At 36.5% G+C, this 288,358-nt stretch overlaps 14 protein-coding genes and 1 long non-coding RNA gene across 27 annotated transcripts in view; 5 read left to right on the plus strand and 10 right to left on the minus strand.

Moving 5' to 3' along the window:
- The first annotated feature begins 2,563 nt into the window (after window positions 1-2,563).
- mef2d (myocyte enhancer factor 2d) lies at window positions 2,564-74,204 on the plus strand. Of its 10 annotated transcripts, none has more exons than XM_051132445.1 (13): window positions 2,564-2,789; window positions 30,123-30,554; window positions 35,362-35,565; window positions 44,132-44,266; window positions 49,559-49,766; window positions 51,710-51,766; window positions 56,835-57,013; window positions 58,858-58,887; window positions 61,828-61,942; window positions 62,290-62,512; window positions 65,271-65,339; window positions 68,144-68,194; window positions 70,423-74,204. In XM_051132445.1, exons 2-13 carry the CDS (start codon window positions 30,501-30,503, stop codon window positions 70,814-70,816), a joined length of 1,719 nt encoding a protein of 572 aa, XP_050988402.1. In that variant the 5' UTR covers window positions 2,564-2,789; window positions 30,123-30,500; the 3' UTR covers window positions 70,817-74,204. The 10 variants fall into 10 exon arrangements, with proteins under 10 accessions (XP_050988402.1, XP_050988400.1, XP_050988405.1 ...); XM_051132443.1 differs by lacking the exon at window positions 44,132-44,266 and adding an exon at window positions 44,362-44,499; XM_051132444.1 differs by lacking the exons at window positions 2,564-2,789; window positions 44,132-44,266 and adding exons at window positions 19,234-19,393; window positions 44,362-44,499.
- Window positions 74,205-79,348: 5,144 nt separating this feature from the next.
- nes (nestin) lies at window positions 79,349-88,200 on the minus strand. Its single transcript, XM_051132168.1, has 5 exons — window positions 87,281-88,200; window positions 86,823-86,947; window positions 85,809-85,882; window positions 82,892-84,568; window positions 79,349-80,904 (listed from the first exon to the last, which is right to left on the minus strand). Exons 1-5 carry the CDS (start codon window positions 88,091-88,093, stop codon window positions 79,742-79,744), a joined length of 3,852 nt encoding a protein of 1,283 aa, XP_050988125.1. The 5' UTR covers window positions 88,094-88,200; the 3' UTR covers window positions 79,349-79,741.
- A 1,218-nt stretch (window positions 88,201-89,418) lies between these two features.
- LOC127178968 (C-type lectin domain family 9 member A) lies at window positions 89,419-98,797 on the plus strand. The gene is made up of 9 exons (XM_051132180.1): window positions 89,419-89,654; window positions 89,834-89,914; window positions 90,337-90,393; window positions 90,526-90,633; window positions 92,283-92,317; window positions 94,583-94,757; window positions 94,834-94,991; window positions 95,999-96,114; window positions 98,541-98,797. Exons 1-9 carry the CDS (start codon window positions 89,594-89,596, stop codon window positions 98,701-98,703), a joined length of 954 nt encoding a protein of 317 aa, XP_050988137.1. The 5' UTR covers window positions 89,419-89,593; the 3' UTR covers window positions 98,704-98,797.
- Window positions 98,798-99,079: 282 nt separating this feature from the next.
- On the minus strand, window positions 99,080-103,715 carry gpatch4 (G patch domain containing 4). Its single transcript, XM_051132179.1, has 8 exons — window positions 103,624-103,715; window positions 103,376-103,476; window positions 103,127-103,200; window positions 101,729-101,821; window positions 101,311-101,421; window positions 101,114-101,217; window positions 100,859-100,909; window positions 99,080-100,033 (listed from the first exon to the last, which is right to left on the minus strand). Exons 2-8 carry the CDS (start codon window positions 103,452-103,454, stop codon window positions 99,193-99,195), a joined length of 1,353 nt encoding a protein of 450 aa, XP_050988136.1. The 5' UTR covers window positions 103,455-103,476; window positions 103,624-103,715; the 3' UTR covers window positions 99,080-99,192.
- Window positions 103,716-104,875: 1,160 nt separating this feature from the next.
- gon4lb (gon-4 like b) lies at window positions 104,876-125,796 on the minus strand. Its single transcript, XM_051131566.1, has 31 exons — window positions 125,656-125,796; window positions 124,885-125,132; window positions 124,699-124,800; window positions 124,332-124,573; window positions 124,101-124,175; window positions 123,959-124,009; window positions 123,818-123,868; window positions 123,628-123,726; window positions 123,027-123,137; window positions 122,747-122,926; window positions 122,442-122,661; window positions 121,647-121,748; window positions 121,521-121,561; window positions 119,546-119,658; window positions 116,825-117,026; window positions 115,772-115,858; window positions 115,241-115,415; window positions 114,986-115,136; window positions 114,348-114,498; window positions 114,044-114,160; window positions 110,762-112,561; window positions 109,761-110,055; window positions 109,478-109,641; window positions 109,192-109,389; window positions 108,968-109,111; window positions 107,481-107,792; window positions 107,289-107,399; window positions 106,975-107,149; window positions 105,829-106,105; window positions 105,639-105,741; window positions 104,876-105,556 (listed from the first exon to the last, which is right to left on the minus strand). Exons 2-31 carry the CDS (start codon window positions 125,111-125,113, stop codon window positions 105,443-105,445), a joined length of 6,192 nt encoding a protein of 2,063 aa, XP_050987523.1. The 5' UTR covers window positions 125,114-125,132; window positions 125,656-125,796; the 3' UTR covers window positions 104,876-105,442.
- Window positions 125,797-130,099: 4,303 nt separating this feature from the next.
- On the minus strand, window positions 130,100-176,030 carry npr1b (natriuretic peptide receptor 1b). Its single transcript, XM_051131548.1, has 22 exons — window positions 175,777-176,030; window positions 173,131-173,926; window positions 160,600-160,787; window positions 157,325-157,438; window positions 155,676-155,811; window positions 147,053-147,147; window positions 145,479-145,614; window positions 145,315-145,399; window positions 145,112-145,232; window positions 144,887-144,961; window positions 143,686-143,763; window positions 143,332-143,436; window positions 141,798-141,869; window positions 141,497-141,656; window positions 141,201-141,356; window positions 135,867-136,035; window positions 135,497-135,643; window positions 135,278-135,401; window positions 135,121-135,189; window positions 134,238-134,412; window positions 133,924-134,022; window positions 130,100-130,743 (listed from the first exon to the last, which is right to left on the minus strand). The coding sequence occupies exons 2-22, from the start codon at window positions 173,888-173,890 to the stop codon at window positions 130,595-130,597; spliced, it is 3,213 nt and encodes a 1,070-aa protein (XP_050987505.1). The 5' UTR covers window positions 173,891-173,926; window positions 175,777-176,030; the 3' UTR covers window positions 130,100-130,594.
- Window positions 176,031-191,054: 15,024 nt separating this feature from the next.
- Window positions 191,055-195,790, minus strand: chtopb (chromatin target of PRMT1b). Of its 2 annotated transcripts, none has more exons than XM_051131904.1 (7): window positions 195,710-195,790; window positions 195,348-195,464; window positions 195,076-195,232; window positions 194,827-194,983; window positions 194,613-194,744; window positions 193,431-193,475; window positions 191,055-191,964 (listed from the first exon to the last, which is right to left on the minus strand). In XM_051131904.1, exons 2-7 carry the CDS (start codon window positions 195,410-195,412, stop codon window positions 191,774-191,776), a joined length of 747 nt encoding a protein of 248 aa, XP_050987861.1. In that variant the 5' UTR covers window positions 195,413-195,464; window positions 195,710-195,790; the 3' UTR covers window positions 191,055-191,773. The 2 variants fall into 2 exon arrangements, with proteins under 2 accessions (XP_050987861.1, XP_050987859.1); XM_051131902.1 differs by having other exon boundaries at window positions 195,675-195,790.
- Window positions 195,791-197,347: 1,557 nt separating this feature from the next.
- smad10b (SMAD family member 10b) lies at window positions 197,348-211,410 on the plus strand. Its single transcript, XM_051131901.1, has 12 exons — window positions 197,348-197,463; window positions 198,072-198,318; window positions 203,456-203,630; window positions 203,792-203,815; window positions 204,086-204,277; window positions 204,480-204,695; window positions 204,860-204,964; window positions 206,246-206,299; window positions 206,395-206,578; window positions 206,668-206,836; window positions 207,055-207,193; window positions 208,321-211,410. The coding sequence occupies exons 2-12, from the start codon at window positions 198,082-198,084 to the stop codon at window positions 208,593-208,595; spliced, it is 1,770 nt and encodes a 589-aa protein (XP_050987858.1). The 5' UTR covers window positions 197,348-197,463; window positions 198,072-198,081; the 3' UTR covers window positions 208,596-211,410.
- Window positions 211,411-213,329: 1,919 nt separating this feature from the next.
- Window positions 213,330-231,276, plus strand: syt11b (synaptotagmin XIb). 2 transcript variants are annotated; one of them, XM_051131473.1, is made up of 4 exons: window positions 213,330-213,571; window positions 224,457-225,373; window positions 226,269-226,389; window positions 227,716-231,276. In XM_051131473.1, the coding sequence occupies exons 1-4, from the start codon at window positions 213,538-213,540 to the stop codon at window positions 228,024-228,026; spliced, it is 1,383 nt and encodes a 460-aa protein (XP_050987430.1). In that variant the 5' UTR covers window positions 213,330-213,537; the 3' UTR covers window positions 228,027-231,276. The 2 variants fall into 2 exon arrangements, with proteins under 2 accessions (XP_050987430.1, XP_050987431.1); XM_051131474.1 differs by lacking the exon at window positions 213,330-213,571 and adding an exon at window positions 224,271-224,367.
- Window positions 219,535-221,818, minus strand: LOC127178537 (uncharacterized). Its single transcript, XR_007829409.1, has 3 exons — window positions 221,746-221,818; window positions 220,707-220,800; window positions 219,535-219,612 (listed from the first exon to the last, which is right to left on the minus strand). It is a non-coding gene; the product is annotated as an uncharacterized LOC127178537 (long non-coding RNA).
- Window positions 231,277-233,886: 2,610 nt separating the features above from the next.
- On the plus strand, window positions 233,887-249,179 carry plin6 (perilipin 6). Of its 2 annotated transcripts, XM_051131941.1 has the most exons (9): window positions 233,887-233,999; window positions 234,510-234,563; window positions 235,194-235,231; window positions 235,326-235,524; window positions 235,689-235,771; window positions 238,542-238,779; window positions 239,112-239,302; window positions 245,369-245,635; window positions 247,991-249,179. In XM_051131941.1, the coding sequence occupies exons 3-9, from the start codon at window positions 235,208-235,210 to the stop codon at window positions 248,441-248,443; spliced, it is 1,455 nt and encodes a 484-aa protein (XP_050987898.1). In that variant the 5' UTR covers window positions 233,887-233,999; window positions 234,510-234,563; window positions 235,194-235,207; the 3' UTR covers window positions 248,444-249,179. The 2 variants fall into 2 exon arrangements, with proteins under 2 accessions (XP_050987898.1, XP_050987899.1); XM_051131942.1 differs by lacking the exon at window positions 234,510-234,563 and having other exon boundaries at window positions 233,894-233,999.
- A 1,979-nt stretch (window positions 249,180-251,158) lies between these two features.
- Window positions 251,159-252,923, minus strand: zgc:171704 (Ras-related and estrogen-regulated growth inhibitor-like protein). Its single transcript, XM_051131237.1, has 4 exons — window positions 252,661-252,923; window positions 252,508-252,561; window positions 252,331-252,407; window positions 251,159-251,876 (listed from the first exon to the last, which is right to left on the minus strand). Exons 1-4 carry the CDS (start codon window positions 252,773-252,775, stop codon window positions 251,466-251,468), a joined length of 657 nt encoding a protein of 218 aa, XP_050987194.1. The 5' UTR covers window positions 252,776-252,923; the 3' UTR covers window positions 251,159-251,465.
- Window positions 252,924-253,434: 511 nt separating this feature from the next.
- On the minus strand, window positions 253,435-273,174 carry trim33l (tripartite motif containing 33, like). The gene is made up of 17 exons (XM_051131235.1): window positions 272,829-273,174; window positions 271,610-271,701; window positions 270,989-271,127; window positions 270,018-270,135; window positions 269,044-269,160; window positions 262,926-263,040; window positions 262,324-262,467; window positions 261,934-262,045; window positions 259,825-261,839; window positions 258,507-258,582; window positions 258,383-258,425; window positions 258,040-258,169; window positions 257,737-257,936; window positions 255,952-256,051; window positions 255,710-255,778; window positions 254,787-254,921; window positions 253,435-254,639 (listed from the first exon to the last, which is right to left on the minus strand). Exons 1-17 carry the CDS (start codon window positions 273,013-273,015, stop codon window positions 254,370-254,372), a joined length of 4,062 nt encoding a protein of 1,353 aa, XP_050987192.1. The 5' UTR covers window positions 273,016-273,174; the 3' UTR covers window positions 253,435-254,369.
- A 9,358-nt stretch (window positions 273,175-282,532) lies between these two features.
- Window positions 282,533-284,798, minus strand: LOC127178386 (protein S100-A12-like). The gene is made up of 3 exons (XM_051131238.1): window positions 284,639-284,798; window positions 283,571-283,702; window positions 282,533-283,278 (listed from the first exon to the last, which is right to left on the minus strand). The coding sequence occupies exons 1-3, from the start codon at window positions 284,648-284,650 to the stop codon at window positions 283,105-283,107; spliced, it is 318 nt and encodes a 105-aa protein (XP_050987195.1). The 5' UTR covers window positions 284,651-284,798; the 3' UTR covers window positions 282,533-283,104.
- A 319-nt stretch (window positions 284,799-285,117) lies between these two features.
- Window positions 285,118-288,358, minus strand: part of dcst2 (DC-STAMP domain containing 2) — a 10,642-nt gene continuing 7,401 nt past the window's right edge. The window contains exons 14-15 of the mRNA XM_051131239.1: window positions 286,163-286,261; window positions 285,118-285,226 (exon numbers count right to left, since the gene is read on the minus strand). Of these exons, the coding sequence (XP_050987196.1) occupies window positions 285,157-285,226; window positions 286,163-286,261 (169 nt within the window). The 3' untranslated portion in view covers window positions 285,118-285,156. The remainder of the gene's footprint in view (window positions 285,227-286,162; window positions 286,262-288,358) is intronic.

Below are 288,358 nucleotides of genomic sequence, written 5' to 3' on the forward strand. Positions count from 1 at the left end.
GGCCACTAGAGGGCGCAACGTCACCATCCTCAAACCACACTCAGGTGAACCATATGGATTTGCAGGTTAAACTTCGAATACAGCGCAGGCTTCTCCACTACGCCACAGAATATCACAAAACTTAGAGATTCTAAAACTATATTACTGTATTGTAAATTAAAACTTACTGAGATTATACTCTGTGATGACAATGTTCAGTTTCTGTTAAGTATGAGAGCAACAGTTTCTTGATTATATTAATACAATGCATTAATTAACATTCAAATTGTATTTTTCAAATCATACCTAAAACAGCAGCCATATATGGGTTAAATACTGTCCCTGTAACATTTAACTGTTATGCAAAGGCAAATAGTAATATTTATTCATAATATATGGTGGATGCATTGCATTACATAACATAGCCTTGTCACACATGATGCAGCATTTCTTTACAGTTGCAATTTGACCATAAGAATCATCTAGATACTTAAAATGATTAGTTTTTATATTGATTCCTTTTACTAAGCTTTCCCACTTACTGAATTCTTGCCTGTTCCTGATTGCCATACTTATAGCAGCTCATTGTGGGGGTACATTTGATAGAGGCAGGAGGGTTTGTTGGCTTTGTTGCCATAGATACAGAGAGTTGCTAGGCAGCAGACAGGATGCTACGGAAGCCAAGTGCAGCAGATCAGCGGGTCACTGCAGAGAGGAAAATTTTCACCCACACACCTTTCATCTGGATTAATACATTCAGAAATAAAGGAAAAGAGGAAAAAGAGAGAACGAGGCAGATAGAGGGCCATGCTGCATGGAGAGGAAGAAGCAAGTGTGCATCTGCACGTGCATCTGTGTGTTAAAGAAAGAGTGAGCGAGGGGGGGGAAAAGAGAAGGAAATGAGAAGAGAATCCATCTGTAAAGTGTCATTTCCAGCTCCTCTCAGCTCTTAACGCAGCTGTTTTGAAAAACACATGTTCGAGCATGCAGGTACCGCAGCCCCGTGATGACTATTAAACGATGAAACATCACCAGTGCAGAAGAGATTCAACTCATTTAAAGTTTAACACCTTTTATGCACTCCATAATGGTCCAGAAACACAATGCACAGCATATCTTTTTGTTATGCACATTTTTCCTCTCTCATAACTACCCACTGTGGTCAATCAATAACTTCTCCCAGATCAGAGGGCTTGTCTGAGTCATCTCTGTCATTGCAGCCCCACTTTCATGATTGTTTTTGCCTGCAGAGAAGGTTTCGTGGCTGAATGGCATTCTGTTGAGTGCGCAGGCTGAGTGTAGGAAGCGAGTGATCTGAGAGAGGGCAACAGGGTGTCCATCTGTTTGTATAAATGCTCTTCCACAAAACCCCAGTGCATAAGCTCCTTACATAAGGAATAAAACAGTAATCTCTCTCCTCCACAGGTAGGCCTATATGCAACGAGCTACACTCATGTTGCTTGATTTAAGTAAATGGATGAGGTTTTCTTCACAATTTAGTTAAAAGCATAATTTACTGAAGACGTTTGCAACTCATCCTAGTGACTTCCTAAAATGAAATAGCTGCTTTTGACTAAATTGAAATGAATGTAAACTTAAATAAAGACAAATCTACATGATAATCTCCTGAGGAGCGTTTTGTTTGCATGTTTTGCCTCTCAAAAAGCAGACTTAAGGAGTTTTATTTTCGAGTCCTGTGACTTTAAGTGCTCCTCCATCGCAGTGACGCACGCAGCTCTGATCCGAGTATATGTCGCAAGTGCATTCTCATTATTCAATCCTTTAAATCAGATCTCGGGCTTGTTTTTTTGTTCTCGTGTTATTTCAAAACCCGTGTTGTTTAATTCCAGATCCCTCAGTTAAACTGCATCCGTCTCAACTGCGTTCAAACTTACTTACTGCACTCTGACATTTTCATTTTTCTGTCTGCATCACCACCATTCCCTCTGTAAACACTATATCCCTCCACGAAAAATAGGCCTTTACATGCTTTTATTGGATTGAGCCGAAAGGTTAATTCCTGGAATCACAAAATCAACCTGGTTGAATACTAAATTTAATATTTTGTCAAAAAAGCCTGTACTTTATATTTAATGTTTGCTTGTGGTTAAGCGACTTGCGAATAAAACGCGTGAATGGAATTCTACTTATTAATTGATTGACGTATTATGCTTTGAAAAAGTCTACGTGCTGACGTAACGTACTAAACCATGCACATCTGATGTGATAAATAATAAAACGTGCTTAAATATAGCGCACCAGTCAGTATAACACAACACCGTGCCTGAAGGATATTTTCAGGACATTTGTATATTAAAATTATATCACACATTTAATACAATTACGTGTAATTCTTACATTCTAGTTCTCAAATGTAAACACGGAGAAGAATTTTACAGGATCTTTTCATTAAGATGGGGAGGCGGATGAATACATAAACCGCTTCAGCGTGATCTCTTCCTACTGCACATTAGCCCCGCCCATAATTCTGCTTCCATACAGACGCGAGCGTACTCTAACCCGATTGGACGAAACGCGCAAAGCTCATCTCTGATTGGCCACGTCAGCTGTCCATCATAATGCATTGCTAGTCATGGTGGATAGGACACTTTGTACATGGAGGTTTTTTGACTGTACGGGCTAAATAATAACCCTGAACAGGAGTTAAGGATTCCACATATTATTATTGACATCTGTTCGGTGTTTTTTACATTTTTGCCTGGTTTCATCTGTATTACACTTCTTTCACGTATCGGGCCGTAAGAAACCTGGTGTTTATCGCACAGATGTGGATCTTGTAGCTGCTCCGGGTAAGTCGTTCGTCCAGTCTAGCTGAAGCTCTTATAGTGCCGAATTACTGCCGTCACCTCTCTGAATTTATTTCATAAAAAGATCCAAATGAAGCCTATTTCGCCTAAACATACACTGGTTATTTGTTGTAAGCGTCTTATTAGTGCATCAAAGAGGAAAGAGTCGCGACTGAAATCGAAGCTAGTGATAAACGGAGGTTGAGACTAACGTTAGGCTTTTAATAACCAAATGGTGACAAGGACATAAGATGTTACCCATCACAATTACAGTACTTTTTTAGGATTATCTACCCTAAAGTTAGTGTGTTTTTCTAAATCGTGACTTACTGCACCGATACGAACGGTGTTCATTGTTGTGGTGCTTCTGACGAGCTGTCAGATTTAGTCGCTGTCTGAAATGTCAACATGATTTTGATGCAGTCGCACACATTTCGGCTCACCATGTCGTGCGCTACAGAATAGCATGTGCTATGTAGTGACGTTAGAACATATTATGTGTTATTAACCGATTCAAGATTTTTGTTGAAGTAGACTTAATTTTTTTTTAGCACTGAAGCCACTTACATATCAAGTTTGGTTGATCCTGCTCACGGACTCTAAACAAAAGTTTGGTTTAACCTACGCAGTTCTGCGACACCACCCTCTCTCTTTCTGTTATGCAATAACAACATGTGTTTTTGGTGTATTCGTACTCTTAAAACTTTCTTTGTAAACATTTGCTGGCTCTAAAGTAAACTTTTGATGCCAAGGACACCTAAAATATGATGGCCCCCCTTGCTAAGAAACCATCTTCCTAAGACGTGAAGGAAAATAATAAAATGTAAAAAGATATAAAACAACTGTAATAATTTTAGAGCTGTAGTAAAGCCAAAAATAAATGATTTGGTATTATTATTATTAAAAAATGTAATTTTTATTAAGGTATTTTTCTTAAAATTTACATTTTGTTAGTAATAAAAATCTTGAATGAAATATTCATTGTTAAACTCTTGATATAATGTCTCATAATAATTTCTTGAATTTTTTTGGGTCTTCTGGACGTCCCCGGAGCCCAGTTTGAAAACCCCTGTCTTAAGGCATTCAGAGAAGAAATGTCATTTTAACAAGTTTTAAAAGCGTGACTTCAGTCTCTCATAAAAATACGTTAGTTTGAAGTTTCCACAGCCTGAGTTGTAAGTGTGAAGAGCGTCTGTCCTAGACGCTTTGCTGTAGTGTAATGTGTGTGTGTGTGTGTGTGTGTGTAGAAAGCTTTTGATTGGTTGCTTCAGAATTCCAGCTCTCATTATAGGCTGTATCTCATAATGAGCTGAATGTCTAGGTCATGCAGACAGGTACTGTGCTGTCGTGATTCCCAGCAGGGTGTCAGCTCTACCTCCAGAGGCTCGATGCTGTTATGTCCTCCCACCTGGGGTACCAATAACAGTCAGAGAGAAAAGATTCTTTCACGCATTACAAACCTACCACTGCTGTTTTGAAATGCTTCAAAAAAGTTTTCAGAAAATAACAAGCATCCTGCGAACAATCACGTTCGTTTCGTAAAAAAAAACACTGCTTGCTAATGGGAAGTTTGATGCATGGAAATGATTAGGCGGATGCAGCTCAGAAAACGTTTTTGTTGTGATGGAACATGAAACCTTATTTAAGCAGGGCAGGATGATGCAAAACATGACAGAACAAAAGTAGTGTTATGTCTTCATCCTATGAATCTATAGTGATGTTTTCATCACCATGAAGTCAAAATAATGACTATTCATCCTGAGTCTCTTATCCTGTTTTCCACATAAACAAATTTATGACTGCGCAGCCACTGTTTTTATTAGATGTCTATCTGTCTGTCTTGTATTTGATGTGCTCTCGCATGTGTCAAAGGTCCTCTGCGGCCTGTAAAGCGGGTCTTCGCTTTGTTCTCGTTGTGAAATTTGTTAAATATCCTCTGGTCACATGTTTTAATCCATTTTTCCACTCGAACAATGTCTCCCTGAAAGCGTTTGACATAAAATGCTTGCTGTGGACTTTACCCAGACATCCAGCTGTGGTCCAGTTTTTTTCTTTTTCTTTTTTTGTCAAATACTGGTGAGCTTAAAGGAATAGGTTGTTCCAAACCTTTAAGACTTTCTTTTGTGCAACGTAAAAGAAGATATTTTGAAGAATGTTTCAAATGGTTTTGTCCATATAATTAAAGTCAATGGGGTCCATAACAGCACTGGGACATAAACGACATAAAGGAGTGTAAATGTAAAATACTTTCTGCACTCAATAATCATTTTGTCCTTGATCAGTGGCATCTGATATTGGCCAGCGTCTGATTGGAAACAAATCCACTTTAAGGTCATAGCGCTGCTGATTAAATTAAGTTTTATGGGGAGGAGGGGGGGCCTTCCCTGCCCTTTCCGATTCAAAATGGCCTCGGTGTCCTTACTGGCTGTGCGGTTGGTGGAGTATAGGGCATGCTGAAGGGCTGAAGCTCCTCTGAGAGAGCGCAGCCCTCCTTCCCTGTGTTAATCTCTCCTCCAGCAAGCTCTTAATTGAGCCGTCATCAGCTGATCTAGGGGTTAAACATCAATTAAGGTAATGAGCAGTGTGAAAAGAGACCACTGAAGATGAGGGCAACCCTTTTCCGCTGGAGATGAGGCAAGATTGGCAGGGGTTTAGGGGTTTTGACAAGCAATCAGAGTTGCATGTTTTTAAAATGAGCTTTTGAAATGTTAGCGGAAGCAGGCACGCTTAGGTTTTCAGATTGTGCGGGGGTATCTCAGACTTGAGAAAGCTGATGTGTGCACCATTATTATCGTTGTTTATGTTTAAACGTAAAATGTTCATTACTCTGTGGTTAAAAAGTCAGTAGTGTGTGTTTGTGTACATGCACACTACACACTATGTATACTTTTTTAATATATAATACTATCTTACATTTACGTTTAACTTTATTTTATATGTATATATGTTTTGCATTTCTATATTTTTATATTTTTATACATACATTAAGTTATATGTGCGTAAACATTACATATATCTATATATATCTATATCTATATATATATATATATATATATATATATGTATGTGTGTGTGTGTGTGTGTGTGTGTTAAAAATATTATAAATATTTTTTTGCATTTTTAGAATGTATATTTTATGTGTATTTTTATACTATATTTAAATTATATACACACACTTAATTGTATTTTACATGTAAAATTTTTTGATATTTTATATTTTTATATTATATTTTATATATATATATATTTGTTATTTACATATATATATATATATATATATATATATATTAATTTATATATTTGTAATTCATGTAAATTAATTTGTAGCATGTAAATTATTAAAAAATATATATATATTTATATATATATATATATATATATATATATATATATATATATATATATATATATAAATTACAATTTTGTTTTTCCATACATTCATGTGTAGTATGTAAAATAATTCAATGATATATATATATATATATATATAGTTTTGCATTTTTATAATTAATGTATATAGAATTTTGATATTATATGTATCATTTTATTATACATTACATTTTAATTATATATATATATATATATGTATATATACTCACATACACACACACACTTAATTTTATTATGTATGTATATTTTTTTATCTTTTATATTATATTTTATATTTTTCGTTTCTGTATATATATATATATATATATATATATATATTCTAAATTCATCCTAAATTCATGTGTAGCATGTAAATAATTAAATATTAATAAAAACATGTGAGATATATAATTTTGTTCATATATAATATGATTAAAAGTAGGTTCCAAGCCACTTTTTATACTTAACATTATAACTAAATTCATGTTTAGCATTAAAAACAATGTAAATTTTAATTTATTATTTGATTTTAATTTGTCATTTATTAGTTATAGGCCATTACATGAAAATGCCAGAATTTTGATATCAGTGCATCACTAAATAAAAGTTTCATGACATTTCATGATGTAAGCATTATTTAATGTAGTAACGATTATTATTGACCGTTATTACAAAGTGCTGTCTATGAAATTCCATTCTTTTAGTTGTTTCGAGACCCCATCCAAGTTCCCGTTTCCTTCAGCCGGCATGAATTTGCTAGACTAACTTGGAAGGTTGAAGGTTTCTGGACTAGATTTTGCTGTCCAAACAAGGTCTAAAGAACAGTGTGGTTACCTCAATGCTGAAGTACTGGTGTCATCTTACTGAGTAGAGAGCAGCTGTATCCCTTATAAAGACCACCACTCATGCATTCACACAAACACATGGGTTAAAAAGACAGACCACCATTCATGCTCTCTCGCTGCTTGAAGAGGCCCCAGGTTTTAATCTTTAAGTATATCTTTAATGTGCATATCATGTGATTTCTACATCAAATTTTCTGTTTCTGTTTCACTGCATCAGAGGTAATTGTAGCACATATGCTTTCACACCATTCTTAACCGCACCACAGAAACATTTTTCTTTTTTGTAGTAAGACATAAGCATGAATAATTGGTCCTCGTGTGAACATCTTTTAATCATTTTATTATGCAAGACACTGAATGCATTATTAGGTAAATGATAAAATTGCTGCCTTCATGCTGGTTAACATGCGAGCGCTTGATTAATGAACGCGGGCAGCTCAGACATCTGTCATGCTTGGACATTTTCACGTCGTCCCCACGACACTGATTTCCATATCGTGAATCAGGCGTATTCCGTTGAGCTTAAAATATGTCATCATCAGTAGTGCTGAATTCCTTAAAATTCCCCTCGAGCTAAAATGACGTGCGGCGACCTCATTCCGGGTGTGCGGTTAAAGGGATAACAAATGAGAACCTGAAAAATCAAATTGTGTTTATTTTTAGTTCGGGATTAATCTATGCAAAGCATTAGAAGTTTGCTTCTAAATATGGTGAATGGCTTTTCTTTTCTGTGTGCGTCTGTGAGGATATTTTGGTTCTTGTATGACGGTGGTTTAGTCGTCAATTTATCCAGATTATGTTTTTTTTTTTCCTCTGCTGAATGTAAGTGTTAGTGGATGAAATATCCAATTGCATAAAACCAACAGCCATGACCTACATAATTTAAATGGTGTTTTGATATTCACATACAAAATATTTCTCATAGATGGAAGATCCAGTAACAATTTTTTCTTTTGTTTATTAAATATAGCTGTCCTTAAAGGGATAGCTCACCTGAAAATTGACATTTTTTAAATGTTTTCTGTCATTATTTGCTCACCTTCATGTCATTCCATGTTCGTTTCTTTTGTTTTTTTTTGTCCAAGTCAGTAAGGTCCAATGTTCTTGACTTTCATTATATGGACAAAAAACTCAATATGTTTTTCAAAATAGCTACTTCTTTATCCATCAGCTCTCTGTCACAGACTCTGTGTGCTTTTTCCTTCCAGAACAAAGCAGAGAACTCACTGTCATCTTGTCAGGTCTCGTCTAGTGTAACCTATGCATACCGACACAGATATTTCCCTTGGGAACACACACAAAGTCATTTACTGCAACCTTGTACCTGATTCTGCAGCGTGATGTAGGAGACGATAGAATGAGATCTTAATGATTTCAATCCTGTGTTCTTATAAAGACAGAGATAACAGAAACTCTTCCTCTGTTCTTCCTGTCAGTAACTGGCTTACTAATGATATATGACCTAACACAGAGATTAGCTCTGCTTCACGTTCAGGGTTATTCAGGATACTTGATTTAAAAGGCTTAATGGGATAGTTCACCCAAAAATTGTAATTCTGACATCATTTACTCTCACTCGTGTCATTTAAAACCTGTATGACTTCATTTTGTCTGCGGAACACTAAAGAAGATATTTTAAAGAATGGTGGTAACCATGGTGGTAAACCGTTTTGGTTGACTTGCATTGTATGGACAAAAAAAACTTTGAGATTTTTCTCAAAATATGTTCCTTTGTGTTTGTTATGAAGAAAGAACATCATACAGGTTGGGAACGAAATGAGGGAGAGTAAACAATGACAGAATTTTCTTTTTTTTTTTGGGTGGAGCATCATTTTAACTCTCACTCATGACGCATTCAGTAAAAATGTAAATCTAGACAAATTATTGCAATTTTTGTACAAATCTAATTAAAAGTCCATCTGAAGCGGCACAGTTGGAAACCAAAGAATTACCATCTTGATCTTTTAAAAATATGGGTTCAAACATTATAGAAAGATATTGGAACTTTTTTTTATATTATTCAAAGGTCTGATGCATCAGCATTAATGGCCTGTATTGTGCTGCGCTTGGTAAACCCTGACTTTAACCTGTAACGAATGCATGGACAGAATCTTTGAATTAAAAAAAACACAGCACATAAACAGTGTTGCTGTTAGCATGACCTGACGGTACAATCGCACAACCTAGTGTTGCGTGTGTTGGATAGCGTACGGGCTAACGGGGTTACAGTGGCGTGAGAGCAAGGGTTGGCCATCACTCCCGCACAGCTGAAACAGCAAGCATTAAAGCCAAGTGCTGAAACCGTACACTTCTGCATCTCTCATTTCGCTCCTGTTCTCTCTCTTACTTCAGCCTTTTGATCTGATTTCTTTCCAATTCTTTCTTTTATTCTTCCTTATTGTAGTTTGGGGCCAAGCACTGCAGGTATGTAGGCCCTATTGTATTCAATAGTATTCTTACTATTACTCTGGCTAGGGCTCTATGGTGGTCCCTGGAACTGTTTGGAGGAAAGTTGAAAAATTTGGCAAGCTGGTTGGGGTGGGACTGAATTGTCCTCAGACCAACTTTAGGGTCTCGCATTCGAACTGTCAGCTACATTTACGATTTTTCTTCTGCTTGTAGTTTGTTTTAAACCAGTTTTGGTGTAGAAAACACCAAAACTGCACTTTTGGCACTCTTTTGAGGACAGCACTACCCAGGGGTCAAGAAATAGTTAGATCATGTCAACATTACACTTCATACCCTCTTTGTATGTCTTAGGTGAGTCCAGTGAGTTCTCAATTGTTATGAGAAGCTGTGAGAGCCATGTTTTTTGTTGGCTATTTTGAATTTTAAAGGGATCGGTCACCCAAAAATGAAAATCCTGTCATTAATTTACTCATCCTCGTGTCATTCCAAACCAGTAAGACTTTTGTTCATCTTCAGAACACAAATTAAGATATATTTGATGACATCCGAGAGATTTTTGACCCTGCATAGACAGCAGCGCAACTGAAATTCAAGGCCCAGAAAGGTAGTAAGTACATCGTTAAAATAGTCCATGTGGCATCAGTGGTTCAACCATAAGATTATGAAGCTACAAGAATACATTTTGTGTGCAAAAAAAAACAAAACAAAAAGTAACAACTTTGCGTGTGAAAAGCATTCTCATAGCGCCGTAAAATCGCATAAAAAACCACTGATGTCACATGGACTATTTTATTGATGTCCTTACTACCTTTCTGGCTCTTTAAAAGAGAAAGGGTTATTTCACCCAAAAATGAAAATTAGCCTATAATTTACTCACCCTCTAGGCATCCTTGGTGTATATGACTTCCTTCTTTCAGACGAATTCATTCGGAGTTATATTAAAAATCATCCTGGCATTTCAAGCTAGCTAGCTAGTTTAAAGTGATTATTACGTTTAAGATATGGATATTTTTCTTACGAAAACACATCGATTAGCTACAGGAGGCCTTTATTAATTCCCCGGAATCGTGTGAGGCACTTTTTATTATGGATGGATGCACTTTATTGGACTTGTTTTGGACTGATGAAGAGAAATACTCACCCATGCAATGATAAAGCTTGGAAATGCCAGGATCATTTTTAATATAACTCTGATTGGATTTGTCTGAAAGAAGGAAGTCATATACACCTAGGATATCTGGTAAATTATGGGCTAATTTTCATTTTTGGGTGAACTAACTCTTAAACGTGGTAATTACATTGCTGTCTATGCAGGGTCAGAAAGTTTTACGGGTTTGGAACATCATGAGGGTGAGTAATTAATGGCAGAATTTTACATTTTTGGGTGAACTAAGCCTTTAATGGAAACTGTTTTTCTGCTACTCAGAATTTGTCCGGTCTTCATCCAGTTTGGGTCACATAATCTAAAGGCAGTGTCTGACAAAAATTATATAATTCAGAATTGTTAGCTTGTAAGACACTACGAAATTTGACATGAAGTTGATAAATGTTTTCACAGTTCTGTTGGCAAATCAAATGAAACTTTGCCAGTAATGCTAGAAGCATTTACATGCACTTTAAAAGTTTGATTTAGACAGACTAAAGGAAAAGTATTCTATACCATCCTCAGATCGTAAAACTACCATAGTCTCTTACATCAACAAATGGCAAAATGAATGGGATCAGTGTACGAGCAACAAATTGCGTGAAATTAACTCTACTCTGGGTAACTCTAAGTTTTCAATAATTGCTGGAATCAGATCACTTACACACAATGCAGAATAGAATATTCCAGATTCACACACATGTTCTTAATATCAGTTGAAGTGCCCAGTATCTCTTAAATATAATTTGCTCAATTTTATTGGTTAAAGGTCTCTTATGAACATTTTAATGAAAACTTTAAAAACCTTCGCCATGAAAAGAGCCAAGGAAACTGGAAAGGTGATAAAACAAACCAGCCAACCAACCAATTAACAGACAGTCTGAAGCAATAATTTGTTTGGTAAACCTTTTGTAAAGGTGTATTGTAAACATTTTATGTTTGACTGAAGTGACAGCTGTTTTGTGTGAAGTCGTACCAGACCAGACTTGACTTGACTTTTACAATACAAATGTAACTGAACTTCGTCAAGCACGAATACACATTAATTGGACAACAGTCGTAGTACGCATTTTATTGCCACCATGTCCTAGGACTAACAAAACTTTTTATTTACAGCGCCACCTAATGGTCAAAACTTAAATATTTGTTTACACTCGAAACTTTGTAATTTAGTTTACATTTGAGTACAATTCAATATAGATGGTGCTTGGCCTCAGTAATTGCTGCTTGCAGCTGTATTTCTCGTTATTCTGCTATTTTACTTGCTGCCGTCTCTTTCTCTCATGGGGCGCTACAGTTCTATGGCGGTACAGCTGTGGTTCTTGTCTAGGGCCATCTGCACACATTGTCTCCTTCGCTCTCGAGGCTCAGTATGGCCGATCTCCGCCATGTTTTAATGGAAGATTGCTGGCTGGCCTCTTCTCATCACAGGAGATACAGGCAGCAGTATGGACAGCCGGGAAATATGCCAGAAAGGGAGGAGGGACAGGGAGAAAAAAAATCCCCTCTTTCTACTTCCAATGTGACACACTTGGTGTGCGTGTGTATGTGTGTTTGTGAGTGTTTACTCATGTGAATATGCACGCTTCTCTCAGATGGAGCTCTGAAAGCAATTGTGCACTTAAAAACAAGGCCCGGCCGGCCAATCAGATCCAGCTATGGGATATTTGTTTGTAGAGGTTTATAAAATATTACCTCATGTTAATGTTTTATTTTTGTGAGTTGGTTTTAATTGATTAATGAAATGTGTGTTTCTGTAGCTGTCTCTTTTAAAGAGAGCTCTTTTTTTCGTGCACACATGCTTACACGTGAGCGTTTACGCATCTTTTCCGTGATCTGCCTTCAGCAAGGATTTTGTGAATCTTAACCACTACATGTTTTCTTCTGGGGATTACAGCCAATGTTTATATTATTCAAATGCTACATAAGCACTCCTACAGTCCATCTTGAGGGCAGCAGGCAGGACTTTTCTTTCTTTTTCTTCTTCTTCTTGTCCTCTGCTTTGCTAGTCTTTATCAAGTGTTTTACCAGAATGTGTTACGGAGCTGTTTAAAAGGCTAGATTTTATTGATGCATGTTGTGTGTCGTTCGTTTAGTTTTTACATTCGAATTTTTAAATATTGAAATATTTAAATTTAGACTTTTTAGGACATTTGACTTAGTCAGAGCTGTGTCCTGTTGGTTAGGATATGCTTGACACGTACGTTAAGGTGCTTGTCCTAAAAAATGGTATGCACCTTTAAAAAAATGATGGGGTTGGTAAGATTTTTGAAAGGAAATTGTTAATGAAATTGCTCATGCTCACTCAGGCTGCTTTTATTTGATCAAAAATACAAGTAAAAACAACAATATTGAGAAATATTATTACAATTTAAAATAGCTTGTTTCTATTTGTTTGTATTTTAGTTTATTTTTATAATGGTAAAGCTGAATTGTCAGTGTCACATGATCCTTCAGAAATCATTCTAATTTGCTGAATTTGTGCTCAAGAAACTATTTTTATTATGATCAGTTTTTTCATACATTTGTGGAAAGTGTGATACTGTGTTTTTCAGGGTTATTTTAGGAATGGAAATTTCAAAAGAACAGCATTTATTCGAAATGGAATTTTTTTGTAATGTTTTTTGTAACTCTTAACGTTTTAATCTTGCATTAATATGAAGAGTTATAGATTGTGGTCAGTGTTGGGGAGTAACTAGTTACATGTAAAATCGTTTTGTAATTTAATTACAAAATGTAACTGTAATCTGTTACAATTACTAAGAAAAATGTGTAATTAAATTACAGTTACTTATGAAAATGTTAACAGTTACAAAGGGGGTTACATCTGAATATTTCTTGTGTTAATATTTACTATTATTATTTTAAATCTGTAAATTAAATCTGTCTTTAACCTCAGAATGATCTATATTCAATCTATAATCTTAATTCAAGTGATGAAGCATTTTGAAAGTGACAGTAATCAGTCTTGAGTACTACCATAAGGTTAACCCTACCTGGTTTAAGTGTTTAAAAAATGATTAACAGTTGAAAACATTAGTTAGAAATTTAGAAAAGTAATCAGTTACATTAATAAATTAACTGAAATAGTTACACTACTTGTTATGTTTGAATAGTGCTGTCAAATGATTAATTGCAATTAATCGCATCCAAAATAAAGGTTTTATGTGTGTGCTGTGTATATTATTTAATATATAAACATATTTTTCTTAAATACATACATGCATGTGTGTGTATTCATATATACACAGTATACACACATTATGTTAAAAAAAAACTTTTATTTTGGATGCGATTAATCGTGATTAATCGTTTGACAGCACTACATTTGAAATAGGGTAAGGTAGGGTAATCTCTAACCTATTACATTTACAAAGTAACTTTCCCAACACTGATTACAGCAAAGATTTACATGCATAAGAACACTTGAGGAGCATTTTCTACTAAGTGCTTGTCGTGTGAGTTGCTGCGTGCATGTAGCAACAGCACTTTTGGTGTGTTTTATTTTTCTACTTTAAACAAATCATTTTTGGTACCGGCCACATATTCCATATTGGTGCATCCCTAGCAAAACACAGCCTGTTTGACTCAGCTCTGGCACATTTTTACCTGTTATTTTCTTGCTTGGTTACAAGGACCAAATTATGTTTTATTAAAGAAACAAAAACAGATTTCAGTTACTGAGTTAAAAAAATAATAAAGTCCTTCACAAGGCTGGCATGTCAGACCCACGTGACTCTGTTGCCATCTGAACATTTTTGCTTGCTGCACAAACAGTGAATAGAAACATTTGCTGAGGTTATCAAAGACGCAGACAGAACAAGGAGACTTGCTGCGCTGAGGAAACCGAGAGGAAGAGCGAGGGAGACGGGGAGGCCGCCATCAGAAATAAATAACCTGTGGTGGAGGAAGGGTTTATCACAGTTCCTGTGCGGTACTAACAGGTGTGCCTGTGTGTGTGTGATATGGAGCGTTGAAAACTTCAGGATGAAGACAAGGGCTGTGTGTTGGGGGTTGAGGGGATGTACAGGGTTAAAGAGGTTGTGCCCTTCCCACCTGTAGCCTGTCAGCTGTTGCCTGTTGAAACGTCAGCTGTTTCTGAGAAGCGTGTGTGTGTTTGAGAGAGAGTGTTCTGTGTGTGTGTGTGTGGGCTGCTTCTCTCATGTTAAATACCTTTTGAGAATTCGTTTTTTTTTAACACCAGAAACCCATCACTTCTCACCCTCCTAAACATTGTAGAGAGAAGACATCACCTCTTACTGACAGCTGATGGCTCTTTGTCATCGTAAAGGCCCCGACGTTTACTCATGTCCTTGACTGGTTTAGTCTGTGATCAACCCGGCACGTGGAAAGCTGCAGTGAAATCATCTAGGCATGCGTGATGCATCAGTACTATATGAGTTCTCAGCCAGTATTACAGAATTTGTACATTTGTTTATAACAGGCAGTGTTGTAGTAGCTTAATTGTTCTCGCTCATTTCCTCTATTTTCAATCTATTTGCCGTCATTTAATGCTCACTTAAAGTTAATTTTTAGTTTAATTTAACACTATTAAATGTAATATTTAACAAATCTCAATTAACGTCCATTTTCATGCTATTCATTACAATATGCCTAAATTCATTTGTATAGAGTGATTTTAGGTTTTACTGTTTTTATTCACGTTTTTCAATTCAAGTTTATTTGTATAGCCCTGTTTACAGTAGGGCTGCAACGATTTCCCAATTTCTAGAGCTGTCAAATGATTAATCGCAATTAATCGCATCCAAAATAAAAGTTTGAGTTCGGCTAATATAATGTGTGCACTGTGTGTAATTGTTATGTATATATAAATACAAACACATTCATGTATATATTTAAGAAATATTTACATGTATTTATTATCATTTTTATATAATTTGTATTATATATAAATAAAAATATTTTGTACATAACATATTTCTCTTAAATATATACATTAATTTGTGTGTATTTATATATAAAAATGAATTATAATTATCCGATTACTCGATTAATCGTCAGATCAGAATAATCGACAGATTACTCGGTTACCAAAATAATCGTTAGTGACAGCCCTTGTTTACAGTATATATTATTTCAAAGCATCTTTACAAAGCATCTGCTTGTTTCAATGTTTCAAAGAGTTTACCCAAAAATGAAAATTCTGTCATTAATTACTCATTCTCATGTCGTTCCAAACCCGTAAGACCTTCGACTTGCATAGACATAGTTAAAATAGTCCATGTGACATCAGTGGTTTGACCTTAATTTTTTAAAGCTACAAGAATAGTTTTTGTATGCAAGAAAACTAACGACTTTATTCAACAATTTCTACCATTTTCTACCATTCTGGCTCTTGAATGTGTCAGTTGCGTTGCTGTCTATGCAGGGTCAGAAAGCTCTCGGATTTCATCAAAAATATCTTAATTTGTGTTCCAAACTTGAACAAATGTCTTATAGGTTTGGAATGACATGAGGGTGAGTAATTAATGACTTAGTGAGTAATTAAAGAATTTAAATTTTTGGGTGAACTATCCCTTTAAAATGAGTAAGTATTCTGTTATCAGCCAGACATAAGTGTGTAAGTATTATCCGTATGGCAGTAATATACTATAGATATAACATAATAATTTTTATATGGTTAGTTAATGTAATTTATTTGGTTCAGCAGACACATCAAAAATAGGCTAAAATATTTTGCTTCTATTGATTACAATATAATGATAATATTTGACTGTTTGGTATGTTTATATGTTGATCCAAAGTTGCCAACTGTGATTAAATATAGAAATATGGAGAGTAAAAAGGAACTTTAGGGGTGTTAGTAGGGCTTGTGCGTTTGCATTTGCAAACACATTTACATTAACACCTTCATTAAATGTGGTTAGAATCGTTCCTATGCCACCTTGAAATGTCACTGATCAGATCACAGACAATGCATCTTAATAGCAGGTGTAAATGGGGCTATAGAGAATTGTGTGTGTGCTCTTTTGGTGAAAGCCAGTAAAGCAACCCCATAATAACTTGCTAAAAACCCTTAGCACCTGAATAGCAGTGCCTTGATAACATGCTAGAATTGTCAGCGCATTTTACACAGACCTTTTTAATTTTACTTCAGATAATTTAGTTTTTAAAATGAATGTTTTAGAGCAGAACATTGTCTGTATCTGACCCCGGACCACAAAACCAGTCATAAGGGGCAATTTTTTGAAATTGAGATTTATACAACATCTAAAAGCTGAATAAATAAGCTTTCCATTGATGTATGGTTTGTTAGGATATTTGGTATTTGGCAGACTTGAAAATCTGGAATCTGAGGATGCAAAAAAAATCTAAATATTGAGAAAACCGCCTTTACCTTTGTCCAAATGAAGTTCTTAGCAATCTATATTACTAATCAAAGATTAAGTTTTGATATATTTACTAAATATCTTCATGGAACATGATATTTACTTATATATCCTAATGATTTTTGGCTTTCAAAAAAATCGATAATTTTGGTGGTTTCTACAAATATGCTACTTAAGACTGGTTTGTGGGGTCGCATATAGCTTTACATTTTTGTGTTTATTTTCTCTGAATGTCTAGAGTAAACTCTGGTTATCTTCACAGATTTTGAGTAAGTCTCAGTTTAACAGAAGATCGAGCTTGTGCCTGCTTGAGAGTTGTTTGAAGGGTCAGAGTAAATTATTTGAGATTGCGGTACTGTCTTCTCGAGTGGAAGCTGAAGGAGCTTAGGCAAAGACAAACAGGTTGCGTTGTCTGTTAGGACTCATCTAGCTCCTCTTGACCTTTACCCTTTAGCTCTGACCGTCTGCCTAGGCCGGGAAATACAGTGTTTCAGAATTACATAGCGTTTTTTGTGTTGACATCAGAATGGAAGATTCAACTGATTCTTTTTAGCACGTTCATTCTCTAATTTTATATCATTGTATGATTATTCTTCAGCTGAACCTGTTGTGTGATTTATTTATTTATTTTTTTCAATGTTAAAGTACTTTTGGAAGAGGCTTTTTACAGTGATATTTGTCTGCTGTCCTCAGCTCAAGTAATTTAAATAGGACAGTGCTTGTCCTGTTATTTGGTCTGGTTGGTTAAAAGGCCACATGCACACAGCTGTTCCTGGTATGAGAATCCTTTTATGACGCTGCGTTTTCTGGGAAAGGGGATATGGAAAAACGTGATGGAGTAACTGACGTTTTTTTCTGCCCGCACCTCGTACGTGGAACTTAAAAATTCCTGAAAATTAAACTTCTTCCTGATTTTATGGTAATGCTGTGTTGTTTTTGTATGGTGATGTACAAATAAGGGAAACGAAACACTCTTAGCTCATATCCTGTGTAAAGTCTTCTTTCGTTCAGATTCTGAATAATTTAAAATGAGATTGCACTGTAGTCCTACCATAAGAGAGTTCGTGAAATATATTTATTAAACATGATAAGCCATTAATTAAATGTTGAACAGGGTTTTTTTTGCCAGTAGTTTGGATATTTTTCTGTTTTGTCAAACTTTCAACTGATCTGATTACAAATAATTATCAGTTTATTTTCAGTGTTTTTATGTGGTTAGAATTGTTATTTGTCATTAAATGCGACTTTTATTTATTTTAAAAAAAATATTTTTTTTTGTTTTTTTTTTTACAGTCTTTTGTATTTAAAAAAAAAAAAGCTAGAAATAATACAGCTATAATGTAACTCCATAAATTCATTAAATGCACTTTTGCTGAAAAACTATGGCATACACTGTGGAAAAACGTTCCAGTATGCACATTAAATTGTTTCTGCATGGATGTGGTTCCACTTCCCAAACCTGATTCTTTTTCTACAAAGAAAGTGAAAGAAACTTAACAAGGAACAGGATCTTAGCAGACTGATGACCAGTCAATGATTTGTGTCGTTCTTGCAATTGTGTCCTCTTGATTTTGGCCCGCATATGTTACGTTAAAGATGTTTGTATATTTTTTTTTCTCACTCATGGCAGATTTCCAGTTTGATCTAGCATGGGGAGGGTTTCATTTCCCCCGTTCTCTTATCCACAACGTTTATCCATATAAGTTACTCTTTGTGAGAAACCACAGTGTCCAGACCTCCTCCTCAACCCTTAACGTTCTCAGTGCCAGAGCGTGATTTGTGCCCGAAATGTTTTTTGTGTCCCTCCCATTGGAAACTCATTGACATAGCAGATTTACAAACCCATGGCCTTTGCATTCCCACACCCCCCGAAAGCCCTTCTGAGATTTCAAGGTCAGGAAAGGGCAAATCTTGAGATTTGTTCTTGGTGAAACCGTGATTGTTCTTCCGAAAAGACTTGAAAATTGCTGCTTTTTCTATATATAAAAAGGTTTTCATACTAGTGTGTTCAGCTCTGGCGTGGGGTGTCGCCTGCAGTAGCTTTAGACCCAAAAAGTTGAATTCGCTACAGCTGTGACAGCAGAGACATCGCAAGGGGGTGTCGGAACAAAAGGTGTGTAGGCAGCTGCCACTGCATTTAACACACACATGTACAGGCAGGAGAACAGAGGATCTGACATACTGACAAGCGTCCCAATCCCGACACCCATCCACCCTCTCAATTACATCCAAAGACACTGATGGATTGAAGGCAGTTGCTAAAGGCATATTAGGGCAAAGGGTGAGGGGTGGGGGGCTTTGAGAGGAGGGCTGGGGGTCTGAGCGCTCTGCATTAGAAGCTCATTGCTGAACCGGTCTCCACTGTCAGCCAGGCATAGGTCATGGGACGAGCTACGCTGTAGTCCGCTTGGATTTTATTTGATTGTGCTTGATTGGGTCAACGGGAAGGAATCAATCCAGAGGCTTTTTGTTCATCTTTACTTAGAAGGGGTAAGAAGAACTTAATGTGATACCAATAACTCTATTTTAAGATTGTGTAACTTCATGTTTTTTTTTTAACTGTAGTTTCATATGCTTTGGTTTCCACAAAAATAGCTGAATGTGACACCAAAATAGAGCGGTTAAATCCTAAAATAGTTTACTAGTTTGTTTTTTAGATTTGTATATTCCGTAAACGTCACTAAGTGATCAGGTTGACATGAACAATGTGTTGCCTTCAGGGTATTTCCGAGCGTTGAAGAGTGGTGTGGTGTGACAGGACCATGTGCTGTAATGCATGACAGCTTCACTCTACACGCAGAGCAGTTCACATCTCTGTTTGCCTCTCTCAATCTCTTTCTTTTGATTATAGTAAACATTTGTCACAATACTTATTCTTCTCACTGTGTTTAAATAGAAATTCAGTTGTGTTTTTATACTGTGTAATAATTTTACCAGCAGTTTCAGTATGGAACGCATACATTAACATTTAAAAGTTTGTTTCTTTTAAAGAAATTAATCATTTTATAATAAAAAAGAATTTTATAATGTTACAAAAAAATCTGTTTCATATAAATACTGTTCTTTTGAACATTCTAAAAAATGTCAGTTTCAGCAAAAATAGTAATCAGCACATCTGTTTTTAACATTGATAATATTAAGAGATGTTTCTTGAGCACCAAATCAGCATATTTGAATGATTGCTAGGAATGTAGCGATATCAAAATCTCACAATACAATAATATCATGATATGAAGTCCAAGATACGATATTAAAGAAAAAATACAAATTGAAAAAACTTTGTACATTTTAAAGGTCAATTATTTAATCTAATGCATTTTGAGAGTTTAAAATTAAGAGCGCCAACCCATGTTCTCAACTAAGAAAACTTAAGTCAGAAAAAATAAGTGAATTAACTTGTACCTGAACTTTAAAGGGGACTCAGCCCTCTTTTTTTATGGTATACTGTCTCAGGCTAAATTACATTCACACTGGTGTTTTAGGTGAAACAATGAAAGTAATAGTCATATATTGTAAAACAATTGCACTGAAAAATAAATTAAAATGTATATTATTTTTGCTTTACACTACAACAGGAAAATTACGATACTTGTTTCCTAATTTCTACACTTAAAAGAGATATTTTAAATTTGGACTGTAGTAATGTTACCCATTTAAACGCTAGCTGTCAGCAATTCATACTGCACTTTTAAGATTTTATTTTGACGGGAACAGCAGTAGAGCTTTTATTTTGGAGAAAAACTCAAGCTTCAGTGAAAAAAATGCGTCTCACTACAAACCTAGTGATATGCTGTAATCATCTGCCATGAAAATAAAGCATAACTGGTGGCCGTTACGTTCCCAAACACATACTAAACTAACAGCACATGCAATAAACGAGTTCATTGCATTCATTCACTATGAACGGAGACGTTCTGAGGCACGGAAAACACCGGATCATGAGCTGATCGCCTCAACAATGTGTGCGCTTTGCTTTGAAACGAGCAGCGAAAACAGACTTGGTGAAGTCATATTGCGCTTGTTTCATATCATCATGTGACCGCGATAATATCGAGACAGTTTTGCTATCGCGATATCACAATATCAATAATATCGTTACGTCCGTAATGATTTCTGAAGGATATGACACTGAAGACTGGAGGAATGATGCTGAAAATTTGCTACAGAAATGAAATTCCAAAATATGTTTTGATAAAATAAATTTTGGTGAGCATAAGAAACTTTCAAAAACATCAAGAAAATTCAACCCCAAACTTTTGAATGGTAGTGCATATGGACTCCAATTGGCTAATTAAAAAAGAAAAAGAAAAATAAGAAAATTTTGTAAAAACAAAACAAATATATATATACTTTTTTTGTAATTTGTAAAAATCATATAATTTGGCAGGTTTCCTAAAAAACCCAACAATAATATTCACTCAAAAAGTAACAGTTTTAGTCTTTTTTTTAAAGTTTTAAAAGCAGTAATTCATTTTCTAGTGAGAATTTTGTAGACATAACAGAAAAAAAACATGCTTTTGCTTAGTATTTTTCATTTGAGATTGCATTTTAAAAAAGCATGTCAATATTAACAAGAAAGAAAGATGAGTATGTATGCTTATAGCTGCCAGTATTGCGGCGTATCATTATTGTGTCTCATTTTCCTGTGTAACTTTGCGCTTGCCTTCTCTTTCACCCTTGGGCTTTTTTACAGAAACACGAATGACATCTTTTCCTTGTCTGGCTTGTCTTCTGATTGTGATTTTGATTATTACTGAACCAACAAGCTTATCTTTTGTTCGAACCAAAAAATCTTTTGTCTTGTTGTGTAACCAACTTCTCATGACGCGGTCATGACGAGCCGCTGGCAACACACCCTCTTTTCCAATTGTCACATTGATGTCACTAACGTTACACTGCGAGGAAAGGTGTGTGCGTCTCGAAGACCTTTAGTGGCGGATCGGGGTCACGTTGGGTGAGAGGGGAAAAAGATTTACCTGACCCTAGAACAGCATGTTCATACAGTAGCCTGAGAGTTTTGTCACTTGGGTTTGTTCGGCCATGTCGGACTGCTGTAAACTGACAAGTTTGACCACATTGTCCACACTGATGCTGGAAACGATAAGCTGGTGTAAACAACAGCCTATAATACTGTGGACAACACAACAGACAACTGTTTCGTCAAGTGTTTTGTTTGTCAAATGAGTATAGAATAAAAAACCCATTGAACCTTACAGCCTGCCACCAAACGAACCCACTTTTTTTAGGGTTGAAAGTGGTAACCTAGCATTGTAGTTTGCTTTCAGAGTTGACGAGACAGAAAGTAATGGTGTGATTCACAAGCTGAAGACCACGGATCCATTACACCCCTCCCTCTGAAATGCTGTCCTTGCAGTGCCGTACCCACCGCCCTCCCCCACCTCAGAGATTGGGTTACGCTTGCGGTTTGGCAGACGTTACGCCACCTATCTCCCCGTTCCTGGAGGAAGTCCAGTGACGGCTCTCAGCATCGAACGCCGTCGTATCATCAGTATACGTTGTGTACTGGACAAACGGCTGTGTTGAAAAACAGAAATCATGCGCTGCGGTCAGCAGCCGAGTAGCCATATTGGACAGGGTGAGTTCCTGCCGTGCGGGGAGGTTGAGTCAACAGGCTGGAAATATCCTGCAGTTGGTGCTGGCAGTACAACCCCAAGGTTGGAGTAAATCGCTGGAGGGTCTCACAGGGTTCCATTTTTGCCCCAGTTTAGCTGCTGCTAATGTTTTGAACAGCACTCGGCTCAAAAACAGGGTGTCTCCTTAAAGCACCTTTCCTTTATTACAGTAGCTTTGTGGCTCCGTGTTGGACCAGCCAAGCTTGTTTTTTTTGTTTTTATCGTAAGTCATATAACAGATAAGTTTGCTTTGATTTCCTTTGCTTTGTTTGGGAATTGAGGTTAAATCAACATGAAGTGTAATGAGAGATATAAGCATTCTGGCTGATACTAATACGTTGATGATTGGTCAGATGGTAAGATTTATGGCTGATTAATGGCAGATATTAAAATGTTATGTTATTTTATCTAAATAAATCAAAACAAAAAAATTAAAATGAGAATTGCTAAAGATTGCATTTAAAAGAGTTAAAAATCGACTAAAACCTATATATTAATGAATCTTTAATAATGGCCGGTAACTGATATGCTATCCAAATATTCTTCATCCCTATTCATAATGTTGATTAGTTCTGAACAAAAAAGGATATTCGACAAGACTTCAGCTTGGTTTTTACCCATTAGGAACTGCTTTGATGAAAAGTGGCCTCTATATGACTGGTAGTTCAAAGGGGTGAGTTGCTTTTTGAAGACAATTTTTAAAATTTGCAATCACACATGCAAATGAATTATGCACAGTGAGACCAGCAATATGTATTAAGAAAAGTAAATTGTCTGCATCATCAGTTTTAATTTGTGCTGACAAAATGTTACATTATCATTTCAGCAAGTTTGCAAAATGAAAATTTCACTTAAAATCATTGATTTGTATTGGATATACATGTTAGGGGTGGGCGATATTTTTCTCACAGTAATGATATATATCACAATATAGTCATTTTTGCTTTAGATAAGGTCTTTATGATTTCAACATTTTTGATAGCATAGAAATTTCATAATTCTTATCACCAGTGTCAGTATCAGTATCAGAAGGCAAGTAAACAGTCAGTGACTAAATAACATTAAAAAACTAATTTAAAAATGTTCAAAAAACATGCTTTTTATTATGTTATCATGTTTTTATTGTTTTATTGTGTTAGTTATCTGTTTTTAGTTATTTTACTTAATTAAAATAACCCTGGAAAAATCAAAACCCTAATTAATGGAACACTTTACCTTGATTCTGATTATTGATGGATTATTTTATTTTTCATTTATTTATTTATTTATTTTTGCCCTCATAGTTCATTAAAGGTTTTGACACATGCAAAGTGTGTGTATTTAACCATTCAAGGCCTATAAAGGAGCAAAAATAACTCGCTTCAATACTCCCGCTCTCTACAAGGACCGCCTTCATGTGCAAAAAATAAGTTTTCTTTCGCTGCTGATTGCATTTTAACAGCTTAAAACCACTTGTTTTTAAACCGCTTGATGATAAGTTTTCATGACCGCATGGCCCAGCAACATCACATGAGTGTAAAACCGCAATGACAAATTTCTAGCAGTTAATCGTATCTACTGGTAAATTTCCTGCCCCTATTCCATATATATGCATGCTCTGGGCCAGAGGTCTCCATTCACATCCATTGTACTTTACATTCTAGTGTCACAATATCTCAATCATCACTCAGCTTTCTTCCTCAGTACAAAATAGGTTTTATTGGCTCCGGGACTGCTGGTGGTGACAGAGCTGTGGTCATGGGGCGTTTTGTATAGCACTAATGTACGGAAACTGTAAACGGCCGAATTAAACAACTCTCTGTCCCAGTCGGTGACCTCCCGCTCTGAGCTGGGAAGGTGATGGATTTCTCAGCACAGCTTTGGACCTGGTCCAGGCCCAGTTCTGGCATGGTCCCTTATCTCCAAGCCCCAGGCCACTCTGCCTCTAGTTACAGGCAGGGATAACAAAACTGGACTCTCTCACACACACCCCGCAGAGGAGATATGCTTACACACGCATACGCGCTCGCGCAGAATACCATATGCCCACACATGGACGAGGGCAGCGTGCGCTTATCCCAGCGGAGCTCTGGTACTTCAGAGTCCTTGGGAGAAACATTGCAGCCCAAAACGTGTGGGTCCGAGCTACTCAAAGTTGGAGAATTACTCGATATAGTGAAAGGTCACAAACTTGTGACTTCTTTTTTTTCTCTTCGGTTCTTCTTCACTAGCAGCGTGTGTCTTTGGACGTGTTTACACCAAGGTGTTTTTTCACTTGTTTGCAAGCCTGTGTAAATGATGTTGTTTTGCTTGTGTTGCACGCTGATGCTTGGTTCCGCAGGATTTCCTCAGTGGTATGAGCAAAGCCACAACTCAAAATTATAACACCTTCCCCTGTATGTGTGTGTCACAGCTGCATCGTACAACGGTTCACCTTTTTGCTCTGAGACCAGTAAGAAATGCCTTCTGCTGACACGTGTGTGTTGTGTTAGTGCACTTATGTGCACAAATGTGTTTATTTAATGAACATCAGTTGATTTTCACAAGCATAACTAATTTTTCAAGATAATAAGGTTTTTGTCTTTGTTGCAGGGGGTTCCCCTAGCAGAGAAAACGGAAAGGAACCAGTGTTTTATCTGTAACCTTCTTTGTTTTTCCTTTATTGTTTAATTGTGGTGCTTGCTAACCTTTAAGGTTAGAGATCTAAACAAACCCCAACTTTGCCATTTAACCTGTTCCAGTAACGTTTGTTCTACAAACTTACAGGTTACCTCAAATTATGCAGCCTGTTGGAAGTGAGCAGTTATTTTTCTCAGCAATGTGACTTGTAAATTATACCTGCCAGATGATAAACGGCATAAAAAACGTATTATATTGATAGAGGGACTTCTGCAGTATCTGGACTCTTTTGACTTCAAACACATCTTAGCAACCACATAAAATGTGCAAAAAACCATACAGTACACCCTAACACCCTGGCATTTGCGGTGCAAGTGTTGCATTGGCGAAAGTTACTCTTATTTTCCTGAAAAAAATTAATAATTACTTTAATCTGTTGTACAATCACCATCATGCTTTCTTTCTTCACAAAATGATATGCATATTTCATATTTCAAACATAATTTAATTAGATTTATTTTAAAGGGGTCATCGGATACCTACTTTCCACAGTTTGATATGATTCGTTAGGGTCTTAATGAGAAATCTATAACATACTTAGGTTAAAATTTCTTAGTGGTAGTGTAAAAAACACCCTGTTTGTCAAAATCAGCCCTTTTCACAGCGAACTGTTTTGGTGCATTTGCCTTTAAATGCTAATGAGCTCTGCCCGCCTCGCCCCTCTCTTCTGTGGGGTGACGAGCCGTAATGTGTACTTTAGCCGCGTTTAGCCACGATACTTGCTAACTAGCACATTATTAAGAAAAGCTATTTACAAAGATATAGACGCATTTATGTAGATCGCAGAGCGCATTTCCTTCAAAAACGGAATTAACGTTAATCCTCTGCGTCTTTAGCGGCTCATATTTCAGGAGTAAATGATGACTGCTATGTTCATTATTACATCTAACAACAGAACACCTCAATCGCTAAATTGGAGACATTCTTGTCTTTCCCTGTGCTGGCGTCGAAACAATGGCGGTCAGACTGTTTACAGCTCACTCAGGGCAGGTCTAAGGTAAGACAGCCGAGTCAATCAACTATCGTGGGAGTGGCCTGGGTTTTTGTGACGTCACGCAGATAAGATGCTGAGAATGACCTGATTTGAAAAAGGGGATGTTACTTATAAAGATCCACCACTTGGGTGGATTTTTATAATTATAGGATGGTTGTATACACACACTGCCAACACACATTTATGTTCAAATTACATGTAAAAGTGAGTTTTGCATCCTATGACCCCTTTAATAACTGCATGATTGTTTTTTTTTTTTTACAATAATTTAAAAAAGAAAAATATTATATATTATCATTTCAAAAAACAAAAAAAGAAAATTAAAAAAAAAATCAGATAAATATTAAATATTTAATTTATTCCTATTTGACTTTAATACATTTTTTTTTTTTTTTTTTTTTTTTTTTTTTGTGGACCCTATAACATCATCTTGCCGCCCCCAGTTTGAATTACTTGATCAAATTTCAGCATTATCAAGTGGTACTTCATAAGTTCTCTGTGGTTATAGAGTCTGACTGTAAGGAACCGCAGTGCGAGGACACTTTCCAGGTCCCTTGTGAAGCGACTGAGATCAGAGCTGGGAATTAGCCTCTCTCAGCGCTCACAGGGTGAAAGGTCAAACTCAGACTCTCATTGCAGATAAAGAAGTCTTTTCATGTGTTGGCCCCGCAGACCAAAACACAAATGCACTCCAAGTCACTTTGAACTCAAGCCTGTGCTGCTAACGGTCGGCCGAGGAAACCTTTCCTGTTGACACATCCTCTCCATTCGTAGTCACGTAAACCTATATGCGCGCACACACACACTGCTCAATGTTATACTGTGAAGAAGTGATGAAGCTTGTGACAGGGACTGTTTTGTCATGCCTAGCAGCTTGGAATTTGTATGAGAGTACGTGAGCTACTGCATTCTGACCTTTTCTGTCACTCTACATGGTAGAACAAACAAAAAGTGACGTGAGTTTCTAGTCCTAGATGTCTTTCTCAGTTGTTTTGTTATGAAAGCAGAACACTGAAGTTAAGAGAGTGCATAGAAGTTGTTTCTTAAGCCACTTTTCACTGTCTTTAATTAAAAACAGACTAGAAGTCATTCATTTTCAGTGGAGAATAGTACAGGAGCTGTATAGAGTTCTGAATATATTCATATGCAGAAATTTTTAGGCCCAATTAGAGGTTTGTCTTGAACTTTTGAACCTTTTCATGTCTACGATAAGGGACACCCTCCAAGATGCGATTGGGGTAGTTTTCAGCAGCAATTGAGCAGGTTTTGTTGTGGAAACCTGGCAACCCTGATTGGTGGTCATTTATTATTTGAATGTTATTAACAACTGCCTGAAATGTAGACGAATGTCGAAAATAGTGAAAAGTTGGCTTTAACGGTATGTACTTTTTTTTGTACAAATTTGCCTGTTTTCAAACATTACTTCTGCCTTTTCTATTTAGCCATACACCTTGCCATTATTCAGATGCCATAACTACACAAATTATATGTCAATTTTTTTTTTTTTTTCCCAATCATTTTACTATAACAGGTCTTTGTTGTTGTTTCTTAGAAGGAAAAAACAACCTATAAGAGTTGATACTTTTACGTTCTCACAGTGTCATCAGCCTATCAGGATTGTTATGATGTAATTTTGACATGTCGGTTGGCTCAAACAAAAGCCAAACCTTTGAAAGTGTTTACTTTTTACGAGAAGGAATTTGTTTGGCAGAAAAAAAGAGCTTTTCCAGTCGCTCTTTTCACAGTCTTTAATATTCTTCTACTCAACAATGTCTCTAAACTACGCTTATTAATTGTGTGCTTTCTCCAAGCGGCCTAAAATTCACATTAAGTCTAGACTGAAAAGGAAAATGTGGGCTATTTGCTGCTTTTTATCGCAAGGAAAAGGGGCAAGGAAGTAAAAACTGGTCATTCGAGTTGGTCAAACTCCCATAAGTTTGTGCACTTTGACCTGAAAAGAGAAAATGAGGAAGTTTGCAGGCTTCCCTGATCAGGGAGTCAGCTTGTGTCAGCAGTCATGTGGGGATGTGTGAGCCTGAGTGTGTACAGTCTGGATGTATATATAGAATTCTGTTTTAAGCCCCTGGTTGTTTTTTTTAATCGAAGGCAGAGATAATAATAGCATGTTTTAAAATTATCCTGGCCCATATGACAATTCTTAGGCTGTGGTAAATCCATTCACGTAGCCATTCATTCATACACACACACACACACACACAAACAAACACACAAACTTGTGCCATCTCGCTTCCAGGCATCTGTTCTCACTGTTTGTTTGAACATGTTTTTTTTAATTATTAGAAAGCAAAAAATTCACTTAACCTTCAAACTAGCTAAAATATCCATGTTGACTAAACAGCTAAAAGGGAGACTTATTACTGAGAGAACACTGTGAGTGCTGCTGGATGACACACTCAAGTACAGAGACACTTCAGCAGGTGTTTCCCTGCAGGTGAAGATGCTTTAGGTCTGTAAGCGACATCAGTGTCAGCGGTTTGTGAATGAGAACACATAATCAGGTTCTGTCAGGCTGCAAAAGGGGGCTCTGCCCAGTTGATATTTGTTGTTTAGGGGAAACCCAGCTATGGTTAATGTGGGGTTTGTTTATTCTGTATTTGCGGCTCTTTAAAAGCATTAAGGTTGCCTTCACGGTCTTGAAACCTAGCAATATCTATGAATTTCAAAGTGTGATTTCCATGTTTAAAAAGAAAATAACATCTTGAAAGGTCATGCAAATGATTTTATTCTAGTTCATGATTAGTTTATCTTTCTGAACAGTCCAGCCTTTATAAATTGATTTGTAAAATTCCTGGAAAATAATGGAAATTTACTGACAAGAAAGTGTGGGAAAGATTGGAAACTTGAAATTTACTATTTGTTTGCTTAAATATAGGGCTGAGTGAGTAAGTGACAGAATAATCACAGACTGCAGAGTATTTAACAGGCTCACCGGTAAAGGCTTTGTGTTTGAAATTATTAAGAAAAATTATTAAGAATAATAATCTTTAATCAAGATTTTTTTCCTCATAAAATTACAGAAGCAGGTAGCAGAGCATGTAATTGCAGTTCTGTCATAGTTTGTTGGGCTGTTAAATTAGTACAATTAATTATATAAAATATTATAAATATTGATGTACGCTACTGTTCACAATTTGGGGACAGTCAGATTTTTTTAATTTTTTGAAAGAAATTGTTTTTATTCAGTAAGAATACATTGATCAGAAATGACAATTAGGATATTTACAGTGTTACAAAATACATCTATTTTAAATAAATGTTGTTCTTTTTAACTTTCTAGTTGTTTAAAAAAATACACAAAAATATTAAGAAGTACAACTCTTTTCAGCTTTGGTAATAATAAGCATAGTTTCATTTTTGAGCACCAAATCATCATTTTAGAATGATTTAGACGAAGGATCATGTGACACTGAAGCCTGAAGTAATGACTGATGAAATTTCAGCTTCATCATCACAGGAATAAATTACATTTTTAAATATATTAAAATAGAAAACGGTTATTTTAATTGTAACAACCTGTAATAAAAAACTGTAATAATATTTCACAATATTGCTGTTTACTGTAGCATTTAATAAAAAATAAAGCAGCCTTGGTGAGCATAATATACTTCTTTTAAAGGCATAAAAATAATCTTACCAACTGTGTGATTCATTGCAATTTGTTTGATGAGTTAACCAACATACGTAATAAAATAGTTTTATGTATTTTAGCAAATATTAAAAGTTTTTGCTGTAATATTGTAAGATGCCAATTTGTTTTTCTCTTTTGTTCTAAATTACTTTGATCTTGATACATGTAATATGTTATTTAATTTTGATCCACCCCCAATTAAAATGTTTCACTCAGTTGACTACCCTTGTACTTTGCTATCACGCTAGTGTTTGTTTTTTAAGCTTCGTCTCTCTTTTCTTTCAGAATTCATCACAAGACCATCATCATCTTCATCACTAGATTTTTCCAGGGGGGTTTGGATATCAGAAAAGACACCTGTCGGATGACATGCACCCCGAGCAGACAATGATCTGAAGGCCCTACCAGGAGGCCGCATACTTTTTTTCTTCCTTCCCTCCTTCCTTTTTTTTATCAGTGGAGGAAGACGGGTGAGCCCAGCTGCCTCAGACAGGTGGCATACAGAGAAAGAGAGAGAGAGACTCTCTCACACACACACATCTTCATACACAGAGGCGACTAGTCGCTGTTTGTGCTCCTGTAGCTGCCTTGAGAAATTTTGACCTCTGACCTCACCACACCCCCATCCTTGCCCCCACCCCTGCTCGGCCAATCACAGCAGCCATGGGGAGGAAAAAGATCCAGATTCAGCGAATCACAGACGAGCGTAACAGACAGGTGAGTGCAAAGCCCGACTGTCTGCAGCGGCTGTGTTTTTAGTTCAACATTTCTTCAGACTTTCTTTCAGTTTTGAATGCGTAACTGAAAAGAATTCATTTCGGCAGCTTTCTCTGAATAAAACATACCGAGTATACGCAGGAGAGCCTGAAAGATATTATTGGTATGATTAGTTGTGATTCTTGTGAGTTGCCTTAAGTTGTATCTGTAATTTAGACATCTTGTGCAAGACAACCAGTGTGAGGCAAAATCAAATCTTACTCCTCCAGTGCAAGGGTTCTGTTGATTTATAGTTGACATGTTGATTTTTTTGTGTAAGTACTTTTTCCTATCCTGCTTTAATAAGCAGAGACAGCTACAAGTTAACTACTCATAGGTTGTCTTCCCTTAGGGTGTAAACACCGGTGCTTTCAAAGCATCGCTGTTTGTTTGAGTGGTGCATTTTTTCTATTTCTGACTCAACTGTTGCAGTAGGATTTTGTTTAGTTTCATTACTTTTTACATATAACTGTCACTTTTAGTTTCTTTCAGTTTTAGTATTAGCTTTATTCTGAATATTGGTACCATATTGGTTATTGGCTGATTTTTTTAATTTATTTTTAAATGTATTATTGTTAAAAAAAATTGTAATCAGTTTTATGGACTGGATACATAATCATAATGTATTTTTTTAGGAAATCAAATATCTGTTGTTGTTGGTTTTTTTTATAGTACATTATAGTGTTGTGATACCTGAATTCACTTGTAACATTTAAATCTAACTGATTTTAATCTTAATTTTTAATATGGTATCACTTTTCAGTCATAATATAAAAAAATTATCATCTTATCTGCAGAACAATTAATGTTGTGCATCACTGGTTTGTTTTAGTCTATGGATACAGAGTTTTATTTGTTTTAGTTGTAGTATTTTAGGGCTGCCAAAGGTAATACGTTAATACCTTATATAATTTTAATATGTTTAATTACAGTACATTTCTCAAGGGTGTCTAATGTCATCCTGTGGCATTTCATGATTTTTGAAGTGTAATTTTATGTATTATAATACATAGGTATTTTTGTAGAGTCATATAGAGTCATGAAAATTTTAGTTTAGTTTTAGTTTTACCAGTTAAAGGTTTTTGAACAGTAAGATTTTTAATGATTTTTTTTTAAAAAGTCTCTTCTGCTTACCAAGCCTGCATTTATTTGATCCAAAGTACAGCAAAACAGTGAAATTTTAAATATTTTTACTATTTAAAATAACTATTTTCTATTTTGAATATATGTTTAATATATTTTCTATTTTGAATATATTTTTAAAATCTAATTTATTCCTGATTTTTAAAGCTGAATTTTTAGCATCATTACTCCAGTCTCATGTTCCTTCAAAAATCATTCTAATATTCTGATTTGCTGCTCAAAAAACATTTATTATTATTATTATTATTATTATTATTATTATTATTATTATGTTGAAAACAGCTGAGTAGAATTTTTTCAGGTTTCTTTGATAAATAGTAAGTTCAGAAGAAGAGAATTTATCTGAAATAGAAATGTATAATGTTACAAAAGCTTCAGATAAATGATATTCATCAAATCTGTTTTAAATATTAATGATAATAATAATAATGATAAAAAGAAAATGTTTCTTGAACAGCAAATCAGCATATTAGAATGATTTCTGAAGGATCATGTGACTAGAGACTGGAGTAATCATTCTGAAAATGTAGCTTTGATCACAGGAACAAATTACATTTTAAAATATATTCAAGTAGAAAGCAGTTATTTTAAATGTATAAAATATTTTACAATATTACTGATTTTGCTGTATTTTGGATCAAATACATGCAGGCCTGGTGAGCAGAAGACTTCTTTAACATTAACATTAAAAATCTTACTGTTCAAAAACTTTTGACTGGTATACAAACACTACAATGTTTGAGTTTTGTTTAGGTGAGTGTTTATTTTTGCTGTTTTGTTATATTCACCTAAAGTTCATTTCTGTTCTCTCTGCTCCTCAGCTTGTCATATAAAACCTGTTAAATCACAAACTTCATAACAGTATCCTATTGAAAGCTTTTAAAGTAATTTAATGTGCTTAGTTTAGAGTTAGAAGTTCCATTCGCTAGTGTGTAATCTCTCCCTCCATGTGTCAGATGTTAGAAAGATGGCTGAGAATGTGTGGGAAATGTTTTTCTGGTCACAGTTGTGCTGATAGGTGTAGTCACTCTGACCGGAGCAGGTGTGCATACTCAACCTTAGCCTGCTTCGCTGTGTCAGCGCTCTCTGTCTCCCTCAGGTGTGCCTGACTAATCATATTTTAAAACAAAGTTACAAAAAAAAAGTCTTATAGTTTGTCTGACCCAGATTAGGCCTCATTTTGTACTAAATATCACTTTTAATTGAGATTTCTTCTGGAAAATGATTCTGCTTTGCACATTTTGTCCTCTCGACCTTCCTGTGGTGTAACAGGTTTTTGGGCAATTAAAGAATTAAAGAGTGTGAGAAGAGGACATGAACTACAGTCTTTGCTGCAATAAAATGTGCCTTTTAATTACCAAACTCCAGCATCGAGGCAAGTATATAAGAGAGGTATCCAGAACTGACAGACGGCAGCAGGTGAGAGAGCGAGCTCGAGTCCGCGTGTGCGGTAAAGGTCAGTAGGTAAGCATTCGGCCCTGAGGTTAATTGGATCTAGAGAGGAACGGATGAAGTCAGGTCGCTGCCTCTCCACATTCTTCACAATGATAAAGTTGTGTTCTCCTGTTGCCATTGGTTACCTGCGATTTCTATTTTCGATGGCAATTATGCTGCTGGTGTTTATCCTGGTGCTGGTGTGGAGAGAAGGAACATCAGCTCCCTGATTGTTGAGGTGGAGGACATTCTTTCACCTAATGGAAAAGGGCTTTTATTTACAGAGATGCAATCACTGTCTGCTAGCACTGTCGAGCTCTTAAGGTTAAAGAGTCTTGGGTTTGAGCAGAAAAACTTTCTTTCTTGAGGTGGCAAAGGGAGCAAGAAAATGTTAGAAAGCCGCCCGGTCAGTTCTGAGGGAGAGGAGTCAGTTCTTGTGCACTGCAAAAATTCCTATAGGAGTAGTTCACTAAACATTTTTGAAAAATCCTGTCACTATTTTTTCCATCCTCACGTGGTTCCAAACATATATGACTTTCTTTTCTTCCGTTGAATTACGAAACAAGATGTTTTGAAGTATGTTGTTGGTTTTGTTGGTTAATCTTAACCTTGCTATCACAGTGAATGGGGAGCTTAAACAATAACACAAAACCACTATAGAAATATCACATTCTGATTTCGTCTGCCAAAGTTGTCTAACATACTTAAAATAAGACAAATCTACCTGAGAAGCAAAATTGCATTAGATGAGTTCTCAGGTCTCATCTATTCACTCATCCTGTGTCTAACCTTGTTGTTCACTCATCCTGTGTCTAACCAGGATGGTGTCTAACCATCCTGTGTCTAACCAAAAAAAAATTGTTCAATGGCATTGAATTTTTCAGGGCCATCTAGTGTTATTGCTACCTAGTGGCATTTTCATGTTTGATAAAATGTAATTTAGATAAAGCACAATTTAACATCTAAAAACTAACATTCATTTGTGGTCTTTTTTTAAATAATTTATTTAAGTTAATTATGAAGTTATTCATATGGACTTTACTAAAATTGAGTATAGTATAAGTCCAGTAGTTCCAATAATTTTTATTTCATTTTTTATACCATAAAAACAAAGAAAAATCCCACACAGTACCAATACTTTTAAAAAAGGTTTAAACAAAAATTAAAAAATATTATATATTTTTATTATATTATTTTATATTATATTTATTTATTTTTATTGTTTATTTATTTATTTTTTTAAATATTTTTTTTGAAAACTTTTGCAAGTATTGGTAGTGTGCAGGACTTTTCTTAGTTTTTTTGGTTTTTACCTTTTTTGTCTCCTAAACACCTATCCATTGTCTTCAGGTGTGCAAGGATTGATTGTTAATTTTATATCATAAAAGTAGTCCTTATGTTTATCAGTGAATAACTTCGAGAGTCCTGGTTCGCAGACTTTTCCTGTTCCCCCTCTCTCTTTTTTTCCCTTTGTTTCCTCTCTAACTACTGTCCTAGCGAAATAAAGGCATAAAACACCAAAAATAAATCTAAAAAAACAAAGAAAAATCAGCATATCCCTTTGAATATCGTATTATTTTAGAGGACAATGTTTATAACATAATTAAAGTGCTTTTGCATACTTTTTCAATCTTGAAAGTTTGGAAGCCTGTTTCCGACACTGAATAAAAAATTTAAAAAAAAGGTTATTGTGACTTCTTTTCCTCAGAATTGTGAGAAGTAAACTCGCAATTCTGAGAAATGAAGTCAGAATTGTGATATATATACTCGCAGTTCTGTGAATATATCAGTCTTTTTTTTTTGTCCTCAGCTCTGAATTTTATAACTCGCAATTGTAAAAAAAAGTCAGAATTGCGAGATGTAAACTCACAAATTGCGAGAAAACAATCAGAATTGTAAGAAAAGCGCAATTACTTTTTTATTTTTATTCAGTGGCGGAAACAGGCTTCCATATGAAAGTCATATGGGTTTGGAAAAACCTGAAGGTACATGATTGTTTTAGGTGGACTATTACTTTAGTATCTTTTTTTGTTTGTTTGTTTGTTTCCCTGTCTAAACAAACTTTAATATATGACAGATTCACCTGAGAAGCAAAGGTAAAAGCAAAAACAAAAGTGTGGTTTTCAGTTCTTATCATTCATCTCATCTTATCATTCATCTCATAACCTCTTTTTTCTCTCTCTATCCACAGGTGACCTTCACCAAACGGAAGTTTGGTCTGATGAAGAAAGCCTACGAGCTCAGCGTGTTGTGTGACTGCGAGATTGCCCTCATTATTTTCAATCACTCAAACAAGCTCTTCCAGTATGCCAGCACCGACATGGACAAAGTGCTCCTCAAATACACCGAGTACAATGAGCCGCACGAAAGCAGGACCAACGCAGACATCATCGAGGTAACACAGACATACAAGCCCACCATGCATCCTTCCAATTTCAGGTTGCAGGAAATTGTTTTGTTTGTTGGTCTCTCGCACCGTTCTTTATTTGTTTGCGCCTTCTCTTCACTCTTTCCTTCCTGTCTTCGGTGAACCGTGTTAATTTGGTTGCAGTAGCTCAGTCAATAGCCCTATTTGGTCGAGACTAGTTTTCCCCGAGGAGGCCAGGTAAATTTGTGTGTTTTTCCTCACAGAAACCTTGTTAAAATCACAGAACAAATTACCTACTGTTTTCCGGCTAACACACAAGTCCTCTGAGAAAGATCCCATCCAAATAGGAATGTCTGTAATTGCAAAGACTTTTTTTCATGACGCTTCTCCTCATTTATTTTGACCTTTATCAAATACTGTAACCAAAGCTAAATTTGTCACTTCATTACATAGTGAACTTTCATTATGGATTTAGACCATGCTAATACCATGCTGATTTTAATTTATTTATATTTTACTTTATTTACATGGTAATTCAAAGAACTTTAAAGAATATTATACCAAAATACCTTGGTAATACCATAGTGACAGTGTAAATCCAGAACATTGTAAGTTCTTCTAGAAATGGCAAGGCTTTTGCATAGCTAAACACTCATCCATAGGGAGGCCGAGCGCATGTGTGAGAGAAAGAGTGTGCGTGTGTGTGCGTCTAGAGAGCATGAAGGGTGTTTCAGAGGCTCGTGGATCTCTATACGCTGCTGGCTAACTGCCTGGACGATGGTGGGACAGGAGAGGTAGGGACAGCTGCACCCTCTACCACCTCCTGGCTTTGGCCAGAGAGGAAAAAGTGGCTTACACACAAACACACACACGGTGCCCATCCGGTGTCCGTCCCGTCCAACACAAGATGGCGACCGCGTGTGTGTGGCATGTTGTTCTGGGGCGCGTAGCGTTAACATGAAAAGAACAGCAGCAGACTGTCTCAAATAGTGTAGCTTCTTCATGGTGGTGTTAAAAACCTGTACACTCTTATTTTTTTTTATCTTCATACACTTTAATGCAGCTGTTTCCCATAATGAGTAGTTCAGAGCAATTGATTAATTGGACTAAGAGGTTCATTGAACTGCTCGAAAGAATGATTCACATGCTATATGAACTGGTTTGGTTCTTAAATTCAACTCACAGACTCGAGTTGGTTCTCGAGTTAACTGCTCACTGTTAACTTTACTCACACAAAACTATCATATGATCTCAGTGGAAGAGTTAAAGAGAGTTGGAATGCTGCCCTAAATATAAAGAGAGTTTACCCACAAATAAAAAATTCTGTCATTATTAACTTCCCCTCTTAACAGTCTGAACTCCTTTGGGTTTTTTCCGTCTTAATGCACCTTCATGCGTCTGTTTTCCATAATTAATCATTCAGTGCAACTTGTGAACGGGATCAAGCTAATTGAAAAGAATCAGCTCAAAAGAATGATTTGTTTTCAAAGTAAGTAGGACTGATACTCTATGGAAGCCTTTCCACCACTGAAAAAGGAATTTAAAAAGTCATTACAACTCTTTATTTCAACATTTCTGACTTTTCCTCTCACAATTGCAAGTTTACATCTCGCAATTATGACTTTTTCTCTTAATTGTGTGATACGAACTTGCAATTCTTACTTTTTTTCACAGAATTGGAAAATAAACTAAATTTCGAGAAATGAAGTCAGAATTGCGAGATATAAATGGGCAGTTCTGATTTTTCTTTCTTAGAATTGCGAGATACAAGTTAAATATTGCAAGAAAAGCAATATATTGCAAGATTTAAATTTGCAATTGTGACTTTTTTTATTAGAATTGCAAATTTAAGTCTTGCAATTCAGATTTTTTTTTTTCTCAAAACTCAAAATTGTGAGGGGGAAAAAATCTGAATTGCAATATTAAAACAATTCTGAGGAAAAAAGTCAGAACTGCGAGTTTGTATCTCACAGTTCAGACCTCAGAGTTTTTATCTCGCAAATTGTGACATTTTTCTCGGAATTGTGAGATATAAACTTGCAATTTCGAGGTATGATGTCCATTTCTGTGGGGGGAAAAAAGACTGATATTTTCTTAGAAATGCGAGTTTATACAGTATATCACAACTCTGACTTAATAACTTGCAGTTGCGTGTTATAAAGTCAGAATTACGAGATATAAACTTGCAATTATGAGGAAAAAAAGAACAAAAATCTGAGGAAAAAAATTCAGAATTGTGAGATAAAGAGTCAAAAATAAGTTTTTATTTATTTATTTATTTATTTATTTTTATTTTTTTAAATTTTTTTGTTATTTTTGTTATTTAGTGGCAGAAATGGACTTCCATAGTATTCAATCAACTCACTAATTCAATGATTTGATTGCATCAGTACTTGGGCTTACTAGAATGAAAGATTATCAGTGAATAATAATTCAAATTTAAGCCTTTTACTCACTCAAAACTATCATGACTTAAGAAACCCTGGGATGTAGTGCACAAGCTATGTAGTATCATCGCTATGAACTTGTTCACTGCGCTATGAACAAATACTATATAAAATATCTGAATATTGACTGAACCCACATGATGGTGGGTAGATAACGACAGAATTGTAATTTCTGGGTGAACTGTTCCTTTAAAACTTTAAATATGTGTGTGTACAGAAGAAAGTAAAACATTTTTTAACATTCAAGTTTTTTTTTAAGATTAGATGGTCATTCCGTGCAGTTTCATTGCAGTCATCAGAGGGTGAATACATGTAGAGTGTGTTATGGTGAGAAACTGATGACTTTTTTGCAGAAGCCCCCAGTGGTACAGGTGCATGTTTCCTGTTGGGTGCAGCTGCAGAAATCTCTTAAGAGAGTGTGTATATGTGTGTGTGTGTGTGTGTATGCGTGCATGCACTGTGGTGAGGGCGTTAGGCCGCTGTGGGCCACATCAGCTCAAGCCTGACTGGGCTGCTTTGTGTGTGTAAAGGCTGAAGGCTGTCTCATGTAATATTGAGAGGCAGAGTGACAGTAGAGGCAGACCTGGTGCTGAGTTCCCAGTGTTTGACCTGATGTTTTGGGGGCAGTACCATTCAGAAGGCCTTTCCTGTGGCTCATGTCCAATAAAAAAAACTTGTCTTTTCTGCTTTACCTGGTTCTTTGATTTTCAGAAACCAAAGCGAGAGAGACAGGCAGGCAAAAAGAGACGATTCAACGAAGTGAGGGAGATTCGCTGTTTATAAATGATGAAGTGGCGTACAATCACCCAGAGAAAAACCCTCATTCACCCTACAGCTCATTGTACACACACACACACACACACACATATTCAGGCAGGCATGCTTTCACACTGATGCATGACTGAACAGACGCATATGTACGCACACAGCCTCTCTCTTCTTCTCTCTTTGCTCTCATCTCCTCGCTCGCCTCGTGTTGCACGTGCCTAGTGTGTGTGCGAGTGTGATTGTATGGGGGCTGCCTGCTTCTTCTGCCAGAGCTTGTTAATCTGCTTGACTGCAGATCCCAATCAGGAGAGAGACAGAGAGAGGGAGAAAGAGACAGAGAGCGGGAGGGGGAGAATGAAAGAGACAGAGAGATGAAGAGTGGGTGTTTAAGGATGAAGATCCTGTAGATATCAGTTGGGACTGAAAGGAGGTGGTGAGAAGAGAAACACAAGGCTTTGCCCTTTATCATGAGCAGCTCAGATAAAGAGGCCGTGGGGATTTAAAAACAATATGAAATATATATTTTTTAAAATGTTCTTAATAAATGGTTGGTGTGATTTATGCTCTGCTTTCTAATGGAAAATATTATAATCTTTCATCAAAATGTAATAACTTTCTCTCAATTCCCACTAGATAACATCAAGTGCTGCCTTACTGAATATTCTGTTTGTCTTGGAAACACACCAGATTGTGACTTAAAGGGATGATTTACTTGTTTTAAATCAATATGAAGAAGAATCTTTTCAAAACATTGACAGTCAATAGTGATCATGTGCATCAACCTCAAATAAAGCACTGTTAAAGTAGTCCATGCAATTATTTGTCAGTCTTATGAATACATTTAGAGAGCAACATTCAGAAGATAACAGATTTTCGGTGAATACCGAATTTATTTATTTTTTTACTGAGTTTTTCTTTTGCCCTTATTGTAGCATGACAGACAAGGTCCAGACTGTCTTTTGAAAGAGAGCTGTATGTCCCTGAAAACATAAAAGCATACAGATTTGAAATGACGTTTGAGAGCAAACAATGACTGTTTTCAATTTTGGTGAATTTTTTCCTTCACAGTGTTACAAATTTTGCTTTAAACAATTAATTTATTATATTTCTGCTGCTGTTTAGGAAATAACTTATATAGAAACCATGGCTGACAATTGTGATCCTGGAAAATAAAGTTCCGTAAAGTTATTTTGTATATGCCCTACCATAAATATATCATAACCATAATATATCATAATATATCAGAACCTAATTTGGACAACTTTAAAGGCGATTTTCTTAGTATTTAGATTTTTTTGCACCCTCAGATTCCAGATTTTCAAATAGTTGTATCTCAGCCAAATGTGACCCTGGACCAGAAAACCAGTCTTAAGTAGCACAGGCATTTTTGTAGCAATAGCCTTTTTTTTTTTTATGCCAAAAATCATTAGGACATGAAGTAAAAATCAGGTTCCATGAAGATATTTTGTAAATTTCCTTCCGTAAATGTATCAAAACGTAATTTTTGATTAGTAATATGCATTGCTAAGACCTTCATTTGGACAAGTTTAAAGGCAATTTTCTCAATATTTAGATTTTTTTTTTTTTTAGATTACAATTTTTAATTTTTTTCAAATAGTTTGGCCAAATATTGTCCTATTCATCATACATCAATGGAAAACTTATTTATTCAGCTTATGTATGGTTTTGTGGTCCATGGTCACAATGATAAAAACAGTATTCGTGTAATTACACAATATACAATAGGCTACTAATCAGTTGAATCACTGTTAATAGCAAATATTTATATTTCCTTCAAATTAAGATTCAAACAGGTCAGGTGGCATGATTTATTGGGTTTTATAAGGCCTGATCTGAATGTTGATTCCCATATTGAGCTGGAAAGTATAATTAATATTGGCTAGTTTTGTCACAATGATATCAATACCAATTCAATTTCACAATTCTCAGTGTTAATTTTGAGACATTAATTAATATGCTATTTAACAGTGCTTTATTTTTAAATGTTAATATTATTATTATAAATAATAACAAATTAAATACAAATGAAATGTGGTATTTACGTGTTTGTCAATTAAGTAAATTAGAAAAAGTTTTAATAAGTAAAAGTTTTAAAATGAAGTAATTATTCAAACTGTAATTAAGAACAAATAAATTAAGCACAGTAAGTGGTTTTCTCTTTTTTATTATCAACATTACAGTTTAATTATTATAAATAACATAACAGACAGTGGCAGAAACCTACTGTGTTTACATTGATGCCATGCCAAGCTGGTATTTGGACCAGGAAGTGTACATTTAAGAGCGTTCAGGAGTAACCACCTGTCACCAGACAGCTTTTAAGCACTGAATTGAGTAGTACCAATACCACAGAAGGAACTGAATTTAATTTGAGCATCGACTCGACACTGAAGTCGACACCACCGGCACTTCTGACATGCCTGATAGCAGCAGTTCCTTGCAAGTGTGACCATTGGCGTTAGATTGTCGAGATGAAATGACACTGAACTCTTAACCTCTATCTGTAAGAGATGAAAATCTGTGTGTGCTGGACATCGGCTAAGCCCTCTTCGATATTGAGATGATGTACTCCAGCTTATTCTCTCAGATCCGCCTCCACAGTGGGCTGAGCCGTGGGCTATCAGCCCAGATCAGCTGCTAAAATGACTCCATTAGCCTCATGTATGAGTTATAGTCAGACTCGCCTGATAATGGCAGACACGCTGCCTTTAAAGGAGGAATTGAGATGGAGGGATGAAGAGAAGGAGGAGTGGAGGGTTCAGAGGGGCCGCTAATCTGTCAGATGGGTGTATCTGGACGCTATCGTCTGTGTAAGCCGGCAAGCTGCGGCGAAGCCGAGGCTTTAAGCGCGTTCTCAAGGGATGGCCGGGGGGGTTGCAGCCTTCTCCGCTTTACACACTGCAAATGGAAGGTGACATTACATTCTGGCTGCGTTGGACATCAGCACGCACTCGAGAGCGAGTTATTTGTACGTTTTAAGACCACCGTAGATCCCTCGTGTGTCTTTTCAATCGCAGATTCTTAAACTTTTACATTGGTCCCTCTCAAATGTTTGCTAGCATCCCACATAGGAAGTGGGAGTTTGAAAAGACAGTATGGGATGGAGAGAGGAGGGGAATAGAGGACAGAAATGAGTCAGCTCGCTAAATCGTGGAAGAATGAGAGCATTACTGGATTAGAAAAGACTCACAAAGATACAGCGTAAAAAAACATCCAGAAACATTTGAAGAAAGAAAGTGAAGGTCGAGGGGTAACAGATGATATAATGCAAAGACAGGAAGGGGAAGCTAGAGAGAGACCGACCGTGGGGGGGGGGGAAGGAAGGCTGTTGCAGGGGGAGGGGCGCTACTGAACGAGGTTAGCCAGTCAGAGGCAGCGGAGCTCTGCAGGGGAATCTTCCCTTGGCAACACAAACAAGCACCCGCCCCATAAAGGAGAGACAGCAGGCAGAGAAATACAGGGACAGGTGAACAGATGGAGCCGACTCAGAGACAAGCTGATCAGCTGACCCGCTCCTCACTGTGTGTGTGTGTGCAAGAGAGAGAGTGTTATGAACGATCGAGCTAGAGCAAATGCTTGCGATTTGTATTTTTTTCATCATTCATTAAATCGTCATCTAAATCTATAAATTATTAGCATTGCTTGCCACGGCTAATTGCTAGTGCTCATACTTTGGGTTAGGGATTTCACCCTATTTCTTAATATTTCATTTCAATGCTTGATTTGTGACCTCAAAAAAGCCTCCAGTCGTACTGCATTTTGTGGAAAAGTGTGTTTGTTATTGTATGTGGTTATACTTTTTTTCCACTCTGAACCAACTACATAGCAACAGCTTGACAACACCAGCTTCACCACTTGGATTTTAGTTCGTTTTAATTAATTTAGTAATATAGTATAATATACACTATCAGTCAAAGAAGAGGTAGAAGTAACTTCTGGTCACCGAGCCTGCATTTATTTGAACCGAAGTACAGCAAAAACAGTTAAATTTTGAAATATTTTTACTATTTAAAATCTTAAGAACTATTTAAAAACTTTTGACTGGTGGTGAAATATAATATAATATAATTAGGGCTGTCAAATTGATTAATCGCAATCAACTCCATTCAAAATAGAAGTTTGTGCTTACATAAAATGTGTGTGTGTGTGTGTGTGATACATAGTACACACACATATCTATCATGTAAACATAAACTCTTATTTTGGGTGCAATTAATAATATAATATAATATAATATAATATAATACAAATTTCTAATATATATACATGTATGTGTGTGTATTATATACCATACACACATATATTATGTAAACACAGATTTTTATAACATTATATAACATTATATTTATATAAATATGTGCATGTAAATATGTATGGTTAATATACACAGTACACACATATAATATGTAAACACAAACTTTTATTTTGGATATGATTAATTGCAATTAATCGATTTGACAGCCAAAATTATATTATATTATATTATATTATTGTATTGTATTGTATTGTATTGTATTGTATTGTATTATATTATATTTGTAAATTAATTAAAACTTAACTAAATGCAAGTGGTGCAATATAGTATAATTTAATATAAAATTACAGTTCAAAAGTTTGGGATTAGTACTTTGATTCTGTAAGGTTGCATTAAATCGATCAAAAGTGACAGTAATGATATTTATGAGAAATTTAAAAATTATTAAAATAAATATTGAAAAATGTACTATATTACTCTTTTATTGTATTTTATCCTAAGAGACTTCTTTGAAAAACATTAAATCTTACTGACCTCAAACTTTAGAACAGTAATATATATGAAAAAAATATATAATGCATTTATAGTAGAAGTGTTAATTTTTCAGTTGAAATTGTTGATCTGGATTACATTGTTTTATGCTGTATTTTCCTTGCCTACTTTCTATGTCACTATGACCTCTGCGAGAAGGAAGAAAGCAGTGCTGAAAACGGTTTTCCATTCAGCCTCAATACCCCCATCAAAGCTACTTATAGAAAATCTCGTTTGGAAAATCTTCTCAAAAAAAGACTCAAGCTGTTTTCAGGCTGAAACCGATAAACTGAGTTTCTCTCTTTTTCAGCCTCGTCTAACTTATTTCCAGCCCACGGTTGTCTATGGGGCTGTGCAGTTTCATCGTTTTCCAAGTCATGGTGTAAAATCGAATTTAGCCTCTTCACTCCCTCACGAAACATTTTGCTGATGTACAGTATTCTTGGTTTACGTGTCACACGTTACTTTGTAGGTTTAACAAGTCAGTTCTGCTTCTCTGTGATTGACATTTGTGTTTCTAAATGTGAAATATGCTCCTCTCCCTTTCTTCTCCCACTCGGAACGCTTTAAGACGTTGAGAAAGAAAGGCTTTAACGGTTGCAACAGTCCAGAGCCAGACGGGGACGATTCGATCGACCAAAGTCCGTTACAGGAGGACAAATTCCGCAAAAGCGAGGAGCTGGACATCCTCTTCAAACGCTACGGAGTGAGTATTCCTCTTTGCCTTGTCGTTCTAACCTCCCTCCTTCTCTTTCTTCCCCTCTGTCTCTCGCTCCTGTCCTCGGTCGGAAATAAACCAAGGCTCTGAACAAGAAAGAGCACCGGGATTCGGAGAGCCCAGACCCAGAGGAGCCGTTCTCCCTCACGCCTCGCACAGAGGAGAAGTACAAAAAGATAGACGAGGAGTTTGATAAAATGATGCAGAGCTATAGGCTTTCAGTGAGTACCCGTGTGAAGAGGCCTGCTTTTGGCCCGGCAACCAACTCACACAGCCTGCTGTCGGCCCGGCAAACAACTCACAGAGCACCTAGCAACCATCTCTCACCCCATTCCCCTCCCACCACCCCTCAATCCCCTCTGAATGTGTGTGCTTGGGCAAGGAGAGGCCGGGCGGCGGCGAGAGGGCGAGTGTGGGCCGCATCCCTTTGATCCTCACGATCCACTTTTTGAGATGTATAGCTGTCTTGATCCTGCGTGCTGTTGTTTCTTGTGTTCTGCGATGACTGATGCTTGTATCGTGTTTGCCAGGAATAGACTTCTGACTCATCTGGGTCCCGATTCAGGCGTCGGTGAAAATAATTTTCATTAAGGCACTGTCAAGAATGCTTTATGCATGAGCCCTGCATGAGGAATCTCCTCTCAGGAGGTACAGAAACAAGAAAGTGCTGTTCGCTTCCTCAATGTATCGTGGGCCCGACTTTGATACAATTTACATGGTGAACGTGATTCAACATAATGTGGGCAGCAAAGATTGATTAGCGTAGTAAGTTGCGGTCTCTTTCCTCTGTAATGCTAATAGGACTGGAAATTAGAAATTGCTTGGTAGCTGCATCCAAAAAGCATTTCGTCACCTGACGAAGGGCCAGTTTTCCTCTCCCTCGCCCTCCCCTACCGTTCTCCGCCCAGTGCGTCGTTCACGGGCCGGAGCACAAAGAGAGTCATCCAGCACCTCTCTCTTTCTCTGCCACATAATCCCAGCATGAGTGCCCGAGGAAGCAAAGCTAAAACCTTAATCCTTCTCACTGGGGACACCCAGCAGCATGTGTACTACGAGCTCTACTTAACAGGCCGGAAAATGATCAGTTTGTAATGAGTTTTTAGATATTCACCACTAACTGTCTGACTTGGCTGTTTCAGTGGATAAAGCTGGATTGTGAGGAAGTTTATTTGAGATCTTCTTTCTAGAAAAAATACTGTTAAACATTTTAAATTTAAATTAACTTTTTATTTCGAAATTATTTTCAATTTCAACTTAAGGTAAAAAGGACAAAACAAGGGTCCCATTTTACATTAGGTGGCCTGAACTACTATGTACTAAGTACAGTGCACTTAGTGTGCTCATATTGTACTGCAAAGCACTTTTGCTGCTATTGAGGTGGAATACAGGTAAGGTTAGGGACAGGTTTGGTGATATGGGTAGGTTTAAGGCTTGGTGAAGGTATAAGGGATGGGTTAAAAGTGTAACAATAAATGTAATTACAGAATTAATTACAGGTGTAATTACATGCAGGTATTTTAAAATGTAAAAACATGCATGTACACAATAAGTGCATGTGTATCAAATTATTAATTTAAATGTAAGTACATAGTAGTTAACAGGAATGCACTGTACATCAGTGATTAATATTTTCATTTTTAAATAATTTTCTGTATAAGTTGATATTGGATATACACTACCATTCAAAAGTTTGAGGATATTTGGATATTTTTTAAAGAAATGTAAAATGCAAAAATGTCATGCAACATTGTTTTAAACATTGTTTTTAACATTGATAATAATATAAAAGTTTTTGAGCAGCAAATCAGCATTTTAGAATGATTTCTGGAGGATCATGTGACACTGAAGACTGGAGTAATGATGCTGAAAATTCAGCTTTGTCATCACAGGAATAAATTTACATTTTGAAAAATTTTCACATAGAAAATAGTAATAATGTTTTACAGTATTACTGTTTTTTTCGGCATTTTTGATCAAATAAATATAGGCTTGGTGAGGGTTGTTTTAAAACACATTTAAGAAACTCAGACTTTCGAGTGGTAGTTTGTGTCAGTCGATATTTCTGTCTACTTTTTATTTAGATTACATTTGTAATATCTAACACTCACTTAAGTGTAATTTAAAGGAGTAGTACACTTCCAGAACAAAAATTGACAGATAATGCACTCACTCCACTGTTGTCATCCAAAATGTTCATGTTTTTCTTTTTTCAATCATGTTTTTGAGGAAAACATTTGATTTATCCCCATATAGTGGACTTCTATGGTGCCCGAGTTTGAAATTCCAAAAATTCCAAAGTGTCTTATCTTGTGAGACGATCTGTGATTTTCAAAAAAGAAAAAAAAATGTATATACTATTTAACCTCAAATGTTTGTCTTGTCCAGCTCTGCCATGCGCATTTTGGAAGTTCAGACTCGCAGGCACCATAGAATCCACTATACAGAGAAATAATCTTTAGCAGATCTCAAATACATCTGCCTTTAATATTTTCGTTTACTTTGTTAATGTTGCAAGTAGCGAGTAAAAATACGCTCAAACTTTTTGATCAAAATCTGCTGAGCACTCTGCTTGGCGAATTAAATTTTATATAATATTATGTTATATAAAGTTTTTGATCCCATTTTGCTTTTCTATATTTGAATCTATTGTGTAAATCAACCCTGAAGGACCATTCCTCATGTGGACTGTGATTGCACTAAGCTCCAATCCAAAGGGACTTCATGTGAATCTGATTTGCCAACTTGTTTCCCAAACCAGTCCGTCTTTCTCACTTCTCTGGTCATGCGCTTCCTCAACGTCACACAGTCTCTCTTTCAGTGCCAAGTGTCGTTCTTATCACAGTTGTCTATCGCTTGTCTGTGTGTCTAGACTGATATAATCTTGAGTCTGTTGTATTTATCTTCAGTTGTTGAAGGCACATCAGAAGTGTAAGATTGCACTTTCTAGCTGAGAAATTGGAGGCTAGCAAACTAGATTTTTTCCGTCTTGGCGTATGTGTTCAGATAAGGTGTGTTTGGTGCTCCATATTTTAAACCAGCTGCTCGTCTCACACTAATGACCCTTCCCTCTCCTCCGTCCTCCCCTCCCGTCACCCTGCCTGGCCTGCGTGCAGTGCTGGAACTTTTCGGTGCTGGTTCCTGTTTCGTCCACAGGCTTAGCCTGTAGCATATGCTACATGGGTTACTCCCTCCAGAACTGTAGCTTGAGTATGTGTTTAACCTGGAATATTCTTTTAAAACAGCTTTGGCTTCAGTATATTCTCATTAGAAGTAATTTCTTCAAAAACAACAGTGGTTATAGAAGAAGTAAGCTCAAATTCTGATATAATTCCACTGTCATTCTTACGCTCTTAAAGGGATAGTTCACCAAAAATGAAAATACTGTCATGAATTACTCACCCTCATGTCATCCCAAACCTGTAAGACCTTCATTCATCTTCAGAATACAAAGATATTTTTGATGAAATCCCAGAACTTTCTGACCCTGCATAGACAGCAACAGTACTACTAGTCATTATTTTTGTTTTCTTTGTGCACAGAAAGTATTCCTGTAGCTTCATAAAATTATGGTTGAACCATTGATGTCACATCATGAACTGTTTTATCAATGTCCTTACTACCTTTCTGGGACAGAAAGCTCTCAGATTTCATTAAAAATTTGTGCTCCAGAAGATGAATGAAGGTCTTACGGTTTTGGAACGACATAGGGGTGAGTAATTAATGAAAGAATTAAAATTTTTGGTGAACTCTCCCTTTACAACTAAAAGTTCTTTATTGGCATTCAAGTTCCATGTAGAACGTTTAACATCGTCCCACATCGCTGCAGAAGTACCGACCCAGTGTTTACAAAGTGGATGTGCAAAGGTGGTCAAAAACCGTTTACAAAAAATAAAACAGTGATGTAGGATGATTTTGAAGCTGAAGGAGAGGTTAAAAAGAATATAGTTTTATTTATTTACTTATTATTTTATGAAATTAAAATACTGTCATTAATTACTCACCCTCATGTCGTTCCAAACCCGTAAGACCTTCATTCATCTTCAGAACACAAAGATATTTTTGATGAAATCCCAGAACTTTCTGACCCTGTGTAGTCAGCAACAGTAAAACTAGTTGTTATTTTGGTTTTCTTTGCGCACAAAAACTATTCTGTAGCTTCATAAAATTACGGTTGAATGATGAACTATTTTATCAGTGTCCTTACTACCTTTCTGGGACAGAAAGCTCTCTGATTTCATAAAAAATTTGTGCTCTGAAAATGAACGAATGTCTTACGGTTTTGGAACAACATAAGGATAAGCAATTAATAACAGAATTTAAATTTTTGGATCAACTATCCCTTTAAAACTAAAAGTTCTTTATTGGCATTCAAGTTCCATGTAGAACGTTTAACATCCATGGAACCTTTCCATTTCACAAAAGGTTCTTTATAGTGAAATAGAGTTCTTTAGATTATTCAGATGTTCTTCACACTAAAACTGTTCACTGAAAGGTTCTTTGGGAAACCCAAAAACCTTCTTTTGTAGCATCACTATGTAACCCTTTTGGAACTTGGAGTGTCTGTAATCTGCACACTTCAAACTGTATTTTTCTACTGAAGCTCAGACAGAGGCTAGAGGAGAACGGGAGAAGGACAGAGGAACAGCCAGACTAACTCTATCAAACTGGGTCCCACTCAGAACACAGGAGGCCTAGTGCGGCCCACATTCTAAATTTAGAGGCCCTGGTTTTGCAGAAGGATCATGGGAAAATGGGTCTCCATCAGAGCATCTGGACAGTTTGAGTCCACACTGATTGCCGAAGCTGGCTAATTGCGCTTCGCAAAGCGCGAGAACGCGGATCGGCTGACTCAGGAGTTGTCACGGTCACATGCCCCTTGTTTGAAACACCTGAGCCTACTGTGCGCGGTGGGGTATTCCCTAGAGCCATATTACCAGTTTAAGGACAACTGTTGCAGACTAAAATTGAGAGTATAATTCTGGGATACAAAACAAGTGTAACCATAAACACTGGATGATTCATTGAAATCTAGATGCAAATGAAGCGTAGACTTCCTGTTTCTTTCATTTCCAGTCTGGATAATTCAACACTAAATCATCAACAGTTTTCAGGTCTTACAAAATTAACTCTGCACCTCGTAGCTTCACGTGCTCTGCTTTGGAGATGTTTGCACAAGTCACTGCATGCTATTAAAACCAGTGTGTGACCATTTGCGCGACGTCTCGATGTACATGCGAGTTTAAGCCGCTAACCGTTTCTCTCTCTATCTGTGCTTCTCAGTCCACAGTGCCACCGCCCACTTTCTCCATGCCAGTCACAGTGCCGGTGTCCAGTCAGAGCCCTCTGCCATTCAGCAACCCCAGCAGCCTCGTCACCACTTCCTTCGTCACCTCCACTCTCACAGATCCGCGCCTGCTGTCGCCACAGCAACCGCAGCTGCAGAGGAACACGGTGTCTCCAGGCCTGCCACAGAGACCTGCCAGCGCAGGTAAAATTCTGAGCTGATCAATGGTGCTGAGTAGCAGTAAGCAAAGCAGGAAGGAGGAAATAGTAATTCATGTTGTGCACATGAGCTTATAATGTTGCCCTGTAGGTGTCGGATTACCCCGAGCAGCTGTTTCAGGGATACACCGCTGATTTATGCATAAAAGTGACTGTCGAACCTTCATCTCTTCTACTCTAGAGTGGTTACATAGTGTACTCATCTTTTTTTATTTAGTTTCTAGCTGATTTGAAGGATTTTTTTCGTTTATTTGGTATCGTTTTAGGATTTTGGATATATAATTGATTGAGCTGCTGATTTTCTCTATTTTCACATTTAGATTACCTTTGCCATCAAGTTAATTTTTAAAATGACCTTTTTCTAATAAAAATTGTTCAGTGGTGGAAACGGGCTTCCATAGAAAACAGTATAGAATGGGTAACACTTAACAGTGAGGTTCTGTTTAACATTAGTAATTATATTGGTTCTATAGTAGTTGATGCTAATTTACTCATTTATTATTAAAATCTAATGCTATATCTGTTAATATTGTTTAATGCACCTGAGCTAACATGAACTAACAATGAACATATCTTTAATTAAATAGCATTAAAAAAGATTAAAATGTTAGAATGCATTAACCAGTGTTAACTAATGGAAGCTTATTCTAAAGTGTTACCACAGAATTGTAATACAAGCTATTTATCAGTTCTCAGCCATTGCATCAAAATCATTATCACCTTCATTTTGACCACAACTGTAATATTTATGCCTTCCTATGGCATGTATTCTTACTTCAAAATGTGCTGATGTAAGACTACATGTAAGTTTGCATTCATTACCAGTTGTAGCATTCTTTTTACACGTGGTATCAACATCTTGAAAGATACAATTGTAAATGAGTTTCAGTGGATCCCATTGTGATTTGATCCCTCAAAGCTTCTTTGAAGGTGGTCAGGGACACATATTGCATTTGTAGTGTAAACGCTAATGTGTCCTGATACACACTTGAAAACTCAAAGGACTACTGACTCACGTAAAACATAATCTTTGCTAGTAAGAGCTTTGAAAGAAAACAACTGGTTGATCAATAAATTTACAATGGAACAGAAGTCTTTTTGCCACAAGGCTGGGATGGTGTAAAAATGCTGTAGGCACAGCTGTGCAACATGTGTTTAAAATTGTATATGAGCAATTGTGTAATAGTATGCAGAATATATATATTAACATTTAAAAGATTGTGGTCAGTATGATTTTATTCGTTCATTTGATTATAAATACAGTAAAAACAGTAATACTATGAAATATTATTGCAGTTTAAAACAACTGTTGCCCACTTTAATAAATGCCAAGTTCTGTCAAGAAACTCTAGATGGTGCAGGCTAATGAATCGTTAATGCAAAATGATATTCACAGCGCTTAACTACTTGGTACAAGCTGATTGGTTCATGTTGCATAAGCAGCCAATGAGCTTGCTGCTTCACATTTAAATGGCTGGTTTGCATTCACTTAGCGCACTTTCAGAGTTCCTCTGAAACCCTCCACCTCCCCAGCTCCACCTGTATAGATCTGCCACGGGTTATTTTATATGCATACTGCAGCAGCAGTATGTCTTAAATACTCACAGCACCGTATCGGCATATGTATTGGCAGTAGCAATTTCCTGTAAAAACAATCTATGCTATACATCTAAAATCCGATGCACAAGACTGTCACGAAATAAGACACCCAATCCCCGAAAAGACATATGTTCATACCCGGTGTAAACAGCAGTCTGTCTTGGCTGACCTTTTGTGCTCAAATCACCTGAGACTAATGTTATTTCCTTATATTTGATCCAAAAACTTCATGTTTAGTTCACATTTATTTGGCTTTGGATCTAGATTTAGAGTCTGTAGTCTAGACTTGAGATTTCAGCCTTCCTCTAAGCTATTCTGTCCATTTTCCAGGTGCTCTTCTGGGAGGTGACCTCAACAATTCAAACGGAGCGTGCCCAAGCCCTGTGGGTAAGTCTTTCCTCCTACCAGCCAGACGGCCTCGATAATACCTCTTCATTTTCACCTGAATAATGCATCAGTCTGAGTCAAACTGCTTACAATCGAAGGGCACGCTTAAGACCTGCAGAGCAGAGTGAGGGTTTTCAATCTCATCCGATAAGATCTGATCTGATCTGACTGTGATTATGAGAATGACAGCCGCTCTATGAAGGTTGTCCGGGCGCAGAAATCTGAAAGCGAGTGATCAGGCTATCGGGCATCCACTGTACGCTCGCACACCTGTTTGCTCGTGACAGCTGAAGCTCACACTGTGTTCTCCAAGCATGCCTGTAAACACCCTCATGGGACCATGAAGCACGAGTGACATAAATGTTATGGGTCAACACCACACGTCATTTTTCCTACTCGGTCTTTCCATTTTATGTTATTGTTTGCTTTTTTCTCTTTTTCTTTCCGATTCTGTACCCTTGCATAATTGTCTTTCCATCCTCTTCCCCACTCAGCTGTTCTTCATATCTCACTCATGACATTCTGAATACCCAGCTTAAACCAGCACGCTCCGTCCCCTCCCCTCCCCCTCTGTCACACTCCCTTCTCTCCTCCCAGCCAATCTTGACAGTCCCTGACAGCTGTAGGTTCTCCTGCCTCTGATCTTCAAAGAGCACATGAGTCTCATAGACATTTTAAGTGGGCATTTAAAATGTGAACATTTAATCAGTGAAGAGGCTGAAGGCCCTTCTGGAGTCACTGGAAAAACACCTCCCATGATTTCTTGGGATTGTGTGTGTATTCTTTGGCACATTCCATGAATATTCCTTATTTTGGTGGTCCATTTCATTTTTTGTTGTTTTTTTTTGAGTTAGAGCCCAATTTCTGTTTTTTTTTTTTTTTTGTCATGTGAAGTATTATACGTAAACCTACACTTAACCATGAAAAGATAAAAATCATACAACAATGGGATAATTGTGACATTATCTCTTGAACAGATATTAGAATAGATAGATATTGAATAAATATTGAATAGAATTGCCTTATCCTCATCAAGGCTGCATTTACTTGATCAAAAATACAGAAAAAAAACAGTAATAATGTGAAACAGCTTAAAATTATGTTTTTTTATTTTAATATATTTTAAAATATATAATTTATTCCTGTGATGGTAACCTGAATTTTCAGCATCATTACTTCAGCATCATTACATCATTACTACAGTCTTCTGTGTCAGATGAACCTTCAGAAATTATTCTAATATGCTGATTTATTACTTTTATTTTACATTTTGGAAACAATTGTTCTGCTTAACGTTTTTTTTGGAACCTCTGATTCTTTTTTCAGGATTATTTGATGAATAAATAGTTCAAAAGAACAGAATTTATTCAAAATATAAATCTTTTCTAACAATAAAAGTCTTTGCTATCACTTTTTATACATTTAACACATCCTTGGTGAATAAAAGTATTAATTTCTTTAAAAAAAAAAAAAAAAAAGAAAGAATAAAAATGTACTGACCACACACTTTTAAAGGCAGTTCTGTTTTAAATAAATGCTGTTCTTTTTTAATTTTTTTATTTATTAAATAATCCTGAAAAAAGTATCACAGGTTCCAACAAAATATTAAGCAGCATAACTTTTTTTAATATTGATAATAAATCAGCATATTAGAATGATTTATCATTTTTTAAAAATATTTTTATTATTTCATATTGTTAATTGAATTTTTTAGTAAGCATTTATAAGCATAAGAATATATATTTAGATTTATCTTTTTTTTATAAATTAATCAATTTGACCTTTCTCTGATCTTACCAAACTGCTTTTCATGATCAAACTCAAATTTAAACCATGTTATCAAAGTTAGGTGGAAAATGATCAAAGTTTTGGTAAAATTATTATTTTTTTGTCAGTAATTATAGTTTTTTTTTTTTTTTTTTTTATCCCAAAATAGTCCCTATTTAAAAGAGAAAACAAGTTTGAATAATTTACTATTTTGTACCCTATTTCTGGAAAGTGCTTTTTGTAAATATGGAGTGAATAATTGTTTTTCTTAAGAAACTTTCTCAGCTCTTACTGAACTGCATTTCTCTGTCCATTACCACTCCTTGTGTGTCATTCTCTCTCTCTCTCTGTCCATTGCCCCTCCCTTCCCTCCATTCTCAGCTGTTGCTCTGGGAATGTCAGCATTGACGTCATATAGCATTCCTACCATTCCCATGAGAGAGAGGGACAGAGAGCAAGAGAGACATGGACAGAGACGAAAAGAAAAAGGCAGTCAGACCTTTGAAGTGGAGATTAGTAGAGGCCAGGGCTTACAACCAATGCTCACACTTATTTACAGCACACTCACATATATACACTATATTTACCAGCATACTTTCTGACCCAAGTTCACGGAGCATAAACAAGTGTGTTTGTACACATGTTTCTCTCCCAGCCCCCCCTCTAAAAACCAGACTGAACCTAAAGCTGTGTTTCCTTGGGCAGAGAACAGCTGAGCACGTCTCTTCTCTGCTGCCAAGGAATTGCAGTTCCCTTTGCAATCTCTTTCCATTCAGAGCTGCTGACGCGGTTGTTGCTCACACACACACGTCCAGCGGAGCAACACACAGTTGTTGTTGCCCTGTAACCAGAGCTCAGATAGGATAAAATATCCAACTGCAAAAGTCTCTCCAGTCTGAAACTCTTAAATGATTCATAAACTGAACACCTCTACACTGATAGACGTTTTTAATTTAGTGTATTAATTTAGTTTAGTTTTTAAAGCGTCAGCTTATAGCACTTTTTAGAAGCAGCAGGGGAGACGGGGCTCGGTTGGCTGAGCTTTCATACTAGATTTACACTGCTGTTCAAAAGTTTCAAAAGAAGTTTCTTGTGCTCATCAAGGCTGCGTTTATCTAAACAAAAATCCAGAAAAACCTGTAATATTGTGAAATATTATTTCAAAGTAAAATAACTGCTTTCCTATTTGAATATACTTTAAAATGTAATTTATTCCTGTGATGCAAACTATGTTTTCAGCATCATTACTCCAGTCTTCAGTGTCACTTGATCCTTCAGAAATCATTCTAATATGCTGATTTATTATCAATGTTGAAAATTTAATGTTATTATCAGTGTTGCTTAATATTTTGTTGGAACCTGTGATACTTTTTTCAGGATTCTTTAATGATTCATTTATTTAAAACAGAAATCTTTTGTAACAGTCTAAAAAAGATTTCTGTTTAAATAAATGCTGTTCTTTTTACTTTTTATTCATCAAAGAATCCCGAAAAAAGAATCACAGGTTAAAAAAAAATTAAGCAGCAAAACTGTTTCCAATGTTGATAATAAAAGTAATAAATCAGCATATGTTTTCTAATGACACAGACTGGAGTAATGATGCTGAAAATTCAGGTTTCCATCACAGGAATAAATTATATTTTAAAATATATTAAAATAGAAATCTATTATTTTAAACTGTAATAATATTTCACAATATTACAGTTTTTTCTGTATTTTTGAGCAGATGAGAATTCTTTAAAAAACATTACAAATCTTCCTGATCCCAAACTTTTGAACAGCAGTGTATTTGTGAAAGACTCTTTCTTTTAATAAATGTGACCCTGGACCACAAACAGTCGTAAGAGCCATTTTTTTTTAAATATAAATCTGAAAGATGAATAGATAAGCTTTCCATTGATGCATGGTTTGTTAGGATAGAATAGAGATACAGCTATTTAAAAATCTGGAATCTTTAAAGTTGTAAATGAAGTTCTTAGCCATGCATATTACTAATCAAAACTTAAGTTTTAATATATTTGCGGTAGGAAATTTACAAAATTTCTTCATGGAACATGATCTTTACTTAATATCCTAATTATTTTTTGGCATAAAAGAAAAAATAATAATTTTGACCCATATAATGAATTTTTGGTTATTGCTACAAATATACAAATGTTACTTCAGGGTGGTTTTGTGGTCCAGGGTCACAAATATGTATATTATTGTTATAATAATAGTAAAACACACACACCTTTTTTCAATGCAGCCCAAAGACAATTTCTTACAAGCCTTATATTAAATAGAATTTGTTTCTTTTTTGATTAACTTACATAGATTGTAATATTTTTGTTAGTTTTTGTTTTGTCAGATGGATAGGATATCTTAATAGACTCAGTGACTGTGAAATCAGTTGATGTTGCTGTTATGTTACATAGTGACAGCACCGTATTATAGCCCAGAAATTTACCCTGTGCCATCCAACTCTTGTAGCCAACCAGCCCCGTCTCCCCTATAGCCGCATGTTAAAATAGCATTGCTAAAAATATTTGTAGTATAAATATTTTGGATATTTCTGTTCAGCTGAGACATGTTCAGCGTTGCCATAGCACTAGCAACTGACGTTCATGTTGTGTTGAGAGAATAGTGTTATTCAGTTCCAGAATGTGGGAAAACATTGGGAAAGTCCCCAGTCTCTCTCTCTCTCTCTCTTTCTCTCTCTCTCAGCCATGCTTTGAAACACAGATCATAACATACTCTGCCTTCCTCTGCAAACACTGCCTTTGAGTTTGACTACTTATCAGATTAGATCAAGCATTACATGTGCCGCAACGTCATAAACAAAATGGAGTGAAAATATTTCAATAACATGCTGGGAGAAAAGTCGAGGAACAGGATGAACTAGTGTCAGTTAGATACCCTGATCCCTTCCCTGAGTGCGTCTGCTTGTGCGTGCGTTTCCTCCCTGAAAGGAATGCGGTTCTCCAACCTAAAAACCGGTAACTATTAATCCTCCAATTACAACATAATAGAGTTGTAATCCCGAAAAAAACAGAGGATTTGGTTTGCAGCACAAAGTGTTAGAAAACACATCTGCCGTGGTGAGGGAGACCCTAATAGGATTATTTTCCCTGGTGGGTAATTATTGTGTTTTTCCCATCAATACGAATTACAGAAAACACAAAATATGATCACGCTCATGTATCTGAATTTTGTATTTCTTAGGGTTGATGAGAAAGAAACCAAGCAAGATCTTTTCTTGTAAGTAAATACCAGCTCTGTGTTGACATCTTTTTGTCTTTTCCTGGTTCTCTTTCTTTAGCCAATGGTTACGTCAGTGCCAGGGCCTCCCCAGGACTCCTCTCAGTCTCCAACGGCAACAGCATGGGGAAAGTAGTGCCGGCTAAATCTCCCCCTCCACCCAGCGCTCAGATGGTGAACAGTCGCAAACCGGACCTTCGGGTCATCACCTCCCAGAGCAGCAAGGGTCTCATGCAGCTGGTGAGCACTTCCACATTACTCTACAGCAGCCTCGGTGGGCCAAACATCATAAAATCTCAAAGCTTTTCCGTGTTACAACATACGAGGGCTAATGTTAGAGATAGGAACAGGTCTAGGCTCTCGATGTGATGCTACACAGGAATTTCACACAAGGACCATGAGAGGGGGAAGTAAAGCTGTCAGATATACTGAGCTGATTCATATACGTCTGTCTGTCTGCTCTCAGTGTGTTTGTGTGTGTGTGTGTATGTGTGACCTCTTTTACACCTGGTGTAAAGATTCATCCGGATTGATCCGATCACAAATGGCCAGTACTAAATAAAGCTGTAAACAAGTCCGAAACATTTTGTCACCACAATACACTACCAGTTTTTAGATAAGAGGTTTTAAACTTTACTGGTATTAAGCTGCTTTAAAAGATAAATCATATGTAATCAAAAAAGTTGCTGTAATCTGATTAAGCATATATACACATGTATATAGTTTGCATCTATAGTCTCATACTTTAAAGGGAAACCTAGTTATTAAGACTTAAATGGCTTAATATAACATAAATGATGTCTCCTACTGAAATATGTAGTGTATATTTATAATATTTATAAAATCCTCATTGTTGTATACATATTTTGGACTGTGGGGGGCGCTATTATTTCGATGACGTCAAATGGTTGCACGCAGTGAGCTATTGGTTCTACCTGTTGTTATATTTGATGCAACACAACTTTTTCATTGGCTGCAGCATCATGACAACCGTTGCATGTTTGCATCCTGCCAGGATGGCATCTGGCATTTCTTGTCTCTGCTGTTTGTAAGTTTTTTCAGTAGCTGTGGTCTACTAAAAGCCTCAAAGGCATCAGGGATAAAGTGGAGAGAACAAAGACGTGGGTCTTTAGGAAGTTTTATTCGTCCACAGGCATCTTCCCATTCTTTTCTCCTTTTCTTATCCCTAGGAAAGCAGTGAAGATTTATATTTGCTTCTCTTGTTGCCCTTCGACTGAATATTACAACCAAAAGCCACATAATGTGGCACTGTGTCAGTATTTTATTTTCTGAGTTGTGTTGCGGCAAAAATCTCAACAGATAGCACATGTAGCTCATCAAGTGCAAGCATTTGACATCATCAAAATAATGGCGCCCTCCCATAGTCCAAAATATGTGTAAAACAATGTGGATTTTTAAAATAATGTAAATCTTTCATGGGTTTTCTACTACATATTTCAATAAGAGACATAATTTATGTTATATTAAGCCAAACAAGTCTTACTACCTGACTTAGTACCTTAATATCTATATGTGATTCTGGAACACAAAACCAGTCTTATGTAGCACAGGTATATTTGTAGCAATAGCTAAAGATACATTGTATGGGTCAAAATTATAGATTTTTCTTTTATGCCAAAAATCATTAGGATATTAGGTAAAGATCATGTTACATGAAGGTTTTCTGTAAATTTCCTACCGTAAATATATCAAAACCTAATTTTTGATTAGTTATATGCATTACTAAGAACTTCATTTGGATAACTTTAAATACTAGATTTTTAAAGTTACTAGATTTTTTTTTTAAATAGTCAGCCAAATATTGCCCTACCCTAACAAACCATGCATAAATGGAAAGCTTATCTAGTCAACTTTCAGATGATGTATAAACCTCAATTAAAAAAATTTTACCCTTTCGTGGTCCAGGGTCACATATATATAGTCTGATCAGAAGTGTTCACTGGAAACGCTTGTTACTGCCAGCTGTGTTCGTATCAAACGCGAAAGAAACCAGGTGTAAACCAGGTGGGCTTGTGTGTGTTGGAGTTGTAATCTCTATTTTCTATTTGTTTCTGGCCTCGCAGACAGATGAAGAGCTGGAGTTGGTGAGTGAGGTGAATACAGCTCAATTCTTTTGACTGTTGTGCTGTGAATGGTTTCACAACATTTGACGAATGTTCGATGAATGTTTAATGGATGTTGTGTACCTTTTCTTCACATTGTTTATACACACCATTATTCACTGATCAAGTTTTATTGATTAAACTGTCTGATTGGTTAAATTACATTTATGTATTTGTGTTGAAGAATACAGTGTTTTTCATATGTGATCTAATTGGTGGTCAGTGAATTGGAGATAAATGCGCGCTGTTTATTCGGTTGCAGGCTGACTGCCTGATTACTGTGTGCGGCTTTAAATGAATGCGCACACTCAAGGCGAAATGCACATATGCATGGGTTGATCTCACATGAGTCAGACACACTAGATCAAATGTGGAGCGCAGCGGAGCAGAAGCCCTCACTCCAGAGATCAATTTGTCTGTCTGTCTCTCTCCCACCTTCTTTCACTTCTTGATGTCTTTTCCTCTAATGATTGTTGTCCAATGACACATTAAGTGTAGTGCATGCACATCTGAGTTTGGGGTGGGAAGGGAGGGTGTTTCAGCCATCTCAGCATCTGGATCTGAGTGCGTGCATGAGCAGGGCAAACCAATGTCCAATGACTGCTGAATCATAGGAGTCTGTTGACTGGAAAAGTGGCCTCTATCTCAGTGCCCTTGCAGAACCAAAAGGACTCTCAAAGTGCCCGAGGGGTTTAAATGCAAATGTTTGACACTGGTTTGCCCTGCAGACACACTCTACCCATTTTGTCATCGTGTGTTTTGTAGTGAAGTGTTTAGGTTTTCTGCATGATTGAGAGCTGGGCTCAAAAATGAGGATTTTTTTTTTTGTGGTGAGTTAGTCAATTTTTAATTGCCCTCTCAACATTTTCAACAGCCCCATCACAAAGAATTATTTTATTTGTTTATTTTATATATTCATTTTATTCTTTAGCAGCATCTTATATTACTTTATATTATGCTATTATATCCTTTAGGAAAATATATTTGTAGATTTAAGTCTTATTTTAAAACTATAAATAACGTAATATGATTTAAAATATTATATTTGTTTGATACTTCTAAGAATTTTACAAAACAATACCTCATCAGTGATAGCTAAATAATATTACTTTGATGGTATATTTTAATGATCAGAATTCACGTTTAGTACATCATATAAACCAAAAGGACAAGTGTCAGTTCTGTCACCAGACCCAAAACGCTTTTAAACTGGCCTTCGACCATCCTTATTGTTGAGCCCTTCAGAGTTTCAGGACATTTATCTCAAGCTTTTGCACTCAGTTTAGAGTCTAAAGAGATGTTTAGAGTGTCAACTTGAACATGTAAAGCTGTGGATATTGTTTATATGGACTTTGTTAGTTGAAAATGATTGACTGTTACTATTATTAGTAGGGCTGGGTTTTGACACAAATTCCACGATTCGAATTCACAAGCTTGCGATTCAATTTCTGATTCAGTTTGATATTATTTTGGATATATATCAGGTACAGTACATGCCAAATTTTCTTAAGGAAAAAAATCTCTCAATTAAGCTGTGAAATATACATGAAAGTCAGTTGATACTACATTACTATTATACTGAAGGTTAAAATTAACTGATTTGTATACAACGCTTCAGTTACACACATTGAATTTTTATTTTCATAATAATTAAGTTACAATTACATAATTATATTTCTACTCCGATCGATTTTTTTTAAATACAGACATTTAAATGATGGCTGTTATAAAAACTTAACGTATAAAAAGATACACTGCCCTCCAAAAGTTTGGAAACACCCCTGGCAAAGTGTGGTTTTGGACGATATCAGCATAAATCTTTATCGTTTTTGGTGTAAATACATTAAAGTAGCTTGACATTATCATTGAAGACCAGGAATAATAATTTTCATTATGATTACAAAATAATAGCAGGTCAGACATGCCCCTTTGCCAGCTGTGACGCCTGGTTACTGGTTTAAACTTGGCCCAGGTTTTTAAAATATTTTTGGGTCAGCACACCTTAATAGCTTTAACAAATGATTGCCAATTAAGTTTAGAATACAATGAATTTAGGCCCAGATTATGCAGAGATGTAATAGCTGCTAATGGTGGATATTTTGATGAATCGAAAATTTACATTTTTTCTATGCATAAACTGTTTATGTAATAAAATATGTTTTCGTAGTTTGTGTTGTCCTCTATCAGTGCAAAATTATCACAAATTAAAAAGGATCCATGCTAATATTGTCCAAAACCCCACTTTTATAGGGCGTTTCCAAACTTTTGGAGGACAGTGTATAAACATAAATTCAACCCTGGAGAACGGTAAAAATTATAATGAATATGGTATATGGTGCATATATTTATCAAGCTACTCCTCTAGAGTACATTTTTCTAGCTGGCTAATGAATTTGTAGTCAGTGAATATGTTTTTTCTGAAGTAAATGAGGCATTAGCGTGTATTGTTTACAAGCTGTTATATTGACAGTTTTGTGCGGTTAAAACCACCAACTGAGCAATTACATGAGACAGGATGCAGATTTCAGAAAGTTGTAGTCTATCTTACACCATCCTTTGGATGTTTATTCATGTTTATTTTGTGCTGTAACCAGTAGTAAAGCAGAGCCGACAAACAGTTCACAGTTAAACGGTGCCAAAATTCATTCATTGAATGAACTTCAGTATTGAACTGAAAACAGAGTAGACTAATCGATTCTTGGGATTTAAGAACTGATGTGGTTTCGTAAAAATGAGAAATCGATATTTTTTTCCCAGCCCTAATTTTTAGGATTACATTCAGTAATTGTCTAAAATGTTTCGTCTTCAGAAGTGTCTTCCAGAGGTGTTGATGTCCATTTTTTCCTTGCCTGGAAAGTAAGCTCATTTACAGTACTTCTCACTCATCTCATGTTATCTCTCTCCCTTTTTTCTCTCCCTCTGGCTTTCCAGAATGCTCAGCGGTTAGGCGCCTCTCAAGTGACCCAGCCTCTTACCACACCAGTGGTTTCCGTGGCAACGCCGAGCCTCCTGACTCCATTCTCCATGCCAACCGCCTACAACACAGGTGAGAGTGACATCATAGAAAGAAGCCAAGACATCCGTCACTCTGCAGGCCTGCACACATTACAGACAAATGAACACGTTCTGGTGCTTTAGTTAACACTCCAGAGAGATGCTTGCAGATATGGCATTTGAATAAAATGAAGGTCATGCTCTATTTATCCCTTTTACTTACTCTCATTCTTTTGCACTTAATATTCTGATATTCCCCATTCCTCGGCTAGATTTGTCACTGGAGTAGATGTTATGTTATCATAGCTATAGGAATCAGATGCTTTAAATAGAACAAAAGTGTTTTTGTAAACTCTCTATGTAAATATGCATTAAATGTTCGTCTTTGTTTTCATGCAGAGTACCAGCTAACAAGTGCAGATCTCACAGCCCTCCAGGCCTTTACGCCGTCGGGTGCACTGTTGCCAAGCAACATGACCACTTGGCAACAGCAGCAGCAGCCATCTGTATCCCAGCAACCACAGCAGCAGCCATCCGTATCCCAGCAACAGCCTCAGCAGCAGCAACAACAACAGCAACAACAGCCACAGCAGCTAACTCTGGCCTCCCTCAGTAATCTTGTGTACGTCTTGTGCCTTTTAGAAACTCTCTTGTCTGTTGCTCGCACCTACTCACACATGCACCTGGTTCTTCGCTAACCACATGTCCATAGTGTGAGCCCACATGCACCACATCTACTTCCTGTCTACAGTGTAGAGATGACTGTTTCGGTGATATATACGCCTCTTTAGTCTGAGAGTAACTTTAGCTACATCTAGCTACAATTGTAAAGTTTAGTGGGCAACCCTTTACAATAAGGTTATATATTTTAATATATTACTCACCCTCATGTCATTCCAAACCTGTAAGGGCGTCGTTCATCCTCAGAACGCAAATTAAGATATTGTAGATGAAATCCTAGAGCTTTCTGATCTTGATTAGACAGCAAAGCAACTGGCACGTTTAAGGCCTAGAAAGGTGGAAAGGACATTGATAAAATAGTCAATGTGACATCAGTGGTTCAACCTTAATTTTATGAAGCTATGAGAATACTTTTTGTTGAAAAACAGTTTCTTCTCTTTGGAATGACATGAGGGCGAGTAATTACTGACAGAATTTTCATTTTTGGGTGAACTATCCCTTTAAATTGATCAAATGTCACAGTAAATATGTTTATAATTTTACCAAAGATATAAATGCTGTTCTTTTGAACTTTTTGAAAAAATCCTGCAATAGTTTAATATGTTCCACAAAAATATTAAACAGCACTGTTTTCAACATTGATAAATTGCATTTTATATTCTTAATATAAATTAAAAAATATATTAAATAGAAAACCATTATTTTACATTCTAATTATATTCCAATATAATACAGTGTTTCTGATTGAATAAATGCAAATTGGTGAGAATAAGAGACTTCTTTCAGAAACATTTAAAATTTTGCTTTGTTTACAGCATTTATCAATTAATGTATAATGTTCGTTTTACATATTCTAATACATTTCAGCGTTTCAGGAGGTATACATTTATTTAAGTGATCAAAAATTATCAAAAATTGTTCATTGTCAGTTCATGATTCCTAATGCGTTAACTATACTCTAAAAAAAACACTGGGTTAAAAACAAGCCAACTTGGGTTATTTGGCAATCCAGCACTAAATATTGGACAGGACATATGCTGGGTTATTTTGACCCAGTTGGATGGGTTAAATGTTTCTACCAAACATGCTGGGTTATTTTATTTAAGTCAACTATTGTTTAAAAATTATTATACTGCTGGTTTAAAATGGACTGGAACTTACACAAAACACACACAGAATTGCTAGAGGCGACAGCAATAATCAAAAGATGAACATTTATTATTAAACAACAACACATGGACAAAATACAAGACAAATTTAATTTATTTGGGTGAATACAGCATGGTTTACAATGCTACATACATTCAAACTTGTTTAACAAGCACTTTAGACATCAAAAATGTAAAATTTAAAAGTAGCATTTTAATTTTTGTGTATTCAACCGTTCTCCATAATTGCTTTTTACTGAAATAGCGCTAATTCTCGTGCCGGTGTGAACTTCAGACCGCGGCCTCGCGTTTCACTCAAATCTGCCCATAAACAAACAGTACTGATATTACTGATATTACTCTCTCCTGTAGAGGACTCAAAAAGCCCGTGGTCTGACTGTACTTTAGCAGCTGGAGACAGGCTTAACCCAGCAGTTGGGTAGAAAAAATAACCCAGCGTTAAAAATGATCCAGCAACGTAGTTACAGAAAAACTACCTAGAACCTGAGTAAATAAAATAAAAATAACCCAATAAAATGACCTAACAATTTAAACCCAGCATTTGGGTTAAAAAACAACCCAGCAGCTGGGTAAAAATATTAAAAACAACCCAATAAAATGACCCAGCGGGCTGAACCCAGCATTTTTTGAGTGTAATTCCACCTTATTGTAAAGTGTTACCGTTTAACTTTAAGCTAGCATTCATTTTTTACAAGGTGCTTTAGAACCTAGTGCTCATCCTAGACAAAATTTCTGGAAGTTATTGTTTTAGTAAGCAGCTCATACGTTGTTACGTTATTAATCTGCAATTTTTTTCCCACTACACATAACTGTCACACTTTAATCTAGTTACATTTTGAGTCTGTGCTTTATCAGCTATTCAGAGAACATTGCAACTACCCTGTGACTCAAAACTGTGTTACAGGGGCATCTAGATGCCCTGAATATGATGTTTTATGTTCAGGACGTGAATTTAACATACAAGGCAGAATATCTGAAAGCCTGCGCTACCAATTTTCTCTTTATGCATCACATAATAGCCTGGGGCTCAGGTCAAGGGCAACTGTATGCTACATTATTAGCACGACACGTACTACATCTACTTTGGTGTGGTTTTGCTCTTTCGTTTTTTTTTTTTTCAGTCATGTTCAGCGGTATAGCAGGGGTCATGATCTCATATTAGCAGAAAGTAATGACAGCAGAGGCTGACGATCATCGGTAGCGCACAACCTAAAGCCTGCGTATCTCCCTCAGAGATTGACCTAAATAACTGTCTTTTGGTCTCCCACACAGACGTTTTCCTCTTTTTCTTCCTCTTTCTCTCCACCCCATTGCTCCCCATGGGGGCCGAACATGGAGGTGTTGTAGTCTGGCTTTAATGCCTGCTAACAACGGGGTTAGTGCTGTGCTACGCTCTCATTAGCGTGACTGTTCGCGTTGAGGGAGGGGGCACTTCTGTTAATGCTGAGTACAGATTTGTTGATTTCTGGAGCAGGTCTAACCTGCCGTGTGTATGTGTGTGTTTGTGTGCTCTCTCTCATTTGTTTACAGCATGTGGGGCTCAGACAAACAGAACGGAGAGATGGCTCACTGCATCTCTGGTCTGGCTGCTAATCTCAGGTGAATGGGGCCCTGTGGGCGCTCTGTGTCAGCCAGTCAAATCATGGGCTCTTTGTGTTAGCCAGTCATATTCTGTGGGTGCAGTGTGTCAGCCTATATGCGCCGCTGTCCTGTCTGTCACCTGCCATGGCCTAGTTGTCATGGTTACCGTCTCGGACCGTGCTGAAGAATGTTCGCTCTTCCGTCGTCTCGCTGATGACCATCTCATAATCAGAGTCTCTCTTCGTTAAATCCAGATTTAGCATTTTATGTGTCTTTTTCCTGTTCATTTTTTACCATCCACTGTCCTGTGCTCGACATAAACAGATTTACACAAGCATTCAGTGCTTTTCTAATAAATGTAGCACTCAGTGTCCCTATAACTGTGCAGGTAGAGATTAGTATTCGAAAGTAGGACAGACATCTCCATCATGTCCTCCCAAGTGGGTCAGGACTCTCTGGGGTTCATTCGTCCGTCCGTTTGTAACCTGCTGCATGGCCACACGTTCATCACGCCAGCATATCCTGCTTCGAATCACCTCAAGCACCACGTATTATATAAACCAGGCTGTTCAGCACAGCAGCAGGTCAAGGCTTAAAAAGTTTATCTGCAACTACTGTATGATGATCATTTATTCAACAGTGTTTTTATTTTAGTGGCAGTATAGTTACGTATCTCACTTATTAATGCATGAGGCTGCTTTTTTTCACATGCCTGTATTAGTATAGCTGCTTTTTGTATTGATAACAAGTGTACATTATTTGCAGTCACTTTGGTAAGAAAGTCTGCAGAAGGACCTGAATCTAAAGTATATATTTGTTTTGTGGTCTAGTTACTCGTGAAATTTTCATAAGCTGTTGACCCTTCGCTAAGCCCTGCCTTGAATACCTTGCACAATAGCAATTGCTGCATTTCACCATATTACCACACAAAAAATGTGTACAAACAAGTTTTACCCAGAAGTTGCTAGCACATGCCACACAGTTTCTAAGAACTGGCAAGTGACACAGTAAAATTAAATGTGAAAATTTTAAGCTGAAAGACTGAAAGTTGTTTTGTTTTATGGGGGGTTTTTTTGTTTTGTTTTTTTTTTACAGTGTAGTTAAGTCTATAAGGAATCTGTTTTTTTGTTTGTTTGTTTTTTTCAAACTGAGTTGTAAAGTATGGAAAAAAAAATTTACCTCACACTTGTTTTCTTGCAATTGTGAAGTTGGAATTGGATTTTGTAACTCGCAGTTTTGAGTTTATATCGCACAATTCTGAGAAAAAAGTCAGAATTGCGAGTTTCTGATTTTTTTAATATATGAACTTGCAGTTGAGAGTTATAAAGTCAGAATTGCGAGTTATCACAATTAAAACTTTTTTTCTCACAATTGCAGATTTGGAATTGGATTTTGTAACTCGCAATTTAAAGTTTATCTCACAATTCTGAAAAAAAGACAACTCGCAATTCAAGGATAAAGTCAGAAATGTGAGATAAACTCGCGCTTGCATGAAAAAAGTCAGAATTGCAAGATATACATTCACAATTGTGAGGAGAAAGTCAGAATTGTGAGGTTATATCTCCCAGTTCTGAGTTTGTATCACACAATTCTGACTTTTTAACTCACAATTGCGAGTTTATATCTTTATATTGTGAGTTTATATCAATTGCAAGTTTATATCACGCAATTCTGACTATATAACGCAATAACCGCTTATTTTCAGTGGCAGAACAGGCTTCCCTGGTAAAGTAATTATTTAATAATATGGTAAAACGTTATTTGCAGGGCACATTTAGCAGCATTAGAAGATATCCAGAAAAGATACAGGTGGTATTTGTTTACCAGAAAAAAATAATAATAATAAAATAATAATAATAATTCCCAAATTAACGTGAAAACATCAGTACCTTATTGTTAATTAATGTACATGTTTATTAAGGTCTCTGCACAATTATTTATTATAGGACATTCTTTAAAGCTTGTCTATCTAAGAGGTAAAGAGTCTAGCGAAGGATCAATATTTTTGTCCTTAGGTATTTCCATATCATTTTAAATAAAAAATTGTTTTTCTTTTTTTGTTGTTTTTTTTGGTGCCTATTACCTGTAAGTCAAACCTGCATTTTTCACTGAATTAAACTGTAATTTCTGACACTGACCTCAAGGGGGCATAAGAGTAGCTTTAACATCATCCTATATTATGTGGCCTCTCCACTCTTAGTTCAAAGAAGAAAATATTAATACAAATATGCTGTAGGTATTAAGTTTAGCAGGGCTGAGACAGTATTTTCATGTCTTCAGTACTTCATTGATCAGTAATGCAGTAACCCTTTATCAGAACTTCCCACTCTCCTGGCAGCAGCTGCTGCATTCTCGGCAAATATACAGTGAATTCCAAATGAATTTCTCTCTCGTTATGCCTGAGGAACCTGTCATTACGTCCCACTGTGGCCCTGGCTCCCTGTTCCCTCTAATATAAATGCTAATGGAGCCATGAGAGCTCCCCGCCGCTGTGCCACCCTGTCTTCTGTTCTCATGTCATCAAATCATTTTCCCTCGCGCCTTGCTTCTCTGAGCGCCGTGACCTCGGCGACCAGGGCCTTTCCTAACCATACTGGGGTGAAGACTCACTCTTTCTGCTATGCATGAGGGTGGGATATGTATTTCTGTTTTCGGAAGGAAGCATTCAGTCGGGTTTCTTTCCCCTGCTGAGCGGTCCATGTTAACTGTGCGTAGACATCTGTCTGTCTCTCAACTGTTGTAGATGTGTAGATGTATGTTTGTCAAATAACGTTGATTACTGTAGATGCTAGATTGGGTTTCGCCTGTCTCTCTCTCTGCAGTGTGACCTCTCAGGGCAGCTTACTCTTGGGCAGGGAGGAAGGGATCAGCTGGTACTGTATCTGGCTTTTCCTCTCTCCGTCTGTCTCTGTTTGTTGTGTGTCTTGTGGCTGTTTTCTCTGCGCTAATGGCGCTAACTCTCCCGCACTCTCTTTGGTTTTCTCTCTCTATCAGTCTCTGGTTGCTTGGCTGTAGGAAGCTGGGCTTTGTCTTTGTCAGTGATTTGCTGAGTTGGCCTTTCTTTCTGTTTTGCATTAGAACATACTGAAACAGCACCTGCACCATCATCAATCAACCTGTACAGGCCCACAAGACCAAACTCTCTCAGTGTTTCACTACCCACTCACCCTCTCGCTGTCCTCGCTCTCTTTCCTTTAGTTCAAATACACACTTTTTTTTGGTTTCCTTTGTTGTCTTCCTGTTTCATTTCCTTTTGTTTCCTTTTCTATTTTTTCTTCTGTCCTGTGTTCTGTAATATCCTTTCTCTGTCGTATCCTTTTTTTCTTTCATTTTTGTTCCTTATCCATATTCCTTTCTTCTTTTAAAAGCCTTGAAATTATAAGATTCTATCTGATGTTTTTGTCAAAATTAAGTTATTCACATATTCTTATTCTGTGACAGCTTATTTACATTATGTGATGTTTCTTTTGTAAGCTGTGTAAATTTTGGGCCTTTTTTAGGGTTCTTTTTACAGAAGTCTATGGAATGCAAAAACTTTGAAGCTCAGATCTCAAAAGTGCTCAAAATGCAGATAGAACCTTATAATTCAAGGCGGCGACTTCTTTTCCTTTTTCCTGTTGTTTCCCTTTTTCTCTTCTCTTCCTCTCTTCTTTCATTTCATTTGCTATTTTTCTTTTCCTTTTCTGTTCTTTTACTTTTTCATCTTCAATTCCCTCTTCCTTCCCTCTCCTTTTTCCTTTTTCTTCAATTGTTCCTTCCTTTCCTCTTCGCTTCCCTTTAATATGTTTCCCTTTCCATTTTCTTTTTTCTTTTCTTTTCCTTTTTCTCTGTTCATTTCCTTTCCTTTTTGTCATTTGCTTTTTTCTTTCCTATCTTTCCTTTTCTCTTTCTTATCTTTTTACTGTTCTTTTTTCCTTCCATTTCCCTTTCTTCTTCTTTCATTTTTTCTATCTTCTCTTTCCTTTCCTCTGTCTTCTTTCTCTTCTCTTCTTTTTTCTTTATTCAGTTCCATTTCTTTTTTCTCATTTCATTTTTCCTTTCCTTTCCTTTCCTTTCCTTTTGTTTCCTTTTCCTTCCCTTTCCTTTTCTTTCCTTTCCTCTGTCTTTTCTTTCGTTCATTTCCATTTTTGGTTTCTTTTCGTTTCAGTTCCTTTCCTTTTTCTTTTATTTACTTTCCTCTTTTTTTTTCTGTTCAGTTTTTTTCCTAATTTTTTTCTTTTTTCCTTTAATTTCCTCTTCTTTCTTTTCTTTTTTTCTTTTCTGTTCTTTTCCATTTTTGGTTCCACTCTTTGTTTCAGTTCCTTTTTTCTTTCATTTCCTCTTCTTTTTTTCTTCCTTTTTTCTGTTCAGTTCCTTTTTTCCTCATTTTTTCTGTTTCCTTTTTCCTTTAATTTCCTCTTCTTTCTTTTCTTTCCTTTTCTTTTTTCTGTTTCCCTTGTCCCTTCCTTTCCTTTATCACTTCTTTTTTCTTATTTTTTTTCCTTCCTTTCCTTTCCTTTCCTTTCCTTTCCTTTCCTTTCCTTTCCTGTCTTCTTTTCTTTTTTGTTCATTTCCTTTCCTTTCTTCTGTTGTTTAATTTTTCCCTACCCTACCCTACCCTTCCCTTTCCCATTTTCCTCTGTCTTCTTTCTGTTCCCCTTCTCTTCTCTTCTCTTCTCCATTTTCTCCTTCCCTTTCCTTCCTTTTTCCCTCCCAGAAAACCACTGGAATAGTTTTGTCAAATCCCACCATAAATAATACACTAAAACCATTGCTTTAGGTCACTGTCTAATTACACACACATGAACAAACACTCCCTGCAGTTAAGGATATGTGGCATGTTGTGTTGTGTGAAAGGAGGCTGACCAAGTTGTGACTGCATGGCTAACAGGAGTTAAGCGACACAGATAATTTGTCTGGCTTCTGTGCATTTTATACCTGCTTTGTTGTACTATTATTTTTTGTATAATGAAAAGTGGCTGTTAGGAGGTAGTGCAAAACATGGTGAAGCTGTGGGTAACGTTACTGTTTGTCCACATGTTATTGTAATGCATCAGGTGTCATCTTATTAATTGTGATATCCATGATATTAATTATCCTTCTCTTTCTCATTCCACCATAGGCCCGTGGGAACGATCCCTCATGGAGCTACTCTGACGGTTAACACTAACTCAGCACACCTCAACATCAAATCCGAGCCAGTGTCTCCCAACCGGGATCGCAGCACCCCTAGTTCCACCGCCGGGGCGGCGGGTGGCATATCAGGCCTAACTGTGACCCAGTATCCGGCGACACTGCGTTTAGAGCCCACCGGCCGCTCTCCGGTCGACAGCATCAGCAGCAACGGCAGCTCTTACGAAGGAAGCGACCGAGACGACGGAGGGCAGCCGCGCCCTCCTGATTTCAGCTCCGCCAGCCTGGGTCTCCTCCGAGCTTCCGCAGAGCCGCCGGCCCAAGCAGAGCAGCAGGAGTCAGCCAATGTGAAACGCATGAGACTAGACACCTGGGTCACATAAACGCTGAAGGAGAGCACGAGAGACTGCTCTCTCACTCGCACATACACACACACCGACACAAACACACCCCTAGTGGCACCTGCTTTCAGCAGCCAATCTCAGTCCGCACTTAGACACATGCATGCGCCTGTCTCTCTTTCTCTCTCTCTTTCTCTATTCCTGTCTCTCTCACTCTCAGACACACTCATATTTACTGGTGTGTGTATATATATTTATATAAAATATGCATATATGATCACGCACTAGATCCTCACACACACAGTTGCCAATCCAGGTGTAAACGTGTTCACGTACTCGAGACTGAAGAGATGTACCCGGGCGAAAGAGCCCTTGCTCAGAGAGGCCGTCTGGATCTCAGATCAACTTTTACAGGCCTTACCGTCGACCCGATCAGAGTTCAGCGGCACTGCTCTGTCGAAAACAGCTTGTTATGTTGCATAGACAAGCCTGTCAATCTCTTTTTTTTGTATTGATTTCTCTTTTGTTTTGTTTTTGTATGAATGGTTGCATTTGCCATTTATCTTCTCGATTGACTCTTTCTCTCTCTCTTTTTGCTTGAGCAGCTGCCTTTAGTATCGCCCCCTTCCCTTTTGTAACGTAGGATCTTTATCTTTGTTTTTCTAACTGTGCAAAAACTACGCATAGTGTGCGTGCGTGTGCGTGCGTGTGTGTGTCAGCACGGTGCTCATTCATTCGATCGCTAAACACAATTCAGCCAAAAAACTCCACTCGATCATGTTTCCATCCGTAATCTCGCACCAGTCCCCTCGCTTGCACACTCGTATGCGTGTGTCTACCGGCGGAGCTCGAAGCACAAACGCCGCTCCGCGTCCTCGATTTTCTGCGTACGCGTGGACCGTAAATGTGGTGTCGTTGATGGAAATGTAGATCTATCTGTACTAACGAGATCCAGGCGTGAGGGAAACACAGCAACGTGTTCGTATCAGCCTGTGAGCAGCGGTCTGCCACATTATGCTATATTTATTGTTTTCGTCTGGCTGTGTAATTCAGAGATTAATTAGTTAACTTTATGGGACGAGTATGCTTAATTATCGTTTGTAAGATTCCAGGTTAAAGTTAAAAGCGGTCAAAAAAGCCTGAGTTGTTGTTAAACTCAGGACGGCGAGTTTTTGAGATCATGTACATACAGAATTTCTCAGTGTTTCAGAACAGGTGTATAGAGCTCGTTTTAGCTACTAAAGAAACGGAGGTCGTGTAGCGCTGTGTGTGTGTGTGTGCGTGAGAAGCGTTGAGATTGTACATAGCGATGTATGTTCACATATATTCTGCTGGGTCTTTCTGAAACAGCGCTGTAATCTCAGTGGAACCGTCTCTGTCAACCTCTACCTGTAAATAAACTGTACCGTGTTGTAAGTTAGCCAGGTGGAGAGGCAGATGAAGGAGGATTTGACTGTTTAAAGCGTGACTCTTTTCTGTCGTTTTTATCCTGATGGCGCGCACTTTAAAATCGTTCCCCCTCGTCCGCTCGCACACCTTCAGACACACACGTGAGGAGTTTATGCTTCCTCGCATTGTCATTTATTATCAGTCATTTTTACACCTCTATTCCCCAACAGGAATTTTCTAGAGAGATTCTAGATGGAATACAGATAGCTTCACCTATAAGATGTTAAAAAGCATTCAGGGAAGGACGTTTCGTTTTTTTAGTTTTTGTGTGAGAACATGGCTTATTGCACTTCACATGTTTAACCGTGAACAATAATAGAAGAAACATGTCACGTTTTGTAAAAAAAAGACAACTAAGAAAAAAAGAATGTTGTGTTGAAATCTAGATTAGGCTTTACACGTGTTGCAGATGTGACAATTGTGTACACAAATCGTTTTCTGTGCATTAGTGTATTCTAAGTGACAAAGATGAAGGATATTTCCGAGTGGATTTTGAAAAATGACAGCGACAGCGTTAGTGCTGAAGGCAGTGGGGTTCAAATATGATATATTCCCCTCTAAAAAGATGATGTTAGTGTATTTATATTCAAGGTGAGACTCACCTGTTCGTCATCGGCTTCTCTACCTCTCCCTTCATCCTCTTGTATCTTTTCCTTCTCTCCTTTTTTTCCCACTCCTTCACTCACAGAGGAAGACAGAAGCCATTTCATTTCACCTCAACAGGTGACCCACCTTTTGTTTAACCACACACGCACACACACACACACATACACGACGGATGCAGTACCGGGAGAGTAAGCGTTTGTTCGGACTCATCACAGACCTGCGTTCGTATCCCATCGACTGATGTTCTAGAGCTACTGGGCGGACGTTTTCTAGAACTGCATCACAGCAGAGGGAGGCCTCTGCAGCGCACCCGTTGACTTAAAGACTGTTGTGTCCTGAGCTTTGAACAAATGCAGTGATTTCTATGTACGTTTATAAGATGACGGCCCGTGACTGTATAAAGCGATGCGCCTGGGATGGTTCCGGTGCCTCGAAGCGCTGGCTGGGTTGTTTTTAAGGCTAAGACGACGTTCGAAAAGCTCTGGCAAGGACCTCGTGATAAAATTAGGAATCTGAGTAATCAAAGAAAAGACAATCGTCTGGTGAATAGTTCACTTTGGCCCCCGTATTCCCTTTGTATGATGTCTAGAGATTCTCACATACTTTTTCTCGTGTTAATTTGTGCTGGTGACAGTTTTATTGTCTGTTTTTATTATAATTGTTATGATGATTATCATCAACATTATGGTTATCATCACAGATGGTAATAATTTAGAGAGACGGTTTTTATTTTCTGCATTTTTTTTTTTTTTTTTTTTTTTTTGTGTAGGTTAGGCATCCTATTTTAATTTGTTTTTATTTTATTATATATGAATATTATATAAATATATTTTCGTTTTAATTTTTTTGTTGTTTTTTCTTGTTTTCTGTTTCTTCAAAGGGGTGTTACTAATATTGCACGATTTATTAAGTAAAACAAAACCGTTGTAGTAATATTAGTACTTATTGCTAATTGAGGGAAGCGATAAAACAGGTTCGATAGAATGACCAGTTCAATGCTGCAATTTTTAGTCAAATGTACAATAGTATCTACACATAGTTAAGGTGGGACATCCACACGTTTAATTTATTCTGATCAGACACAATGCATGGGCGTCAGACAAGCAAAGAATGAGTCATATTATAAATAAACTGAAATGTAATTTCGATAAGAATATACATCACAAAACTAGAATAGAAATTGAAGAAAAAAGTTTAAAAAAGAAAAATTATAGCTAATATATTGTGTTCGGCTAGTCTGCTTTGAGTTTTGTTGTAAAAAATAAAAAAAAGACAAAAAAATACAAAAAAAAAAATTCTGTTGTTTTCGGAGAATGATATACAATTTGTGTATATTTTCATAAACAAAGTATGCACTGATATGTTATTACAAATTCTATACTGCTTTTACAAAAGAGTGTTTGTTATTGTACCAAAGTATCCATTGTCCTTTATGACCCTTCCCTTTTGCGTATGTTTTATTGTATTTTATATATTAAATAGACAAGTTGACCTACACAGAAGTGTGAGTCTGTCTTTTACAAATTTCTGTGTGTCTGTTTTCTATGTTGTCTGTTTACTCATTACAGTTTGTCAAAAGTTTACATACACCTTGCAGAATCTGCAAAATGTTATTTTACCAAAATAAGAGGGATCATACAAAATGCATGTTATTTTTTATTTAGTACTGACCTGAATAAGATATTTCACATAAAAAAATGTTTACATGTAGTCCACAAGAGAAAATAATAGTTGAATAATAAAATTCTATACACGTTCAAAAGTTTACATACGCTTGATTCTTAATAATGTGTTGTTACCTAAATGATCCACAGCTGTTTTTTTTGTTTAGTGATAGTTGTTCAAGAGTCCCTTGTTTGTCCTGAACAGTTAAACTGCCCGCTGCTCTTCAGAAAAATCCTTCAGGTCCCACAAATTCTATGGTTTTTTAGCATTTTTGTGTGTTTGAACACTTTCCAACAATGACTGTATGATTTTGAGATCCATTTTTTCACACTGAGGACAACTGAGGGACTCATTTGCAACTATTACAGAAGGTTCAAAGGCTCACTGATGCTTCAGAAGAAAATATGATGCTTTAAGAGCCGGGGGGTAAAAACTTTTGAACTTTTGGACAATGTCAGTATGTTTTTCTTATTTTGCCTAAATATCATACTTTTTTTTAATTTAGTACTGCCCTTCAGAAGCTACAGAAGACGACAAAATAAGTTAAATTTACCCTGATCTTCAAATTCAAAAAGTTCTCTTAATGCTCGTAATGCGTTTTTTTTTTTTTTCTTCTGGAACATCAGTGAGTGTTTGAACCATCTGTAATAGTTGCACAAGTCCCCTAGCTGTCCTCAGTGTGAAAAGATTGGAAAGGGTTCAAATACACAAAAACGCTGAAAAACCAAAGAATTTGGGGGACCTGAAGGATTTTTTTTAAATTGGGCAGTTTAACTGTTCAGGACACACAAGAGATGTACAAACTATCACTAAATAAAAAACAGCTGTGGATTCAGCTAAAAACACAGTATTAAAAATCAAGTGTATGTAAACTTTGATGAACACAAACAAGAATTTATCTGAAATTGAATTTTTTTTTTTGTAACATTATAAATGTCATTTATATAATTTTCTGAAACTCTAGAGGACAAGTTTTGCCTTTTCTTTTTGTAATAGTATCTTCTCATTTGAACTGCGTTGTTGCGATTTCATATCTGACCACTAGATGTCAGCCTTTAACTATATTTCGCATTAACACTGATACTAAAATGCTGCATTTTAAATTTACTGAATTAGTTTTATAATATACATGCTTGTTCAGAGGAATTCCAGGTGTCCGGTTTTATTTTAACACAAATTTAGATAGACACGGCTGCATTAGATAAAACTTTGGGTATGATCTAATTATCTAAGTATGTGTTTCCCCTTATAGAGACACTGGGCTTGTTGGAGATAAAAACCACAAATAGTTTATCAACAGATCACCGTGATTCAGGCACAATGCAATGACCTTGAGTGTGTCTTGTGCATGTGTCTTTTGGTGGTGTGGGTATTGAATTCAGGTCATTCCTCAATGACATTCTGTTCATCTGAGCACAGCGTCAGCTGAGTTTGTCATTTGTGGCGTCTGGCGCAACCATTGAGCTTCTGTTTGTAACAGGTCCCCACTTATTGGATGACAAAGTCAGCCTATTTTCCCTAATGCACTCAGACCGAACCATTTCATCCCACAGAAAACCCCCGTCATCCTTAACAATGTAAATGGCAATTTATGTATTGATTGACAGAGTAATTGTGCTCTAAAATAGTTTCATTGTATTATTTCTCTAACAGTTGTGCTAAAACTGATTCAGCTCTCCAGCAGACTGTTTGTCTGAAGATTGAGAGAATGAAACAAGCCAACAAATGCACTTGCTTGAACAGACCCAACTAGAATTACTCATCAAAAGTGACAAATTTGGATGCGTACAGCACAGCTTGGCAAATCAATATGAAATCTCTCAATGCAATGAGATATCATTGTAAAATACCCAAAATCATTCCTCAGATGTTCGATCAATATCCTGGTCTTAATAATCAGCTGGTATCCTCTTCCCTCAGGCAGTCGGATAAATTACATATGTGGTTGAAAAAAAAAAAAAAACACAATTAAGTAAAGGGGTACATTTTTGTAATAGTTTTGCTAGATCTACACTCAAAGTTGTAAACAGTGTTGTCAAGTCCGCGGTTTTCGTGCGGATTTGGGTTAAAGCGACCCCAATAACATGATATTTAGCCTCAGAAATGCGAATTTTACCTCGAAAACTTGTATTTTTACCCCGGAATGTGTTTTTTTTTAGAAAAGGACCCCTCCCGAAACGCGACTGGGCTAGTTTTGGGTTAGTTTTAGGCAGAAGGACGGGTTTTATTGTGAAAACCTGGCAACCCTAGTAAATAAAATAAGTGCATTAAAGTATGTTTTACAGGAAAATACCATTTCAGTCTTTCTTCTTTAAAATGTAATGTTTCATTTAATGTGCTACTTGTGTTACTTTCAATTATTTGTGAAATTTACTACTAGTTTCTGAATGAAAATTGTTTCTTTACCAAATTACTTCCAACGTTTAAAATGTCAACTTAAGAACATTTTGTATTTTTTTATTTTCTCAAACAAAATGTTTTCTAGCTGTAACTCATATCACTTGTCCTAAATATTGCTTGTCACTTCACATCCTGTTTTGTAATACTCCTAAACGAACCAAAGTTAATTAATTACATAATTCCCAAGGAAATGACATAATTTTGTTAGAGAAAACAACAGCATGAACAAGTATTAGTAATGATTTGTCACGCATTTGCATTAGAATCTAGAAGCTAAAAGAATAATGATGAATGCTGGGTCTTGTCTAATCTTTAAAACACTCAGTCACTCACTATTTGACATTGCTAATCGATAGCGATCAATAACAAAGGCAGATGGTAAAGGAAGCGGAGAGAAATGAATAACAGAATAAATGAATTGAGATTTATTTGTAGCACCGTGGTCTCGGGATTCTGTGGTCATTTCACTCAAATAGCTCGTGCATTGACACTTGTGAATGCCATCGAGATCAGGTTTAAATACCAACCCCTGTCATTTCAACAGGATCAGATCCTTACTTCAATAAGCTGGTTGCACGCTGTTGCATCAGGGGTGATTGTGTGGCGTCCTCTTCCACATGAAACAGGTGTTGAGGCATCTGACCACCCAGCTGCTGCCCTGGCTCACTTTTGTTGTAGCTCTCAAAAGACCGTGTAAATCCTGCTTGTATTTGTGGGTCATCTGACTAGCTATTTGATCGGACTAAGAATAGAAGGTTCAACCTTTTGAAGAATAACATCTTTTTTATTTTATTTTCTACAGGATGTTATGCCACCAGTTTCTTTCTAAGTGTTCTGGTTAAAGTGCTGACATGTTCGCCCATTATAGCTGCTGCCATTGTCCCATTATACCCCCCATCAGTGGCATCAGAGAGCCAGTGTGCATGCAGAGGGAAATGAGGAGGTGATGTCATCTATTATTCATTGTTCCTTATTCTTTCCTTCTTCTAGTGTGGCCTCTTTCTTTCCGACCAGTATTGTGTGGTTACAAGCGCTCGGCTCCAAATCCCAATGTGATTTGCCATCACAGTGAAAGAATTTAGCCTGTTCAACTGGAGTTCTGATTCACTGAAACTGAAATGGTTGGAGAAATAAACTTAGAACTTTAAGAATCAAACCCTAGAGCTTCAATTCTATCTTTAAAAGGGTCATTGGATGCAAAACTCACTTTTACTTGCTGTTTGAACACAAATGTGTGTTGGAAGTGTGTGTGTATCGAACACCCTATAATGATAAAAATCCACCCAGTGGTATTTTTTTATCTTTATAAATAATATCCCTTTTTCTAATCAAGCCATTCTCAGCATCTTGTCTGTGACGTCACACTGTCCAAGGCCGCTCCCACGATAGATGATTGACACAGCCGTCTTACCTTAGACCTGCCCTGAGTGAGCTGTAAACAGTCCGACCGCCATTGTTTCGACACCGATGCAGGGGAAGACAAGAATGGCTCCTAAGTGATTGAGGTGCTCTGTTTACCGCCTGTCTCCGATTCTACATCGCTGCCTGTTTAGCTCCGCCCACAGACTCTACATCACTGCCTGTTTAACCCCGCCCACCGATTTGCACATGTAGTGTAAATAACGAGGCACAAACGCAGGTCTGTGCAAAAATCAAATGATAAAAATGGCTCCAAAGACAACAAGATACTGTGCAGTGGCAAGTTGTGGAAAAACAGTCTTTGCATTGCCTCACTTCTGATCCCAACATTAGGAAAGAGTGGATGAAGTTTATTTTTTTAATAAAGTTCCAAACCGCCTTAGTAAGAACTTAGTCCTTTGTTTACTTCATTTTACCATGGAATCGTTTACCAACAAGGCACAATTCAATGCAGGCTTTTCAGAAAGGTTGAAACTAAAAGAAGATGCTGTGCTGACTATATAAGTGACTATAAGTGTGAGTAACTGTTTATTATGTGGTCACTATTACTTTGTTATTTTTTTGATATGTACTGAGTATTTATGCATTTTTAACCTAAATCACAGCAGCGTCCATCTGACTGTCAAACACACACAACTGTTAGCCAATCACATCAGTGGGTGTTCACTTCCAAGTCTACAGTCCCTCATGCCTATTCAAACAGAGCGTTCCATCAAGTATAGAAACACCCAGCAGTTTGAAAACACCCACAAAGTCAGAAACGCAGACATTTGCTCTGCAGAGACCTCAATCTCTGTTCGATGAGGGGGGCCAAACCAAAAAAGAAAATATTACTTTTAAATTATGATGGTTTTGTTTTTATGTGGACCCCAGGCTGTTCCTTTTAAATTTGAGTTAGATTTAAAAAAAGTGTTACATGTCTATGGAACATCTGAAAAATAGAGAAAATGTTGTGTTCATGGAATTATTGAGAAAAATGTAAAATTAGAAAACAAAGAAAAAACAAAGAAAACACCAACTCAAATGAAGTGCGGTTTTATTTTTTATTAATCTTTTTTGTTTTTCAGAATTGTAATTTTTTCATTGTAACAAACATCAGTGCAAATACACAAAAGGGTTTTTTAACACTTTGAAAAGCTGGTCTAATTAGTATAGAAACAACAAGCATGAAATAAAGCTTTATAGTAAATATTTAAGAATCCTTTTTGCCCGTGGCTGTCATGAAGTACAACGCCTTCTTATCCCGAGACGACAGCTGGCACATTATGCCAGGCTGTTAACTCAAATTACAGAGATCACATTGTACAATTACACACACTGTGCAGAGCAATCTTTTCTAGTTCAATTTCTGTGAATGTGTTTTCAGCACTACTTTTTTATGTTTTTGGTTTAGTCTTAAAAGGTATAAAACGTCTTTGGACAAAGATGTTACTCATCACCAGAGGACCAGGAATCCCCCTCATCAGCGGAGTCATCATATAGGACCATCTTGCCTTGCGTTGGCTGTTCATCTTTATGCCTTTCATCCTGGCCTTTGAGGATGTCCATCTTTTTTTTATGACTCCCATTTGCTGTTGGCATTCCCTCCATATCTCTCCACTCCTCTCCAAAGACCATAGCCTGGCTTAAGTCTTCAGTCTTGGCAGGGTCATAAGTAGCTGCCATCTCCATTTTACCCTCACTCCAGAAATCCTCCTTCATACTAGTGCTAAAAAAGCTATGAATCTCACTTTTCTTTTCCTTCGACTGAAATTCCTCCTCTTCTCCTGATATGTTACTCTGAAAGTCCATCGCAGACAGAACTTTTTCTGAAAAGCTCTCCGCTGTCCTTTCAAAATGTTCTTCAAATTTTCCAAAGATGTTTTCTGCTAAACTTGGCATTTTATTTAAAACTTCTAAGTTCTCAGTCTCATTGACTGGGAAAATACCTGCATTTTCATCCATACTTGATGCTTGTGTGATCTCAGCTGCATCTGGTGCATTCATGCTTTTGCCCCAGATGTTAGAATTCTCCCAGTCATCAATCTGAGGGGCTTTAGGTTCTTCAGGGTTCTTCTCTTTACTGAGCACTTCTTCAGGCAAATTGTTGGCGTCAGACACAGAATCAGCCTTGGGGACTCCATTAGAAAAGGATAATGGCTGCTCATTAAGAGTAGCCGCTGCTAAAAGGCTTGTGCTCTGAAAGAACTGGCTGGCATTTGGAGACTCATCTTCTGAGCTGTTGCCCTCTTCCTGGTCTGAGCTGGGAATGTCTGATGTCACGTTGTCTGGCTGACTGTCTGTGAGATCCACATTGGTGTGCATGGAAACTTCCAAAAGATCTTCTGGTTCTTTGATTGTAGCTGTATCTTGGAACATGGGCAGAGTTGATGGAATTTGAAAAGAGCTTTTAAGTTGATGAGATGTTTCAGGGAATGAGACTGGATGCTCTATGTCGACATGTTCTTGACTTTCATATGAATGAACTGTTTCATCCTCAGGCTGTTCGGTGTGCATATGCTGGTTTTCAGTAAGTTGTCGTTGCTCATTTTGCTCATCAACCTTGACATCATGATCTTCATCTGTCCTCATCTCTGTCATAACATTCCTATCTTCCTCCAGGCTTTCCTTGAGCTCACTTTGTACACTTTCTCTCTGCACCAAACTTTCATGGACTTCAGAGTCACTTTGAAGCATCATGCACGACCTATCTTCTTCCTTAGAAACAACATCTTCTGTCATCATCTCTGTCTCAACATCACTATCTTCTTCGAAGTTTCCCTCAAGCTCAATTCTTGTACTTTCTTTCTCCACCAAGTCCAAACTTTCATGGACTTCAGGGTCACTTTGAAGCATCATGCACAACCTATCACTATCTTGTGCTTCTTCTTTAGAAACAACATCTTCTGTCATCATCTGTGTCATAACATCACTATTTTTTTCCAGGCTTCCCTTGAGCTCAATTTTTGCACTTTCGTTTTGCACCATGTCCAAACTTTCCTGGATTTCAGAGTCAGTCTGAAGCATCATGCACACCCTATCACCATCTTGTGCTTCTTCTTTAGAAACAACATCTTCTGTCATCATCCCTGTCATAACATTACTATCTTCTTCCAGGTCTCCCTTGAGCTCATTTGTTGCACTTTCTTTCTGGACCATGTCCAAGCTTTCATTGACTGCAGAGTCACTTTCTAGGGCTTCTTTAGAAACATCTTCTGTCATTATCTTTAGAAACATCTTCTTCCAGGCTTCCTTTGAGTTCAGATCTTGCACTTTCTTTCTGCAGCATGTCCAAACTTTCATGGACTTCAGAATCACTTTGAAGGATTGTGCACACCCTATCGCCATCTAATGCTTCATCTTTAGGAGCAGCATCTTCCATCATCCCTGTCTTAACATCACTATCTTCCACAAAGTTTCCCTTGAACTCAGTTCTTGCAATTTCTTTCTCCACCAAGTCCAAGCTTTCATGGACTTCAGAGTCACTTTGAAGCATTGTGCATGTCTTATCACCATCTAAGGCTTCTTCTTTAGAAGCAGCATCTTCCGTCATGATCTCAGTCATAACATTAGTATCTTCTTCCAGGCTTCCCTTGAGTTCAGATCTTGCACTTTCTTTTTGCACCATGTCCAAACTTTCATGGTCTTCAGAGTCACTTTGAGGCATCGTGCACTCCTCATCACCATCTAGTGCTTCTTCTTTAGAAGCAACATCTTCCGTCATCATCTCAGACATAACAGTAGTATTTTCTTCCGGGCTTCCCTTGAGCTCAGTTCTTGCCCTTTCTTTCTGTACCATGTCCAAACTTTCATGGACTTCAGAATCACTTTGAAGGATTGTGCATGCCCTATCAGCATCTAATGCTTCATCTTTAGGAGCAACATCTTCTGTCATCATCTCTGTAATAACATCACTATCTTCTACAAAGTTTCCCTTGAGCTCAGTTCTTTCAATTTCTTTCTCCACCAAGTCCAAACATTTATGGACTTCAGAGTCACTTTGAAGCATTGTGCATGCCGTATCACCATCTAGTGATTCTTCTTTAGAAACCACATCTTCTGTCTTAATTTCTGTCATAACTGCATTATCTTCTTCCAGGTTTTCCTTGAGCTCAGTTCTTGCAATTTCTTGCTCCACCAAGTCCAAACTTTCATGGACTTCAGAGTCACTTTGAAGCATTGTGCATGACCTATCACCATCGAGTGATTCTTTTTTAGAAACCACATCTTCTGTCTTAATTTCTGTCATAACTTCATTGTCTTCTTCCAGGTTTTCCTTGAACTCAGTTCTTGCAATTTCTTGCTCCACCAAGTCCAAACTTTTATGGACTTCAGAGTCACTTTGAAGCATTGTGCATGCCGTATCACCATCTAGTGATTCTTCTTTAGAAACCACATCTTCTGTCTTAATTTCTGTCATAACTGCATTATCTTCTTCCAGGTTTTCCTTGAGGTCAGTTCTTGCAATTTCTTGCTCCACCAAGTCCAAACTTTCATGGACTTCAGAGTCACTTTGAAGCATTGTGCATGCCCTATCACCATCTAGTGCTTCTTCTTTAGAAACAACATCTTCTGTCATCATCTCGGTTATAACCTCACTATCTTCTTCCAGGCTTCCCTTGAGCTCAAGTGTTGCACTTTCTTCCTCCACCATGTCCAAGCTTTCATGGACTTCAGAGTCCCTTTGAAGCATCGTGCACGCCCTACCGCCATCTAGCGCGTCTTCTTTAGAAACAACATCTTCCATCATCATCTTTCCAGTGACCTCCATGTCTGGTTCTTCTGTGAGATCCTCCATGGTGTTGAAGCGTTTGGAGGCACTCTCATTCCAGTGGCCTCCTTCCATTCTTTCTTTCTCATCCTCACTGTCACTGGTCTCACCGATGAGGTGCGAGGCTCGCACATTACCGTCTGTTTCCTCATCACTCTTATAACGAATCAAGGGCCGAGTGTCTGCTAGTGTGTTCTCCTGACTGTAGCTGTCACACTCACCAGGATCGGTTCTCCACGAAGCTGATATGTTTGGGGAGTCATCGTCTTCACTTGGGTTCTCTTCTCCCTCAGATTCCTCAGGCAAAGGAACGTCTTCATTTACGGTCTGATCTGAATGGGGTTCAGCTGGCGGTATGGTCTTCTCTAAACTCTCCTGATGATCAATGTTCTTGGGAGAATCTACACCTTCATCCTGGACAGAAATGCTACTCTTAATCACTTCTATCTCTTCTTTTCTTTCAGTCACATCTTCTGTTTTATCCCTTGTGTCAGCGTCAATGTTCAGTTCATCCTCTTCTTCCACCTCAGAGTCAGGGCTCATCACTTTCGTCTCATTCTCTGGTTCAATTTCCTCCTGTCTGTCCCACTCATTGATTGAATCAATCGCTGCCTCAGTTTCACTGTTCATTTGCTCTGTTACCTCCTCACTAATATTGCTCACATTGTCCAGTTCATCTGCCTTCATTAAATCTTCACGATAGCCAAAATCACCAACCAAATCTAAAGTTCCTTGCTCGAGGAACGATGAACCCAAAATATTGGTGTTCACACTGATATGGCTAGATTTTATTGCATTATCATTCTCTGCATCTCCAAATGCATCTGTGTGGCTTTCACTGAAGTTCTCTGATCTTACATCCATCTCAGAGGCATCATCTTTTTCATCCTCAGCTACGGTTTTATTTTCTTCCCAAGCAACCTTAGGTGCGTGTGATATCCGAGCCATTTCAACAGACACCTCAGTGTCCTCATCCTTCACTTCTTCTGAAACCTCTGCAGGATCTGTGAATGGACCAGCCCAGCTTTCTAACTCTGGAGTTTGGGACAAGTTACTTGGTTGGTCAGCTGAAACACTAATCAATTCAGATGCATCAGTTTTAGATTCAACCATCTGAGCTTCCCCATAGTGTTTTGGTTCATCTTCCTGAATCTCAATATCTTCTGGTTTGAGCTGTGGTTCTGGTTCTACAGCTGTTTTGGGGAGAGCTGTTGCAAGGGCCATGTCTTCATGGACTTTCTCTTGCTGCAAATGATCCACAGATGTCTCAGCAGCTTTCTCAGTCTCCTCTGAGATATGAACATCTGTCTTTTCTGTCACTGAGGCTCTGGCTGGTGTTCTTTGTGGAGTCCCTCGAGTCGGTGTCCATGTTGGAGTCACACTGGTCAGCAGAGTGCGAGAGGAGGTGATTGATCTGTGGCTTGTAGACACAGTATTGCTGACATGGCAGGAAGCAGCAGTGCTCTGTGAGGCTGGTTGGGTCCCAGTGGGCTTTGAGAGCACATCTGTAACAAGAAACAACAAGATGGTGAGACACAGAAAGGAAGCAAGCTCTTTAAGAAGACCTTTTGATCAAACCTACCTTTGACAGATCATCAAATCTATTTTCTAAATTCCAAATGCTCTTAATACCTAAATAATTATACTGCATGTTCAGTATTATGGGTTTGATAAGCAATTTCAGTTCCTCTAAACGAGCTACATTGATTTGTCTCACTGTTAGTTGTATGATATATGTTTGATTCACTAAAAAGAACGACTTTTCAGAGTCATTGTTTTAGGATTCTGACTACACTGGTTGCGCTGTACGTTTTGAATACACTTAAAAGAACTGGCTCATGCATCAAAAATGTGAGTAAGTTCATCCACAGTAGAAATACAGCAATGGCTGACGGCACATGCCCTGATAACTATGATTCTATTGTGGTCGACTGGAATGGATAAAGCCCCCGGCTAAAGAGACAGATGTAGATAGTATGAAACAGACAGACATAGACCCTTGCTCTGCCTCCCCGGGGAGTTATCAGAATACACACTAGTCGTGAACTGTGAGTGAGCCGTAATGGAGATGTATTGATCTTCATTATGCTTTTCCAGGCCCGCATTACTGGAAAGTGGAGCCATCTGCTACAGTGACCTATGGGACTAGCACAGGAAGCTAGTTTTACAGCCTTTGACAGATACCTCATCATGCAATAAGGAGACAGTGTCACAAAGTACTAATCATTTAGCCAGCCCAGAGCATAGCAGTATTTAGGGAAACGAGATCTGTGTTCAGATGAAAAATCTGTATAGGCTGATTTTAGTGTACTATAGTCTACAGTGTAATTATTATTTTTCAGATTTATCCACCTTTTTCTTCAACGCAGAAGTAAGCCTATGGGTGAGACTTCAGGTTCATAGGGAAATAACGAGAAGAATAACAATGTGCAAACCAGTGTGCTCATAATTAAGAGAATACCTTAAAATAATATGGTATGATGCACACATCTGCAATATTAAGCAGCCAAATGAACTGATGAGACCAGAAGTCAGATATGGATATATATTATATATATATGGATATATATTTCAAAAAAATTTAACAATGTTTTTTTTTTTTTTTTTTTTCTGAAAAGGAAAAACAAAAACATTGCCCAAGTGCCCAATTTCCCATTGCCCAATCAGCCATCACTATACAAAATAAGAAGAACAATAAAATAGAAATACAAATATTTTCAATTTATTTTTAAAAAAGAATGTTACCTAAAAAGAAAGCAGAGCTGGTCTTTTTTGTTGTTGGTCTGTCAATTCTCATGCCCTCGCTGTCCAGCAAAGCTCTGGAAAGAAGCAACAGAACATCTGTCAGCATTACAGCACTTTCTTTAATGTGAGGGGAGGGTTAAATGAGATTCTTGAGCCGCAGTCCTGTGCTTAGTTCTGTTGTTATGCAAATAGTATGTCAGATTTGTCATTGTCAGCCCCATCTGTAGTATTCAGTCTGGCATCAGTCCATTTACCTCCTGCATGCAGCACTGAGCAACTGCAAGGGTTGGAATTTACAAACGTACCCACACACTGTTAGTGTAACAGGTACCCTGCCAAATGCATGTTTTGTAATTTACATAAAACATCACACAATTCATTTTCTTTTTTTTATTGCATGCAAATGTATTCAAAAACTCAAAGACTTGAAACCTAAAAATGTCTTGAGAGATATGCACATCATACTGTAACAATATGCAGTAAATAATCTGCACACTTCTAATAAATTCACCTATTTAAAACCCTTCCCCATTGTTATTAAGTAACTGTGCATGTAATGCAATGCAACCTCACAATAGGGAGGACCATGAAATGAGCAACAGTTATAATGCTTTATTTATAATGCAAAATTTATTTCAGCCTGCCCTCAACACACATAAATCGGTCAGATCTGAAGGATGTTATTGAATGAATTGCCCACCCCCCCTGTTTCACCACCCCTCCTCCAAGCAGATGGATCAGGGTCAGTGCCGGGTGGGAAATGGAGAGGGTTCATTCTGATTGACTGATCTAAAGATACCCCTCTCAGGGTGCCTGAGATGCTTTTTAGAGCCACTGATGCATGATCATATTAGTCGGGCCTCCATAAACTACAAATCCCACAGTGCAGGGGAGGAATCTCCACTCTGGAATCCCATTAGGGATAAAATGGAAAGACTCATCAACAGCTACATGCATATTTTACAGCATGTACAGATGATTCTGAAGATTATAATAAAGGAAGGCTGTATTTACCTGTATGTGGCCACCTCCAGTCCAAGAGACATCTTGACCTGCAGCAGGTTTTGTCTGTCAACCATCAGGCTGTCAATCTGCTGCCCCAGGTTGTCTTTCTCCAACTCCAGAGCATCTACTTGAGCCTGTGCAAAGATATGAGACATGTTTTCTTCAAAAATATATTTTAAAGTCAAGAGAATGTGGAAAATTGCATTATGTATTATACAATATTAGAATTAACATGGAACCCAGTTACATAAATGTGTCCTTTTCCAAACATGCATGACCTTCTGTCTTCTGTCACAAGATATTTTGTTTTGTCCATACAATGAAAGCAAAAACAGATGACACATTATTTCGAATGTCTTATGTTGACAGAAGAAAGTAAGTCATACAGGTTGGAAGGATATGAGAGTAAGTAAACTCTCAGAAATGTAACTGGTTGAGCAACAAACTCCATAAGTTTAAATGAATACCTGAAGATGGTGAAGCTCCTGCTTATGTTCTTCTCTCTGCTGCACAAAATTTTTCTCCAACATCTGCCTCTTAGTTTTAGTGCTCTCGAGCTCCTTTGCCAGATGCTGAACTTGATGCTGGTTTTCTTTCTTCTCCTGATGAATCTTTGCCATGTTGGTTTTGGCCTGGTTCAGACTTTCCTCCAGACGTCCAGCCAGTCTCTGATAGTTGTTGGTTGCCTCCTGCCAGGCTTGAGCTGCTCTGTGGCTGTACTCTTGTTCCAGGTCTGGGATGCTGGTGCTTTGAGTGGGGTGTGGAGCCATCAAGACTTGCTTTGTCTGTTTCAGATTAGCCTGCAAGGTTTCCATGTTGTCCTGATGAACTTGCATCTGTAGCAAGAGGTCTTTCTCAAGTTGGCCAACCTTCTCCCTAAGCCAAATCTGAGCTCGACGCTCCTCTTCCAGCTCCTTCCTACTCTCCATAAGTTTTCTCTGTGCATCAGCCTGTGCATTTTTCGCTTTCTGTCTTTGAATGCTCACCACCTCTATATCTTCTATCAAGTTCTCCACTTCCAACTCCACGTGGTCTTTCTTCCTCCAGGCATCCTCCAACATCCTCCTGGCCTGGCTGAGAGCATCCTCTTGAGCTTTGCGCTGGCCTTGTGCTTTTCTGCTGCTCTTGAGAGTGTGGATCTCCTCTCGCAGTAGCTTGTTTTCCTCCTCCAGCAGCTTCACGCGGCCTAAGTACGACTCGAGGCGCTGGTTCAGTTCCAGCATCTGGTACTTTTCCTCCTGAAACTGGGTGAAGGGCAGCCGGGCACCCAGAAGGTCCATCGCAGAGATGTGGGAAGTGTTAAGTCTTACTAGAACTGTGCACAGAGGCTGTGAAGGGCTGCTAAGTGATTACAATGACAGGCTCGAGGGTGAGGTCTGGACTACAGTCCCAGTGCCCAGTGGCTGAATGGACAGGGGCGTGAAAGACCCTCCTTTCATAGACAATGAGAAGGGGGAGGGTGAAGGAGTTAAGGAGGAGGGGTGGATGGACAGAATGCAGTGATGTAATTTGGAGAGTTAACTCTACCACTGCTGGATTACACAAACGTGTAATACTTTCCTTCTCCTGCGGAACGCAGCAGGAGATATTAGGCAGAATGTTAGAAAACCGACATCCTCAGTCACCATTCACTTTAAATGCATATTTTTTTCTTTACAGTAAAAAAGAATGATGACTGAGACTGTCTGTTTGGAACAACATGAGGGTAAATAATGACTGAATTTTCATTTTTGGCTAAACAATCCCTATAATTCTTGATGATCTCTACATTTTGTCGCATTAATTTACTGCCCCCTCTTGTGGCAAGATGGTGACAATACATCAGACAAAATAGTTTCCTGACAACCGGGATTGAAGGTCTTTTCAGTGAAAATTCTCTACACTCCAAAAAAGATGGTTCTTTACATACAGTAACAGTTCTATTTAGAACCACAGCATCCTGAAATGGTTCTTTGTGATAGAATTTAGGGTTCTTTATTCCCGCCTTTTTGTTTTTCAAATCTGTAACTGTCAAAGCACCTCATTACTGATTTTCTGGAGTTCAGTGATCCACTTAGTGAGAAGGTAACTACTCGCATTATTCTACAGAGGCCTACTGCCATTATTTATATCTTTATTACACATTAAGTGAAGTCGTTTTTGTTTTTTAAGCACAAAAAGTATTCTCGTAGCTTTATAAAATTAAGGTTGTCACATGTCACAAGGACTATTTTAATGACATCCTTACTACATTTCTGTCCCTTGACCGTGGTAGGACCCTTGCTGTCTATGGAGGGACATAGAGCTTTCAGATTTCATCAAAAATATCTTAATTTGTGTTCCGAAGAAGAACGAAGGTCTTATGGGTTTGGAACACCATGAGAGTGAGTAATTAATGAGTTAGTGAGTAATCAAACATTCTTTCCGGTACGTTAGTGGACATTACAAGATTACACTTGAAAACTTCCTCTGACAACTCTGGCAACAATTGTGAAAGATGTCTTCCTCTTTCAATAATAATTGACAATTTTATGCTTAACTGTTAATAAGCTTCTCTAAATGTAGAATTAACAGTGCAACACACTTCGTGCAGACACCTCCTTGTGTATGACTATAATAGAAAGTATTGTGTTGTAAAGTGCTGTAAATGAGGCAGCATGTTCTGCTTTCTGACCAAAATCTATTATTACCAAATTCTGAATGCCACAAATGTCTCTGCGCAAGGTTGACTGACTGGATTTAAGCATACTTCTGTTTTCTGTCTGCTTCGTAGTGTTTGTGGACTGTGAAGGAGAGCAGGTATGGAAGAGGAGTTGTGTTATTCAACAGTCATCTTCAAGCCAAATAGCAATGAAAAATCAGGTACAGATATGTTTTTTTTTTTTTTTTTTTTTTTGGGTGATGGCAAAGAAAGATTTAACCATTATATTATCCATCTGCTCAGTTTGCTTGAAATATTTTACGAGTAATTTATTTGTATTTTTTTATTTTTGAATGATCAGAATGTAAATGAATTAACGTTTGTCTTATTAATGTTAAAGTGCCACGGTTAGAGGAGTCTGTAGTGTATGCTGAGGTGAACGTAAAGCAATCAACTTCACAGACACCCCCTGAGACCTCAGGTAGAATTCAGTCACAAAAAAGACTATTTTGTTTTATTTTATTTTATTTTATTTTTTATTTACACTACCAGTCAAAAGTTTTTGAATAGTACAGTTTTTAATGTTTTTTAAAGAACATCACCAAGCCTGCATTTATTTGATCCAAAGTACAGCAAAAACAGTACAACTTTGAAATATCTTTACTATTTAAAATAACTCTTTTCTATTTGAATATATTTTAAAATGTAATTTATTCCTGTGATCCTGTCAAAGCTAAATTTTTAGCATCATTACTCCAGTTACATAATCCTTCAGAAATCATTGTAGTATTCTGATTTGCTTTAAGCAAACATGTTTTTATCTGACTGGCATAGAGATTATTTCACTTCTTTCAAATTTTAAAATAGTTAAGACATGCTATTTTTCCTTTCTTTCCTGTGCAGCTGCAGAGTGTTCATTAAACAAATCAGTTTTTCTAGCACATGATTCTCCTACTGAAGGTACAGAATGAACAATACCTATCATTTAATCTTAACAAAACAGAGAATCTTTAAGTTTTAATTTGTAAAATGTGGCCATGTACTATCATTTGCTCGCACTATTGGACTCAAACCAGTGTTATTCTCATTCAGAAAATGAAGCCGCCACCCCGATCTCTCCAGCATATAGACGAGCTACAGTGTTTCTGGGGTTGCTCTGCTTCCTCCTGCTCGCTGTGTTAACAGCTGTCGGCGTTTTCTGTAAGGATAACCACTTATTCATATACACAACACCAAAACATCATTCAGTATATTTGGATTTCCACATTTAGCTGCGTTCTAGCCCTGTGCAAGGAAACTCAAAGACCATGATTAACTGGGTTAAGTATATTCAATCAGAGCTAGAATTAAAGTTAAAAAAAAAAAAAAGAAGTGATTGTGTACAACTGATGTAACCTCAAACGGTTTACAAATGTGTCAAGAAAAGTGAAATGTTGCTGTGTAAGAACAGTGGAAATTTTTCGTGTGTCCTGTTGTCACACATTTGAAATTTCACACTTTCTTAAAGGGGTCATCGGATGCAAACTTTACTTTTACATGTTGTTTGAACATTAATGTGTGTTGTCAGTGTATGTACAAATCTACCCTATAATGATAAAAATCCATGCAGTGGTTTTTAATTAATCTGTAAAAATAATATCCCCTTTTTCAAATCGAGCCATTCTCAGATGCCTGTCGGTGTGGCATCACACAGACAGAGGCCGCTTCCACCATAGTTGATTGACATGAGCGTCTTACCTCAGATCAGCTGTCCATTGTTTCAACAGTCCGACCTCCATTGTTTCGATGCCAGAGCAACGATGTAAGTTAGACAAGAATATCTCCGATTGAGCGATTGAGGTGTTGTGTTGCTGGATGTAATAATGAACATAATGGTTGTCATTTACTCCCGACATCTGATGCAGTGGATTACATTTGTCTGTAAAGGGAATCCGCCTCCTGATCTACATATATATGTTCGCGCAATCATTCGTGATCCAGCTTCACCTACAGCAGAAATGAGTATAAGGTTTTTTTTTTTTTATGAATCTCTGCAATCACCTTTCCTAATAACGTGCTAGTTAGCAAGTTTCGCGGCTAATCGCGCTAAATGTGGCTAAAGTAAACAATCTCTCAGAGCAGCAGCTAGAAGAGAGGGGCGGGGTGAGCAGAGCTCATTTGCATTTAAAGGAACAACCCCTCAGAATGGGATGATTTTTGCAGAGCTGATTTTGGCAAGGTAAAAAGGGTGTTGTTTTACACAATAACACAATAATAATAATAAGTATATTATAGACTTTTCAGTAAGACCCTAAAGAATCATATCAACTTCTGTAAAATGGGCATCCGATGACCCCTTTAAGCTGATGGGTGCAATATAAGCCACTGGTGTAATTTATGAGTAAATAAGGACTACACTGAGTCATCTTAAAATAATTTGTTACCCTGCTGCCTTAAAATTTTAAGTTCAGTCAGCTAAAATAAGTTCAGTCAACTTGAAACGTTAAGTTGTACTAAGTAACAACTTAGATATCTGTGTTTGCTAAACTTAACAGATGGTTAAGTAACCCAGCTGCCTTAAAATTTTAAGTTGATTCAACTCAAATATCTAAGTTGTCACTTAGTATAATTTAACATTTCAAGTTGAATAAACTTTTTTTGAGTTGACTAAACTTAAAATTTTAAGGCAGCCAGGTTATAAATTATTTTAAGTTGACTCAACAAATTGTTTTTTACAGTGTATATCAGATAAACTCCAGCTAAACTCTGAAATGCTAAAATATCACAGAACCACTGCATTGCAGTTTAAAAATAGTCTATATGTACTTTAGATTTAAATAACAATTTTTCTTTGTTTCTCTGCCTTGCAGACTACATTCACATGTCTAAATACAACAATATTCTGGTAAGAGCAAAGCCTGAACAGCATATAGCCCTTAAAGGAATAGTTCACCCAAAAATGAAAATTCTGTTGTTCCAAACCTATATGAATTGCATAAAAGAAGATACAATATAAAATATTTTGAAGAAATTGGGTTAGGGTTAGGGTTAGAAATTGGGAAATTTGGGTTATCAAACACCTGCTGGTCCCCACTGGCTTACATAGTTTGGAAAACAATACTATGTAATAGAGCAGTGGTTTGCAACAGGCAGCCCATGGGCCAAAACCGGCCCGCCAGCAATAATTTTTGGCCCGCGCCCGCAGTCATATTATTTTGATAGCAGCTGGTTCTGAAATAGATCTTTCATGACAGCAACAGTTACTCACAATTTATTCAAATAGCCTTTGAATAAGTGCTTGCTGTTTTTGCTGTTAATCACGTTTACTTCCGCTTTCGCGATCACGCGCACTCTGTGTAATGGTCTTACAACATAGCATCGTGTCCTATTACGTGACGCCAGGACACGTGATAAAAGGAGTATCTGTCCTAACTAGCCGTGATGGCGACACACAAAATTTCTATTTTTGGAAATGGTTTCTATTTCTGCAATGTCGCAGCTGGAATAACAACACAAATTATGACAGTTATAATCTTAGGTACTGATTACGTGCTTTATTCAATATTAAAAGTGTCTAATGTGAGTTTGTGACCTCAGATCTTAAAAATAAAATTAAGAAAACATTAAAACTGCGAACCAACAAGTGTTTTCCATGACAAAGATGGTATCAGTCATTCAATACTTAGTTTTAACAATGTTAAAAAGGTTTAATATTTATGAATTAGATTATAAAATTATATTTCGATGAAAGTGCAGTGCCCTTCTGTGCTTCTGAATGGCTGCGGCGTCACGTGACTCCAGTCTGGTGTGGACAGCTATATTACTTGTCAGGAGCTAGGACTCTTTAGTTGTGCCACCAAATACCTGCTGGTCCCCATTGGCTTACATAGTTTGGAAAACAATACTATGGAATAGAGCAGTGGTTTGCAACAGGCAGCCCACGGGCCAAAACTCAAAACTGGCCCACCAGCAATAATTTTTGGCCCGCGCCCACAGTCAGATTATTGGAGGACTGTTTAGTTGTGCCATCTTACAACCAATGTATAGTAAATGTAAGTCAAAGTGTTGCCTATGTAACCAGTTAAAACTTGAAGTGGCGATGAGGTCTTAAAATGTATGGTAAGAGTCTTAAAAAGGTCCTTAAAAGGTATGAAATCTAATTCATGATTCCTGTATATACCCTGGAGTAACAGCTCACTACCAGTTACAAAAGACACTGTAACCGTCTGTCACAGGCAAATCTAGTTGCATTTTTCATCAATTAATTTCTTAAATTATCCTTTGACTATGTTCTGGCCATAGAATACTACTGAACCAAAAAAATTAGAATAATTTGCTGATTACTGTTGCTGAAAATGGCCAATTATTGTAATGTTTTGGGCTGTACTAATCAGTCGGACTGGGAAAAACATTTGGAGTACTATAGACTGACAAAAGTTATAACAAATCAAGTAGAGGAGTGCAAAAACTGTCTGAGGAACAAAAGGCGTTTGTGGTTGGCCAAACTGAACCAGGATTTCCAGGGCAAGAATCTTGACAACATCCATGTTTGTTCTTATTTCTGGTTAGGTAGGTGAAATATAAGGCTAATATCTTAATTAATACTGCTCGTATGTATCTTTACCACCTAGTTTGTCAAAATATTGTGCACTTTCCTGCTTACTAAGTCCTTCTCTATATGATTTAGCGGCCTCCATGTGTTTTTTCAATGGTTTAGACAGCATACATTACCAGAACAACCTATTCAGTAGTACATTAACTGTGCAATTCATGCGGTTGTTTACATTCGAGTTTTGCCAAAATGGCCGCGCATCCAGGTAACTGAGAAAAAAATGTAAGTGCAAACCCCCTATTCACTAGAAACCAGAAACTGTTTGGTTACCCACATTATTTAAAATATGTTTTGTGTCCATACAGAAATTCATACAGGTTTGGAATAACTTGAGAGTGAGTAAATGATTTCAGAGTTTTCATTTTTGGGGTCAACTATCCTTAGGAGTGCAATGATAAATCGATTCGTGGATCAATTCTGCAATTTACGGTTCGAGAGAGAATCGCGAAGCACGTGTAAAATCGAATCGATTTATCGCTTCAACTGTACTTGAAATAGTTATAAATTTCCAGTCTGCGAAACAAAAAGGACTTTTAATCATGTTTTTACTTTATACAGGCCCAGCATACTAAAGAGAAAGCCACCAATCTGCAATTATTGGCAGACAAGCAAGTGCTGGACCAAGAGAGAGCAAGGCTGACGACATGGGGTGAACAGATGAACACCACACTGCACTTAATACTGAAGAAAAGCTACTTTTTAGTGGATATCTACTGTCAGTCCACTGAAAATGGTAAGCTGATTGCTGAATCTGGAATGAAGTGTAATGTGATTTCACTGCAGTTAACCTGACCTATTCTCCATCACAGGGGTCCAGTGTACACCTTGTCCTAAAAAGTGGATTCAGAACGGCTCCAGCTGTTACTACTTCTACAAAGACTGGCCCTGGAAACCGTGGACAGAAAGTAAAGAATACTGCAAGCGATATGGAGCTCAGCTGGCCATAATAGACAGTGTGGAGGAACAGGTATATAAAATGAAGTATAAAATATATAAGAATGTTCAAATTTTTCTCTATGAATTGAAAACAGTTTCCACTAGCCTCAAAGAACTGTAAACAATGTCTTTTCTGATGAGTTGTTACAAAGGTGACTTAAAAAAAGGTGACTTAAAGGAGGCATATCATGAAAATTTGATTTTTTCAATGTTTAAGTGCTATAGTCAGGTTCCCGGTGTATCTACCAACCCCCAAAACATGAAAAAGGACAGCTCAGTACATTTTGTTTTGGTAAGCCTTTCTCTGCAAGCTTGTAAAAAAACAAGCCACTGAGATTTGAAAGTTTAACAGAGAGGGTGCTCGCTGCAGAGCCAAATGGGAGGAGCTGGAGCTCTAGCTCCCCCTCGCTGGAGGTAATGGGTGGAGATAGACACCTAACCACACCCTAACCCTACCCCTTACCTTATCCTTAACATAACTCCACCCTTTAGTTCACACAGAGGTGGAGCTGGACATCCAGAGAGGGGGAGCTGGAGGCCATTCGGCTCTGCAGTGAGCAGTACTTGCAATAACACGTGAAAAAAAACTTGATTAAAACACATGGTTTCAGTGCGATAGACACGATAATTAAAACCAAATGAATATTTTTTATCAGAGTATCTGAGATACAAGCTGTACAGGCACAGCCCTATTCTTGAAGAGAGGGCGGGGAACAGAACCTCATTTGCATTTAAAGAGACATGCACGAAAACAGAGTGTTTCTGCTTCAACTCAAATAAGCACTTTCAAAATTATATAATAAAAGATCTGTGGGGTAATTTGAACTAAAACTTCACAGACACATTCTGGTGACACCTGAGACTCACATATTGTAAAAAGGGGCTTTAACGTCCTTTAAAAAGTTTGTTTTAACGTGACATTGTGATAAACAGATAGCAAGTGTCTGGTTTACAAATTACAAAGGACTGCAAACAGTAAATCTACTGAATGATTCCACATGATTATAACACCCTTCTCATCATATTATGCAAATTAAGGAATTCATCAATCAGCACACCACATCATATTATGACAGATATCATGGATACTGGATTGGACTCTCTTTGACAGGAAATACTTGGGTCTGGACCACTGGCGCTAAACTTGAGGGAAGGCAAGTATAAAAAATGTCAACAGAACAGTAATTTAACATAAAATGAAAAAGCTCTCCATTTGTAAAACTACACTGACCAAAATTATAAACGCAACACACTTGTTTTTGCCCCCATTTTTCATGAGCTGAACTCAAAGATCTAAGACTTTTTCTATGTACACAAAAGGCTTATTACTCTCAAATATTTGTTCACAAATCTGTCTAAATCTGTGTTAGTGAGCATTTCTCCTTTGCCGAGATAATCCATCCACCTTACAGGTGTGGCATATCAAGATGCTGATTAGACAGCATGATTATTGCACAGGTGTGCCTTAGGCTGGCCACAATTAAAGGCCACTCTAAAATGTGCAGTTTTATCACTCAGCACAATGCCACAGATGTCGCTAGTTTTGAGGGAGCTTGCAACTGGCATGCTGACTGCAGGAATGTCCACCAGAGCTGTTGCTCGTAAATTGAATGTTCATTTTTCTACCATAAGCCGTCTCCACAGGCATTTCAGAGAATTTGGTAGTACATCCAACCGGCCTCACAACCACAGGCCACGTGTAACCACACTATTCTAGGACCTCCACATTCAGCATCTTCACCTTCAAGATCGTCTGAGACCAGTCACCTGGACAGCTGCTGCAACAATTGGTTTGCATAACCAAAGAATTTTTGCACAAACTGTCAGAAACCGTCTCAGGGATGCTCATCTGAATGCTCGTCGTCCTCATTGGGGTCTCGACCTGACTGCAGAACCGTGACGAGATCCTGAGGCCCATTGTTGTGCCATTCATCCATGACCATCACCTCGTGTTGCAGCATGATAATGCACAGACCCATGTTGCAAGGATCTGTACACAATTCCTGGAAGCTGAAAACATCCCAGTTTTTTTGCATGGCCAGCATACTCACCGGACATGTCACCCATTGAGCATGTTTGAGATGCTCTGGATCAGCGTATACGACAGCGTGTTCCAGTTCCTGCCAATATCCAGCAACCTCGCACAGCCACTGAAGAGGAGTGGACCAACAATCCACAGGCCACAATCAACAACCTGATCAACTCTATGCGAAGGAGATGTGTTGCACTGCATGAGGCAAATGGTGGCTACACCAGATTCCCCCCCCCCCCCCCCCCAACACAGTAAAACTGCACATTTTAGAATGGCCTTTTATTGTGGCCAGCCTAAGGCACACCTCTGCAATAATAATGCAGTCCAATCAGCATCTTGATATGCCACACCTGTGAGGTGGATGGATTATCTCGGCAAAGGACAAGTGCTCACTAACACAGATTTAGACAGATTTGTAAACAATATTTGAGATCAGATTTTTGAGTTCAGCTCATGAAAAATGTGGGCAAAAACAAAAGTGTTGCGTTTATAACTTCGGTCAGTGTATATATATATATATATATATATATATATATATATATATATACATATATATACATATATATATATATATATATATATATATACACACACATTCATTCTGACGTATGTCTTTAAAATTAGCATTTCTTTCTGGCTACTTTGTATAGGTTTCTATGTAAGTACTGGCACTTCTGATTGGGCTGAGGCTGGAATTTAGTTTGAAGTAAAAGTATTTGATGGATGTATAATGTGTGTCAGGAGCATTCACTCAGTATCATTATCTCATTTTTGACCAAGATGGCTTTTAGCTGGTTTTGCATCTAAACTCTTCACATATATATATATATATATATATATATATATACACACTACCGTTCAAAAGTTTGGGGTCAGTACATTTTTATTGTTTCTTTTTTTTTTTTTTTTTTTTTTTTTTTTTTTTTTTTTAAGAAATTAATACTTTTATTCACCAAGGATGTATTAAGTTAATAATTAAAAGTTTATTAAAAGTTTATAATAAATAATTTACATTGTTATAAAATATATTTTTTTTAAATAAACACTGTACTTTTTAAACTTGTTATTCATGAAAGAATCCTGAAAAAAAAAAAAAAAATATTTGGCAGCACAACTGTTGATGTTATCCAACATTGATCATTCTAATAATAAATCCGCATATTAGAATGATTTCTGAAGGATCATGTGACACTTAAGACTGGAGTAACAGCTGATAAAAATTCAGCTTTTCATCACAGGAATAAATTCTATTTTAAAGTATGTTAAAACAAAAAACATTATTTTATATTGTAAAAAAAATTTGCAATATTACTGTTTTTTTTCTATATTTTTAATCAAATAAATGCAGCCTTGATGAGCATAAGAGACTTCTTTAAAGACTATTACAAGTCTTACTGACCCCAAACTTTTGAACGGTAGTGTATATATATATATATATATATATATATATATATACACACACACACACATATATTATATTATATATATTTAAAACAAAACGAAGTAGTTGCAATTAAAAATCTGAAGGTGTCCACATTTTCCTTTTAGTTTCTGGGTCAGTGACCCCTCAGAAGGATACGGAGACTGTGTTCAGTCAATGCCCAGCACAAACCTACTAAAAAGCTGGACATCAGAAAATTGCAACATGTACAATAGATGGATCTGCGAAATGGACATTATAACATGGCCAACCTTCCTTCAAGCTCAATGAAACCAGAGTGACCCCTCAACATGAGCAGAAAACAAAACATAAGACAGTCATCTCAAGAATTTTATTTTACAATTTAGTTTAAGTTTTGTTAGCAATGTTTCAAGTTCATGTTTCAGCTCCAAAAGAGGCACACTGTAGGTAAATGACTTAAAGCACCATTCTACCTGTCAAACAGCATCCAAATGTGACAAAAAACCTCTTGATCCACACAAATCACTCCAAGCCGTTCACAATTTATCACGTTTGTCATTGTGGATATGCCATTTAATATGCATTACACAAATGTATCAGAATAAAAACATTTCATGTCACCTGTGGGTCTCAAGCTTTAAAAATTCACTGATTTGTAAGAATAAATATGAATGCTGCATAACAAACGTGATCTGGACATGTTTGCATCAAGTCTCTTGACAAAATGATTCTTGCATTTCATCAGCAGCCCAGTTTCTGATCTTACTGAGTTTGTAGCAAGTTTGGCAGCATGTGAGTTCACTCTTTGCTCTTTTTTTTCTTTTTCTTTGGCACAGATTCATCAAACTCCACATTTTCTACCACCTCCTGCTCCTCTTTTTTGCTTCGTTTCTTTTTGTTTTTTTTCCTGTCCTTCTCCTGTTCTTCTGTTTGTGTGTCTATCATCTGTGCTCCATTGCTAGTGTCCATCACATCTTCCTTACGCTCCACTGAGGATTTCTTTTTCTTCTTTTTTCTCTTAGAGGCATTGTCAGAGGTTTGTTGATATTCAGTACTGCCCTCCTGTGGCTGTTCACTGTGTGCGTCTGTGGAATCCTCACTGATCTCGTCTGCCTCAGCCATCTCAGCAACCACTTCAGACCGTTTTGTCTTTTTCTTCTTCTTCTTCTTGCCCGTGGTGTCATCCGTCGGCAGGTGTGCGTCTGGCTCACCTGATGTGCATGTTAACGCCTCATTCACGTCTACACTGCAGTCTCCATTAACACAATCCTCAAGTGCTTCTTTTTCTTTGCGATTTCTCTTTTTCTTTTTCTTTGGCTCTGTGTCTGTGATCATATTGTCATTCACAGAAGCAATATTGGAGTCTTTTCTGTTTGCGGGTTTGCCATCCTCAGTATCATTACTGGGAAGTACCTGTGTCGTCATCTCATCTTCATCTGATGGTTCTTCCTGCCTTTTTGATTTCTTGTGTTTTGTTTTCTTTTTAATATCTTGATGTTCCTCAGGGTTTAGACAATCTGTGTTGCTTGTGGATGCTTTAGCAGTGTGGTTCTTCTTACCATACTTGTTTATGAACTCCTGCTCCTGCTGCTCAAGCCGGGCCAGTTTGGCGCTCATAGTAAGTCCATGTCTGGCTCCTCTATTCACACAACAAACAAACATGTATACAAGTTAAAAATGAAAACTATTTTTCATGAATTGAAATAAAGCTGAAATGAAATATAAATATTTTAGGAGACATTTTATTAGATACAAGATATATGAGAGAGGGGATTTATTTATATATTTACTTATTTGTTTGTTTTTCTTATAATATATCTTATATTATATTATTTAAATATTTATATTATATTTTAGTAAATTAGAAATGTTGCCTTGGTAATAGACTAAAAACTAAAATTACCCAATTTTTTTTTTTTTTTTTTTTTAAATAAAAATCAAGCTTAAAATAAAAAAAAATGTAAAAAAAAATCAAATCACATGGAAAACCTAACAAATATAAAAATGCTAATTCAATAATATACAACTTACAATAAAATAACGATGATTTGATAATATTACACTATCTTTGATTCATGTCCAGCTCAAATGTGACCCTGGACAACAAAACCAGTCTTAAGTAGCATGGGTATATTTATAGCAATAGGCAAAAATACACTGTATGGGTCAAAATTATTGATTTTTCTTTTATCATCAGGATATTAAGTAAAGATCATGTTCCATGAAGATATTGAATACATCAAAACTTAATTTTCGATTAATAATATGCATTTCTAATAACTTTAATGGTGATTTTCTCAATATTTTTATTTTTTCGCAACCTCAGATTCCAGATTTTCAAATAGCTGTATCTCGGCCAAATTCTAGTATTATCATTTTAACCAGTTTAATTAACATGAATTAATGTAAGGATATTGCAAATTAGGATGCATCATAGTGCAAACCTGAAGAAATCAGAACTTACTTGTGTGCTGTTCGTCCTCCGCAAGCTTTCAGCAGATCTGTATCTGATAGCCTAAATGTGACAGACAGAAATACAGAGAGTTGAGCTGGCTGAAAGCATAACTCATCTTAAAATCTAATATTTATTCTTTCTCCATGCCACTTTCAGTACAAGAACATTCTACAATGACAGCATATAACAAAAAAACTTTAAGAAGTATTTGATATAAACTTTTGAAGGAATGTGTCAGGATTTTCTAATATTGGCAGCTCATACTTGGTAGAGCTGGAGAGGTCCAGTTTCTGGTCCTCATCTTCAGAACTGCTGTCATCTGAATCAGAGGTTTTTTCTTGCTTCTCACCTGACAGCAGCGTAGCGGACTAAGAACGGAGAAAGACGACTTTACAATCATTGCACAATCCAAATGCTGAATTAATGCTATTCTTCTTCTTCTTATTATTGATTATTTGTACCTTAACAAAAAATCCATAGAGCTTGGACTTGGATTGCTGAGCCTTGCGTGGCTTCTTATTGGAGATCAAATCATCATTGGTGTCATCTGACTTCTTCACCTCTACGCCATTCTAGACCAATAACAACATCAGATGAGCTAACAAAACAAATATGCCCAAACATTATTTTTTTGTATTTACTTAAAGAGCCAGGTTTCTTACAAATCACAGACAAACAATGAAAAAAAAAAATATTTTCTGCATTTCAACCCTGCATTTCCAAATCTAGCTTTCTAATAAACTTGTGCATATTTTTCGCAAAAAACTGAATTGTGATAAATATAGTTACAAAATGTGATTTGTAACGTTTGCCAAAATATAACACCTGCTGTGAAGAGGTTATTTCTAGGTAATTGCAAAAATGTATTTAAATCCTTACCTGCCCTGATTCTACAACCAGATTGGACGTGGCTTTGTTAAAGACATGGTCCCACCAGTGGAAACTGAACTGCTCACCTTCTTTATGGCCCATCTGAATACAAACAGTACATAATAAATACAAACGTAATGTGCATATAAGGGCTATAACTGGTAACTTCAAATGTCAAAAGTTAGATATGTAAAAATGGTTTTTGACAGCATTTCCAGTTCATGTACACTACCAGTCAAAAGTTTTTGAACAGTAAGTTTTTTTTAAAGAAGTCTCTTCTGCTCAAGCCTGCATTTATTTGATCCAAAGTACAGCAAAAACTGTAACATTTTGAAATATTTTTACTATGGCATGCTCAGTTTGGGACACTTAATTTCCAGCAATCTTGTGTACTGTTTAAACTGAACTGAGCTGGATGATGACATCACTGAATATAATAAAGAACTGCCTTTAAATGAAAACTGAGTGTTTACTATTGTCCTTTTGTATTATTGACACACTATTTTCCTATTTAATACTGTGAAGCTGCTTTGACACAGTCTGTATTGTTAAAAGCGCTATATAAACTAAGGTGACTTGACTTCAAGGAATCATTCTAATATTTTGATTTGCTGCTCAAAAAAAATTTATTATTATTATATGATGTTGAAAACAGCAGAGTAGAATTTTTGTGAATACAATGTTCAGAAGAACAGCATTTATCTGAAATAGAAATCTTTTGTAACATTATAAATGTCCTTATTTTTTAAAATTATTTTTCACATTCCTTTGAACAATTTAAAACATCCTTGCTAAATATAAGTATAAATTTCTGTCATTTCTTTAAAAAAAAAAAAAATCATACTGACCAAGATTTTGAATGGTATAGTGTATAAAATTACAAAAGCCTTTTAATGCAGATAAATGCTGATCTTTGGATCTTTCCATTCATGAAAAACAAATTATATAGATAGATAGATAGATAGATAGATGATAAGAAGAAGAAGAAGAAGAAGAAGAAGAAGAAGAAGAAGAAGAAGAACAACAACAACAACAACAACAACAACAACAACAACAACTGTTTCTTGAACAGCAAATCTGAATATTAGAATGATTTCTGAAGGATCATGTGACGCTGGAGTAATGGTGCTATAAATGTAGCTTTGATCACAGGAATAAATTACATTTTAAAATTTAAAATGTAAAAATATTTCACAATATTACTGTTATTTGTTTTTATTTTGGATCAAAAAATAAAATAGTGGCTTGGGATACTTCTTTTAAAAACACTAAAAATCTTAAGAGACTATATATTGCAATTGCTACAGTGTGGGTTGGACCAGTTAGAGCCCCATAACAATCCTGCATACATAACAACTATTATTTATAAACAAACGTCTAAAAACAAAAAGATGTTCTTTCACTCACCCCTTTTTTATCAGATTTAATTTGGACTTTGATAGCTTCTGTGATGCCATTCTCTGATCTGCCCAGACCTTTACCTACAATACAAGAGTCTAAATATTAGCATCACCAAACACACTTGACATGCGTCAGTCGAATGTTTACACTGATGAGCCAACGATTATGCAAAAGAATCTCTATGAAGGTTAATAAACTGAGTTGTACAGTAACATACACAGAGTTTATGATGTACAAAAACCCCTGCATGTGTACCTTTTTCCCATCCGTGTCGCAGAAGCATCTTCTCAGCGAATTTTAGTCCTGTACTCTCTCCTTTAAACATTTCTGCCATTTTCAGAATAACTTCTCAGAATCTGCACATGAAGTAGTACAACACTTGATCAGGCAACTACACAAACAGCTGTTTTAAATAAGCGTTATCACAATATATATATATTTTTTTAATCTGTCAAAAAGATAAAAAATCCGATAACACTCTACAAACAATATAGGGCTCATACCAGAATAAAAAAGAAAATTGGCAATAACCGCTACCACGCGTTCAGCAACAGAGTAGACATGACACCGGCAGAATACGCAACTATGGAAAGCGTAAAGGTTCAGCGCTCTTGATTAACGAAACGCGTATTCCGGAAACATTATTTTGATTTCATATTACATACAAAGATAATATTACTATCTATTCATGTAAAATAGTAAATGAGTATACCAGTTGAGTATATATGAATATATCAGTTTTTTAATAAACAATGAAAAGTCAATGGTCAGTGAACAAGTACACTGTGTATATATATATATATATATATATAACAAAAGTGTAGGTTTAAGGCTATATTTGATCAACAGGTAAGTATACTGAACCAAAACTGAGAGTTAAAAGCATTTTATAGCCTACTGAATTTTACACAGACTTGGGAGAGAACTTTCAGGTGACTTATTTCTTAGCATAAAAGAGGACAGTGATACAAGAGGAATACCAAATTATTGTTTTAAGTCTGAAAATATAGCAGAAGCAGCACCAACATTCAAAAACAATTAACTTGTGACAAGGCTCCTGAAATAATCAGGTCTTCACTTTAAGTTTTCATTTAATGATGAGTGAATTTTTGCTACAAAAAGAGCTGGAGAAATACCATGCAAGATTCTCAGAGCCGGCAAAAGCTATGAAAAGAGTGACACTTTATCTCACTGAGTACGACTGTGATGTGACATACATGGTTGTTGTCACCACTAGAATTACCCACTGTAGCCAAAGCACAATAAACTCATTTAACCTCTTCCAAAGCCAATATTTACAAAATATATATTTCTGGGAATCCATACTCTGGTCTGAAGAGACCAAGTCAATAATTTCGGATCCAAAAGCATTCAAAATGTTCTGGTGTTGCTAGAGGAGGAGTATGGTGAGAAGTGCCTGGTACCCGCAGTGATGTTCAGTGGTAGTAAAGCTCTTCTATAGGGATGCATGAGTGCTGAAGGTGTGAGGAAGTTGTGCTTTATCAATGCTCTCGTGAATTGACACACCACTGTGTGATGTAATACAAAAAACTGAAACTGCAGATGCTACCCTCCCATCATTCCCTGCATTATTGGCCATTTTTTCAGAATGACAATGAAGATATTCATTCTTCCAAGGTGAAAATCCTTTAGTGGACATGTATTGCACCATATGTATATATATATATATATATATATATATATATACACATACACACACACACGCAATTTTGTAATATTTAGTCTCACACAAAACAAGATATAAATAGTGGTTTTATTAATTTTCTCTCCAATTACCTACAAATTGTACAACTTGTGCATCATTCACAAAACTAACATCTGAAACAAAATTAAAACAAAAACAGCCCAATATAAAAATACTGTACATACCCCCCATATGTTCATATTTTCACAGAATATACAATCAATCTGTTAGAAATGGTGTTGGTGTGAATCTGCTGGTTAGTGCTTTACAATGAAAAAAAATCTGCATCTTTTGACTAATCAAAGACTTCATTTTGTGCTCAGTAAAGGGCTATAAAATTTGCCCACCAATGGTAATATAATTATCAGGCTCTGTCAGAACCCGAGCCATTTTTTTGTGCTACAATTCTTCTGTAATACCTTTTGGGTATGTTGCATGTGTTTGGTAACACCTTCATTTTTAGTTGATTTATACTTCACGTTAAAGAGAGACCTTCCAACCATACTTAAACTACATCTTTTTCAGGTGTTAGTGCAAGAACTGTGTCTGTGTTTTAATGCACAAAGTCAATGTGTCATATGGATGGAGAAAAGTCTGATCCTTTTTGACTGCAGGGCTCAGTCCTGTTCCTCATCAGTGGCAGACTGCTGCTCAGCAGCCTCGTCCTCTGAGCTGCCCTGAGATGCTGACGTATGGAACAGTCGCATCAAGTCCCGAAATCTCCTCGAAACCTGCAGAGACATGGATGTTAAAAAAGTGAAAGACGGAAATGCTGTAAAGCAAAAAATCTCTGTAATTTTATAATTCTAATACCTCACTGGCTGTTTTGTTGCCGAGCTGTTCTGACACAGCCTGAAAGGTGCTCTGATTGGCTCCTTGCTGCTGACAGGCAGTAAGGATCACTCGATCAGCCTCCCTATGATCCAGATGATAAAACAAGGCCATGTAAAACACAAGCACTATCAGATGAGGCTCAAAAAACATGATCTGTGGCTGTGCTCACCTTGTCCAGAGAATGACCCTCTCTCCACTGGGAGTGAGGGAGATGTTTTTGGCACACACAGGTGTGTCTAAGGCTGGGCTCAATGTGCTCTGCTGAGTGGCATCGCTCTCTCCTGGTTCAGCTGAAGTATCTTGATCTTCATCCCTACTGTGCTTCTGTGCAGTTGTATGATGCCTCTCCTCTTCGGTTCTCTCATCATCTTTGTTCTGTACATTCTGCTCTTCTGGGACAGGGGAAGGGGGTCTCTCTCCTCCCTCCCATACAGGACCATCACCATCTGCAGATCAGGTACAGAATTTTTTTTAACGTCTAGAAGATTTCTACATTTTACAACAAATACATATACTATATACTACCAGTCAAACGTTATTAAAGAAGTCTCTTCTGTTCAAGAAGCCTGCATTTTATTTTTTTACCAAAATACAGAAAAACAGTAAAATTTTGAAATATATTTACTATTTAAATTAAGTGTTTTTTATATGAATATATTTTAAAATTTAATTCATTTCTGTGATTTCAAAGCTGAATTTTTAGCATCTATATTATACACTATCATTCAAACGTACACTATCTTTCAAAAGTTCTGGGGATGGAATTAGTTTTTTTTACAGTAAAAACAATATATTACAATTTAAATAAATATTTTAAAATGTACATTTATTTCTGTGATGGTAATGCTGAATTTTCAGCATCATTACTCCAGTCTTCAGTGTCACATGATCCTTACAAATCATTCTAATATGCTGAATTGGTGGTCGAGAAACATTTCTTATTATTAACAATGTTGAAAACAGCTGTGCACCTTATTTTTGTGAAAACCTTGAAACATTATTCAGGATTCCTTAATTAACAAAGTTGAAAAGAAACATTTATTTAAAATAATCTTTTGTATGATTATAAACGTCTTTACTGTGACTTTTGAGCAATTTAATGCATCTTTGCAGAAAAGAAGCATGCATTTCTTTGAAAAAAAAAAAAAATTGCTGACCACAAACTTTTGAACAGTACTGTAAATAAATAGTTAAATTAAGAAAAAGATTTTTACAAGTTTTAAAACTGTAAGAATGCCTGTAGATGCTGATTTTAATCATCAAAAGCCTAACTAAAGTAACTGAAAAATGAGAAACTAAATAAATTAGGCTTTACCATGATGTGGACTGTTTGCTCCACTGCCAGTCTCATCTTTAACCTCTTTATCTGCCTCTCCATCCTCCCCTTGTCCTCTTTCCTCTTCCTTTTCTTCCCCTCCCCTTTCAGATTGTGTGTCGGCAGATGGGAACGCAGAATCACGACTCTTTAGTACCTTAGAGCCATTAGCGGCCTGATCACAAAAAAAGAAAAAAATAAATAAATAATCTGAGAACTACTCAATGTGAAAATCACAATATGAGGAAACATGGTCTCCATCAAAACATAAACTAAATAAAGGGTGGCAATTCCATATATTTCACAGCGAGCACCTTGTTGCTATTACAGCGCAAGCATCCCTTTCTCTTATGCCTGCGGTGTTTGGCATCGTGGCTGGAGTCATGACAGGGACATGAGCAATCTTTCTCGGGCCAATCACAGTCCTGAACAAAAGCAGAAGATTAGCAACTAAACAAGAATTGGGAAAACAACTGAATTCACTGGGATGGGCAAAATGAAGAAACCTTGTAGTTGCCATGTGTGCGCATTTCTTTTCTCCTCCTGCTTCTGCTGCTGATCTGTCGAATCTTATGAGACTCTTCATCCTCCTCTAGATCAGGCAGTGTGACTTCCTCAAATCCTCCCCATACACCACCTCTAGAGCCCACACTCATCCCTGCTTCTCCATCTGTCCCAGTGCCCACGTCCTCCGGCCAAACCGCCTCTTCAAACTGGCCAGGACGTGCTGGAGGTGGACGCATCTCATCAAAAAACATCCAAAATTCTCCCTGTAAGTGCGTGTGGCCCTTAAGAAGGGTGGCCATCTGTGCTTTGAGCTGAGTTACAAAGGCAGAAATAATGGGATTAAGGAAAATATATAAACAATGAGCAGTCTAAGACTTGTGAAGCTACAGACAATTGATTCAATAGTATCAAGTGATATTTTATGTACATTACAATGTAATGTTTGGGGTTGATCAGAATATTTTAAAGGGTAGTTCACCAAAAAACAAAAATTACCCTATGATTAACTCAAGCCATCCCTAGGTGTGTATGACTTTCTATTTTCAGACGAAAACAAAGCGGAGTTAAAAAATGTTAAAAAAGTTTTATAAAGGCAGTGAATGGCTGTTGAAATTTTAAAGTCCAATAAAGTGTATCCATCCATCATAAAAAGTGCTCCACATGGCTCTGGGGGTTAATAAAGGCCTTCTGAAGCAAATCGATGGATTTGTGTAACAAAAATATCCACATTTAAAACTTTATAAACCGTAATCGGTAGCTTCCGCTAACTGTTGTACGCGCATTCACAGCAGATGCTGTAGGACGTAGGTTAATCCAGTCAAAAATAGCAAGTACAAAATGAGGATTTGTAAAAGAAAAATGTCGGAGGATTTCGATATAAGCCAAGAGAAGATTGGTTTTCCTTTGCTGTAAACAAAACTTCGGACTCGCAAGACTAGCATATTCTCACCAGAGCTTACGTTACGTCTACATCCTATATCATTCCTTGGAACGCCACTCTTCTGTGAACGAACATACGACAGCTAGCAGAAACTCGAGATTACGGCTTGTAAAAAGCTTTAAATACGGATATTTTTATTACACAAACACATCGATTTACTTCATAAGGCCTTTATTAAACCCCAGACCCTTGTGGAGTACTTCTTATGATGGATGGATGAACTTTATTGGACTTTTATTGGAAAAAATCAACAGCCATTCACTGCCATTACAAAGCTTGGAAGAGCCAGGACATTTTTAATATAACTCTGATTGTATTTGTCTGAAAGAAGAAAACTCATACACACCTAGGATGGCTTGAGGGTGAGTAAATAATGAAGTAATTTTCAGTTTTGGGTGAACTATCCCTTTAATTTCTTAAAAAAAAAAAAAAAAAAAAATCTGACATCATATTTTTGGAGTGGTAGTGTGCTTTTGAATGTTTGTGTATCTCTGTAGGACAGTGTAGCAAATCTTTCATTTCATTTTTGAATCCATCTATCCATACCTCTTCAATCCCAGCAGGACTAAGAGGACTTCCACTCTGCAGCGCTCTCACTATCTTTTGGTAATGAGATGGATTCTCCCCAAAACTGATCTCCAACTGACGCAGGAACCGACGACTCCTCTCAAAGGCTTGCTGCTCTTCAAACTGGGGATGTGAGGGAAATATGTAGATACAGAAAAAGATACGCATAATTCTCTTTTCTGTTTATGAAATGATGCCATTACCAGTCCACACTCCAGAGCTTGCTCGGGTAACAGGAAAGCAGCGAAATCTTTGAGAAGATCAGGCCAGTCTTTGAGCAGAAGTTTTAGCTGGGAGAACAACTCCACAACACTGCGACTCTCCCCCCCCTGGTCAAACTCATAAAGCAGCCCTAAAAACTCCTCCACCTTACCAGGAATGTCTTGCAAGACCTCACGCACCTACAACAGCAAAACAAATGGAAAATGAGAGAAAGCGACAAGTAATATTTCTCCTAATTTATCTAAAGAACATGCTAGTGAGTCTGACCCTGTTGAGATAAGCCTGGGCAAAAGCCATATCTTTGCTCTCTCTCATTGGATCGTTGTCCAAGATGTGGTCATCGTATAACAGGAGCAGCTTTGAGGCATCTTTACTGCCTCGTTCCTGACGCCGACCACGCTTCAAACTACGTGGGGGTGGGCGACCACGGCCTGTAAAAGTAAATAAACTGATTCAACTCAAAATCTCATATTGAAAATTTAACCAACCAGAGCAATTCAACCTGACATCACTGAAAACTAAACAATCAGGTGTTAAAAGTTGTGCTGACCTCTTCCACGCCCTCCTCCTCTCCCGCTGATCTGTGGAGGGTCGTCGCCAGGCAGCGTTTCACCCTCAGGAAGCTTTCCACCTTCTCCTTCCCCAGCTTCCATCTCATCACCCTTCATCGCACCATCATCCTCATCCTCTGAGTTCTCCTCCTGCGAATTCTGGGATGCAGGGGAGTTTTGGGAGTTTGGAGAGGTGGGGGATGTTGGGGACGTGGGTGAATTGTCCTCCTCGGAGTCTCCCTCTCTGCACAACCTCCTTTCTGATGCCAACCAGGTCAACTTCTCCATTGTCTCCTACCAAGGGAACACAGAGGAAACTAATTAATAAAACTGCAGAAAGAAATGGAATACAATGACTTAATTCATGTTTGTCAACATGAATTTCAAGCTTTTAAGCATAATACGTCACATCATATTCAAGGAATGTATAAATGCATAAATTGGTGATAGATCTATTTATTGTTATCTGTTATATATTGTACACTACCAGTCAAAAGTTTTTGAACAGTAAAACTACTAATATCTTTTAAAGGAGTCTCTTCTGCTCATCAAGCCTGCATTTATTTGATCCAAAATACAAAAAAAAAAAAAAAAATAAATAAAAAAAGGTAAAATTTTGAAATAATTTTTACTATTTACAATAACTGTTTTCTATTTTTTCCGGTCTAATTTATTCCTGTGATTTTAATGTTGAATTTTTAGCATCATTACTCCAGTCACATGATCCTTCAGAAATCAATTTAATATTCAGATTTGCTGCTCAAAAAACATTTTATTATTATTATTATTATGTTGAAAAGAGCTGAGTAGAATATTTTCAGGTTTCTCTGATGAATAGAAAGTTCATAAAAACAGCATTTATCAGCAACAGAAATCTTTTGTAACATTATAAATGTCTTTATTATCACATTTGATCAAAGTATAAATTTCTATATTCACTTGTAAAAATTTAAAATGAAAGATTTTAACTTTTAGTATTTCAGTTTTAATTTAGACAAACCTGAAGCTCTGGGACAGATAACACAGATTCTTCCGATGCTGATGACATCACTTCCTCTTCATCTTCATCCTGTGTGAGATCATCAAAATCCTCCTCTTCTTCATCCCTCTCTCCATCTCCATCTTTGTCTCCATCGCCATCCTTCTCTTCCCTTCCTTTGTCACCACTTCCATCCCCATCTGTTTTCCTGCCACCTTCTCCATCACCGTTCTTCTCGCCTTCATCTTCATCACGTTCTCCATTTCCCCCACTTTCCCTCTCCTTGCCCCGTCCCTCCTCATTCCCACTGCTCTGATTCTCTCCACCACTGGACTGTTGATCCTTCCCATCTCCAGTGCTGTGTTTGCGCAATTCAGGTGTTTCCTGTCTGCCAGAGGCAGACTGTACAGTAGGACACTCTACAGGATCCATCTCCACTCTCACAGAAGCTTCAGCACCACCATCCGTGCTGGTCAAACTGGAGCCAGGGCTGCAGGAGGACTCTGAGAGTGCCAGGAGAGGACTACCAAACAAAGCACCTGCCATTTCCTCTTCCCATCTGTCTCCAACCATTTCCTCAACCTCTTCCTTTCTTTCCCCAGCATCTTCTCCTCTGGTGGCTGGTGTTATGTTTAAAAGCACCTCAGTCCTACCCTTGTTATTTAGGACTATGGATCCTGTAGGAATGTCAGAACAGTTAGTTTGCTGTGATAAACTTCCTGGTGTGCCTTCAGCAGGAAGTGGAGTAGGCTGGTTCAGAATGATGGAGTCTTGGGGCAGAAGTACAAACTGAGGAACACCTGTAGATGAAACGGTTTGAACCAGTACAAACTGAGAACTGTCTGCTGCTGGTGCTGCTGTCAGAGGAGAGAAGACAGTCCTTTGACCATTTTCCACATTATACTGTATTGGAGTGACATCCTTCATGGTTTGCAAAGAGTCACATTGGGACCTCTTTGTCGTCTTTCCAGTGTAGGAATTTGAGGTGTTTTCAAATGCCTGTGTCCCAGGGACTAACTGTATGACAAGATCCTGAGAAGGAGATGTGACCAGTCTTTGTGTGGCGGCATTTTCATTGGCTTTGATAACAATGACGTTATCTGATGGAAAATTCTGTGTGACATTCAAGGATATTGGCTGATCCATAGTCATAGCCAGGTTACTTACGTTTCCCATACTCCCAGAGGACAGGGGCAATAGCCGGGGGGCTGGTTTCAAAGGAGCAAGTTTTCTAGGCATAGTCCGTTTCTTGTGTTTATTGGACGTCTGCTGCATGCCACACGTCCTGACTGTCCCAGTATTAAGTAGAGGGATGTCACGTGGGGGTATCTGAACTACATTGGGGGGCAAGTTGGCAGGAGGGTGTGCTGGATTACCAACCCCTAATTCTGGAGTAACATACTGGAAGTTAACAGGACAAGAGGTGTTCAGTGGAACCGTCCCATGGGCAGGGGTCAAAGGGGGCTGAACCAAGGGGAACACCCCATTTATAGGAGTGCTAGGCGCTTGGGTCAATAATATTACACCATGTGCTGGAAGTGGTGTGGAGACGTTGGTCAATACATTTCCTGAACCTGTGGGACATTGAGGGGCTTTAGCCAGTGGTGCAAGAGTAGGACGGGCGAAACCATGTAGAGGCCGAGATTTGGGCTGTGAAGGGCGAATTGGTCTCTGTGAAGGGTGCAGACGTAGAGTGACACCTTTAGGGAGGAACTGAGGGTAGCGTGTTCCTTTCGGGAAGACGAGGGTAGGAGATTTGGTGGTGGAGGTCCCCTTTAAAGTGCTCTGACAAACTGCCCTATGGATGTGTGGCAAGCTTTTCTGTAAAGAAAATTGAAACCATCAGATGGATCAAACATGTTGTAGAATGGTTTTATTGAAAGTGTCTATGGTGGTGATTCTTAACCACATTCAGAAGGGCCCAAAAAGTCTTAAAGGGAGAGTTTACCCAAAAATGAAAATTCTGTCATTAGTTACTCACCCCATGCTGTTCCAAACCTGTAAGACCTTCATTTTCAGAACACAAATTAAAGAGATTTCTGATGAAATCCAAGAGCTTTCGGACTCTCCATAGACCTGTTGCTGTCTGCGTTTCCATCGCAGTCTAAAGTACCGTCAAGATTAGACACATAGTCTGGTGACGTGGGGTTGCAAGTTCGACTCGGGAGTGTGGACTCCCGGTAACGGAATGACGCAAGTCTAGTAATTCTGCAAATGGAACACCGTACTTGATAACGTCAGTCAGCTCGCCTTGGCTACTGCAATTTTCCTCACTGTATTTAGGCTACATTAAGACAAAATACGATATCAAACATCACTGCCTCTTTTCGTTTTCATTTAAACATATTAATAGCTGCAGAAATAAAGTTTAGAGAACATACATGCATTACAATAAAACAAAATATTATATGAAACAGCACTGCCTCTTTTCTATTTCATTTCAACATATTAATAGCCACAAAAATGTGGTTCATGCAACGCGTACATACATTACAATAAAACAAAATGATATCAAACACTGCTGCGTCTTTAAGTTGTCATTTAAACATATTAATAACCGCAGAAATGTAGTTCAGGGAACGTATTACAAGAAAACGAAATAATATATCAAACAACATTGCGTGTTTTCATTTTCATTTTAATAAAGAATTTTATCTCATCTTTTATCTCACCCGGTGATGGCCTGGAGCTCTCATCTCTGAAATCAGCGGAGCACATTTTCAAATTACATTCAAACTACATTCTCGCCTGAAATACTTTTAAAACTACATTTCATGATACAATAACAGCAATATTTTAAATTAATGGTGGTTAAAATACATTGCTGCATGAATTCAACCAATCAGCATGTTCAGCGCCCAAGTCCAACCCCCGAAAGATCCGGACCTCTACCTTGCGAACAGGGACTTTCTGAGTGGCAAATTTCTGCCCAGAACTTTATTTAGATACTGGTTCTTGCGGTGGAAGCACACAAAGTACCACCCCAAAGTCCCTAGTTCCTGGGGAAATTTCCTGCGGTGGAAACAGGGCTATTGCTAAAATAGTTCTAAAAAAACCCCTTGCTGTCTATGGAGGGTCAGAAAGCTCTCGGGTTTTATCAAAAATATCTTAATTTATGTTCTGAAGATGAACGAAAGTCTTTTCGTTTGGAACAGCATGAGGGTGAGCAATTAATGACAGCATTTTCATTTTTGGGTGAACTAATCCTTTAATTATTTTAATTTTAAATCTTAATGCTAAAAGTGACAAATATTGTCTTCGAAGGTCGAGGCTGAGAACCACTGGTCTAGAAAGTTTTAATACCTTCAGCCAGTTGGGCATGACGTCTTGCTCTCTCTCCACTGGAGGGCGCTCCTCTCCAGGCACCACAGGTCTGCACATCACTGGCAAAGGAGGAAGCACACGATTCTGGCAGTAAAACTAAGAAAAACAACATTATTACATTGTCATAATTCATCATGATCAAATATTACTATTTTAATTTGCTGTTTCAGAAGGTTTCGAAATCATAGACAAATTGACAGAAACTGGGAAAATGAGAAGCAAATGTCCACCACCTATCAGGGCTAAATTCATATACTAGTATAGAGATTAACAGATAGATCACCTTTACGATGTTGTGTGGGGCTCTGGGGGCCACCATGTCCTTCACACGCACACGCAGCTGCTCCTGACGCTTGGGCCGGATCAGATAGCGGCTCATCAGGTGATATGGGAACTCTGTTTGAGCGAAGTGCTTTAACCCCAAGACTAAGAGACTGTAGAGATGTGAGAGCAGGAGACAAGAATGAGACAGAGGGTAAACTGGGTGAAGGTATGGCTCACTGCTTCGTTAAGTGTTTGCTAGGAGGTGTCAGTTGTCCAAACAAAAGTGCTTGTTTTGAAACATGACTCAGCAAAAAAACCCATATTAACATTTCTTCCTTCACTGACCAATTCCAGTATTGTTGGTGTGACATTTGCACACTGTACTAATTACCAGACCATCAGAAAATTCTCAGTTTGTTTTTTTCACCTTCGATACAGAAATTTGCACTATTGTTGAAACTGTGAAGTACGTGCACAGTTCAGAAAAAAGTATACATATATTCTTTCAAAATTTCCTACATTAATGTGAAGTTTTTTTACTCTGTGAAATATATGAGACACTAGATGATGTACTATATATAAATAATGCAATTACTTATTAAATATTTACTCTCATGACTGAATTTAAATGGGGTAGACATTCAAAGCCATTTGTACCCGTCTTCTCCTTTGCTGTAATAATGTTTGCTGCGTGGGGGATGCAGGACCGGATCCAGCCTGCAGTGTGGTAGAAGCTCTGGGTACAGAAACACAGAGCGTGTGGCAAACAACCATGCAAGACCAGCAGGAAGCAATGGGTACGAACGAGCTATAGAAACAAAAAAAACATACTGTCATCACATAGACACATACACATCTACACATGGGAAATTGATTTGATTAATTCATATAAAATACATATAGATGCCTAACCTGAATTTGGGCGAATGGGTTTGGGAGGAAGATACAGAGGAGAAGGACACTGCTTTAACTCCTCCAACAAGTTGAGGGAGGACTGCAAGTTACACGTTCTAAACATGCTTCTGAAACCTGGGTTAATCGCTGATCTCCCCTCCTCTGCCTGCTCCGCAAATGTCAGCAACTCCCCCTGTTAACACAGGACAGGAAACAATTATTGTAAAATTACACAAATTACAACAACTTTATCAAATTTTGATATACAAAGTGATGAGTCAAAGATGTTAAATCTCATCACACTGTTTGAACAATTTTTGTACTTAAAAACATAACATCTTGAAACTTACATTTTGATACTAAAAAAAAAAAGAAGAAAATGCATTTGTACTTGTCATAATTGTACTGCTTTCTGACTTTCAATGAAGATGACAAAAAACAAGAATCTGTCAAGCAACACTTTTAATCGATGTTCTGAAGTCCTTTCTTGCGCCTTAAAGTTTTTTAAAAAACAAAACACTGGTGTGGCTTAATCCCCAATTTTCTTACCAGGAAATGTTTGGTAGTTTGAGCTTCACTCTGTAGTTCATCCACTGGGTTGCACAGCATATTGACCTGTGTCAGTAACTGGACATGCTGCAGAGAGGTAAAATAGAAAAAAAAAAATACTGAGTGAAACCTAAAAAAGGGGTTAGTTCACCCAAAAATGAAAATCATCCCATGATGTACTCACCCTCAAGGCTTTTTAGGTGTATATGACTTTCCTCTTTCAGACTCCAGAATCAATTGAAGTTATATATATAAAAAAAATGTCCTGGCTCTTCAAAGTTTTATTATGGCAGCAGGCAGGTGTTTTTGTTCAACAGTCCAAAAGAAGTCCAATAAAGCGCATCTATACATAATAAAAATTCCCTCAAACAACTCCGGGTGTTAAAAAAGGCCTCCTGTAGTGAATTTATGCATTTTGGCTTATACCGAAATTCTCCGAAATTTTTCTTTACAAATCCTTGTTTTGTACTTCTAAATCGTGACCGTTTTTTTGTTTTGCTCTCTCCTCTGCACTTCTGCATTTGTCACTTGTCACCGGTGACCTACATCACCCGCCCAGAACACCGTTTTCTTTAGCTTGCACTAACTGTCATACGCGGGTATGACAGTTAGTGCAAGCTAAAGAAAACAGTTTCTAACATTTTTAATGTGGATATTTTTCTCACAAAAAACAAAAAAACCTTTGATTCACTACAGCGGGCCTTTATTCATCCCCCAGAGCCATGTGCACTTTTTATTTTGGATGGATGCGCTTTATTGGACTTCTTTTGGACCGTTGAACAAAAACACCTGTCAATTGCCATCATAAAGCCTGGAAGAGCCAGGACATTTTTTAATATAACTCTGAATGGATTCATCTGAAAGGAGAAAGTCATATACACCTAGGATGCCTTGGAAGTGACTAAATCATGGGTTAGTTCCCCTATGCATTACATGAATCACACTTTTCAGACAAAGCATCAGCTTTTTGGCAAAAGACTAGATCCTTGTGACCCAGGTAAATTAAGTGAACTAAACATGTTCATTGTGTATGGTGGTGTTTTAAACTCTTACTTGCTGTATTTGCTGCTGCAGTTGTATTTTCTGAGAAGACGTGACCACTAGAGGACAGCTGGGCTGCACAAGAACCATGCCAGGCCCAGATGCATGCTGGGTGGTCCGAACCTGGTTCTCCCGTCGTTGCTGCAAAGCGTCCAGCTGCTCTTTGACTGTCCGCCTGCATGCTGTCAACATGTGAGCCAAGGGCTCCTCAAACCTGATGACAAATAGAAACACAATGAATGGTATAGGGGTCGACTGGTTATCGGTGCTGATACTAAGCATTTTTGTAATTATTGGTATTGGTCATTTCCAAAACCAATTCGCCGATAAGTTAATTTAAAATCATTTTTGTCAGAGCCCTTGGTATTCTTAATTTTGACATTAATTTTCATTTTTACACCAGACAAGTGTGACCCTGCACCACAAAACCAGTCATAAGGGTCAATTTTTTGAAATTGTTATTTAAACATAATCTGGCAGATGAATAAATAAGCTTTCCACTGATGTATGGTTTTTTAGGATAGGACAATATTTGGTTTAAAGTTGTACAAATGAAACATTAAGTTTTGATATATTTACGGTAGGAAATTTACAAAACATCTTCATGGAGCATGATCTTTACTTAATATCCTAATGATTTTCGGCATAAAATAAAAATAGATAAATTTGACCCACACAATGTATTTTTGGCTATTGCTACAAATATACTCGTGCTACTTAAGACTGGTTTTGTGGTCCAGGGTCACATATATATCGGTTCAAAATATTAGTTAGCAGGCTACTTGATCTGTAACAATCGTATCGGCATCAGCCCTGAAAAACAAATATCGGTCGATACCCTTGAATTGGATGTTTTTTCATTGCAAAGAAAACCTGTTGAACTGCCATTCTGATGTAACATTAAATTTCAATTATTTTGAAATTATATTCTTGACTAGGGATGCATAATATATCAGTACCTTATCGGTTACAGACCAATGTATAAGATTTTCTAATTTACTTTATGAGCTGTTATTGGATATTGGCTACTGAATTATACATGCTTATTTACTCAATTTTTTTTTTTCATTTGGGTTACTAACTTGAAAACTTACTTTAAATTAGTCTAATAAAAACTAAGAATTTAGAAACACTTGTAAATGTAATCTTTATTAAATCTAACAATAACATTTTTTTTCATATATTTTCATGTTGTGATGTCTAAATTCACTTGTATCGTTTAATACAATTTTATTTTAAATGTATAAAAATGGTATAAAATAGTATTTACAAAATATTATGCAATTTTATTATCCACTATTTATCAATTATCAGCCATAAGATCAGCAGAACATACCAGAATTTAAAAAGTATTACTAATAAATTAATAAATTAAATGCATTAAAAAAAAAAAAAAAAAAATTGTTTTCCATTTTAATTCCATATTGTGAGGCAATAGACAAAAATGGAGAAGTTCATTTACAGAATCATGAAAAGTGGGCAATCCATACAAAAACAGCCAAACCTAAATGCAAGTGAGCACTTTTGACAGCTGCATATATACTAATTTTATAATAGTAGAATCAACAGACAACAGAATTATGATTCATTCATTTGTATATCTTCCTCTGCATAAATGCTGACATTCATTAAAAATCTAATCATTGTTACAAAGTCAACAAATATGACAAGCAAGTTAAACAGACCAGGTCTATTGTCGTCTATGTACCCTAGTGAATGACCATCACGTGGACATTGAGCACACACATTCAATCTCAGTGTGGAAAAGACAGCACAGACGTCAGTGTACCTCGTTAACATTTAAAAACCCCCATCAACCACATCTCCGTCTGTACCCAGAGCACAGTGACGCACATGTATCACATATACACACTACAAGCTGTAATAACCCCTTCTCAGGGCAAATAATAAGCTGCAGCAATGTGTGATATGTCCATCTCAAGACAGTTTTGTGCTGATTGACACTGTGCTATTTCCGTAACACCGTTCATTACACATATACTTAAACACAGAGGTGACAAGCCTGATGTGACAGGTTTTAAATAAGGGCTCAGACAGGTACTGTTGATGATCATAACATCAGGGAAAAAAAAGGGGCATACAGTTTAAGGGATGCCCTTTCAGTAGGTGTCAGAGGTTTTTTTGTGTGTGTGTACGTGCATGTAGCTGTTATGTTTTCCAGTAAATGACCTCTATTTAAAGCCTCTGTGCCTGGATTCTGCACGTATCACAGGCATATGGCGAAATCTTTTCAGCACGTCCACAGTGACGTACAGACCTGCACCTGTACAGTACTTAGCGGTGGGTGGGGGGGGGGATGTGTGTGTGTTCAGTCTATAGTGAATGTGTACATGTAGCTCTGCAGTGTCCATTCAGTGTCCTGGGTCTAAAGCGAAACAACTGGACACATTAGAGCAATTCTCTGCCTCCCTACCCAAACAGACAACAGCACTCCTCTGCTGCTCTGTCCCGAAGGGAGGACTCATCTTGAGTGTATTAACATTTCTCTTTGCTTTGTACTTTGTATGATTAAAAAAAAAGCAACTGCATATGGCTTTTTATAGCAAAAATTTAATAGCAACATTTATGCACATGCATAAATGCAGGCTAAACAAAAAAAAAAAAAAAAAAGCAGACAATGTTCATAGAAATGGCCTGACCTAGTAAGCAGGTGAAAAAAATGTATATTGTTGAGTGTTACACTAGTGGTGTGTGTGTGTGTGTGTGTGTTACCTAATTGCTTGAGGGACATTGAATTGTGGCATGTCATTGGCCTCCTCATCACGTTCCTCATCGTCTTCATGACCTTCCTCATCTTGTTCATTGGCAGCCAACTCATCATGGAACTATAAAATATGGGGGAAAATGAGTGAGGAGTGACTGGATTTAATCTACGTCCACACTGCGAGCCTAAGTGCTCAATTCAGATTTTTGCTCAGATCTAATTTTTTTGTACAGCTGTTCACATTTTTGTTTTAAATGCGGCCAATATTAGATTTCCATTGAGAACAAATCACGGTTCTGAACTGCCCTGTATGCGCAAAAGAACAATACAAACAGGGTTGCCAGGTTTTCACAGCAAAATCCACCCAAATACTTCTCAAAACTAGTTCAAAACTAAACCTAATCGCATTCCCGGGAGTTCCCCGGGGGTCGCTTCAACCAAAGGAGTTGAAAAACAACAGTGAAAAAGTAACCCAATTCCACAGGAAAAACTGTGGACTTGGCAACACTTGCACAGCACGCTGTCATACTGAATAAACACAGACGGTATAAAGTAAGCAATCATGCGTTTATTTTTAGTTTGATGTACCACGGAAGCCAGAGAAATTATGCATAGGCAATATGAAAAATAAAGACAAGGATGTGACAGAAGAGAGCAGAGTTTTGAAACATTTATGATACGATCCCTCATGTTTTGCTAGTGTTGTCACTGTACTTATGAGTTCTAACACATCACACTTCCGCTGACTACCTTTTGCAACTGTCTTGATAACGCTGGATATGTAAAAACTTTGAAGTGTCTCCCATGAGTGCAGAATCGTGACGAATGTTCTAGATCCAGAGGGACGTAAAAGTTGCATGAACATGACTGTTCAAACTGTGGTTGAATTGCAAAACAACTGACCTGTATTGGATTTAGTACCACATATGGAAGTGGCACAAATCAGAATTGAAAAGATCAGATTCAATGTGGTTTGTGCTGTTCACACTGCCATGAGAAAAACAGATTTGAGTCACAAGTGAGCAAAAAAAAAAAAAGTCAGATTTGGACCACATTTGCCTGCAGTGTGAATGTAAGTGCTCAATTTTTGCTCAGATCTATTTTTTTGGTATAGCTCTTCACATTTTTGTTTTAAATGTGGCCAAAATCAGATTTCCAGTGTGAACAGATCATGGTTCTGAAATGACCTGAACAGGGTTGTCAGGTTTTCACAGCAAAATCCACCCAATTGCTTCTCAAAACTAGTCCAAAACTAACCCAATCATGTTACGGGGGGTAAACCCACAGAGTTGAAAAACAACACACGGCAACAGTGAAAATGTAGCCCAATCCCACAGGAAAACTGTGGACTTGGCAACACTTGCACAGCATGCTGTCATACAGAAGTAAACAACGTACATAAAGGAAGACATAAATTAAGCAATAATGAGTTTAGGGGATGCGTCTTGATAACTTGGGTATGTAAAATCTTTGAAGTGACTCCCACAAGTGCAGAATCGTGACGAATGTTGATCTAGAGCAAGGGTGGGGAACCTTGATCCTGGAGGGCCGGTGTCGCTGCAGAGTTTAGCTCCAACCCTGAAAAAAAAATTAATACCAACCTGTATTCTGAAGACCGTGATTAGCTTGGTTGGGGTTGAAGCTAAACTCTGCAGGGACACCGGCCCTCCAGCATCAAGGTTCCCCACCCCTGATCTAGAGTGACATTAAAGTCGCATGAATTCCGATTTGACTGTTCAGACTGTGGTCACATTGCAAAACATCTGACCTGTATCAGATTTAGTACCACACATAGAAGTGGTACAAATCGGAATTGAAAAAAATCAGATTCCATGTGGTTTGTGCTGTTCACACACAGAAAAACAGATCTGAATCACCTGAGCAAAAAACAAAAACAAAAAAAAAAAAATCTGATTTGGGCCACATTTGCCTGCAGTGTGAACATAGCCTTTGTTTGTTCATGTTAGTGTTAAGTCCTCTTACCGTCTCAAACAGCTCTTCCATGAGCTCATTGACTTCCTTCTCTGCAAAAGACAGATGAAATCACTACTTAAAGCAAATATTTTAAACTGGGTGTTTTAACCATCTACAACCTGTACAAAAACTCACTTGTGATGCGAACAGCACGATCATTTCGATAATCCTCCAAATCTGGCTCATCTAAATCATCTAGAAAGTTATATTCAGGATCGTCATCTTCATCAGCCTCTTCTGAAATATACAGAGAGAATTAAAGAACTGAATCTTTCATGTGAAAAAACACACATAGAGCAGTGATGCTGAGAGGGAATTAGGGAAAAGGTCAGGGGAAGAAAAACATGAGTGGAAAAAACAGAGGTAGTACTTAACCACTGACAGACACACACACATTAAACTAGTCTCACACTCAGAGGAAGCCATTAAGACATTTAAGAAAAGTGCTTTGACAGCATCTGTCTGAGTGCAACAGGCATGATAGTGATTTGTTTAAAGGACACTATCGCACTTGGAGGTTCAATGATTTAGCCTAGGTCAGTAAACAAAAATGAGAGGTGTCAAAATATTATATTCAAAAGAAATCACAGCATCTGTGAAATATTATTACAATATAAAAACAACTGTTTTCCATTTTAACATTTTAAAACGTAATTTAATCCAGTCTTACTGCAGTCTTCAGTCTCAAATATTTGTTATTTTAGGTAAAGTTAAAAATAGCTTTAAGAGTAGAGCTTTTTTCTTGCAACTTCTATAAAATTTGACCTGCATGTACATAAACACCAAACAGATTTTTAATGTAAATACTATTCAAATTAACTCATGTATTTATTACTTAAACATGATATTAATATTAACAGAAATTAAAATTATAAGGGAAATATAATCTTTTTGTGAGCATCATGTGCAGTAGACACTGCACATGCTGACCTTCATTGTCCAGGTTAGAGGTCATGAGTCCCTGCAGCCACTGTGTCCATTCACGGTCCTCTGGTGTGGAGACGTTATCGTACATATCTGGCGTGATATCCGGCGCACAGAGCTCTGCCTCCAGCTGATCCAGAGGGACGTCCCTCAGCGGACGCTTTGACCGAGTACGACACGCTACCAGACTGTCATCCGGCTCCCCTCCACCACCATTGCTCAAAGCCTTTGGCAGACAGACACATTGATTTAAGAGAGAAAACCATATACACAAGGCAGAGAGATTTTTGTGTGTGTTTGTGATTTGGTACCTGGTAAGGCTCCATGCAGAGAGGACTGAGTTCAAGTTCTTTATCCACAGCATGTAGTTTCTCAATGAAGGGGTCAGGAGGGGCCCTAAGGGATCGTGAGGGGCCACAGGATTGAGGAGGTGGGGCAGGGGGACCCATAGGCACTGCTTCAACTCTTAAGTGCCTGGAGAGTTTGGGCTTCTGTAACAGGGATGGAGGAGGAAGAAAAAAAAAACCTTGAACAATGTGCAAAAAGAATGAAATATAATTGTGTATGTGATAATAATACTGTGTGAAGTACCAGTCTGGGGCTGTTGCTGGCATCATCACATCGGGGAGGTGTATGAGAGGATGAACGTCTGCTGCCACGTGGCGAGGAGGCCGTGCTCTCCACATCGCTCTCCAAAAAAGTCTGAGATAAAATTCAAATATGTTCGTTTATAAAACATTCAAAAGGCTGTTTACTTTTGTAACTTTCCTAATTAAATATATTTTAAAATGTCATTTATTCCTGTGATGCAAATCTGAATTTTCAAGCAGCCACTATTTCAGTCTTCAGTGAAATATGATCCTTTAGCAATTATTCTAAAATGCTTACGTGAAGCTCAAGATATATCTTATTATTATAATAAAAATCTTATTATTTTCAATGTTGTTATAAACAGCTGTGCTGCTTAATATTTTGTGAAAACCATTATGCAATTTTCAGGACAGTTTGGTTAAAGAAAGGAAAATCCCATGTAACATTATAAAATATCTGTCATTTTTTTATCAATTTCATGTTTGTTGAATAAAAGTATTAATTTCTTTAAAAAATATATTTTCAACAGTATACAATATTACTGTTTTTTCTGTATTTATTTTGAAAGGCAGTGTGTATATTTATAGTGTGTGTTATGCACCTCCTCAGCTGTTTCATCTTCCTCGTCTTCATCAGGACAATACTCTTCATCAGAGGAGTCCTCCTCTTCTTCCAAGGGAATATCCACAAACTGGGGTGGCTAAGGAGTCATATTTACCAATTAGCACTGAACATCAATTGAAAAAAACAATACAAACTGTCACAGGTGATACATCACAACCATCTGATACCTTAATCTCGCTTGGCTTCTTTATTGGTGAGATGTTCCAATTGCCCATCCCCTACAAAAACAATCAAAAAACAATCAACACCATCACACATAAGAGTTTAAAATGCTCAAAACCTACACATAAGGAAAAAAAAAAACTCACCACTCCTTTCTCAACAACTTCTCTGAGCTTAGAACGGGTCATTTTAGGCTCCTACATTAAACAGAAAATAAACATCAATCAAATAAAATTACCATTTTCAAACAGACTTCCATTATAACATTTAAATAAAGGAGGAACTTACAAACATGGGCATATCTTGCGTGTCTCTTATAGCAGCTTTCATCATGGCCACAACATGCTCATTGGTGACCACCTCCTGAAACATAAAAAAAAAAAAAATGTTAAAAAGTTCATAATTTATTTTCAAAGTACAATTGATGTTAGCATTTCCTTACAATTGTGTTTATTTTTGTTAAAGATTCATTACTACAAGAGCATTTGTTTGCCGTCTCAGGAACACAATCAGACTCACGTGGATGATGTTACGAACGTTGACAGAGGAGAGCTTGAGCTTTTTTGATTTGAGCGTTAAATCTCTATCCAGCCTCCTCAGCTCTTCCTCACTCTCATCCTCTTCCTCAAGCTCTTCTGAAGTCTTCTCCATCTCTCCATTCTTCTCAGGGATCTCTCCTTCCACCTGAGTCATTCCACTCTTCTTTACATTCACTCCATTCCGTTTCTTTAGCCACTCCTCCCCTTCACACCTGTCCTCATCTAAAGATCAACAAATAATTAGACTTTGGAAAACACTTAAATTTAACAGTGATGTTTATCCTAATTAGAAAGTAACATAACTAAGTGAATTGTGGTTAATGGCAAGGCTAAATGGTCTGACTCACCCACAGTGATGACCAGACCCAGCTCTGCATCCTCCTCTGACTGCAGTGGGGATGAAATTGGGGAGGAGGACTGGACACTGTCACTGTCATTCTCACCATGGCCTATGCAAACACAGAGAGGGGGAAAAAAAATATCAAGCTCTACTCTAAACTTCACTCAACTAATACTGCTTGTTTCAACACTACCTGTGCTGGAATTCTGCTCATTGCAATCGGACTGTTGAACATTTCTGTCTGGAGACAGCGTCTGGATTGAGGTCCAGCTCTTGCTCTTAGTGGGGGTAGAGACCTTTCTTCTCCAGGAACTAGGAGATAGTTTGAGAGGGAAAGGAGATCTGCTGATCGATTCTTTCTTAGGTGCTTTGGCAGGATTCGGTTGTGGTTCTGGAGAAGAAGACTTGCGTTTCCACCCCATGTTCAATCTGTCTCTGAGCCTGAAAAGACAGGTAAAGAAAAACTAGTGATGCAAACTAATGTCTTACAACTAATCCTCAAAAGTATGTATTTAAGAAATTATTAAAAAAATAAAACTACATTATTTAACATTTAGATAAACAAAACTAACATAACAACACTCTTTTCTAGTTATGTCTCAAAACCCAGCCTAGACAGCTCAGTAGTACAGAAACTCACTGGAACAGAGCACATTAATACAATTAATAAATTATAAATACAGCAGTGTTTAGTTTATATTCAGGAAACGTTTTACCAGAACAATGTACACAGGAAAATATATGTGTGTTATATTTTAAATTCACTGTTAAACAACTGTAGAGAGATGGAGATCACAACAGTGGATCTGTATATTTGTTTCTTCAGATGTTAGCTTATTGGCTAACTGGAGTTAGCATTGCGCCCCTAAATAACACATACATATTGGAAATAGTTTATATTTGTGACACGGAAACATGTTTTTTTTGCTGTGTTCACATTTTATAACGTAAAAAATCCTCTTACCCACGAACAAGTGTTTGCAGCCATCGGTAGCTTTCTAATACACATTAGCCCGCCGCTTCACAACAAACGGCGGGTGTTGCGGTTATTTCCTTCCCTCACAAACACAAGCGATGACAAAACGTTCCCACACCTCAGTAGATCCATCACACGGACTGCCCGTGTCCCTCTGCACAATACAACAACGATATTTCAGTAATATGCATAAATAGTTTTAATAAAATAAATAGCGTTTTGCAAGAAAAAGGCGATGAAAATTCGACGCGGCCAATTTTTCCCCGAGGGAAACACCCTCAAAATGATAATAACGAACCTTTATATTTTTATTAAATGTACTTATATTTTATTCTAGGCACAAATATTATCCACGTGGACCATACCTGCTATCAGACTGTGAATCTATTTTGTTTATTTATTTAATTTAATTTAATTTTATTTTATTTATTTATTTTTATCTTTTTATGGCTAAAGCTATAATCATTTTGGTAAAACTTTTCAATAACGTTTTATTAGTTAACGTATTAACTAAATGAACAAAGTTTGTTCATGTTACTTCACAGTGCATAAATAATAAAATAATGTTAAAATATACACATTAACTAAATGCTGTAGACGTACTGTTCATTCTTAGTTCAGGTTAACTAATTTAGTTAACTAATGTACCTTATAAGTGTTACTATTATTTTTATTATTATGCTTCTAACTATATTACATCAATACAGCCAGGGGTTTAAAAAAAGAAAAGAAAAGAAAAGAAAAGAAAAGAAAAGAAAAGAAAAGAAAAGAAAAGAAAAGAGACTTTAATGTCTATCTAAAATTTTTTTTTATTTAGAGAACATAAATGGTCTTTAGCTTTCCTAGTAGGCTACTAAAATGAACAGATACATAGTTTTCTATTTCTTTGCTAACAGGAAAAAGTACATTTATGTATGTAAAACTGAATTAGAATAACGCCTCATTTTTTACTTCATTATCCTAAAGGGAGGAGTCTATTTATGTTGGGACTGTATATTTATTTTCAGCTGCCACTTGGGTTTCTCGTCCTGTCTAGAAGTGGAGCAGAGCAAGACTTACTCTAGACTTTCATAAGCTGTGAAAAATCTTAAAATAAAAGGACTGCAAAGAAAATGCCCTCAACAACCATCGAAAACATTGAGTGGCTCAACGGAAAACCTTTACCATCATTTAACCTGAATGTTATATGCCAAGTGTAAACAATGGGCAGAAATCTACCAGTTCGTGATTTTTCATCTGCTAAGCGAGAAAAATCTTTCCAAGCAAACGTTCGGGAGATTCGTCCGGCAGCAACGAGGCACTTGCCTCTTTGGAATATGGTGGTGACACCTGACACTGTACCCGAGTTCACCATCCCCTCACTGTGCCCGGCGAGACTCAAGGGATGCGGGAGGGAGAAGTCTGGAGTCGGGAGTGGACGGCGGCACACTATTCCCCGGTCCACGCACCCATCACAGTTAGTCCGAGCACTGACGCGCTGCTGCCCGTTCTCAGACGAGCACGAGCTAAACTTGATGGACGATCTTCAGACTTACGCTTTGTCAGACCCGACCACCAGAGCTGCAATGTCATTACCGCATCTCAGCAAAATAACCACTCCGTACGGCTTTCTGACACTTGGTGAAAGTCCGTGCGTTTGCAGAAGGGAATCGTTGTTTTTTGAGGAAAATGGGTTTCAGGAATTTCTCAGAAAAGCAAAACGTGCACCTTGTTTAACTACTCCTGTGAAATCAAAGAACCAGTCTTATTATTCTTTTGGAAACGTGAAGGCCTGTGGAGACCCTGCTCCTCTACAGCTGCAAGATTCATGTGACTGTTCAGAACTAGTGAGACCTTCTCACCTAAACTATGGATTTTTACAAAAAGGATGGATAAAATGTTTACGTAAGGCTCCCTGGTCTCGGTGAAATGATTTTCCAAGGAAACTTGATGTTAACTTTAAATAGCAACCATATATCTCACACTTATCTCAAACATCACAGATTAAACATGGGAACATTTCTTGTGTGACTTTGACTTTGTGTAAATTAACTTGTAGCATTTTCCAATATAATAAAACAAATGTAAAAACTGTGAAAGAAACTGTGATTATAACGACAGAACTGATCACGTCAGGAATCGCACCACAGCTCGCGTCACAGAAGAATCTTTAAGTGAACAGTTCCTGAAAGAACCACATTTTTTCTTATTGTGAAGGGCATTCGAATAGTCTGAAGAACATTTTGTGCATTTGAAACGTTCTGGAGCCCTTATTAAGTGTTATTGGTCTAGTCTGGTCATATTTGCCTTGTTTATAATATGCAAATAAATGCTACAGTTCAAATGCTGTCTGATATGTTGATGCATTACCAATAAATTAAAAAAGCAAGTGCCTTGCAAAAGTATTCAAACCCCTTCATTTTTTTTCACATTTTATGTTGCAGCCTTATGTTAAACTGCTTTAAATATTTTCTTTCCACACCAGTCTACACTCCATACAACATAATGACAAAGCAGTTCTTCAGAAATTCTTCGCCCTACCTTTTTACCTCTCAAGCTTTGTCAGCTTGGATGGGGGGCAGATGCACATTTTCAGGTTTATCCAAAAATCTATGATTGGGTTCAAGCCCAGGCTGTGGCTGGGCCAATCAAGGACATTTATAGAGGTGACTATAAGCCACTCTTGCTGTGTACTTGGGCTCATTGTCCTGTTGGAAGGTGAACCTTCTGCCCAGTCTGAGGTTCTGAGTGTTCTGGACTAGGTTTTCATTAAGGCTATCTCTTTGTTTTCCTATGTGGACCTTTCCGTCTACTCTGACGAGTCCTCTGACAAGTGAACTCTACAGGCAGTTCTTTTGACCTCAGGGCTTGGTTTTGCCTCTGATATGCATTTCCAGCTGTTAGACCTTTTATTGAGACGTGTGTCCCTTTCCAAATCATACTCATTCAAATGAATTTGCCACAGGTTAAGTCCACTCAAAGTGTAATAACATCTACAAGTGATATAAATGCTTTTGAGCTACATTTCAAGTGTCCCACAAATGAATACTTATGCAAGTACTTACCAGTTTTTTTTATTTCTAATAAATTTTCAAAGTTGTTACAAACTTTTTTGTTTTATACAGTGTAGATTGATGTGGGGAAAAGGGTATTTTAAAGCAGTTCAACATAAGGCTGCAACATAAAACATGAAAAAAAATGCAGGGGTTTGAATACTTTCGCAAGGCATTGTATATTCAAATACATGACTAGCATATATGGATCATGTGTATGTATTAACTGAGACTCCTTGTGTACAGTTATTAAGAAACAAATATTGTGTCCGATTAGGAAATTGTTAGAAATTATTCAAACATAAAACCAAGGTCTTCTAAGTCTGCATGAGTTTCCAAATGTGCTAAAACGAATGCTAAAATATTAAAAATTTTGTGCACCAACCATGGAATGCTGAATATAACACAGCATTGTTAACCAAAGGAAAACCCAAGCAGAATTTGAACTTGAGAATTTCCTTTCATCTCTTTGCGTCACAATATTATAACAATTAAGTTTAAATGCCATCGGTGCTTTCAACACTATAATGGATGCAATGAGTATTATATGGGGTTTTAAATGATATGACATGACAATATTTCTGTTATGTCTCTCTAATGCAAAGATCAAACACAAAGGAGCAGTTTTAATAGCCTATCTGAGTAATACTTAACCTGCACTTGCAAATCTGTCGCCTTTAAGTGCTCATGGGAATGAGTGACAATCTGAAATCAGAAAATGCACTCAAGGTGGTTGAAAGTAATTGAAGTGTCAAGCAGGTACTTGCCCAGGCTCTCAAGAGAATAGATAAGAAAGAAATTAAATATGACTATAAGTGGGTTCAGATCTTGACTGCGTCTCAGGGTCTGTATGAATGTGCTGCATTATAGTCATGACCTTATGTGGGTAATTTAGAGATAGACTCTATGCAGCAAATAGTGGTTGGCTCCCATGACTATGTTGCCAGGTGTTTTATTATAAATCCTAAACACTGAACCTTTAAACTGGCTTACTGACTGACAAAGGCGTAGAAATAAAGTAAAACTGTTCTGGATGAACATAAACACATGGAAACATACAAGCATGTAAAATGATGCAAAGGCAAAGTGGCAAAAACATACCTGTAGACTTTGCAAGTGTAATGGCTAAAAAGATGGTCTAAAATCAAAATGAGCTATGTTTTTAATCCATTATTTTTATGGACTGTTTATGCCTTGTTAAAGCTGCTGTTTTTTTTTTGTTGCTGCGTGGCTCACAAAATTGCTGCTTCAATCAAACCAAAAAATATTAATATCAACTCTCTTAAAACTGGAGCCTGTCTTATTCAGCAAAAACATCTGGGAGATGAACCAAAGATTAATGTGTCTAGATGGCTTGAGGAAGAATATGCAAAATATGTGTGCAAGAGTCTGACTGGGTGAAAAAAAAAAATATTTGGAATATAAGAATTTATAAATATTACTCAAGTGAAATAAATGACAAAATAGTAAATGATCAATGTCTTCAAAAATTTGAATTATGAAAGTCAAGTCATTTTTTGGTGAGCTAAAATCTAGATAATTCATCATCTGTAATATTTACATGTCTTTTCTCACACACACCCTGAAAGTAATCATGTTTATTTAGCCTAATATATTTTAAGCCAGCAGTACTGCTCTTTATCCACCAGGGGACGATATTCAATCAAACTCAACCTTCACTCCATTTACATCTGCAGCTGGTGTTCTTACAAAAGAAACATCTTAAAGTACATATATACAAGGTCAGATATCATCTAGTGCTGTACAAGATTATGTATGTGTGCGCGTTCGGCCAACAAAACAATCTTGGTTTCCCTGTGGATGCGTTTGAATAGAGTCAGTGTGTCTCCGTCAATCCCGTGGAGTTTTTTTTTGCTCTCTCGCTCCCCACCGTCTCAATCACTGTTCTTTATTTCCCCCAGAAGCCAATAGGTCCGCATCTTGCCTTTTCCCTTCATCTCCACATCTCCTCTCAGCTCCAGCTGGAAGCAGTTGAACTCCTGTAGCACATCTCGAGTGGCTGACGACACATGAATCTTCAGAGCTGCAGGATAACAGCATGTGAATGATTACAGCGTTACTGTATAAATCCTGATTATTTGTGTACGCACAGCTCAGCTCACTTCACAGGGTTGACTAATGTGTGTTGGCAAACATGATTTCTGCATACTTTCCACCTGCAGGTATACTAAAGAGACAGTGGGGTTTTTTTGGCACACATTATTTGTATATTATAAAATATTTATTGATACTTTAAATAAGCTTTTATTTTTTATTTTCATTTTACTTCAACTTATTTTAGTTAGTTGCCATCTAATCTATTGAAGCCCACTGAATAAAAAAAAAGGCAATTGCGATTTTTACCTCACAATTCTGACTTTTTTCTTGCAATTGCAAATTTACATCTCGCAATTCTGACTTGAATTGTTATAAAAGTTATAAAGTCAGTATTGCAAGATATAAATCTGACTTTTTTTCTCAGAATTGCGAGATATAAACTCAATTCAGATTTTCTTTCTCAGAATTGTGTTTATATTTTTGCAAATCTGACTTTTTCTCAGAATTGCGAGATATAAACTCAATTCAGATTTTCTTTCTCAGAATTGTGTTTATATTTTTGCAAATCTGACTTTTTCTCAGAAGAAATTAACACAACTGTAAGATATAAAGTCAGAATTTTAAAACACGCAATTCTGTAGTAATGCAGTCAGTAATGCAAGAGATAAACTCACAAATCTGACTTTTTTCTCAGAACTGCATGATATAAATTGCAATTGCGAGTTATATTCAGAATTGTGAGACAAACTCTGAATTATGATTAAATAAACTCGCAATTCTGAGAAATAAAGTCAGAATTCCAAGATATAAACTCGCAATTCAGATTTTTTTTCTCAGAATTGCAAGTTTATATTTTGCAAATCTGACTTTTTTCTCAGAAAAAAGGTAAGTCAGAATTGTGAGATATAAACACTTTTTTTTTTTTCCCCTCAAAATTGGACAAAATTGGATATCTATATTTAGGCCTATATCTCAGAATCAGAATTACAAGAAAAAAAGTCATCAAAAAGTTATCATCTTGCAATTCTGACTTTATTTTTCACAATTGAGTTTACATGATGCAATTCTGAGGAAAAAAGTCAGAATTGTCAGTTTATATCTCGCAATTTTGACTTTATAGTTTGCAATTGTAAGTTTATACCACAATTCTGAGAAAAAAAGTCAGAATTGAGAGTTTGTATTAGATAAAAAGTCGCAGGTTTTTATTTTTTATTCAGTGGCGGAAACAGGCTTCCATACTAATCGGTTCAATTAACAAAAACATTTTTAAATGATTTCATTAACAACAACACATTTTAAGATGTACTGTACTAAATAAACAGTCTAGCAGGATCAAAATATTAAAAATGCACATAAGTAAAACTCCCATGTTTTAGTCAGAATTGTGACGGTCAAGACAGCCATATATTCTAATCTTCTCCTGTGAGAAATGAATTAGCGACACTTACGATTCATCCCTTTCCTGATTGCAATTTGTTTTGCTTTTGTCAAGTGTTATCTAACACTGATAGTTGTCATTTATCTGGCAGCGTTTATATGGGGAAATAGGTGGTGGGGGAAATAATTAAATTTGAATTACAACAGAATCTTTTCATCAACTTTTTTTGTTTGGGCTTTGTGAATGATGGTGAATGTCATTATGGAAATATGGTGTCGATAATACAGCGTGAAGATTCATCAGTGTTGAAACACTGAAGCAGATGTTCAAAAAAGGCAAAAAAAATTCAGGGGGAAAATATCGATAAATTTGATCATTAAATGGTACCCTGTTAAAAAAAAAGCATATGCTGGTTAGGTATGTTTTGAAGCATGGCTGCTGGTTTAAGCTGGTCATGTGCTGGTCCTAAACAACTAGCTCCTGCTCAGGACCATCTTAGGACCAGCACATAACCAGCTAAGGACCAGCTTAAAGAAGTAGTCCACTTCCAGAACAAAAATTTACAGATAATGTACTCACCCCCTTGTCATCCGAGATTTTCATGTCTTTCTTTCTTCAGTCGTAAAGAAATTATGTTTTTGAGCAAAACATTTCAGGATTTTTCTCCGTATAGTGGACTTCTGTGATGGCCCGAGTTTTAACTTCCAAAATGCAGTTTAAATGCAGCTTCAAACCATCTCAAATGCGGTTGTAAACGATCCCAGCCGAGGAATAAGGGTCTTATCTAGTGAAATGATCTGTTATTTTCAAAAAAACAATACAATTTATATACTTTTTAATGTCAAATGCTTGTCTCATCTTGCTCTGCCTAAACTCCATTTTTTTCCGGTCCATGACAGTTAGAGTATGCCGAAAAACTCCCATCTCATGTTCTTCCTCAACTTCAAAATCATCCTACATCGATTTTTTTGTTTTACCTTTTTTGTTGAGGGTGTTTGATCTGTTGTTGAACCAGAATACACAGAGTTCAGGCAGAGCAAGAAAAGATAAGCATTAGTGATGAAAAAGTATTTAAATTGTATTTATGAAAATAACTTGTGCTAAATAAGACTCTTCTTCCTGGACTGGGATCGTTTAGAGCCCTTTGAAGCTGCATTTAAACTGTATTTTGGAAGTTCAAACTCAGGGCACCACAGCAGTCCATTATATAGAAAAAAATACTGAAATATTTTCCTCGAAAAACAATTTATTTATGACTGAAGAAAGAAAGACATGAACATCTTGGATGACAAAGGGGTGAGTACATTATCTGTAAATGTTTGTTCTGGAAGTGGATTTCTCCTTTAAACCAGCTCAAACCAGCAGCCATACTTCAAAACATACCTAACCAGCATATGTTGTTTTTTCAACAGGGGAGCAAAAGGCTAATGCTAAAAATGTTATTTTTTCATAAATAAAAAAGTAATCTCAGATTCAGTGGTCTGCAGCTAAACTCTGCTGATATTTGTCTTTTTTATACCAATATATTGTTGGAATTAAACACACTCAACATTTCTTCAGTTATTATCTCATACCCTTAGTATAGAGCAGGGGTGTCCAAACTCGGTCCTGGAGGGCCAGCGTCCTGCAGAGTTTACCAGACCGGGTTTGGCCACCCCGGTATACAATCACTGCTTAAACCACTAACGTTAGCCCTTTACTAACTGACCTGAACTCTTGACCTGTACAGTTACTATGGTTACAAGCAGAAATTGCAATGTAGTGCAATTGGGAGCAGTAAGTACTTACGTTCTCCATTCGACTCCATACGAGAAGATGTGTTCACTGTATCTCCAAAAAGACAGTACCGAGGCATCTTCAGCCCAACTACACCTGCACACACAGGACCTGAAACACACACACATGGGAAATGCTGTGGAAACTATGCATGCTAATTTAAAACCTGCTCTCTTCCATAAGAGAATTCGACAATTATGTCTGTAACGGATAGAAAACTTACATTAAGAGAGCTCATGACAACCAGAAGAATCCTTGTCAGTTTTCTGCTAATTAAAAGTCCATCACAATGCAACTCAAATAAGCTTTGAAGCCATCATTCTTACCACTGTGAATGCCGATTCGTAATTTCAACTGCTGATCAGCTCTGTGGCGAATCTTAAATGTTTTGACAGCCTCCAATAGAGCAAGGGACATGCGTGCGATTTCACGACCGTGCAGTTTCCCGTTCCGTACCGGCAATCCTGAAACCACCATGTAGGCATCGCCTATTGTCTCCACCTAATCCAATGGGAAACAAAACCACCACAGCACAAGGTGGAGATTCATATCGGCACAAAAAAACAAACAAAAAACACGTGTAACAAAAAAGTAACAAAAATGTAGTTAAAACTGGAGATGTTTTCTATTAAATACAGTAAAAGTTTTACGTCGAGGTACTAAAGGTCAACAGGCCTGATTTTTATTTAAATGACAAATTTTGTGATATGAAAATAGACTAAACTAAAAGCAAAAATGCACATTATGTGATATGAATTTTTCTATCAGTATCCATTCGAAATGTATTTTAAAAATTAATGCAAATTAAGCATTTTTGACCAAGTGACATTCATGCGTCGTGGTACTCTCGTGAAAGAGTGGCGATGGCTGACAGGGAAGAAAAGAAATTCATTATTTTTAGTAAGTCGTAAAGTATTCTTGTAGCGTCATTACATTACAGTTGAACCACTGGTGTCACATGGACTATTATAGTGATGTCCTTACTACCTTTCTGGGCCTTGAACATGGTAGTTGCATTGCTGTCTATGCAGGGTCAGAAAGCTCTCAGATTTCATCAAAAATATCTTAATTTGTGTTCTAAAGCTGAACGAAGGTCTTACGAGGTTGGAACAACATTAAGGTGAATTATTAATGACAGAATTTTCATTTTTGGGTTAACTATTCAAAAAGACACACTTTATAAAACTGTCTTGTATGAGGTGTAAATACCTTGTAAACATCAAAATTATCTATAATGGCATCAAAGCAGGTGTAGAGATCATTGAGGAGGGTGACGACCTACGGAAGAAACATCCACTTAAAATCATTACAGAGTGCAACAGTAAAAACAAAGCAGAAATATTCTCAGGGTTAAGTGTTAATATACCTGCATAGGCGTGCTTTCTGCTGACAAAGCTGTGAAGCCCACAATATCACTGAAGTAGATGGTGACAGAGTCAAAAGCTTCGGCCTGCACCGTCTCACCCCTCTTCAGCTGCTCTGCCACTGAACTAACACAACAGAAATGAGAGTAAGCCAAGTGTGTACATGATTTATTGATTATTATAGCTCATTTGTTTGCTGTGTATTATGTGAGTCAACTGACTGAGGGAGGATCTGGTACAGTAAAGCTTCTGCCTTGCGTTTCTCCTCCAGATAGGCTTGAGTCCTCTCCTCCACCAGCTCCTCCAGATTATTAGCATACTGCTCCATGCGAGACAAGAGATTATCCAAGATATTACTTCTGTGCTCCCTGAGAAAGAGGATGAGAGATAAAGAAACATGATCAGGTAAATAATAATACATACAAAAATTAAACAAAATGATTGTTAGGCTACAATGTTAGCATGGCAACACTAATAGTCTGGATGCTTTGCAAGCACCATAATTGAACTATAAAATGTTTTTAATTAGAAACAAGTAAACACACAAGTGAGCCAATACACCAAGAACTAGAGCGTAAAATGGGAACAGACCTGTTCTGTTTGCGGAGTAAGACACTAATATGGCTAAACTCTGGTCTGTCTGATGGTTCTTCAGCCCAGCAACGCTGCATCAGCTGACCCAGCTCCTCACTGTGGGCCTGCGGGTTCACAGATGGGCGAAGATATGGCCACTCACCGAGAGCTACACGGTCCACAATCTCTATACACAAGGAAGAGAGAGGAAGAGAAAACGAGAAATTTTGAGCTTAAGGGAACAGATCACCCAAAAAATTAAATTCTGTCATCAATTACTTACCCTCAAAATCCTGTTTTTATAATTTAGATAACCTTTTCCAGCATGTTTTCTCCAATATAGTGGACATCAACAGGTTGAAGGTCCAAATTGCCGTTTCGATGCAGCTTCAAAGGGTTCTACACAATCTCAGCCAAAGAATACAGGTTTTATCTCTCTAAACAATTGGTCATTTTCTTTAAAAAAAGAAAAATGTATATACATTTATCCACAAATGCATGTCTTTGCACAAAAGTGACACATGGTTAGTTCTTCGTCTGTGTACGTCTGTTCAAAAAGGTAGGGTAGAATGTATAACTCCATCTCATTTTCTCGTCCAACTTCAAAATTGCCCAGCATCGTCATTTTGCCTTTTTTGTAAAGGGTGTTTGACTTTCTTTGCACGTTCACTTTGTAAACACTGGGTCAGTACTTCCGCCTATGTCACGCGTGCGTGATTACACAATGTGTGTGCAAGACGAGCATTTGTGGTTAAAAGTTATATAAATTTGTATTTTTCATAGAAAATTGCATTGTTTCGCTAGATAAGCCCCCTACTTCTTGGCTGAGATCATGTAGAGCCCTTTGACGCAGCACTGAAACTGCAATTTGGACCTTCAACCTGTTGGCCACCGCTGAAGTCCACTATATGGAGAAAAATCCTGGAATGTTTTCCTCAAAAACCTTAATTTCTTTTTGACTGAAGAAGGAAAGATGTGAACATCTCGGATGACACGGGGTGAATAAATCATCAGGAAATTTTCATTCTGGAAGTGAACTAATCCTTCACCAACAATGAGCAATATATTTGTTGCAGCCATTTTTTAAATCTTTGTTAACTTTAGTCGTTAAAAACACAAATATAACTGTTCATTATTTGTTTATGTTAGCTCAGGTCTATTAAATAACAGATACAACTTCTGATTTTAATCAGAAGGGATTTTAAAAGGGTCATCGGATGCAAAGTTAATGTGTGTTGGCAGTGTATGTACACATCTACACTATAATGATAAAAATCCATGCAATTCATCTGTAAATAATATAATATCCCCTTTGTCAAATCGAGCCATTCTCAGATGCCTGTCGGTGTGGCGTCAAACAAACCAGACAGGAGAGTAGATTACCACTGGTGGACTTGAACTTGAAAAATGGTTTGTATTGACGTCTTGCCATGGTTGAAACAAGATACGCTCTAATGTTCATTTGTGTTTATTTCATGTTATAACTAGGAAAGAGCAAGAGATGTTCAGTTTCTGTGCCACTTGAACTGAGGCGCTACAGCGATTTATCGCAACATTAAAGAGTCAAAACAGTATTTGTTTCAGTATTTAAAAAAAAAAATACAAAATTTGAAAGCTGAGACTTTGTTTTATACCTAAAGTAACCTGCTCTTTCATTTGTCTCTGCGTTGTCATGTTCCTCTTTGCTCCGTTATGTATTTTTTACTGAGTGAGACTGAGATTAATAAATTCTTTCCAATCAACAACTGATGTATTAAACTAAGATCCAGCCATGAATTTTCTTCTTTTAAACAATCTGTTTCAGCTGGATGTCACAATACAGATGAAAAGATTTTCTTCTTCCATTACGTCACAACTTTAATATTGGGCTGTACATAAAAGAAAGTCAGTAGTTTTTGGATGAACTACTGCTCCTTTAAATCCAGCAGCATCAGCAGTCTGAAGACATTTTGCCTGTCAAAGTGCTTTTCTTCCTTTTCTCTCCACTATCAACTGCATCAGTGCATTTTCCATCAGTCTTATTCCCACAAACTCCCACAATGTTTTATCTCCATTTTCCATCCTCTTCCTGATCTCTCAGCTCTATTCATCAGGCTCTTACAGCTCTGAAAGCCTAGAAGAAACGCCTGTGGGTTGTAGCACTCTAGTAAAAACACAATTTCTCAGCTCCGTCAGAGGCTTTTCACGGACAATCTGGCCTGATAAGCAGCTTTTCAAAGCTCAGGACATCTTTACTGCTACACAATCTCTTTGTGTTTGCGTTTTGTATTTATATGGGCACCTGTGGTGCCAGATTGACTGGTTGACCAGGAACACACTAGACTGATTGGTTCACCAGTCTCGAGTTGTAATATTCACCAACAGTAATCTTATTACCAAGGTGCCCAAATGCATGTGTGAAGACTGATATGATGATCTCGTCTATGTCAGTACTGATTATAGTGCTGAGATCACAAGCTCCAGGGACGCTGACAGCACATGATCTCTGTTTGTGAGTGAAGCAGAAGTGTTTTCTTGACATAAAAACACACACACACGGCTCTGATCAGTATTCTGAATCACATGATTAAATCCATGAATTAGATTAGAAAGGGAAAGAGAGTGAAAGAGACAAGCGTGGATGGATATGTGTGTGCGAGAGAGACAAAAAAAAACAAATGAACCTTTTAGTATCTCTAAAAATGATATAAAGTGACAGTGATTTATACAGCTTTGCTTTCATTCGCATGGAAATTATAGATGCAATGGAGACATTTTAGAACGTTACTTCAGGGATGTTTTAGCATGTCGTGATATTTTCCATATTTTATGGCAACTAAAGACCCTGTATAATCATACGGAATCAAAATGTAAAATTTGACACAAAGTAACAACCCTCTAAGGGTTGTTCTCTGTAAACGAGAACCATAAGCACGGAATGCAGTGTGTGTGAGGATGTTGGCTGGATGACAAGATAATGTCAAGTGTCTTCCTCTTCAGACAAACTCACTGGTGGTGAAGTGAAAAGGCTAGTGGACTAGCAAATTAAGAGTGTGTCAGGGTGTTCTTATGCATACATACTGTATGTTTAAAGGATCATCTTTGATGTGTTTGTGCTAAAGAGAGGATGCGAGAATGTGCGTGTGTATGTGCGTGAGGGCAGCTGTGAATGGCGTCTGGCTGTGTATTTGTTGACCTCTCTGAAGAACCTGGTTCATTAGCGTCTTTCATTCGTGTCACTGCGGAGGCTCTCGAGGGTAATTTGTGTGAGTGTTCTGAGTGCAGAGCCGTGCATCAATATTTGAAAGCGTTTTGGAAGGAGACGGAAAACCAAGTTTTTCATCCTTCTCAAATTGTTCTCAGACAATTAAGTATTTCAGACCCCAAATCTCAGAGAGAAGCAAAAACAATTAATTATATTAATTTATTAATTAAACGGAAAACACAAAAAAGCAGGATTTTCCACTGCCGATGGCAGAAAAAGGATTTTAATGATTTTAAGCTTAAAAAAAACAACATGAAAGTATAATGAAAAATCAGTTAGTTTTACTTGTGTGTAATATTTTACATGTTCTAAAGCCTTATGATACCTTTGTGTGAGAAACAGGTGAAACAGATTTTAAAACAATAGGCATCATGCACTTAGTTGCTGATGTTGCCGAATTTAAAACTGACTCTGATCTTCAGCGACTAGTGTCAGCTCCTTGAGACTGTTAAAGACATAGTTGACCCCAAAAACTAAAATTTTGTCATTAATTCTACCCTCTTGTTCTTCCAAACTTATAAGACCTTCGTTCATCTTGGAACACAAATTAAGATGTTTTTGATGAAATCCGAGAGCTTTCTGACCCTCCATAGACAGCAACTCTACTACCACGTTTAAGGCCCGGAAAGGTAGTAAGGACATTGTTAAAATAATGTGACAGTAATGTGACATTAGTGGTTAGGAAAGGGTCAGAATTCTCAGATTTCATCAAAAATATATTAAAGGAAAAGTTCACTTCAATAACAAATATTTACAGATAATTTACTCACCCCCTTGTCATCCAAATGTTCCTGTCTTTCTTTATTCAATCTTAAAGAAATTATGTTTTTTGAGGAAAACATTTCAGGATTTCTCTCCATATAGTGGACATCTATGGTGCCCATGAATTTGAACTTCCAAAACATAGTTTAAATGCAGCTTCAAAGGGCTCTAAACGATCCCCGCCGAGGAAGAAGGGTCTTATCTAGAAAAAATCAGTCATTTTCAAAACAAAAAAAAAAAAAAAATTTACACTTTATATACTTTTTAACCTCAAATGCTCATCTTGTCTAGCTCTGCGAAAACTCTGTGTATTCCAGTTCATGACAGTTATGGTATGTTGAAAAACTCCCATCTTATTTTCTTCTCCAACTTCAAAATCATCCTACATCGCTGTTTTACCTTTTTATTGTAAAGGGCATTTGATGACCTTTGCATGTGCACTTTGTAAACACTGGGTTGGTACTAACTATATTGACCCGGAATACACAGAGTTCACGCAGAGCTAGACAAGATGAGCATTTGAGGTTAAAAAAAAATAAATTGTCAATTAAAAAAAAAAAAATAATAATAACCGATCGTATCGCTAGATAAGACCCTTCTTCCTTGGCTGGGATCATTTAGGGCCCTTTAACTTTAAACTGCATCAGTTCAACCTCAGGGGTACCATAGATGTCCACTATATGGAGAGAAATCCTAAAATGTTTTCCTCAAAAAACAATTTCTTTACGACTGAAGAAAGAAAGACATGAACATCTTCGATGACAAGGGGGAAAGTAAATTATCTGTAAATTTTTGTTCTGGAAATGAACTGGAGATGAAGGTCTTAAAAGTTTGGAATGACATGAGGCTGAGAAATTAATGACAGAATTTTCATTTTTAGGTGAACTATCTCTCTAAATCAATGAAAAAGTTGTTATTCACTAAAAATTCTCAACATTGGTTCTACATGTTCATGAGAGAAGTAACAAGTCAGATCTTTTCAAAGAAATGCAAAACTGAATGATGCATTCACTAATCGGACTGATCTTGTTTACCGACTCAGTGTTCTGGTTAACAGTTCACAGGAGAAAAGGACACCAAGTGACATCAGTGAACACCAACTTAAACTATTTTAACGATGTCCTTACTACCTTTCTGGGCCTTGAACATGGTAGTTGCATTGCTGTCTATGCAGGGTCAGAAAGTTCTCGGATTTCATCAAAAATATAAAAAAATTTGTGGTTTAGGATGACATGAGGGTGAGTAATTAATGACAGAATTTTCATTTTTGGGTGAACTATCCCTTTAAGGTCAAAAACAGGATGGAGTTGGGCAGATTTAGGCTAAACTTAGATTTGATCTCTGACCTTTGGGGCTAAGCGAGTCTCCCTCCAGGTAAAAGACTCCTCTCCGCAGAGCCACCTCTTGAAGGATAATGCCAAAACTGTAGACATCGCCCTTCTGTGTGCCTCCTGGAGGAAAGCACTCCATTCTTAACAGCTCTGGAGCCATCCACAGCTTACCTACACACAGGCAGAGGCACACAGACACAGACAGGAGACTGGCAGTGAACAACAGAGATTGTGAGGTTTGCATGTATGCGTGTTGTGGAAAATCGTCAAATTGACACAAAATGACAAAGCTGAAAGGTCACATGACTGACGTGCATAATAAGAGTGGGCGTCCTCCGTGTCTGACTCCGTCCTGATGCTGGACAGCCCATAGTCAGTGATCTTTAGCACAAAACGATTGTCAACCACACAGTTGGATGATTTCAGGTTGCCATGGGATACAATCACACTGTTGTGAAGGAAAGCCATGCCCTGAGGGAAGAAAAAGATTGGAAAGTATAAAAGAAAGCAAGAGGGTCGGGACAGAGCTCAATCAGAGAAAATGAATTTAATCACTTCTGGAAAGCTATCATGGAAAATAAATGCATTTTGAAGTACAGAGAGGGTCTCTACCTTTACTATGTCACTGACAAGTGAATATTTGAACATCCAGTCTAGTGTGATGCTCTCATTCTCCAAAATGTCCTGTACACAAATGCAAAAAAAAACCTGAGAAAAGTGCATATACATAGATATACAGCACAGAAAGTATTTGGACTTAAAGGATTAGGTCACTTCCAGAATAAAAATGATAATTCTTTATAATTTACTCACCCCCATGTCATCCAAGTTGCTCATGACTTTTTTTCTTCAGTCCAGAAAAAAGGAAAAACATTCAAGGATTTGTGTCCATATCTTCCATATTTTCTCCAGGGTCTTATCTAGCAAAACAATCTTATTTTTTTTTTAAATGTATATGCTTTTTAACCACAAATGCTTATCTTGCATCTAGGTCTGCGATGCACGTCTACAACTTCACATGTTACGTAATCATGTGTGGTTAGTTCTTTATCTGTGTACTTCGGTTCAAAAAGGCAGGGCTTTGTAAACACTGGGTCGGTACTTCCACCTACATCATGCATGATCTTTCCAATGTCATTATGTAATGCGTGAGGTCGAGCTAGTGAAAGATGAGCATTTGTGGTTAAAAAGTACATTTAAGAAATGGAAATGTGTTTCTCTGTTACCTGTCTTGCATAATCAAAAACAATAAACACATTGTTCAAAAAAAAGTACATTTAATTTTTTATTTTTTCAGAAAATGACTGATTGTTTCTGTAGATAAGACCCTTATTCCTCAGCTGGGAATGTGTAGAGCCCTTCGAAACTGCACTGAAACTGCAATTTGGACCTTCAACCCAGCACCCATTGAAGTCCACTATATGGAGAAAAATCCTGGAATGTTTTCCTCAAATACCTTAATTTCTTTTCGACTGAAGAAAGAAAGACATCAACATTCTGGATGACACAGTGGTGAGTATACTATCAGGAAATTTTATTCTGGAAGTGAACTAATCCTTATGCATTAGATTAAAAAAAAAAGTTCCTGAAAGAAATGGCCAAGAAAAAAAGTATTTTGACAGCAGAAATTTAGCATGTTTGCAGATGCCATTTGGTTTGATATTTTGAACATAATACAGTTATTATTTTAAGCATCCAAATATTTTTTGTGTATATTTTTGTATGTTAGATGTGGTAATGAGCAAAATGCAGTCATTTCTAAAGGAATCCTCACGATTGGGAATTACATATGGGGGTGAAAGATTCCCCCATGCAGATTTCACAACAGGTTCAAGATGACCAAAAGTAAATTATTTGGTTTGACAGTGACTTCTGTGTGAGCTGTGTGTACATCACACTACTGACAACTGAAAATGAACCTTTTTAGACTGTGAAATTTCACTAATGTAACTAAACCTTTAGACTGGTAACAGTTCCACCTTCAGGACATTTCCACATTGTTTCATTCATAATTCAGCCAACCTGAGATCTTCCACAGCTACTAGGTACATGCACATGTTCACCTTGATCAAAAGGACAGTTTTAGAATAACGGTTAAGTTTAAGGTTGGGGGAGAGATAACATCATGAATCATGAGTGTCTGTACCTGTAGGCTGCCTCGAGGGCAGTATTCTGTGACGATGCAGATGTTGGGAGGATCAATGCAGGCGCCAATAAAACGGGTCAAATGCTCGTTCTGTACATCTCTCATCTAAAGAACAAACACTCACTATTATTTTTTGAATTCACAGTATATCCTTACAAATATTTTAAAACACTACTACTATACTGAAAAAGACTGGTGTAGAAACAGTTCTTCTCACTCAGAAATTGCTATTAAATATCACAATTAATAAAAACTAAAATAGCATTTTCTATTTTCTGTTTTGCTTGTAATGATTCTAATTGAATTTGCAGAATAATTATTCAATACAGCAAAATAACAGCATGACACACTCACATGCTTCAGTTCAAACAACACTTTCCTCGTTAACTCCATACGTTTTCTGTTGATGTATTTAATGGCCACAATGTTTCCCTGGGAGAGAAAACAAGCACACATACACACATTGGGTCTCATGTTTTATAAGAACAGACGTAATGGTTTTTATACTGTACGAACTGTATTTTTAATCCCCTTACCCTAAACCTACCACTCACGAAAAAAAAAAAACTTTCTGATAGATTTTCAAGAACATTCAGTATGATTATTAGCTTGTTTCCTCATGGGGACCAAAAAATGTCCCCACAAGGACAAGTATATTGCTATTTTAGTGGGACATTTTGTCCCCATAACGTAGCGTATACCTGAACCACACACACAAATGCTATCTTTGCAATTATATTTGCAATTTCTACATGCATATAAACGATTACACTTTACAACAATGTTTGTTATCATCATTAATTAAAGCTTTAGGTGAGACAATAAAAAATACTGTTAAAGGGGACATCAGATGCCCATTTTCCATAAAATGGTATGATTCTTTAGGGTCTTTATGAAATATCTGTAACATACATTAGTTAAAATTTCTCAGTGGTCATGTAAAACAACACTCTTTTGACCTTGTCAAAAACAGCTCTGTCCAAAAAGACCCGTTTTAGTGCATGTCTCTTTAAATGATAATGAGCTATTGTTTACCCCACCTCTTTCTTTCATTTTTTGTGTATTTGGTGGCACATTACCATCAAAAACTGTCAGGAGAAAATGAAGACTCTTATGTTCACTTGTAAATCTAACGGCGCATGACGTCAAACTGCTCTGAAAATCAAAACAGCTTCATAATTAAGACTGTTCCGGTTTTTGCGGGATAAACAAAAGAAAAAAGAAGTGAATGGGTTTTTATCATTGTAGGGTGGTACGTCGACACACAGCTAATACATTTATATGCGAATTTTGCATCCGATGTCCCCTTTGAAGAATCAGGTTATGTTAATTACTATTTACACTAATACATTTTTAAAATTTCAACTTTAACATTATTGAACGTATCATGAACTAACTGCCAATGAACATTTTTCAATTATTATTAATAAATAAATACACTCTTTAAATAATGTTGTTCATCGTTAGTTCAGAATACCAACAATATTAATAAACTGAAACTTACTGTAAAAGGTTACAATGTAAACATTTACACCAGAGCTTGTCAGAATGATACCTTAAAGTAGCCAGTCTTTGCAAACACCTGGAAATTACCATCAGCTGTCAGCAGTGATCCATAGTTTGAACCTCTCTGTAAAGAATGAGAGAAATAAAGTGATTCAGTGATGATAATTAAATAAAAAAAAAAATAAAGTTAGTATTTAATTGAAAACCAAAGAGCTAGAGAAAGCATTTAAATATGTGTGTGCATTATGTAGTATGTACTATATCTATGTTTTACTAGAGAGAGTGTGAGTTTGCTGCCGGTGCTCCTCATGGCCTTTTCCAGATTGCTCATCTGAATGTCCTCCCAAGCGATCCTCCATAACTGAGCGACCAACTCCTTCTCCAGTTTCAGCTTTCTGTTTGTGTACATACAGTATGTGTTTTAGATGCAGCTGTACATTACTGGTCAGATATCAGAATCATCTAGCTAGCGCTCACCTGTATATAAACACAGTCACAGTGAAGATGATGACGAGGATGAGGAAAAGCACAATAGAAATCATCTGGTGCATTGCGATAGTTCCTAAAAGAAAAAAGGGAATTGGACAGATAGTGAGAGGCGAGTAAGCAGCTGGACTGCAGAAATAGTGTACAATACCCACGTGCACGACAGGCAGGGTTGTCGTTCTTAAAGCCGCAGAGGGGCACATCCCAGGGAATGTTGCCACCTGGCCACTGAATGGCCATCCCTGGAAGAATCTTCATTTGCTTCTGAGTGCCATTATACACCGCCACGATCTGCAGCACAACATGCAAGCAAAAAAAGACTCTATAATAAAATCTACATGTAAATAAAACAACACTGTTTGATGTGAGACTTGTTGCAGTATCTTCAAGACTATTAATTTGAAGGACATTTATAGTACTGCTCAAAATATTAGGGAACTGAAATAAAATAAATCAAATATGCCAAATAAAACATCTATATTGTTGCAAAAAAAAAAAGAAAAAAGGAAATGCTTTTAGTGGCACTGAAGATTGAAGTAATGGTTGCTAAAAAAATAATATTTGCCATCACAAGAATAAATGATATATTTAAAGTGCATAATTACATTTTAAATCTAATAAAATAAAACATTTTAAAAAATTCACAATATTTATGGGAGGTTTTTTGCCTTTATTATAATAGGACAGATCATAGCTGACAGGAAGCGAAGTGGGAGAGAGAGAAGGGGGCGGGATCGGGAAAGGTCCTTGAGCCGAGATTCGAACTCGGGAAGCCTGTAGCGCAACAGCACTGCATGTCGGCGCGCTGCCCACAGGGCTATCAGTGCTGACACAATACTATGTTTTAACTATTTTTTCAGACACATTACATAAGGAATATATATTTAAAAAAAAAAATTAAAAAAATTGCTTGCATAAAATAATTCTTCCATCAAAATACACAGCTAATTTTCAGTGCCCATCAATGGTGAAAGTTTTTGTGTGTGTGTGTCCAGATGTTGCAGTTACGCCATCTACCAGCGGGGACTAACTGAACCTTGACCCCTTGACGTCAACACGTGTGAATAAAAATCTGCGTGTAATGCGATTTCTTTACACTCAAAGCAAAAGTGAGATAATGGCGGCAGGAATTTAAGAAAAAAAAAATGACAAGGACAAGCTTCATTCAGAGAGCAGATCTTTAATATCTATTCATCATCTATCCTGTACCCGCTCACACACACAAACAAAAAACATTCCCTAACTGAATATGTATCCTATAATTAACACCCTACAGCCTGGCCTCCCAATTACCAATCAAGTGTCTTTCAGAAAGCATATTTTGTGTGTTTGTGTGAGGGGGCTTGGGTTTTTTAATGTATTCCACCAAGCTTCCACTTAGTTTTCAGATTCAGGTGTTAAATTTTAATTCATTAGCCAGTAACAAAGGCAAAACTGTTTGGATGGCACACACACATAACTGCTGCAAGAAAAATGAGACTGCATTTCATCTGTGTATTACTGACGAACAGAAGCATCATTGCTATTCAAAGTAAGGTGGCACAAAGTGTTTGTCTAAATGCATGAATAAAAATAAATTAAGAATAATAATGAATATTTTTTAAATAAAAATACGGTGCCCCAGTGGTTAATTAAAAATGCAAATTACCCCTACTAAAATACTTAATTTAAGAATAACAATAACAAAATGACAAAACTGTGAGACAAAGTATATATGATTATCACTGACCTGAAAGTTGCCGCTGTTCATGTCAGTCATGTCCCACAGGGCGAAATCAGTCTCTCTGTCTCCATTCTCATCAATCTGCACAAGACCAGTGACACCTGGGAAAACCAAGTGACAAACTATGTGTTATAGAGCTCAATTGCAACAAAATCACACCAGAACACCAAAAAAAAAACAAAAAAAACATTAGTTTAGATTAAGTGTAAACTTGGATCTACTCAAAGTTCATGACCAGTCATAATTTACATCTTTACCAAATTAAGAGGGATCATACAAAATGCATGTTATTTTTTATTTAGTACTGACCTGAATAAGATATTTCACATAAAAGATGTTTACATATAGTCCACAAGAAAAAAATAATAATTGAATTTATAAAAATTACCCCATTCAAAAGTTTACATACACTTGATTCTTAATACTGTGATAATACTGTGACTTGATTCTTAATACAATACTTTTGGTTTTTCAGCATTTTTGCATTTTATTTCAATGCTTTTCGACAATGACTGTATTATTTTGAGATCCATCTTTTTACATTATCTGTAAATTGTTGTTCTGGAAGTAGACTTCTTTAATGAAATCTTTAACAGTAATATGTATGGTGCCATTAATAATTATTCATTAATTATCCACCCCTATGCAGTAATATGATATATTTCAATAATGCTCATCCCTCTAAAACAGAGAAAACATATTTCACAAACATCTACATGTCTCTCTTTTGAAGTGTTTAGTGTATAATGAGTTGTAGGGCTTATTATAGAACAATTCTTAACCCCACTTCAATATATATCTTTTTTTATATTAAACAGAAGATAGATATAGAGAACGACATAGGGCGAGCAAATTGTCACAATTTTCATTTTTGGTTTGATCATCTCAGTACGTGAGCTATAATTCTACACAGACATTAACATCACACACAAGCCACTTTGTCACATTATAAGTAATCAAAATGATTACAATCACACATAATAAATCAATGCACACACAGCGAATGTGTATACAAGTGTTCAATCAAATCTGATTGAGTCTTTTGAAAAGCTTCCGGTTGTGCCCATCTGCCAATGAGGGTCAGGTGCGAGCTGTAATTTCCTGTGGAGGCCACTCACCTCTTTAAATGGGCTACAGATAGAGGCCGAGTCCAGCTCGGAGGAAACACAGAGTGACATTTAGACTGATATGAAAAGCTTAAGCTTTATCAGACTGGAAATGTCAAAGCCATTGGAGAGAGAGGGAGAAAGGAAGAGAGAGATGTCCTCACATCGGTTGATGATAAGGATAGCTTTAATAAGCCCATATGAGTTATAAAAGGAATGGACGCACACATAGACAGTTAGTGAACCATGACCGCCCATCTTGTGCAAACTGTATTCAATGTGAAGAATGGTTGGACAAAGGGAAATATCTCTGAACATTGACACTTAACATCTCCAGCCAACATTTTCTCAGAAGGCATGCATACAGGATATTAAATTCAGCTCATACATTTTACATTACACACAGAAACACTGCAAAGAACACGGATAGACAGAGAGAGTGTGTTTGCACCATGTAATCAAAGGAACGTAATGAGTGTAAGTGTAATGTTAGTTTGAGTCATCAGAACTGAAGGCAGGTCATTTATTGTAGTGTTATGACTACCTCAGCTGGAAGTACAGGAAACCACTTAAGCACAGCATACCAGGATGAAAACGTAAATGGCAGATTGATGCTGAAAGCAGAAAACAAGACTCTAAAAAACATTTGAATAAAGTAAGCGAGAACATTCCCATCTCCTATAATGTTGATGTCTGTGTTTATGCCTTGTATATACACTAGCAGTCAAAAGTTTTTTAACAGTTCTAATGTTTGTTTTTTTTTAAAGAATTCTCTTCTGCTCACCAATCCTGCATTTAATTTTATCCAAAATACAGCAGAAGCTGCAAAATTGTGAAATATTTTTACTATATAAAATAACTGCTTTCTATTTGAATACATTTTAAAATGTAATTTATTCCTGTGATTAAAGCTACATTTTCAGCATTACTACTCTAGCCTTCAGTGTCACATGATCCATCAGAAATCATACTAATATGCTGATTTGCTGTTCAAGCAACATTTATTATTATAATTGTTGTTATCAATATTTAAAACATCTGAGTACATTTTTTCAGGATTCTTTGATGAATAGAAAGATCCAACGATCAGCATTTATCTGAAAGAAAAAGCTTTTGTAACATTATACATTATACCATTCAAAAGCTTGGAGTGAGTAATTTACTTATTTATTTTAGAAAAGAAATTATTCTATTTTAGATAAATGCCGTTCTGATGAACTTCCTATTCAAAGAAACCTGAAAAAAGCTCAGCTGTTTTCAACATAAGAATAATAATAATAATAATAAATGGTTTTTTGAGCATAAAATCAGAATATCAGAATGATTTCTGAAGGATCATGTGACTGGAGTAATGATGCAAAAAAAAATTTGCTTTGAAATAACAGGAATAAATTAAATTTTAAAATATATTAAAATAAAAAACTGTTATTTTAAATAGAAAAAAATATTTCAAAATTTTACAGTTTTCGCTGTATTTTGGATCAAATAAATGCAGGCATCAGAAATCTTATTGTTCAAAAACTTTTGACAAGTAGTGTAATCAAGGTTTTGTATAAATTGTGAGAATGACTTATGATAGAACTGGAAGCATCAGTGAACACACTGAAAATCTAACCAATTAACCAATCAGTAATATTTTGCATCTTGTAACAGAATTTTTCAGCAAAAGTGTATTTTTTTTAAAATCTTTTTGAGGTTATTTTAAAAGCATAAACTTTTTTTAATTTTTTGCTTTTCCTAGTTATTTTTAATAGTCTGTGGTAATTTTTTTTTTTTTTTAAGTACAAAGTCTCTCAATCATAAAAGGTTCATGCAAGAATTAGAATGGAATATAAATGTGTCACAGTATTTCACATCAACTACTGATTTATCATAATATTACAAAACTAAATGTATAGTACTTTAACAACACATAGTTATTAGTTTTAACCTGTGTTACATTACGATCACAGGTTAAAAATAAGAATAAAAAATAGCAAAACAAGAAAAGAGATTCAGTTCTAACAAACCATTAAAGGTGCATGAAATGACCTGGAAGATATTACTGATTTGACCCACTGAGTCAGTCCCTTCCTAAATCAGCTGTGCAAACTGACTCAATATAACTGAACTATGCACTCAATCAATAGAACTGAAAAGGATTTCATTATCTTTACAATAAAGAGAATGAATGGTTTCAGAAGTCAACTAAAGAATGTCTACTTCTTTCAAATGTCATATAAAAGGCAGAACAAGAATGTAGAACATTCTGTGCTTCCAATCTATTCAACAACGTTAAACCGCCGTAAAACCCTTTTGCGCCCAAGTTTGTAAGTGCAGTCTTCAGCAGACAGGATTACGAGATATAACTGTACTAGCTGGATAAGGAGTAGCTTAGTATTTTCAATATTTGGGGCAGCTGCTGTTACAGATGTCTGAATGAGCTCCTTCATTTTACAGAAATCTAATTGCAATCAGCAGGCAAAAAAGTCATTCTAATAAATATGAATGTCACATCCTGCACAGAACAGCTCTTCTGCAAGAGATGTTTTGCTCTTACAGCACGAATAAGAATGTCTAAGTAAAATTAGTTTTTTACTAGTAACGTGAAGGAAAAAAAAAAAATCTCTCCAACCATATCAGTCTCATTGTGAGGAAAATAACATTGAAAACAGATTAAAAATAACCTCAAAAAACATTCACCAATTAGCAATTACGAATGCATCGTTTTAGTCAGAGATGTGGCTGATGTGGTTTACTAATTTTTTAGACTGTAAACTCCGGAGTAAGGCAAAATTGCATGATAATTCACTCACCACCATGTCATCCAAGATGTTCATGTCTTTCTTTCTTCAGTCGAAAAGAAATTAAGGTTTTTGAGCAAAACAAAAGGATTTTTCTCCATAAAGTGGACTAAAATGGTGCCCAATGGGTTAAAGGGTTCAACCCAGTCCAAACTGCAAGTTCAGTGGAGCTTTAAAGGGCTCTACACAATCCCAACCGAGGAATGAGGGTCTTATCTAACGAAACAATCTGTCATTTTTAAAAAAAAAATTGATATACTTTAACCACAAATGCTCATCTTGCACTAGCTCTGAGTGGTGCATCTTCACACATCACATTGGAAAAGTCACGCACAGTTAGTTCTTCATCTGTGTACTCTGGTTCAAAAAGGTAGGGGTGAAAAACATCTAATTTTCTCTTCCAACTTCCAAAAAGGTATTTTTATTTTTTTTTAAATAACTTATTTCACTAGAAAAGACTCTGAAACTGCAGTTTGGACCTTCAACCTGTCCTGATATGGACAAAAATCCTGAAATGCTTTCCTCAAAAACCTTCATTTCTTTTTACCTGAAGAAAGAAAGACATGAACATCATGGATGATTTAGGGGTGAGTAAATTATTATGACATTTTTATTCTGGAGGTGAAGTAATCCAAGATATGTCAAGATGTGTCACTCATCAATGAGGCAGATAGGCCTATATTACCCTTACGTGTCTCTCTGAAATACTCAATTCTGATTGGTCAATGGCACACATGATCAAAAAGTGCTGCAGAGAAACAGCTACACTGATTGAGCAGTGTGGTTAAAACAGGTTCATTTACTCTTTTTAGGCCAGCTGTCCATGTACTGCATAGTATTTTTTTCTGTTTGTGTTTTACCAGTCTGATTATTTATGCATACAGTAAATAAATAAAATGATCCAGATGCTACTGAGTTTTAATTAATCATTTAATTATTTCCATCATTTTTACAAACAGATTGACTGTAACGCTCCTCAAATTGACTCTAACTTCTTTCTTATATATTTTAGAAAGGAACGAGATTTTATATGAACAGCTACAGGGTTACCAAATCTGAGAAGGCAGCATTATAGATCACTGAAATCTGTTCACACACAAGGGATTTCTGAGAAACACTGTTAAAAAGTGGATTGGACCACAGGAGGACAAGAGCAGGAAAACCTGGTGTGCATGAATGAGTCTGGCTCATGTGGTGGTCTATCACTTTCAGACCAGTAGCTCTGGTCAAACGTTTCCAGAAACACACCTAGCTCTGTGTGGGTGGGCAAACCAACCATATGTAAGCTGTCTATTTGAAGCAGATCCCATGGCAACAGGACACCTGTGGATTTTAGAATAATGTGAGGGAAGTCAAATATTGTAGATTGGGATCATATATATGGTGATAGGAGGAATGCATGAGTGTATGGTTGGATGATAATAGGAGAATTAAGTTTATCTTGTAAAATAAAAATAATAAAAATTAAAAAAGGCAGAGCTATTTGCACTAAGAGTAAATAGCAACAGAGGCTTTTTACACTAAGTGTAAACAGCAATCAGATGCTATTTACACAAAGTGAAAATAGCATATTTTCTTAGCGATAGATGCTATTAGATGCTATTATTATATAGATGCAATAGATTCTATTTACACTAAGTGAAAATAGCAGTATTTTTTATGCTATTTACACATAGACTATTTACACTCTTAAAATAGGATTTTCTGTTTATGTTGACAGGCAAGGTGCTGTATGAAGGATGCGATATGACAAGGAACAATGGACACTACATGACTAATGAAAACCTTAACAATTGTGAAAAAGAGACCTTGGGGCTCCATGTCCTTTAGACACTTCATTGCCATTCATAGAGAAACAGCTCAAGAAGAGAGAATGAGTTATGAGAAGAAGGGAAGGGGAAGGGGAAGGAACAGGTGGAAGGACAGAGTTACAACAAATGCAGGAATGAAAGGCATAATATGGAGAGAGAGAGGGAGAGAGAGAGAGAGAGAGAGAGAGAGAGAGAGAGACAGAACGTCCCTACTGAGTTACTAGGAAGGCACAAAGCTGCCAAAAGTCATACAAACTATGAATTAAAGAACGAATAAGTAAATACAGGAACAAATGAGACTGAGTAAAGTCTCATGAGAGAGAACCTACACTTACAAAAGAACATATGAAGGCAACCGTTTCTACAATAAATCAATGCTAAGGCATAGTCAGCTTGCAGTATAAAGCTGTAGGATTTCACATGATGGTTTGGCACGAACCATTTGGCATATTAGGGTTGTAATTAGCCTCATTAATATGTATTTTGGCTAGAAGTGTGTCTGTGTGGGTGTCTGCGCACATATGCGACCACTTTCCTTGTTCTGAACCTTATAGAAATCAAATCATAATTCTGGAAAGCGCATCACCAGCTGTTTGTAGAGGGCCTGCAATGCCAGACTTTTTGCTGCAGGGCATATTATTACATATTCTGTTTAATTGATAGAAACCAAACTGGACCTGGCACAGACACAGGCCTGTTTCTCTTTCTCTTAATGATTAATTAAATTGCGATGTACACAAGACCTAAAGGGTAAGGGTTTTTAAGTGCCTCCCAGAAAATATATATATTTTTTCTATTCCTATTTTATATTATATTCCTATTATATTTTTTTCTGTTCCTATTATAATTACAAACAAGTATAAGTAAGGAATATCTAAAAATAATTAAAACATATTTGAAAGAAACTAATAAAAATTAGCATGCAACATAAAAAAAACATGTTAAAAAAAAAAAAAAAAACATCAGCACAATTTTACCCATGGAAACACTCATGAAATCATTTTGCGTTTCCACATTGACATTTTTTTCTTTTATATCACTGAGCTGAACACACAAAATATTACTAACAGACAAAAAAAAATCTTAACCAACCTTAACCGAACCCACACGTAATACCTGACCACAGTGGGAAGATAAAAAGAAGCTTTTTTTGATAAATTGAGCATTTATCTTCTTTTACAGCCCCTGACCCTCAACCAGGAACATTAACATAACTCTTTTCTCAGAAATCCCTATTGACCAGAGTATTAGACCAGAGAGACATTTGTGCAGGATGTGATCTCTACAGAAGACAGCAGAAAAGGCCACAAATGACAGCCATGGATAAGTCCCATGTTGCTTTTGAGAGCTTCTTAAATCTTATTAAAATGAATCAGCCTAACATAACACATTATCAGCACTGGGATTAAAGGGGTCATCGGATGCTAAGTTCACTTTTACATGTTGTTTGAACATTAATGTGTGTTGTCAGTGTATGTACAAATCTACCCTATAATGACAAAAATCCATGCAGTGGTTTTTAATTAATCTGTAAAAATAATATTCCCTTTTTCAAATTGAGCCATTCTCAGATGACGTCACACCGACAGAGGCCGCTCCCACGATAGTTGATTGACATGAGCGTCTTACCTCAGATCAGCTGTAACAGTCTGCACTCTTTGCTTCAATGCCAGAGCAGGGATGTAAGATACACAAAAATATCTCAGATTGAGCGTGTTGTGTTGCGGGATGTAATAATGAACACAGTGGTCATCATTCACTCCCAACATCTGAGCCGCTGAATTACAGTAGATGTAGCAGCAACTTTACATGGCCGCTCAATCTAATGCTAACCTTGAAAAATGTGCGCTATTGAAGTGTGCGGAGTGTGGAAGCTGAATAGCAGCGCGTTCACTGCATGACAGATGGAGCCGCCGGTGCGGTCACTTGCTTTTAAAATGTCATTTTTGGTCATACAGATAAAAATAATACATCTTTAGAATCTGTAAAGACTCTACATGTACTTGTGTGCACTCACAGTAACAACAAAATGTTGCGCTTTTGTAAACTCTGTGTATACTTTCTTTACAGACATGAAAAATATATCTATAGAGAGTGAAATGTATACTTTTAGATGAACCCATTTAAAAATATTCTCAGGTGCGGAGATGATGAGTCACTGTCGCTGACTTCATCTCTTAAGCCAAAAACAAAGAAAGCACTAGTTTATCAATAAATAATTAAAACATTATGCAGTCTCCTTGGTGTTTTTCTCTGACACATTCATAATCATTACTTCTGCCAGTGTGCTGTGGCATGTTTTATGTGCACTTGAGCGCTTATTAGGCTATGTACTGTAGGCAATTAAAGGCTCATTATTGTGTTTTAAATTGTTTATTAAAAAATGTGTGATTACTCGATTAATGCTTAAAATGAACGACTACTAGTTGACCAGAAAAATCTTTAGTTAAGGGCAGCCATAATTCAAATACCTGGCTTTTGTTTGCTGTAGCAGTTTGCAATGCACTTCAGAAACCCTCCACCTTCCCCAGCTCCACCTGTATAGATCTGCTACAGGATGATCATGTATGCTATGGGGGTTATTCATAAATCTTATATGTACCACTGCAGCTGACGTTACAGCAGCTCGAGCGCAGAGAAAATGGAGGAAAATTATGTCACATTGCTTACAGAATCAAAACAGCATGCCTAGTGAAACTGATTCAACGGAGATTAAAAAAGAAGGAGTGGGTGACTTTTTATCATTGTAGGGTGGTTGTGTTCACACACTGCCAACACATATTTATGTCCAAACACCATGTAAAAGTGGATTTTGCATCATTTATTTATTAATTTAATTTACTTGCTTTCTATGAAAGACAAATCCTTAGCTCAGGTTATGGATTTTAGGTTTCAGCTCAAAAATAAAGTAGTTTCAGGTTGTGCTCACCATAATGGGTCCGGTTCCACATTCTCTTTGTGACAGACTCTCCTGAAGGTCGACCATGTCCTTCTGCAAGACTTTCATTTAGAGCATTGCAGTACAACATCAGCCCATCATAGAAACCACCTGAGATGATGTTCATCTGAAAGAATCAAACACACAAGTGAATACAAAGATGAACAAATTTATAATCATCACTATGAGGCTCCTCATAGATTCCTATACGTTCCTAATCAGCATTACAAATCAGTGTTCAACATCCAAAATCCATCATGCGCCTACTGATGGACATTTTAGGTGATTTTCTCCATACAAATTGTACTTAGAACATCTTATTACTCTGATTTTCTGAATATACCTGACCTGATCTGAAACCTTAATCAAACATTTGTCATAAATGAAAAATGAAAGTCAGACTGCGTGAGGCACTGGGTAAAGTGCTTCATCTCTTAATCTTTTGTCTCAACCCATTCTGACCATTTTACCCCCGCAGAGATTCATTTACATGCAAATGAACAGAACTGGGGAGTTGGACTTGACCAGTCTTAAAAAGTAAGTCAGCCAAATTTTTCTTTATTTTTAATGTTTTATATTCAGTTACACAGCCACTGATCCAAAAAAAAGACTGATTACTCTTTTTTCCTTAAGACGCTGTCTTAACATAGAGGCTAAGTTTATGCAACTGGCCCCTGATGAGGGACTTGCTTTTTTTTAAGGCACAGCCACTGAAAAAGTGTTTTTCCTTTTCATATTTCACTTCACTCGCCCCCTGTCACTTTCAAAATGTGAACTGGGACCCAGAAAAACACTTAAAGATGATCTCAGACTCAGGCCTCTCAATCAGAATCTACACTGAGGGGAAAATCCAAAAAGCCTCAGACAAATTAAGACAGACGTGTTCGTATAGCTTGTTCATTTGGTAGAGAACAGTGATAAACATACAGAGTTCCTCTCAGAAGCAAATCCGATGTCAAACACCCCATGAAATGGCTCAACAAGCCCTGTTTTATCCGTGTCAGAGTGTTTTTATGTGTGAAATAAAGACTGAGATCCCGAACTAAACTAAATTACCTGTCTACATGCATATTACATCTGCCCTACTTGCTTAAATTCAATAAGCAGGGCAAACATTACCAGACAAATGCATCATACAAATACAATGTATACATACATTTTCTATACAATAAAATACATTAACTTTAGTCTACTGATGAATGCTGTGAAGCTTTAAGTTGTTTGATCAGAAATTTGCATGTGTACACCACATTAATTTCATATTCTGGGCTTCACAAATACATGGAGATATATAACTACGTTCAACATTTACCGACGCAGCACGATTTTTCGAAGAAAGAGAGCAAAAGGGCATTGTAGCCTGTTTCTTTGTGCATTATTAAGTGAATAGAGGCTATTACAGAAAGAGCTGTAAACATACATAATGCATTTTGACTAGAAAAAAAACATTAATTTAATCACTGTGTGTCCCTTTAAGCTTCTTTATGGGTGAACCCTGGCTGTAATGGAGGCATATAGAGTTTCTAACAAGATAGAAATAAATAGTAATTGCAATGGAAGATAAAAAAGATGGAGAGCACAGCAGAATCTTGGTAGAAAGGCATAAAAGTGATAAATCACTTCAAAATGATCTCTCTTACCAAAGAATCCTCCACTGTGAAGTTGAACATCCGTTTGGCATCCGCTTTTAGATCATTGACAAATTCCTTGTACTCCTGATTCTGCGGCTCTAGGTAGGTCAGAATCTTCACACTCTGAAATATACAAAATATAAACAATTTGTCCTAAGAGGAAACTGTTCTCTGTTTTCTATTTTTTTATTATTGCAGACTTCAGTGTCGTAAGATCCTTCAGAAATCATTCTAAGATGCTAATTTGGTGCTCAAGAAACATTTGATTTTCAGCAGTGCTGAAAACACTTATGCTACTTAATATTTTCGTATAAACCATTTTTTTTTTCAGAACTATTTTTTATGACTAAACATTTCAACAGAACAGCATTTACTTAAAATTGAATTGAATTCTTAAACTTTAATTTCAACTTCTGTACCTGTCACTTCTGATCAATTTAAATCACCCTTGTGGCCCTTACTGGCCCTTCAACTTTTGATTGGTAGTTTATATTGTAAAACACATCAAAAATTTTCTTAAATATAAATAAAGCATGGAAATTTAGTTTCTAATGGCCATCTTGTTGGGCAGTTCTGAGTTTTAAGTGTGGAAAACGCAACAGACTCCTGCAATCTGATATACAATATCATTCAAAAGTTTGGGATCAGTAAGATATTTAATGTGTTTAAAGAAGTCTTTTCTGCTCATTAAGGCTGTGTTTGTTTGATTAAAAATACAGAAAAAACAGTAATATTGTGAAACATTATTGCAATTTAAAAGTGGTGTTCTATTTTAATATAATTTAAAACAGAATTTGTTCCTGTGATGCAAAGCTGCAAAGTTTTCAACATCATTACTCTAGTCTTTAGTGATCCTTCAAAAATCATTTTAATATGCTGATTTTTTTATCAAAGTGCGCATGTACCATTGTGCTTTTTTTAAGGATCCTTTGATGAATAAAATGTTAAAAGGAACAGCATTTCTTTAAAACAGAAATCTTTTGTAACAATATACACTACCGTTCAAAGTTTGGTGTCAGTTAATTTTTCATTTTTTTCTTTGCTTAAAAGAAATTAATACTTTCATTCAGCAAGGATGTGTTTTGTTCTTCAAAGAATCCTGAAAAAAAAAACTATCACAGGTTCCAAAAAAAATAATTAAGCAGCACAGCTGTTTCCAAAATTAAATCATGATTTCTGATCATGTGACACTGAAGACTGGATTAATAGCTGATGAAAATTAAGCTTTGCATCACAGAAATACGTTTTATTTTAAAGTTTATTAAAAAAAAAAAAACTGTTACTTTAAATGGCAATCATATTTCATAATATCACTTTTTTCTGTATTTTTGATCAAATAAATGGAACTTTGATGAGCACAAGAGAGTTCTTTAAAAACATGAGAAATCTTACTGATCCCAAACTTTTGAACAGCAGTGTACTTTCCATCTGACACCTGAATCAGCTCTTTAAAACACTAAAAAATTGTGCTTGACTACATTGCATTCGGATACATGCGTAGTTAGCATCATCTTCATTATTTGATAAATACCTGCTGACACGATCACATTCACAGATAAATCGCAAATAAGATGAACTGCTAATATTCACAAAATCCTAAAAACCCAACAAACATTTAACACCTTTTCCTGACAGACTTAAGTATTTCTCTTATAATTCCCAACTTAAATATAAATAGTAAAATTAACAATAAGCACAATTATTCAACATCGTCTGTCTGCATGTGCAAACAAAATCTTTAATCTACCAAAGCTAAGCTCCAATGAGCGTCAGCATGTCCTGTATCTAACTGTGCGTGGGTTCATCAGTGGGTACTGAGTGTTGGACTTTTTCCTCACAGTCTGGAGAGAAACTCTTCCGCTCTCCAAACAGGCTGCTGTTATCACAGTAGGAGCTGGTGACTGCAGTTCTGTGACACCAACCAAAGCTAGAGTGACCTGCAGAGCATTTGATAAGAATACGGCTCAGATTTTGAGCCCCCTGAGGCATAACAGTGATTGTTTGGCGTTAGAGGGTGTTTAAATGAAGTGCGTTGTTATTATGTCACCAGACACACTAAAAGCAAGGCTTTTGTTAAGGTTTAAAAGACGAGACAGCAATTTGGATGAAAAAGCTTCATAAAGATCCATAACTATCTCTCTCCTCCATCATTATCCTCTTCATCATAATTATTATCATCTTACTTTAAATAATAACATCACTTATATTATTATTTATATTTTGGTAACAACAACAAAACCAAACCTACAGAGAAACTAAGAATGCTAGTGTGTGTGTGTGTGTGTGTATTATGGGATGCTTTACTGTTCAGACCAAGGGCTTACTGGAAAAATTTAATAAGGACAGTTAATAACAACAGCCATCTCCATAAAGTGCAAGACAGACAAACTGACTTACTTCAGTATGACGGCATTTTAGTGCCATGTTTAAAAAAAAGATTAAAGTCGTAATATTTCAAGACTAAAGTCGAAATTACGAGAATAGCTGAAATATTATGAGAATAAAGTCGATATACTACGAAAATAAAGTCGAAATGTTTTGAGAATAAAGTCGAAATTACGAGAATAAAGTCGAAATATTTCGAGAATAAAGCTGAAATACAACAAAAATTAAGGAGAAATATTTCAAGAATAAAATCAAAATGTTTCAAGCATAAAGTCAAAATGATTCAAGAATAAAGTCAAAATGTTTCGAGAATAAAGTCGAAATACTACAAAAATAAAGTCGAAATTACAGGAATAAAGTCGAAATATTACGAGAATAAAGTTGAAATACTACAAAAATAAAGTCGAAATGTTTCGAGAATAAAATCGAAATGTTGAGAATAATGTCGAAATTATGAGAATAAAGTCTAAATATTTTGAGAATAAAGTTGAAATACTACAAAAACAAAGTCGAAACGTTTCGAGAATAAAATCGAAATGTTGAGAATAATGTCGAAATTACGAGAATAAAGTCTAAATATTTTGAGAATAAAGTCGAAATGTTCCGAGAATAAAATTGAAATGTTTCAAGAATAAAGTCGAAATGTTTCGAGAATAAAATTGAAATGTTTCGAGAATAAAGTCAAAATTACAAGAATAAAGTCGAAATATTACGAGAATAAATTGGAAATACTACAAAAATAAAGTCGAAATGTTTCAAAAATAAAATCGAAATGTTTCGAGAATAATTAAATATTTATTGCATTTATATTGTATTGTATATTTTTACTGGAAACAAAACAAAAACCTTATTGCTACTTGTCCATCATTCCCTCATGTTTTATAAAAGGCTTTAATCACCTGGAAGGTCTCCTTTGCAAAGACATCATCTGGGTCTCCTCTGGCCCATGGCTGAGAAGGCCTGGACTGCAAACTGCGTCCAAAGATGTCAATGTAGAAGAAGACATATTCCTCCTTAGGGAGACCTGCCTTGTGGAAGTGCACCATCAACTGCCGGAAAACATCCGGAGAACAGCATACAAACACCACTGCAATAAGAAAGAGAAAGAAAACAAGAATATGAGGGAAGACACAAGAAAAATTTTAGTCTCTTTATCATTCATATATGCCTGTCCTTTATGAGACAGAAGCCCAAACATATCATGTTTGTACCCCCATTAGCACTTTTACCAGAAATGACTTGGTAATCAATACCATAATGTCATTACCACAACATAACGTGTCAATTTAACACATCCAGACAGGAATTAGCACGTGTGTGGATTTTTGCTCATGCGTGTAAATGTGTCTGTGCGGTGCAGTAATGCATTTACGGCCCTGAATGTGTCTGGACTATCTGTTCAATGCTTTTAGCTTCACACGTCATACTGTACATGTTTTTCATGATTCACTCACACTGCATAATATAGTTTTTCTAAACAGTATTTTTGTCTTGTTTTCCAAAAAATATCTTAAAAACAAAATATTTGAAAGATAAATTTACATCCGTTTATGCAAAATTGCATGAAATACTACAAACTGTTTTCAGAGAAAATATGTTTAAATTAATTTTTACATTTATTTAGTTAAAATGATTTGTTAGGTTGCGCTAATAGGATTGGTAAAAAAATATATATAGTTTTTTTTTTCCAGAGAATCTTAATCTAATATCATACTCAGTTTTGCTTTTCCAAGTAAAAGTATTTGTTTAAAAGATTTATTGGAAAACCAGACAAATACTGATAAAGAAAAAGATTTTTTGCTGTGTAAACATAACCGGGAAAAACATTCTCATTTTTGTTGAGCTAAACAGGATGTTTCATAAAAATGATAAGGAATAGATTTTATATGAAACGGATGTTAAGCTTCTCCTCAGCATTTCAGATAGCAAAAACATACAGGCGAGAGAAGCAACTACCAGTAAGGAGAAAAAGGGTTCCGGATATGAAAACAAAATGCTTCATTAACTCTGATCAAATGAGTGAAGTGATCATAGAGACAGCGAAAGAAAGCAATACAACTTGACTCCAGACCAGACAGTCATTTGCAGAGTGAGGGTAATTGCAGGAGACCTATACTAACAGACATGCTGTGTGTGTATGTGTGCAAGTGTGTCTGATGCTCAGTGACAAAATGTGATTTCAGTATGCGGATAATAATGAACACAAGCTGAGAAATGCATTTAGAATTTTAGAAGAGTTCTGTAAATGAACATCTATCTATAAGCATCTCTGCCAATATAATGGAATATGAGTGAAGTATAAGGGGAATATCCATCCATCCATCCGAGACTTTAAACAAAAAGACAAGACAACAGAAATGAACATAAGATATAAGTCAAAATGTACATAGAAAACCAAGACAAATGAATAGAAAAACCTAAAACTTTGTGGGAATCTGAAACAACAGTAAACGTCCCCTGAGAGCAAACCTGTGAAGGTCAGAAAGGAGGACATGATCTAGACGGAGACAGACAGGCAGTCAGTCTGTCTTTCTCTCACTCTGTCTTTGCAGATCTGAGTAGCGAGGGAGCTCAATGTCAATGAAAGGCAAAACTTAGGTCCTGCAAATGTGTGCATAATTTGAAATCCGAACCAGTGTGCTAAACAGATATCAACCATCTGAGAGCTTTTTAGTCCTAAACATCTCTACAATTCAGTACATACACGCTTAAAAATAAAGGTGCTTTAAAAGGTTCTTTACAGCGATGCAACAGAAGAACCATTTTTGGTTCCACAAAGAACCAATCAGTCCAAGGTTCTTTAAAAAAAACATTCCTCTCTTATCTTTTTATAATCTGAAGAACCTTTCGCCACAAAGATCCTTTTGTGAAACATTAAGTTCTTCAGATGTTAAAGTTTCTTTATGGAACCATTTAGACAAATGGTTCTTCTATGCCATCGTGAAGCACCTTTATTTTTTAAGAGTGTATGAAATAAACACAAACACTGGCTTCTAACTAAGCTGCTGGACATTTTGAATCAACAACAAACCAGCTACTTGCTGGCCATACCAAATTAAAAGGAAAGTTCACACAAGACAATTCTGTCACCTTTTACTCCACCTCATGTCATTCCAAACCTGTCTGTCCCTTAGGAAAATTAACCATGGTTTTATTATAGTAAAAGTGCAGTAACCATGTTTTTTTTTTTTGGCATGTTGATTAACATTTGTAAAACCACAGTCTTACTACAAATACCATGTTTAAACTATGGTTGGAATACCAAATCCATGGTTAATTTGTAATTATCACAGTTTAAGTACAGTAACCATGGTTTTTTGGTTTTATTTGCAGTACACTCAGAAAATAATTCACTGGATGAACTCAATTTAATTGAGGGCAGAATGTCCATCCAATAAATGTGTGTACCTCATAAAAAACAAATTCATGAAATTAAACGTAATTGAGTTGGGCCAACTCAATTTGATCAAATACAGTTTGTATAATGAAACTGATATGTTAATGAAGTGACTATTTATGCTTGTTGAACTCAAACTAAAACTTTTAACTGGAAAACAAAAAACTAGGCAGAAATCCTTCTACACTCAAAAATGATACATTGGATTTACTTAACTTTAGGCAATAATCAACTTCTCAGGCATTAGCCATAAGATGGCTTTGTTACACCCATGGCATGTCCAAAGTAGTTATTTTATTATTAAAACAACTTTTAATCATGTTAGCAGGTCCTCAACCCAAGCACATGCTCTACACTTCACCACAACGGTAACCCCCCCAAAACACTAACATACCAGAAACTGTTTTAAATACAAACATAAAAGAGCATTAATCATTAACAAGTCTCCCAATTTTATCACCTTAATAAAAAAAAAAAATCATAAAATAACATTTTACTTTAACATTTACTCTCCTTATCCAGCCCTGTGCAAAGCACGATGGGAAGGGGAAATCCACTTTCTAGTTACACAGGTAAAATAATTTATGTACTCTCAACTCAAATGAAAGTAAAGTGATTGTAAAAACTTGTGTTGGATTAACTTAATTTACTTAAGTAAATTGAACAAGCGTGAAATGTTATTTTTGGTCTACTTAATTGAAACAAGTTCTTTCAAAATGAAAATATTGAGGTGAACTAAAATGGGTCATAAAACCCCCCCTGTTTCAGCACTGGTTAGTTTTCACCAGTTTTGAAAAATGCTGCAAAAGTGGGCGTGGTGCGCTGCGGAGCGAAGGGGGAAGAGGGGAGAGAGTCAACTTCAGGTTCAGATGGTTTAGACAGTTTAATTTCGCTCCCATGAAGTTAACAACACAAATAAATGCACAGCCATTTGCACTCTGCAACGAAAACATATATTTGAACGCGCTGTTGCACCTCTATTAACTTTAAGTCTTATTTTGCAGCATTTATAATCCTTTTGATGGGTTGCATCAAGGAGTTGTAAAAACCGCTATTACACTCATGAATTAATCGCGTTTGTGCCGAACTCTTACAAAGCAAACAAAAACAAACACTCTCCTTCGATCCATGAACATTTCTCTCGGTTAATATATGCAATCTCACAGTTTGAAGCATCTGTCACAGCAAATCAACACAAGCTATCGTAAATAATTAGGCAAAGCGTCTTCTCATAGGATAAGAACACGCAGCCTCGTTAATAATAATGAGACACCAGCGCGTCATCGAAGTACTATAGTCCATTGCCACGTCACAAACTGTGACGTCAAAACAATGTAGATTTTAAACCCGGAAGATGAAAATAGAGAAAAAAAGTTCAAAATTAACCATTTTCTCCAACATTTAAAATTAACAGATGTAAACATTGTCATCTATAATCTGCAACACAAACACATCTGCTAAAATCTCAGAAAAAGCAGTCCGGGGTTTCATGACCCTTTAACACAATGCAATTGTTTAAATGGGTAACCTATCACAATGGTGTTACATGAAAATGATTTTTTAAATAAACTGAACAGTGTTGTAGAATAATTTTTTTGAGTGTAAAAACATGGTTAATTTTCATAAGGGGTGAAGCAAATAAAAGTCAATACAATGCAAAGAAGTCTTTTTAACATTCTTCAAAGTATCTTCTACTGTGTCGTGCAGAAGTCATATAGGTTTGGAATAACATGAAGCAACATGATTAAGATGGTTTTTGGAATATGGTTTCTGATTAACAAGCTACTTAAACCAGATAAAATTTCTAAGATGTAGACACCATTTGAATTTTCTGTAGGGTCAGTAACTTAGGTTAAATACAGCATACAACTTAAAGGGATAATTCACTGACCCTGAATAGACAGCTATCCAACTGAAATGTGAATGGCGGTGGAGACTGACATGAAAGAGAAGAAATTACTGAATGAAGTCGTTATTTTTGTTTTCTTTGCGCAACAAAAAAATTCTCATACCTTCATAACATTATAGTTAAACCACTGATGTCACATGGACTATTTTAACAATGTTATTACTACCTTTCTGGGCCCGGGAACGTTTCAGTTGCAGGGTCCGAAAGCTCCCCAGATTTCATTAAAAATATCTTTAACAAAAGTCTTACGTGTTTGCAATGACATGAGGGTGAGTAATTAATGACAGAATTTTCATTTTTGGTTGAACTATCCCATTAAAGTCTGTTTGAAACTGTATGTCACAACATCTTGAATGCTACCCTCTCGCTCCAGCAGAAAAAAACACTTTTGGACAGAGATTTGATCTGAAAAACAGACACAGAGCACTCTGCAGGCTACTGAAGTAACACATAACTGCGAAGTAAAACTGGGAACATACAGGAGGATAAAAAGTCCTACTGTGAGTGAGTCAGAGGTTCAGTTCTTTGTGTCTAAAGTCAATATTGAACTACTGCAGAACCAGACCTTTACTTGCCCACATGACTCTTGGCATTACAAAACCCAGCTGTCTATCACTCCGACAAGAAAGAAACAAAGAGAAAGAATAAAGAATAAACTAGGATGTGCACCCAGCTGATGCCAACGATGCAAATTTAATCAGGACTTTCTAATTTCCCCAGTTCATGACAGACCCACAAGAGCGACTAAATCAACCTTATTTTTGCTATGATTACGAAGACATGTCCATAGGATAAATGCAATTTTGTTCGGGAAAGGAGTACATCAGGTGTGAGAGCAACCTGTCATTGAGATAAAACAGTCCATTACACACTCAAATGCACATCATTATCAGATAAAGCCCTTGAGAGGGGCTGCTGGCAGATATCCAACCTAAGGGAGGAAAACGCTATTTTCAACGCTGTTAAACATTAACTAGCATTGAGCAAATGAGTTCTCTGCTTTTCTCAGACGCACACGTAACATTCCTCAACATGTTTTCCCTGGACAGGAGTGACAGAACATGAGTGGGTGTTTTTGTGGACCAAATAGTGTTTAACATTTGCATAACTAGCAGAGTTCACTGTACAAATAGAACTAGTAGGCTGCTTTGGTAAGAAAGTGTCTACTAAAAATATACTGTGAATGCGTAGTTGACATGACATTTGAAGCAGCATGACATGTTATACTTTATCTAAAACACTTTTTAAAACAGCAACAGACCTCAAAGTAGTCAAGGACGGGCATTTTAAATCCACTAATTAAAACTATTTTACCGATGTCCGTACTACCTTGCTGGGCCTTGAACGTGGTAGTTGCATTGCTGTCTATGCAGGGTCAGAAAGCTCTCGTATTTCATTCAAAATATCTTAATTTGTGTTCTGAAGATGAACTATGGTCTTACAGGTTTGGAACGACACAATTTTGATTTTTGGGTGAACTAACTCATTAAACGTTATAAATATGGGCTCCTATTCTTATGTAAAAATTTTAATTGTACATATAGACAAAAGAATTGTCTATCAATTCAAAACCCTGCACTCTACTATATCACCACACCAACTAGACCATGTATAAGAGTGAGTCTGCCCTCCCAACAAGAGCTAATCACAGCCCTGCTTGGATGGAATCAGATGAGGAGGTACGTTGTAATTGCAATCGAGAAAAGCGGTCGCACACTGCGCTCGAACGATAATGATGGGCTCAGCTCAGAAAACGTGATGTCGTTCTCTAATACAAACATGCTACAATTACACTGACAGCCAGAATCACGGTAAAAGTGCACATTTTTCTGAGTTGCATTCAAGGAAACCCAGATTGGTGGCATTCTCTGAAAATAACACCATTAAGAATTTCACGTTCACATGTAAATCAACATATGCTGTACTCTTGCTGCTTGTTTTATTCCATCTTGTCTATTTGTAATTTTAAACCACTGTCTCTCAGTGTATGTGTAAATGTTTGATCGATCACAGACTCTAATCTATACCATGTAAATGCATGTCATGTTAAAGCTGTTCCACCCTTCCCTTTAACCCATAATTAAAGTGCTTCAGTACATTATTATAAAGAATATCGACACTACAGTTGCAGGCACACCACTCAGGGCTCCAAAAAAATGATCAGAGCAATTACAACAGGAAATAGCAGCAGTTCTATTGATCTGGATGGAATCCTTGATGCCTATTTTCTGACGTATCTGTTGACCATGAAAGGGGAGCAGACAGGGACGTGGATGGGCTTCATCCATGCTCACTTATTCAGCTATTTGTTGAAAAGGTAATCCATCTAGGCCTGAGGGGTCTCACAGAAGATGAAAGAATTGCAGTGATGTGTTCAGATTCACTTTACAAGCATCCAGAATCTTACTGTGAGAGAGAAGAAAAAGTCGATTATCACAATGATGTCAATTCTACAGCATCAGACGGGGCGGAGAGGAAGTAAAGGAAAGCTTAAACCACAACTCTCACAAGAGCTTTCTGCTTGGCTCCGCACAAAAATACAAATGAGATGGAAGGGCCTGATGGGGTTTAAAGGGACTGCATCAGCATTTATTTTATATTTATGGATATATATGAATGCTAATGTATTATTTATTAATATAAAATGGCACATCAGCAGTACATCTTATGACTTATACAGTATATGGAAATCAGTTTAAAAAGTTAAAACTAAAATTTTGTTGACTTTAGGTTATTTTTGAGGTGTAGTGTAATCTAAACATTGACAAAACTCACTTTTAGAATTAAGGGTGGGCAATATGACCAAAATCTTATTTCATGATATGAGTACTTTTATTTCATGGTAACTATTTATAACACAATATAGTTATTTTTGCTTTGAATAAGATCTTCATGATATCAGAAATTTAATATTCCTGTCACCAGTAGGGCTGCCCTCTAATAGTCAACAAGAAAAGGCTTGGTCAACCTAAATTTGCAGAAAAAAAACAAAAGAAGTGGCTAAGTTACACAGTCCGTGACGGACATAACGTTGATGACTGGTCTTTGTGGTAAAATAGTGCATCGCAGGACATCCAAACACTCACCTATCATTCATCGACCTCAAATAAGGCTCTTCATCCAAAGGATGAAACATGTGTGCTATTCAAGTCTTTGTGGAGTGTGGAAGCTGAGCATTAGTGTGCTTACTGCATGAAAGATGGAGGCGCCGTAGCAGTCACTTGGTCTTAAAATACTCCATTTTCGGTAATTCGAAAAAGAGTAATACATCTTTCGAATCTGTAAAGACTCTGTTCATTTGTGTGCACTCACAATAACAACGAAATGTTGCGCTTTTGTAAAATAATTCAAGCAAACAGGATGCGCGTTCTGCCGTCTCAGTCCTCAAAAAACGATTTCTTTACGACTGAAGAAAGAAAGACATGAACATCTTGGATGACAAGGGGGTGAGTACATTAGCTGTAAATCTTTGTTCTGTAAGTGAACTTCTTTAATATAAAATGTACTGTTTGACTGTACTTTGACTATTTGAACCGTAAAACAGGTTCAGGCATTGATTGTAAAAATAAGCTATAATAATAATTTTTGTCTGTTGAGTCAAGTCTGTCATGTTTCTCTTTTAATAATGTTTAACACAAGCCAGTACGATTACAAATTCTATTAGTGCAAGAATCTGTGTGATGTAAGGGAGGTCTGCCTAACATTTCCTCATTCTAGAGGATGTGAGGTCAGTCTTTAACTGAAACGAACCTTATGCTCTGCTGTCATAAAGAGAACATCATGACTTGAGTATTCTGTTCACGAGGGGGTAGATTCAAGGCCGATATAAAGACAAGCTTTCACCTCTGTGAATGATGCTTTTGAAATGTTTGGGTTTAAGTCTGGAGGTGTTCAGTTACTCTGTATTACATTCAAAGGTCAGAACTGATGGGAAGTATCGACCTGAAATATCAAAATACAGCACATTCCTCCAGTCAGCAGTGAAGCAGTTCTGGGTTTATAAAAGTGTGTGTAACGATTGCACAAATTTGTGTAGTTTTCTTCCCATCCTTCTCTAGCCCTCAGTTCAGATTAATTTTTAAGCTGATCCAGATGGATGGAAAAGCAGGGAGAAGCAGAGCACGGCCTTGTGGGTAGTTTAGTTCAGCATGGCCGCTCTTGCGCTCTGCAACCATGACGACAAAAGGGCACGAAGCTCCAGTCACAAAGATTGCCAATTTAGTCAAAAAGATGATAAGGCAGAGATGCTACCATTCCATCAGGAGAGGAATTCTTGCAAACAATTCCATAATATGAGCTCATGCAGTTCTCTTTGTCCTTGATCAGAATTCAAGACTTTCAAAAGCTGGGTCAGTGGCCTGAAAACCAGATCTTCTTGTTGACACTCTGGAGCCGAGGTCCTCTTTGATGCTGGTTTCCACCATGTGCAAAATCAGGTGTGATTGAAGTGATTGGGTACATGGAAAAATTAAACCAGAGAAGCTCAGTCCTCATCAACAGAGCAGCTTTGAAGTGTGTGTCTGTGTGTGTGAGAAAGAGAGATTGATGTTGAAGCACCTGCTGACTTCTGGCTGTTAACAGCCTTGCTGTGCTGGAGATTTTATCCAGAAGCAAAGCAGCAGCTAAGTGCACATTACTCCAGCACAGAGAAAGAGAAGTCTGAAATGTTATGAATGAGTGTGCATTTGTTGATGGGTTTGTGTAATGATGTGAGCAAATAACAATACAAAAAAAATTAATGTTCCGACTACTGAATGGCCATTCAGATGGTAGTAATTATGTAATTAGTCGCACGTTGTGGTCTCCAGCTAAAGATGTCTAAATGCCTCAATGTCCCGGCAGAGAGTGCAAGTCCACTTTCATCGACATTTACAAGCTGGGTGTTTTCCAAACTGCCTTGTCCTGATAATATCGATTTGTTCCAATACTTAATGTTCTCAGTTTTATAAATCTAGAACTGTGCTTTCAGAAGACAAGCATCTCCAAACAAGAGAGCACTCACATGGAAAACTCCAGTAGAGGAGCAGGAATACATTAGAGATTCCACTCTCATGGCAGGTGGTGTGTCTCCATGTGTTGTCTTCCTGCTGCTGATGATGTGAGGATGTTTTTACAGGGTTGAGGGGAAAGAGGCAGGAGGTGAGGAAGGGCATTTCCGCTCTTCTGAGATCTCCGGAAAAGGTTACGGCTCCACAGGCAATCACAACATGTTAATCAGTCAGAAAGACCCCAAAACATTTCCCAAAAGGTAATATAAGGACACACTGATATCAGGCAGATCATTATTTTCATGTTGTGCCTTATGCCTGATGGCCAATTCTGTACTATTTTGTCAAAATCACTTGGGAATTTAGGTATCACAACATTGTAATGTGCAGTAAGCTAAATTAAAACTTTAAATTTTTAAGGTTAAGGACAACATTTAACAAATTATTAGAGTTTTTAAAGATTAACTTTAAAGTGATAGATCACCCAAAAATGACTATGATTTTGAGATGCATTTTTTCATACTGAGGTCAACTGAGGGACTCATATGCAACTATTAAAGAAGGTTCAAACGCTCACTGATGCTTCAGAAGGAAATGCATTAAGAGCGGGAGGTGAAAACTTTTGAACAGAATGAAGATGTGTACATTTTTCTTTTTCTGTCTAAATGTCTTTCTTTTTTCTATTTAGTACTGCCCTTCAGAAGCTACAGAAGATACTTGCATCTTTCCCAGAAGACAAAATAAGTTAAATTTACCCTGATCTTTAAATGAAAAAGTTTTCACCCCCAAGCTCTTAATGCTTTGTGTTTCCTTCTGAAGCATCAGCGAGTGTTGGAATCTTCTGTAATAGTTGCATATGAGTCCCTCAGTTGTCCTCAGTGTGAAAAGATGGATCTCAAAATCACACAGTCCTTGTTGGAAAGGGTTCAAATACACAAAAATGCTGAAAAACCAAATGTGGGACCTGAACAAATTTTCTAAAGAACAGCGGGCAGTTTAACTGATGAGGACAAAAAAGGGACTCATGAACAACTATCACTAAACAAACAAACAAACAAAAAAACATCTGTGGATGGAACACAGTATTAAGAATCAAGTGTATGTAAACTTTTGAACGGGGTCATTTTTATAAATTCAACTATTATTTTCTTATTTTATATGTGAAATATCTTATTCAGGTCAGCACTGCAAAAAATAACATGCATTTTGTATGATCCATCTTATTTAGGTAAAATAATTTACATTTTGCAGATTCTGTAAGGAGTATGTGACCTTTTGACTTCGATTGTAATATGTATTCTAAAACAGACCCTAATCTGACCCCTTTACATTCGCCATCTTTTGTCTGTCCTCCAGAAAGACCAAAGAAATTTAATTGGACTTTATTGCCGGTGTTTTATGAGCACAATGTTTTACATCATGAGGCTGATTTTATTTTTCACTTTATGGACGATCGTAAAAATGGGATATTGCTGATACCATCTCCTGAAAACACATCCGGATGTGCTTACAGGATTCTGTGTCATTGAAGGGTTTTATAACATACACGCAGCCTCAACCTGAGACATCATCCTGCTGCTACTTCATTCATTTGACTTTTAATGTGTTAGTACAACATTACATTACTTACTAACTGTTCATTCAGTGACTCATGGTGACTAATGATGAACCATTCAAATCAACCACTTAGAATTAACTCACTGAATGAATACAAACTCTGTATTTGCAGGAAATGCCAAAAGATCAGATAATGTGTGCGAAAATTTCTTGCATGCTCACCGGGGTCATGACCTCTGTTAATAAATGTTTTTTGGTTGACATTTTTATGTCCCTTTGGGACTGTGTAGTAAGTTCATTTTACCCATTAAAAACTTCTGAACAGATACAGGTTTCCTGAGTTCCCCTTTGCGGAAGCAGCATTAATCTGAAGCCGAAGTCAGAGCACTGAGGAATATTTAACTGCAGAGACAATAACAATTTTGTGATGCACTACACAGTTACTATAAAACTGAATCGCCTGCTGTTGGTCAGTTCAAGTGTTCTGGCATATTGAGATGTGGGACTCATAAAAGAAAGTTTGTGTCTGGCCTGAATCACGCATATTAAAATATTAAAAAACTACATAAAGAAGGTTATATAGTAGGTACGTCATCTTTGTAGTTAATTCATGGCTGAGAAAAGCAAGATGAATCAGCAAATTAACAATGACTTCATGCTCTAAACATTTTCTACTGTCTCTCCAACCTTCTCCTTCACTCAATATCAATCATGATTTCTGTGATATTATGCACATGAATTAAACCCAGCAGCTGATGCAATTCAATCTGAATCATGTACTGAAGCACAAATCAAGCTTCTGGGGAACAAATATGCTGTCACATACAGGTCACTTAATAAGACCTTCGCATGCACTCTTACAATTCCTTGTGGTAGAAGAAGCTTCTAACTTTTATTTGATATACTGAGAGCATCATAGCTTTGAATAAACACTGAACGTACAACTGTTCTGCAAGCACTTAAAGGCAAAGTTCATCCAAAAATAAAAATGCCAGGATTTCCTGAACCTCATGTCATTTCAAATCTGTATGACTAGAGAAAAGAATTAACACAACAACATTAAATCCTATTGACTTTCATTATATGGACCAAAAACACTGAGACATCCTTTAAAATATCTCCTTTTGTATTCTTTAGAAGATAAAGTCATATAGGAAGCAATTCGGCTTCCACAGATTTCTCTCAAAACCAGCACAGAAAATGCACAAAATGTTTGCAGATACGGACACCCAACAACTATAAATACCCGCAAATCTTACCAGAAAACAGCTATTATTCTTTCTTTTCTCTGCAATGTTGCAATTATTTCCTACTCTAGCTCTTCAAATTCAGCACTGTGGCACAGCTTCTATAATGGTCTCCTCATAGTAGAATGTTCTCCTCATTTGTGCGTCACAAAATTGACCTCTAACCTCAGTGACATATCTAGGAGTCAGTTGGTATGGAAACAACGTGTCAAGTGAGGCTAAGTGGATTTTAAAATGACTATCTCAAAAGCACTGGACATGCATTAACACGAGAACAGACACCCAATTAGATGCAGACTGTACTAGCAAAGCAAGACAAACAAGCCACTCACCTCTTCCATCATCTTGGATCTTGTGCAGGAGCTCGGAATAATTAACAGGCCCTTTGTTCTCTTCGAACACCAGGTCCATGGTGGTGATGTTGTCCTCGTGCATCTCAGTGTAAAGCCCTTCCATGGCAAAGTAGCAAGCTCTTTCTCCCATTTTGGTATCACTGAACATCAGCAGGCTGTGTTGGTGCCAACCAAAATGCTTGTAGAGGTGAAGTGCATACTCGCCTAGTTTCTTATGTGTCGGGCCAGTGTTGGTAATGGAGGTGTACATATCCATCTGCACGAAAGCTACGGCAGGGGCACCTGCCGTGATCATAGGGAGGCCCCAATGTGCGGTGAACAGCCCAACTGGTGAGGAGGTATAGTCGCAGCCGGGCCCTATGAAGGCCCACGGGTTGTGTTCGAATTTCAAGTCTACAGCCATGAGGGGGGCGATGGACTCTGAGCAGATGCCGTCCACGTCCTCGCTGTTCGCAAAGATGTGCCGGACGTGGTGCCGAGGCAGCAAGGTAGGGTCAGCATTGACGCGAGCGATGGCGCGCTCCAGCGCGGGTCCCACACGAGGCCATGCCCAGGGGTAGGACGTATTGTGCTGAGGCAGTATGACGGCCAGTAGGATGTCATCGGTGTGGTTGTGCACAGATTTGCTGGACCCTTGGTGTCTACTGGTCTTGGTCGAGATCGGCAGCGTCCCACAGCACAGCAGGATCACAAGCAGCAGAAACCATCTGCCTCCACCGAACCAGAGCAACAGACTCATATCGCTGGAGCTCAAGTGTCCAACTATTCAGGAACACTGGACACACAAAGGTTAATCATATGAGATCCCATTGGAAATGCTATTAGGAAATGCAATGCTTTATAATATAAAGGGATAGTTCAGCCAAAAATGACCTTATAAGACCTTTGTTCATCTTCAGAACACAAATTAAGATATTTTTGATGAAATCTAAGAGCTTTCTGACCCTGCATAGACAGCAACGCAACTGACACGTTCAAGAAAACAAAGAAAACAAAAATAACAAATTAATTCAACAATTTCTTCTATTTTGTGTCAGTCTTCGATGAGCATTCACTAGAGTACCACAGTGCATCATGGTCATGGTACTGTTGTGAACATGCGTCGAAGACTGACATGGAAGAGAAGAAATTATTTAATAAAATTTGCTCTTAATTTGTGTTTCAAAGATGAACAAAGTGGTTACGGGTTTGCAACGACATGAGGGTGAGTAAATAACGACAGAATATTCATTTTTTTGGGAAACTATCATTTTAAAGGCTATTTTTGTATGTGAAAACACTTTAAGTACTCATTGAAAAGGTATTAAAAAAGAAAGGGGTATTGAAAGTTTTTTTTTTTGGATACTCTTCTGTTTGACAAACCCATTCACTCTATACTTGGGTCAGAAAAGGTGCAGCCTATTTCTAAATGTACTAATCTTACTTTCAACTCTGAGAAGAAATTCTTTTCCTAGTTCTTACTCTTGAACCTTGTTTTTTTTTTTTTAAGCATGAGTGCAAATCACACAACTTGTTCACATTTTGCTAGCTCGGCTAGCTGCTACCAAGTCATAAAGTTGCGCCAAAATCTCAAGGAGTCTTGGAGTTTTTCCGCAAGCTGTTGTTATTGGCTAATAAAAACTTGGATGCAGAACTAAGCCACCTTGAGCAAAGTTGACAAATTTCAAATAACTATTTTGTGGGGTCTTGCGGCAACCAAGCAAATACCATTGAGATGAAAGGGAAAGGTTAAGCAGGTTGAATAATTTCAATTGAAACTGTAGTATAATGTTGTATATTTATTTAAAAAAATACATTAATGTTAATTTATACAAGAAATGTTCTGTTAGCATATAACTGATGCAAAAGTATTACTAGTATCACTGTTAGCTCATACATATGCATTAACTAAAAATAAAAAATTGAACCTTATTGTAAAGTGCTACCACATGTTTCAATCTAAAGAAAGCTTATATTGCTTTATATTCACTTCTAAGAAAAAAAATATTCTGTGCTACTTCTGTTGAAAGTGTTGATATCACGCAACTAAAGGCAACACAGAGATGGAAAAAAAACACTAAAGATGCCAGAAATACTTGAATGCATTCTGAATCACAGCTAAAAATACACCTCATGCCTTTGTTTGTAGAAACAGATTAAAATCATTCCCAATAAAAAAATCTATATCAGTTACTCTCAAATGGTGTGTTACAAAAATAAGGGGAAAAGAGTACTGTGGTGAAATAATGCAATGAAAAATAATACAATGCAAATATACATAATTTTGAAATTTCTGTTGATCACATCAAAGGTCATGCAACTTTTGCATGATAATTTGGCAGAAATTGATCTGTCACTTGGTAGAAAGCTAGCCAAACTCAGTCAAATGCCAACATGGACAGCTTGAGTAATATGCGCTAATCTTTTAAAACTAAGAAACTAGGGTTTAAGAAAATGCAACCCAACTAGATTACAGGTTTGCCACATGTCCAGTATAAAAATTCATGAAGCAAAACCAGTAGAGAATCACTGATTTAAAATGTAACGCCAATTCACATTTAGTTAAAAAAAGAAAAAAAAAAGAAAAAAAAAGGAAACTAAATATCAGAACTCCAAACAAGCAGAATAGAAAACTCTCTGAAGTACCTTTTATACATGTTGTCTTCTGGTCTCCTCAACATGAGCTGGTACAATCCTGTGACAGTCCACTCAGCACAGCACAAAACACATCCCTGCCTCTGTGAAACTCATCCCCACAGGCTGACTGTGTGTCATTCAGAGTGCCAAGAGCAGCAGTGATTTTCTCAAATCACATTACCTCACAGAAGCTCCACCTCATCTCCGTGTCGAGCTGCATTCCCTGCCATGCTCCAGGGTTCTGAGGGTATTAATGCCTCTCAGCTGCAGTTACTGCCGGCAGGAAGAGAGAGAAAGAGAGAGGGGAAGAGAGAGAGAGAGAAAGAGAGAGAGAGAGAGAGGGAAGATCAGCCCTGATGGGCTTTAATGCATTCACTCCTCTCTATTCTAGTAGGGTAAAGGTTGACCCTTTGGTCAGAGAAGCACTTCCAAATGTTTCCAGCTATAAAAAAAAAAAAATCAACAATGTAAATACTCTTCTAATTTCAAGTTAGAGGAAATCAATGGCATCGAAATCCATTAGCTTCTACCGTGCAGTGAATAACCACAGCTGAATATTGCCTATAAGAAACAAGAGGTCAAGGTTTGGCTAGTTTGACCAGTATGACCTGGTTATCTCCTGCTGGTAGCTAAATGTAGCATTTTTTCCATCAGCGACTATTCAAAAGTAACTAAACATTAAACACTAAGGAAAAATGTTTTTTAAAAGAAATCTCTTATGCTCAACAAGCCCACATTTATTTAATAGCAAAAACAGAACTGTGAAATATTATTCCAATAAAATGTATCAGTTTTATAATCAAATGTTTTTAAAAATGTAATTTATTTCTGTGAAAGCTAAAATCATTCTAATATGCTGATCTGGTGCTTAATTACTAAAAATGGTTCTTTTTTTTTATTTTAAAGGTTGGAAAGAGTTTTTGCTAAATATTTTGATGAAAACCATGGCACATTTTTCCAGGAGTATTTTCAGGAGATATAAAAATCTTTTGTAACATTATAAATGTCTTAACTGTCACTTTTGATCAATGTAATGCATTTCAGATTAAGAAAAGTAATGGCAACAGGATCAGAAATTAACAAGGGCTTAGGGGTTGTGGCAAAAATGCCACAGAAATGAACTAAAATGTGGATCGCACTGGATTGCTTTTACGTGCTGTTTTAGATTAGATTAGATTAGTCAGCGCTAAAAACGCGCCAGTGTCTATAACGGGAGTTTTTGCATAACTTGTGCTAGACTTGGCTAACATCATGGACCGACATGTTTGTCTGTGAAGCCAGATTGTGACATGCCCAAAACGAAACAAAAACATTGTATATCGTTTTGTATATTGATATTACTAATCATTATTGCAATATAAAGAGTAAAAATCTACGATAATGACTTTTTGCCATAATATTGCAGCCCTATGAGCTCCTGTTTTTACATGTATGTTTTATATGCAATATTAATATTATTTTACAATATTACTGTTTTTACTGTGTTTTTGATCAAAGAAATGCAGCCTTAGTGAGCAAAAGATAAAAAAAAATAATAATATATTCAAGCGCTTTAAGGAATTTAAGCACATATGAAAAAGACATAATTCAGCAAGCCTGTTACCACCAAATCAATGATTTAAAAAAAGCGTTTTTGGCAAATCCAGTTTATGACCGTTACAGCACCAGCTGTGAAGTTTTGAGTTTTGCACATCTTCTCAATCATTTAAAAACTGATTTGATTGACAGCAGTGGTTCCAGAGGCACAGTTGTCCAGAATGACGATTTCTATTGTATGATATGAATATCACGCGACATACAATCGTTTACGCCCATGAAAAATGCGATATCTCCTCCTCACTCATTGGCCGACCTCGGTCAAATTTCTCTCAGACCTATGGGGTCGTGAGCCGAACAGGCCCACTGGGTTTCACTCCAATCGGCCTCCATTAACACTGTCTAACAGATACTTAAATGTTGTTGACCAATGGTGGCTATGTTTTTTGAGATACGCAGATGTCCTTGACATGTGTGGCACTTCGAACTAAGACCGCGCACATTAATATTCATGTTGATAGGACAAATGGTTGCGCAGTTATAGCCATTTTTACCAAGCTCCGTGACTGTTTTCCTGTTACCTCAGACTGAGCTCTTACATAATTGTTCCAAGTTTGGCTGTGATATCTCATTCCATTCAGGAGTTATAGGCATTTTCGTTTTTTACTAAGAGTGGCCCTGCCCCTTTCGAAAGTTTTGGTGCCACTTTGCAACGGTGAGTCAAAAGTTCAACTTTTTTTTCTGATTATTATATATATTCACTCTCCAGAGAATCCTTCTGCACTGGTTTGGTTTACAATCGGACGAAAAACCTAGGGCTAGTTCGCAAAAGTAGGTTTTTCCAAAAATTTCGCCAGGCTCAAAATCGAATCTGTGTGTGCGTTTTATCTCCAACAACATAAGACACTTGAGTCTGCCAGTGACGTTTAGGAGTTATGAGCGATTTCGCACTTTTGATCGCTGTAGCGCCCCCGTCAGGCCGATTGGTGCGAGTCTGGGTTATGTTGTAGGCGGCGTGAGTACTACCATCCCTTCAGCGCTATGCACTTGAACCCCTAATTATAATTTAGACCGGTAGTGTATATCACCAATAATTCAGTAAAACTGTAGACATTTTACCAGTGCCCAATTATATTGTGCAATTTAATTCATTCAATAATTTTTTTAAACATTTATTAATATAGTTTCATATTGATTTTAAAAAAGATTTTTACATTATTGTGTTCATTTATACATCCTAAAATGTTGCAAACACATTAGCATAGTGCATGTAGAAATTTACATAACAGATGTTGTTAAAGTATGCTTAATGCTAGTGCATTAAATAATGTTAACAAATTGCACCTTAATGTAAAGTGTTAAGATGTTCTCTAGGAGTAGTCTGGAAATATTATTACTGGTTTCAGAAAGATAGACCTTCGCCTTAGTAAGTGCAGGGCTGAAAGTGGTGGTTGCAGTGAGGTTACAAAAGTTTAAATGCTTTTGTGAGCTGATATCCCCTCACTGTCAATTATTTTGACCCTTACGAGAGGCAGGTCAGAGCAGTTTCCAGCTGTCCAGCAAGATGTGCCCCTACGGGTCAGGACAAGCTCTATCTGCTCACCACAGATTTTGAATTCAACCTCTACTAACCTTCTTCAGCTGAGTGTTTGTGTCTATGTGGAGCTGCATGGTGTCTCCTTGGTTTCTGTAAGCTGATGGTATTTGTGTGTTTGTGAGTTACTTATGAGAGATTCTTTTTTGAGCTTTCAGCCACCAGTGTTCCAGCACGACTCTGACATTTACATTCAAAGCCAGTCATTACCAGGTTTTTAATGGAATGTCTATATAATAGTCATAAGCAATGAGGTATGATATGCATGTCGCAGATCTCAAGGTCAATTATGGGTAATTCTTCTAGACATCCTGAGATAACCTCTCTTCTCTTGTTGTAATGCATTTACATTGCTGTACATAGAGAAATAGTTTAAAAGAGTGGTATAATGCTTTATGGTAGTGATTCCCAACCAGAAGTGCACATACTTCAGCAGATTCAAGGGAGTACTTGGAAAGCCTGCAGTTTTTGAGGAAAACATTCCGGATTTTTCTCCATATAGTGGAATTCAATGGGGATCAGCATGTTAAAGGTCCAAACTGCAGTTTCAACGCAGCTTCAAAGGGCTCTACACGATCTCAGCCAAGGAATAAGGGTCTTATCTAGCAGGGCTCTGTGCTTACTTTTCTTTTTAGGAGCACTTGTGCTCCTAACTTAAAAAAATGTAGGAGCACAGTCAAAATTAAGCACATTCTAATCAATAATCAAAAAATCTGATTAAAAAAAATAACCTTTCCATTACAAGGTGATATTTGACTCCTTAAAGTGATTTACAGGGGAATTTTTCTAACTTTATTAAAAGTATCTCGTCAAATTTGTAAAAAATTATATTTTATAAGATTTTTAAATTTTCTAATTAAAACAACAGAATAAGAACAAGTAGAATAATAAGTCACCAATCAAATGAAATCAGTATTAAAGTTAATTTGTACTACAGAGGTGGCACCGAAGAACACACAGGTGGCTTGTAGGTGTATTTTCATATGTTTAATGAGGCTCAGAAGTGGCATGAGTGCAATCAAATTCATACATTCATGTTAAGATTAACGTTTTAAAAATAAAATTTTGAATATAAAAATATTAAATGATTTAACTGAGAAGATACTTTAAAAATGTAACTAAAACTGCAAGCGTATCGGCTAGTCATTGATTTAATTACTGAATCATTAATTCATTTGATTCGTTCGAATGGCTGATGAATGGGGAATTGAATCATTGACTCCGATTAGTTTAAAAACGCACGTTCATTTATCACCAAAACACAGCTGTGTTTGAATGGAGATGCGCAGCGGCTTAGTTGATTTGTTTCAAACTATTTTTGACAACAAAACAGAGCAAAATCAGACAAAGTCACTTAATATTAACTTCTTGTTTATTTAACTGTTGTATTAAATCAATTTCATTCAGTCCGCAAATGCGACTGAAATGGTCCTACTGTAGAGCTGTAGAGCAATTTTAAAGTTGGATAAGAAAGTGAGATGGAGTTTTTCACCCTACCCTACCTTTTTTGAACTGAAGTACACAGACAATTAACCAACCGCAATTAACTAACCGCACATGATCTATATATTATTATATAATGTGTAAAGCTGCAGACTAGTGCAAAACGAGCATATATATAGATTTTATTTATTTATTTTATTTTTTTTTAGAAAATGACTGATCGCTTCACTAGTCTTACCCTTATTACTCGACTGGGATTTTTGAGTTTTCCCCAAAAATATTAATTTCTTTTCAACTGAAGCAAGACATGAACATCTTGTTGACATTGGGATGAGTAAATTATCAGAAAATTTTAATACTGGACTGAATTAATCCTTTAAAGGGGTCATCGGATGCCCATTTTCCACAAGTTGATATGATTCTTTAGGGTCTTAATGAAAAGTCTCTAATATACTTTGATTAAAAATTCTCAATGGTTTTGTAAAACAACACCCTTTTTACCTAGTCAAAATCAGCTCTGCAAAAATCATCTCATTCTAAGGGGCTGTTCTTTTAAATGCAAATGAGCTCTGCTCGCCCCGTCCCTCTCTTCTCTCTGTGGAAAGACAGTCTTGTTTACATTAGCCACATTTAGCCGTGTTTAGCTGCTAAACTTCCTAACTACCACGGAATAAGGAAAGGCGATCTCAAAGATTCATAAAAAAACGCTTATACACACTTCTGCTGTAAGTGAAACTGGATCATGAATGATTCGCGCGAACATAGACGGATATATGTAGATCAGGAGGTCCATTTCATTCACGAACAAACGTAATCTACTGCATCTTCAGCGGCTCAGATGTCGGGAGTAAATGACGACCAATATGTTCATCATTACATCCAGCAACACAACACCTCAATCGCTCAATCAGAGATATTCTTGTCTAACTTACATCCCTGCTCTGGCATCAAAACATGGAAAGTTACTGGACTGTGACAGCTGGTCTAAGGTAAGAGCTCATGTCAATCAACTATCGTGGGAGCGGCATCTGAGAACGGCTTGATTTGAAAAAGGGGATATTATTTTTACAGATTAATTAAAAATCGCTGCATGGATTTTTATCATTATAGGGTAGATTTGTACATACACTGCCAACACACATTAATGTTCAAACAACATGAAAAAGTCAACTTAGCATCCGGTGAACCCTTTAAGCAAGAATGCAAAGAAATTAAAATTATGGTTAATCAACATAATTATTAATGTTATAGTAATATTTATAATAAAGATAACATATAAACAATAAAACTTGGTAGATAATCAATATGGTATCGATATATTGTGAATCCCTATTTTTTTTCAGGGAAAAAAGATAATGGGTGAAAGTTTGGGTGACACTCACAAAACATTGTTTTTTCACCCATTGTATTTATACTATTTGTTTTATGTTTAAGAGTTACTTTAATAATATGTATGATAATACATATTCAATGTAATATGTGATCCTGGACCACAAAACCAGCCATAAGGGTCAATTTTTTTTAATTGAAATTTATTCAATCTGAAAGCTGAATAAATAACCTTTCCATTATTTGGCTGAATATTTAAATATCTGGAATCTAATCTAAAAAAATCTAAATATTTAGAAAATCATGTTTGAAGTTGTCTAAATGAAGTTCTTAGCAATGGATATTACTAATCAAAAATTAAGTTTTGATATATTTACGGTAGCATATTTACAAAAAATCTTCATGGAACTTGATCTTTACTTAATATTCGAATGATATTTGGCATAAAAGGAAAAATCGATCATTTTGACACAAACAATGCATTTTTGGCTATGGCTAAAAAAAAAAAAAAAAAAAAAAAAAAAAAAAAACTGTGCTACTTAAGACTTAAGATTATTAATGGGGCTGTCAGGCCATGACAAGGTTCGAAAACACTGCTTTAGGGTAAGATGATGTTAAAAAAGAAAGCCCTAAACTGATCTCAGATCAGTGTTTAGTCCGTTCTAGATTTGTCCTTCATCCCCCTGCAGAAGGCCCCGGGATGGTCAGATGGATAGAATTACCAAAACAGGATGCAACACAATAGCATCTCCCTTCCTCTCTCTCTCCCAACATCCTCTATCTCTATCTCCATACTTCATTCCCTTATTTAAGGAAAGCAAAAAGTGAGATAGAAAAAGCCAGCGAGAGAGAGATTGTTCAGTCTAGCACACAACACGCAAGACCGACAATGAAACTGTCAAATGTGTCAAACACACATTCATAACAGAGCTGTTCTTGTGCTTTTTGCCATTGTGTAAACACACCTTAAACTGCAATCATTGTTGGTTCTAAAGCAGGACGGCTCCAGCTCCCATCCTCGCTCTCTTTCTCATTCTCATTTTGGGTGAGCAGCAGGAGATAACAGCAGCTGGACATGCTTCTGTGACTTCGGAGTACAACTGCATGGAGAAAACAAAAAAGGATAAATGCTGTGCACAGAGAGAGCTTTACATGTCCTAGTGTGAACCAAACATACCTATTATAGTTCAGCAAAATGCTGGACCCTAGTCTGCTAATCAGATCTGTCTCATACAAAAAAGGCTAATGAGTGATATTCCTTTTATCAAGCACCAGGACTTATTACGTGCAGATAGGTAATTAATAAAAACAGTCTTTAGCACAAACATATTAAAATGACTCCACAGCTTGTCAATTATCAAGAAGTTCCATTTAATTATAGCCTATACTGTGTTACCATGGCATTAAACTCCCAGCTCTGTGTTAGTTGTGATCAACTGCTATCTGGAGTACAGTGCGTTCAGAGTGACTAATGCACAGGAACAACTAAAGTCATTTTTGGTTTTGCAATTATAGCATGTTGGAGGAAGAGATTTGGATATGTAGAGAACACAGAACTAGTGTCACATTATCTAAAAAATAATTTATGCACATCTTGTACAGCACATTATGCACATCTTGTACCCACTTATTCTCTGTTTCAGGAAAAAAACAACCAGTTAAACAACCATTAAAATAAACATCAGTTCACACGACAAGCCCCATGTCAACTTGAGCCTGGAAATTCAAGGAAGCTGTACAATATTTACTTAGAATTTCCAAATGTTAATGAAACAGAAAAAGTTTTCATGCAAAATGTTAGCTGGATTCACAAAAGATGAACATTTGTTCAAACCCTAGTTGTATTATTTGATGTGTCTGGATTCTGGATGATTTTAAATGAGAGAGAGCGCACAGCTACTAATTTGCAAAAACAAGCCCACAGCATGCCCATATTAAAAATTTCCGTACAACACTGTAAAATCTTTGAGTAAAGCAAAGTGTGCTGTTCTGAATTCAAAACCAGTTGAAGCACAATGAACGTTTTTTTATACGAGCCATTGGCTTAAAGTTAGAGTAGGAAGCATTTTGAAAAGTGTCTTTTTCTACAAATTTTGTAACTAATTTGATACTACCGAAACACAGTAATATAATAATTTAATAAGAAGGTTTATATCGACCCTTTTTTGGTAAGATTTTGGTTACATCTTTCACATAAATATATTTTTCTATTTTATTAAAAGGTTTACAGAGGTAAATCAATTTTAACAACATGTCAGGAGTGATTTATGAGATTAATTTTGAATCCAGTTTTTCTTTGTAAAAGGCAAAAAGTTGATCATACTGATTTCAAACTCAAGGATTCATTAGTTTGAATATACACAAACAAACACGATCATAACATCTTAGTTGATAATTCAGTATTTATGTTTGACAAAACATCCCATGTTTCGGCAGTGCCTGCACATTTCCGGTAGAGACAGTAGTGTTTTGGTAGCGACCACATCACATTACAGAATTTTAACTCGCATAGTAAATATTAAACATACTAAAAAAATTGTACTAATATATATATATATATATATATATATATATATATATATATATATATATATATATATATATATATATATATATATATATATATATATATATATATATATATATATATATATATATTTTTTTTTTTTTTTTTTTTTTTTTGTATAATTTACAAAGAAAATATAAAATGTATATTTTTTAACATCACTTAAAGAAACAAAACAAAAATATATATTTTAAAAATGACAATGGAATAAAAAATATATATATATTTCAATATTTTTAAGGTAAAATTTAGGGGTTAGGGTTCGGGACAGCCACCTCCCAACTGAAAATACTCACTAAATGATTATTTGATATTTTTTAAGCTTACTGATATTTTAAATAGTATTGTGGGTTTCAATAGATAATAGAAGGATCTTCGTAAACACCTAAGATTTGAACACTTAAATACTTTTTAAATGTGTTTTTTGGTTGTGGGACAACAGTTTTCACTAATTCTGTAGAACGGCCCATATAGACCAAAACTACACATATTTGTGTTTTGAACCTCTCATTTGCCAGCTATGTATACACTAATACAGTCTGCATTTTTCTTGTTTGCGTTGTTACAGAAATAATATTTTGTAGCATATTTTATGTCACTCAGTTACTAATTTTCTAATAATTGCAAAAAAAATAAAATAAAATATATTTAAAACTGCAGTAACAAACAGCTTTTTGGGCCACCAAGAGCATGTGATTTTCAGTTGGCTAAAAATACAGTTGAATACATTTTGTTATGAACCACTGCTCTGTGGTGCAAACGCATCAATGAATCATGTTTTTTTCTGTCATATGAAGCTATAGCAAAAAAGTCAGCCTCAGTTTTCGCTGATCGGAACACTGATAAAGAAATAAAAGTAAAAAACTTGGAAAGCACTGGCCACCGTCTGAGATAGAGAAAATGGGCAATTTTACCTGTAGGTGTTCCCAAAAAGGTTGGGTTTATAGTTGATTATAGCTCTCACATCTTTCTTCCAACAGCACTGATGTGGTCAGTGCAGACTTTGATTCTCTCAAAGAGCTGTTATGAAAAACTGACCTACTTCTTAAGATGTGCTGTTCACACAATTTATACAAACCTAAAGGTTTTTGCCTTTAAAAACACTGTTTTTGAAAAACCACCCATTAAGCTGACCTACCTTGTACACTGAATTTGGCATTTTCTTTAAGTAATATTGCAATAACATGAGTAAAAACATGATATATATATATATATAGCTATTTGGTCATCTTAGTGGTTAACACTGATAGCGTGTTCTGCTTGATAGTAACGTTTACACTGAGAAAGAGGTGCATTTTGTTTTACAAGCATGACAGCTTAAACTACCAGTCACATTGAGTGGGCAAATTAGACTTTCAGACCCCATATGAGAACATTTAACATGTCAGAGTGCTTTTACAACCTGGAGAGAATAAGCCAAGCAATGGCATGACATCATCATCCTGATATGTGCTCATCTTTGTGAATCACACCAGTCCCACATCATTAATTTTTGATTCTAATCCAGAAAGTCTGAAAATAAAAATAATGTGTGGCTGTGGATGAACCCCAGCCCTCTTCTCTTTGAGGTACCTCTCACAGGTATAGCACCTCATTCAAGACAGCAGTCCAAAACAAAACAAAGTTTGGTGAAGTATGGTGTTTAACCAAATAGAGCAAACAGAAAGAGAAAGCACAATCTATGACTATTATTAGCTCCCTATATAAAGCATAGGGCAGAAAAAGCTTGTGTGGAAACATAGGCTACCCAATCCTTCAGCCTAGGATGAAGTCATTATGAATATTAACAATAATTTGGGACAAATATAATGTGATAAACTATGTAAGTGGCACTCTGTGGTGCAGCAGGATTTGAAACATGAGTCCTAGATCGCCATCGACTTTAAATTATGTCCCCACCAATGTCAAAAGCAAACCAACACCCTTGATCCTACCGAACAACAATGGAAGTCAATATTGCTGGTTACCTAATTTTTATAATCAGTAATATTCTTCAAAATGAGATACTAGTGATACGTTACTGTCGTGGATCATAGTAACTAAAGTGCCACCAAGCGTTCTCTAGCGCCCCCAGCTAGCCATTTTCAGAAGAGGGTCTGGCATTTTTTCAGCTGGCTAAAAACACTTTGGTGGACATACGTTAATTGAATATTTATTGTTAGGCATATGACCTATTCGTTTTTATTGCATTTATGCAATATACTGGAGCCAAACCCGAGAAGAAAGTCCAGAATATTCTATACTATATTTCGGGAAGGTCTGTTTTACATACAAATTACTCAGAATTCACTCATACACTACCAGTCAAAATTTTTTGAACAGTAAAGTTTTCCATGTTTTTAAAAAAGTTTCTTCTGCTCACCAAGCCTGAATTTATTTGAGCCAAAGTACAGCTATTAAAGTATTATTTAAAATAACAGTTTTCTATTTAAATATATTTTAAAATGTAATTTATTTCCTTTGATTTCAAAGCTGAATTTTTAGCATCATTTAATCCTTCAGAAATCATTCTAATATTCTGATTTGTTGCTCAAAAAAAAACAAAAAAAAAACATTTTTTACTAGTATTACTGTTGTTGTTGAAAACAGCCGAGTAGAAATTTCCAGGTTTCTTTGATGAATACAAAGTTCAGAAGAACAGCATTTATCTGAAATAGAAATCTTTTGTAACATAATAAATGTCTTTATCATCACTTTCGATCAATTTAAAGCATCCCCTCATTTCTTTCCCAGAGAGAAAAAAATACAGATTCTGCAGTGTTGACTCTAAGCTTTCAAATGGTATAGTGTATAATGTTACAAAAGCTCTTATTTCAGATAAATGCTGACCTTTGAATAAAAAAAAAAACACAACTGTTTTAAATATTTGATAATAATAATAATAAATGTTTCTTGAACAGCAAATCAGCATATTAGAATGATTTCTGAAGGATCATGTGACACCGAAGACTGGAATAATGCTGCTGAAAATTTAGCTTTGTTCACAAGAATAAATTACATTTTAAAATATGTTCAAATAGAAAGCAGTTATTTCATATGGTAAAAATATTTCACAGTTTTACTGTTTTTGCTGTATTTTGGATCAAATAAATGCAGTCTTGGTGAGCAGAAAAACATAAAAAATCTTACTGTTCAAAAACCTTTGACTGGTAGTGCATATTTTTGCATGTTTCCTGAATAATGAATACAAAATCAGTATTTGCCAAGCATTTAAATATGTATTTGAACCATACATAAAGTTTCTCAGGACTAAAGTGACATGATCATGTAATCTTATTCCTGATTCTGTCTTTACACACCTTGCATAGTGTTCAAACGGGGTCCAAAGGGGAGAGATCCAGCGTCATTCTATCAAGCTGCTTTCATCTCTGACATCATCTCCTGCTGAATGCGGCGCTGTTGGCAGGAATGTCATGGCAACCCTCCTCTGGTCCTTAGAGTGGCACATTACAGTCTAAACACAAGAGATCAGGAAAAAACTGAGAAGGGTGGCAGCTCACTAGCCAAATTGGCTCCTGCTAAGAACCAACGCATGATGGTGGCATTAAAAAAGATATGTCACAGCACACAAAGGTTTGACATGATAGCTTTTACCTGTTTCCAACTGAGAACTGGCTGAATTGATAATCAAAGTCTTAAATGGCACAGCAAGTGGCATTTATGCACAGTTGTTGTTGCCATCTGAAACAGTTCACGGTTCATGATGCCACTTCTTCAACAAAGCGGGAATATAAAACATTGAGGAAAACAATTAATATTGTAGAACTGTGATTCTGTAAACAAACCTACAACTCTACGAAGCAGCATTAACATAACATAACATAACATTTACTCTTACTCCTTGAACGAACACCGACAGCCTCCCCAGGGTGAGATTGGGCTTTAGGAAGAAGATCTAGCTTGACAAAGAAGATTGGATTTGGACCACATAGTGTTCCTGAATGTTTAAACAAACCCTAACACCCAAGGAAAGATATCGAAAAACAGTGTGATCTGGCTCTTCAAATAGGCAAAGTTTCAGCCAACAGCGTGAAGCACCAAAAACATGTTGCAGGGTGCAAAGACAGAGCAAACAGGATGGGGTGACAGCTGAGAGAGGCTTTAATTTTACATAAAAATTCAGATTAAATGCCCATGGAAGCATGAATATAAAGGGGTTGTGGTATTCTCATTATATTAAAGAAAATTCAGATGCATTCAGAGTCTGACTGTTCAATCAAAGAGGTGACGATGTGAAGGAAGGCAGATCCTTCACTAGTTAATTTCTATAATAGCATAATTGTAATACATAACTTATGCTTCTGGTCTTAGTGTGTCATAAACTGCAGTTACACATGCAAATGTGGTATAATATGATGTAACCGGCAACACTGAAACGAACCACAGCAACATGTAATAGTACACTGAAATATCAGTTTTTAGCTACTGCAATTTTAATTTTCTGTGGAATGATTTTTCTTAAATCATATATTAGCATCCCAAACCTACTGGATTTGGGATGTTTAAACTATAGGAAACTACAAACACCTAGCACCCCCTGCTGGGAAATCATCCTTCATTTACCAAAATTCTCTTCAAGCACCGATTTCTTGTGTTCTGTATTCCCTAATAATAATAATAGTAATAATAGCAATTTGACCCCAAGTGACAAAGCTGAAATTTCCACTGTTTAATGTTACACGATCTTTAAGAAATGACTGTAATGTTGATTTGCTGCTCAAATTACATTTCTTTGCATCATTACTGCTGAAAACAGCTGTGCTGCTTAATAATTTTATAGAAACCATGATACACTACTATTCAAAAGTTTGGAAGAAGATTAAATAAATTAATAAATAAATGTAATACGCAAGGATGTATTAAATGGATCAAAAGTGACAGTAAAGAAATTTGTGTTAGAAAACTTCTATTTAAACGTTCTAGTCTTTAAAGAATCCTGGGGGACAAGTATCATAGTTTCCACAAACATATGAAGCAGTTTTCAACTACTAATCTGAATACTTCAACTGCTTCAACTCAAGCAGGAAATCATCTTATTAGAATGATTTATGATGGATCATGGGACACTGAAGACTGAAGTAATGATGCTGAAAAATTGCTTTGACATCCTAGGAATAAAGAACATTTTAAAAAGTATTAACATTAAAAAAATATTGTAAATTGTAATATTTCACAGTATAACTGTAGTTTCGATCAAATAAATGCAGCCATTGTGAACATGAAAACAACTTTCAAAATCGTTAAAATCTTAATACAGCTGAAGTCAAAAGTTTACAAAATGTTAATTATTTTGCCACAATTAAAGGGTTTTAGACAAAAAGTATGTTTTTTTTTTATTTAGTATTGACCTGAATAAGATATTTCACATAAAATAAGTATATATATAGTCTAAAAGAGAAAATAATAGTTGAATTTATGAAAATGACCCTTGATTCTTAATACCATGTTGTTAATTGTATCATTCACAGCTGTGGGTTTTTTTTTTGTTTTGTTTTTTGGTTTAGTAAGAGTAGTTCATGAGTTCCTTGTTTTTTCTGAACAGTTAAACGGCCTGCTGTTCTTCAGAAAAATCCTTCAGGTCCCACAAATTCTTTTTTTTCGGCATTTTTTTGTATTTGAATCCTTTCCAACAATGACTGTATGATTCTGAGATCCAGCTTTTCACACTGAAGACAAATGATGGATTCATATGCAACTATTACAGAAGGTTCAAACACTCACTGATGCATTTTTGAATTTGAAGATCAGGGTAAATTTAACTTATTTTGTCTTCTGGGAAACATGCAAGTATCTTCTGAAGCTTCTAAAGGGAAGTACTGAATGAATAAAACTTAGGCAAAGTAAGAAAAACGTACGCATCCTCATTCCATTCAAAAGTTTACACCCCTGGCTTTTAAGGCCTCGTTTTTTCCTTCTGGAGTATGATCCTTTTGTAATAGTTGTTTCCAACATTGTTGGAAAGAGTTCAAATACACAAAAATGCTGAAAAAAACAAAAAATCCGTAGGACTTTAAGGATTTTTCTTTTATTTTGGTCAAATAATTAACATTTTGCAGATTCTTCAAGACTTCAACTGTACATTTAGAATGTGAAACAGAATTAATCACTCTTGATGCTTGAAATGTATGGACACATTTCCCATTTCCTGCCAATAAAACTATTTAGAAACTAGTTACTTTCCCACCAGGATATTTATATCAGACAAATGGACTGCCATTAAGCTGGACCTGTGTGAAGTTGTTGGAGTGCTAAAGAACACCCTCATCCTCCCGTGGCACAGGCAGAAACTCTGGATACGGGTTAGAGTGCAGAGGGATTCAGTGGTTGAGTCATCTGATGCTTCTATAATCCAGGGTACCACACACTACGAGGAAAACGATAAACATGATCTAACCGAAGCATGCTCAAAAACATCTTTCCTCGGGTTCTCTTATATAAAAGCACTGATCTACGAAATGACAGCATGAAAGGACACAGTTTTGGTGAAAATGGATTTCTAAAGAGAGGCCAACTCACTTGTTTCCACAGCAACAGGAAACTGCACAAACAATTCTGCGGTCCTCCATTGGTTACTCAGCTGCACATTGCAGGAAAATGCTCCAGAAGATAAGAGAGACAGAAAAAAGGTAATTGTTTTCTATTAGTGATACTAGTAGATGTGTTTTGCTTTGACTCACCCTTGGTCTGGGATTTTCAAAATAATCACCTTTGGCTCATACATGACTGCGAGAGAACAAGAAAAATCACATAGCAAAACACAGACATGCAAGTAAATGGTTGACATTTTACCAAAGAAAAAAAAAGCCCAAGACAAAGATAGCAATTTCCAAACATCTTTTATTAAAGAATATGAAAACCAACTATCACCACAGGGTGAGTGTTTAAACAGCTCCACATGAACTTTTCTTTTTTAAATCACCATCTGTAAAACATAATCCAAAACTATAATTGTGTACAGTCAATCTTGTATATTGTAATCAAATCAGATCAATACAAAACCCTGTTGTGAAAAATAAAAGATGGCTGATACATGAAGTAGCTCCTACGGACCAGTTATAGCCCAAATAAGTCTGATTGTCAGCTTTACTGAAATCTTATTATTATTACAAATCACAACCAAAATTGGTGGCTATTAAACATATTTGTTTAAACCTTTAACTGAGGGGTGACTCATGTCTGTTCAATGCCAGTATTCAATGGAACTGCTTATCAAATAAAGTGAAACGGTTTTCTCAGAAACAACATCATGCTGGACTGCTGAAAAGAGTTTTCCTAGAAAGAAACACAAGCCTTCAGAAAGCTTTCAATTCTTTCTTGTTCACTAGACTGTGGGAAAAATAATGATTGTTTAATGTAAGTAACAAACTGGAAGTCAAAGGTTCCTAAGCAGCAGAGCTCTGAGGGACACATCAACTATATACAATTAGTTCAGGTCTGCTGGAGTCAATCAATAAGCCCTGTAACAGAGCAGTCTATCTGCAAGTTAGACTAAATGCTCCATTAGTTGGGGTTAAAGTAAAGAATATGTAGTGGACTCATCACACCATGTCATCCAAATCAACCTGAGCCATATATGCATCCAGCTCTGCGTCCAGATGGCTCTTGGTCATGGACATGTACTCATCCAGTTGTTCATCCAATTGCTCCCGAGAAGGAATCTGGTGGCTGTCGAATCTGGCCCGGCTAGACCCTGAATACGCCCTACTGACAGCTGCAAAACGACCACCACCTGTGCAGACAAAATGAGAATTTTATAACCATTTTATAGCTGAAACAAAGTGAAGGTTATGAATGACAACATTAGCATGCACTGAATCTAATCGTATCATGAGGTGAAAAATATGCATGATATTCCTACAATAAGACAAATATGCCTCTTTGAAAGAGACATCTGCCATCTGGCAGTTTTTAGTGCTCAGAGCTGTTGAGCTGAGCAAAAAATATTAATCAAGAAATCAATTTATCTGCACCATTTGAAAAGAAATGGAACAGAGCCCATTTGTTTAAAGTGTTTTCATAACCAGGTAAATTACTGCAATCTTTTCTGATGCTCAGTGAATACATTGAACATGCCAAACAGCAAATGGAACTACATTTGTGCATTTAAGCTAATATGTAGGCAGCACTTGACATATTTTAGTAAATGTTTTTGGCTTTTCACTACAGGATATTTCATCTGACATCATTATCAGAGTAATTCGCTGAATAAGCCAGTGTATGATCATTGCATAAAGGATTAGTCAAAAAGAAACTGCAATTCAGAGGAGGTAATCTTAACATTTTGTTATTTGTGTTTTTAAATCACTATAGTAATAAAACACAGCATTTTTGTCCAAGTCATAGACCCAAAATATTAAAAGAGAAGTTCACTTCCAGAACAACAATATACATATAATTTGTTGTCCAAGATGTCATGTCTTTATTTCCTCAGTCGTAAAGAAATTATGTTTCTTGATGAAAACATTTCAGGATTTCTACACATATAGTGGACGTCAATGGTTCCCCCTAGTTTGAACTTCCAAAGTGCAGTTTAAATGCAGCTTTATAGGGCTCTAAATGATCCCAGCCAAGGAGGAAGGGTCTTATCTAGCAAAACAATCAGTTATTTTCTAAATAAAAAAAAAACAAAAAAATAGACAATTACTTTTTAAACTCAAATGCTCGTCTTGTCTAGCTCTGCGTTAAGGTATGTCGAAAAACTCCCATCTCATTTTCTCTTCCAACTTCAAAATTGTCCTACATCGCTGCAGAAGTACTGACCCAGTGTTTACAAAGTTAACATGCAAAGATGATCAAACACCCTTTACAAAAAAAAAACAGAAAACAGAGATACAAGACGATTTTGAAGTTGGAGAAGAAAATAAGACGGGAGATTGTCTAGACAAGACAAGCATTTTAGGTTAAAAAGTATATAAATTATACATTTTTTTAGAAAATAACCGATCGTTACGCTAGAGCCTTTAGAAGATGCATTTAAGATGCATTTAAACTGCATTTTGGAAGTTCAAACTTGAGGGCACCATAGAAGTCCACTATATGGAGAGAAATCCTGAAATGTTTTCCTCAAAAAACAATTTCTTTATGACTGAAGAATGAAAACATGAAACTTGGCATTCCCAGTTACAAAGCAGTTAAATATTTTGGACTAAAACTACCATTATCTAAACAACAGAAGAAATAGTAAGTTTGCCAAACCTTTTGCTGTTCCTGGATGTGGCATTTGCCGCTCTGCATTTCCTTCTGAAGAATCAAAACATTTGGAAAGAGTTGTTGAAGTTTATTTTTAACAAATTTACTAATCATTTCAGCTCTTAAAGTAGCAACTGGGTTTTCAGGGTGTTATTTTTGCATGCCATTCAAGTAATTACTCAAAGCAAATGTTTCAGAAGCATTGAACTCATGCACCCCGTAACTGTGTTATCAAGAAAAAAGTTAGTGTAAGTTAAATTAATCATATTTTCGCTACAATTAGAATTTATTGGTAAAGTGTTGCACATTTTCTTGGTACAGAGATGAGTAAGTGTATTTTGAAAAACGTCTGCAACTGCTTATCACTTAATTCAAGCGTGACAATTAAATTGCGTCACACTTGCGGACTTCACTCTTAACGGCCACCTGAAACAAATACAGGAAATATATAATGTACACTTCCAGTCAAATGTTTTTTATGAAGATTTTTTGTTTTTTAAGTCTCTTCTGCTTACCAAGCCTGCATCTATCTGATCCAAAGTACAATAAAAACAGTACAATTTCAAAGTGTGTTTAGAATCATTACTCCAGTCACGTGATCCTTCAGAAATCATTCTACTATTCTGATTCGCTGCTCAAAAACATTATTATTATGTTGAAAACAGCTCATTATAATTTTTTCAGGTTTTTTTGATGAATAGACAGTTAAGAAGAACAGCACTTATCTGAAACAGAAATCTTGTGTAACATTACAAATGTCTTTAACATCACACTTCTGATCAATTCAAAGCATCCTTGCTAAATAATAGTATTAATTTCCATCATTTCTTTCCCAAAAAATAAAATAAAAATAATAATAAATGTTTCTTGAACAGCAAATCAGCATATTATAATGATTTCTGAAGGATCATGTGACATTTTAAAATATATTCAAAAACGGAAAACAGTTATTTTAAATGGCAAAACATTTTTAGAATTTTAGTGTTTTTGCTGTACTTGGATCAAATAAATCCAGGCTTAGGGAGCAGAAGAGACTTATTTAAAAAAAATAAATAAATAAAAATAAAAAAATTGAAAAGCTTACTATTCAAAAACTTTTGACTAGTAGTTTAAGTAATCAAGTGGTCAAGTGCAAACACCATTAAGTATGGTTATTGGGACCAGAATTATAGACCTCCATGTTCTCACCGGCCTTTCTAATGGCTCCTCCGCCTCTGTTTCCCATTGATCCAGTCCAAATTACTTTTCCTCCACGCTGTGGCTGGCCCTGTGCCTTCTCAACACCTAGAGAGGAGATTACCCCTTGCAGACTACTTATGCCTGCACACCAAAACACACAAACATGCATGTACATGTGATATAAAGTAATGTTGATGTTTATCTCATTTACTCTCTCACTCACTTCTCCTTGTGTAAAATCCTTTGACCAGTCCTCTCCTGCTGCCACCGCCTCCTACTCCTCCTCTCATTTGCCCCCGCAATCCCACCATGCCCGCTCTCCCCATGGGACGGCCGAGTCTTGCCTTCACGCTCACTTTGCATAGTTGATTATTTATATTCTGCATAAATGAGTCACAGAAACTATTTAGTCTACTATCAAAAAACATCAGCTCTGAGAGTTTTGTATTTTGTCAAACAGAATGTGCCTGACAGATGTGTTATGCAGGGCGGCCAGCACAGAAGGTCTGTTGCCCATCTCCAGAGCCAGACGCTGGTTCTTCAGCGAGGCTACAGTCTGCTGGTTCACTACGGCTGGGATGTCCATCACATTCACATCTGCCGGCTGGTGCTTTAACAAACTGGTGAAACTTCAGGGAGGAGAACACCACCACAGAGAATTAAAGCACACTGTGACTGCACTGTAAACAAATGTATTTCTGGATTACATTTCAATAATAGCATTACTACAAGACTAATTCTCACCGGTCATGCAGAGAGATGGTGCATGTGCTGTTCAGAATGATCTTTTGGGGATCCATTGGATTCATTTTTTTACATCCAGCTTGCGGTGTAAACGTCAGAATTTCAGTCAGACATATGCTAAAAAGGGAGAATGAGAAGTCAAATTAGTGTTGACATCTAATTTTACCTTACAAAGTTTTAATTCTAGTCTGGGCTAGTTCAGCATTCAACTAATTTGCTCGAAACAAAACTTAGCAAACATTTGTACGTGCAAAATTTAACAGAAAAGTCGCACATTTTAATATTTAAGCTATAGATATTACTTATAAAATCACGTTTTTTATTTACCAGCATTCGAGTTAACATCAACCATGCAATCTTACTAGAGTAGTTTAGGTCGAATGTTTTGTGCCAGGTGTGAGGCGTTTGACACCGTGATTCACCCACGCTGCTGTGGTTCAGCTGAATGTTTACCGCCCTCTGTCGGACAGAGCGGCACATGGACACCTCAATCTGAGTCAGAGTTTTTTTTTTTTTTTTTTTAATAAATAAAATATGATCTGGATACTACTATTTACTTTGTATAACGTTACTGTTTTTGTTTATTTTTCATTTTTTATTATTAGAGTAATGTTAGTTGTTTAAACCTCACGAGAAACATTTCTCTATTCTTTAATAATTAGGCCTAATTTGTATTTACAAAAATACTCCAAAGTGGTTTTATAAAAAATATAATTAAAAAAAATACAATTTTAAGGTTTCCTACTGATCCGTAGTATAACTAATAAAATCAAAGTTGAAATTGATTTAATTAATTTTAATAATTTAATTAAAAATGTATTTAAATTATGGTTTACTGTACAAGGCAGTTGACTGGCCAGGTAAGTGGGCTGAGCACCAGCCTGATTTTTTGAGAAAGGTTTGCCTATTTCTTGTTATTTATTTTACTTTCATTTGCATACAGAAATTTTAAAATGAGCAGCAAACAAAAATGTCATCATTGAACTACATGTTGTTTTTTCACGATATTTATTTATTTATTCATTTTATTTACACACGCTACCAGCCAAACCTTTTTGAACAGTAAGATTTTTGATGTTTTTTTTAAAGAAGTCTCTTCTGCTCACCAAGCCTACATTTATTTAATTCAAAATACAGCAAAAACAGTAATATTTTGAAATATTTTTATTATTTTATATAACTGATTTCTATTTGAATATATTTTAAAATGTAATTTATTCCTGTGATCAAATCTAAATTTTCAGCATCATTACTCCAGTCTTCAGTTTCACATGATCCTTCAGAAATCATTTTAATATGCCGATTTGCTGTTCAAGAAATATTTATTATTATTATTATTAAGTTAAGTACATTTTCTCAGGATTCTTTCATGAACGGAAAGATTCAAAGATCTGCATTTATCTGAAGTAAATTGCTTTGTAATATTATACACAACCATTCCAAATCTTGGAATCAGTATATATATATTTATACTTTTATTTATCAAGGATGCTTTAAATTGATCAAAAGTAATGATAAAGACATTTCTAATGTTACAAAAGATCTATATTTCAGATAAATGCTGTTCTTCTGAACTTTCTATTCATCAAAGAAACCTGAAAAAATTCTGCTCAGCTCTTTTCAACATAATAATAATAATAATAATAATAATAATACTTATATATATATATATATATATATATATATATATATATATATACATAAATATAAAAATATAAAAATATTTCAAAAACGTGCTGTACTTTGGATTAAATAAATGCTGTCTTGGTGAGCAGAAGAGACTTCTATTAAAAAAAAAAAAAAACATTAAAAATCTTACTGTTCAAAAACTTTTGACAGCTAGTGTACATACATTACATTTCATTACATCACTTAATTTTAGCCGCTTGTCTCTGTCTCCGTTTCAGATTTTAGTTTTACTGTGCTTTGTTTGTTTGACAAATAACTCTACATTTGTGTCGCCAGGGGAGTTACCTCTCTCTCTCTCTCTCTCTGTCTGTCTCTCTCTATCTCTCTCTCTCTCTCTCTCTCTGGATAAACGCGCAAGTACGGCGAGCGAGTCAGACGTGCGCAGACACACACAGAAGAGTACGCACATGTGACACATTACTACATTGTAAGTAGTCCTTATATTGACTTACATGAATATTCTGTTTGTGTTTTATGTACTCAGTAATTATTAGTTGTGTCAGTGTCTATATACGGTCTCAGAAAGAGTAAAAGCGAATCAATACGTGTCTGAGTCAGGAAGTAACTTTGGCGTTTCACATTTAAGTTCAGAGTGATGGACACGTTTGTTATGGACTACCATTTCAATGTATTTATTTAGTAATAAACATAGTTACACTAAATTCAATTCTGTATGTTCGATACGTTGGTCTGTTTTAGTGCAAGCGCCTATTAAGTTACTTGAAATTAAATCCGAGAGTCTCCATATCACCTGTGCAGTATGCCAATCTGAATACCCAGTTCTGAGAACTCTACATTCTTGTATTTGTATCATTTTTTAATATTGCTTTGAAAACTACACAGTGGCCCCAGTTGTTAGGCCTTTTTTCACACATTAAATGTTTGAAAAGTTTGACAATCAACTGTGCTTGTGCTTTGCTCTTTCTTTAAAATAATTACCACATTTATGCTTTGGTATTCAAACATTTATAAGTGTTGCTGAAGTGTCCAGTAAACATTCATGTACCATTTTTCTTTCCTTCTTATCTAAAATAGTGGGAGCAGAATGTCTGTGAATGCGCCCAGCAGCAGTGATGCATGTTTAAGCATCGTTCACAGCCTCATGTGCCACCGCCAGGGAGGAGAGAACGAGAGCTTCGCCAAACGTGCCATCGAAAGCCTGGTGAAGAAACTCAAAGAGAAAAGAGATGAGCTCGACTCCCTCATCACTGCCATCACCACAAATGGAGTCCATCCAAGCAAGTGTGTCACCATACAAAGAACACTGGATGGACGTTTGCAGGTCAGAGCACTACTGACATATTAATCACACTTAATGAAAATCAGACAACGTGTGATCAGGGGCCGGTTGCATAGGTTTAGACTAGTCTTAAAAGTTAGTCATCTAATTTTTTTCTCCAAGACTGGTCAAAATTTCTAAAATTCGGTTACGTAAAAACTTAGTCTAAATTGAATCCAAAATATAAGACTGGTTACCCCTTGGTTAACTGCTGGTTGGTTAAACTAGTTCTTAAGACTCTGAAGACTAGTCTTAACATAGAGGCTAAGTTTATAAACTGCCCCTTGGAGTAACAGTTAGCTATGTTGATTCAGCTGATACGGTGCCGATCTGGCTGGTCAACCGACATAACCATATCCAACCACAACTGGTCAGTGACTTTTGGCAAAGCTGGTTGACCAAGGAAGCAAGTTAAGCTAGTTAAGAACCCCGGTGGGGAGACAAGCATCCCAGACTGGGTACCAGCATTCAAAACACAACATATACGAGCCAGTGATGTTATTTTTAATTAAAACCACTTTAAAAATTGTTTATTAAAATAAAGATTTAATAAAAAAATGATGCAATAGTAGAAATGTTGCCTTGACAGCTGACTGAAATAAATTAGACTAGTAGGCTGAAGTACTAAAATTATTAAAACTAAAACTGAAATAAAATAAAATCTAATAAAAATGACAAAAGCATGTAACATAATGACTAAAGCTGAAATAAAAATTAAAATTAAAGCTGAAAAAATAATAAAAGCCAATTCAAAATAATAATATATACTAAAATGCAAGAGACAAAAATACCACTGAAACTTGCTAAGCATTGCTGTTTTTTTCAGCAGGGTAATATATTGTATACAGGCTGTTGGTATCATCTTACACATAAGATGACTCTTGTTATGGAAAGGCCCAATCGCTTTCCATGTTAATTATTTTTCTGAATGTGGCTGACATGGTGTAAACAGGGTATGTGTGGCCACTTCTCCACTTCAAATGAAATGTGAACATAAACAAGATCAAATAAAGCTCCCGCATGTCAGCAATAATTACATGTCAAAATACAGAAAAAGACAGCAGATTTTTCCTAGAGGTTCCATGCGGCTTTCATGACAGACATGACTGTGCTTGTGTCATCTACATTATAATGAATTTTCAAGAACATAATTAACTAAAAAGCCTGTTAACCCTGTAGTCACATCACGTAATTGTTCCTAATACATTGTGACTTTTTGTTATGTGATCAATTTTCACTTTTAAGACCAAAAGTCTGGCAGACTTTCACCTCTGTGGCGTTTATAACCATCGGAGGAGGGGAATCGAGGTATGAGTGATGTTAACATGGAAATCTTTTCTCCCAAAATAGTCATTTCATGATTTCAGAGAGAAGAGAGGCCCGTGGAGAGCGAGACAGAGAGTTTTCCCTTCCCCCAGCTGCAGACGGGGAGAGAGGCGGGTGGAGGGCGAGGAAGGGTTGTTTTGTCTGAAACACAGGAAAGGGGCGGGGCCAAGCTTAAGCCTGTCTGTCTCGCAGTCTGTGTATGTGGGAGAGAGACGACTGTGTCAGAATTTGAAGCATGAGCACAACGTGTTCAAGTAGGGCATTTATGCAACAAGTTGTAAGTGTATGTGTGCATCAGTATGGATATGAGGTGAACGCTCTGTTTCATGTCAAGCACAGCTATTAGGGTTTGTTAGTGGAGAAATGCGATGTTTATGAAAATGAGAGAGTTCTGAGAGTTTAATATGGTGCTCTGTCTGTGTGCAAGTTTGTAAAACGTAATGGCTTTGGCAGCGGACCAGCTCTGTCTCTGTCTGTGCGCCGGCTGTCTCCGCTTTGACTCGCTCAGGAAGGTCAGGTCTTCTGGGTGGAGAATTGTAAGTCATTCCAATAGCAAATGAGGTCACAGTATGTTGCCACTCACACTTGATTTAGACAAGATGGTCTGACGCCAGAGTCAAATGTGTCTCTGTACTTTTTATCTTCTGTGTTCTTTCTTCTCCTGTTTGATAGAGCATCCCTGACTTCAGATCTGTCCATCCATCCATAAAAGTTTGACTTTTTTTTTTTTACTCCTGTCGAGTTAATATGTAATATGGATGCATTGTGAAATGGTAACAAAAGTTCTTAACGGAATCAAAATTTAGATCTAGCTTGCTTTGTTTAAAAAATGGTGTTATCTAAATATATAGTATAATATTAATATGATGTAAAGTTATCTCAAAAAAACGTATTTTCTTTAAAACACAATATAACTTAAAAATGTATACAAATATAGGCCACCATGCAGAAGTTTGGGGGCAGTAAGATTTTAATACATTTAGAAATTAATACTTTTATTCAGAAAGGATGCATTAAATGGCATTAAAACATTTCAGAACTTTTTATTCATCAAAGAATCATGAAAACATGTATGCACAAATGTTTTAAATATAGATAATACAAGTTTCTTGAGCACCAGATCAGCATATTAGAATGATTTCTAAAGGATCATGAGACACTGAAGACTACAGTAATGACCGCTTAAAATTCAGCCTTTCCATCACAGGAATAAATAAACAGTTCTTTTAAATTGTAATAATATTTCTCAGTATAAGAGACTCATTCAAAAACACCTAACTTTTAAACAGTAGAGGTATATAAAGAACATTTTAGCTAATTCATTTGACGTTCTGCAAATAAATCATGACATTAATAGTAATTATTATTTCAAGCCCTAATTTTCACATTAGTTTTCAGAGATGAGAGACCATGATTGTCACATTTTCCAGTTGTGTTTTACATCACATTACAGCATCAGTCTACTATTTTCTTTGGCAAAAAGTGTAACAAGTTCATCTATTTCTAAGCCATTAGTTATGACTTTCATGTGAGCCAAAATCATCGAATTCATTTTTCTCTCAGAGAAGAATAGTTCTTTGGAACAGTGTTGGGACTCGGGACAGGGTGGAGAATGAATATGATACTGAGGATATGCGATTACCAGTGCGTGCAGTCCGAAAAGTGTTTCAGTCAGTGCAGTAATAATAGCACTAAATAGATATAGAAAGAACAAAATGATGAACAAAAATTTCAACAGAATATAGAAAAGTCAGTAGGTTGAAAATCAGCAGTGTTCATAATTCAAGCAAAGGAACGTGCAAGACTCAAATGCAGTTGGCAACCCACAAAGCTCTAATTAAAGGGATAGTTCACCCAAAAATGAAAATTCTGTCATTAATTATTCACCCTCATGTCGTTCCAAACCCGCAAGACCTTCATTCATCTTTGGAACACAATTTAACATATTTCTGGTCAAATCCGAGAGCTTTCTGACCTTGCATAGACAGCAACGCAACTGACACATTCAAGGGCCAGAAAGTTAATAAGGACATTGTTAAAATAGTCCAAGTGACGTCAGAGGTTCAACCTTAATTTTATAAGGCTACAACAATACTTGGACAAAGGACAAAGGAAACAAAAATAATGATTTTATTCAACAATTTCTTCTCTTGCATGTCACTCTTCGACATGTTGTAAACAAGGCGTAGCGCATACGGGTTCTACGTAAGAATGCTGGTTCCTGCGTCAACAGAACCACACAGATACGATAGTGTAGAGAAGACAGGAAACTAAATGGAGCTGGGAACTGCCCACAAGGTTGTCGGTGCCGACAGTTTTAAGTAGTAATTGGCTGAGTTTTTTTTTTTTTTTTTTTTTTTTTTACCAGGGGAACCCCGCCAAAAACTGTATTATACCCCCTGGAATGCAATTTTTACTGGGCTACTTTTGAGTAGTAATTGGGCAGGTTTTGTTTGAAAAACAAAAAATTGGGCTTCTTTAAAACTTACTTTAATGCTGTTGCCCCAGGTTGTTTTTCATGTCTGCAGAATAAAGCAACCCCAATAACGTGATATTTAGCCCCTGGAATGCAAATGTTACCAGAGGAACCCTGCCAAAAACTGTTTTACCCCCCCAGAAGTTTTTTTTTTTTTTTTTTACTGGTGGTCCCCCTACACCCGCAACACAATTGGACTAGTTTTGAGTATTAATTATTTTTTACCAGGGAAACCCTGCCAAAAATGTGTATTTTACCCCCTTTTTGATTAGTAATTGGGTGGGTTTTGTTTAAAAAAAAAACAAAAATTTGGCTACTTTAGCTATGTTGCCGTGGGTTGTTTTTCACGTTCACAGGTTGAAGCGACCCCAATAATGTGATATTTAGTCCCTGGAATGCAAATTTTACCAGGGGAACACCGTCAAAAAAGTGTATTTTACCCCCCAGAGGACCCCCTGCCACACGATTCGGCTAGTTTTGAGTACTAATTTTTTCAAAAAGATTTTTGGTGTTTTTTGCCTTTATGATGATGGGATTGTGTAAAGCAGACAGAAAGCAAAGTGGGAAAGAGAGGGAGGGATCGGGAAAGGTCCTCAAGCTGGGATTCAAACTCAGGCCCATGCTATCGATGCAGACAGTTTTGATTAGTAATTGGGTGGGTTTTGTTTTGAAAAAACAAAAATTTGGCTGCTTTAGCTATGTTGCCGTAGGTTGTTTTTCATCTTCACAGGTTGAAGCGACCCCAATAACGTGATATTTAGTCTCTGGAATGCGAATTTTACCAGGGGAATGCCATCAAAAACCGTGTGATTTACCCCCTTGAGCGTGATTTTTACTGGGGGACCCCCAGATTTTTATCCCCCACCTTGAAACACAATTGGGCTAGTTTTGAGTAGTATTTGGGTTTTGTTTTAAAAAACCTGGCAACCTTGGCGTCATGGTAGGAAGACTGACACGGAAGAGAACAAAAAGTATTCTCGTAGCTTTATACTTTTAAGGGTGAACCACAGATATCACATGGATTATTTTAACAATGTTCTTACTAACCTTCTGGGCTTGAACGTGGTGGTCGCGTTGCTGCCGATGCAGGGTCAGAAAGCCCTCGGATATCAGCAAAAATATCTTAATTTGTGTTTAGAAGATGAACAAAGGCATTACAGGTTTGGAACGACATGAGGGTGAGTCATTAATGAGAGAATTTTCATTTTTGGGTGAACTATCTTTTTAAAAATAATAATAATGTAACACTTTACATGCCTGTGTGAATCCGTCACTTTAAAAATACTGTATTGTGAGGATTTTTGTAGGCTGACATCAAGTGTTTTTATTGCATCTTAGGTGGCTGGGCGGAAGGGTTTCCCTCATGTCATATACGCTCGTCTGTGGCGATGGCCGGACCTTCACAAGAATGAACTCAAGCATGTCAAGTTCTGTCAGTATGCTTTTGATCTGAAGTACGATAACGTGTGTGTGAACCCCTACCACTATGAGCGCGTGGTGTCCCCTGGGATTGGTGCGTATGTTACCAAAAACACAAACTATGAAACTAATGAAACAAATATTCTTTTTGATAAAGAATCGGCAGTATTTTGAACGCAATTCTGTGTAGATGTTGTGGTGATTTTATTATATAGCAAAGTGTGTAATGAGTTTTTTTTTTTTTTTTCTTCTTAGTGGGATTCAGTTTGCCAAACACAGGTAAGTGGAGCTCTGAGTAAATAGTGGAAGACATTAGCACTTGTATTGCTTCTCCACATGTGAAAGAATGTCTCAAGCATTCATCTTGGCTAAATGCTGATGGCCCTGATCGCTACGCTGCTGGCAGCCAGCCTTTAATCAGACAGAGACTGCCATAAAATGTGTCAGATCAAGACATGCAAGGACTCGCCTTGCAGTAAAAGAGACAAACAGGGACGGGGGTTTGGAGAGGAGCTCAAAAGTGTTTTGACACTCGGTCTCAACCCTCAGGCAGGCTGATAAAAGAAGAGCACATACATGACTGCATCCAGATGGAGGGTCCATCTAGTATGCCCCTACAGCAAGACCATCATCCTCCAGATCACTACAGCCCACAGCCGCTGAGACTAATGTCCCCAGAGCCGCCCCATCGGACCCCTTCCTCAGTCACCCTCTACCCCAACCTGCCCCTCTCTCCACCCTGTAAGTACAACAAAGCATGGACAAAGGGGTTTTGTTGCAAATCAGATTTGGCAGTATAATGAATAAAATAAATTTATCACATGCTTCTTGTAATGCAATTGGATGATTCTAACATGCTGTTTTTAGAAAACTAATTATGTTTTTATAATAATGAGATACTGACACATAATTGATTTCATTCTCTCTCAAACTCTATCTAAAGCAAGTGCATCCAGGTTGTCAATGCAGGCAGAACGCCCTGAGGGACTGTTGCAGATCGCCTCACCAGCGGGACGGGCTTTGACCTCCAGCTCCCCGCCTTCCACCCCAACACACAGTCACGCACCCACACACAGCCAGCCTTCGTCCCAACAGCCCTCCGTCAGCCAGAGTGAATACAGCACCTCCAAGCACACACAGACACAGGGGTCTTACCACAGTGAGTTCTTTGTATAAATTACTTACATTCACTATTCACCTTGTTGAATTTTATCATTTAAGATTTTAGAATTTGCATATGCTTGTAAGGCAGTTCATTTGAAAGACTGCTATATGAAAACAGTGTGAAGACATATTAAGTGAGTTTAATTTTAAACGTTTCAGCAACAACCTGGACTGGGACCAGCACAGCTTCCTATACTCCTGCTGGACCACAGCAGAATGGGCGGAGTCATCAGCAAGCCCCTCCCCCTCATACCAGCCACTTCTGTATGTATATTTGCATGTGTCATGTCAACGCATATAGATAATGATCATTGTAAAATAACTGATTAATCATATATGATTAATAAAATATAGAAATGCAAATGATTAAGATTTATGTGAGAGATACACTACCACTCAAAAAGTTTTTGTCACAGACTTTTTGTTTTTTAGAGAAGTCTCTTCTGCTCACCAAGCCTGCATTTATCTGATTCAAAGTACAGCAAAAACAGTAAAATTATGAAATATTTTTACTATTTAAATTAAATGTTTTCTATTTGAATATGTATTTTTAAATATATTTATTCCTTAATTAATTAATTAATTTTTTCCTGTGATTTCAAAGCCGGATTTTTAGCATTATTACCTCAGTCACATGATCCTTCAGAAATATGCTGATGTGCTGCTCAAAAAAACATTTATTATTATGTTGAAAACAGCCGAGTAGAATTTTCAGGTTTCTTTGATGAGTAGAAAGTTCAGAAGAACAGAATTTATCTGAAATAGAAATCTTTTGTAACATTATAAATATCTTTATCATCACATCATTCCTTGCTAATAAAAGTATTAATTTCTGTACCCCCCCCACATAATGTTACAAAAGCTTTTTATTTCAGATAAATGCTGATCTTTGAATTTTTATATTCATCAAAGAATCCTGAAAGAAATGTACTCGACTGTTTTAAATATTGATAATAATTATAATAATAAATGTTTCTTGAACAGTAAATCAGCGTATTAGAATGATTTCTGAAGGATCATGTGACACTGAAGACAGGTGTAATGATGCTGAAAATTTAGCCTTGATCACAGGAATAAATTACATTTTAAAATATATTCAAATAGAAAGCAGTTATTTTAAATAGTAAAATATTTCACAATTTTACTGTTTTTGCTGTACTTTGGATCAAATAAATGCAGACTTAGTGAGCGGAAGAGACTTCTTTAAAAAAACAAAAAAATCTTACTGTTCATAAACTTTTGACTGTAAGTGTATGTTCACGAAGGAAATATTATTACAATTTATAATAACTGTTTTCTATTTTTATATTCTATTTTAAAATGTAATTTATTTGTGTGATGGCAAAACTGAATTTTCAAATAAAAAAAATTAATCTTTCTGATCCCAAACTTTTTTAACAGTAGAATGTTTAAAACATTATGCATGTATATATTTTATTTATTATATGAAATGGTGTACATGATAAATAAAATACATATGCATATAATTACATAATATGCATCAAAAATGTAACAGATTCCTTTTTAATTTTATACTGTTATCAGGGTCTCAGCATCACACACCAGCCTCATATCCTCAACCAGTTTCCAACCATCCAGGTGCTACACACACACACACAGACAAACAGACACACACACATTTACATAAACCACACTCTGTATTAAACCTGCGTGTCGTTGTTTGTGCACTGTAGGCCCAGAGTTCTGGTGCTCAATCTCTTACTTCGAAATGGACGTGCAGGTCGGGGAGATGTTTAAGGTTCTAGCGAACTGTCCTGTGGTGACGGTGGATGGATATGTGGACCCTTCGGGCGGAGACCGCTTTTGTCTGGGTCAGCTTAGTAATGTTCACCGAACTGATGCTAGTGAGAGGGCAAGGTCAGTGTGCATTCAGCATAATAATTATACACATTCATTCATCACTGGAGATTCAAGCTTTTGAACACCTGACCTGATCTACCCAACAGGCTTCACATTGGTAAAGGTGTTCAGCTGGAGTGCCGTGGGGAAGGGGACGTGTGGATGCGTTGCCTCAGTGACCATGCTGTCTTCGTGCAAAGTTACTACCTGGACAGAGAGGCAGGGAGAGCGCCAGGGGATGCCGTTCACAAGATCTACCCAGGAGCCCTCATTAAGGTGCACTTTTAATGACATAACTCTTTAGCACTGCTTTTTTCTTTGCAATTAAATCAGACATCAAAACCAGAAGGGGGACAACTTTGTGCCAGTGCATTATAGACAGCTCTTTTTAAGAAGCAGCATCAGAAGCATAATCAGTAAATTAAATTGTTTAAAAGGACTGAATTATCTGGAGCAGTAAGTGTTTGCGAACTAAGTGCAGTTTATTCCTCCAGGTGTTTGATCTTCGTCAGTGTCACAGGCAGATGCAGCAGCAAGCGGCGACTGCGCAGGCAGCTGCAGCTGCACAGGCTGCAGCAGTGGCTGGGAACATTCCGGGGCCTGGCAGTGTTGGAGGAATTGCTCCAGCCATCAGTGAGTTGCTGGTCCCAAATACATTCATTTTCCAGTTAAATGTGATCACCATTTGAACTATCTGGTTAACAATTCTTAAAACCCTAAGACCTTTTTGTTTACTCTGTGGTGCCAGCCTTTCCTAAACTGCTTTTTATCAGCAGTGCACTGAATCTATATCCCCACAGCATAAGAAGTAATTTGTGTAATTTTGCAGTCTGAACTAAATGTGAGGTGATGAAATGCGTGTGTAGAGCAGAATAATGCCAGTGCAACTCTTTCAGTGAATCAAATACATACAGCTTACTCTTTTTCAACTGGTATTTTTTTAGTGAATCGAAAACATACAGTTTGACCAGTGTAGTTTGATTTATGAACAAATTGCTCTTGTGAACTGATTGTTTTTAGTGAACCAAAACATCCAGCTCAACCAGTGTAGTTTGATTCACGAACAAATTACTCTCATAAACTGTAATTTTCAGTGAATTAAAAACATACAGCTTGACCAGTGTAGTTTGATTCGTGAACAAACGAATTACTGTTGTGAACCGGTTCTTTTGAGTGAATCAAAAACACAGTGTGACCAGTGTAGTTTGATTCATGAACAAATTACTTTTATGAACTGGTTTTGTTTAGTAAATCAGAAACATACAGCTCGACCAGTGTAGTTTGATTCATGAACAAATTACTGTTATGAAACAGTTCTTTTGAGTGAATCAAAAACATACAGCACGACCAGTGTGGTTAGATTCATGAACAAATTACTCTTATGAGCTGTTTCTTTTTAGTGAATCAGAAACATACAGCGCCACCAGTGTAGTCCTATTCACAAACTGTTGACTCTTTTGAAGTAGCTCTTTTAATGAATGAATCAAAAGACTCATCTATATATTAAATGGCAATTGAACTGCATGGTTTAAACTCTTTTGGTAATTATTAAAATTAATATTTTTTTAATGTACCAAGTTGGAAAGTTACAATTTCTAACCAAAAAAGAATTTTCTTTATATGTCAGCAAAATTAGCACTATAATGGAAGTATTCCCAAAAGAAATTTGAATGGAATCATAAGCTAGTGATTCAGAATCCAGCCCTAATCTTGAAATAATACCTTGTTTCCTGTAATACGCACTCTGTACATTTTCACAGGTCTGTCAGCGGCAGCAGGGATAGGTGTGGATGACCTGCGGCGTTTGTGTATCCTGCGGCTGAGTTTTGTAAAGGGCTGGGGACCCGACTACCCTCGACAGACCATCAAACAGACACCGTGCTGGGTAGAAGTTCATCTACACCGTGCCCTGCAGCTGCTGGACGAGGTCCTGCACACCATGCCCCTCGCTGACCCCTGGACCTGCCAACTGACCCACAGACTGCAAAATATAGAAACCCTGTCACCAAAACAGGGAGGACGACAGAGAGAATGAGAGACACACACCTGCAGAAGCAAACAGTGACTCATAATACCACATACACACACAAGCCATCACACTCACAGTCTTTCCACAGCCTTGGCCAGCAAAGTGCCTCTGAGCTGACCAGTGTTTAGTCCACTCTTGGGTGCTGTTGACTTGGTTGTCACAGCAACACAGACCAAAGGCCCTGCTGATGAGTTCACACTAATGGAGGTCCAGAAGAGGTGAATGTAAGTTGGTTAAGAGGAAGAGTGAGATCATTATAGATCCATATTTAATCCTCAGAGACTCAAGCATATCAGACCCATTTCAGCACACAAATGTTTTTGAAAAATAATAATAATAGCGGGGTCAACGAGCAATTCCTATAGTTTTACACAGTCCATATGTGGCGGGATCAAACCGGGAAAAACAGTTCAAACGATGCATCTGTGACGATGTGTAACAAAATTCCATTCAAATGGAAAAAATCATGGCTACCAACGTAACACAAGAGGCCATCAGTCTTACGGCCAAACAAGATTTATGAGAAAATTATTCAATACATGATTCAAAGCACAACACTCACCACAATTATACACAGAACACACAACATTGGTCCACGTTAGCCAGACCAGATGGGGGTACACAGGGCATAGCACGGTGAGAAGGTGGACACCTACTTGTCGGCAGTGTCCAGAATGAACCAACATAGTAAGATCCAGGCTGAGGGCTCGTGAAACTACATGAAGTGAGGCTGCGTAGCACCACGATAGCCAAACCCGAGACAAACAATAGATATACCAGTCACGATGACTCAATGAGAAAGTGGAGACTCACCAACACTTTCAAGCGGTACACACATACCATCGATCTGGGGAAAGGGCTTGCGGGGGTGGGAGGCGTGAACGAGTTCACAACAAAAATAGTTACACAAAAAAAAAAAAACCAGACAAAAGGGAAAGCGAGGGTGAAGAGAAGCAGCTGCCGCGATGCGCACCGGTTACTCAACGGAAACGGGTTCAACATGTGTCTTATGTATTTAACTTAAAACAATCTTCACATAAGCCCATTATAATAAATGTATATAGCCACCTGTGCCCTTTAGAAAGAAAATATAGCCTAATTTAATAACGTTATCAAACACTAAATTCTAAATTAAATAAAGATAAGCTTAAAACTACAGAAGTTATTGATCTCGTTTTAATTGGTCTTTGATTAATAGACATCACACCAGCTGGTTATTAGGATGTTTGGCTGCTGTTACTTTAAAAGGTGCTGCTGCTGAACCTGATGAGGATCTGACACTGCTTTAAATTTGACTCATAAATAATACTCACATGCACAGTTTTAAGACAGCTTTAATCATCTTTTTTCTAACTTCATGTCTTAACAGACGACATTGCTACGACATTGCATACTCGTAGTTTAATTTGGGTTTGAATATGATACAGCGCCTTAATATAGCTTAATACACCGCGCGTCGGCACGTTTGTTGTGAGCACGCGCTACGAGCACAGTATAACGGCTGACAGGACAGGAAGATGCGTTTTTACTGACATATGACCTGACCACACCTCATCTAACCACAGTTCACTGTTGTTCCACTCGTCACCGGCACTGTTTCCGCGCTCGTTTGACCCGCGCCTGGCGCTGAGGTGACGTTGGAGCGCGCGTCTGAAAAGGGGGTGAATGAAGACCTCATGAAGCGAATCAATGCATTTGTGTAAGAAAAATATATATATTTAAAACTTTATAAACATAATCTCTACACTGTAAAAAACAATTTGTTGAGTCAACTTAAAATAATTTGTAACCTTACTGCCTTAAAATTTTTAAAAAGTTTATTCAACTTGAAATGTTAAATTATACTAAGTGACAACTTAGATATTTGAGTTGAATCAACTTAAAATTTTAAGGCAGCTGGGCTACTTACCCATCTGTTAAGTTTAGCAAACACAAATATCTAAGTTGTTACTTAGTACAACTTAACATTTCAAGTTGACTGAACTTATTTTAGTTGACTGAACTTAAAATTTTAAGGCAGCAGGGTAACAAATTATTTTAAGCTGACTCAACAAGTTGTTTTTTATTTTTTACAGTGTAGCTTCTGTTAACTGTTGTACGCACATACACGAGAAAGTAGCATTCCAGTGGATGAAATAATTGGGTATTATTAATTGCTTTATACACACATTGCCATTCTGCTGGGTCTCTGAGGTTTAAAGCTCTGAATCAATCTGATTTATCGTAGCTCTTCAAGTGGCATCTGATCAGATTGCTGAGTGCAGGCAGGACGTCCAGGAATAAATGCATTTAAAAGCAGCTAACAGAAAGGACAGAAAATATGCTTTGTTCTACAAGGCAGTATATTTTATCTGACAAATCTTGAAATGAGACCAAAGACTCAATGAGACTCAATAAGATAAAAGAATCTGCAGTTTTAATGACAATCGACTTATGAATGCCATAATAGTTTATAATTCAGTGATACAGAGATAAACGTTTTGTTAGCAGTTTGTTTTTTGTCTGCTAGGCTATACATGAGAGATATTAAACAGTCAGTGCTGAACTATGTGCCAAAACAGTCTGACACTTCCATACATGCTGAAATGCCTTTATAAGCCATGACACTGAGACAGAAGCGACCACCTAGTGGTTATTTCAAGTATTGCATTCACTCATACGCAGCCTTGCATTTTAGACATGACTTCGTTTAAGCTTTATATAGTACAAACTGCATTTAATTCAAGGATTCTATGAGAGGATGTGCTATATTGTGAATATGACAAAGGGATTTGTTAGTCAGGCCTCTGAGAGATGGATTTTCTAAATTCTCTTTGCCAAATTTCTTTTGCTTAATGTAGGATGTGTGTTCCAGGACCCTTATCCAGCACCGCCTCACCTGTGACTATATTCAAAATACAGCATACATTCAAGTGCCTTATTGCTTCCATATAACAGTCACTACAAAATAAAACTACTAATATCATAAATTCATTAAGCAGCATTTGTCCGCTAGTAGATAACACCTGGCATAACATACTAACAACAATCATAGATAACTTTCTTGGTACTTAAATCACTCTTCTGGCCTCATGGGATAGCAAAGGGTCGATGGGTTGGGAAACTTTTTTTGTCTGCCAAACCCCACTTTGAGATTTTAAGTTAATATTTCAATTATTTAAGAACACATTTGCATGTTCACAGTTTTCTGTTAACAGTTAATGGTCACAACATGCAAGTAAACAAATAAAATATGTAACCCTTTTTTAGTAAGTTATTTGGGTTGTTTTGATTTTAGGAATTTATTCATTATTAGCTTTTCATCAACGCATGAAGCCCCTGCAGTTTTCTTATTCATGAACCTCATTATGGAAATCCTTGCAAATTTATCATGAATAATCCATTTTTTGATATCCTGCTCATTTAACATACTGCTTTTTGCATACTGTTTAGTAGGGAAGTATGCATATTCACATATGGATTTTCTGTTTTCTAATAATAATATTAGAAAAAATTTGTTACCCCGCTGCCTTAAAATTTTAAGCTTAGTCAGCTTGAAATGTTAAGTTGTACTAAGTGACAGCTTAGATATTTGTGTTGACTAAACTTAAAATTTTAATGCAGCGGGGTAACAAGTTAAATTGAAACCATTTTTTTTTTTACAGTGTATTATGTGCAAAGTAGTCTGAGCTAATGGTTTAAGATGTTTAATTTTTTTTTAATAGAATTAGGAATTGTTGTTACAATATTTTCATTTTGTCTGTTTGTTTGCACACTTTAACACACTACCAGTCAAAAGTTTTTAAACAGTAATATTGTGAAATGATTTTACTATTTAAAATAACTTTCTATTTGAAAATATATATATTTTTTATTTTCATGCATCATTACTCCAGTAACATGATCCTTCAGAAATCATATGCTGATTTGCTGTTCAAAAAACATTTATTATTACTATTATCAATATTTAAAACAGTTGAGTACATTTTTTTCTGGATTTTGATTAATAGAAAGATCCAAAAATCAGCATTTATCTTAAATAAAAAGGTTTTGTAACATTATACACTATACCATTCAAAAGCCTGAAGTCAGTATAATTCTAGAAATTATTGAAATTAATACTTTTATATAGAAAGGATGCTTTAAATTGATCAAAAGTGATGATAACGGCATTTATAATGTTACAAAAGATTTCTATTTCAGATAAATGTTGTTCTTCTGACCTTTCTATTCATCAAAGAAACCTGAAAAAAGTCTACTCAGCTGTTTTCAACATAATAATAATAATAATAAATGTTTTTGGAGCAGCAAATATAATAGATATTAGTATGATTTCTAAAGGATCATGTGACTGGAGTAATGATGCTAAAAATTCAGCTTTGAAATCACAGCAATAAATTACATTATGAAATATATTCAAATAGAGAACAGTTATTTTAAATAGTACAAATATTTCAAAATACTATTGAAACACTATTTTTGATGTACTTTGGATCAAATAAAGGCAGGCTTGGTGAGCAGAAGATACTTATTTAAAAAACATTAAAAATCTTGCTGTTCAAAAACTTTTGACTGGTAGTGTACACAGCCTGAAATTCCATTTGAATTTAAAAATTGTATTTTTATGTAAGCTTTCTTATGAGAAACGTATTTTATGTAGCTCTGCGCATATGAAATTGCTGGAAAATACAGGACGGTACAGTGTTTGGATGCTGTCCATGAGATGCGCGCTGCTGGTGGGCGGTACTTACGATCAGACTCTCAATCTGACGCAGTGCATCCCGACGCTCAGCATCCTTCAGCGCGCAGCATCCGACAACGGCCTGTACCGGAGCAGAGACGAGGACACCGCGTTCCGTAGAGATGTAGCAATGAATTATCTACATTATATCAGCTAAACGAAGGAGCGTCGACATTTATTGTTTATTCCACGCCTGTTATTCGGATCGCATCGCGCCCAACCCTCAAAATGGCTGAGATCACTGAAATACGCGCGGCGTACGGTGAGTATACCGCAGGCCTGAGCCATTCCGACACGCCTGAGATATGAACATTACGCATTGTGGACACACCTGACCTGGTTAAAATACTAATTTGGGATGTGTTGTTTTAGACAGTGCTTGCTGAGCTTCTTATGTCAACACTGTATAACTAACATCAATAGCCTGTATGTTGTTCATTTATGTTAAATAGTGAGCGTTTGTGAACGTCGCCATGTTACAAAAGTGTTTTAATGGAGTGATGCGCAGTGAGATGGGAGCAGGAATGACGTGATGTCTATTCCTGACTGGACCCGAAGGCTCTTTGTTTGTTAATAACGCACAAGCGCACCGCTGAGATTACAGTCTCCACCCATGTGTCCTCAAATTCACCAGCTAACCTATAGGGGCTAGTTGTCACACGGGGAATTTATTACAAGGGCTCCATCTCAGTAACTGTAAGGTTTGAGTCAAAAGCTGAATTGTGACCCTGGACCACAAAAACAGTCATAAGGGTCACTTTTTAAATTGAGATGTGAATATCATCTGAAATCTGAATAAATAGCTTTCCATTGATGTATGGTTTATTAGGATAGGACAGTATTTGGCTGAGACACTATTTGAAAATCTGGAATCTGAGGGTGCAAAAAAAAATCTAAATATTGAGAAAATCGCCTTTGAAGTTGTCAGCAATGCATATTACTAATCAAAAATGAAGTTCTGATAAATTTACAGTAGGAAATGTACCAAAATATCTTAATGAAACCTGATCTTTACTTAATATCCTAATGATTTTTGGCATAAAAGAAAAATAGATTATTTTGAATCATACAACCTATTGTTGGCGATTGCTAGAAACATATCTGTGCTACTTATGACTGGTTTTGTGGTCCAGGGTCACAATTACGCAAATGTGTAATGTATCTATCAGTGGTTTTCTGCTAGTTTCAATTATTTAGCCGAAAACCCTCTTATAGGAACAGTTCATAAAATGAAAATTCGTCATCATTTACACACCCTCATGTCCCATAGAGTTTAATTTGTATGGACAAAATGGACATTTTTTGAAAAATCTTTTGCTCTCAGCTGCTCTTTGACAGGTGTCATTTAGGGAAGCGGTTCTCAACCTTTTTGGCTCTAAGACCCACTGGGAATATTCAAAGACACCATGACTTTTCCAGTCATTTGTGATTTACAGGATAAGGATTAAAAACAAAGAGTTTAAAAATATGTATATTTTTAACTTACAAATAAAATGTTGTATAGTTTGACATATTTTGAAAATGTATGTTACTTATAAAAATTATATATACATATATATATATATATATATATATATATATACACTACCGTTCAAAAGTTTGGGGTCAGTAAGACTTGTAATAGTCTTTAAAGAAGTCTCTTATGCTCATCAAGGCTGCATTTATTTGATTAAAAATATAGAAAAAAAACAGTAATATTGCAAAATGTTTTTACAATATAAAATAATGTTTTTTATTTTAACATACTTTAAAATAGAATTTATTCCTGTGATGAAAACCTGAATTTTTATCAGCTGTTACTCCAGTCTTAAGTGTCACATGATCCTTCAGAAATCATTCTAATATGCGGATTTATTATTAGAATGATCAATGTTGGATAATATCAACAGTTGTGCTGCCAAATATTTTTTGGAACCTGTGATTTTTTTTTTTTTTTTTTTCAGGATTCTTTCATGAATAACAAGTTTAAAAAGTACAGTGTTTATTCAAAATATAAATATTTTATAACAATGTAAATTATTTATTATTAACTTTTAATAAACTTTTAATTATCAACTTAATACATCCTTGGTGAATAAAAGTATTAATTTCTTAAAAAAAAAAAAAAAAGAAACAATAAAAATGTACTAACCCCAAACTTTTGAACGGTAGTGTATATATATTATAATTTTTTTTGGAAGGTTTTCCTTAAAACAACAAATATCTTGATTTTAATTTTTTTAAGCATATTTCAAAGCGTGTTTTTGCTCATTTTAATCGCACTCTGGGCTCTGGCTGCATGGTTGAGAACCACTGGTTTAGGGTGTAAATTGAGAATTTAATACTGGTAAATTCTACAGGATTGTGGTGTTTGGTATAAACAGACAGTACAAGTGTTAAGATGATCTTCTCGCCTCGTACAGATTGGATAACTTACAATTTATTGAAAGGGACTTGAGGATAAAATTCCAATTATGAAAGTGGCATAAGGATGAATGATTTTGTAAATAATAGTAGTATAAAACATGAAATATATTGGAATTTAGCTCAAAAGAAGTTTGTTGACTATGACAGAATTGATTTCTTCTATACTACACCTGAATTAAGACAAGAACCATTTTAGTAGAGAAGCTGAAAACGGAGTAGAACTATGTTGATGTTCTTCTCTGTTTTATGTGTTTAATTACTAAACTGATATGAAAAGCATTATCTTTAAGGAAATGTAACTCTTTAGGGCTGATGTAAAGGCATAACTGTGTCGTGTGTGAGGAAGTGAGATAACGTGACGGAAAGGAGTGTCCTCGGATCTGATGCCAGCACCAGCTGGCACCACAGTGCCCACCTCCATCTGGCATGAGCCTCCGAGAGACGTTTACGTTCCAGACACAGCTTCGTTGCCCACTCTTGCTGTGGGCTGTACATGTATACAAAGAGCAGGCACCGTGAGCTTTGGAGGATGTGCAGAGTCATGTAGGATTTAGACTAGGACCTTGTTTAGAATCCTGTAAAACAGTACTAGGTGTAGCAAACAATTTCTTTGCTTATTGTTTTACAATGGTGGATCTTATACAACCAGCTAACCTGTGATTAATTTTGAACTAATTAAAAATGCTTTGGGTAATGGCTCGAAACATAAAATCAGACTCTTTAAGTCAGCATGAAATGGAAATTCGCCATAGCTATTTTCTTAATGATCGTATTGTGAACAATTCATTCGCGCATGCTTAATTTTTAACTCGTGATTTTTAATCAGAGTGTCATAACTCAATCTTCCTGTGAAGTAACAGATTTCTCTGATGATTTTTGCCCTACTTCTCCAAACATTTATTCAGCTTTCTTGCCCGATTTGCCTCCATTCAATTAACAACCATTGCAATGAACCAAGTCCCACCCTACATTTCTATCTTTTCAATAATCAGTTTCACTTAAATGTAATTTACAAAAAAAAATTCCCGCTTTTTATTGCATCACGACTTTAAATGGGACAAGATGAAGCTGTTTCTAGATGTTTTGCTGTATCATTCTGATATGACGTATGCACTCCGAGACCACAGTGCTGGAATAACTGGCAGTACTAATTTCTGTCAGGGTTGGTGAATTGATGTCTTGAATTGATTAAACTGCCGTAGACAGTACTGTGTACTGACATTTTCTGGTATGGGAAAGTCAGAGCACACATTTAACTCATCGTCCTCACTTACAGACAGTAATTTACTGAATTCTTTTCATCTGAAGGATCTTACAGTTCAGCTGCTTTCCTCAAGGGCGTAACACTGATAGGGCTTATTTAGCAACCCACGCAGTTCTCCCCTTCCTGCTATGTTTCAACTAGCAAACTAGCTACCATCACTCTAGACAGATGTATCAGTAGTTTTTGATATCTGATAACTCAACGGTGTCCGCATGTCTAGACATACCTGTCAGAACTCTAAAGGGATGTACTTTTGATTTATATCCTGAGTAATACACCAAAAGTCAGGCATTCAGAAGTCATTGAGAGGTCAGAAGCTTTGCTACTCTCACTGCATTGATTAAAAACTCAAGCAAAACTGTGTACATGTGTGCGTGAGGAGAGTATCTCTCCTCTTTGTTTGCGTGTGCTTTTGCTTCATATGTGTCTACGCCCCATGGGATGTTTCCAGGTAATTGGAGCAGCTGTTTTTTCAGAGCCTGCCAAGTCTTGCATCATCTAGCAAGTGGGGTGAGGGTCTTTGTCTGGGGCTGGGTGAGAGTGATGGAGCAAAGAACAACGGACTGGGTGGAGCACTGGCAAATATGTTTTTTTTGTCTGCGTCACGCTGTTCATTTTGGCTTTCTGGGCTGTGATGCTTAGACTGTTCTACGTATTTGATTCTTTTCTAAATCTTCATCCTGTAAAAACTGCTGACCTCATAAGTTAGGTCACTTTGACCTCGTAAAATGGTATTGTGGTGCGGACAGAGTGATCAGCATAAAGATTCATTGTTGGGCAAATCATGTCTGAGCAGCTCATCTTACAATAGCCGTATATTAGCATCAAACGAGAGTTTTCCATTCTTCTGTCATCAATCTTAGTCAATCTTAGTAAATCAGTAGATAATATTTTTATTTATTCACTCGTTGTTGTCACATGATCCTTCATTATAAATCATTATAATATGCTGTTTGGTGCTCAAGAAACAATTCTTAATATTAATGTTGAAAACTGTTAAAGCTTCCAGTTCAGTACACTGTAAAAAATAAAAAGTTGAGTTAACTTAAAAAATTAAGTTAATCTGCTGCACAGCAATTTTGAGTTTACTCAACTTTAAAGGAGGGAAGTTGTGCCAACTCATATATAAAAGTTCAGTGAACTTCAGTGAAGTTGAGTGAACTACCAGTCAGAGTTGGCACAACTTAGTTCTTGAAGTTCAGTAAACTCAAAAATGCTTTGCAGCAGATTAACTTAAATTGTTAAGTTGACTCAACTTAAAATATTAAGGTAACCAGCTGCAAAGCTTTTTTTGAGTTTACTGAACTTCAAGAACTAAGTTGTGCCAGTAATTTTTTGCTTGAAGTTCAGTAACCTCAAAAAAGCTTTGCAGCCGGTTGCTTTAGTATTTTAAGCCAACTCAACTGCATTTTTTTACTATTTAAATGTATAACTTTAAATCTTACATCCAGACTCTAAGCCACACTGTATGCTCCTCCACATCCTTTAAGAATACAAATGCATGCAGTATGAACAATACTGTAAATATAACACAAACAAGATTTTGTCATCATTACAGAAAATATTTATTGGCATTCTGCAAAATGAACACAGTTTAGCTTTTCTCCACTCAAACTATGATGTAACTAGGATGTGACTATTTACAATAAAAACACTCTTAAACAAAAAACACACACTTAAAAATTATTTTTTTAAGTGCCAGAAAAATGTAACATTAAAAATATTAAAATTCTGCAGCCTTAAGTAAAGTTTTAAATCAAAAGTCACAAAAAAAACTTTTATATAATTTAAAGGAAGCTAAACTTTACCGCCATTTTAAACGTTCATCTTGCTCCATCTATTATTTTGGCGCATCCATAATGCAACAAACACACTGGATCAAGAAGCAAAATATTTCAACTATTAACACAACACTTAAAGGAATAATTCAACCAAAATTATTCTGAAAATTTATCATTTACTCACTCCCATGTTGTTCTAAACCGTTGTTCACACTCAACACAAATTAAAATATTTTAATGAAATTTGAGAGACTTCTGTATTGAAAGGCTGTTCACCCAAAACTTCAAAGCGTTCATAAAGAGATCATAAATAATTAAATAAATATATAAGTTAATATGAATTGAGCAGTTTAAGTCTCCTGAAGAGACGCAATTGTAGGGATGCATGAAATAGGATTTAGAAAATAGTACATTTGAAAATAGTTTATTTTCATTAATATTAGTATATTTATACCTTTGATACTAGTTTTACTTATTAATATTATTTACATATATTATCTATTAACATTTTTGTTTTTCCTATAATGTATTTTAGCCTGTATTAGGGTTTTACACACTCACACAAAAACTAAACAAAACAGCATGTAGTTTCAGTTAGGTACTTTTATTTTTTTAATTGACATGAACTTGAAGCAAAAATGAAAATGCTCTAAAAACACAAATAATAAATGACAGTTGACAATGAACATGAAAAAAATACATCAGAAAGTAAAAATAGAAATAGAAAATAAATGACAAAATTTCCAGGAATAATGTAATTTCAGGATCCTCTGTGATGCCTTTAAGCCCATCAATGTGGTGTGATTGAGTGGCAGTTTCTCTGCAGATGATGAGGTTGTGAATATGATGCATCTGAAATACACAGTTGAGTTTACAGTTAAAGAGTGTCCATGTGTTTATGTAAAAACAATTATGCTTATGAAGGCCATAAGCAAAAATTGACATATAAGCAGTATGCCCTTCAAAATATTAAAAAAAAAGAAAAAGTGATTTAAAGTGGGATCTTAGGATAGTTTTATATAGCTTTAACACTTAAGCATAGACTCAAGTAATAATTTTAAGAAAAATCTAACAGTGAAATAAACTCATTACCTCTATTACTTAGTGGAGAAGAGAGTATCCTTAACCAAACAGAGCTGGTCACACAAAAAAGAACCTAAAAAAAAGAAAAAGACATTATTGGCAATGGGAAACAAGTTACAATATGAAAGTTAACATTTTATAGACATTGTAAGAAAGAACTTCACCTGTTGAAACTGTGTTGATAGTCTGTGTAGCTGGATAGTTGATGTCCAGAAAATGAGTAATGAGGTGTTTTGACAGTTACAATTTTTTTTTTTTTTTTTTTTTTTTTTAAAAAGCCAGAATAAAATAAAAAAAAAAAAAACCTAAACTCGGTTCTAAATAGACCTTTAAAGAACCATCTTTTTAGAGTGTACTTATAATGCAGTGCTAATTGACATAGCTTTTAAGCTATCACTGTATAGAAAACTAAAATATAATACAATTTCTTTTTTTTTTTTAATACATGTTATATAAGGCTCAAACTCACAGCACTTGCAGAGATGGAGCAGCATTTAGTGTGAAATGCGTGAGGTGTAATGTGATCACGTCTCTTCAGAAGACTTTGTTTAAACCATTCGATTCTTATGTATTTGTTTTACAATCTCTTTATGAACATTTTGAAGCATCAGAATTTTAGGTGAATAGTTTTTCAGTGAATGGACAGAAATATCTCAGGTTTCATTAAAAATATCTTCATTTGTGTATTAAAGATGAACAAATGTCTTATGGGTTTGGATGTGGACATGGCTGTGAGTAAATGATGACAGAATTTTCATTTTTTTGGATGATCTAAATTAAGCCAAAGAGGACAGCAACAGCAGTGGTAAGGCCATGTATATATTCCAACACAATCTGCGTCTCTAGTACTACATCCTAGGCACCTTTAGGTTTGAGTGGATGACAACATCATCTTCCAGTAATAGTTAAGATGCTCATCTTCATACCCTTGGTGTGGACATCCTCTGGCTTTGTGTCCTGCAGTAAAAAAAAAAAAAAAAAAATTATATTTCCTACTAAATATTGACATTAAATGTTTAAAACATAACAAAAATAATAATAATAAAATTCTGGATAAGGACTAGTTTTTACCAGTACAGAAATAAGTCAGAAATAATACAAAAAATACATGTATAAAAAAAATACTGCATATCTTCACTGTATGGAATAAACTGACTCTTATTGAAGCTGCTAAATTTGTTCAGTCAAGAGGAGTGAGTGTTGTCTTAGCTTTTTATTTATTTATTTTTATTTTTTATTTTTTTGTAACATTAACGGAACAAATATCAGCAGGTTTATGAGGCTAACGTTAATGCACGGATCAAATTTACTGACACACAGGCGATTTTATCTCAGCCGTTGACTCTCATTTCAGACTTACAAGTGATTATGTAAATAATCACATTTTGACATAACTTTATGTGTATTTGACAATTTAAGCGAACTAAGCTGCTACAGAGAGATGAATCTGTGATCGCATATTTTCTGCACGCTTCGGTTGTGTGTCAATAAACACGTTTATCATCTTACACGTCTTGCACTTTCACATATATGCACCAGTATCGCGGATTCACAAAAAAAAAAAAAAACAAAAAACAAAAACAACAACAAACTGTGTGCCAGATAAACTAGTAAGTTATATCGCCTAGCACAACGAAATACAACACATAATTAACCTCTATCTGGTTAATTATATACTCGTTTAATCGACATTTGAACTGTATCTATAAAAATATATCTGTATACATACCTTGCAAATGCTAACGTTAGCTGATCGTGCTTGGAAAAACAAAGCTAGCTAACTAGTTAGCCGCCAGACTTCATTCAACAATGTTTATTCTTTCTTTAAAGAACATTTACAAACCTAACTGTGTAGTTTATTTGGCTTACTTTCTATATTAAATCTGGGCAGAAAGAACTTACCTCAAAAGAAGACATCCACTCCCTTTGCCATCGTTGTTTATGTTTGAAGCAGTAAACTCCGTGTATAGTTCAGCGACGGCACTTTGCGCATGCGCAATAATGTCAAGTTGACCGCTCAAATGAAGAAATAAAAATACTGAGTTTGCTCAACTTTCTTATTTGTGTTCATTGAGAAAAATATAGTAAACATTGAGTTAACTTGTTTTTATGTGTAAACTCAACATTTTGCTTAAAAATGTGTCCACTTGACTTACATTTTTAAACTGAGTGAACAATTTGCAAGTTGGAGTTTTTACAGTGTAGTTAAAAACTACTTCATATTTTTGTGTAAACCCTGATACAAGATTCTTTTTTGTTTTAATTTCTCATTGGACAAATTCTATTCTAAGGTCAACTTTATAGCATTTGAGGCGTATTTATTTCAAAAAGATGCCTTTAAACAACATTTTTAATGTAGTGAACCATTAAATGCATTTGCATGCCAATGACAATGACAAACACTCAGATACATGAGCAATATCACACAAGTAGTGTGTGATTTGGCCGTAGGCACATTGACAGTTTAACAGCTGAGCCTAAGCCTCCGTTACTAATTCGAAAATGTCACTTTAGAACTAATAACGAAGAAATTGAGATTAATTGAAAACTTGTGAGAATTTTCTGGATATAAAATTAATAATTCCAAGTCAGTATTACTGTTTCTTAATAAGGAAGAAAGACAAACCCATAATAAACACCCCATTCATGACAACTACAGATGGTTTTAGTCATTTAGGTGTCAAAATCACTCCCAACCTTAGTAAAATAGTCCCAATAAATTATGATCCCCTGATGGACACAACTATTGAGGTATTGCAGAAATGGTTAAATTTACCAGTATCCATTCTACCCAAGTTTTTATACTATTTTCAAACACTCCCATTGCCATTACGAAACGTGTTTTATGATAAACTACTTGCACAAATTATTTGAATGACAGAAAAGCTAGACTTTGCCTTAAACTATTACATTTACCTTATGAAAGGGGAGGGCTTCAGCTTTCCAATTTTAGATGGTATTATATATCTGACTACAGCATTAAATTATTTCCGTACAACACCACCTCCAGCTTGGGAATTGAACAATTGTACACCCCAGATTTACCATTAAAAATGTATCTATACTCTTCAGATAGGTGATATACCAAAACAGTCCCAATTTGCTCCTATTTGGGGTAATACACAATTTATACCAGGTAATAAAAACGGAGGCTTTAAGTTATGGAATACTAGAGGCACTGCAATTATGCATGTCTAAATTAAATGTTGAGTTGCTCCATTCAAAGCTCATTGTATTACTGTATTAAAAGCAGTGTATTATGTTGAGCTGAGTATTATGAGAGAGAGATGGACTGAGCAAGTGTGATTACCTATATCTGATACAGCATTCTTTCTTCAGCTCAATCTCATATTCACAAAACATTAGTTTGAATGTCCGCTGAGGAAAGCGATATCTTTATCGTACTATCTTTTCATCTGTTATGGGTGATTTCAAATGACAGCACTGCTCAGTGCATTTGTTGGCTGTGTCTTACAAGGTGTTGTTTAAAGTAAAATAACTTCCTTGTTTACAACAGTGTTTCAGTCTCTTTCATTATTAAAAGTCTTTACTAATGGCGGAACAATGTAGCTAAAATCACCATCCCAAACACACTGTTTCCCAATACTAAATACTACTATTAAATACTACTATTATTTATCTAAAATATTATTTATTAATAATAGTGTTTATTTAACAACAGCAGCCATTATAAAAGTTGTTAGAAAATTCAGGAAAGGGCAGCTCTCTAATATACAGCATTACATTTGCATAAAATATAATATGATGAGCGTTTTCCCCTTATTTGCTCTGGATAATAAAGTAATGGTACCAATAACTGCCCATTAAATTTACCCAAAACAAATTATATCTCATGATTAACCACTATAGACATCCGAGCCAGCTGCAAATTCCAGAAGAACTGGCCCGAGGTAAAGCTGCTCTTGGCAGGTTCGTGACCACTGACTCCCTGGAACTCACATCTCTGAAAACACTGAAGCAAAATTTCAAATAGACATTATCTTTATTAACAAACCGCATATTTGAAATGTAAACAATTACATTCTCACCTAAAAAACTACATTCCGTGACACAAAAACAGTATTATTTAAAATCTTATAGTTGATTTGGGTGTCGCCATGACGCTCGCTGTGAGAAATACTGCAAGCGGAGTGATACAAACAGTGAAACAATTGGAGTTTCGATATCACTAGAATATCACACTCCTCTCAGATTCGAGGACCAGAAAGAACTGTTGTATAAAGCTTGTATGTGTCCTCAGAACCAAGTGTAAAGACACCTAGAGAATCATTTTTAATATTTCGTAGTTGTGTTGTTGTAGCGTGAGACCGGATGCAGTCGTCTCTGTGTGGGATGATTGTGTTCCTCTGCATCTGCGGGTGGAGTGGGCATGAAGTAGATATAGAGCGAGTCTGCTGTGGGTTTGTCAGTGTCTGCATGTTCTGAGCTGTTGTGCTTTAACCATCTAGAACGAGAAAGCCTGTTGTTTTATTCTTTACGATTTAGGCTTGTGAACATCTTCAGGTATGAATATGCTGTGGATGAATATAGATGGATGTGATTGACTTGTTCATCAGTTGGTTTACTCTTCTGTCTCTGTTTTTCTCTTTTAGATATGTCCCCAGTGCTGGCGGGGTTTATCGGTGCCGGTGTGTTGGTCGTTGCAGTCTTCGCATTAATCTTTGTGTGGACTTGCTGTCAGAAACATTACAACAGGACAAACTACAAGCTTCACGGGATCCAATCGGAACAAAGCGATCCTCTCACAGACCCACCGTACAGGTTTATTCACATGCTGAAAGGAATGAGCATCTACCCCGACACGCTTACCAGCAGCAAGAGGATCATACGAGTGGCACGCCAGGCCAGATCCCAGACAACCGACGGGGCTCAAAGAAACAAGGGGCGCCCAGTGGTGCTGGTAGATATGGATTCGGCAGCAGAAAGCGGCTTGCTGGGAGAGGAACAAATGCAGATGAGAATTGGGGAAAGTGGTCATGAGGTTCCCAAACTGGAGAGGGAACTTCCTGTGCATGCGGATTACTGCTGTCTGGACAGCAGCTCTGCAAGCAGCAGTCAGACCTCCAGTACAACGGTTTCCAGCACAGCTACGCCCTTCACCCCTGCAGATGAGCCGAGCCGAGGAGATCTCAGCATTGCAATCGATTACAACTTCCCCAAGAAGGCCTTGGTGGTCACCATCCTGGAAGCTCGGGGGCTACCGGCAGTGGAAGGTCAGGTGGGCAGCGCCGACCCCTATGTGAAGATGACCATTCTCCCAGAGAAGAAACATCGCGTTAAGACTCGGGTCCTGAGGAAGACTCTGGAACCGGCGTTTGATGAGACCTTCACATTTTATGGCGTGCCGTACAGCTCCCTGTCGGATCTCACTCTGCACTTCCTGGTGCTGAGCTTTGACCGATTCTCACGAGATGATGTGATAGGGGAGGCGATGGTACCGCTGGCAGGCGTGGACCCTAGTACAGGCCGGGTCCATATTACGCAACAGATCACAAAGAGAAGTATGCAGGTGAGCAAAACACAACACACACAAAAAATATGAGCCACAAACTCAGTCTATCCTGTCCACCTTTCTCTTCAATGCAAAAGTAAGTCTATGGGTGAGACTTCTGGTTTGTTAGCCGCTATAGGGAAATAATGAGAATAATAACAACGTGCAGTAAATGGTTAAACTGTTTGCACTACAAACCACTGTGTTCATAATTAAGATAATACATTACAATAACATGGTATTTCTGCAATATCGAGCAAAAAACTATCCCTTTAAGTCAATTTCGTCTGAAGGTTTAAAGCTTAGTACATTTTGTTTTCTATGTGTTTCAGTTTAAATGTAACAGTTATTTCCTGTATTTAATTCGTGCTGGCGCTGTGTGACTGATTCATCTTGGTCCTTTTTATAAGTCTGACACTTGTATGAGCTCAGGACTGAATCATCCTCCTACTGCCATTTGTAGTCATTGATAAATTTGCTTTTCCTCCTGCTCACTGAGTGGGTTAAGATGATGCGTAGACAATCCAGTTGGCACATACATGAAACCCTCCTTGTGCCTCCACACAGAACCCAAACTCAAGAGAATGAACTGCGAAGATAAACAGAAGTTATTAACAAGCCATCAGCCACACTCTTTTTGTACTTATTATGCATCTGATTAGTTCCTTTGCTAATACACCATGTACCGAAGATCACATTATCATTTACCTGTTTATGCTGCAGTTCTTCCAGTGCTGTGGAGGTGCATAGTGAACCCAGGGATATTCTTACATGTACTGTAATGTTGATTAAAGCACAGCATTGAATAGAACCAAAGAGGACTATTCAATAATTATATTGTCTTATCTACTTAAACTGGTTGACTTATGCAATTTATTTAAACTTTTGTTTCTGTGTATTTGCATTTCTGCAGTGTGTGAGCCGTGGAGAGCTGCTGGTCTCTCTGTCCTATCAGCCTGTTTCTCACAGACTGAGTGTTGTGGTGTTAAAAGCGAAACACCTTCCAAAATTAGACATCACCGGCCTATCTGGAAGTAAGTGTACATTTTAATGAGTTTATTGCACTCATTTAAATGTTTTGGGGTCAGTAAATGTTTTTTTTTTTATTCAATGTTAAGTAGTTTCTTATGCTCACCAAGACTGCATTTATTTGATCAAAATAAGTAAATCAGTAATTATATTAAATACTATTGTAATCTTCTATTTGAATATATTTTAAAATGTAATTTATTCCTGTGATGGCAAAGCTGAAAATTCAGCAGCCATTACTTCAGTCTAATATGCTAATCCAGTGCTTAAGATACATTTCTTATTTTTAGTAATATTGAAAACATTTGTGCTTGTTAATATTTTTGTGGAAACTGTGATGTATTTTTTCAGGATTTTTCATTAATAGAAAGTTAAAAAGAACAGCATTTATTTGAAATACATTTATTTGTAACACAACAAGAGTCTTTACTGTCAATTTTGATTAATAATCGGTTATTGATATAAAAAAAAAAAACTAAAAATACAGACCCTAAACTTTGGCAGTCAAATATACACATTGCATATTTAACAAATTACAGTCAAAAGTTTTTGAACAGTAAGATTTTTGTTTTTTAAAGAAGTCACTTGAGCTCAGCATGCCTGCATTTATTTGATTCAAAGTACAGCAAAAACAGTTAAATGTTTAAATATGTTTACTATCTAAAATAACTGTTTTCTATTTGAATATATTTTAAAATGTAATTTATTCCAGTGATCAAAGCTACATTTTCAGCATCATTACTCCAGTCACATGATCCTTCAGAAATCATTCTAATATGCTGATTTGCTGTTCAAGAAACATTTATTATTATTATTATTATTAGTTAAAACAGCTTAGTAAATTTCTATCAGGAGTCTTTGATGATAGAAATATCCAAAAATCAGCATTTATCTGAAATAAAAAGTATTTGTAATATTATACACTATACCATTTAAATGCTTAGAGTATATATAATTTTTTTGAAGGGAAAGAAATTATAGAAATTAATACTTTTATTTATCAAGGATGCTTTAAATTAATAAAAAGTGATGATGAAGACATTTCTAATGTTACAAAAGACTTCTATTTCAGATAAATGCCATTCTTCTGAACTTTCTACTCATCAAAGAAACCTGAAAAAATTCTACTCAGCTGTTTTCAACATAATAATAATAAAAGTTTTTTTTAACAGCAAATCAGAATATTAGAATGATTTCTAAAGGATCATGTGACTGGAGTAATGATGCTAAAAATTAACTTTGAAATCACAGGAATAAATGACATTTTAAAATATATTAAAATAAAAAACTACAGTATAGTATCTAAAGACCCGTCTTATTTTGTGTCCCAGATCCGTACGTGAAGTTGAATGTGTTCTATGGCCACAAGCGCATTGCCAAGAAGAAAACGCACGTGAAGAAATGCACGCTTAATCCAGTCTTTAACGAATCCTTCATCTATGACGTGCCAGCTGAGTTGCTTCCAGACATCTCTATCGAGTTCCTGGTCATGGACTTTGACCGCACTACTAAAAACCAGGCCTTGGGACGCCTGGTACTCGGCGCAAACAGCCCCTGCCCATCGGGAGCTGCCCACTGGCAAGAGGTCTGCCAAAACCCACGGCGCCAAATCTCAAAGTGGCACACGCTCAACGAATATTAGAGATTCACCACGCTCTCTCTCCGCACACACGCTCAAACACAGGCACACAGGAAACTAATAACGAGAGAGAGAGATCTGGGAAAAGATGCCTTTGTTACCATGGAAGGTAACTGATCTTCAGGAGGACTTGTACAAAAAATAAATAAAAAGACTTAAGGCAACTTTTGCATCATTGCTGATGCAATGATGGGCCTCGGAAATGAATCTTTTTAAAAACACAAAATCACACTTTCTCACGCAGTTGCTCACATATACTAAACACGCACACACATATGAACACAAACATACATGATAAATAATAAACGAGACCAAAACAACAAAAAACAGACTGTTAGGAACTTATGAGGTTTGGGATTCTGTAACTGTCCTAATAAAACTTAACGCATGTCTTAACGCTCCATATTTCACTCCAGTACAGGACATTGTGTGGATTTGTGATGCTGGCGCACATTAAACAGGCTCTCTCTTTTTTTTGACGCATCCGATTTCTGAAATTCCACATTTTTTGACGTTTGTGGAAGGAGTTTTGAAAGAACTTGTGACGCACGTCCTTTGATACGTACTGATTCTCCACTGTACGAGAAATACACTCAAGTGACGCAGAGGTTGTATGATCAACGCTGAAGTATGGTTTGTTCTGTTCTGTTTTGGAGATTCCTGCTGTGTCACATTCTCCACAGCTACACGTTGAGTCATGTGATTGTACAACAATAGCCCTATTGGCAGCACTCTGGGCCAGATTTATTGCTTGTGCAATGATTTCATCACGCACTTTGAATAAATCTGGTCCTGAACTACTTATTCTGCACTGCTATGCTACAAACTCACTCTGAATGTCACTGTCTGTATGAATGTCATACATCAGTGCTTCATTTCACCATAAAACAGTGGTTCACTGTTTTGTAGATTGTACTAGCCAATGTCATCAAATGGCCTTTTTGAGGTGGATTGGATTCACTTTCATTTTAAATCCTGTGTGATATAGAGATAGACAAAGAGGTGTTTTCGTAGTTTGGAGCTGGAAAGCTCTGGTATATTTCGGGGTCGTTCTGAGCCCTTTGGTGTGATGTTTGAGCAATGGAAAGATATGTAGCGTTTTATCATTTGTAGTTCATAAAGTCAAGGAGGGAAGATGTTCATGTAATTCTATCATATAACAACAGTCTGTTCTTCTAGCATACCTCATCACTTCAGTTTCACTTTTTTTTGTCTTATACCACTGTCACATCTCTCTTTTATGATGAGAACAAATGTCATGCTAATCGATTTGTACTGTGCTTTCCCTCAAGATCTAGATGGTATGCCAGTGTGCCTGCCAATTGCCTGGGCCTTTATTTATGATTGGTGCTCCTCTCTGTTCATTTACCAAGTCTGAGGTCTGAATTTGGCATAGAGTGTACTGTATTTCATATGGAGTAAGAATTGAGATTTGGAACCAATACTGGAAACAAATGACATTTGGCATGCATTTTTTAGCTAATGCTATATTAAAAACTTTGGAGTTTCCTGTTTTGTAAATTTTCTGCACAGTTAATTCAGCAGTGCCATAACACCGCTACTGAATTTACAGCATGAAACAGATAGTGAGCCCTGTGTAGACAAATTACAGAATAAATGGCTCATGATTCAATCCCTTAATTGAATCAAAACCATACAGTGTGACCAGTGCAGTACGAATCCTGAATGAGTCAATTCTTTTTAATGAATCAAAAACATACAGTGCAGTTTAGAAAAAAAGGACTCTATAAGACAGTTTTTTTTTTTACTGAATCAAGATCATTTAGCACAGTTACTATTAGTATACTACAGTTACAGTTAGTATACTAGGATTCCTGAACAAATGATTCTAATAAATCAGGTTTTTTTAATATATAAAACACACAATACAAGTACAGTACGCTCTTACAAATAAAGGTTCCTTAGTGGCATTGATGGTTCCATTTAGACCCTTTAACATCCATGGAACCTTCCATGTGGAAGTGGAAAAAAATTGGAAAAAGCTTCTGAAAAATACAAGAATACTAAAATGTTCACTTCAAGGTTCTTTGGGGAACTAAAAATGGTTCTTATTGCACTGCTGCAAAAAAACCCTATTTAAGTGTAACTAATCAGCATATTGACTGACTGGTTGTTAATATGACAACATGTAGTTACTGGTTTTGTAGTTTAAAGATACATATTATGTGTTTTCTTATTAGTATTTTATAAATATAAATAAAATAAATTGTTTGTTTACCCTGTTGAAAAATCCAGCATATGCTGGTTAGGTATGTTTTGAAGAATGGCTGCTGGTTTAAGCTGGTCTTTAGCTGGTCCTAAGCTGGTCCTGAGCAGGAGCTAGTTGCTTAGGATCAGCACATGACCAGCTAAAAACAAGCTTAAACCAGCTCATGACCAGCTAAGAACCAGCTTAAACCAGCAGCCATGCTTCAAAACATACCTAACCAGCATATGTTGGATTTTTCAACAGGGTAGTACTTTTGTTAAATATATTTAAGGACAATTGGCATTGCGTTTATGCCGCCTCTGAAAAGACTATTATGATTTTTAAATTTAGACTATTTTAAATTTACTTACGGAAACAGAACCAAAACCAAAAACTTATTCTCGATTTCCATTCTAAGCAGGAAATATGCTCAAGATTCAGGAGACCCAGCAGAGCAGGGACAATAACAGATCTGGGAAGCTCAAAACACACCGTGTCACTTCTTATACATACATGCAAACATTCTCGATTAATTCCCTACAAATTATCCACTAGTGGTCAGCTGGTTTGTCTGTCATAGAGATGTTAGATTCAAAACTGTAATTCTGGATGGAAAAATGCTTCTTTCCATTCAAGCTTCTTTCATGGTCAAGCCACACTCCCTGTATAAAAGCGCACACTATCCACTCAGTCGTGTCTTTCGTATAAAAGATACTTTTTTGTGTCGGATCACTGGTATGACAAAATGGAAAGATACTAAAAGATTCAATCCATATGATAAAAAACACACACAGGAGAAAAAAAAATACACAATAGATAAAAAAGTATTTTAAAAAGTCATCACTTTGGTGTTCAAAAAATGAATTGGCAGGAAACTGTGCAAAATGTTGTATTAGTGCAAACTAAAAAAAAATATCTTGTGAATATTTGACATATACTGTACTGCAAAATGCTGTGAGATCTCTGCTAATGTTACACACCCACCTGTATGTTAGTGTTCTTAACACCCACTGAATGTGCAAAATAAACGTGATACACAATTCAGTTCTGTCTTCTAGTATATTTTCACTTCAATATCTAAATTATTTATATATTTTCAAAATGTGCCTCTGGATGAGATGAGCCATAAAAAGTTAAGAACATTTGGAAGGGTCAAGTCACTGTAGGGCACCTTTTGGTGTCCTGTACATAACTCATTTGCCATGATAACATAAAAATGACTATGAAAGGGTGTGTTATATTAAGCTAAGTTTTTACATTCATAACAAAAACATTACTTGGCTCTTTTGATACATTTTCTAGATTTTTTAAAGTTTTGTGTAGGATGAAGCGTGTTATTTTGCTATCTCCCATGCACTGCTCATTAAATTTGAATGAGTAGAATATAGTCAAATTATACATTTTTTAAATTTTGTTCTCCTATTTGCCCCTTTGAGAAAAGGCCATCCCCTTTAGTGACATCTGGACAACAGATTTTTTTGTCTCTTCAGTGGTGGGAATTTTAACAGCTGAGTTGAGTAAGTTGGTGACTTTTAAATTGACAAATTTTCTTCATATGAGTTTGCTTACTTGCTTTTCCTAAGCTTAACATGTCCACCTTGGAGCATCAGAATACAGTATTTTCAAAATACGTAAGTTTAAATATACCAAATTCTCTTCAACAACCAGACTAACTATTTAGCTAGTCACAGTTTGTTGTAAACTAATACGCTAACTGAAGCTCAAAATGTCCACCCTGTCGTTGTTCCAAAATGTCCACCCTGTCTGCCACTTAGACTTGATAGGGTGGGCATACACATCACATGGTGGACATAGCATTCATTTGTAGTTAATATTGCTAAAAACTAAAATGAGAGGGGGGGTATATCAATGTGACTAAGAATGTAATTAGATTATTTATTATTATGTTATTATTTTTTTCTAAATTGAATAAATGTTTCATTGCCATATTTTGTCATGCTTTGTGTGTTCTGCTTTGTGTGTCCACCCCACCATTTGCTGGTCCACCCTGTCATCTTGATATTGTAAAATAATATTTTAAACAATAATTCAATCATATCTATATAATCCAGTGTGTTAAATAGCTAGGTGTGGGGTCAATAACATGCAAACAAAAAACTGCATCCAAATATCACAGTTTTCTCCAAATTAAAAAAAAAATGTGCGAATTGTATGAATGTTTGTTTAAAAACACAAGGTTTACATCAAATCTTTTTTGTATTTATAATTTGAAAGCAAACAAATAACCCTGTTTAGGAAAGGGACATCATACCTTTCAGATCATTTGCATCTTAATATTGCAATGAAAACGTATTTAACAGTAATATACATGTCCATAACAGGGTGGACACATCTCATGGTTTATGCTTCGAATAATGGCCCATAATTATCTAAAAAATGTGTGGGAGCTCAGCTAATATGTTTCTATAGTACTCAAGTGTCTACTATTTATGACATGACATAAAGCGAATGGGAAATTAAGACTCAAAAAAATTTTTTTGAGTACTGTGAGGATTGAAAGGCACTCGATGGTGATATTGACCCAAAAAATCAAAATAGGCCAATATTAAAGTGTTAAAGTAGATGAATGATATTAAAGTTAAACCAAAGCAAATATATGTGGCGTTAGCAGTGACGTCAAATAAAATGAGTTTTTTTTACCAATTACTAAATTCACCATAAGGGTTTCTTTGTCTCGCTCTTATATCACAGCTAAAATTATTGGTAGTAAACAATTCTGATAATTAAATCTTATCAGATATGTTTGACTAGGAAATGAAATAACACAAGTGTCTTCTTTTTTTTTTTTGCTCCAGAAGCTCCATGGCAAGTCTGAGAACTTTCCCAGGCTCAAATTGTCAAATGATTGTTTACACTTATTAAAAGGTTCGGTTTACTGAGTAGCCTTTTAACTTGGGAATTAAGACAAACGGATGAGACTACATGACTCTCCAAAGAAAGTCTTTGTGAAGGGTTTCAATATGACTTGGCAACGTCAAATGACCTTAAAGTACTTCTCCATCTCCAATGAAAGACTAATTTTCTTGGAAGAAACCTCAAGCTATTGGTAGACCATGTTTCCTCATTCAATTTCTGAATCAGAACAGGAATGCTGATATAAAGGGAGCTCAACACCCATTAAACTTTTGAACTGTGACATTAATTATAACTGACTAGACATATATGACTAGACTCTCTGTACACAGCAGATGTACAGTATTCATACATCAGTTTAAGCTACATTTAGTTTACATTCTTTGAGATTTTTTTTTAGAATCATACAACTCTACTTGTCTGTTGATTACAATAAAGATCTGCACTGATATATATATATATATATATATATTGTCCTTCTACAGATTTTAAAGAATAAAGATAATTCTGGAATAAACGTGATACCCCATGCTAAACTATTTTACATCTGAATCAATGCAATTAAATCAAAGTGCATATGTGAGAAACAGACACAATCACACAATCCTAAGACTGTCTTTGTCACTGTTAGGTAAACCAACAAACTAGCAAACGCCGGCATAAAAACATCTCGGCATACGTGGACTGGCCGCACCCTAAATGTGGGGCATCACATGCATCTACCATGAAAAATGACAAAACCATCTGACAAACCCTCGGTTCAAACATAGCAGACAAAGACCGGGACCTAATATAAAGGGTGAATCTAGTGGGATTGTAATTAAAATCTATAAAACACATTTTTTATTTCTACATTTTACTGACCTCAAAGGACTCACTCATTCATCTCAAAGGTAAGAACTACTGCTGTTTTGATATTTTTTGACTCTCTACTCTATAATAACCAAAAGCATGACAAATACACAAACTGCAGTCACACAACTACTCTAAAACACTGGTTTATTTTGAAATAGTTTCACAATCTTAAGAAATAAATGTGAAATTGACATACGTAGTGTTTATTACAAACCTTGTGCAACATTTTAAATGTATTTCCTCTTAACTATACACAACTATATACATTTTGTTTTACTGTAACAAGCACAGGTGCCTAATTAGTGTCTTAAACCAGGATCAGTTATCAGTGCATCTTATATTTTAGTAATGAAAGGCAAACATAATATGAAGCATTTGAGAGTTTACCAGAATGATTAGTTGTCTGTTTCAAATTCATACAAGCATTACAAGTCTAGTATCATGTCTGGTCTTCATCTTAAAAATATTAGGGCAGATGATAGATGTGTTTTTGTTGTGATTATTATCTTCATCTTTAGTATTTATTTAGATTTTTTATTTTTTTGCAGGTAAGCAATTGCTCAGATTTCCACTGGGATCTGAAGAGTGGCCACTTCTGTGCAGTAAGTGCATCTGAACGCATTAAATTTGCTATTATAAACAGAGCTGTGAGAATGCTCTGATGAGATTTGACACAGTTGGATTTTATTCCATGAGATAACATTCTGAAGAAGCCTTTGATCTGGAGATTCAATTCGATCTGAAGATATGTTTGAAAGACTTCAAAAACATTTTAAAATGCCTGTTTTTGGATGGCTTCTTTGCCTCTGGTTGAAGGTCTTGGGCCTCATATGACATTTCATGGGCACCAGTGATTAAATGTCAGCTTCTAATCCACTGACACTTTTTAACCCACAATACTATTCACTGCACGAATGTTTCTTAAATATACCTCAGAAAAATTTTTAAAAGAAAATGGTCTTTTGCGCATTAATTTTTTTTTCATAAAAGTTTGTCCAAACGCCACCGTAATTATTGATGCTGCATAACCTATTTTCCCCCAAATTCTGTATTTTACTGCTAAATCCTGTGTGGTTTAAATGCTTAATGAAATTTCCACAGCAAGGGTTTCTGACATATACTAATACTGTCTTGTGACATCAGCTGATTTGGCATGGGCAGGTCAAATATCGAATACAGAACTGTATTGACGTCACTATATCACACTTGAATGTTTTATGTTCTGCTTTCAGAGCACAAAGCAGACATGTCTAGAACAAGAAACAGTGAGGTAAGATTTCTGGCTTAAAGAGAAAGGGTCACTCCACACTATTCATCTACTGCAGCATTACCATTTTTAATAAGACGCTGACTTACCTGTGCAGGGGAATGTGCTAAAGCGTGTGGCAAAACTGCCACTCATCAGCTCAGCGCTGCAGCAGGCTTCTTCCGTCTACACGGGCGTGAAAGGTCGCTATCCGCTGCTCGGATTTGTGGGGGGTGTAGCAGAGTTGGGTGTCCGTAGTGCATCCACAGCAGCCCTGAAACAAGCAGCACCTCTGCTACAGAACCTAGAACCAGAAAGTGAGTCTCTCATTTGGTATCTCTAACACTGAGCTGAACAAAAACCTGGAAAAATCTAAAATTTCCAATGGACATTCTTGAACAAAAGAAACAGATACACTTCTAAAACATTTAACAAAATGCATGTCTTTAAGGGTGATTTCATTGTATTTCTGCCTTTGCAGTTGAGGCAGTGAACAGTTTTGCACTGGTGGGTTTGGAGCAACTAGAGAAGCTTTTCCCAATTCTCCAACAGCCCACAGATGAGGTAAGAGTGGAAAAAACTGGAGCAACAGTTCTGTATCGCAGCTGCCACATTTTGGCTGTATATTTAAATTACAATTATTATTATATTAACTCTATTATTTTTTAATTCATCAAATCAAGTTCATTAATTTGCACTGGCTACTGATAGCTGCTTGCATTAAAAGGCACTGATGCTTGTCTACAAAACAACCACTCGCTCTGCACCCTTTTACCTAAATTATATGCCCTTATGTGCCCTTTCAGAAGCTTGTGTTCTACAGATGAACAGGGCATTGTAATGCCATCCCAAAGTGGCATAAAATCACTTTCACGGACATTTACCTTAACTGTTGCTTCCTGGTAGAATGACCTGCCCAATTTAACCCGAGCAGCTGATTCTTTAGCCATCTTCCAAGAAACAGCTAAAAACACATCTCTTTCATCTACACTTGACCTTCTGACACTAGCACTCTCTATTATATTTTTTCTATTCTAATTGCTTTCTTTTTATTTATTATAAAAAAATTACACTCTAACACTAGTGTTATCTATTCTTTTGACTTGTTTTCTATTTATTTATTTTAAAAAACTGACTGTCGAACACAAACGTTCTCTATTCTTTTATCTACTTGTTTTTTTAATTATATAAAAAAACTTTGCTTTTTTTTATATAAAGATAAAACTTTATAAAACTTTGTCCTCATTTGTAAGTCGCTATTAGTATATGTAAATTATCTAAAATAATACACTATTATAATATTTTTGCACACACACAAAAAGTAAATAGTTCTTTAAAGTATTTTATGGTTTAATATAACCTTCAGTACATTTATTGTAAGTTTGCCATTTTACCTTAATAGAGTAAGTACTTGCTTTTTTGTTTTTGAATTCCATTAAGTGAATTAAAAGGTAAGATGACTTTATTGCTAAATATTTGTTTTATTTATAGATATTTTACTTACTGTTAGGATTTATTTTTAATTTATTTATATGTGACCCTGGACCACAAAACCAGTCATAACCACCAAGGTATATTTGTAGGAATAGCCAAAAATACATTGTATGGGCCAAAAATCACTGGGATATTAAATAAAAATTATGTTCTATTAAGATATTTTGTAAATTTCCTACCGTAACTATATCAAAACTTAATTTTTGATTAGTAATATGGATTGCTAAGAACTTAATTTGGACAACTGTAAAGGCGATTTTCTTAATATTTGATGTTTTTGTACCCTCAGATATTACTTTTTCTCTTATGCCAAAAATAATTAGGATATTAAGTAAAGATCATGTTCCGTTAAGATATTTTGCAAATTTCCTACTGCAACTATATCAAAACTTACTTTTTGATTAGTAATATGCATTGCTAAGAACTTGCTTTGGACAACTTTAAAGGCGATTTTCTTAATATTTGATGTTTTTGCACCCTCAGATTCCAGAACAGTTGTATCTCAGCCAGATATTATCCTAAACCATACATCAATGAAAAGTTTATTTTTTCTTTTTTTGGATTTCAAAGAATTGACCCTTATGACTGGTTTTGTGGTCCAGGATCACATGTATCAGTAGCCTTTGCTATTAATGCAATCTGAGAGTGATTATTTTTTTGTCAGTGTGAATTTTAAGGCTGATGCTTATGGTTTATGTTTTACGTCTGTCTTGTGCTTCTCTCATTTGTGGTTCTGCACATCTTGGCTTGCTGTGACAAACAAAAAGTTATAATCGACTATTAGCACCATACCATGTTAAGCTGGTCAGCAATTCACATTTGGTGGGTTTTAAAGGGATAGTTCACCCAAAAATGAAAATTCTGTCATTAATTACTGTTCTAAACCTGTAAGACTGAAAATCTTTGGGACGCAAATTGAGATAATTTTAATGAAGTACAAGAGCTTTCTGAACCTGCATTGACAACAAGGGTCCCCCCAGTGTTGCCAAGACCGCGGTTTTCCAGCGAATTTGGGCTACTTTATCACTGTTTCCGCGGGTTGAAGCGACAACAATAACATGATATTTAGCCCCTGGAATGTGACTTTTATTGGGGACCCTCCAGAAACATGACTGGACTAGTTTTAAGTAGCATATGGGCAGGTTTTGTTGTAAAAATCTGGCAACCCTGGTCCCACTATGTTCAATGCCCAGAAAGGTAGTAGGGACATAAATAGTCCATGTGACATCGGTGGTTCAACCCACTGATCTATATATGATGTTCTCTATTATAGATCAGTGGTTCAACCACAATTTTATGAAGCTATGAGAAAACTGTTTGTGACCTTTCTGGGCCTTGAACGTGGAAGAATCCTTGCTGTCCATGGAGGGTCAAAAAGCTCTCGGATTTAATCAAAAATATCTTAATTTGTGTTCCGAAGATGAACGAAGGTCTTATGGGTTTGGAACGACGTGAGGGTGAGTAATTAATAACAGAATATTCATTTTTTGGTGAATCATTTCTTGAAGAGATACAAAAGCCTTAAAAGATTTCTAAACAAAATACCTGTTTTTATGATATATTGGACGAATGTAAATTAATTACATGTACAAATAATGACAGTAGGCCTGTTTGTTTGCGTTACTAAACGGAAAAACTGTTATGGTTCAGGCTCAGGCGACATTTCCCGCCCTTTTTCGGTTACCGAAACTGTAACGTGTAGAATTAAAAGGTGTAATCTTACTTTACTAGAAAATAAAACAGGTCCAAAGTAGTTGTTAGTTGTTGTACGTGTGCTTGGTCACTTTTTTTCTGCTGTCCACACCTCTCCTGATGCTCTCCTTGCCTTTTCTTCGCTCAGGTGCTTGCTAATCTGAAGGACGTTTTCTTCTCGAGGCTGGATGATGCGCAGTCTCGAGTGAATGATGAGCTGGACAGAGCCGTGGACAGGTGGGACAAACTGATTCAGCTAAGCATGCGCCTTCTGGCGGAAGCTCAACAATCAACACCAGGGCGAGTGATCACTGCTGGTCTGGATGAGCTCATCACTCAGTCAGAGGCGGCACTGGCGTACTATCTACCTCTGCCACCCGCACTGCGTAAGAAAGGGTGTCAGGCTCTGTCCCAACAGGGAGACACATTTTTTGTCTGAAATTATTATGAAATAATCATCTAATGAATGCTTTGGGGGGGAAAAAACATGCGTACATAAGACTTAACCACAAGGGGGCGCAAATGTTCTTCTGTTTTGTTAGTCGTCTGTCACTATTTTACATTCAGAGGGATATGGAGAAACGTGTAAACATAGTATTTTATCAAATTAGCTTTTTTACACTCAGAGTTCAGACTAAGTAGAGCCTCTTTCAGATGAATTCTGAATAACAAAGGTTGTTTTGAAATCAGTACCACTTTGCACTTTCTCATTTTGCAGGCTGTGAGTGGGAGAGAAGAGTGCAGAGCTATGAAGATGAAGATGATGATGATGAAGAAGAAGAGCCTCGGATGTGGACACGTATTCGTAGCCTTTTGTTGTGCTTGTACCTTCAGCTGTACCACAGATTGATGAAGCTGAGAGAAAGACTGGACAGTGTTTTGCAGATGCTGGGGGCAACTGCCGAAAAGGTAGGCCCCCTTTAGAATAAAAACTGCTAAATCTTTCACCTTATCTTAACTAAATGCTCTGCTAAATGCACATTAAGTTGTAGTGACTTTTGAGGATGGCACAGATACTCTCTCCCCAAACTAGCTGCATCATTTTCAGTGGCTCCAAAACATTAATGTACCCTGATAGCACACGTACGTCTCAGTGACGTCTATTGGACGTCTGCATTTAGATCTGCAAGATGTATTTTAGACATACATCAGATGTCAAATAGACATTTATTAATGTCTTTGTAAAGATGTTTAGGATTTAGAATGTTTGTAAAACTGACATCTTAAAGACGTCTGTCAAATGTTTGTACACTGCAGATGCTTTCCAGATCAAGTGATCTTTAACAGACATCTTGCAGACGTACATATGCAATCTTGATAGCTACCCTGTTGAAAAAGAGGTTTTGATGCTGGGATGCTGGTTTTAGCTGGTTTATGCTGGTCCTTAGATGGTTTAAGCTGGTCCTTAGCTGGTTTATGCTGGTCCTTTGCTGGTTTATGCTGGTCCTTAGCTGGTCTTGTGCTGGTCCAGGACCAGCTTAAACCAGCTAAGGACCAGCAAAGAGCCAGCATAAACCAGCTAAGAACCAGCTAAAACCAGCATCCCAGCAACAAAACCTACCTAACCAGCATATGCTGTTTTTTTCAACAGGGTATGAAGTCCTGAATTAAACAGTCACGTCATTCCTGAACATGATTACTGGTAAATGGGAAAGCAAATTGAGCATTTTTATATTCCAATTTAACAATTTTCATAATATAATGTAAATGTAAAAATTTGCTTTCCAGCACGTAAATAAAAGAGACTTGGACCCTTCAAAAAGTTGATTATTGTTAATTAAAATTAAACCTTGTTACTTGAAATAAGATAAATGTTAACTGCAAAAAATCAAGTTTAGTTTAACTTGTACTAAGATAACAAAAATTTTGTAAAAATAAGGACATATAAAAAAAATTAAAAATTAATAAAACTTGAACTAAAATTAAAACAGAAAGTATAAGAATAAAACCAATTTAAATCAAAAATAAAATCAATCAATAACGATAATAGAATCTCAGTGATACTAAAATAACACTGAAGGCGACCCAAGAAAATTAGGAACGTGATTCACGAGTCAGTATCGGAGAGTGGTATGTTCAGATTAAATCACAAAATAAATATAGATGCAGACGTGTCTGGGTGAGAGACTCAACCATGTGCACTGACATGATAATATCGACAGGGAGTGCCTCCTCAGAATGTTCACAAACCATGGCCTATGCCCTGTTTGAGTTTGAAGTTAAAATAGACAGTCTACGTGCTGCGGTGCCATGCTGCAGTCATTTACCATGCCCTGGCACCCTCAGGGCTTCCTGTCTAGTCTGCAGACTTATCCACAAAGAATAAATTCACAGCAATTACTTGTTCCAAATGAAGACCCCTGAGACACATTCAGTCAAAAAAGGACATGGGGAAAGGGAAAGAAAAATTCAAGCTGTATTACAAATTGAACTGAAAACATAACATGTATGACCTTTTTCACACTAATTCACAGTGATAGCATGGTTAATTGATAACACAGAATTTATTCACAATATTATTTTACATTTATGTTTCCAGTCATTTAGTAGTAGAGTAGATTTATCACCTCTAAATCACTCATTTGTGCACTTCTTGATATTAAAGTTAATGTTCAAGCTAGATAGAGACTTGAGCATATGATAGTCTAGAATATGATAGTCTTGTAAATTTATTTGCCGTACAAATAAATTAGGAAACATTTGTTTGCGTAAAAGGAAGGCAATATTTCTGAAATCAAAGCTGAAATCAAGAAGTTAGGCTGCAGTGTGTTTTTAATGGGAGTGCTTGTTTAGAGAGAAGATGGTCATGATTGAGCTGGAAGCCCAGAGGGACCTAGTGCTACGTGCTGTTTGGAGGTTGCAGAATGTGACTTAAACACCCATTAAACCACCCACACACAAAGATAACACACTCAGGATAACAAAAATGAGATGAGGAGACTCAGAGGAGCAATGGGAAGCAAACAAACATACTGCTAGCTTTCAGGAGAATCAAGCCCTTTAGTCTTACACTTTTAAAAGTTTGGAGTCACTGAGGTTTTTATTTTAAAGAAATTAATACTTTTATTCAGCAAGGCTGATATTTGTTATCTTGTTACAAAAAGTTAAATGCTGCCTTTTTAACATTCATCAAAGAATCCTTAGTATCAGTTCCCACAAAATGATTAAGCAGCACTATTTTCAACATTGATAATAATATGACGTTTCTTGAATACCAACTCATCATATTAGAATACTTTCTGAAGAACCATATGACACTGAAGATTGAAAGAATGACTACTGAAAATTGAATTGCCATTATATTAGAAAACAGTTCTTTTTTACTGTATTTTGATCAAATATGATGCCTTGACTTTTTTTCAAAAACATTATTTGATTATTTAAAGTCTTACAGATTTATTCTTAGTTCATGTTAACTAATGTAGTTAATGTTAACTAATGAACCTTGCTTTAAATTATAAATATATAATACAAATTTTATATTACATTTATGTGTATATTTATTTGTATATATATTTTATGTGAAGAACCCAGGTATATATATATGTAGGTATTAACCCTACACTACCAGTCAAAAGTTTTTGAACAGTAAGATTTTTTATATTTTTTTTTGAAGAAGTCTCTTCTGATCACCAAGCCTGCATTTATTTGATTCAAAGTACACAAAAACTTTTTTTTTGTAAAATTTTTACTATTCAAAATAACAGTTTTTTATTTGAATATATTTTAAAATATAATTTATTCCTGTCATTACAAAGCTAAATTTTTAGTATTATTACTCCAGTCACATAATCCTTCAGAAATCATTCTAATATTCTGATTTACTGCTCAAAAAACATGTATTATTATTATTATTATTATGTAGAGTAGAATTTTTTTCAGGTTTCTTTGAAGAATAAAAAGTTCAGAAGAACAGCATTTTTATTTTATTTATCAATATTTAAATACCGATAATAATAATAATAAAAATAGACGTTTCTTGAACAGCAAATCAACATATAAGAATGATTTCTGAAGGATCATGTGACACTGAAGACTGGAGTAATGATGTTGAAAATTTAGCTTAGATCACAGGAATAAATTACATTTTAAAATATATTCAAATAGAAAACAGTTATTTAAATAGTAAAAATATTTCATAATATTACCGCTTTTGCTGTATTTTGGATCAAATAAATGCAGGCTTGGTGAGCAGAAGAGACTTAAAAAACATCAAAAATCTTTTGACTGGTAGTGTAGAGTAATAATCATTACACAACATTATTATTTTTCCATTTTACCACTGTGCCCAAGAATCTACCCAATACCATTATTGAAGCACAGAGCACCCCTCAGTTCTGCATGGCTAAACTGATGGGAAAATGTTGTTCTCGAGTCCAGATAGACCCAACCTCACCTGACCTAGACACATGGCCTCAATCAAACAGACAGGCTCAGATTTGTCTACCCATACAGATCTCTCTGTTTTCTATGGGTAGACAAGTTTGTGTGCTGAGGATCAAAGGGCCAAGGTGGGCTATTGTCTGTACAGAGTCCTTTGGTGCTTTCCCAGCGGTAGGGTGGAGAGTAATTGGGGCTGAGAGGATGAAAGTCCCAGTGCGCTGTGTTCAAAAGAGTCCTAATTAACAAACTCTAAAGACACCCCAGAGGGCCTAGATTACAGAAATGAGTGACAGATTGTGTTCTACCAAGAGTGATGCTGTGCTGTCTGAGAAACATACAACGGTGAGACTTGGCAGCATTGTGCCCTACAGTAATTCACGTGTTGGTCACGGGCTGTGCAGTGGACCAGTGGAGAGGTAGGGGCCCGATTACAATGGGAATTGAGAACACATTGGGGACTTTCAAATTTGGCTGACCCACTTTCTCCTTCACCGAAATGAACCGACAATTGTAGGAGGGTCCTGCTGCCAAAGCAGGACTGTTTGTGCCTGTGTCAGCCAGACTGGCTCTGATTATTTGCTTTGTGTACTCACGTTCACGTTGTCTGGCGGCAAAAGAAGCTCCACGTGAGAAATTGGCTGCTTGTTCCCCAGTTCTAAATATGTTTATTCTTCAGATCAGCTTATATGTAGTTTATTTACCACATCTGGCTCAAAAGTTTTTATTTAGTGTTTTTAAAGTGATTTAAATGAGACATTGGATGCAAAAAAAACACTTTTACACAAAAAAAAAAAACACCCAATTGTTACTTGCGTTTTTCTTAAAATTCTTCAAGTTCACTCATTCTTACAGAAAACAAAAGGAAAACTGGGACTTTAAATTAGCTGGACAGGAACTTCAAGTTCTTCTGTTTCTAAGGATATATGGCACTTGATGCTGACTGCTAGAATAGGTCCAAAAAAACAAAGAAAATTACAGGTGCGTCAGGTGCCCCAAAAATGTCCTAGGGGTCATCGGATGCCCATTTTCCACAAGTTGATATGATTCTTTAGGGTCTTAATGAAAAGTTTATAATATACTTTGGTTAAAAATTCTCAATAGTAGTGTAAAACAACATCCTTTTTACCTTGTCAAAATGAGCTCTGCAAAAATCAACCTATTCTGATGGTTTGTTTCTTTAACTCTTTAACTGTCACTCCCATTTTTGAACACACATAAAAATGCACTATCCAGACTTAAATTTTTATAATTCATGAATAAAAACGTTTTGTAATTTGATTTTAAAATGCCTTTCAAAGGATGAATTTTCAGATTTTAAGTTTTGAATTGATATATATGCTCATGTCAATCAACTATCGTGGGAACTGTCCTCTGTCGGTTTGACGCCACATAGGCATCTGAGAATGCCTATTTTGAAACATGGGATATTATTTTTACAGATTAATTAAAAACCACAGCATGGATTTTAATCATTATAGGGTAGATGTGTACATACACTACCAACACACATTAATGTTCAAACAACATATAAAAGTGAACTTTGCATCCGATGACCCGTTTTAAGGGTTAAGCAGCACAAACACTGCCACACAAACAAAATTACACTATAGTGGTATTGATAAATCCCACTTATTTGAAGCTTTTGTTTAAATAATAATAATAAAAAAATCTGTGTATTTGTTCGTTTAGTCGCAAGTAGGTAGTAACAAATGAGTCATTGAATTATTTACTCAACCGATTCATCCAAGTCATTTATGACCTAAACAAGTTGTATTATCCTTTTTAAAATTGTGTCAACAAATCTACTAATAGAATCCAGAAAGAGTGTTTTTTTTTCCATTTAACGGCTGTTTATGATTTACATCACGCTATAGAAAAAGAAACAAAGCCATTTTAATAGTATATTTGATTTACTTGAAACTTTAGCTGAACTTATTTACTTGTCAGTGACCAGATCCTTTCTCCTTTTTTCATGCACAAGCTTTGTGAAAAAAAAAAGAAAAAGAAAAATATGAGTCAGTGCATGGAACTGATTTGTTTACCCAAAAGATTAATTCACTTTGTTCCAGTTTTGTTCAAAACACTGATTCATTTATGAACGAAACAGCTTTTCTAGCTAAATAAAAAATAAAATAAACTCAACTGAAATGAGAAGAATAAACAAAAATGGACGAAGCAGGACATGGTGAACAAGAGAGACATTAAATTATTTAGGATAGCAGGTCTAAAAGAATGTAGGACTGTCTCTTTTGTTAGTCTGATAATGAGAGATTTAATTGGCCCCAACTGCGGTTGACAAATTCTGCAGTTTGTTGATTTATTTGCACAGGGCAGAGAGTGTATCCTCAAAAAATCCATTCACGTTTCTGCGGACAGTATGTGGGAATGTGAATAGAGTCATTACTGCCACTTGATCAAACTGTTAGGCCCCATTTCCAGGCCACTAGGTTCAGCAATAAAAACGTGACTTAATTAAAGTTCTGCATATTGCCCAGTTGTGCTGTCGCATTCTCTTTTTAATGCCTAATGGTGTCATTTTCAAGTCTTATCAAATTTCCTGATAAGGTATTGTCTGTCATTTGTCATTTTCAGGTGGGTCTAATGCAGTTGATGGCAATGGTGGAGTCTCTGCTGCAGCTGCTTCTGTCATTTTACACGACTCAGGTGTATCGCGTGGAGGAGCTGCGTTCTCTCCTCATGGCTCAGCTCACATCAGGTATACAGGCACTGAAGGTTTTGCCCCCTGTACAGCAGATACTGGCTCTGCCTACCCAGGTACGCACTATCATGAACGACCTACTGGAACTGGGACAGATTCTCATACAGCTGCTCATCAACACCACCCCCCTCTATGACCTGGTGAGAGCACACACATGCACACACACAAACATAGAAGCACAACACTCTAGAACCTGTTCTAATGCGCAAATCCTCTTAACAAAACAAGTATAAATACAAGTACATATCCTAGTGATAAAGAACATTCTAGAAACCTGTCATGAAAAAAAATCAAAGGCAAAATTATAGTCTCCATCAGTACAAACATAATTTTCTTCTTTCTCTTTCCATTTGGCCAAACACATCTGTTTAGAGTTGATAGAACGACAAAGCTAAATATATGAACAAAGAAAGCTCTATGTTCCCATAAAAAAAACGAAATCAGTGTTTCATCATAGTGTATTGCATTAATCATTGGCCTGGTTTATTTTCTCTCCACGTCACTGTGCTTATTTTCAGTAATGGGAAATGTGTTTGTGGAATGAAGGGTTTGCTTTTTCCATCTTTTTCCTTTTAACCCAGTAGCTAATTTTAGATTAGGCACATAGTGTTTTCAGCCCACTGTACAGCTAAATTAAACTTCAATCACATAAAAACTGATTTAGTCTAAAAACACTTCTCTTCAGTTTCAGACTGAGTTTGAATGGGTTTGATGCTCAAACCAAATTGGCAGTGTTTGGACGTTTTGTCTGTAAACAGTTCTATTTTTTCATTTGAGTTACAACATAGCATTTTACATAATTGTTCAGTGCATTATATGGAAATCATTTATTTCAGTTGCATATCTTAATTATATATAATTCCAAATATTTTGTAGAAAAAAAAATGTGTAAATGTTTTAAATATGTCAATTATGTGTATTATACAACAAAAAGTGTAAAAAAGAACAATATGTGACCCTGGACCACAAAACTAGTCTTAAGTAGCAATATATTTATAATTATATATATAAGTAGTATATTTGTAGCAATAGCCAAAAATACACTGCATGAGTCAAAATTATAAATTTTTCTTTTATGCCAAAAATCGCTAGGATATTAAGTGAAGATCATGTTCCATGAAGATATTTTGTAAATTTCCTACCATAATTGTATCAAAACTTAATTTTTGATTAATAATATGCATTGCTAAAAACTTCATTTAAACAACTTTAAAGGTGATTTTTCTTAATATTTTGATTTCTTTGCAACATTTTTAAATATTCTCATATCCTAACAAACCATACATCAATGGAAAGCTTATTTATGCAGCTTGCATATGATGTATAAATCAGTTTCAAAAAACTGACCCTTTTGACTGGTTTTGTGGTACAGGGTCACATATATAAAATGTAGTAAAATTTACATTACCGTAAATTGTCAGTTATGGAAAAAAAAATGTAAGCAATAACACAAATGAAATATGCAGTGCTTTCAATTTTTCAGGTATGCATCTGCTATAAACAGTATTTAGGAAATGAAATACTAAAATGTATACATTTAGTATAGTCCTTATTAAAGCTAAAGGTATTATTCAGTCAAGATCAGTTCTGAGCAGATTGATTTTTTTCCTCCTTTTTTGTACTTTAACAAATCATAATACATAATACAATATAGCAGCAGGTATATTAACCTCATGTTATTTTAAGACCAAATGCATAGATCTTATTTTCTCCCAACTGTTTACGTTCATTTAAGAATTATTCAAGACTGTGCATACAAGGATACTCACCAAAATGGGCATTTTGTCTTTTGTGTTTGTGTGTCTGTTCAAGCACTATAAGACGCAAAAGAGAACTCAGAACAGGTACGGAATTGAGTTATCTTTCGCGTCTTCTTGTGCTTGAATGGGTTAAATCATTTGAATGCACAAAGTGGCAAGATTTAAGAAGACTTTATGATTTGTCACAAATAAATCATTAAAGGGATAGTTCACCCTGAAAATGAAAATTCCATTGAAATGAAAATGTCATTCCAAACTCATAAGACTTCCAGAGGCGTGTCCAAGTCTGAGAAGGAAAAGAAGAAATTGATGAAGTCATTATTTTTGTTTTCTTTGCTCACAAAAAGTATTCTTGTAGCTTCAAAAAATTACAGTTGAACCACTGATGTCACATGATGACTATTTTAAAGATGTCCTTACTACCTTTCTGGGCCTTGAACATGTCAGTTACATTGTTGTCTATGCAGGGTCAAAAAGCTCTCAGATTGCATCAAAAATATCAGTTTGATACATTCTCCAAATCACTAGTTTGAAAATTATTTTAAAAGGTTTTGAAGCTTAACAAAGCAGTGTTTTGAAAATTTGCATTTGCGTTTAATGTAGAAGTAATGCTATATACACTTTGCAGAATGTTTTTCCAACGAGTATGGTTTAAATTAAATTGTTGCATAAAATCTTCAAAATAATCAGCGTTTCAGAGATTTGGTTTACGATTGTTTCTCTCTTCTCTCTCAGGTAAAACAGGTTTCTGATGTTGATGCTGCAAACAATCCAATTCCAGATGACATTCCTGAGAGTCCCTCCAGCCGTAACTCTGCAAACAGCCTCTTCCTCAAGGCCATGGACGGTCGCCCACGCCGCCGCAGAAGCCTTTACGCCCGCTCCCGTCGCGGGTCTTCCAGCGGGCCACCGTCAAGCCCAGCTCTCTCCCCATCTCCCACCCCGGTCCCAGCAAATGGCCGTAAAGGCAGCTTGAAGCTAGATTCCCAGCCCTCAGGCCCTCCAGAAATCGACACGCTGGCTTTGCCCACCACCGATATGATCCGCCGCCATTCCTCAGCCACAGAGGTCCTGCTGGCTCCCATTATGCAGTTAGTAACACAGAGCCAACGGGCGTTTGAGTTTCTGAGCTCTGGCCCTTCATCTGAAGATCAGGTCATACCTGTGGTGGAAACCACAGAACATTAGGCTCCACTTTTCTCAAACGTAAGATTAAGATGTAATCAGAGCATTCAAACACAGATCGCTGCAGCTCACAGGCTGCTTTGGATAGTAGAACAAAGATACCTTGAAACAACAGTCCATAGAGTGGCTTCTTTAGTAGGCCTACAAAAACAAATCTGGTTGGTAGAGACAGTGCAGTGACTAATTATTAAATACCATCATTTGCCTCGCATTCAGTATGTGTAGATGGTTTAAAAGCTAAAATAATGCATTGATAGTACGGATTTGTTTGGGTATGTGGTGCGTTTTAGCTTTGAATGCCTGTTTCTAGACGGACAAAGAAACAACTTTGCAAATGAGCAGATATGACAGATCACCATTTTTTTAAATATATTATTATAGTTAGCATGTAACAACATTTTGTTTAGACCCAGTAAAGCTATTTATATTCCTCAGCTTTCTTAGTTCTTATACGCTATAAGCAGTTTTTAATCTGTAGACTGAGAATGAATGACTGATAGTTAGATCAATGCACTGAGTGAAACAAGATGACGCGAGGATTCTGGTCAGATGGAAATGAAATGTTTGACATGCAGTCCAAAGTGAGGATAAGATACTGTTAACTTACAAGAGTGTTTTATGTTTTAAGATCAAGGATGTGTAATTACCAAGTGAGAAACGCAATATGAAGTGTGTTATACGTAGACAGGCATGTAATATCACTAAATGCTGTTAAATGACTTAGCTAAAATCCTAACAGCCTTTCTCCTGTAGTGCTTTTTTTCTCTATAACAAATGTAATATTGACTTTAAATGTAATAAAACATTTTATAAAATGCTATTGTTGTTTTGAGTGCTATTTGAGCATAAAATGAGTAGCTGATTAAATAGTAATATGTGACCTTGGACCACAAAACCAGTCGTAGGTCGAATACATTGTTTGGGTGAAAATTATCGATTTTTTTTTATGCCAAAAATCATTAGGATATTAAGTAAAGATCATGTTTTAATGAAGATATTTTGTAAATTTCCTGCCGTATATTAAAAACTTAAGTTTTGATTAGTAATATGCATTGCTAAGAACTTAATTTGGACAAATTTAAAGGCAATTTTCTTTTTACTGTGCAATCTAATCCTAATATAGACTCAACAACATTTATTTCAGATGTCCACTTAAGCTTTAATATTTGGCCATTTCTTCATGATAGAAAAGCTACAGTCACTGTAATTTCTTGAATATGTGGACATCAAAACGTGTAAACTCAGAATGAGGGTTTAAACTTTTATTTTGAAGTCGCGATGAACCGTTATCATATTAAGATAATAATGTATTCTTCTGTGTTTGCGTAGATGATTTACCTTACAAATTTGCTGAAATGGCGCACGCTGCGTTCCCAGATGAACCTTATAATAAACCCAAACTCACAACAACATGCAGAGATGGAGTTTGAAAGGCTTCACACATGTAAATAATGTAAATAATAACATAAACGTAGCAGCATTTGCTGTGAATGGAGCTGCTCTGAGATGCACGTAACCTACACGCATGTAAATAACTACAGCGCATATATTAAACCTGCATATATTTATTTAATTGAATCATAAGGTTTGTGAATTCTTAATAGCATTATGTTTTATTGCGCCTTTATTTAGATAAGACCGTGCAGTTTCGACAGGAAGCGAAGTGGGAGCAAGAGAGAAGGGAATTAGGTCGGGAAGGGTCCACGAGCCGGGATTCGAACTCGAGTCACCCACAGCGCAACTGCTATATGTCCATGCGCTAACCACGAGGCTATTAGCGCCAACTATTGTGATTTTAAAATGGGTTTAATATATGAAATGCACCATTACTAGACAGGGGCAAAATACAATCGAGGATTTTTTAAAACTGAATGCTCAAACAGAATTAAGAAATCATTGCAGCCCTAGTTGCATCTCGGCCAAATATTGTCCTATCTTAACAAATCACAGGCCTACATCGATGGAAAGCTCATTTATTCAACTTTGAGATAATGCATAAAGCTCAATTTTTTAAAAAATTGACCCTTATAACTGGTTTTGCCCACGGTCACCTATTTCACAATATTACCTTACCTTTTTTTACTGTATTTCTGAATAATAATTAGCTAGGTAAGAAAAGAGACTATAGGCTACTACTATTCAAAAATTGGGGGTCAGCAAGACAAATGCAGTCTAAATGTTCAATACAAGAAAGAAATACAGTATAAAAAAAAAATACACAGTTTAAAAAAAAAAATAATCAAGGCATGTTTTTTTTTTTTCTCAGTTTATTAAAATCGATCGTTGAGATACAAGCAATAAAAACATCTCAAAAAGGGTCTTTAAGTATATAACAGTGTGTTTATATACAAAAGTGAAAGATTGAAGTATGTACAGGTCAATAATATGTACAGACCTCAGCCTTCGCCTGAGGAACATTTATACTACCACCAACCTCTAGCCAGCAAACAATGTTATGGATATTACAATATATACATAAAATATCTATATACATTTTACTACACAGTCTCCTCCCAACTGCCATTTAATAATTCACATCTAAACGTCAGTGGAGACTCAAAAGGAAGCAATGCAGGGAAGATAAATCCATCTCTATATTTCAGGCATCTGAAATCCAAAGCAAAGCTCACTTGAATTCATCTAAATCATCTGTTTAGAGCTGAAGGATCATTCTGCGAAAAATCTGACTATGACAGATCCAGGCTGTACCTTGGTTCATTTCAGTACACATACCTAGTAACCACCTTGCATCAAAACCCAGGATCACATATCTTCAGCACATTTTTTAATTGCCTTGCTCTAACAAACTCCATCTACATTTCTTCACCAAAGCTGGGCTCTGAACTCTTTAACATGCTGTCGTCCTATTCTTTCTCCTTCCATCATCCATGAAGATTAATAGGGCGAAAGTGACTCCCTTTGGCCCCAAAAAACCCATAGGCCAGGTGTCCTGTTTTCAGCTATTTAGATGCTAGGCTGCCAAGGGCCTCATATTTTCATCTTGCTCATCATCTTCAAAAGTTCTTCACTCTCGTTTCTTTCCGAACACTGCGGACACGCTTCTGACGATACCCTTGATTCCGACCATCCCCTTTTTAAGTGCTCTGGACACCTTGATGAGGTCCAGGATTTCGTGAAAGACCAGCTGCACGCCATGGTAGGTTTCAGCCGCCGAGATCTCGAAGAAGCCGCAGTCTGCCGAGAGGGCGAACAGTCTGCCCTCCTCGCTCGACACGGCTCTCTGATGCAGCAGGTCTCGCTTGTTACCCACGATGATGATCGGGGTAGATGCAGACAGCTTCCTAGTTTGGCGGATGAGCTGCACCTGTTGCCGGACCACCTCGAAGCTGGAGCGATCGCAGATGCTGTAGACCAAGATCACACCGTCTGCCCACTGGAGCTGCTTGTCACTGATGGATTCGGTTGTTTCGCAGCTCTGGAGGAGAGGGAATCAAAGGGTCAAACTACATTGACTTTAACAGGAAAGCATGATGCAAAAAACTTGTATAAATGCACAGCTTAATCTACATTTTCAGTATAATTAAATATGATTAATTTTCCTCATATTTTCCAATATGATGATTATTTTTATTAGTTTATTTGTTTTTTAACTTCATTGTAGCTATTTTCATGGCAAAACAATATAAGATAGAAATAGGAAATATAGACAGATTTTTTAACACCCATTTTTATAATGATACTAAACTGAATTTGGGCTAAACTAGTTAATTCTTACAAGTCTTATTAACAGCATGAAACTAATTTTTTGACTAGCCCAGGATTAATCAAGGAATTAAATATTATTATTATTATTATCAACTTATTCGATATATTAAAACACTATTTGTAGTGTTGATGTACAAATATTTCAAACAAAATACACGTCTTACCTGTGGATACAGGGAGTCCCAAATGTTTAAGGCTATACCTCGCCCATCCGTTTTGTCAATATGACTGTATATTGATTCTGAAAGAGAGCATATAGTGAAATTAAACCCCTTCGTTCATAAACAACATAGCTTGTTTGTTATTATGAATGGTAATATAGCAAATCTCATTTGACGTACCAATATCTCCATATTCTCCGATGAACCTTCTGGTGAGAAATCGCACGGTGAGAGCTGCAAACAAATAAATATAATTAATTATTATTCGCAAGCTCACAAAATGAACCATATACACATGAGAAATCTCTGCAGTCAACGAAGTTTTCTGCTCACCTGACTTCCCAACATTTTCTGCTCCAAGAAGCAGAACATTGGCCTCAGCTTTGTGCTGGTTTCCATCCATCGCTTTGCTGCCCAACTGAGGATTTGGTTTGACCAGAACAACCATTTCACCAAGTGAACCTTGTGAATATCTCTAGTGTCGCGTGTTAAGTGTGAGCTCTACGTGCTACTTTAACTATATATAAAAGCAGAGGGTGGGGCTTATGAAAGCTAAGTCGACTTTAAACCAATCAGAGAGCAGTGCGCATGTTCGCATTAGCAAAACTGCCAAGAAAAAAAAAAAACAGGTCCTCACATAGCCCCGTGTTCAGCCGTGTTTACATCAACAGCAAATATTTTTTTCCCCTCTTTAGATAACAATCAACTCGCCCTCAAAAAACTGCAAACGCGAGAGAATCATTAATCCAGCCTTTGTTTGCATTCGTACTGCACAAAAGATTTTAAAACGCTTTATAACAAAATCGTTAGGATAAACTTCGGTGTTTTCTACAACTTAGGCCATTATTTTATTCCATAGACTGGTTTTAAACGTTTTTGTTATAGGAATGTATACGTTTTATTGTTATTTTTGTTATCATAGTGAAACATAAATATGCTAAGATGTATTTGAAATACATTTATTTTGTGCTAAGTATACTCCAAATACATTTACATATTTATGTGCTTAATAAAATACCCTGCAATTGGTATACTAAAGTGGTATAGCCTACTTAAAGTCTGCTAATTTAGAACAACTAATTTTATACTTTAATTGTGTGGAAGTAGTGCTGAGTTTCAACTAAAGATATACTTAAGTATATTTGATTGTGCTAAAGTGGAACTATTGCAAGTATACTTTTGTTACACTATAAATATCTTGCATTTAATGACCGATATTATTCAAAGATCATAGGGGATCTTTATTAAAACACATTTTAGGCTTAATATTAAGAAATATTCATTATGCACAAGTAATACTCCAAATAAAGTTTAATTACATTTTTTATTTCAGCAAGTCTTGAGCGATATGTCAGTAAACGTTAATAGATTTGAACTATACTTGAAATACATTACTTTTTTTACTAGGAAAGGTATACACTTTGTTTATTTTTTGCTATTTTTCAAGCGATTTTTGTGCATGGGTTATTTTTAACTATATATACATGGATTATTTTACTATAGTAGTCCCACTATAATAATCTAAACAAAGAGTAAATTGAAATCACCAACAATTTTAAAGTGATATGTCATATTTCATTATTGCAGGACAACCGGTGTGGGAGGGACAAACTGCACGCCAAAGTTTGACATTTAGGGTTATTTGGAGTATATATATATATATATATATATATATATATATATATATATATATATGTATGTATGTATGTATAGTAATACTAATGCTTGCCTTGATAAGCGCCGGTTGTAAATTTAATTGAAAACAGAGCGAAGTCAAACGACCAAAGGATTGTTGCGCCCTCTGCTGTCATCACAGCTACATAACATCCAATAATGCTAATCATTTTCAACCCACATGCACAAATAGATCATGACCAGAGAAAGAAATGTGAGCTTAGATGAAACAATCTGTTTAATACGTATCTTACTTTAAGGCAAAGCTAAATAAACAAAATACTAAAATAAATAGAAAGTGGTCTGGTTCCCTCTTTACAAAAGATTATAAGTATTTTTGCACTTTCAAAAATATTGACGAAGGCACTTCAGTGTTCAGCAGCTGTGGTGTTTCCACAGTCATCTCTCTCTTTCCCTTTATCAGTGCAGGATTTCTTTGCAGCCGTACCACAGTTTGCTGTGAAAAACGCTCTCATGCGTTTCAAAGTGTTTCTGTGTTTCTCCCGTTCAGTCTCTGAAGTTCTGATTGGTTCCTTGTTGCTGGAGTGATTTAGGAGAGAAGCATGGAGACTCTTCCCAAAAGTCTCATTCACCTGTTGCTGGAAAGATATTTGAAGTCTGACAACCATGTTTTTCCTCTGTGGAAATAACACAAATAGCATGTCATTATTATATAACATTCAGTTAAATTTTTAGGTGTGAATTTGTAGTTCTGCAACTAAAGAAGCTTAGCGGTTAAATCACACAATAATGTGATCAGCTAAACGAACGGTAAATGGATTTACCTCAGAGTTCATCATCAAGATGTCCAAAAGAGTCCAAATATCGGACACCAGCTCAGCAGCAGTCCGATAAGGAGGCTTCCGTTTTCCCAGGAGTCGGCCAAGTATTATATCAAATTCGGCTGTATTTGAGTGAGTCTTTAAAAATAGAGCATAAGATCATTTTTAATCTGGATCTATTTGTTTATTCAAAAACATTCAAATGTGAAGCAAACAACAAAATCATGTGGTGTGACAAAGGCAGAAGCATTCTGGAAAAATAAGGAAATGAAATCACAGAGAGGAGCCCTGAAGACTGACATGACTGGGTATCAAGGTCAATAAGTCTATTTATAGATCCCATAATTTGCCTATGAAATGGCAGTTAGTTCAGGTTGTAAAATGTCATGTGGGGTGTTATATTAATGAATTAATAATTGTATTACTTCTGGTATTTTTGCACCCATTCAAGGCCCAGAAAGGTAGCAAGGACTTTGTTAAAATAGTTAATGTGATGTCAGTGGTTCAACCATAATTGAGAATACTTTTTGTGCACAAAGAAAACAAAAATAACTTTTTTCAAGTTTTTTTCTCTTCTGTGTTTTATTTTTGGGTGAACTATCCACTGAATATGTAAACACTCACATGTATTGTTTACATCTTAAATGTCACATGTAATGAAAATGTATTTTTAATCGATAGTTACACCACATGACTTTTTTTCATTAAAATCATTACATTTAAACGTTTGTTGTGCCTGAGGGCACATTTCTAAAAACTTAGCACAAGCATTAACCATTCAATAAACTGTCTGGAAAAATAATATTATTAGAATATTGGATTATCATCAGTATTTGTGACTTTTCACATTTTAATATTTAGAAAAAGTCAATTGTGGACTAACAAAGCTGAGGTTATGCTAAATACAACATGCACTGTGTATTTACCTTGGTGGCGCTGTAGAGCAGGCTCTTGTTCTCATCACACAGGAGACCAAGGAGAAGCTTCTCACACTTCTGAACAGAATAAATGACATTACACTGGTGTGACTTCATATCGTTTTAGGACAAGAGATGGAAGATGTGACATGACACTATGCTAAACTACAATCCTCTCCTAAAATATCCTTTTGAAAAGTGTTGCGAGTTTAATTATGAATGTAGATCCTGTCGCGCTGGTGGTGTCTCACTCTTTGATCCTGCAGACTCAGACCAGGTGTCCCCAACTCCTCACTGCCATACAAGAGTGTCTCATTTACATCCTGACACAGCAAACACACCCAATCTTTACTGCAAGAGAAAAAAAAAAAAATACACCAAGACTCAAATAGAGAAAGAAAATGTATTGTTTTTAAAGGCACAAGCTTGCCAAACTCCAAAGCCTTATAAATCATAGATAAAAACAAGTTTGTAGACAAATTTTAAGCTGGCTTGAAAAAGCCTAGCCAGAAGAGTTGAAGTAGTTTTCAAGGCTTGAAGTTGGAAAGGTTCGGTTTTGAAAAAGTTAAGGTTGAATTTAGTAGTTTTGAAAGCCAGATAGATTAACACATTAATGTGTTGCTTGAATGATTTAACATACTGCTAGCATAAACTAGCTAGTTGAAAAAAATCTGTTAAAACCATTTTATTTATAAAAACCAGCTAAAATCAGTTGATCTGACAAAAACAAACAGCTAAAACCTGTTTATTTAACGAAAAACATCTAAAAACCAGCTAAAACCAGCTGATTTATTTAAAAAAAAAGGCTTAAAACCAGCTAAAAAGTCAATTTAGCAGAAAAGGCTAAAAACCAGTTAAAACCAGCTGATTTAACAAAAAACTGCTGAAAAAAACCCAGCTAAATCCCTATCGACAAGCAGCTAAAAATAAGCTAAAACCAATGAAAACCAGATAAAACCAGCTGATTTAATGAAAAAGGCTAAAAATCAGTTAAAACCAGTTGATTTAACAAAAACAAACAGCTAAAATCAGTTCATTTAATGAAAAACATCTGAAAACCAGGTAAAACCAGCTGTTTTAACAACAAAAACCCTGCTAAAAAACAGCTAAAACTAGTTGATTTATTAAAAAACAGCTGATTTAGTAAAAGGCTAAAACAGCTAAAATCAGTCAATTTAGCAAAACAACAACAACAAAAAAACTAAAATCCAGATGATTTATTAAAACCAGCTGCTTTAGCTTTTTGATAGATAGATAGATAGATAGATAGATAGATAGATAGATTTAACGTTACCTGCTAGCATGTGCTAGCATGATTTAACATGTTGTTAGCATAAACTAGCTAGCTAAAACGAAAATTAATAAAAACAGTTAAATACCAGCTCATTTAACGAAAAGCAGCTAAAACCAGTAAAAAACAGCTAAAATCAGCTGATTTAACAGAAAAGCTAAAAAAAAAAAAAAACACAATTTAGCAAAAAACCTGTTAAAAAACAGCTGATTACTGTTTTTTTACTGGTTTTAGCTGCTTTTTGTTAAATGAGCTGGTATTTAGCTGTTTTTATTCATTTTTTTTTTTTAGCTAGCTAGTTTACGCTAACAACACGTTAAATCATGCTAGCACATGCTAGCTAGTAACGTTAAATCATTTTTAAAAAAGATAAAGAAAACAGCTAAAACCAGTTTATTTAGCAAAAACAGTTAAAACCAGCTAAAACCAGTTAATTTAGTAGAAACAGTTATAAACCAGCTAAAACCAGTTCATTTAATGAAAAACATCTAAAAACCAGCTAAAGTCAGTTAAATCCAGTTTAGCTTAAAAGAATAAAAGCCAGCTAAAACCAGTCTATTTAGCAAAAAAAGCTAAGAACCAGTTAAAACCAGCTGATTTAGCAAAAAAAAAGGCTAAAAACCAGCTGATTTCTTTAAAAAATGGTTACTGAGTTCACTTAGTGAAAAACGGCTAAAACCATTTTTCTCAAGCCAACCAAATGAATCAAAAATCAAGAGTTGTACAGTATTTCTGAGGGTCTCACCCAGGTTTTGTGAGAATTGGTGGTATGTGACAGTCAAAGTGAAAAGCACTGCCACATTTTACACACAGAAGTGCAGCTCCTGCAGACAGACACACGGCACAGAACTCTACGTCAGATTCCGGGGAGCTGTCCTGAGACACAGAGCAAGAAGAGGATCTAGATGGCACTGGATCTTCATACCATCTCCACACCTGTTTAACCTGGGGAAGAACAGGGCACAATTGAGAATAGCTGAGGTGCTAACATGGCTTTATGCTAACAACAGTCATATGTACTCTGGTCTTTCCAGTGTCATGTCTTTACCTGTCCTCCCTGGGATTCGTGCACTAAGATGTGATCTGTGGAGGTGTCTGTAGTAAGGTGGAACTCTGGGAGTGGCTCTCCAATTGGAGGCAGAGAGATGGGCAGACGCACAAGAGAAACGCGTACATACCTATTCGACAAAAAACAGTGGTTTCAGGTAAAAAAAAAAAAAAAAAGACATCAAATGTGAAAATGTATGTAGTCAAAAGTTTGGTGTAAGCAGAGTTTTAGGAAATGAGGTAGATAATTCATGCAATGCTGAAAGGATGCAAATAGCCACTATAGATACTGCTATGAAGCATGTCTTCATTCAGTACTATAAAATAATACATCTAGAGTCCACCTCTTCAGTTGTTTGATTTGTCTCCTGGAGTGTTCCAGCGTTACTAAAATACAGAAAAAAACAGGAATGAGTGAGGAGAACAAACGCTAAATCTTTGAGAGGAAACTCTTGAGAGGAAAATCACCTGCAGATTCTTCGTCTTCTTTTTTTGCCTCCCTGTCGTCAAAAGCACTTTGCAAAGTCTTGTCATGAGTTGTCCTCTGGTACAAAAAGAAAACTTTTAAATGAAACACAGATCTCTGACATACTCTCCATACTTCTGTCTGTAATGGTGCTTTTCCACTGCATGGTACGACTTGGGTCAGCTCGCTCTACTTTTCCAGTGCAATTAAGTACCACTTCAAAGTGGATGGTTTTATAGAATGATCACCACCTTGACTATTGACCAATTTCATGCATTCTAAGTTATTTACAGTGTTAAAAAGTTGAATTCTCATGGTAAACAATGCCATAGTTTCAAAAAATGATTTGGATGTACAATGGATGCCAAATATCGTCGTTCGATACACACTAAAAAAGTAGTGTGAAAAAATGATACTGCTGTGGCTGTTGCTGACTCTTTAAATCTTGCGGGTTTGGTGTCTTGTGTCGCAAATCTAATGGCGCTGGTAGTGACGATTCTTTCGGACCAATCAGGCTCCTTTTCCACCAGCAGAAACCGAGTGCTAGTTCAGAGCTAGTGCTATTGGCGGTTCGGAGTTGGTTCGACTGGCAAGCATTCTAAGAACCAGTTTGCTTTTCCACGTGCTAGAAGAGCCACCACAGAGCCAGGTCTTACGTCACTAAATGTGTCTCACTTTTCCCAGCAACGCTAGTGTGGCAGCGCCTAACACCGACCGACACCAAAGCACTGCAAGAGAGATTGGAACGATTTTGAACCACTCTCACGGTACTTTGATGCCACACGCCGACCAGTCTGTGCAGCGTTGACACATCCTGAACAAGCCTAATATCAACAATGGCTTTGTGAACCTACATCAGCATCCAAACATGTCGAATCCAATGTGTTCGTGTTTAGTTCCTATTTCAAAAAAAGCCTGGTCAGAAGTTTGTGTTTGTCTTGTTGGTCACAGTAACCCTGTCCCCGGCACCTGATGCAATCAGTTCTTACTTCTAGACCAGCAATATTTTGATGCTACTTACAAACCACTTTTCCTGGTTCTGAGCTGGTGTTTTGGGTGTTGAAAGACAAAGAACTGATTTGAAACTAGGCTCCGAACCAGCACTCGAACTGCACTGGTGGAAAAGGGGAATTGGTGATTTGCAGTTTTTACACATCACATTTTAGTATTGGTACGGCTTGCTTGAAACCTCAACCAAGGTGGTACTAAAGAGTACAAGGTATTACGTACTATAGACAGTGGAAAACCGCCCATAAAGTGAGACGTACCGAGCCGTACTATGCAGTGGAAAAGCGGCGTGAGAATCAAACCTTCACAAACCTCTACTGCAAGGTCTTCTGGTGCGCTACAAGGAGTTGAATCCACTGGAGGTGTGGCGTTTAGATTGTCTTCTGACCTGATAGGTATGGATGTTGCCTCTACAAGCTGACGGAAAGTTGCTGGCATGCCAATGCTCCAGTGTTTTGGTCCATAGTTTTTCTTGTTGGATGACTGACCATCTTGAGCTTGTCTTGAACATTTCTCCTGGTACATGCTGGATGGGCCAGAGGAGTGGGCAGGATCTGGTGAAGGTTCTTTGGGAGCTGTCTCTGACACAAGGGAGGAGGCCAAGTTGCTCTCCAGATGATCCATATCAGTGACATTCGTGCTGCTCACACCTGCATCCTGATCACAGGCGGAATCAGCCAAGGCCTTGACTGGGAGGTTTGTGCTTTTGTATGTGCCTCTATTACTGTGGAGGGTATCAGTGGAAGGCATTTGGTCTACAGGAAGTAAAGATCCACTAGCTGTGTCTGGGATAGCATTAGAAGTTGTACTCGTTGGATTTGGTGCACAAGGGTCCTCCGGGGTATGATTCATCCCACCACTGGAGACATTAGAGACTGCAGTAGCATCATTTAAAGAAAGTGCATTTACAGTTGAAAGGACAGTCAAAGGAATATTGGGTTGCACTGAAAAAGAATGTCCGGACCCCACGATAGTGGTTTGTATTGGATGGGTCAGTATGAGTGCTTGGTTGTACGTTGGTACAGAATGGGTTAGTATGGTTGATTGGTTGTTGGCTAGTAATGGTTGGATTAATACAGGTGTTTTGTTGTTGGCTGGTATTGGATGGGTTAGTATGGGTGTTTGGTTGTCGACTGGAATTGTTTGAATTAATACAGGTATTGGACTGTTGGCTGGTATTGGTTTGATTAGTTTGGGTTGTTGGTTGTTGCCTGAAGTTGGTTGTTTTTGGTTATTAACTGGTATTTGATGAGTTAGTAGGGGTGTTTGGTTGTTGGCTGGCATTAGAGGAGCTGGTGCGAGTGTTTGGTTGTTGGCTGGTGTTGGTTGGATTAGTTTGGGTGTTGGGTTGTTGGCGGGCAATGGATGAGTTGTTACAGGTGTTTGGTTGTTGAGTGAAATTCGTTGTTTTTGGTTATTGACCGGCATTAGATGAGTTGGTACAAGTGTTTGGTTGTTGGCCGGTATTGGATAAATTGGTGCGAGTGTTTGGTTGCTGGCTGGTACTGGATAAGTTCTGGGGGTTTGGTTGTTGACTGGAATTTGATGAGTTAGTTGGGGTGTTTGGTTGTTGGCTGGCAGTGGATGAGTTGGTGTGAGTGTTTGGCTGCTGACTGGTATTGAATAAGTTGTTCCAGGTGTTTGGTTTTTGACTGAAATTGGTTGCTTTTGGCTGTTTACTGGTGTTGGGCAGGGGAGTATGCGTTTTTGAGAGACCGACAAAGTAGAGCGATAGGCCTTACTACATTTGGCTGACTCAGAAATATTGTATATTTGAGATGCTGTGCAGTTTGAGAGTGGAAGATGAGGCTGAGAATAAACAGACGAAGAAGACTTCATGTGGGTTTTAGGAGCAGACTGAGGAAAATATGGCGCACAGTTCGATGAGGGACTGTAAGTTTGTTTGGAATGCTCAGAGATGACTTCATGGGACTGGCCTTGGAGTGATGGTGAGGAAGAAAAACTTTGACGGTCTGAAGAGGAAAGTTTATATTGATTCGGTTGGGATGAGGCAACAGTGCTACATGAAGAGTGGGTTGTGGCCTGATTAGAATGAGATGGCTGGCTGGGCTGAGATGGATGATGCAGACTATGAAGGGCCTGGTTCATTTGCACAGTCTGAGAGGAGGCAGAGGGACGCATTGCAGAACTACTGAAAACACAATCACCCTGAACCTGCGTGTCAACACTTGAAGAGGCCGGTGCAGGACGAACATCAGTGGCAGTTACAGGAGAATTTGGATTTGAGCTTTTCACAGACTCTGAGTGAGTGGAACCAGTTCTCTGATTGGTAAATGGAACAAGAACCTTTTTAATCCTCAAAAATCCTGGGCAGAAAGAAAGGAAACGAGGTTAATTTATAGATTTTTATCAAATGTAAATACATTTTAGTAACAAATAAAGTGGAAAGTTACTGTTTACCACATTTCATGATGTGCTGACAGATTTCATTCTGAAGCTGAATGTGCAGTTCAATCTTGGTCTCAGGGGTACATGCCTTCTGGGACAGAAGCTTTTTCACTTGGTTCTGAATCTGGGTTAGAGATACAAAAATACAGCAGACACTAAACACTCAAGATCTGAATGACAGCCAGTTTTAGTCACAAATATGGGAATACAGTGACGTCACATGTAACATACGAATATACAAATGTATGCACCTCCCCTCAAAACATATGACAGAGCTAATATTGTCCTAAACAATTTCAACCTAAAGGGGGAGTCTTTAATATAATCAGTATGACTGTGACGAGCAAGGTTTAGATCTCTTAAATGATATACAAGGAATAAGCAAAAAATAGAACAGCTTACTCTTTTTGTGTGGACCAGGAGGCAGTGGCCCTCTGTGCATAGAACCTTGTCAATTAAAGCCGCTATGTAGTTCTGACAGCCTTCCAACCTGTTCAGGGATGTCTTCCTCTCCGACAAACACCCCACCTCCTCCGCATACAAGGCCTTAAGACATTCAAAAATAAATCAGTGGTTACAGATTTGAGGCTCCTGAACAGAACCGAAACAGGAAATTGGACATCGTTCTGCTAGGAATGTCCAGATTCTTTTTGCTAAGTGCTTTTAGGTAATGCTAAAGTATGTGGGCATTTCTCACAAAGAGGAAGTAATTTCCTTTTCTTTCTCATAAGAGGTTCTATTTTGATACCAAACTTCAGCTTTTATTATACAAATGTTTTAGATCATCCAAGATCGTTGTTTATCATCTGTTAGAAGTTCTTGGTTTGCTTCTTTTATTTGTTTTGCTTAATTCCTGTTTTATATCCTTAACAGTTACATGCTTATATCCAAATTGAATATTGAAATAACAACAACATCCATAAAGGGATTTAAAATATAAGCTATAACTAAATCATATACAGCATGCTTCAGTAAATAAGGATTATTGAGTTTTAAATGCTTACCTCTATCTCCTTTAACATCTGCATGGCTTTCAGAACCAGAGTCTGATAAATGGAGTGGACTACCTGTCTCAACATCTTCTTTGCTGCCACTTTTATATTCTCAATGTCCTTCAATCTAACAAAGATGAAAATAGCACAATAAATACACACAAGAGGAAGCTAAAACAGGAAATGTCTGCAAAGCAAAATCATTGCCTAACACCTTGGGATGTAAGCACATTTGCTAGAAACTACCTGATACTGTTCTGCAATATTTAGTGAGCTATGAAAAGAATGCTTTGTGATCCACTCTTATTATTTTTTAAATACTTTATTAGGTCTTTCCATTCAATTCAATATCCCCCAAACCCCCTTTTATATATACTGTTTTGAATATTAAAATTGATAATGCTATTTACCTGTTTCAAAGAAATTTTATTTTTGCTTGCTTTCAAGTTGCCATGTATGCTTGAATATAAAAATGTTATAGGATTTGTATTGATGTAGAGCTTAGATAAATGTGCGTAACTTTCCTTGTTTATTTTGTAGAACTGGATGAAATGAGCAAAAAGGTGTGAAAAGTAAATGTATGAACTTAATGCTTGCAACTAACCACAAAGGTTACTGAGAGGGCACATGGGTGTGAAGACGTGCTAAAAAAGTGCTAAAACCGCAAGCGGAGGTACAACAGACAAATACGAAGCAGAGAAGCACGAGAAGACGACAACGACTTAGGCAATAGCGGAAGGATCTTCAAAAAAATGAAACAAGATTAGCAGAGACTGATACTCCTACAACAGGAAGATTGGATCATACGGAATATAGAGGAGCTGATGAGACCAAATGGTATTGGAAGTTCCCAAAAAGAAGTATAAAAGATCTGAGAAGTAAACCACTCTTCAGATGCTGTCTGCATTAAGCATGAAGAACACCTGACACCCTATCGAGAGGTGATTGATAGTGTCTCCTATGTTTATTGCTGTTTAGAGTTTGATTACAGAGCTCAAAGCTTAGCTGATTTTTTTGTTTTATTTTTGGATTAACTGTTGTATTCTAACCAATAAAATAAGAGATGTTATTGTTACCATTACCTCCCGTGAGACTTTACTTATATCTACAAACTGAGCCTCAAAAAAGAACAACCACAAGAGAGTCTTCTATGTCATTCCTGAAGGACTGGAGGTGTAAAATAAAAGGACACACAGAGGAACACTACAAACTAATTCACTTATATATGTATGTGTATATCCTTATGAAAATGAAACATGGTTTTACTACAAATAAAACAAACCAACACAACAGTTCCTATAGTCAAACAACGGTAACCATAAATTAACAACGGTTTTGCTATACTAACCATTGTAGCCTATTTTTAGTAAAACTGTAGTTATACAAACGTATCAAGCCTTAAATACAGTGCTGCTCAAAAGTTTGTGAACCCTTTAGAATTTTCTATATTTCTGCATAAACATGACCAAAAACTTTGTCAGATTTTCACAAGTTTTAAAAATTGACCCCAATTAAACAAATGAGTGGAAAATATATACTTTGTCATTTATTTATTACGAAAAATTATCCAGCGTTAAATATTTGTTAGTTGCAAAAGTATGTGAACCTCTAGGATTAGCAGCTAATTTGAAGGTGAAATTAGAGACTGTTCAGAAGTGTTTTCAGTCAATAGGATGACAATTAGGTGTCAGTTTATGCTCTGTTTTATTTAAAGAACAGGGATCTATTGAAGTCTGATCATGTTTGTGAAAGTGAATCATGGCACAAACAAAGGAGATCTCTGAGGACCTCGGAAAAAGAGCTGTTGTTGCTCATCAGGCTGGAAAAGGTTACAAAACCATCTCTTAAGAGTTTAGACTTCACAAATCCACAGTCAGGCAGATTGTGTACAAATGGAGGAAATTCTAGACCACAGTTACCCTCCTCAGAAGTGGTCGACCAACAAAGATCACTCCAAAGCAAGATGTGTAATAGTTTCCAATGTTGCAAAGAACCCTAGGATAACTTCTAAGTAGGGGTGGAGCCGAACCCGAATACGGTATTCGGAAAGGCACAAATAGCGTGTTTTTACAAATACTTATTTCGAACAAATACTTAAAAAAATATTTGTATTCGGGAACAAGAAAAACTTTATATCAAAAAGCTGCGTTTCCTCATGAGACCGCAGTGCACGCCCGCATGAGCGAGTGAGTGAGTGACATTCAGGAGTCGGAGGGGTTGGGGGCAGGGCATATGCTCCCAAAATTTAATCTGCGCGACCTCAAAATATATTTGGAAGCATTTGTGCGAGTGCGAGAAATCGTTGCAGTGCGACTTGTTTTTATTTCTTTACAAAACTTTCGCTAGCCGAACTACTGCCCAGAGCGCTGTGAGCTGATACAGTGACAGTTTCGCCGTTTTCTCCAACATTACATAACTAATGAAACTCGATCTGTACATTCTTAACAGATTTTAGATATTAGTCGTCAATCACTCCGTGTCACTGACACTGCTCCGCTGAAACTCGGAACCGGCCGTTTTTTTCTCTCTCTCTTAACCAACCTCTGTTCCGGATTTGCACAAACTACATTGCAATTAGGGGTGTGTGATATGACGATTTTTGATTGTGGACAATTAAAATGTCTCCACAATCTGCTTTTGAAGAAATATACTATATTTTGTGCTACAGCGCACATTCTGGCATACACTCACATCAAATGATAACTCCACTCACGCAGGGGCGTAATTTCCACTGGGGACACACTTTTCAAAATCCCGTTTGTGTCCCACCACTTTTGAATAGTTTTGTTAAATTAATGTCTTGTATTGTGGAATGCACGCTTAGCACCGCCGAGAGTTTCGCGCCATCGTTAAAACGAAACCGAAAGTAAAACGCGCGCGCGCATTCAAAAGCAATTTTAATAGCCCTCGTTTAGAGAGCGACTCCCCAGTTCACCTTAGCATAGCTTCCCGTCACCCATTAACTTAGTTGAAACTCCTCACATGGATTTGGGCAACCAAATAGAAAAGAGTGTGGCTGCTGCTGAGATCTCTTGGTCCTCCACCAGCCAAAAAAAGTGTGTAGAAGTGTAACGCAAAAAAAAAAAAAAAAAAAAAAATGGATTTTTACGCCTATTTTGAATTTTACTCGAATGCAAATACAAATACAAATACTTTTCCCCCCCTCAACAAATACAAATACAGATACAAATACCGGCTGCTTTGCACACCCCTACTTCTAAGCAACTAAAGGCCTTTTTCACATTAGTTAATGTTGAAGTTCATGAGTCCATCATCAGGAGAACAATGAGCAACCATAGTATGCATGGCAGGGTTGCATGGAGAAAACCAGCAAAAACACTGCTGCCTGTCCACAGTTTGATAAATAGTCAGAAGGCTATTGAAGAAATGTTTTGTAGATGGATGAGCCCAAAAATTTTGGTTTAAATAAAAAGTGTTATGTTTGGAGAAAAAAAACACTGCATTTCAGCATAAGAAGAACCTTATTCCATCTGTGAAACATGGTGGTGGTACCATGTCGTCCAGGGGAGCTGGATAGAACATTGATAGAACAATAAATTCTGAATTATACCAGTAAATTCTAAATGAAAATGTCAGGACATCTGTCAATGAACTAAAATCTAAAGAGAAAGTGGGTCATGCAGCAAGACAATGACCCCAAGCGCACATGTCATTCTACCAAAAAATGGTTAAACAAGAACAAAGGTAATGTTTTGGAATGGCCGAGTCAAAGTCCGGACCTTAATCCAATTAAAATGTTGTGAAAGAACCTGAAGCAAGCAGTTCTTAGGAGGAAACCCACCAACATCACTGGGTTCAAGTGTTTCTGTACTAAAGAATGGGCTACAATTCCTACAGGTCATTGTGCAGGACTGATCAGCAGTTACAAAAAACGTTACCTCCAGTTACTGCTTCAAAAAGGGGTCACAACAGATACTGAAAGCAAAGATTCACATACTTTTGCACCTATTTTTGTCTTGTTTGATTGGATTTTCTTTGTCAACGTTAAGGACTTGTGAAAATTTGATTTTTATGCAGAAATATAGAAAATTCTAAAGGGTTTGCAAACTTTCAAGTAGCACTGTATATTATCTAGGGCTGTGTAATCCACCTTCACATTCATATTCTATTAATATTGGATTGTTAAATGAAAAACACACCTGAACGTTATTCCTCTAATATTAGATGTCTAGAAACTTCATAAATATCCTTTCCTTATTTTTAGATGTTTTTCCATTTGTAATTCAAAAATGGCTCGTAACAGCAGCTGGTACATATGTTTATCTTACAAGTGCCTGAAAATTAGGGCTTTTACTGTTTTACGAGCATATGCTGTGTCTCTCTACCCACTCTTTACCCAGGCTTGCATTCCTCTGAGGCGATAAGAGTTCTGTGCTTTCTCACCAATTTTGGCTTTTTGACTCTGCCAGTTCCTTGATTACTAATTGTTTTAACATATACACGTATGTGAATCAATGTTGTGGAGAACTGATTAAATTTTTGTTAATTATTAAGTATTATTGACTGTTACTTAAACTCTAATATTCCAAAATAGAACATCAAAGGAACTAACTAAAAACAATGCCTCTTTCAGTAGTCCTGAGGGAAACATCCTAAGCTTTGTGTGAGAATAGCGAGGCAGTGTCTGTCTTATCAGAAAAACACTAGCTAGAGAGAGACTGCATGCCCAGACACATATATCATTACATTTAAGTGCTTGAGTATAAGTCTTTGTATGTGAATCTGTATGGTTGTAATGAATAAATACCTTGTATTTCAGCCTGGCTATATCTTACAGATGGATTTACACCACATACATGTATCTCAATAACAGAATTAACTTAGAGAAACCTTTTTTTGCTTTTTACTTTTTCAGTAATGTTTCCAGAGGCCATCTGTTAGCAAGATGTAAATTGATTCGTTCTTGTATTCACTGTTGGGTCTGCTTTGATCTGTCATTCACACCTCTCCTTGTTCCCACCCTTTCTTTTTTCTGTTCTCTTTACCACTATCCTTTTGAATAAACATCCCTGTTTACACCTTGTATTAAAATTTGTCTGAAGTGACTCAGTCACTGACGCCTAGGCTAGACAGATCGCAATTTACATCTGTCACGCGTCTCCTGTTATCATTAGTGATAGCATTTCAAAGGCAGAATTTCACTGCATCACTACATTTTGATAAAGCATAAAATTTATTAATAAAACACATTGGATCTCTCACAAAACTTTTTTTGATTTTTTTCTTATCTTTATCATTTATTATTATTATATACATATATATATTTTAATGTATGCCCTGTTTAAATGTATTTAATATTGAAAATGGATGCCAATACACATTATAAATGGTTCCTACTCAACCTAACTTTGGAAATAAGTTACTACAATATATTTGTAATAGAAGATGGTATAAGCATTTTAAGCCTTTTTTTGTTGGGAGAATACTCAAAATTTTTGATGTGGTCCAACAGGATGAAATCATAGTCTAAAGCTAAAAAACTGCATACACTATGCAATAATTACTGCTCAAAATCTGCAGATTGCCTCTAAATTTTGAGAACTGCAATTTAAAAAATAAATAAACAAATAAATAAATAAATAAATAAATAAATTCTCTTCACCCAAAAGTTTACCCAAAAATTCTGTCATCATTTACTCACCCTGGTGTTCCTCCATTTAAGACATTTCTCAAAAAACAGAGACCTTTCTCATTTATAATAATCATATAAAAATATGGGTGAAACAAGGATGTGACTTTTGAGAAAGACTTCTAACAATATGTGACCCTGGACCACAAAACCAGTCTTAAGTAGCATGGGTATATTTGTAGCAATAGCCAAAAATACACTCTATGGGTCAAAATTATCGATATTTCTTTAATGCCAAAAATAATTAGGATATTAAGTAAAGATCATGTTTCATGAAGATATATTGTGAATTTCCTACCGTAAATATATCAAAACTTAATTTTTGATTAGTAATATGCTAAGAACTTAATTTGGATGACTTTAAAGACAATTTTCTTGACAGATTGTTTTTTCAACTTGTGTACTGCAGATTTCTTTCAATAAAAATTATCTAGTTATCAAGAAGATTAGATGTAAGTCCACATGGCTCCATTCAGTTACCTTGTCTCTAGAAGCAGCAGGCTGCTGGTGACTGTCTCTTTCTGATGTCTGATAGAGTCCAACAAACAATGCAGCTGCTGTCTCTGAGATCCCACAGCTTCTTCCTGCTGCACAAAACTGACACACAGATGGACACTTAAAAACATGGACATAGTTGTGACACTGTGATAAGGTATTGTTGGGGAGGAAAGAAACTGACAGTTTTGGTCTGACTCCTCCAATATCACAACGTTTTTACAGCTAAGCAAATAGATGAGAAACAATTATTCAAAACATATAGTAGGGTGACCATATTTGAAGAGAGTGGGGGCCGGATGCATGGAGGGGGTGTTTGGGGGGGAGAAGGGATGGGGGGCCCAAAGTACCGCAATGGCCATATCCCATATCAAAACTCAAAATATATTTCATTTCCATACCTAAAATGTATATTTTACAGTCAGCCTTCTGCAGATTGATCATAAACAGCTAAAAGGCTACCAGTGGCCATCACAAAATTTAAAGGAGAAATCCACTTCCAATTTACAAATAATTTACGCACCCCCTTGTCATCCAAGATGTTCATGTCTTTCTTTCTTCAGTCGTAAAGAAATTATGTTTTTTGAGGAAAACCTTTCAGCATTTTTCTCCATTTAATGGACTGATATGGTGCCCCAATTTTGAACTTCCAAAATGCAGTTTAAATACGGCTTCAAACAATCCCAAATGCAGTTGTAAACGATCCCAGCCGAGAAAGAAGGGTCTTATCTAGCAAAAAATAGTCCCGGCTTTAAAACAAAAACGCACACAATAAATGGTGACTGTAGAAAGCAAAAGCAGAATCCCAGACATTTTGGGCGATTTAGAAATCCCGACTTGACTCATTTTTTTAGGTCCAAAAAGAGGACATGTCTGGGGAAAAGAAGACGTATGGTCACCCTACCATATAGTTTAAATCTTCACATGCACTGATCTGAGTGGGTTGATATGGACTATACCTGTGGCCCCTATGAGAGATCAGCTGACAGTCCTTACAGGTGAGCTCTTCACAAACAAGACAGAAGAACCTCAAGCTCTCCTGAGGGTGTGAGGGACAGCGTCTTCTCTGTATCCAACCTGAACAAAACAAACAACCAAACAGATCTGATAATGCACAGTAGTAAATAGTGTAAGAGAAAATATTATTTTCTCCATGTATATCAATGCCACTGCCTATACATGACTTTGTTAATCACACATGAGTTACAGAGATTTCCTTGCATAACTTTTAAATCATAAAAGATGTCATTATTTTTATTGTATATATTTAAAACACATTTTCTACCGGTTCATGAATAAATCATGTTTTTGACGAAGGATGTAGGGAAGAAGGACAAAAGTAATTGCTTCTAGATAATGTTAACTGCTTTAAAAAATTTATGGGGACTAACTGAAGGTTTCAAGCAGGTTGCTGCCCAGCGGAGGTTATGCCATACATAATAAGGGTTAGAGTTTGACTGATAAGCACAGAGATGTTGTAAGTTATCTGACAAACTCAATACAGCGCCTCAGATAACTTCTGAATACTTCTAAGTACTAGTACTTTTTATTATTTTACTTTGTGTCTTGAATGTTTGAAGTTTAATCTACAAGTGCTGTAAAAACAACTTGGGAATAATGCCTCTATCTGTAGTCAAGGCCTGGGAAGAGTCTAGGGAGTCAAAATAATGTTTCATACGTCAGGTTAGCATATAATGGGATGTTGAGGAAGACTAATGTGGATGATGATAATTTTACTGAGTAAATACTTATTTTGTAGCTCTCTGAGGTATGTTTTGGTTGTAAGAGAGACCACCTTGGATCACGATTTCAGACTAATAAATTCGATTTGATAATTTTACCACTGAGTGGTCTGGGTTTAATTATAACAGCTGATTTCCCACCACAACAGCAATGTTAGTCGGAAGTGTGCAGGGACTTGAAATCTAACCTGTGGGAGGTTTTTTGGGTGTGACTTCATGGTCACGAGTCATTTTCACCCTATGATGAGCAGATGTACAGTCTAAACACAGGGTCTCCTCACACTGGACACACCATCCACTAACCTCACCCTCTTCACACCCGGCACACTGAAAAGAATAATTCAACATTTTGAATTAAGATTAACAATGGATTACAAAGAGAAAATGCCTTCTTTATGACAGTGCTTAAGCTTGAGGGCCTTCACATCAAGGACAATAACTATAAAGTTTTAACAAACAATCTAATTATGTGAAAAAAGAGATGAAAAAGAGGACAAACATCGTTAGAACCACATTCATTTTTTCCCCAGCTGATGAATGGTAAAAACACTGACAGCCAATCAGAATTGTATCAGGCCACTTGTATCAGGCAGTTAAAGCAGCAGCATGTGCTTATAATAAATATAACATTAGCATGCATTCGTAGTGTGGATGCTAATACAGTTACTGTAATAATTTTCTTCACATTTATCGTTCTTTATGTTGAATAAATATCATTTGGCAACATCTGAAAAAAAAAAAAAAGAGTACAGACTCAACTGAATGTACCATTTTATTCAAAACTTTCTCCTTAATCTGTGCACTCTTACCTTGGGGGCCTTGTTATTGTTAGATGTGTCTTCAAAAATGGCACATTCTGTGACCTCGGACAAACAAAAGGACTGTGCACATAATGGACAATCTAGACGAAAAGAGAAACAAAATCCTCAGCCACACAAAAATGAAACACTTTTACAATATGGAGAGCTGCTTCATTACTAATTTCAAACTAATTTACTGTGTATGGCCTACATGACTGCATTTATAAATAAAGAATACAGAGGAAAGTATCAGAGATGGGAGATGCTACAGGATAAGATAGAAAGATAGATAAGGTATGTAAAACTCATCATATTTATATGCCTTTGCAACCTTTCCAGAACCCAGAAAGTATGGTAGATAAGAGAAATAATCTTTTAAAAAAACAGACTAGCAGGTGGTTTTCTACAACGAAACCAGGTATTGTGAAAACTAACAAGCAATTCTGGAAAGTACCAGGAATGATATATCAGAGAATGGTCGGTACTTTCACTAGACAGAGACTGATAATGAAATTGTACAAAGATGGTAGTCTGGACAGACAAAGATTCAGATGTTCTGCAGGCACTGTTGTCTTCTTACTAATTTTAACTTCTGGAACTCTGCCTCCTGAGCATTATTTTGCAAGACAGAGAAGACTTTTCTCCACTGCAAGGGATGAATTGTGGTATTCTTTAATGTTAATGCAAATTATATTCAATATGTAAATAACTAAAAACAAACCCTTGTTAATAAAACACAATCAAAATTAAGCGTGCTTGCATGTGGATCTGTTGAGAGCAAGTAATATATTCCATCCACAGTGGCCATTTAATATAAAACAAAAAAGAAATGTGGGACCCTTTGATATTCTTTGTCCAAACTTCCTGAATCGATAGGAAATACGTCAGTAAGCTGCGATTTCATAGAATTTTTAGATCAGCATTATCAGTGTGCGTTCATAAAGTGTAATGTTACAAATGTCACTAAAATATTAGTTAAAACAGTATAACGTTATACAATGTTTGTTTAGCAAGTTAGGTAACGTTAGATAAGAAAAACGTCATATCGCGGCGGTTCATCTGGCCCCCAGATGAAAAACACAACCTGGCCAATGGACCTCGGACATTAACTTTATAATCGTCAGGACTACATTAAACCTGTGTGACGCTATTTTAAATCCGTAACGTTCAAAGTTGGACTTTAGTGAGCGCCCCAGTCAAACTGTGAACAATACAAGCGGGTTCTCACCTTGTGTAGCTCCATCTGTGCAGATCTTCGCAAGGCAAGTATTACAAACTATATGCAGACAAGGCAGAAGTCTGGGGTCTGCAAAAGAGTTTAGGTGCACTTTGCAAACAGCGCAGCATCCGTAAACAGTTCTTTGTAAATCCGGATGAGGCGACGCTGGACGCCCTGTTTGGTCAGGGGTAAACATCTGTTTCTTGAGAATAAATTAATGTAAACAGAGGTGTAACCGCAAATAAAATGTATCTTGATACGCCTCGCAGGAAAATCGACGCGTTATGGTTATTATTGTACGAAGCATTCGGAGATCTAACGGTAAGCCGTTGAATATGCAGTTCCAAACTTTTCTGTTCCGTGGGGCGGAGCTCATGGAATATTCATAGTGGGCGTGTTCTAACGAAGCAAAGCGGGTGGAGCCAACTTGAGATACAGCAACTTAGGTACTGTTGGCAGTGTCACAATTGTAGTAGATTTCGTTATAGTTTCAGTTTAATTATTTTCACGTATTGTTTTGTAAATTTCCATGTGTTTTCAGTTTGTGAGTATATTTAATGAGGTGTTTTAAGACAGACTTTATAGCACTTTCCATGTCAGCTTGAAAGTCCAAGTATTTGCAAGTACTGCTCACTGCAGAGCCAAATGGCCTCCAGCTCCACCTCTGTGTGAACTAACGGGTGGAGTTATGTTTAGGGTAAGGGGTAGGGTTAGGGTGTGGTTAGGTGTCTATCTCCACCCATTACCTCCAGCGAGGGGGAGCTAGAGCTCCAGTAGCATTATGAATACAAAAATGATAGTTGTATCAGTGGATTGATGGCATCGAAAAATACACTGGATATTCTAAACCTATATAAAATATTACGGCCTTCATAAAACTGTGATCTAAGGATTTGGTACTAACATTTCCAATGCTTTTAATTGGTCAGAATGACACACCCACAATAAGAGAGACTGATGAATATTCCACCATGCTCCACCCAGTGAAATAGAAAACCTTAGGAATCCAATATATTTTAAGCCTTGTAGAAAACAGAGTGGAACCTGGTTGATTAATGTCCTGGAAGGGGTGGGTGATTTCCATGAAGAGATAAGTCTGTGTGCCTACTTGTAGTGCTTTGAAGAGAAACTAGCTTGCCAGACTTAACTGTTTCTTAAATACATGTTTAATACATTTAGGGAAGATATCAAACATGGGAAAGGTAGTTGCAGTAAATCTAATGTGTTTTGATACAAGTTCTTGACATAGAAGACTCCCTTGTGGTTGTTCTTGTTTAGTTCGCCCAAAAAAATGAAAATGTGCTGAATATATACTCACTCTCAGGCAATCCAAGTTGTAGGTTAGTTTGTTTCTTAATTGGAACAGGTTTGGAGAAATTTAGCATTACATCACTTGCTCACTAATTGATCCCCTGCAGTAGTCAGTATAAAATTACATTTGTGAATATCTAATATTGTTAAAAAATTAAGACTACTGTGCCAAAGACATCTCCAACATTTCACTTCTGACTTAAAGTGAAAATATGGATGTTTGCAAGAAATCCATCATTTAACTTTAAATCGTTGTTTCTGGCTAAAACATAATACATAATCATGCTTCCTCCAGTGAAAAATTCCATCCCTTGTTGTCAAACTCCACCAACATATTTGTTTAAAACTGTTTTCAGTTTTAGTAAATGTTGCTGGAGTCGTGTGGTATCCTGTGATGCTGTTTGAATGCTCATTCAGACGGCACCCATTCACATTCAGTGGATCCTAAATGTTAAAAAACAAGTGATGTAATGCTAAATTTCTCCAAATCTGTTCTAATGAAGAAACAAACTTATTTTGGATGGCCTGAGCATGAGTACATTTTTTAGCAAATTTTCATTTTTGGTAAACGCTTTCTTCCGCTTCCAAAACAAACCGATCGTTTCGCTAGATAAGACCCTTCTTCCTCGGCTGGGATTGTTCACAACCACATTTGAAGCCGCATCGTTTGAAGCCGCATTTAAACTGCATTTTGGAAGTTCAAAATCAGGGCACCATATCAGTCCATTTTATGAAGAAAAATGCTGAAATGTTTTCCCTCAAAAAACATAATTTTTTTATGACTGAAGAAAGAAAGTCATGAACATCTTGGATGACAACGGGGTGAGTACATTATATGTGAATCTTTGTTTTGGAAGTGGACTTCTCCTTTAAGCCTTGATTTTTATAATTTCACAGGAGGCAGATGTAACAATGCAAATTTATTGGTTACAATACAAAGCAGTTAATGTAAAAATGAACGTAAAACTTAAAATCAGCTAAGCTAAAAGCTAAATAATCAAGCTCTAACCAGCAACATTTAAGATAGACTGCTGTTAAGTGTTTCTAGATGTAAGTATCAGGTCTACTTTACGCATCTGATGAATGCTTTACTTCTCAATTTATTTAGGGGTTCAATCACCGAAGGTGCTGGGACACTATTGAGTCTGTATTCATTTTCTTCTTCACACATGCACTGCGTGTCAGGTGCACAGACACACCTCAACCTGACACTAGGTGGCGCTGTGATAAGGTATTTAAAAAAACATGGCTGCCAGCAGCCAATCACATTTTTAACCTCTATAGCAGTGTTTCTCAAACCTGTCCTGGAGTACCCCAGTAAAGGCTAGAAGGGATAAAGCTCTGGCTACTGAGCATTCGCACATCAATCTAATATTATTTTTTGTCACACTATACGACAATAATACTGTTTCTGTATCACAGTAAGGGCTAAGTTTAAGGTTGGGGTAGGTGTAGACGTTAATAAAACACAATCTAATAGGTAGAACAATTAATTTCATTGTTAGTTTCCAGTCTGAGCTGTATCCCACAACCGAGTACCCACAGCTCTGCACATTTTCTATGTCTTCCTCATCTATCACACCTGATTCAACTCATCAGCACATTAGTGGAGACTACAAAACTTGAAGTGGGTGTGTCAGTGGTGAATTGACTTTTAAGAATTTACATATTCAAATAAGAAGTTATGCATTATTAATTGATTATGAAATGCTTCATGAATTATTCTTTACATCGTTATTAATTATTTTGCATTATTAGTTCTCAAGAATAATGTACACATACATTGTGTGCTGTGCTCATGTTCCTTTTTAGTCAGCAGTATGCAATCTCTAATTTAGTTTGGATTGAGATGTTTTGGAACAAGAAGTACTAAAGGATGCAAAAGTGTCAGTTAGATTTTGAGAAAGTATGTTTGGCTTGCATGGGCCCCAGAACTAATTAACCACAGAATATCATATTTTGGTAGTCGTGACTGACATTTGAGCATACTTTGCAGACATCTTGTACTTAGTGGATCACGAATCAGGAAATTATCCCTTTCATGGTCTTAACTGTCTAGGGTATAAAAAGTATATATATATTTGCAATCTGAGAGAGGTTTTCTTCACTTCTCCTTTTCTTTCTTTGCTCTTACTGCTAGGTGCACCTAGATCTCTTTTAGACTTATTCTCCTCAGATTTGTAAGACTTATATGTTTAATACAATTCATAGATTTCTTAGATTTATATTAACTTAGCTTGATTTAGACTGATTAAGAATGACTTTGATCAAGTTTGTGTTATGCAATTTATTTGTGAAATGATTGGATTGAAACTTAATTTACATTTTTCAGTTTCAAGTTATGATTATTTCTGTTAATCATTTGCATTTCTAAAACTTCTGAATACATTAGTAACTTCCGTAACCCACCTGTCTGACGTGGATTCGATTTTGCATCAGTCAGATGTAGACATACAAAAGTGCAGTGTTGGGGGTACTTCATGGAGAGATTCGATGGACTGATTTTCTTTAACTCTGAGTTATCTGAGCTAAAGAAATCAGTTCATTTATAAATGTAAAAAGACTTCAAATCACAACCATGCCATACGTTACTGGTTGCAGCTGGGGATCTGATCATAAAAATCATTCCCAGTTTGATTGATTGATTTTAATGTATAATCACATTAATATACTATAATTCTTTTGACATGTTTTTGTGTAGTCAAAACTGAAAAGGTCGAGACAATCGGCCACAAGGTGCTACTATTATAATCAAATTATGCATAAATGTATGCATATAATATTTCTTACGAATCCTTGCGCTACAAATGTAATCTAACCCCCCCCAAAATTGGAAAATAAATCAGAACTGTGTCAATATCATGCATTATGTTGCTTTAATAAAAATCTATAAATTATATGTGATTCGCGAGATTTTGCACGTTCAGTCTTAAAAGGTCGTGAAACACTAAATTAATTGCATTTCTTAATATACTGCACAAAATTATGTGTGTTTTTGTGTAATGCACTAATGGGACTATGCAACTGACAGTATACTGACTCTTGTCTATGAAAGAAAGAGATATTTTCTTCAAAGGAAACTCACTTTTTGTTTTTTTTCTTGTTTTAATGCAAACTTTTGTATGTATTGCAGGCTCTTGCAAGTGCCAAAAATAGGTCTAGAAAGGTAAGTCATACAGAGGCTAATTGTGCTACACAATCACTTTTTATAGTGTCATATCATTATACAGTGCCCTCCACTAATATTGGCACCCTTGGTAAATATGAGCAAAGACGGCTATGAAAATAAATCTGCTTTGTTTATCTTTATGATCTTACATTCAAAAAATTCACAAAATGCTAACCTTTCATTGAAGTAAAACAATTAAAAGTGGGGGGGAAACTTACGTTATGAAATAAATGTTTTTCTCATATGCATGTTGGGCACAATTATTGGCACCCTTAGAAATTATAATGAGTAAAATATCTCTGAAGTATATTCCCATTCATATTTGCATTTATTTAGCACACTAGAATGACTAGGAGTATGATATTGTCCAGCAATAACTTCCTGTTTCACAGGATTATAAATATGACGAGCACAAAGGCCAAATTTCCTTAATCATCCAACACAAGGAATAAAACCAAATAATATAGTTCTGATGTGCAGAACAAGATTGTTGAGCTTCACAAAATAGAACGTGGCTGTAAGAAAAGAGCTAAAACATTGAAAATCCCAATTTTTTATCATTAGGACAATAATTAAGAATTCCAATCAACTAAAGATGTTACAAATCTGCCTGGAAAAGGATGTGTCTGTATCGTCCTAATGCATGGTGAGGAGGAGAGTTTAAGTGTCCAAAGACTCTCCAAGGATCACAGTAGGAGAACTGCAGAGATTAGCTGAGTCTAGGGGCCAAAAGACTAAAAAAAAAAAAAAAAAATTCAAACAGCCCCTATGTCACCACAGCCCCTATGTCACCACAAATCCTCCTTGCTCATCCAAAAACAAACTCCAGCATATTCAGTTGTCAGACACAACTTGAATTTCAAATGGGAATGGCTTCTGTGGTCAGATGAAACTAAAAAAAAAAACTTTCTGGCAGCAAACACTCAAGATAAACCTGACTGCATCTGTTAGAAGTTCTATAATGAGCTGTGGTTGGATCTTCCATCAGGACAGTGATCGTAATCAAACCTCAACATCAACACAAAAATGTGTCACTGAGCATAAAATGAAGCTTCTGCCATGGCCGTCCCAGTTGCCTGACCTGAACCCTATAGAAAATGCGTGAGGTGAACTGAAGAGAAGAAGCACCAGCATGGAGCTGGGAAACTAAAGGATCTGAAGAGTTTCTGTATGAAGAAATGGTCTCTGATCTCTTGTCAGGTGTTCTCCAAACTCTTCAGGCATTAAAGAAGAAAACACAGAGCTGTTATCTTGAATAAAGGACATTGCAATAATTGGGTGCCAATAATTGTGGTCAACATGAACTACAGAAAAACATTTATTTCATAAAGAGATTTTCCCCCTGCTTTCCATGGTTTTACTTAAATGATAGGTTAGAATATTGTGAATTTTTTTTAATGAAAGATTAAAAGGATAAACAATGCAGATTTATTCTTACAGCCACCTTTGCCCATATTTACCAAGGGTGCCAATATTAGTGGAGGGCACTGTAAATGATTTTATTATTGTATTTTCCCCCTTCAGTATTCAATATTAATCAAGGTTGCTGTATTTTATTATTTTATTATTATTTTGTTGTGTTGAAAAGTCTTGCTGCTACAAACAGATTGCATACTAGGAAACCATGCGCTTTGATTGTGCAGTTCAAATTTAATTTAGTTGGTCATCTAGCTATCATCCAGCTATGTGTAAAGTCTGTCTGATTACACATTCACTGTTTTATTTTATGAATTCTTTAGTCAAACACTTCTCCCAGAACAGATTTGCCTGTATTCATCAAATCAATAGCTTGGAATAAAATTATGATTTTCCAATGTATATTCACATCTGTTTTATTATCAGCATATATTCTGCATGCATGTACTACTCCAGCCTAGAGAGGAAGAAATTCAGAATTATCCAGCTGAGGATATCTGTGTCCAGGACATCTGTTCTTTACAATATAAAGGTTTGTTTTTATCTTTGGTATCACATTTCAATATGATGTAATTTATTTTCTCATTGGATGACCATTACACCATCTTTGAAAACATATTAAAGTGTATATATTGTATTTTAAGATGGGATTTGGTTATAAAATCTGATGCTTGGAAGAAATTTGTGGACTGAGACTCTATCTGTGTTCCTTACCTCTTCCACGGCCGTGTGAAGGGACTGAGAAGTCTCTGAAGGCACTCAGAAATAAAGAAATAATCTAACAGTAGGTCAAGGTTTTACTAAAATCATATAAAGTAAGTTACATTAATATATTAAAACTTAAATAAGTGCTAAAAATCAAAATGTAAACTGATGTATTTCTACCTAATCTATTAACACATCTTGTTTTTGGTTAATGAAAAAGTTGTTTTTCTTACATATATTTTATGACAGCTATTATGGCATTTTTTTTTATTTTGTGTGAGTGTGCCTTCTTGCATTTTAAGTTTTTGTGGCATACTTTTGTTTGAAGATAGCCGTCGTTTGACAATTAGAGAGTAGACCCATTTGGAAAAACATGAATTTGCACCAGTAAACAACATGAGACAACATGTACCTCTGTTCTTTGAGGCCAAATCTGTGCACACTTTTCTGAGTCCCTGATAGACATCATATAAAAATAAGAAAATGGAGGAAGTGAATAGTGTAAGTAAAAGTGGAAATGGTTTCAAGTCGTATTTATTTCAAGGAACTAAACCACCATTGTCTTTCAACCAGTTTGACCAGAAAAGTTCTCATATGCTCAGAGCTGCAGAGCTCTTGCATATATATGCATTAACAGTCCAAAGCAGAACATAAAAATGTTTCAAACAGAGCTGAATTTCTAAAATCATTGGTAAATAGTGATTATAAATGGAGTTTAGATATGAATGTGGAGCAAAAGACAGGAGAAAACTAAAGTATCTGTACTTTGAGCATAGAGGTGAATAACCATAGTCATTATTTGCATCAGCATCCTCTAGCAGTGGTAAGATGTTGTGCTTTTGTGGTTAAAGCTCCTCGCTGTCGCTTTGGTGCCTCACACAGGTGTGAAGTCACGGAGGGGAAGTTGTTCTGTTATCGCTGTGTCAGCAACTATGTTGTTTTCTCTTTATTTCTTTTCTTGGGGCTGACTGGGGCTGACAAGTCACTGATTTCCATTTCATCGAACATAAGTCCTATCATTGGCTTACAGTCCACAGCAGTTCAGTCTAAGATGTATTTGTTTTTGTATTCTATCTACTATACTTTCAAGTTTATGTAAACATGCACCGAAGTCTTTGGATGCTGCATCACATCTTGCTGGATTTAAGTCTGAAGTGTTTAAATCACTGGTCCCAAACTCTGAAATGCAATAAACTCACAGCTGAAAGAGAATGATTCTTGTGTTGTTGTCTTGATTTAAACCAGTGGTCTCAAACTCAATTCCTGAAGGGCCACAGCTCTGCACAGTTTTGCTCCAAGCCTAATCAAACACATCTGATCCAAATAATCAAGGTCTTTAGAATGACTAGAAACAGCAGGTGTGAGTTAGAGTTGGTTGAAGCTAAACTCTGCAGAGCTGTGGCCCTCCAGGAATTGAGTTTGAGACCACTGGTTTAAATCAAGACAACAACAACACAAGAATCATTCTCTTTCAGCTGTGAGTTTATTGCATTTGAATATCATTATTTCATTGAATATCATTTAATGTATTTTGAACTCTGGTCATTTATTTCCCTCATTACTTTTAATATGAATTTGTCAATCTACTCATAATGGTTTATTGCTTGTGTTAACAGTGATTAACAACCATTACTAATGAAGAGCAGGGTTGGGTGGGGTTGCTATAGACCATTAAATCTCATTTGGTTAGAGAGAATAACCACCCCGGCCTCCTGAAGTCAATCACCGTGTCACATCCCCCACCACACACAACATCACATTTACGACGCTACACGGCCCCCCTGCACACTTACAGCCCACCAAAGCCCGGTGTTTTAACAAATAATGCTACCTGTCAGATTGTGCTACCAACACTGTGTTTTTCATACTGTAATGTTATGTTTAGGGTTGGGGTAGGTGTACACGTTAATAAAGCCTCACACAATATTAATATCATGCTGGAAGCAAAATCTGATAGGTAGCATTTTTCGCTGTCGAATTATGCTACCATCTGTTTTAATGGGAGGTAGCAAAATCTGACAAGGTAGCACAAATTGTCAGAACAACATCATCCGCAACTGTGAACTACCAAGAGTCATTAGAACGCTTCTTTTCAGATCGCTTTAAAGGCTCTTTATGACGTCATATTAAGTCGTCTCGAAAAGCCGATTTTTTTTTTTAATAAATACGTAATGTCTCCAGTTTAAAGAATTTACCGCCACTGCTGACATATTATGCCATAATACTAATATATATAGTTTAAAATACTTTACAATGAACCTTTTTACCACATCTTTTAAATCACGATTTGGTCGGTTACCTGGATGCGCAGCCATAATGGCGATACTCGGATATAAACAACAGCATAAATTGTGCGGTTAATGTATGACTGAATACGTTATTTTGCTAATTTATGCTGTCTTAATCATATAGAGAAGGACTTAGTAAGCAGGAAAGGGCACAATATTTTGGCAAGCTGAAGTTAATAGTTGGTAAAGATACATACAAGCAGTATTAATTAAGATATTAGTCTAATATTTCACCTACCTGACAGGAAATGATCCTGGTTCAGTTTGGCCAAGCACAAACACCTTTTGTTCCTTGTTTTTTAAACTCTTCTCGTTGATTTGTAATAACTTTTGGCAGTTTATAATATTTTCCCGGTCCGACCGATTAGTACAGCCCAAAACATGACAATAATTGACCATTTTCAGCAGCAATAATCAGCAAAATATGCGACTTTCGTTCAGTGCCGCCAATATGGCCGATTGATGACGCATCGTGAAAAAACTCTATTAAGTGACAGCAGCGTAATATACAGTACCTACTGCTGTCTTTTCGGATAATGTGACCCAAACAATAAAATAAAAACTGAAAAACACTCAGTGCTCTTAAATGAATCATTTCTGTAGCTTTCTTACTTGAATGTACTTGATTATTGTATCATTATAGGGTGGTTGTGTACACACGCTGTCAACACACATTTATATTCAAACAACATTTAAAAGTGAATTTTGCATAATAGGTGCCCTTTAACATCAGGGTTAAATATTAAGTAGATCAACAAAGACCATCTCCATTAATTTTAAGAGTGTTTTCATTACACCTATAAACTTTGTAGATCATTCAGAAATCTTTGGCACATATTTAATAGTATCAACACAGATAATCACATTGTGTTAACAAAGTCAAATACAGTACAAAATATGTGGTGTCACATTTCTATTTCCCTCTACAAGATATTTTACTAACATCTCTTTTGCAATTCATATTTTCAGCCCAAACAGATATGTGGCCCACAGTTTTATCAAATACGATCACAGTTGTCACATCTAGCACATAACAAATAATTTCCCATTTTCATATGTGGACAAAAAACAATAAGGCTTGGGCAGGTTAAAGGTGACACAATAATACAAAAAACCTGCAGCACCAGAATAAAAGAGGAAGTAAATTAGCCACTAGGTCTTACGTTATCTGGCCAGGCAGGTGTGGCTCAGGTTACACTGATGGTAGAGATTACTCACGCTCTGTGTCGTAAGGCCTTCTTGGGTATTTATTCAGGAAGACCTCAGTGAATATACCAAAAAGACCAATAGAGTGACATGTACAGTATTGCATAGGGTGATGACCAATATGAGCTGCTGATTGGACGTGTTTTCTCAGGGCTGTGCTGGCTGTCGTCTTGTTTGCTTAGGGCCGGTGTTACATCAGACTACATTTCACACATTTCACTTGTTTCTCTTTGCTCAGCAATCCAAACTGAGAAGTGGCCAGAGAATCAACCAACTGCCAAAAATCCTTGAATGTGACGCCCTTCCCCTCTTCCACATTTATGTCCAACAGGAGTTTGTTGAGTCCTTCCTGGTCCCCTGCAGTCTGGAAAAGAATAGAGAGTGTGGAAACCTTTTCAAAAATTATGATAATTGTGTGTTTATTCCAAAAGATCTGTTTGTGCTTTTGTGTCTCATATTTATTTTTGCCCTAGACAAAATGGCATCAACCCAGCTAACAAAAAAGTATATTCTAAGAAATTTAAGTTTACAGAGAATGTTCTCTGTCAGCTGGGAAGTATCCATTTCTGATTATGACAATAGGTTGACATTATAGGTGTTAGGAGACTTAAATGTACTTAAGTGGTTTCAAGGTTGGATTGTAGGTCTTGACCTACCTTCACCATGTTTGGCAGCTCTTTGGTGATCATAGTCTGGAACTCCTGGGCTGTGAGCTTGTCACCATTTGTAGGCGATGCTGAATGGAAGTTTTCGACCAAGGTGTTTATGGCCAATTCTAGCTCTGAGTGCTACAGAGTGGGAATAGTTTCAGACTCAAGCACAGTTAAAAAAAAAACATCTATCATAGACAGAAACCGCCCTTCAGGTCTATCCGAGCACATCGAACAATTCAGGGAAAATGGTGGTTTAGTATTAACATATAACTAATCCCATATTCTACAGACTTGTATTCAGTAGACTGCAAAAAATGTTTTAGCATTGTCATATCATCTTTGTTTCCATTCATGTAACTTGTCTCTTCCACTCAATTTGAGGTTCATCAGATGTGCTTTTTCAGATAATTTACAGTTTGTAACTCTGAAACCATCTCCAGGCAGCAGTTAAATTTATAGTGCGTTGATTTTTTTCTTACTGTAATAGGTCTGATGCAATATATCAACGCATAACGGCAAGGCTTTGGTGCATTCCTCATAAAATCCTCCGTTTATCAGTTGTAATCCGTTTGTTTGCTGTTCAACAGGAGCTGTAGAGACCTGTTGCCTCTATCTACTCTAACAGTACATTCCTGTGCTCGACTGTTCAGCATGACTGACATCTACTTTGGGCGTTGGTCAAAAAAAGACATGAAAACTATAAAAGCAAATGAAAAGTAAAATCGTTTTTTAGTCTTAGCGTTTTTAAATGACCCTAAAAATATTCATACTGTTTACGTACAATGTTTAAAATGACGTAACTTGTAACTGTATTTGCACGCCTGCCATAATAGTCCATAGGGACCAAATTATGCGCTGAATTAAGTATACAAATAAGTTATATTTTGTCATAATAAATACGTTTAGACGGATAATAAGCACGTTTTGATTTATTTTATGCAGTTGGAATAACCTGTAGAAGGGACATTATGACGAAAAATAAAATGTAGGTGAAATAGCTACAGGTGGATCATGTAAGTAAACGAATTTCAAACATAAACGATCTAAAATACAACAAAAATAAAAGCTTACCTGTTCAGCCATTTGGGCTTGTTTAATGTCCGTGCGGAAACTAGAGCAGGTGAAGTGAAGTGACGGTATTTTATCACCTGACCAGCGCTGCCTCGCGCCTCCGACCCGCCCACTCTTCCCGCGCACACTGGTGATATTCACGCTTTTATAGTAGTAAGAGTTTACGTAAGAGTTTACATATGTCGTGTTCGTAATATGTGTTCGTTTGCGATGCAAACAATCACAGAGATTAACTGGTGTTTGTCAGTTTAATGAAGAAACGATGGAAATAGTTTGAGAATATATTTTACAGTTAAGAAACTGCGGCTCATACTCGACATTCCATGTAACCAGAACAACCGCATTCTGACAGATGATGAGATTATATGAGGTAACATTTGTAAAATATTTTGTTTACCTACGTTGCGGTCTGGGTGATAAAATAAATTAAAGTTAAATAAAAACACAAACTCCCTCTGGTATAACGGATTTATATTTAACACCACCACAGAATCTGCAAGCACAAAGCAGCTTTGGCTTTAAACTCTGTTGTTAACCTCAACATTTTGATGGCTGTTGATCCATACAGAGTGATCCTGATTGGAAATACTAAAACAGACATACAAAAAAGACAAAAGGTTAAAACAGCAAACTGGAGAGATGTCCTATGCATCTGTTTAAAGGAGAAGTCCACTTCCAGAACAAAAAATGACAGATAATGTACTCACCAAGATGTTCATGTCTTTTTTTCTTCAGCCGTAAAGAAAATATGTGTTTTTGAGTTAAACATTTCTGTGTTTTTCTCCATATAATTGACTGCTATGGTGGCCAGATTTTGAACTTTCAAAATGCAGTTTAAATGCGGCTTCAAACAATCCCAAATGCGGTTGTAAACGATTCCAGCCGAGGAAGAAGGGTCTTATCTAGCGAAACGATCGGTTATTTTCATTAAATTAATCTTAAACGCTTGTATTGCCTTTCTCTCCCTGAACTCTGTGTATTCTGACTCAAGACAGTTAGTGTATGTCGACAAACTCCAATCGTATTTTCTCCCTCAGCTTCAAAAATAAGTTCAAAATCATCCTACATCACTGCAGAAGTACCAACCCAGTCTTTACAAAGTGAACATGCAAAGAAGATCAAACACCTTAACAAAAAAGGTAAAACAGCGATATAGGATGATTTCGGAGTTGAGGGAGAACATGAGATGGGAGTTTTTTGACATGACTATCATGAACCGGAAAAAAACAGTTCAGGCAGAGTGAGACAAGACGAGCATTTGACATTAAAAAGTATATAAATTGTATTATTTTCATGAGAATAACCAATGGCTTCACTAGATAGGACCCTTCTTCCTCGGCTGGGATTATTTACAACCACATTTGGGAGACAAATCCTGAAATGTTTTCCTCAAAAAACATAATTTCTTTATGGCTGAAGAAAAAAAGACATGAACATCTTGGATGACAAGAGGTGAGTACATTATGTCAATTTTTGTTCTGGAAGTGCACTTCTCCTTTAACTCAGTTACTCTGGAAAACATACCTGATCATTACTCTCTTTTTCTCTGTGCTCTGGCCAGGCTGAGGTGATGTTACAGGTGATGTCTCCCATAAACCAGCTTGCTCTTCATCACTGGAGTCTCTAAAACTCACAAATGTGAGTTTTATATGTAAAACTTTCAAGTCCATTTTCAAAATGGCAAATAAAAGCTAATCTAAACAATCTAACTGAAATTAATTTATTTGAACTGTATATAGTGTATACTCTATATGTTCTTGCATGATCATAATTCTGTTCTTTAGTGATAATTATATAATATATATATGATAATAGGCCCTCAACACCTTGAAAGGAATATTCCAGGTTGAATACAAGTTAAACGGATAGTTCACCCAAAAATAAAAATTCTGTCATTAATTAGGCCTACTCACCCTCATGTTGTTCCAACCCCGTAAGATTTTGTTCATTTTCTGAACACAAATTAAGATATTTTTGATGAAATCTGAGAGCTTTCTGACTCTGCATAGACAGCAATGGTCCTACCACGGTCAAGGCACAAAAACATAGTAAGGACATCGTTAAAACAGTCCATGTGACATCAGTGGTTCAACCTTAATTTTATGAAGCTACAAGAATACTTTTTGTGTGCAAAGAAAACAAAAATAATTACTTTATTCAATTATTTGATCTATTCTGGGACAGTCTGCCGCCATTAACGAGAGTACCACGATGCAAGCTTTTGGTGCTGCTGACATAGAACACAGAGAATTGTTGAATAAAGTCATTATTTTTGTTTTCTTTGCGCACAAAAGGTGTTCTCATAGTTTTGTAAAATTACAGTTGAACCACTGATGTGCCTATGTTTCTGTGCATTGATCGTGGTAGTACCCTTGCTGTCAATGCAGGGTCAGACAGCTCTCAAATTTCAATTAATATATCTTAATTTGTGTTCCAAAGATGAACGAAGGTCTTACAGGTTGGGAATGACATGAAGGTGAGTAATTAATGACAGAATTAAATTTGTTTTGGGTGAACTGTCCCTTTAAGCTGCCAGTTGACCATATGCATGGAGCGTTCTTTAGAATTTCTGCATAATGATAAGCCAGCGCGTAAACTTCCATTGAAACTCATTTTGTATGTGCTATATATAAGTGGAGACTCCTGACACTCCTCTCCTGTCTCGTTCTTATCAGAAACTGAGAAAAATAATAACTGCAACATCGTAAATAATGATAGCGGCATTAACGTTTAGTTTCATGTTATTTAACAACATATAAAGAGCCTGAAAATCCCAGAAGGGTACCTAGACACATAGTTGTGCATTTAAATGCTGACAGCTAAACACTATCATAACTGTTTAGGCTAATGTTACATAACTAACAATGCTTTTATTCAACGACATCTTAACGGTATTCTTGATAATCAATAACTTACCTTCATAGTCATGAACACATTTTTAAAATCTTGTAATATTTTAAAGCCTTTACTATTTTTCAACTCTTCAGCTGTGCAGTAACATTCAGTTCAAATGTTCACTTTTCATTCATGAAGACAAGATGAAAAAATGTCTTGACGGAAAACAGTGACTTTTTAAGATGAAAATTATATGAAGTGACTCATTGGCTGCAGCTGCCATTTTAACTCCTTAGTTTTTTCAGTCCTGCTTTTTGATTTATTATAAAATTACTAGAATAAAAAATTTAGTAATTTTACTGCACTTAAGTATATTGTGTAGCAAGTGCAGAAAGTCAATAAAATAAATAAATAAATAAGCTCAAACACAAACAAACTATAAGGGATAATTATTTAAATACTTATATATAGTTCACTACAAATTAAATAAGTTAAATATTAATGGTATAAGAATTAAATAATGCATTCAATAAGAATCAATATAAATTTGAAATATTTTATATTTAATTTAATAACTACATCTTTAAGTTTTATCTTGAACTGTAAAAGCTATTAAATAGCCTATATTCAAGCAACACAACACTTGTTACTGCTGTAGTTTTGTTACTCTGAATTTAGTTTGAATCATTTAATGCACAGCTCTGTTTCTGACATTGGCTTGTCAGATGTTTCATTCGGTTATTACTGTCAATCATAGCAATGACTTGCGCATATTTAGCGGATTTACTCGCATAATTTTTTACACTCGTGTTTGTCATTCTTGAAACAGTACACATGGACGTTTGGTCCTCTTAGACAAACAAAACTGAAAAGGACACTCCTATT

Source organism: Labeo rohita, chromosome 16 (genome assembly GCF_022985175.1).
Source record: "Labeo rohita strain BAU-BD-2019 chromosome 16, IGBB_LRoh.1.0, whole genome shotgun sequence".
NCBI classification, from domain to species: domain Eukaryota; kingdom Metazoa; phylum Chordata; class Actinopteri; order Cypriniformes; family Cyprinidae; genus Labeo; species Labeo rohita.

Bases quoted from the DNA above. Each gene is read 5' to 3' on its own strand.
- mef2d (XM_051132443.1), top strand. From the start codon at position 30,501: ATGGGGAGGAAAAAGATCCAGATTCAGCGAATCACAGACGAGCGTAAC. The intron at 30,555-35,361 runs GTGAGTGCAAAG...CTCTATCCACAG, and splicing joins CAGACGAGCGTAACAGACAG to GTGACCTTCACCAAACGGAA. The intron at 49,767-51,709 runs GTAAAATTCTGA...TCCATTTTCCAG, and splicing joins ACAGAGACCTGCCAGCGCAG to GTGCTCTTCTGGGAGGTGAC.
- nes (XM_051132168.1), bottom strand. From the start codon at position 88,093: ATGGACCTTCTGGGTGCCCGGCTGCCCTTCACCCAGTTTCAGGAGGAA. The intron at 85,883-86,822 runs GTAAATACAGCC...GCTTCTTTCCAG, and splicing joins CTGGAGGTGGCCACATACAG to AGCTTTGCTGGACAGCGAGG. The intron at 80,905-82,891 runs GTGAGGTTATAA...GCCTGGAGGAAG, and splicing joins GGGAAGCCTGGAAGAAGATA to ATAGGAATGTTATGACAGAG.
- LOC127178968 (XM_051132180.1), top strand. From the start codon at position 89,594: ATGGAAGAGGAGTTGTGTTATTCAACAGTCATCTTCAAGCCAAATAGC. The intron at 90,394-90,525 runs GTACAGAATGAA...ATTCTCATTCAG, and splicing joins ACATGATTCTCCTACTGAAG to AAAATGAAGCCGCCACCCCG. The intron at 94,758-94,833 runs GTAAGCTGATTG...TCTCCATCACAG, and splicing joins CTGTCAGTCCACTGAAAATG to GGGTCCAGTGTACACCTTGT.
- gpatch4 (XM_051132179.1), bottom strand. From the start codon at position 103,454: ATGGCAGAAATGTTTAAAGGAGAGAGTACAGGACTAAAATTCGCTGAG. The intron at 101,822-103,126 runs GTGAGTGAAAGA...GTTTGTATTCAG, and splicing joins TTAAATCTGATAAAAAAGGG to ATGGGCCATAAAGAAGGTGA. The intron at 100,910-101,113 runs GTATGAGCTGCC...TGTCACATTTAG, and splicing joins GACCTCTCCAGCTCTACCAA to GCTATCAGATACAGATCTGC.
- gon4lb (XM_051131566.1), bottom strand. From the start codon at position 125,113: ATGGGGTGGAAACGCAAGTCTTCTTCTCCAGAACCACAACCGAATCCT. The intron at 123,138-123,627 runs GTGCATAACACA...ATTTTATCTCAG, and splicing joins AAGATGAAACAGCTGAGGAG to ACTTTTTTGGAGAGCGATGT. The intron at 112,562-114,043 runs GTATTAAAACTT...TTTTCTTTACAG, and splicing joins TCATGCCCAACTGGCTGAAG to AAAAGCTTGCCACACATCCA.
- npr1b (XM_051131548.1), bottom strand. From the start codon at position 173,890: ATGAGTCTGTTGCTCTGGTTCGGTGGAGGCAGATGGTTTCTGCTGCTT. The intron at 141,870-143,331 runs GTACAGACACTC...ATTTGTGTACAG, and splicing joins GCCCTCGAGGCAGCCTACAG to GACATTTTGGAGAATGAGAG. The intron at 135,190-135,277 runs GTATATTAACAC...TTTCTTCCGTAG, and splicing joins CAGAAAGCACGCCTATGCAG to GTCGTCACCCTCCTCAATGA.
- chtopb (XM_051131904.1), bottom strand. From the start codon at position 195,412: ATGAATCCAATGGATCCCCAAAAGATCATTCTGAACAGCACATGCACC. The intron at 194,745-194,826 runs GTGAGTGAGAGA...TTTGGTGTGCAG, and splicing joins AGGATTTTACACAAGGAGAA to GCATAAGTAGTCTGCAAGGG. The intron at 191,965-193,430 runs GTTTGGCAAACT...TTGTCTGCACAG, and splicing joins ACATCCAGGAACAGCAAAAG to GTGGTGGTCGTTTTGCAGCT.
- smad10b (XM_051131901.1), top strand. From the start codon at position 198,082: ATGTCTGTGAATGCGCCCAGCAGCAGTGATGCATGTTTAAGCATCGTT. The intron at 206,579-206,667 runs GTCAGTGTGCAT...TCTACCCAACAG, and splicing joins GATGCTAGTGAGAGGGCAAG to GCTTCACATTGGTAAAGGTG. The intron at 207,194-208,320 runs GTGAGTTGCTGG...ACATTTTCACAG, and splicing joins AGGAATTGCTCCAGCCATCA to GTCTGTCAGCGGCAGCAGGG.
- syt11b (XM_051131473.1), top strand. From the start codon at position 213,538: ATGGCTGAGATCACTGAAATACGCGCGGCGTACG. The intron at 213,572-224,456 runs GTGAGTATACCG...TTTCTCTTTTAG, and splicing joins TGAAATACGCGCGGCGTACG to ATATGTCCCCAGTGCTGGCG. The intron at 226,390-227,715 runs GTAAGTGTACAT...TTTGTGTCCCAG, and splicing joins CATCACCGGCCTATCTGGAA to ATCCGTACGTGAAGTTGAAT.
- plin6 (XM_051131941.1), top strand. From the start codon at position 235,208: ATGTCTAGAACAAGAAACAGTGAG. The intron at 235,525-235,688 runs GTGAGTCTCTCA...CTGCCTTTGCAG, and splicing joins ACAGAACCTAGAACCAGAAA to TTGAGGCAGTGAACAGTTTT. The intron at 238,780-239,111 runs GTAAGAAAGGGT...CTCATTTTGCAG, and splicing joins ACCTCTGCCACCCGCACTGC to GCTGTGAGTGGGAGAGAAGA.
- zgc:171704 (XM_051131237.1), bottom strand. From the start codon at position 252,775: ATGGTTGTTCTGGTCAAACCAAATCCTCAGTTGGGCAGCAAAGCGATG. The intron at 252,408-252,507 runs GTACGTCAAATG...GCTCTCTTTCAG, and splicing joins CGGAGAATATGGAGATATTG to AATCAATATACAGTCATATT. The intron at 251,877-252,330 runs GTAAGACGTGTA...CCTCTCCTCCAG, and splicing joins GGGACTCCCTGTATCCACAG to AGCTGCGAAACAACCGAATC.
- trim33l (XM_051131235.1), bottom strand. From the start codon at position 273,015: ATGTTTACCCCTGACCAAACAGGGCGTCCAGCGTCGCCTCATCCGGAT. The intron at 269,161-270,017 runs GTATAGTCCATA...TCTGTGTGTCAG, and splicing joins ATCTCTCATAGGGGCCACAG to TTTTGTGCAGCAGGAAGAAG. The intron at 254,640-254,786 runs GTAAATCCATTT...TTATTTCCACAG, and splicing joins TCTTGATGATGAACTCTGAG to AGGAAAAACATGGTTGTCAG.
- LOC127178386 (XM_051131238.1), bottom strand. The intron at 283,279-283,570 runs GTAGGTCAAGAC...ATTCTTTTCCAG, and splicing joins AGCTGCCAAACATGGTGAAG to ACTGCAGGGGACCAGGAAGG.